This window comes from Colias eurytheme, chromosome 5, assembly GCF_061535395.1.
Source record: "Colias eurytheme isolate Ceu_HAF_F1 chromosome 5, ilColEury1 Martin Lab GWU primary, whole genome shotgun sequence".
NCBI classification, from domain to species: Eukaryota; Metazoa; Arthropoda; class Insecta; order Lepidoptera; family Pieridae; genus Colias; species Colias eurytheme.
Genome location: NC_142984.1, coordinates 8,583,172 through 8,871,529, shown reverse-complemented (window position 1 = coordinate 8,871,529; position 288,358 = coordinate 8,583,172). Strand labels below are relative to the sequence as shown.

Sequence of the window (288,358 nt, the reverse complement as noted above, 5' to 3'; positions counted from 1 at the left end):
TAAAATTGAAGATGCCAAAGCGCTTATAGATTAGGTACGCCTAGATGAATATCATTCAATTATTTTTCCGATATAAACTTCTGAGTAACATGGGTTATGTCATATTTTTATTTTTTATCTACTAAGTTAATTCGGTATTTATTAAAATCATGCTTATTAATAATATAAAATATGCCTCTTGTCTATATTCAAGAAGACTAACGCCTTGCTTCTTTAAAATATACGTGCAAAAGAGAATTTTTGTATCGTATCCTTACTTATGCTAATACGAATGACCGGGATCTGTCGAATGAGAGAATAAATTGCGGTCTTTGGCTCTGACTATGAATAAATTTGATCGATCAACGCATGTCTAGGAGCGGTCGTGACTTGGTATAAAAGTAGTTTAAATCTGGGTTAGTCGGATCCTTGAAATTGGGAAATCTGAACCCTATCCCGCAGGTAAAAGAAGTAGTAAAAAAATGTTGTGTGGTTTAATGAAACCACGGTAAAAGTGAAACTGTTCGAACGGTTCCGAACACTGCTTTGTGTAGCGCATGTCGCGTGCCGAGTAGGTATACCTACTCGGCAGCCGCGATACACGCGACATGCGCTACACAGACCAAAAAGTTTGAGACGATGTAATAAAAAGCTTTGTAGCAAGTGTTATAATAACTACACATGAGATGACTAAAAGTACATAGTCGTCTACTTTGTTCATTTCAAACATTGAAAAAAAAGGTAGGTAGCTAATATTGTTATCTCTAGGTAGGTAATAGGACACTTCTTTATTTTATTTTTTATCTTGGACACTTCTTTATTTTATTTTTTCTTCAAATTATATAAAAATATCCCAAATAAAAACCACCACAGATAACGTACTCCTATTCATATTAACTCCATGTATTTAAAAACTCCGATCAATATTTCAATTTCCGTTGAGTGAAGATAAATTCTGTGCTCCGTTTGAACGTCGCTGTCACTCGCCGATTGATTGCTCCATCCGAGTTGGATAAATAAAAAATACAATTACCAAAGATTTCCAAACGTTTACGGAAATTGCGGTAATAAATATCAACTTTTTGGATTGCTCGCGATATCTGTATAGTTGTTTATGACATGGAAATAACCTGAGAAATGGAAATATCTTTTTGTATATAACTTATAAATATAGTTTAAATACATAAATAAAACTTACAGCTACTCCACGTAAAGTCAATTATAGTATTTAGAAAATAAAAAAAGACGGTTTGCACTCCGGGAGTGCCGGCAGAAGTGAAAACTTGATTATTAACGTTCAGCATGTTTGATATTTTGGAATGGTATCCGTCTTACGCTTTTTCGATAAGGTCACGTGTCCTGACGCGAGTTTAAGATTTTATACCCATTACAGAAAAAGTGCTCAACGCCGCTAAAGAAGTTTTCACTTCAAAAATTTTAACAAAAAAAATGCTTATTTTCTAAATGTATTAAGTATATCGCATAAAATCAAACACAAGAAAATACAATTTATAGTTATTCAAAATATTCTTTTGGTCAAAGGCAAACTGTCTTTGAATGTCTAAAAGCGTGCTTGAAGCGCAAAGCGACGAGGTGTGAAATGCACAGTAAAATATGTGGGTATTATAAACACTTTCAATACTTAGCTTTTTACTTTATAGTGCTTTTTATTCGTGTATTTTATCGTGATGCTATCAAAAGATTATTCGAATGTTATAATGATGTCTGGATGTATCGTACCAATATTATTATTTTATTGTTTATACAGTTATAAAATTTTAGTGTTTAAATAACGAAAAATAAAAAATTATGCACGAAGATATGATATAAAATATCAATCACTCCAATTATAGACTAGAGTAGATAATTTTTGAAACAAAAAAAATCGCAGTCGGATGAAACCCATTAGAAAAGGAAGGGAATATGATAAAAATGTAAGTAAAAATAAATTACGGTCAATCCGAGTTCGGGAAGCGGGAGGGGGGAGCTTTTAAGAGAAAAAAATGGTTTCTCTCGATTTCCGACAAAACTACAAGTCCTATAGAAAAAAGTTCAATGGCAAAGTTGTAGGTAATAAAAAGTTCTACAACTTTTGTATTCATAATTTTTTCACATAACCTAAAAATTTAGGTGAAAAATTCAAAAAACCAAGTTTTTGGTCTTTTATTTCTATCTACTTCAAAATTTATTTTTTTTTCTACGAAATTTGGTGGAAACTTACTTTATTATGTCCCAAATACACTGTAATTTATTTGATTGAAAATATTTATTTTTTCGCCTTATTTTGAATTAATACCAAAAAAACAACCTAATTTTCAATCGAAAAGTCACCCGTCAAAATATCAGCTTTTTTCAAAAACTTGGGGTGCCTTTTATTCATTGAAATCTCTACTTTCATATGGGGTAAAAAAAATAAACACCACCATAGTAAATGTTTTCAGGAAATGCATACAAACAGTCTGAAAATTAGCTTTTACTAAATCAGGCACACTTCTCGAACTACCTGAAATGTTTTTATCGACATCATTTTGCTTTTGAATATGCTGTAAAATATTAAACTTAGAACAGATAATTATTTTTCTTTTGAAATATTACCGAAAAGCCGATACAAGAGAAGATATAGAGTTCAAGAAGTGTGCCTGATTTAGTAAAAGCTCATTATCACACTGTTTGTATGCATTTCCTGAGAACATTTACTATGGTGGTGTTTATTTTTTTTACACCATATGAAAGTAGAGATTTCAATGAATAAAAGGCACCCCAAGTTTTTGAAAAAAGCTGATATTTTGACGGGTGACTTTTCGATTGAAAATTAGGTTGTTTTTTTGGTATTAATTCAAAATAAGGCGAAAAAATAAATATTTTCAATCAAATAAATTACAGTGTATTTGGGACATAATAAAGTAAGTTTCCACCAAATTTCGTAGAAAAAAAATAAATTTTGAAGTAGATAGAAATAAAAGACCAAAAACTTGGTTTTTTGAATTTTTCACCAAAATTTTTAGGTTATGTGAAAAAATTGTGAATCCAAAGTTGTAGAACTTTTAATTACCTACAACTTTGCCGTTGAACTTTTTTCTATAGGACTTGTAGTTTTGTCGGGAATCGAGAGAAACCATTTTTTTCTCTTAAAAGCTCCCCTCTCCCGCTTCCCGAACTCGGATTGACCGTAATTTATTTTTCCTTACATTTTTATCATATTCCCCTCCTTTTCTAATGGGTTTCATCCGACTGCGATTTTTTTTATCTTTTCATTATTTTCAAAGGCTTCTACCCCAGTCTATTAAAGAGATATCTGATAGGACAAATCAGATTTCAATATAAAATAACCATAATATCGTTGTGATAAAATAAATAAAGCACGTTCAAATTCCCTTCCGAGTAATAAATTAAAAAGTATTCAATAGTTCCCAAATCAATTAAAACAGCGTAAACAAATTAAATTCTGTTTCCCTATAATGATTTAACGTTAACAAGGGAATACTTGGGGATCGATCAATTTCGCAAACCATCCCTTTAAAATGGTCTGATTAAAAATAAATCCTATGGGGTATCCAATTTCGATTACGGTGCGTGGAATTAAGTACAGGCACACTCACACCTTTTAATTTTGATTCGATTTAAAGTCAACCCTCGTTTTGCTACCGAATTTGAATTGCGTTACTTTTATTCGTATGTTTATTAAAGGGAAATACAAATCGTGGACGGAATTTTAATTATATAATGTTGTGTTGTTGTGCTGAAACAGAGGTTACGGATTTTTAATATTATGTTTGTATTGATTGTTTCAGTTAAACAATAGTTATATACCTCAGATATGTAGTCATTATCATCAGCCCATATATGTTCCCACTGCTGGGACACGGGCCTCCTATGAGGGTACAGGCCATAATCCACCACGCTGGCCAAGTGCGGGTTGGCGGATGACACATATCGTCGAACTTTTGATTCTTCGACATGTCGGTTTCCTCACGATGTTTTCCTTCACCGTTCGAGATATGTAGTGGACACATCAAAATAATATTGAGCTCAAAATCATGACATTAACGGCCTGATTATTTATTTATTATTTATTATTAGATATTAATTTATGTTTTATTGAAGAATGAAAAAGTAACTGTAGTAGTGCGTAAATTTTTAAATTACAAAAACATCATTACGGTTTACTATGTAGTATGTAATCATAAATGTGACTGTATAACATTAAACGTTTTGTATCTAATACAAGTTGTTAATCTTATCAAACACTCTGCCCGTAAAATGTATAAACTAAAGGCATCAAGGCACATTAAATACTTACTCCATTACGTTATTAGGGAGTCAGTTGCAAACAACTTTCTATAACAAACGACTAAAGTTCAAACATTTTAAGCGGGAAGTGGTGATGAATGTTTTTTCTTCTTGTGTAAGGACAAGGGGTTTGATGGATATTCCTTTTTAAATGTCAACGATAAGAACGTGCTGCGACATTTATCATCAAAATTGTGATGATAATTTTAGTCACGGACGAATTCTACGTATAGTCTATACCCGTGGCCCTGTCGTTGATGCGGCTTGACAGAACACAGTAGGGTTTTGGTCGGTAGGAATCCGACATAACCCACGGCCCCTTCCCCGGAGGCCGTAGGTATCTATGCAAGATTTCCCCGCTTAAAAAAAAGGATATATACATAAATGACATTATATAAAGCCTGTGATGATAATAATCGATTGATACATCGTTTAGAACGCGTTTTAATCGAAAATCTAATACAAGGATCTGTAACTAGTAACTGCAAGGATAAATTGAAAATTGTCTAGGCTATAATTTGTTGTATGTACCCAAATTAACCATACATATTTCTGAAAAGGACTGTTATTTAGATATTCACTCGTATGTAACGAGAGCTACAAACTATAATAACATAATATTTATACAATAAGATTATAGGAATATTGGAATTTTATTTACGCACTTATATTATTTAACATCAAAATAGATTTTGAATAACCCACGTATAACAACAAAATATTATCCTACTGCTATTATAAAGGCGAAAGTTTGTATGGATGTTTGTTACTCTTTCACGTAAAAACTACTGAACCGATTACAATGAAATTTAGCACACATATAGAGGGTAACCTGGATTAACACATAGGATAGATTTTATCCCGGAAATCCCACGGGAACGGGAACTATGCGGGTTTTTCTTTGAAAACGCGGGCGAAGCCGCGGGCGGAAAGCTAGTATTTACTAAAGGTAAGATAACATTTAGTGAAATCGTATTAAAATCTCCGTTACTTTTCCTTAGAAACCGAGATGCTCTGAGAGATAAAGTTAAAAAGCTAAAAGCTAGTTAGTAAGAAGTTTGGATAGTTATAATTAACACTCTCTAGTTTAACAAAGCTGGACTGAATATAACTTTAATATGCTAGTTGGACTTTGGTGTACTTTTGTTTTTCATCGTACTATGATCTCGCAAGTCTAATTTATGAAATTATATTATTGTAATGGAGTATTTAAGAAGGATTTCTAATAGTCTATTAGGATTCAATAATCCTTGAGATGTTCTTCAGATTATCTATATATATAAAACTCAAAGGTGACTGATATAGTGATCTATCAACGCACAGCCCAAACCACTGGACGTATCGGGCTGAAATTTGGCATGCAGGTATATGTTAGGACGTAGGCATCCGCTAAGAAAGGATTTCCCGAAATTCTTGCGGGAACGGGGAAAAACGGGGATGCACGTACAAAGTGGTGAGCGGAAGCTAGTAGAATATATAATATAAATTACTCTTACTAAATACATGAATCAAATATTACATAATATAATAATAAACGATTTTGTGAAGATGTCATAATGAAAAATATTATTATAAAACATAGATAATATATCAGTCTTCTAATTTAAATTGAAATAAACATGAAAAGAGGCGAATTTACATCCATTTTTTATTAATATTTCCGACAAACACTAGGGGCTGTGTTAATCAAAGCAAGCGAAGGGTCAGCTACCGACCAGTTAGGGTTGACCCATCATGCTAAATACGAGCTTTTAACTAATTTCTCTCTTTATGTTATGTTTAGAAATTAAAAAAAAACATTCTTTTATTTAATTATCAGACGTAATTTTTGGCATATACCTTTGTAGGATAAAATAAAATTAATAATTAAATTCAGTTTGGTTATTATTGGTCTTCTTTCAAGTTAAGGAAAATAATATACCATAAAAGCTATTATAGACACTTCCTCTATACGAAATAAATGTTTCTAGAAAATTATAATTTTAATATAATGCGTAAGTACACCGTATCTCCAGAGCGTTATAAGGTAAACATCTGCGTTGTTCTCGGGGGATAATTTATAAGGAAAAATATATCATTGTTTCAGAACATGTACAGAAAGTATATTATAATCTAATATGCCGATATTATTATAAAAGTATCAGCTACATTACCGGATACCCAAAAACAGTGCAATACATTGCAAAAATATATTCCTAATTAAATAAATAAATAAATAAATAAATATTAAAGGACATTATTACACAAATCGACCTAGTCCCACAGTAAGCTCAATTAAGGCTTGTGTTGTGGGTACTAGGCGACGATAAATATAATATTTTATAAATACATATTATATTATATAGATAACACCCAGACCCAAGAACAAATAATTGAGTTCATCACACAAATATTTGCCCTGACCAAGGGGGCTGAATGGGGCAATTCGACAAGTGTTAACAGAGCATTCCTAGCTCAAAAAAAATGTATTAGAGCCATTTGCGGGGTTGGGCCGTTAGAAAGCTGTCGGCCACTATTTCGAAAATTAAACGTTCTGACTCTGACTTCCATGTACATACTGGAGAGCTGTATCTTCGTAAAAAAACACCCCCAATATTTTACAAGGGCGGCTAACGTGAGCATTATTCCCTCTAGAGACCCTGATAAACTTAGTATGCCACGTTGTAAAACTGCGCTTTACTCTAAAAGTGGGCCTATCATGCTCATAAAAATATTTAACCGTATTCCTAAATGTATACGAAACCAAACATTTAATGTATATAAAAATAATCTAAAGAAATGGTTGATCTTAAATTGTTTTTATAGCATAAAAGAATTTTTTGACCATAAATGTTAATTATTATAATTATTATAATAAAGATGTGGCATGTAAAATGTATATAATCAATAATGTATTACTTTGCATGCCGTTGAATGACGGCTAAACATGCTGTAAATTGTAATAATGTATCTTAACACCTATGTATGCCATGTTTACTTGCAAATAAACGATTTGATTTTTTTTTTTTGATTTTTTTTGACCGGGGATCGAACCCGGGACCGTCGCGTCGGCTCAGTAAGCAGTTACTTTACCACTGCGCCAACCACGTCGTCGAATTAAAGTTACATAATCACTACATACATACATTTTAAAAAACAAAGGCACTGTCGTCTGTCGTCTGCCGTTCCTATGTATGCTTAAAAGTTAAATCATTAAAACTACAATGGATTTTGATGGCATAATTTGAATAGTGGTTCTCGAGGAAGGATTTATTCGATTGTACATAATTTATTCGATTTTATACAATATGAGCGAAGCTGCGTGTGGTAGGCTTGTATTATAAAAAATAAAATCCTTACTAGTGTTCTAGTAAGGAGCACAGAGCAAAAGGTTTGAATACGATTAAAAAAAAAACAATAGACCTGTCAACTTAGCGGAGTTCGTCTAAAACAAAATCCATTAAAGTGATTGAAATCAGCTAGACTAGATCGCTATTTAGATTTCTGTACCGCCTGACAATGACATATTAAACAAACTAAATTGCTTGGTGGGATCCGTCTCAATTTACTAGCCGCAGTCTGTAGTCTGGAAATAAAAGTGTCTATATTAGTCACATACGATAAGAAAAAAATCAATCGTTTTATTTAATATCTTACTACCCTCTTTATTGTGTTTCAGTATTAATATCAACTTAATATTTTGTACTGTGTTTATCAATTACATTATATTTATTAACTTTGATCATAACTGATTTCCATTATTGATGAATTATTTTTATTGGCACGTCCATTAATTTTATGCATATGCCACAAAAAAGAGCAGGTGTGCCGAGCACACCTGTCAGAAGTAAAACTTCTTTGGCAAGATTCAAAGATATCAAAATCGTTGCCTTACTCCATGACGTGACGGTATTGCCAATTGAGAAAAACTTCAAGGTCACGAGACCTTGAAGTTTTACTCTCAATTATGCACCTAAAAAAGTTTCACTTCAAAAAAAACAACTTTAAGTTCATTTAAAAATAGATTCAAAATGTAAAAATGCAAATGCTTTAGATTTAATTTAATATCTTTTAAAATAAAGAATAAAGATACACTTTTTGAAAAAATGGCTATAATTAGAGAGGTCTTTTAAACTGGCCGTGTACCGTGGGACATTTTCACATAAGAACCTAATTAGTCGTCGACAGGTTGGCCTGGTATATAACATAAAAACATTAGCAACGGAAACCATTACTACGACTGTAATTAATTTTACTTTAGAGTACAAATTGTTCCTGCTTCTATTGCGTGATAATGAAAAATTGTGTAAGCGTTTGGTATAACTTTATATCAATATTAATTTGTCGTGAGGTTTAAGTATGCATAATTTATTATGATTTATATTATTATAATTAATAATTATATTATATTATGTATGATGTTTGATTAGCTGTTTATAGCAACCCTTTCGGAATCATATTACCTAATGAAAAACATTAGGTAATATGATTCTTATAAAAAAGGTCGATTTTACCAGTTATTTATAATAACGGAACAGAGTTGTTTATATAATGTTATTAATTGTACCCCAAAATGAGAGCCATATGTATGAAAAATACGATATTTTATATGAAACGTGACGATTTTATTGAAGGTAATACAACATAATAATATATACCTTTTTCTTTCATAATTGAGCTATCTAAAAATAGAGCAACTAAAACACACGAAAGACCCACACACTAATGCATCACGCTATAAATAAATCCATTATGACATCAACATAAATGGGGACGCATCAAACTTTCAAAGTGCTCCGGTCTTTAAATTCCTCACAATAGGAAGTTTACTGCACTCGCAAACAAAGAAATGCTTACACAGTGCAAATGTCAAGTACATGCTTAACGAAGCCAAGGTTAAATGTATAAAACGTTTGAAAAAACACGAAGAATGGCAAAAGAAAAAACTCGACGCCAATTATATTCAAGTGAAATATACCAATTTGCGGTCGAACAAGGAAATATTAAAATGGGAGATAAAATAATGAATCCCGGTATTGGAGTAGACAACCGTTTAATAGAACCGGGTTTTGAATAAGGCCAATTTGAAAGGGGAATTTTGTGTGAAATGTTATTTTTTATTGGTCTGAATTAGCTTTAGAGCGATTTGATGGTTATCGAGTGAACTTTGTTTATGATGTTTTAATACGAAAATACCTACATATTACAAATCGCTTCTAAACAGTAATGAGAAGATTTACCTATATAAATTTATCTAATAAGTATCAATAATCCCGTATTATTAAATATTTCCCAGAAGTGTTCTATCGACTAAGTAAATTCCACTTATTCGGCTTCCAGCAAAATGTCCTTAAGCTACGAGTTCCTAGTAACAATACGACATAAATTTCAGAGTAATAACAATGTTTTTACAACTTCATCGGGTATACAAAGTGCACATAATTTCTACAAAACCACCCATTTTGTCTTGTCCCCTGTGCTCCACTAACCTGCAAGTTTGCATACTAATTGTAGTACCTACTCGCTAACGACACGCCTCGTATCACCTCACAACTTATGCTCCCCTGGTACTTCTCGAGTTTCTCCAGTTTATTTCTTTGTATATTTTTGTAAGGTTTAGATGGTATTTGTGATTTTTTGCACGTTTTTTTTTATAAAATGTAAATAGTAAAATGGAAGTAAAATCCTAGACTTGTGTTTCTTTTTTTGTTAATGAATGTTTAAATACTTTCCTTTTTTATCCTGTTCTATAATTATGTGCTGCAGATTAATGTGAAAAATACATGCCTTAAAAATATTTGAAATATTTTCTCTTGTCTATTCTCACTAAAACAACTTTCACAGTATCTAATTTTACTTAAACATAAACCTAGCGCAAATAATAAAAATTAAACCTAGTTTATCGTGTATAATAACTTCATTACCGTCGTTTATTTACGAGCTCAGGTGCATATCAAACAAAGGACATTTAATTTTTCCTCCCAAGTGCTATAAGAGAGCTTTGGGATAATTTTCTCTTCAGAGACTAAACATTGTTATAAGTTAATTCTCACGAGACCTGAGATGCGAAGTAGGTCAAACATTTCTATAGCAAATAAGAGTAAATTAAACACGCAGTTTGGTAGGAAATGGTATTTTATATCGAGGAAAATCATGACCGTGACTCTTTTGCTGAGTGTTTTTTTAACTCAGTTATAAAAAAATAGTTCCGCGAAGGCTGTTATCATAATAAATATATACAGGAATGATTTATTTATTTATTACCTAACAAATGTTTCTTTTTGTGTGCTTCCAAATAGACGCTGAAACTACGTATCCAATTTTGACAATTCAAGGAGGGAGCATCAGAAGATTATTCATTTTTATTTCTCGGTTAATATAGGCTTAGCCTCGTCTATGTATGTATATATACATATATTTCTCGTTTTATTTTTAAAAATTTACTATGGCCATTTTGCTCAATAGGTTAAGTACTTTCGATATCAGTTTAAAGTTTTTTGATATCTGCAATAGTTACGGAATAATCGCTTGTGCACACTTAACGGTTACACCCTGTATATTTCAATGATTATTTATTTAACATTTTAAAGAACCTTTCACCAGATTTACGTTCCTTAACTTTTAACAACTATTATTTTTACAACAAGAGTAAGCGCAGCTACATTCTAGAAAACTGCCTCGTTAAGATAATCGGAGTTTACTAAATTACGCTCCGTATAAAAATAATGGGAACGATTATTTCGTACAAATGGCAATTTGAGTCTGTATTGTAGACGCTTTATTCGCAAAAAGACCGATTTAGGGAATACACGCTCGGCAGAAAGGTCTTAACCGCTAACAATTGTACGTAATTTATAAGCGATTAGCGGTTTATTTGAGAATAATTACGTGAAAAGGTGCCGTTTTATCTTTGTTCGAGAGGTTAATGAATAATTTATTGCATCCAAGTATCTAAATAAATGAAGAAAGGTCTTTTTATGATAGAAGGCCGTTGTTATTATTATTATTTGTGTTATTATCGCTTTTTATCGCGTTTGATATGTTTAAAACGTGTATGATTAAATGGGTATGTAAATATGCATAGTAGGTAATTAAGTGACACATAATTGAGAAATTGTCAAATTCACACTTAAAATGGTTTTACAATTGCTCAATTTGAACCTAAAAATTTGTTATTTTCAACCGCAACATATCCATTATCCAGCCTGAAATATCTATTACTATTTCATTCCCCAATCCACATCTTACATCTATTCATCAGTTCAAAACATAGATTGTAAATTGCACACACATTTTATTTCACCTGTATTTGCCCTCTATCTCTCGTCACTCAGACCACACACCGTGTCACGAACAATACAGCAGATAGCTAACAATTACGACGCTTCCGTATACATTCCTAATCTCAGTTCATTTGTACTGTATTCTACCTAAAATGGCTGTCGAATTTTGGCAGCAAATTCTTACTCTTTCGAAAATGCGTCGTATTTTTTATAAATAAATTATGCTTTTGAAGTTTGGGATTGTTTATTTTTGGTTGAAAAACGCGAAAGTATATATACTCCTGATTTTATTGCACTAAAATCGCAATTAAAGTAACGTACACTGATGTTTTAATTTCAGTTTTATTTTATGTATTAACACTATTCTTGATTACCTTATTTTTCATTAAAGTGAATATCAGTCATTTTCAAAACCTAAATTTTATTTTAGAAACTTACACGTTGTGTCTACTACACAGAAAAAAACCAGGAAGAAGATTATTAAAAAGGGTTTTCTTCCTTTGCTTTATGGTAAGCACAATAAATAAATAAAAATAAAAAAATAAAAATTGTTTATTTCTTTTAAACAAGTTTTCATCTTGGGTTGGAGGTAAGTGCCTTCATTTAAGTGATAAATTTCACTTGTGTTAGAAGGCGCTTCTCTTCCGTTACAATTACTAGGCATTAACAATTAAAAGAAAGCTTAAAAAATACAATTCCGCTATATTTAACAACATCATAGTAGTCGTCTATAATTTGATTAGTCGAGAAAAATAAAATCCCTCATAGAATGTTGATCTTTTGATAGAACCAATTAAAAGCTGATCCCAGGGGAAACAGAATACCTCAAACAGAATACGTATTGCTCCAAAATTGATTCATAATTATTACAATCTTTTTATTCGTCCTTTTCAAAGGAAAGCACGTATACTCTCAATTTTAATATTTTCTAACATTAAACCACGGTTCCGGGATAAAAGCCGGATAATGTTTTGTTTGTGACACAAATTGTCCAGGCTTATCCGTAATGAGTTTCTTTTCTGAATTAAATGGTTCTTGTCATGTGATATTATCATTAATAATACAATGGATAGATAGCATTGAGAAAGATCGTGGTTTCAATTAATATAGTTAGAATATGAGATTTGTTTGTTTCCTTTGTAAGTCCCATTTCTTTTATGTGTAATGTAAGGTAGTTTGAAAAACGTAAAGATGTTTTTTGTGCAACTAGTAATATTTGAGTTTTCATCAAAAAAGTAATGCTGTAATTGCTAAACTCCTAGTCTCTTTTATTTAGACATAACCTAATCATTTAATAATGTAGAGAGAATTAATCTCAGGCTTCATAGCTAGATAGATGTTTTATATAGATGTTTTATAAATCTTTTTAAATCTATTAAAAGGCGATATCAAAGCATTTTTCAGTATAGAAAATGCTGTAACATGAGCTTAATCAACCACTCAAGGTTTTTAAAGCTGACTGAAGATAAAATATCTTAACACCAACTATATCAAACTATTTTATACCTTATTCTTCTGAAATAAGAGTTAAAGTTGCTCGTTATGTGCGAATACGTGCTTGAACTGTAAATCAAAGCAAGTATTGAGTTATTCAGTGAAATGCGACAATATTGCAACTAACAATACAAAGTTCGCGCGTTTGAACATAAATTTATTGGTCTTTCTTGGACTGTTTCAGCTTTAATAAGTTTCGTTAATTTCAGAACAAAATTCGACAAGAAATTGATACAGAATCTTAACTAGTTTGATACATCTATTAAAGAATAATATGTTATAATTGTCGCTTATTTTTTATTTTTCAAAGAAATTCAGAAGATTATACTTAGGTTAACAAATTTCATGGTTAAAAAAATTATGGTTACATACGTTGTAATTTTCATTTTAACTTATAAAATATCAAGCCGATAGAATTAAAGTTATGTGAGTTTGAAGAGCGATAAAACTATTAAGAAATAAATTTTGTCTTATAAGATACATAACTACTTACGTACCTACCTAAAATTATAACATTATAAAAAATTCACCACACATTCGAAATCTTTAAGAAAAACTCATTACGCCCGACATATCGAACGGAATAAAAAGCCTCCGCATAAAGCGTACCTTAATATTGATGAGTACATCGACGATAATATATCGTCGTCGTATCGTTGAGCATTATACTAGGTATCAAGTGACTGAAATGAAACGATCCAACTTCGAGCATTTGTAACTGAACTCTGCGATCGGGAAGTTTCATTTATTTCCTCGGTGAGGTGAGAAAATGCTCAAAGAATTGTTCCTGGGTGTGACATTTCATAAGATTCTATGTGGATGGTAAGTTTAATTATTGTTTAGTTAGGCCTTTTACGACTTAACTTTCATCATCATCATCATCATCAGCCCATATATGTTCCCACTGCTGGGACACGGGCCTCCTATGAGGGTACAGGCCATAATCCACCACGCTGGCCAAGTGCGGGTTGGCGGATGACACAATATATCGTCGAACTTTTGATTCTTCGACATGTCGGTTTCCTCACGATGTTTTCCTTCACCGTTCGAGCAGTGGTGATGTTACAACATGCGCAGATAAATTGAAAAATCAATTTATTTCCTGCGCGCTCGCCCGGTCTCGAACCCCGGACTTATCGATTCGAAGTCCGAGGTCTCACCACTGAGCCACCACTGCTCTCACTGCACACTCTGCTCTCACACGACTTAACTTTACTATTTCGTTAATAGGCATTTAACGTATTTTTTGTTGTAATCTCATTCTTTAATTTTTATTTTTATATTCTATGCAGATAATATGTATGTACTGGAAACGTTTAACATACCTATTTAATATATTTATTTTATGAGTTACACTGATATAAGATAAATCAATATCATACACATTAATTAAAAATACACGTAAAATCAATCATAATATTTAAAAAATAAATTAAATACTTTAAGAGTACCTACACTAACTCTACCATATAGAGTCACGTGTATATTATCCAATCTTTTTGTAAACCAAATACAATATATTATATAATACATATTAGCCCAAATCTTCTATATTAAATAATATAATACGGCACACACACACTAATTGCTCCCCACACAACAATTGACACTGAACTCGAAACGATGCCATTACCGGAGATCTATCTTCAAGTACATAATTCCTCAGATTGAGGCCATCAAGACACGCATCCTCTCATTCCTCATTATAATTATACAGAACATATCCTCCGGGACATTCTTGACATTCATCCGGTGTGTAGTGGTCTAAGCCTTAGCGATTTAGATCCGACGCACAGCATTTTCGACTATACAGCTCCCAGTTTTGAAGCAAACAGACCCATTTTCGCTTGCGACGAAAAATAATTTGTGCGCGGTTAAAATCCGCTTTCCTCAATGCTTATGCTTTATATTGTCTTTTTCTGCCCTCTTTCGTTTAAAGAAAATTAATTAAGTGATATTGCTCTTTTTTAGCGGCGTCCTGTAAACATCTGCTCTGATTTGTCAGTTTTAATATACTCGCCGGAATCTACCGTTTTTATAGCAGCGACCGGGATTCTTGTCATATTTTTTGACGATGTTTTAAATATTATAGCTAATTAGGTAAGTATTTATTAGAGGGTTGTCCGTTTAATCTTTAAGGAAGCCAAAAAATATTGAATTATTTTTCTACCAAATATACTGTTTATACCAATACTCGTAGAACAATAAAAAAAACATTTCATAATCATACCTAATCCTTGGATTAATCTTTATATCTATGACTATGTGTGAATACGTTCTACATTATTTTAAAAACATTAATCATTATCATTTCCATACAAATTGTAATCAACTCCACATTAAGTAATTATTAAACGAGGTACTAAATGTTCCATTTCAAGACGTTCAAGCTTCGATTTTCCGAAGATAAATCTACGATCTAACAATTGTCTAACCGCATTCAATCTTGTTCTCTTCAATGCCAAACCCTTTCGAAAATTCTTATCTTTTATCTTGCAAACTTAGCTGAGCTTTGAATTTTTAACGTCGGTCAGAAGTTCCCCCAAGTGAGATTCAGGCGAGTTCTTTAAATATTCACGGGCTAAAATGACCCTGTGTTTATGCACAGTCAGCAATAAAAAGGAATGGTTAAAATTTTAAGGGAAGGTTTACGATTTATGATTTCTACATGTGTTTTTATTGGGTCATTGGAAATTCTAGGTACTACTCATTTGAATTAAGTTTGTGTGAAAGTTTGATCTTATTGCACGCAAAAATAACTTATTCGAACATAATCAAATTAGTTACAGAGAGACAAATTAGAACCTAAGACTCTATTAGCATATTAAAAATATTCATCAAGCGAGTGTAGCCACGGGCTCTAGCTAGTCTTCAATAAAACCCAGTTCGACTAAGTCACTATGGACACAAAAAACAACTATAAAATATATTCGAATCGTTTCATCACGTACGAACGAGCCTATTTCGCGGAGAGCATACAAAACACTGAAACATATTTATCTAACAAAAACAGTTGGTATATGAAAGAACGTCGGTAATGCTGCAAAAACAATTTCCTCAAAGATATGACCTCTTATATTTTCCTTTTGTTTTTCTCTCACGATCATGCCACGTCTCCTCTGTATTAGCCCTATGTTGATTCTTGTTGGGCTCCTCAATCACATCGACGAATCTTATGAGGAAGAATATGAGCGTAAATAATGATTATAAATGTAATAAATTAAAGAATGTATATAGTTTAAGGTCTGCTGATTATGAATTAACAGAACAATAATTATTAAAAATAAATTGTCGGTCCATTGTAGTTACACCGGCAAAGCTCGAAACGATTTTCAACTTTTATATTACACAAATTAAATTGCTATCACACTTTTAGCGACTTAGACGAAAATAACTTGTTATATTAAAAAAATATATAATAAAAGGAGCGATAGAGCTTTTGAATAGCTTTAGTAATTTTAAAAATAGCTTCATTGAGTACTATTTTCAGAGTTAACGATGCTCATAAAGTAACTAATAATTGTTTGTAGACTTAGTTTAATTAGCTATCACGTTGTAATAATATATTGTGGATGCTTTTGCATATAATATAACGGTGTGTGAATTGTTAATGATAACAATACTAACATGAAGCCTCAGCCCTCATTACAATGTAGTTAGTAATTCGATTTCCGATCAGTAATAATTATTAATTATATTGTACCAAATATACATAAGCCTTGATTTGTTGCAGCCTCCTAAACAAAATATATTTAACTGGCTATTCCCCGCGGTTTCACCCGCATTGCTCGATAAACGGGCTATCTAACACCGAAAGAATTTTTCAAATCGGACTAGTAGTTCCCGAGATTAGCGCGTTCAAACAAACAAACTCTTCAGCTTTATAATATTAGTATAGATTCTTAATGTTCAATTCAAATCTTACAGTCTCGTGACTTATACTATCTCTGCAAAATATTATAATGCAAATAAAATAGGACAGTAATATTATGTATATAAATAGAAATTTAAGTAAGTTGGTATAGAGCATGAAAAATATATTACACACTACACATAAAATGTTGTACTTGTTTAATCAGTCATGAATCAATAATAATACTCTCTTAGGAATTTAAAAGAAAATTCTAGTAGTTGATTGAAGAAATTAATACGAAATTTTGTCTATAAAATATTAACGTAGAAACTAATGACTCTTTGATTCTGAAGCTATATTAGCACATTCGGTCATATTATGTAGTGGTGACCAACTAGGCACATACTTTGTGTCCCGTTTGCTTTGCTATTCAACGCGGCAATGCTTCCAGATTTTGAGAACACTCTTGCGTTTGTGATTTATTTTGTACATAGATATGTAGATAGTATTTCATTAATATTTTAATATAACCTCTATAAATCAAATTAAAACTTGTGGCCGGTTTCAAATGCCAACTAATTCGCACATAATAAATAAATTATTTGCGAATATACTCACCACGATTTTCTATTGTAATAAATTAAATTACTTGAACAGTTTTAAATAAAAACTAATTCACACATAATAAATAAATTATTTGCGAATATACTCACAAGATAAATTTAATTACTTGAGCAAAATACAAGATTAAAATTTTGCTCTTTTCATATTAAAATGTAGAAACAAAATAACATTGTTACATAAACACGCGCTTCTTGAACTGTAACTACAATGGTACAATTGTTAAAGTAACTACCAACTCGGGTATTGTTTATCCTTAATGTTTACTTCGCTGTAATTATACACGCCTTTTTGGTACTGTAATTTAGTTGCAAAAATAATTTAAGTACAGTTTTGTTTCTGGTCACGACTTTTTTGTATAGCACCCGAATTATCTGGCATATGTCATTCTAGATTATTAACAACTAGCATACCTATATATAGAAAGCAGCGATAAATATTTCTACGCGATTTTAAAAATATTTAAATAAATAATTATTCTACATTATGATTAAAATAACGAATATTGGCAAAAACTTTTACATAGCAATTAAACTTCCCATTAGAAATAATACAGAAATATCCACAAAACCTTATTCATACATAAATACATATAAGAAAATATCCTCAAGAAAATGATAAAACAATTAACCAAAGCCGATACGCAATGACTCCCACGAAACAAGTCTTCGAGATGAAAAGCTTCATTCGATTGATCATAAACAATATCATATTATAATCTAAGCTTATATAAAACGTACCTTATATCTGCAAGTCAGTCCACAATCACAGCACTAAAGTCAACATCTATAGAATCCTTTTCACAACCGAAACAAAATTCGCGTAAGATAACGCTATTTATGTCAAGGTCTACGCGAGTGCTACGGCGAAACGTCCGTCCCGTAGCGGGTCTACGACACGACAGGCACGTTGCTACGAGCTATGAGGGGAGATGTGAGGCCAATCGAAGAGAGGCTGCGCGATCTACAGGATGCTCTATTATGATAAGCGTGAAATTTGATTTTGGAAATATCACCGAAGGAATGCTTTGTAAAATTTTCTGCAGTTCGACGTTGAAGGAAGAAATAAGTTTTTCGCAACTAATATTAGAATTTCACAGTTTTTGTACAATTTTTATAGTAATTATGCAGTTTAAGACCATTTAACGTAATAATGTTTTCATTATTTTTCAAGATTATTGTCTTAATATGATGGTAATTGTCGAGATTTGTAAAAAAAAAATTTGGGTATCATCAGTATTGGGAATATAATAAATACAACATTTTGTCTACATAATATGATTATCTTATATATAAAAATGAATCGCAAAATGTGTTGGTAAGCGCATAACTCGAGAACGGCTGAACCGATTTCGATAATTCTTTTTTTATTATATTCCTTGAAGTAAGAGGATGGTTTTTATGTAGAGAAGACGTAAACATGTACCACGGGCGAAGCCGGGGCGGACCGCTAGTTACAAATGATTATTGATTGAAGAATAACATCACGTAAATACACAAAAGTACCAACATTACATTGTTACGCAATACCGCCAAAGTGGAGTCACTTCCAAATATATTGCATTATGTTTATAGGAAGTAGATAACATCTGAGTCAGGCAATTGTGCTATGCCCAAAAGAGACAGATTTATCGCGACCCCCGTTAGTTAAAGGGAGAGGGAAGATAAGGAATTCAGATTGAATTATTGAAATAAATTATGTTTTATTTCGCTAATTGACTATTGACGACGATCCTGCTTGTGAACCCTTCTTAGGTTTCATTGGCTCCATTATATTATATTCAGGGAATAATTTACGGTATCTTGTTCATAAATATTTTGTTTCTTATGTGCTTTTTTTCCATAGATTGTCGTTTTCAATATATCATTTTCTCTCTGAAATAATAATTTTTCTATAGCTCACAATATTATATTATGTAAGAGATAATTATGTTAAGAGGTACGAATAAATCTATCTGTATCATTACCATGTTATAGTTACCTTAGAATTTTTTGTATAAATAATAAAATTTAATTTATTGCCATGTTCAGGATCCATCGCCCATTTTTGCAAGTGATTACTATCAAGCTAATTTTCCGTGAGTAGCTTTATTTTGATGAGACGACCAATAATTTCATGTACGAAACTCTCGATTGTGGTAGCTAACAGAGGTAACTAGGATAACATTTTTTGATTTGATGGTTCTCAAATATTTATTACGCAATTTGTAGGACAATATGTCTGTTGAATTATATAAATATTAACTAAGTGAAAACCAAAAAAATCAGCTGGTTAGCAATCATTTATGATGACCTTGTATCGATACACATTGGAAAGAGGGGACTCTTTGAACAAACCATAGATTTTGTAGGACAAATATGTTTTCGAATACTTTAGATAATTATCTTGAGATTGAACAAAAAAAATCAGTTTTAGTAATAAATATTTGAGAACCATCAAATCAAAAAATTGTATCCTTGTTACCCCGGTTATAGGAAATTATTGGGCGTCTCATCAAAATAAAGCTACTCACGAAAAATTAGCTTGATAGTAATCACTTGCAAAAATGGGCGATGGATCCTGAACACATTTCTATAATAATTGGACTTTGTAAAGTGCAAAACAAGAAAATAAAATTTCGTAAATTCTGTCAGATTCGCATGGTCCGGGAGCCAGCAGCAGATTTTATGACCAAGTTCCTCTCAAGCGGTAATTAGTAAAATGCATCAAAGTATAGTATTATGAAGCCTCGTGAACGTCAGCTGGAGCTCGGTTGGGGGGAAGAGCGGTTGTAGCCTCCCGTATCAGCTGACGGTTTTTCCACCAAGATACAGCCAGCTGACATATATATTTATCCACAGTTACATATAAGCTATCATCAGGTAAATTTTTGTTTGAGAGGAAATAACGGAAAATAAATTTTTCTTTAAATTTAACTTTCATGTTCGAGACACCAGCTGACGTATAATACACCATGTTGTAACCAGCTGACTATTTTTTTTCATTGAGATATTGGGTTAGCTACAATTTGACAAATTTTTAGCTGAGAGGAAATGAATGAATGAATGTATTTTTTTTCCTATGTGCGTGGGAGGCTCACCCCCCCAACCGAGCGCCAGCTGACGTTCACGAGGCTTTATAATACTATACTCTCATGCGTCTGACGAATTATCTCTTGAGAGGAAATAGTTAACCAAATTTGCACCTGGCTCCCTAACCAGCAGTTTTGTAATCGATTGTCATGATTGCTTTATTTTTAACATATTCCATTTTACTTATATACTATAATTGATCTACCAATGTGTTTTTTGTGATATTTTTTCTTCTTTCAGTTCTTTCAACAACAACCGTCGCTGCTAAAATTTGTATTTATACGCTTATATAAATAGAAAAGGATTAGCACTAATTAATTGATATAATTAAACCATACATTACCTTGTACATTACCTTGTTGCATAAGTTATATTTGCTTAAAGTCAACAATCACTGTCATTAAACATTCAGCATGTAATGTTTGATTAGGACAACCTATTGAGTATGGTTGTTTCATTTTGATACTTGTCTTAGAATATCCAATGAGATGTATTTTAATAAATCTATATCTATACTAATATTATAAAGCTGAAGAGTTTGTTTGTTTGTTTGTTTGTTTGTTTGAACGCGCTAATCTCGGGAACTACTGGTCCGATTTGAAAAATTATTTCGCTGTTAGATAGCCCATTTATCGAGGAAGGTTTATGAAGGCTATATATCATTACGCTACGACCAACTGGAGTGGAGCCATCAGCCACGGGGTTGAAACGGCGCGGAGCAGCTAGTACTATTATAAAGCTGAAGAGTTTGTTTGTTTGAACGCGCTAATCTCAAGAACTACTGGTCCGATTTGAAAAATTATTTCAGTGTTGGATTTCCCATTTATCGAGGAAGGCTATAGGCTATATATCATCACGCTAAGACCAACAAAAGCCACGCGGGTGAAACCGCGGATCGCAGTTAGCAATAGATATATATTATTAGTTATAATTTTTTACATTAAAATGAACAAGGTAAGTATTGGTAGTTTTTGGTTTTGTTTATGTAACGTTATCATGCGATAGCCGTTCATATTATATTATGAAACGGCTATCTTACCATAAACACACAAATATATTTATTTTATGGCCAGTTAAATAAAGTGTCCATATTTTTCAAAGCTTATAGAACCATACCATACCATCTACAAAAAACTTATTAACGAATATCTGACTTTCATATTTATACCTTCTCATTTTAAAAAGAACACCACACTCCACAAACCTACTTCATTCGCACACACTCCAATTTCACACCACACATACAAACAACTTCAAATCCATCATAAATACATTGAAACATCAATCCCCTATGAACTGCAATGTACATGACAGACCCTTGTTCATGTTAGGCGCGGGACATATACAAGCGGCGCGCTGCCGGCGTGCATCGGGTGCGCTATTGGCATTTTGTATGAAATAATTTTGGAAAGGCGCAACCTTGGCGCAACCTTGGCACAACCGTGGCGTGCCGTCTCGACGCCTGTCCAAAATTCTTTCATACAAAATGTATAAGAAGGACGTGGTGCAAAACAGATTCAAGAGGTGCGCTTATGGCACGCCCGCGCCCGCGCCGCTTGTGTTTGACCCGCGCCTTATGGGAATTAAGGGGTCTGTCAATCGGTTATGTATTAATGGGGATGAGCTATGGTCTGGTAATGATGTAATAAATGTAACGATTTGTAGACAGATGAATTTCTATTGTACGATTCGGCTTATGCTGTTTGATTAATATGTTGTTTTGATAAACGTTATTGTATTGTATTGAGGTGATGGCGTCTTACTGGAATGTAATAATTTTATGTGTTTATATACCTAATATTATTATGTAGATTGTGAAGTATCTAGTGTGTATTTTGTATTTGAAATTACGAAAATTATGTAACACATGAGACAAGAATTGAAACACTGAAAAAACTTTATAGTTATATTATGTCAAGTGCGACCATGTCGTTAATCAGTTGAGCGTTACACCGAGAAAGAAGGTCTTCAAAGAATATGTCAGAAAATATGAAATTAAAAAAATTCTTTATTTTATATTTCCAAATCCTTGTTTTATAAGACCAATCAATTTCATTCGCACACTACTGAATTTTACACCATGAAAGACATAAAAAATCAGTCAATCAGAACATAAATCAACATTAATACATGTAACACGCATTTACTCCTTGTTAATTCAAATATAACATCTATTTACATTTATATTTAATCAAATTTAAAGCCATATTGCAGCTTCCGAGTTATATGCAGTTTAAAAGTACAAACACAATACTATGTAAAAAGACCTAACATCCTATTTGTGCAAAACGTACACCAAACTTGCAAATGAAATACATAGTTTAAACGGATACCGTCATATCTCATCAGACTGTACAAATTAAATTTGTTCGTAACATATCTCACGCATGAACATCTGAGGCCGGAAAATTAGATACGAGGGAAAAAATAGCAGCGTTCGCATAGAAATGTATGAAATAGAAAAAACTTTTAACAAAATAATATAGAGGGAGTTTTTATTTTTGTGGAGGTGGAATAAATGGTGTTTAAATTTTTTAGAATGGTTTTGTTGACGTGAGATATATGGTGTTTAGATTTTTAGAATGGTTTTTAAAAGTCAGAATTCTCGGTAGTTGTGAAATTATAAAAAGTGGTAAATTTTAGAGGTTGTTTTTTTTTTAATGCTTTTAAGATCAATGCCCAATGTTCATAGGATTACATACGTAGGTACACCACATGACACCTTTTGTGAAGTCGATTCAAAGACGCATCGTAAAGAATCTAAATATTGTAAATATAGCATCAATATTCTAAGGGGGCGTCGTAGCAACCCCTTTGGAAGTGTGACCCAATTTGTAATATCTCTCTTCTTTTCTCTTTCACATACACATACACACATGATAATAATAATAGGTATTATAAGTGAATAAAATATAAGAAAATATGTTCCAAAATTGAAAAAAAAAATCATTTCTACACTAGTTTTTGTTTTTATCTTCTCTATATCATCTTCCAATCTATGCTGAAACGTATATATTGTTATTTTACCAGCCACAAGTTATTTAATTATGCAAATAAACTTTATGCATACTTGCATTGAAACTAAAATTTCTCGAATATTAAATATCTATTAAGCCGTTCGTAGGTAATTACAAAATCAATCAAATATCATCCCCCGACACTTGTAAACTCAATGAACACAGATATACAAAAACTAGAATAAACTTGATAATAAATAAAATGTTTATTTTTCAATTTCCATAGCAGTACCTTTAGATTCTAATAGTTTAAGATGAGAGTGATGTTTTTGCTGTATTACTAATAGTAACCCCATAGTTTATCACAATAATACTTTAAATTTATTTTTACTATTAGGCAAATTCCTATAACATAATATCATTCATCGAAAATTGCAAGAAACGTATCTGAGAGTCGTTAATGTCGAGAAGAATATCGAATTTCAACTAACGTAATCCTTATAATATTATGAATATAATACGAGGACCGGGAAATTGATGGCTCTTGACATTTTGAATTATAATATATCCCCAAACGTTATTATAATTCATATTATTTTAGCGCATTTCCTCTTTATTGAAAAATCTTATCATTTTCTGCTTAATTTATATCCAAAAAAAATGTAGCCATGCGAATAACCGGATGGATGTTTTACTCTAAATCCAGTGCGAAAATTTTAGTGCAAGTGTAATCAATGTACCGGATTCATAACAAACTGAAAAAAAAATGTGTGCGTGTACTAGTGTACACACGTAAGAAGTAAAACTTCTTTATGACCTTATTTTTCAAAAAATAATTTACTTTAAGCAACTTTACAGAAATATAATTAATATGGTAGGGACTAGGGATAAAAGATGGCGCGTAACGGAAAAATGTCACGCGTAACGAAAAAATGTTACACTAATTTTTTTTCCAACCCCGATAAAGAAGTTTCACTTCAATAATGTAAACCGGATATTATAGCTGATTTTTGATACCGTAGTTGATCAGTTGGTGCTAGCATCACTGGATTCCAGCGCATTTTCACGCATTCAGAAGTCGATCTATTGCAGCGATGAAAATTGGCATCATTTGCAATCATTATTTCACAAAAAAGAAAAAAAACATCAAACACATACATATTACATCATTATATTTATGGCTCTTCCAGTAATTGTATTGCAGTTCCACAACTTGTACGGAAGTTGTTTGCAATTAAAATTCACTTGATCGCACTTACAAACCCCAAATGTATTATGTAAGGAATCCTTAGGCGTTGGATCTTTCAGAAGTACCTAATTGTTATATTGTTATTGTTATGATACATTTTGTTGATTTGTAGGGAGATTAATTACTGAAAGGAATATGAATATTGTTTGTGCAATTTACAGAAATACTGTTTAATATGAATAACTGAAAAAATTATATTTAGGGTTTTGGTTGAAAAAAAATCCAAGTATAAGGTAGCTCAATAAAATAAACAACTCAATATTAGAAATTAAAGATTTTAAATGTGATTTATTCTAATTATGAGTTTTTCCTAAAAATTCAATATTAGGAAAACAACTCATATATTTTTTTATACAACCAACTACTAGTTTTAGATGTTAAAAACTTTTATTTTATATCTCCATTGCATCGATCTTTTCTCCATGTCCCTTATTACCATTGACATTAGGTCCAAAATATTTAGTGTACAGATCCTTAAATTGATTGTAAACGTTCTGAGCATCAATCTTTGGATTAATGTCAGTATTTTTGTACTTATGTCCACAGTAGCAGACGTGATCCTTGCCGCAGAAGGCCGGCTTGCCTTCTACCATACATTTTCGTATGCAGGATCTGGCAATCTCGAGGTTTGGGCAGAAATGTGCGATGTGGTGGCGGACTGTAGGGCGTAGAGCGTATTGCAGCGATTCTTCAGATTTCTCGTAGTTATGGGAGGATCTTTCTAGAAAGATTAAACATTTATTGATTATGTGGATGAACAAATGAATATTCTATTTTGGTGCTCTTTATAGTAGTGTTGTTTACGTACATGTGAGTATGAGCTATCATAAAACGTATTAAATTGAAAACTGTAGTTTCATTTTTCTTCTTTAAATTGAATTTCAAATGCGTACCTAATAATCTAGATTTAAAAAAAAGTAGATATTTGACTTTTGCAAAATTAACATTCGTTTCTTTTCATGCATTCTGCTTACTTTACTAGTAACTATGTCCTATTTTACTATTCAGTTTCTTTTGTTCATCCAGAACAGCCTTCTTCGTAAATTTTATTATTCGATGAAATTTCAAAAATCAAACCATTACTTTTATGCTGTTCAATTCATAATAGACGGTACAACTTAATGATAAATCTATGGGATAGGACCTTTAGTTACTACGCCTATCACTTTAAAACTAATAAATAATTTTCTTTCCTTTTCTTCTTTATCTCTTACCTTGGACAGTCTGAAAGAGATCGCTATTAAGCGATAAAGCTGCCTTATGTACCTACTGTGTCAATCCATTTTGCATGATTGTAAATAATTTTATTGGTGTGGTATATTAAGGGCCGATTTTTCAATGCTTGGATAAAACTTATCCGTCCAATAAAGTATTACACGATAATATTAAATGTCAAGTAAACTGTCAAATACGGGCAATTAGAATACGTTTTTAAAATGGTAGTTTTATACATTATTCGACGAATAAGTTTTAGCCAAGGATTGAAAAATCAGCCCTTAATTGATAAATAAATAAAAACAATTACCAGCGTTCGCTTCTCTAATGGAAAAGCAGTAACATTTGCCATCAATACACACTCCATTTTTGTTATTACATTCTAGTTGGCAGTACATTTTGGAAAGATGGTCACACGTCTCCGTCGATCTTAGCGAAGCACTGAAGTAATAGTCTGCATCGATATTTTCTGAAATATAATAAAAATAGTCTTCTTATTCAGATAGATTGCAGTATATATTGTATTATTCGACAGAATTATTAGCGTTATAGAGCTTGTTCTGCAATATTGTGCTGAACTAGAGCATTTTTGTAACGACATTGTTTATTGTAAGGTAATTCTCCTTTTTTAAAAAAGATAATGTTTTTTTATTTATTTTCAATATGAACTTTGCTATAGTTGAAATACGTATTTTGTTTGCTTGAAAAAAATAAGAAGAAAATATAACTTCTATTTCATTTTTATTTATAACATCATTTTCTTCTCACAATCTCTTAGAATGAAGGGAATTACGCTGAAGAGGTCGATATAGTTCACAGAATTTGTTGAATATACTTTTTTCTATGTACCTAGTATAAAGTAATATTAATAAATACTTTGCGATGAACAATATAATAAGCAGTAAACGAAATATATATTTTTTTTATTTAAAAATTAATTTAAACATTTACCTTTTGGCCTTCCTGCAGTAACTATAATAAAAACAGAACAGAATAAAACCAAATCTCGAACGCGCATTTCGACGTTCAGTAGATTCGTGTTGATTCCGTTAAATGAATGTTTGAATTGATTTTTCACTTAAATTAATGAGTTCGCAGTAAATATTGGAATTAATTACCTCTTCTACTCAATCTTAACGAATTTTGCGACTTATGAATCAGCAGTTTGCTGTGGTTTTTAATTATTTAGTACTTAGAATTACGTAGGTTAGTAATAATATTTTTCATCGTATTTTATACGATTATCTTAGAAAGTTACAATGATTGTATATAATTTTAATTAACATTTAATATGTTTTCAGTTCCTATAATTTTAGGACAATAGACGGAAAACCCAACGGAGTAACATTTTTTTTTACTCACAAGCTATTATATCATGAGCAAATAAATTAAAAAAGAATTGTTGGATAAATTAAAAGAAGAATTTTATTGTAGGAACAAGAAATTACAAGAAAAAGTTACAAGATCATCTATTTTCGTGTGAAATAACGATATAATGAAGATAGTATTGAAAATAATCTATACTATCTAATATCTCAGGAACTACTGGTCCGATTTGAAAAATTATTTCGGTTTTAGATAGCCTATTTATCGAGGAAGGCTTATAATAAGATATCATCACGCTAAGACCAACAATGCGGGAGCAATACGGGTAAAACCGCGGGGCACAGCTATTAATAAAGAATAGCTTGATGAATAAATGAAATGTCCAAAGACTCAATACGTAACTATTCCTATACTAAACTAGTATTTATTATACGACAAGGAAAAGTATTTCTACTTTTCCTTCTACTATAAGTTCCTGAACGGAAACTGATGTTAGACAATACGAACTTAGCTCCAATTACATAGATGTCTCAACGACTCTCGGGTGACTAAAACTTCATTTCCTTATAGAACGCAGTATTTCTTTCAAAGAATTTTCAAAGACGTAGTTGTGAAGTCTTAATATAAGGAGACTGAATTACAAAGATTTATGGTAATGATGGAATACAATCGCTTTTTATATGCATTTGTTAAATTTTACTTCTATTTTATCTTATGCTTATGCTAGCTTTCCACTGTGTCTTAAATCTAATCCTATTAATATTATAAATGTGAAAGTTTGTATGGATGTTTGTTACTCTTTCACGCAAAAACTACTGAACCAATTACAATGAATTTTAGCACACATGTAGATGGTAACTTGGATTAACACATAGGATAGGTTTTATCCCGGAAATCCCACGGGAACGGGAACTATGCGAGTTTATCTTTGAAAATGCGGGCGAAGCCGTTTGCGGAAAGCTAGTAAATTATACATATAAAAATCTCTCTTTAATCAGGCTTTCTATTTAAAAAACCGCATCAAAATCCGTTGCGTAGTTTTAAAGATTTAAGCATACATCCCTATATCGCATATAACAAATTCGCCTTCCGTGTCCTCTATATCCCTATTACCTATATAGAGGACAGAGAAGGCGAATTTGTTTTATACGTACTATGTATCCCTCTTCAATCTCTCTATCTATTAAAAAAACCTCATCAAAATCCGTTGAATAGTTTTAAAGATTTAAACATACATAGGGATATAGGGACAGAGAAAGCTGAATATCCATACTAATATTATAAATGCGAAAGTAACTCTGTCTGTCTGTCTGTTACTCAATCACGCCTGAACTACTGAACCAATTTGCATGAAATTTGGTATAGATATATTTTGATACCCGAGAAAGGACATAGGATAGGTTTTATCCCGGAAATTCTACGGGAACGGGTTTTTCTCTGAAAACGCGGGCGAAGCCGCGGGCGGAAAGCTAGTAGTAGCTATAAAGTTGTTTTATACTATGTAGTGAATAAATTGAAAACTTTAGACGCAACTTTAGACGCAATTATTACGTTGAGATAATGTTTGTGTAATGTTTATTAAAGGCTATTATGGTGAATAATAAACACAGAACTAAAGCCTACGCACTTACTAATAATGTAGCTGCCTATTATTGAACTTCATAATCGGATTAACAAGACCTATTAGATATTCTTCTAAATAATAAATAGAACTGCACTATCACTTCATACTAGTAGTTAGTAGACTAGTAGTTACATTATATTACGAATAACGGATAAATGTTAAAAAAAAAATCACAAAAATATAATTGCAAGTCAAAGTTGCTCTGAATTTTTGTTTTGAGAGCTCAATAACACATTATTAATGAAAGTCAACATTTCAACATGTCATATTACATGCAAACCACAGACTAATAATAATATACTACGTATACAAATGCAAACTTTTAATCACATCGGCAATTTCAACTAATATAATTAATATTAAAATAAGTCTACACCTAGTCCATTTATCATGTTCATATCTATATTTCCTTAAAAAACTAACGCAAAATTACCCTCTTCATTGTAAGTAAAAAGCCGTAGTCAGAAACAAAACGAAAAATATTATCGCTTCAATTTCATGGTAATTACGAGAAGAAAGGCTACACAGGCTAACAAGCCGGTATTGTTCTTACAACTTCCATGTCTATGAGCATTGAAAGGACTTGTTATACGACCATGAAAAAGCTAACTACGCCATTTTTAAAAAGGATTTTATAACTAAATCGGGGGCTCCGGCAAACAAATTATTGTGTGGATATACATCATAATTATTATATTATGTTTTGTATTTTTATAGACTTTATTGGGATTGGAATAAATAGGTTGCAGTGTAACTTTATGTTTTTCGTCAAATCTGGATAAATATCGGTATCTAGTTAGCAGGAAAGGTATTGATGCATGGATCCATCAGGCATATAAACTATTGAAATTACTTAAAAATAATTTGGAAAATCCAAAAGTGCACGCCTCATAATTTTTTTTTAATAAATATTTATTAATTATTATTTTTGTTTATTTAATAACAATTAAACCACATCGAATCAGACCCTGAAAAATGAAAGGGTTCTATTCCTGAGCATACTCAAGCGTAAGAGAAAAAAAAGACTCGATTAGTAAAGTATTTCGGTCGCTATCGTGTTAACAAGAAAAAGGATCCGCACATACAGACACACGGACGTCCAAGACAGAACTTTTTTAAACTGTTTTTTAACTAGTTTAAATAACAAAAATGATATCAAAAATATCATGAACGTTAAAAATAGTGTTTTTTCTTAATATGTGTGTGTATGTATTATCTTACAAGTGCAATGTATGATACATAAAGACATTTTAAGTTTGAAAAATCATATGTTTTGCGCGAAGTGACAGTAGTACCCACCTCAACGCTTCGCTTATGAGGCGTGCAAAAGTGCATTTGAATAAAACATCTATCAATAGTATATTTATTTCAATAAATACTTGTTTTTACTACGTATTTTATTGTCAACACAATACGATGAATCGAAGAATAATATTGGAAAGCCCTATTATATGCGTCATAAATTACTTAGAAATAGCTTCTTTTAACACAATTAAAATATAATTTCTCTCATTTTTAGGAGCTTAGACAACGATTTTGCCGCACCATTCATTGACATAGTGGATCTTGCTTTCAAACATCAAAAATGTCACCCCCAATTCATAGGGATACAAAGTTGGAGCAACAAACATGGCATTAGCGCGTTAAACCATGGGCTCATTAAAAGTTGTATAGCCTTGTCTAAATCGAATTGCCGGAGCAAGTTTAACAAGAATTTTCCAGAAACTTTTGACGGATCACAAAGCAGGCGAATAACTTTCAAAAAGCAATTAGGGCCAAACTAATTTACCAGTTTTCACCTTGGGGACCAACAATGAGTTGGAATATCTAACGGGATAGAACACAGCTTTGAAATCCGGTTAACTTTGAACAATCTGCTTTATGTCACTGTAGTTTGGATATATCTGTTGACATATTTTTATGTCATGTACAATGTACGGGACATATAGAGGACTGTACAGTACTCCCAAACTGATAATGCGCATAGAAAAATTCGTCACTGTTCGACAACTGTCATATTTCCCGAGCCTCCGAAGACGAAATGTATATAGAGTGGTTAAATGTATTTTCTTCATGCATAGTTTATTAGAATTATGAGTTTTATTGTGATTTTATGGTAAAAGAGGTAAGTAACGAAATTTGTTTCGATAATTCAATGTAAGTTAGTAGCGAGGATATAAGCCACACGATTGCGAATATATATTTGTTGTATTGATTTACTTGGAAAATTCTATACTTAGAAATATTAAAGTGTCTTACTGAAGCTGGCATAATGATGGATGTATGGAAGTTTAAAATAAGACAAAGTTTATATTTCAAAAAATGATTTTCAAACACTGGTTTACATTTAAATTGTGAAATCTAATCATTAAAATCTCAGTCCAAAGGATTTACAGAATCAGGGATTATCTCTATTTCTGATATCGTAGAATGATCAGAACTTTAATTATGCTCTTATTAATTTTCACTTTCCCCACTGCTATCTGCTACCTGTGCAAATAATCATTTTACCGGAAAATTCAACTTTGAAACAAAACTAAGAAGGGTATGTAACAGCAGCTCTTTATAATTCCATACAGAGATAATACGTGCGGTCACCACCAATATATAAAGACGACTGACGGATTTTTGAATATTTTGACTGACAGGCTACATTCACCTATCGCCCGAATTGTTTTCGATTGTGTATGACTCTGAATTGACTCCTATTTCTTTCGAACAAGGTACAAGATGCAAGTGCATTGTTTAGGGCACTTACGATTCAATGATTCGGGGTGATTCGGGTGTTTCTGGAAATACGATAATTAGCGAAGATCTGCATGCGCATTATTAATTTTGGAGTACTGTAGTTGTGTGTATCCTTTATTGGGTATGTATTTTGAAATATCGTAATATCATACAAGTTTCGTGGAAGAGAGTCGTAGAATTTTCGCGTAGTCTTCCAGTTAAATACCCATCCAGTTAAGACAATGTTTATACGCTCAATAATAATATGTATATATAATATTTTCCATTGTATCCTTTGTTTTTCTTTACTTAGCAAAAGGCAAGGTAACTTTCAGAGATTATTGATATATTTTGATTTATCGTAAGTATATAGACCAAAGTAAGAGTTATTGAAACTATATATTCACATAACCGAGTTCATTACATTTTTATTTTAAAGGATTATAATTTGTAAGTGGATTTGTTTTTCTAGTTCGCCCCTTGCCGGCACCGTGGCTTAGTTGGTTAAAGCGCCTGTCTAGTAAACAGGAGATCGTGAGTTCGAATCTCACCGGCGCCTACACTTTTATATTATATATTATAGAGAAGGAAAAAATAATATTTTTAATGTCCAAAACTAGAAACTGATTTCAAAAGCACTTCACTAACATGTACATAGTTTATTCTATTGAAGAAAAATAGTGAAATGCATTAATTTAGATGAAATCGAGATGAATTATATTACCTTGCAAAAATAACAACGAAATATAGACGTATTATGACGACTTTTCTACTTAAAAATAATAATGGAAAAATAACGATCTCAAGAGAATTTTGTACTTATCATAATATGCGCCGCTGTTCACGTTTTCATTTTAATAAAAGTTGCCTTGTTGTCTTACAATTCTCTATTTTTCATTGAAAATACTTATTTACAAATTCTAAGAATTACTTATTGATTCTAACTAAATAAATTATATCTTATCAATATTATGAATGCGAAAATTTGTGAGTATGTTTGTTTCTCTTTCACGGAAATATTACTGAACCGATTTCAATGAAATTTAGCACACCCACTATCAGAGTGGGTAAATTTAGATACCGTCATTATCGGCAACGTGGCTTAGTTGGTTAAAGCGCCTGTCTAGTAAACAGGAGATCGTGAGTTCGAATCTCACCGGCGCCTTTACTTTTTAGATTGTTTCATTTTTGTTGAGTTTTTCTCAACAATTATTTTGTCATAAAATTTTTACCCACATAATATTACCAATCAAAATATTATGAACTAGAGGTCCGCCCCGGCTTCGCCCGTGGTACATAGTTCACAATAAAAGGTAGCCTATGTCTCAGGTATCAAAATATCTCCATACCAAATTTCATGCAAATTGGTTCAGTAGTTTAGGCGTGATTGAGTAACAGACAGACAGACAGAGTTACTCTCGCATTTATAATATTAGTATGGATTATGAAAATACCATCAATTCGTTGTTCTAAGGCAATACCGACAAACAATTCAGAAATTCCCTTGGATTTCCAAGGGAATTTCTGAAAATGGCCGATGGCACTTTCTTTAACAAAGCTCTATAGTTTATTCGCGTAAGTATTTCGTTTTTATTATTTCTGATTTGTAAATTTGATTGCAACTATTGCTGAGGTGTAAATACTAGTCCATTCTAGTGATTCTAGTGAATATAATAATGTAACAGTCCTATTGTTTACGCAATACTACGGTTATTTTCTGCACGTTGCTCGCCGGCACCGTGGCTTAGTTGGTTAAAGCGCCTGTCTAGTAAACAGGAGATCGTGAGTTCGAATCTCACCGGCGCCTTTTTTTCAATATTATGAACTTTTTACATCTTTTTAATATTTTAAAGTTTTGTTTACTTTTACCATGATTGAGTGCATCATAATATTATAAACAGCTTCATTTTATGTGCTTTTTCTGCTATCACATAATCTTATCTTCTTATATATAAAAATGAATCGCAAAATGTGTTGGTAAGCGCATAACTCGAGAACGGCTGAACCGATTTCGAAAATTCTTTTTTTATTATATTCCTTGAAGTACGAGGATGGTTCTTATGTAGAGAAAACGTAAATATGTACCACGGGCGAAGCCGGGGCGGACCGCTAGTCTTATATATAAAAATGAATCGCAAAATGTGTTGGTAAGCGCATAACTCGAGAACGGCTGAACCGATTTCGATAATTCTTTTTTTATTATATTCCTTGAATTACGAGGATGGTTCTTATGTAGAGAAAACGTAAACATGTACCACGGGCGAAGCCGGGGCGGACCGCTAGTAGATTATGAATTAAGAACATGAACTAATAGGTAGGTACTTCATCCAATTTGTGTATGATTAAAACAATTGAAACAGTAATAATAATTTAATCATATGAATAACTATTAGTCTATTTTTGCAACAAATGCTCTGCATGCCAAAAGGTCTATAATGTTTTTTATTGTGTTGAATAATTTAAAGGTTGTATGGAGCTCTCTTCGCGATATAGTCTTTGACACCAGGAAGTGCTCGCAGTTTGTTAACCAGGTTCACAATTGTGGGGTATTTTGTGTGGATTTCCGAGCCCAGGAATAAGTTGCTGGCTTCGATGATACCGAGGAGGATGAAGTCGGCCCAGCTTAACTGAAAGGAAAAAAAATAATTAAATAAAAATTATGTATAGCATTTGGATCTTTAGATATATTTAAATAGATTAAATGTATTTGTCGCGATGTATTGCTTGAATGTTAAAAGTAATTTGAATTAGGACAGAATAAACAAAAATTTAGTTTTTAATTTCATTTGTGTATCTTTAATATTGTAGATGCGAGAACAAAATATAAAAAAGTGTGTTATCTACCTTCTAGTTAAAATTGTCCGAGTTATTTTTGTGTGATAACATTAAGATAAACAATAAAGTGTTTATAAACATTGATTAATAGTATTGTAATCTTATTATGAACTATTCTCTTCAAGCAATATTCATTTCTAATAATTATTTATTTGCCACACCATAGAAACTGTAATCTATTTCACTATATATTATGTAAACTTTATCAATCTTTTTACCTATTTACCTATAATTATGTTATTTTACATTAAAACATATAGACTACAAGCCCGCATATGAAAAAAATATGGGTCAAATGAACCACCACGGGACATATCTAGTACGAAAGAAGAGCAAAAAATAATAAGATTCATCACTATGCCGTCACTTGTAAGCTGTCCAACTGAGTGCAGATGAGAATTGAAAAGTGAAGGTAGACTCGGTAAATTTTGGTCATATATTTTTGTACGGCATTCTTAACCATCGATAGATCCATTAAAAATAATAAGAAACCGCTCAGTGCCGTACAAAAATGTTGGTCCACCAAGTCGGAATTTTTATTTAATTTCCGAGAGTTACCGGGGGTAAATTTGGTCATTTGACCATGTACGGCATCTGTGTCATACTATTGCTATACTGCTTTTAATCCATTATTCCGCAACGCCGTACAAAAATCATGGGGACAAGGGGAAAAAATCGAGAGTTGTAATCCCCTCTCTTTCCCCACTCCAGGGGGTCATTTGACACAACACGAAATAAATTTATTTTTAAAGTATTTTATGCATAGATAATATTTTTTCATGTGCCGTACATTTTCGTTGGTTCAAAGGGGAAAAATCTGAAAAAGAAAAAATCCATATAACGAAATGTTTGCTTTATATTTTGATAATAAAATATAAATATACATTAATATTAAGAAGCTCGAGGTGGTTAATTATCACCTTGGAAAGTCGGAGTCAAGTGGAATGGACTCCGTTAAATTGATGAACTAATAAAAAAGCTATGAACGAAAAGATGTGAATTATATGCAATCAGCCCATGAATACAGGTAAAGTCACAAGCAAATGCTAGTATTATATACATATTCAAAATGTACAAGTAAAGCGCTTTCAAATGATACCAAACACGGCATATTTATCTTAACTTTATTTTTTTACTCTGTATGTTTTGTCCGCTAGAGGGCGCCACATTAGATTTTGTGAAACCCCATATAGCCTTTAGCTAGCTGGTCGCTGGTTATCCAGTGAACAATTCAGATGCTTCTAATGATATGTTATTTATCGAATTCTGATAAGTAGTTTAGAAGTTACGAGGGAATAGATGAACATACATACATGACCTGTCAAAACCATAACCCTCCTTTTGCTTTGCCGTAGTTGGGTAAAAATATGTTAATGCCGTACTGTATCAAATGGCCATAAAGCACCCTTAAAATTGTAGCTTTCGTCGCTTTCATCAGCCTAAAAGATGTGGTCTGCACAAAAATGTACGGCATCGTTTTTTCCTAATTTATCTATGTTAATACTATTTAAAACAACGAATAAAGTGTAGAAAACTATTATATTTTATTAATCTACGATGTTTAAACTTTAACAAAATTTCTGGTTTTGCATTTCTCTATAACTTTTTTTAGAACGGTTTATTTTGAACGGCAATACTATACAACAATTGAATTTTACAATATCATGTTAAAAAAAAAGTTCCCGTACAGGGTCAAATGACCTTACAGCTCTTTATATCAAGAATTCGATGAAATTAAGATGATTATTGGTATACATTTAAAAGAACAATTATTTTTTGACGGCATTGCTTTTAATAGTACTTTTGAGTGCTAGATAATGTTTTGGAAGCGAAGCCGTACTTAGTCAAATGACCCCCTGGAGTGGGGAAAGAGAGGGGATTGCAACTCTCGATTTTTTCCCCTTGTTCCCATGATTTTTGTACGGCGTTGCGGAATAATGGATTAAAAGCAGTATAGCAATAGTATGACACAGATGCCGTACATGGTCAAATGACCAAATTTACCCCCGGTAACTCTCGGAAATTAAATTAAAATTCCGACTTGGTGGACCAACATTTTTGTACGGCACTGAGCGGTTTCTTATTATTTTTAATGGATCTATCGATGGTTAAGAATGCCGTACAAAAATATATGACCAAAATTTACCGAGTCTACCTTCACTTTTCAATTCTCATCTGCACTCAGTTGAACAGCTTACAAGTGACGGCATAGTGATGAATCTTATTATTTTTTGCTCTTCTTTCGTTCTAGATATGACCCCTGGTGGTTCATTTGACCCATATTTTTTTCATATGCGGGCTTGTAGTCTAATAATATAAACGTCAGCTAACCTTTTTGCTGAAATGTCCATTGTTCTTCTTCAATTCCTTCTCGAATCTAGAGAAGTAGTAGTTAACTGTTTCCTCAAGAACTTCATTCTTGATTGCTGCTTTTTTAGCGGGATCACTCTCCTTGATGTAAGCAAGGACCTCTATTAATAAAACGCACTGATTAATATCTTATCAGAAAAAATATAGAGCTTTAAATTGTAGAAATCTACATATTATAACGCAATTTAAATTTAATAAAACTTATTTTAAATTAATTTCAATCGAATAAATTGCAAACAAACAAACATGCACGCAAAAAAACGCACACACAAACACTTATTCGTCACACACTCACTCATACATATTCCCAATATTCACACGTACACCGAAATTCAACCGCAAACAAAACACACCGAAATTCCCAACACGCACACACATACACACACTTTAAAATATACTTACTCGACCAGAAGTCGTAAATGTTGAACACAATAGCATCAAGCTCAGCCTGGTCCCACGCGTCAGCTGGGAGGAGGTTGCTCTGGCTGGCTACGTATCTCGCGATGGCGAGAGATTGGTTCAGGGACTTGCCATTTTCTTCGTACAGAGGGAACTGGCCGTAGGGCAGAGCTGGTATGATAGAAAAAGTTTTAAACGTGGTAAAAGTAAAATAGAAAAAATTAAGAAGAAATTAAATTGTCACTTGATAACTCGTTAGGTTTGAAGTTGTTTGTTTTGTGGGAAGTAGGATAAAAATTAATGGCTATTAGCGGCCGTAATCGGCCGATCTCTCTTAAAACAGATCTTAGAAGACGCCCGTAAGGTATACGCCATTGTAAGATAACCTATAAAGGTCTTAGAAAAAGCGTAAAGTATACATAATGTTTTAAAAATAATAAGTAGAGCATAGATTAGTCATTTCGTGACTTTTTTGTACTTTTGTTTGAAGTAATTACGAGGTAAGACTCTTGTCACTGTGCCTAAGCACTGTGCGATCTGAATTATCGACTGCTAATTAAGGGTTACAATAAATATTATAAATGCGAAATGCTCTGTTTGCTCTGTTTGTCTGTCTGTTACTCAATCACACCTAAACTACTGAACCAATTTGCATGAAATTTGGTATGGAGATATTTTGATACCTGAGAAAGGACATAGGCTACCTTTTATTGCGAAATATGTACCACGGGCGAAGCCGGGGCGGACCTCTAGTTTGTTATAAAATCTAGGCTTGTGATAAACGAAAACCTTTTAATACTCACAGTCCTTAATGCTTTGGATGGGCCATTTCTTGAACTCATAGTGGACGTCTTCGAACTTGTGGCCCGCGTAATGCAGCATATACCTGATTGGCTCAGCGAGGCCATTGAAGTTGAAATAGTGCAGTTTTCGGGCCATTGTTCACACTTACACTGTTACAGCCACTGAAACAATGAGGTGGGGTGAAAAAAATTGGTTTATATAAACTTGAAGAGATAAGAGATTTAGGGTTCCTTCGGCAAATTTTGGGAATAAATTGATTTTAAGTTTTGAACTTTTTTTGACTCAGTATTTTACTTTTTTCAACTAATTGATATAATTTTAAATTAAATCATGAATAATTAATGTTTTATTTTAGAAAATAGAACTTTCAAAGTTTTCTGAGAGATACGGAATTAACATGCGTTTGATTGTTAAATTATCCTAATAATATTACTTTTATTTTTTACTCGTTAGTTAAAAATACACCGTATTTACAATAGTTAAGAACCCCCCACCATCTTTAAGTTACGAGAATATTTTGACAAACAAACATAAAAACCATAAAATTTTATGGTTATTTATACGACTTGATAATTCATGAACTCTCAGACACCATTATCAATGTCCATTATCAATCACGTAAGTTTTTTTTTATTGTTTTGTTTGAAATTAGTTAATTTATAGTAAGTAAAAGTGAGAAAAATGCCCACCTTGAATATATTTTATTATTAAAAAGAAATAAGAAAAAACTATAAGTGTATTCATATTCTACATAAAATATACAATTGTGTGCTTTATTTGAAAAAAATATTTTTATGAAACTCAATATTATGAATTCCGATAGAAATATAAAAATATGAAAGCTTTAGTACAAGGAATATCAGAAAGAGAACAACGGGATCGTAAAGGGGTCGTATTTTTATATTTTTGTACTGAATTAAATTGGACCGTAGAAAACAGGCTGAGATGTACAATTCAAATATTACTCATAATATTATTTCGTTTAATATTATGTATAATATTATATTATGTATACACGTGTTCCTGATTTCGAAGAATAATAACAACCTTAATGAACATAAAACTGAGTAATATTAATTTTCGTGAAATATGAAATAAAAAATAATGAATAAATTTAGCCATATCTCAGAAAAATTATCATTTTATAGTTTATCCTATATGTATGGATACCTATATATTTCACATACATTAATCTAGTTTCCTCTATTTATAAAGTAAATTCTTATTATAACGATCCAATTGGAAAGATTTTTTTTAATCCAACCAATGTTCCACTCCTGTTAGTCTTAGCGTGATGAAACTATAGCCTAGCCTTTCCATAAATGGGCAAGAAGTTCCTGAGAATAGCGCGTTCAAACAAACAAACAACTCCTTTAGCTTTATAATATCATTAGTATAAATTTCGTTCCCAAAGTTGTCTGTCATTTGTTATAGGTTACAGTTGCAAGACAGTCGTAGGTCAGGCGCTATGTCGTCTGAATGTCACGGTCGCTAGATAAGATAAGACAATGACAATAAAAACATAACCAATTATATTCATAGATTGTTTTTTACGATTTCTTTGAGCTCTTTATTTCTTAGTAAGGGTAAATTTTTATCGGTAACATTATTGGCAGCCTCTAACCAAAGAGGGTAAAGAGACTAGACTTAGACTCCTAGAGATTCCAGTTCTTGGAAGGTCTCTGTAAGGATTGGTAATATTTATCCAATAAGTACATTTATATTTGTAATCTACATTGTTGTATAACAAGCAAAAGGTTGCATAAATACAAATAGACGACCTTATTTACATTGTTCACAAACATAAAACCGATTTTAATCATAGTTATAAATTATGTTTAAATCAGTAAAAAAGAGAAATACATAATAAAATAGCTTCAAAAATGCCTATATATACATAGTTTTAAAATATTGTATATGATAAATGATTATTTAGAAACCCATAAAACCTCATATATTCTTTTCTTTAGTGTCTGTATTACAATTTACAGAAAGTAAATAAAAGCAAACCATTAAATAGCTAATAAATTGAAGGAAAATACAAATCACTACATAGTATAAAACAAAGTCGCTTTCTCTGTCCCTATGTCCCCCCGTTGTACGCTTAAATCTTTGAAATTACGCAACGGATTTTGATGCGGTTTTTTTTAATAAATAGAGAGATTCAAGAGGAAGGTTTATATGTATAATAACATCTATCAAATAGTGGAGAAGTACTGTTATTTTTGAGGTTTCTAATTTGATGTCGTAAAAAATTACATTTTTTCCGCTTACGTTGCAAACGCAGGCTGAACCCTACGAGTTTTATCAAAATAATGTACTAAGTATTATACACACTGAACAGGTCTACAGAAAAGTCCGCGGTGGTATATATCTATCTCTTATGGATAACCCACAATAACTTTTTTTGTCAATTACTTTTTACGACAAATAATGGCTAATTTTCAAAGCGATTTTAACCAATACAGCATTAATCCTTAACCAATTAAATACCTTGAATACATTGTTCATTTAATATAGATCTATATGGCCCGTTACACCGTATGATTTAAGTGAATATTTTCGAAGATATAACAGATTTAAAAATTGCGGGACGTAGCGTTTGCGGCGGTACCGGCCGGTCGCCCGGCTATAATATATTTTATACCCATGCGAAGCCGGAGCGGGCCGCTATGTTTTTATATACAACGTTCACAGTTTTTCTGTAGTGTATTTAGTATCAGCATTGCACCCGTGCGAAGCCGGGGCGGGTCGCTAGTATACAATAAAAATATGCGGTGTGTATGTTCAACCTTGTGAGTGCTTTCTTAGGCACAACTAGCTTGAAACCCGTAATTTAGTAGAGGTTTCCATTGTCGCCTAGTGGTCGAGTATGGTTGTACTTTAAGCGTAAAAATATATAATAATATGTTAACTATAATTATAATATGGCGTATAAAATATATTATCTATAATGATATGGTGTACTGTGTATACTTTAATTGGAAGCAATTGAAAGTATTTTCGAGTAACAAATGTTTTGACTAATGTCGTAACGGTGAACGCATCAAGGCATTTATTACTGTAGTGAGAATTATGTTCCAATTTGAAAACCTATTGGGAAGAATAAATAGATAAATGAAACTAATTAAGAAATGAAATAGAAGAAGTTGGTTAAAACTATACCGAAGAAGAACTTTACATTAAAATATTAACGGAGTCCGATGGTTCCTATATTCATCGGGAACATTATACATCAGGAACATTAAGTGTATTTAAAATCCTTGTCCTAATACAATTGGCATGTCAATAAAATATTCATGGATTCCGAAGTCAATCACAAAAAGGCTTTGTGGCTTAAAGGAATGCCTAATCAGTGTTTGTCTTCCTAATTTATAGTTTAAGGATAAATATTTGATTTGTACTGATACAGAATCAATAACGATATTTGTATTGAATGCATTGTCTTTCTGATTCTGGAAAGCTGGCTACAAAATCTTAATACTATTATAAAGGCGAAAGTTTGTATGGATGTATGGATGTATGGATGTTTGTTACTCTTTCACGTAAAAACTACTGAACCGATTACAATGAAATTTACCACACATATAGAGGGTAACTTGGATTAACACATAGGATAGGTTTTATCCCGGAAATCCCACGGGAACGGGAACTATGCGGGTTTTCCTTTGAAAACGCTAAATATTTTGGGACTTTAACATATTGTACCTGTTTAACGAAATTCACAAGGAGCTTTGGGAGCTAAATACACATTTAAAAGAAAAACCGCTGCAAGCTGTACCCTACCACTAACCACAATTCCAAGTAAAATATCCGTAAAAGGATGATGTTTATTTACCCGCTGGTGTTATAGCTAGGTAAATGCGGTAAATAATGCCAGTGTAAGCAATTGTTGGATAAATTATACTGACCCCTGCCTCAAGGGAAATCTACCAAGTATTAAGGTTCTTTTTAATAATTGTTAGACGCTAGATTAATAAGATTAAAAGGTATTGAAATACACAATTTGCACAACAAATTACTATTATTCTTAAAAATAATAATATGCAATGACCTATTATTATACTAGACCTGACCTATTATACTTTTTTATATACATATCATAGATAATATGTATTATGCTTTCAGGTGAGCGCTAGCTTTGCTAATTATGCGATAACGGGCGTCACCGCACCTAATTTATTTATTTACAATTTAACCTATATAATTATATACTTAAATTTATTTTTGCAAGTGGAAAATAATCTTTACTCACTTATCACTACATACCTAGTACAATCTTCAGAACTACGCAACGGATTTTGATGTAGTTTTTTTTTAATAGAGTGATTCAAGAGGAAGGGTTTAGTATATAATTTATTAGGTTTTAGAAAAAGCGGGCAAAGCCGCTGGCGGTAAGCTAGTAATATTAGGTATAGTATAACTGAAGAGTTTTTTTGTTTGGGTTATCAGTTGAACGCACTAATCTCAGGAACTGCTAAGTAGTTCCAATTAAAAAAAAATGTGTTGGATAGTCCACAACATGCTACTATCAATAGGAGTGGAGAAGTAAATAAAAACTGAAAAATACCTTACCAGTTTGAGTCGCATTACTGTAATTAACTACGATATCCGTAAAAATATCTATTATCTATCAGCTAATTATCTGGAACTACATTCTTTACTAATACAGCGCAACTATTTACGACGAAACTTATCGATAAGTGAAGCAACCTTTATTTATTAGCGCCATTATTCAGCGAACAACAAGAAACACCCTTGGGCCAAATTGATTCCATTCAATAAGCCTCTATTAGGGATTTATTTGCTTGATACTTGCTACCTGGTTCACTTGTCTATTTAATGATTTGAAATTGGAGGGTACTTACATTTCAATTGTATTACAAGTGGTGTTTTGATTGTTGATTGTTTAGAAATAGTAGAGAAATGATTTAATATTTCAGCAAATTACTTCTTGTTGTAGCAATCATACCTACACTGCATTATTTACTAAAATTAATGTCTTCAATCAATAAACAATTATCTGCAACTTCACCATTTTAAAACGGACTAACCTATGTCGGTCGTTTTAAATACTTTTATGCTTTTATCAAACTACCCACACCATATTTTACCATCATTAATGTAGGGAGGGTAGATAGTTTGATGGCAAACTGCTACTTTATTCATACCGTCATTGCACACAGTATTACAATATTTATTGTAATCCTGTGGTCATTGCACCAAATTGAATTCTTGATTGTTTTTTTTTTCTATTAATTCTTATTTTTTCTATAACCGTGTATCATGCTACTGCAAATGTAGATATTTTGGATCCGAGTCGTCATTTGAAATCCTCATTTGAGTAAGATTGAATTTCTTTATGTATAAAATATATCAGTATATTTGTTAGCAAAATATGTAATTATTTTCAACGAAATGAATGTAATTATTTTTCTTTAATTAGAAATATGAACCTTAATACTAATTTCAAATATTATACCAGAAGATCTAATTTCATCGTAAGTATACCTTACTCACTCAGCTATTGGAAAGAGATGTGTAATTAAATTGTGTTTCATATTCCAAGAATATATTTTCTTGTTTTATATTTTTACTAGCGACCCGCCCCGGCTTCGCACGGGTGCAATGCTGATACTAAATACACTACAGAAAAATTGTGAACGTTGTATCTAAGGTATAAAAATATAGCGGCCCGCTCCGGCATCGCACGGGTATAAAATACATAGCCGGGCGGCCGCAAACGCTACGTCCTGCAATTTTTAAATCTGTAATATCTTCGAAAATATTCACTTAAATCATACGGTGTAAAGGGCCATATAGATCTATATTAAATGAACAATGTATCCATGGTATTTAATTGGTTAAGGATTAATGCTGTATTGGTTAAAATCGCTTCGAAAATAAGCCATTATTTGTCGTAAAAAGTAAATGACAAAAAAAAGTTATTGTGGGTTATCCATAAGAGATAGACATATATCATCGCGGACTTTTCTGTAGACCTTTTCAATGTGTATAATACTTAGTACATTATTTTGATAAAACTCGTAGGGTTCAGCCTGCGTTTGCAATGTAAGCGGAATAAATGTAATTTTTTACGACATCACATTAGAAACCTCAAAAATAACAGTACTTCTCCACTACTTAATGGATCTTATTATACATATAAACCTTCCTCTTGAATCACTCTATCTATTAAAAAAAACCGCATCAAAATCCGTTGCGTAGTTTCAAAGATTTAAGCGTACAAAGGGACATAGGGACATAGGGACAGGGAAAGCGACTTTGTTTTATACTATGTAGTGATTGAAAACTTGCTTGGAAATTAATTTTTTAATAGAGCGGTGCTATGCTCAAAATTAATCAATACTTATTAATATTAGGTATAAAGCTGAAGAGTTTGTTTTTTTTTTGTTTGTTTGAACGCGCTAATCTCAGGAGCTACTGGTCCGATTTGAAAAATTCTTTCGGTGTAAGATAGACCATTTATTGAGGGAGGCTATAAGCTATATATCACCACGCTAATACCAACAGTAGGCGAACACTGCGGGTAAAACCACGGGGCACAGCTAGTAACTAATACAATTTGGCTGGTATGTTGTGTCCATGAATTAAAACAATTTCAATGATGGAATAAATAATTAATTATTATTATTGGTTTTTTAAGTTTATCTATACTAATCTATACTAATATTATAAAGAGGAAAAGTTTGTAAGTATGTATGTAAGTATGTATGTATGTATGTATGGTTTTCACGCAAAAACTACTGGACACATTTCAAAAATTCTTTCACCATTAGAAAGCTGCATCTTTACTGAGCAACATAGGCTATATTGCATTTTCAAAAAAATTAGAGATCCTTACCAAAAATGCAATAATGTAACCCAAGGTGTAAAAAAATCCTCAATAAAACTTCTGTCATCGCGTGCGCTGCGGAATCTATTGAAGATAGAACAAAAAAATGTTCTACGGTATTATAGAATGGATCAATATCTACAAGAAAGTCCGTGATACCATGTGTCCATCTTCAGTAGTTATGTTACTACAACAACTTTTTTACGTTTTCAAAGTAAATAGAAGCGCCGACAGTAATCAAACCATGTTATCCATACACATATATTAATCCTTATCCCATTAAATGATGTTTTATTATAGACTGTTTCAATACCAGCAAAATACTTTTTAAATGAAAAGAATTGGATATTCCATTCAAAAGATATAACGAATTTTTAAAAGTGTCAATCTACAGAAAATAGTAGGTATACTGTTCGAGCAGGCCGTAGTGCGGGGGTCACGGAGGAGTTCTACCAATATGCGTCTTGGCGGAACACAGTGGGGTTTTGGTCGGTAGGAATCCGACATAACCCACGGCCCCTCCCCCGGAGGCCGTGGGTATCTATGAAAGATTTCCCCACTAAAACAAAAAAAAAGGCCTTAGTGCGGGACGGGGTAAAGGTGATTTTCATGTGATTAAAAATTAAACCTATAGTCCGACCTATAGTAGACTTTTCACTGTAACGATATCGCTATCTATGCGTGTGAAACCGCAGGGCATTGCTAGTAAACTTATAAGCGTATTAAAGTTTTTAATCCGTCTGATTAAAATAATTATAAGCAAACCGCAAACGTGTTTCAGTACCCAACTATGCTTTACAGTTTACACTTTTGACCGGATTTTAAATCAAAATCTGTTTTCTGGTTTTATGTGAAAGCGTACCAGATAGATATCTATATAGGATACGGAAGTACCATTTCTTTTAATTTCCTTACAATGTACCAAATTTCGTTACTTACAAAAGCATCAACATATTATTAAAATATGAGCAGATACGCCACGTGAAAATAGAATAGAGATGTTTTCATAAAAATCCATTTTCCAAACCCATAAGCCATTTTCCAACCCTCCGGGCTGATGATTTGCAACGCCCTAAGTCACTTCCATCAGGCATGATCAAATATGCACCCCTACGTTTCTATCTCACATCTTTCTTCTATCTACCACGATCTACCCATCAACTTCAAACTTCATCCGCTCCATACATTGCCGTTTTTGTTGCGATTCATCTTGTATTTCGACTGATGAGCGTTCAATGGAATTCGTGTCTCATTTTCCATCGTTCAAAGAAGCTTTGTTTACAGTGAGAAAGTTTGATGTTATCGATAATGCGTTTTCTAGCAGCCACGTCAGGGATATTTGTGAACGCGACAATGTATGGCCGGGGCATTGTCCCCTTGTGTGTTCCATTTAGCATCAAAAGAGTTGCCTTGTCAGTTTTACACTTTGTTGGCTGGCTGAGCTTATATTATCATGCAGTTGACCGCAGTTGCGAATTGTACGTTTTATCTGAGCGCCATTATTTGTTGTTTAATGTTTTTATTTTGATAATATGAATTTAAATCATTAGTCAATTTTATTTAATTAAAATAAGGACGCGTGATAAGATCACATATTATTTAAGACTATTAATTTAAGACTATAATATATAGGTTAGCTAACTTGATAAACAATTTAATTTTAGTGTAGCTAAATTGTATGAAATTATTTCCAAAACTATTTTCAAAATACCTAATATATTACATAGCGTCGACCATTTCAGAACTCGAAAATGTAATATAAATTTAACAGAAGGTTACACTGCTTACTCATTGTCAAAATCAATATCAATTTTTAAACAAAAACATACAAAACAGACCCTAACTACAATCATAAATATTGAACATCAAGATTGTTTCACATCCAGCGTCCACCCTCTGGAACACATCAAAGCGAGTGCTTATTAAGATGAATATCGTTTCATTTCATAAAGCAATGTTACATTCGACTTTTTCATTTCATAGCCCATACTGTGTCCATTAGTCCGAGTAATGGACTCCCCTCGTTAAGCTGAGAGCTCCACGATTAATTTAAATTAAAACAAATATAAATGTATACGAGTAAAGCGATATTGTTTCAACTATATGATAATCTGATTATAATCACGCTCGTACTTTATTTTACTTTACAGGAAATTTGCACGAATCTTGTCCTGAAAATAAAGAGTAAAGAATTTGGTGTACCTATAGTCATTTAAAAGTTGTGCGCGTACCGATATTTTTCAAACTCAAACTCAAACTCAAACATTTATTTATTCAATTAGACTTCTTGGAGAAGCACTTTTGAAACGTCAATACATATTTTTACATTTACCACCGATTCGGAAAGCAGTATTCATTCGTACAGTATTTATTTCGGCAATTAATAATTTTCGTAAATCGAAAGAAGTAGTTAATTTAGAAGTTCGTTAAAATTATATGTATGCAATTGGTTATTAAATTATTATTTACTGAATTTTTGAAATATTATGATGCTAATTGAAATAATAAAAAATGCTACCAATAATTAAGAATCTCTAAACGCAATATTCTGGAACTCTAATGCTAATAAAATATTATTTCAAACAATTGCTAGATATCACACTAATTTAGACTAACGTTCATTTTGTGACAGTTTAAATATCTCTTGAAGCGAAGTATTTGAAAATATGAGTTTGAGGTCCATTTAGTATTTTCATATCACGTTCAATTTAACATAATTTTGTGCTTATCTGAATAGTACCGAATGTTTTTAATTGAATAATCATTCAAAATTATGACTGATTTTAATTATATAAATATGAGTGAAGCCGGCATTTGTTAGAACTTATTTAATAAATTTTATAGTTCAAATGAATCACTCTTAATCACAATAAAAAAGAAGCAAATAGGATTTTCACAATCGTCACCCTAAACTTAAGAATCACAGTCATCAGATATTAATTATTTTAATAACATTATTCAGACAATCTTTCTCATTATCGCTTTGTTTATATCTATTGAAGATAAGACAACAAAACAAATATAGCAATTGGCTTAATATTACCCTAATACAATGCAAGCCAAGCCACGTACATTTGGCGTTGTCGCTTCAGCAAGGTCCATCTTTTGTAGCTATTTAATTAAGATTAACATCCGGGTGAATTGTTTTGCGGCGGTAATATATCGCGGGGAAAACCGCCGGTCTGAACCAGCTGTGACCTCAACTTTGAACTTTGTTTTAATGATGCGATGCCCAACATTTTGCTTTTAGTACTTCTGAGCCAAATTTACGGTCCAATTCGTGTTGAGATACGGTTTTAATTGTTAACTTTTTACTCAGCGACGAACATTAATAATCATTGTTTACGTTTTATTTTATAACCAATGTACACGCTTTTGTAATAAGTGATAAATTTTTAGCGCCTGCTCGTTTGTAACAATTCGCCGCAGTTCACGATTATTGCTATTAAATACTGCCAGGCGTATATAATTATAAGTATTGTATGTATTCAATAACGTGAAATTACTGTTATAACCTTGCCGTAGTAATTAAGTCAAGCAATATCTTTAATATGCGTAATTATGAATTATGAGTGGACCCATTAAGAGATTCATTAAGCTTCTTCAATATCACAAGTCTCAGAAAATTCATTACGCACTTATGCAAAATATGTATTTGAATGACCGAAAAGAAATGATAATAAAGAAAGTTATGAGAATCCCAGAAGGAAAATCTTCGGACTTAGGCAATAAAACCTAGCGTAGGTATTACATAAATCATTGTCCCTCCTTCGTAATAAATGAAAAAGGAAATTCGGCATATTTTGGCGGCGCCAAGTCATAAGAGAAAAGCCATTCAAAGACTAAAAACATTATTATGAACGATAAATTATTATGACAGATAATGAAAAGTAAATTCTATAAACGGAACGTACAGAGCTTTATTTCAATGAATATTTGTTTTAAAAATATGTTGTGTACTAGATGTGGTACTACTTCATTAAATATTTTAATTTTTGATTCACCTTTCAAATATGTTAGAACACAAAAAATGTTTTGACATGAAACCTACGTCGACTTGAGTAAAATCAATATAAACCCAATTAAAAGAAAGTGAATTTGTTCTTCATTTGTGTTTTTACGTACCTATCAATACTTCACATAATATCAAAATTTGCCCTGCTCTTTCAAATATATGGATATTTAACCCTACTTATGAAAAACAGTGACGAACATTTACCGTAATTTAGACCAGACCTCATAAACGAGGTCAATGGGCTATGGGCTAGGTAATTTGACATAAATCCGTTGAGAGCCATCGACGCGCCTCGTCGAATGTATTGCTATCGGAACTCCTTTACAAAATTTATTTTATCACGTACAAAATCCCAGTGTTATTGTACCCTTTAATTTTTCATGGATACTTGCCAAATGGGGTAGTAAATAAAGTCATCGGTATTGGGAGTGGATTGTCTTATTTTTGATGGTGGATAAACATAAATAATCTGTATTCTGTTGGTACAGTTATTGCTTGTGTAGCGGCAAAGTTTTATAGGCGCGTAAATGCATGTACAAAATTGGTGTCTTTCGATAAGAGTAAAAATATAATGTGTACGTACTAAATGTTTATGTAGGAAAAGCTTTCTGATATTGTTACAATCTGTAATATGCAGCGAAAAGGTAGCATAAGAAATTACGAATTGCACATCGCAAATAAAGTAAAGCACATAATAGTGTTGTGCGAGTACGTTTTACTCTACCTATTTACGTATTCATATAATATTCTTTATACTGTATGCAACCTGAAAACATCACGACCTAGAACCAGTATTCAATTCTTAATACTATTGTTTTTTGGGCCAATAACTAACTACAATAAAATATAATTTATTACCATAATATTACCTCAGAATATTCAACCAGCAGCATTAGCAGCATTTATCTGAATGTTACCGCATTTATTTACCTATAAAAAAAAACATCATACAATCGTGCACAGAGTAATTTAACATTTGAAATCTGGATTATGTTTGATATTTAATTATTCCTATAACATTATCTGTAACATGTCTAACATCATTGCCAAGTATCGTCAAAACGTGTTTACTGGTTTAAAAGCTTTCAAGATTATAAGGCCTTCATATTAGCAGAATACAATAATACTGGAAAAAATTTAAATTAATCTCGATGAGCACATAGGTTGCATTTATATTTTTATTTAAAATCCTAAAACAGTTATTTACATAATTATTATATAAAACAAAAATTATATTATTCATAGTCTAAGCTTAAGCGCCTCCTGTCATTTGTAACAGGATGGCGGTTCTACAGGAGTCTTAGTACGCAATGACAAAAAGAAAAATGATGGTCCGAACGCTGATACCGGATGCGTTAAGATACTGTAATATAAAATATAACAGTATCTTAAGATAAAATATTATAGTATCTTCACCGTGTGTGACGCGCTTTATAGTTACTCTGTACTGCAAATGTCGACCATTAGTTAAGTAACTGCATTATGCCCTCTGCTCCGCGGAAAGCTTTTTGTCAAGAACGATGGACTTATTTATTAGAAAACATTCTCTATTTACTATTTAAAAAGGAATTTTAGTTTTTAATACAAATGTTAAGAATTGTTGATATTATTATTTTCTATTAAGGTCAATTAATGAAGATGGCATAAAAACTGCATTAGATAAATTGCTTCAATATATAATTATGTTTTGCGACCAAGTAATATTAGAAGCAATATTAATAGGGTTGTACTCCAAGATCGCAATCGGAAATTAAAAATATAAATAGATTCTAGGGAGAAAGATGTTCTAAAGAAAAATTGAAATAATTTTTATTTCAAATGTCAACTTTTGAAAGACACATCGAACCTATAAAATGTCCCATACCCGCCGTGGGGATCACATGTTACTCGTTCCAAAATGTATACATTTTTCATGTTATTTTAAATATTTCAATTGCACAGCCGGAGCATTCGAAACAAAAGCGTTTATCGTGATAATATATCGGGTCACTTCGAATAATAACTCATGTTGAGAAATTATCTGGAATTACATTAATTGATTTATGGATAAATATTATGCATTGTTGTCTCGTTTATACGTGCGCTAGCCGCCATTTTGGAATTTTGGCTCGTTTTTAATACTGTTTCGATTCGAGTAATTATTGCATTGTTTATATTTACATTTTAATTAATATATTGACGGGAAATAGTTTAAAGTTTGATAAAGAAAAACTACTTATAACGCGAATCATGTAAAAAGAACGCTGGATGAAAGTGATGGGGTGTGTTTTGGCATGTATCGAGTTTAGCACGAAAGTTATTTGCTGCTTATTTTATTGTTGAAGTAGGCTCTTGAGTCGTGGCTTCGCAACTATATATTTGTTATTCTTATGCCACCTCATAACACCAAATAGACCAATAAATCGCCAATGCGCAGCTTAAGACGATACACAAAAAAAAATCCACTGCTTGGCGGGCGGAGTCTAATAGCTCGCTATCGCGAACGCCGGTGTACGCGAAGTCATTCATTGCAAACTCGCCGCGCTGCCGCTGGCCGACTCGGGACAAACATGTATGGAGTCGTCATACAGTTATAATATTGTTATACATTTATTCAATTGTTGATTTATTGGTTTTATTTTCTTGCTTATAAACAAATAATCTTCTTTCCAACAACTACTTAGACATTATTAATAATTATTATTATTTCGTAATGTTTACTTTATTACAAAATAATACAGGTTATAAATAATCTTTAAAATAACAAAAAATATTGTTACTCTGAAAAAATGAAATGGTACTCAATAACGCGGACTACTGAATTGATTTAGATAGAATTTGATGCTGACGTAGATATTACATCATGCCCAGAAATGAAAGGTACTATTTCTGAAAGAAGTTATAAACCCTAATTCTTCTCAGTCAAAGTCAAGAGTGGAAGATATCACTAATACAGTAAAACTGATGCGAAACTTTGGATGTTAATTTGTATATTTTTTTGTTAGTTGTTACTTAATCACGTCAAGACTACATTACCAATTTTGATAAAATATAGCTAATTGCCTGGATTTACACATAGGATACTTTTTATCCGAACTGAACACTTCTGTGGGATAAAACAGGATTCACGATATAACCTAATTCCACGCGGGCAAAGCCGCGGTCGGAATGATATTTTTTTAAATAAAAAAATTGTTTAAAAAAAAACACAAAATATATTGACGCATGTATTTATTTTTTGCACTCTATTATAATTGTAATTATTCATTACAAATAATCAAAATAAAATAGCCAGAACAAAGTTAGGCCCTGGTAGGGTAGGTAGGCAGGTACAGCAATGTGAGACGAACACTGGCTTATTTATACCAATAATAATGTATTATAAACATTAAATTAAGTTTACTTTCTAACAACAAAAATACATAATATTAGCTAATGTGAAAGCGAATCAACCAATCATCCCACAAAAATGAAATGTGCACACAAATATTCATCCAAATCGGTTCATGTCATTAGGAGGAGTGACTGCAGCGCCATCTTCCGGGCCCAATTGAGTATTTGAATAAAAAAAAATTATTGATTTTTTTTATGCATTTTGAAACTTTATTATTAATAATATTGATATTTAATGCAAATAACTTACAAAAAAAATTTTTTCCGTTAATTATAAGCAATTAAAAATTGATGAAATTTAAGTTAGAATCACGTGACTAAAAACGCGCCCTGACTGGTCACCACAGTTGTGACGTCATAATGTTATAGCTATTATTAACTGCAGTACATAGCGTTTACATACGATTTGTTAGTTGGTTCCGAATTAGTTAGTTAGTTACGAATAATATTCTTGATGTTGATATATTTATGATCACCGATTTTTGTCAGGAGTTGCCTTTCTAGTATTCGTACATAATGGTACAAAACGATAACTTTTGAGGTTCGCCATTTTTAATATAAATTTAAATAATATAATTAACAATTAATATAATTAGTATGTAATTTAATAATTACAACAAAATTAAATAGATCAAAACACTGTATTTATTATTAACACGCTTTTATTAGCTTCACCTGTATGTTTGTATGTAACCGACTCCTTTCGAAGTTTCGACTCGATTTTGACCCACTTAAAACCGACGGATTTTGTTCAAATTTTGAACACTTATCAAGGTCCGATGACAATACAATAATATCATAAATTTATCCTGATAAGGATCGCCAGGATCAGCTTAAAACATATGTTTGTATGTAACCAATTCTCCTTTCGATTCGATTTAGACCCACTATAAACCGACGGATTTAATTTAAATTTTGTACTTATAAAAACCCGGTAACAATACAAAAATTTCATGAATTTATCTTTTTATCCTGTTTAGTTTTTCAAACTATATTTAATTTTCTATCAACTGCAATGAGTGAAAACTAACATTATGACGTCACACGCGCTCGGGTGACGCTTCGGGAGTTGTCGGCGTGTCTTCGGTACTGGATTCAAAGACTAATTTTTATTTTGAAATAACTTTTGAATTATTGCAAAAAAAATAAAAATAAAAACAGTTTTGTTATAAAACTAATATATAATCTTTCCATTTATCACAAAAAAAAATTTAATTCAAATACTCAATTGTGTTTCCAGATCACCCAGGAACTCAATTTAATATACTTATACAAAATTTTTCGAAATGAAAACTCACATTACTATGTAAATATGAATATAAACCTGTTTTATTACTAAGCAATTTCCCGCACAGGTGTAGTAAGTGTAAATGAAATAAATATCAACATCAAATTCTTTATACAACATACTTATCTACCACCTTCTAAGAAATGTAATTCTTGAACATGGACGTATAAAAAAAGACGGACGCCGTATTACGAACAAACAACGTGAAGCCACCATAGTAAGCTAGCGATCGTGTAAAGACAATAAACACGCACACACTCTCACCATAGTAAGCTAGTCGGCCGCCATTACGTCGTGAACTACCGACTGATTAACTGCGTCACTGTTTCACAAAAAATATTTAAAATGCCGTCTTGCGTGGTTAAATGGTGTCGCAACAGTACAATTTTAAATAACAAAACACGAGGGATTACATTCCACAGGGAAGCAAGTTATTTCTTTTATGTCTTAATGACAAAATTATTACGGCAAAATATATAGAAAAAAATACAGCCGCCATTGTCAACAGGACAGCTGTTGCCATGGCAACATGGCACACACACATGGATGTTTCGCCGCCATTACTAGGCTTCACTCAATGTTTAGGCGATATACCGTCCGTTTTTTTTTATACGTCCATGTTCTTGAAATTATTTCGTATTTTTTTAAATATATGTCGGAGACGGTCAATAGCGCGGATGTAAAACGACTCGAAGCACGAGTTCCGGGAGGTGGCAGCACAGTGAAGTTGGCGGCTTACTTCATGCTTGTACCGGGTCGAGCCGGTGAAGGCTCGCCCTCGGGACGGCACTTCACATTCGAACATCGAAGAGTTCGGATCTTCCACTACTAGGAACTGTTAACCTTTTCTTTGCTAGTGTTTAATTTAAATGTGTAACGTAACGGTTATTAAAGTGATTGTATTGTATGGTAAAACTGACATGATTAAAAAGAGCAACTATGGAGTTTCTTGCCGGTTCTTCTCTGTAGATACTACTTTCCGAACCAGTGGTAAATAAAGAAATGATTGAGTTTGAGGTGTTTCTTTGCTCGATTACCCAACGCAACGCCCACAGCATGAAAATAGATTCACAATCTACATCTTGCTCCGACATCAGAATTGGGATCAAATCGAGCAAATGAGAAAACACGTGGCGATAACCTCGATACGATATACGATAACCTGATTAAAAGTCAAAGCGCCGCAACCACGTGGCACTTCGATCCAGTTTCAACGGGAACAGCAAAAAGTCGGAAGCCGTATCATCGAGAGCAGCGCCGTGTCATGTCGTGCACCGTGCCATCGCGTCGAGCATCCGGCTTCGAGCATCATGCGTCGAGCGTCGAGCATCATGCGTCGAGCGTCATGCGTTGCGCCATGTGGTGCATTACGCATCCATACTGAGCGCCGCGGCACCAAGCTGGGCTCCGCGACACCACGCCAGGCGCTGCGCATCCACGCCAGGCGCCACAATACCACGCCGGGCGTCGCGCTACCATCACTACCATCAACACGTCGAGCCTGAGATCACCTGAACCAGAGCGACGTGTCGACGTGTCGTGCAACTATCCTTCAATCTCATACCAAACCGGTCAGTAAATAACATTCCACTTTTTAGATATTCGAAAGAAAAAGAAATTTTTTTTGCCAAAAACATTAGTTACAAAATTTATTTTAAAATTAATTAATTGAGGAAAATGGTCACAGCCGCGGCAAAATGCTGCACAAAAACAGTGCTGATTTACAGGTTGTACCGAATGTAACGATTAGATTTTGTTAAAAGTTGTAGCCTACAAGACCAGTGTATAGTTAAATCGTATTGCATTACATTTAACTCAACTTATTTACGCAGTGTTGTTATTATTAGGTCGTGCGATATTGCTTTACGGTTTTGTAGTTAGTTAAAACTTATTCCATTACATTCAGCCCATCTTAGTTACGCAGTGATAAATTAACAGTACCTATTTCACTTATTCAGGGACGGGTTCACTTTAGTAGGTAATTCACGTAATTTTAAAAAATACTTTGTGGCGTAAGCACTGCCATCAAGATAAATTAAGTAACGAATTGCTTTAATGTTTGTTATTTTGTGAGCTAACACTAACAAAGAAAGCACATTAATTGGTAACTGCATCCAGATCCTTGAATCGAACGTAAACAATAAACATTCACTTGTCCGTGTATCAGAACAAAAACAGTATGCGAATTACTTTCAAATTAGTTTCTTAACTACCCGCGTTAGTTTCTTAACTACCCGCATTAATTTCTTAAACTACCTGCGTTAGTTTTTATTTAGGCTATAACCCTTGACAAATAGCAATTAATTGCTACACAAAGACAGCCTTATTGTTTTTCGAATAAAAACGAAAAGTAATGCGTTAACTAATGCATCAAAGGTTTAATAAACTTTTCGTAGGTTTTATTTAAGGTGACATTTGAGGTCATTTCTTTAAAAAAAAATAATAATAATAAAGTTGTGAACAATTCACAGTATGCAGTTTTTACAATATGCAGTTTTATGAAATGTTAGATTTAGTTTGATCGAATAAAAGGTAAATCGAGGCATTTAGTTTTGAATTTTTACTTGGAGAATTTATTAGGTCCTTAATTAGGCAGTTCATAATACAATGTCGCAGATAATTAGCGTGTTCAAATAAACAGCTGGCCTAAGATAAATGTTATGATTGGAATACGTGTCTAGATTTAGTTTGAGTACGTAACTTGATTGCTTTAAAATTATTTTAACTATCTCATCGACGTTTGGGTCCGTTCAATGTTAAGATATAGACTGTTGGAAATAATCTTAAGGTTAATAGCGCCTTTACAGTTTACATACTGTCGTCAGATAATGTCTGTTTAATTGCATAGAGAAAAGAAAAACCCATCCAGGTTTTCTGAAGGTTTTTGAAGTGAAACTTTTTTATCGGGGTTGAAAAAAGAATTTAGTGTAACATTTTTTTCGTTACGCGTGACATTTTTCCGTTACGCACCATTTTTTTTATCCCTATCGCGCGTGATTCGACATATTTCTGTAAGTTGCATATAGTAAATTATTTTTTTGAAAAATAAGGTCATAAAGAAGTTTCATTTCGTGCGTAGTACACGCACATATTTTTCTTTTTTTTTAGCTTCAAATAAGTCCTAAACGTGGAGTATTCGATGGTACCTAATCGATTTACATCGATGGTACCTAATCGATTTACATCGATGGTACCTAATCGATTTACATCGATAGTACCTAATCGATTTTAACATTGTGTGCATTTAATGTAATTTCTTGATAATAGTTTTTGTGACTAGCTGCAGTTTGACATCAACTGAATACATCAATTAGGTAGTTGTTGAGCAGTTCAATCTTATTACGTTGAAACTAAAATTTAGCTCAGCCCTTTTGCCGTTCGATATTAGATTAACAGATGAGTTTAAGCCTACACTTATTAATTGTTTTAAATTAAGTTTTCAAAAGTAAACATACCGTTAGGAAATTTAGCCACATGTAAATTTGCCGATAAAAAAGGGTTTTGAAGTGTTTCTCGCGATTTTTATTTGTTATGTTAACACATGATTACTTTAAATTCAAGTTGGTAAATATTTAGTTGAGAATAAGCTTTAACCACTTTTGAGTGTTTTCTGCGGTTAAGTTACGAATTATTCGTTTTAAACTTTTTAAGGTGTTATTTTTGTGTTGTATTTTGTTTGTCAATGATCATAACAACAAAATAAAACTGCTGTAAACATTTGAGCAAGCTGCACAGGCTGTCACTATGATAGACTTGGGAGGTATAGTTCGTTGCAGTGGAGTATAGTTGTAGCATACTGATGGTTGTGTTGTCTCGTACGTTGTGAAGTAAATGTGTGTTGCGTGAAATAATATTGTGATGGTAATGTAGTTCGTCGAAGGATTGTGGTGTTCTATCTGGCATGAAGTCCAGGATAGTAGATGTGTTCTGACCAGTCAGGAGGACTGGGGCAGTATGGTAACCCTGTAAGGTCAGTGTGGGCCGAGGCAGGATAGTAGCTATTTTGGTATCCCGAGATGAATTACCGTAGTAATGTAGTGTGAGAAATGGCGTACGAGGACGCATGATTGTCAGTATGGCTGTATAGGAGATAACTTGAGTTAATTAAAACGAAAAACGATTAAGAATATTGATTCTGTTGGATGAGTAATATTCAGTTCAGATAAGATTTCACTTTTTTTTAACTGTTGAGCTATTGAATCCTGTAAACACCAATAATCACTCTGAAAAGATGGATTTTGTTTATACTATGTTCGGGTAACTTCACCTTGTTAACATATTGAGGAATGAGGATGCCTGAGGGCCAAGTACCACTTGAAGTTGATTAGTGTTTGAAATTTGAGTTTGAGTTGAGTGATAGCGATGAATCTTAGTTCGGTTGGTCAGAGTGTGCCAGTAGTTATTTCGTAGCCGTAGTCCGTTGAAATCGGTGTCTGCTATTAGGAGTTATGGCTGCTTATAGTAAACCGTGGATACGCGGTATTACCGTAGTCCGTTTGAAATCGGCGTCTGCTATTAGGAGTACAGATAGCTGCTTGTAGTAAACCGTGGATACGCGGTGGGCGAGTGACGCTGGTGGAGGTTGGGTCTTGTAGAGACCATTGGAATATGGGAGTCCGTGGGACTCGGCATTCGGAGGAATGCGTGTGGAACAAACATGAGGTTTGTTGTGGGGCTTAGTGAAAAGCCAGAGTTTGCATTCGGAGGAATGCGTGTGTGTTGTTGGGCTTAGTGAAAAGCCAGAGTTGGCATTCGGTGGAATGCGTGTGTGATGATGGGCTTAGTGAAAAGCCAGAGTTGGCATTCGGTGGAATGCGTGTGAGATGATGGGCTTAGTGAAAAGCCACAGGCCTCTGATAAGATTCATACTCTAGTTTTTTTGTGATACTTTAATAATGATCTGCTGATGACAATAGCAGTGAAAGTGGTATTTGGTTGCTTAAGCGTTATTTTCTTTTAGTAGTTCATAAATTTAATCGAAATGATCAGGATTCAATGTTTCATTATTTTAATCAAAATGGTTAATTTCAAAGGGTTGAAGTTGGAAATTATTTTAGGATATTCAAATTTCTATAGGATTCTTTGCTATAGGACGTTTCTTGTACAAATTTCATGATTCTGTGTTCACAAGAAATATCCTGAAGGTATTGATTCCTTGTGTCCCCTGCGAATGTCGAAAACTGCTATCTTCTTTTCAAAGCTTAACGGGACGATGGTATGCGATATGAATTTCAAAGGTCTTGATAGATAGACTTACGGACAACTAAGTGATCTTAAGGGTTTAGTTTTTTTTTAGTTTTGTGGTTTAAAAGCCTAAAAATTAGATATCAGAGTTTAATTGTAAAAATTTGTCAGGATTGGCCGAAGAGCATGTACTGTGCGAGATGTTTTCTATGTTACAGCACACACATACACGAGGACGTGTTCAGCGCAGGATGGCCGTGTCGGAGACGGTCAATAGCGCGGATGTAAAACGACTCGAAGCACGAGTTCCGGGAGGTGGCAGCACAGTGAAGTTGGCGGCTTACTTCATGCTTGTACCGGGTCGAGCCGGTGAAGGCTCGCCCTCGGGACGGCACTTCACATTCGAACATCGAAGAGTTCGGATCTTCCACTACTAGGAACTGTTAACCTTTTCTTTGCTAGTGTTTAATTTAAATGTGTAACGTAACGGTTATTAAAGTGATTGTATTGTATGGTAAAACTGACATGATTAAAAAGAGCAACTATGGAGTTTCTTGCCGGTTCTTCTCTGTAGATACTGCTTTCCGAACCAGTGGTAAATAAAGAAATGATTGAGTTTGAGGTGTTTCTTTGCTCGATTACCCAACGCAACGCCCACAGCATGAAAATAGATTCACAATCTACATCTTGCTCCGACATATAATACTACTCCAATGAGCTCCTGTTCCATATTATGTCCGCCATACTTCCACTAAGTTCACCATGATTTTTTATTTCTTTGCACTTTGTTGCTTTTTGCTAAAAATGGAATCATGCGATAAAACCAGTAGAACGTTGATAACATACATTTTTGACTGAATAAAGGTACTTACGAAGGAGTGGGTTCACATTGTGAACAATCAGTGGGTTTATTTTCCTTCTGGATTCCGGATTTCTGAAAAGATTATCTATGCTATAAATGAAAAAATCTTACACATTCGTTATGTACTTAAAACAGGGGTACATATCAAACATCGTCTATAATACAATTATCATCAAATTTAAAATAAAACCAACTTACTTCATTAATTTGTTCCAATTGTAAGCATTCTTTTTCCTCCAACCTTTATGTTTCTTCTTCTTATTTTCTTTATTGTCCCCATTTGTCTCATTTTGTCTTATCGTGTTGTCACCCTTTTTTACGACTGCGCGAGCGACACAAGTTCCCCGTGTGACGGCCGTAGCGGGAATGACTCGTGCAGCGATCGGGGTAGGAAGGTACAGGGCGGCTCTCGCTATATTGGCTGGTCGCGCGCTAATTTCAAGTATTTCTTGTTTATTTCAAAACCATCGCATATTTCAAAATTCTAAATCGGTAGACGTATAGGTTGTATATTTTATAGTTAATATCCAAAAAGTCGTAACTTTACGTTTGTTATTTTGAAGATGCCAGAGATTATAAAAAAATAACAATGAGAACTTTGTATTTTTTTTCTATCGAGAAAATATCATGGAATCATGTTTCTAAAACGGTAGACGTATTGTGTTACTATTGAACTTTCTTGTCAAGAATTTTCATCACGACAACTTTAATAATATAAAAATTACGAAGGTTTAAAAAGGGCCGTAAATGTTAGAAAAATTAATTCATCACCTTAACCGTCAGCGTTCTTTTTACATGACCCAACCTATACAAAAACGTATGAAGTTTAATGTCAAATGTAGATAATGTATGGTGATAGGTAATAACATCCCAATCATTTTTACTAATTTTTGAAATCATATTTTGCGCATAGAAAATAATCTGAAAGAAAAGCAAGTAGAGATTGTCTAATCTAAAAATGAACGCCCCTCCACTGTGTTTACGCTCACATTCAAAGTACGTGTATAGACGCAATACACACAAATTGGTCTGCCTCATTGGTCGTTCAGTCCTCCAGTCCCGTCCATGCCCGAACGACAGGACCAGTTGGCCAACTAGTGCATAAATGACGCGATGCACGACAGAACGGACGTGTCATTCCGTACATAGCGCGCTCTCCCCGCCATACAATGCTAGGCACCTGAACTGATCGCCCGATTAGTTGACAAATCAGTGCGCGAGTGTCAAAGTTTGCAGTAGAATCGACGCGCGCACACATATAAAGTGGTTCAATAATTATTTGTCCTCACACATTGAAACAATTAAGTTTAGTGGAGGGGCGTTCATTTTTAGATTAGACAATCTCTACCTATTACTTTATCGTAAAAAAATGATGAATCCATACTATAATATTATAAATGCGAAAGTAACTCTGTCTGTCTGTCTGTTACTCAATCACGTCTAAACTACCGAACCAATTTTCATGAAATTTGGTATGGAGATATTTTGATACCCGAGAAAGGACATAGGCTACTTTTTATCCCGGGAAAATGAGTCAATCCCGGAAATCCCACGGGAACGGGGACTATGCGGGTTTTTCTTTGACTGCGCGGGCGAAGCCGCGGGCGGAAAACTACATAGTTTTATTATATAGATATTAGGTATATACAAGCATGACACGTCTTTCTAACATCCCCTACAGAGCTGAATACAAATTATTAGATAATCCAGTCTGCATAATTATTACAATTATATCCCAAGCCTGTCTGAGTAGGTAAATAAGCCATTAAGGAGGGGAGACTAATGAGTCTCCCCTTAACACTTTTGTCCTTAAGTCTGATTGACCTTGGGTAAATACCATTTATACATACCTACATAATATATAACATGTTTTGATTTGATTTGCACTATTTAAAATTTTCATGCATAAGTATATAAAATTTACAAATAAGTATACTTAATTAATTTTAAAAGTAAGCTTGTGGCAAAATTGTCCATTTAAAACAATTTATAGATAGGTATAAGATATTATTTATATCCCAAATAACAATTTATAGATATATGAGATATTATTTATATCTGGATTTACTCAGATGACGAAATGTAGAGAAAAATAATTATTCAGAAATCAAATTTTAAACATGTATTCTAAAATTATTTTCTAGTAAAATTATTATTATTTAAGTAAAACAGGCACATACAAGATTAATAGTAGCTTAGTAATAAATAGAAAATCGAAAGGAATGTTTTCCTCACAGCGTATCACCATCAAAGAATATATTTTAGACAATTGTAAATATAATTAATACAAAATGAAGTACACACGAACTCCCGAAGTCCATTACACACAAGTCATAAAACTACGACCTGCTGAGCGTTTAATTCCAACAAATATATTTCCCCAGACAGATTCGCGCTGCAGCTAAATCTAAACGCCACTAAAGGAGCGATTATTTTGTAATATTATTTAGATTTTAGATAGATACATTTATTGTTTGCTACGTGGCGCTAGTGTATCAAAGATGTCCGTAATTGGTTATTTGTTCACTAGAATATCGGCTCTGGTTGCTAATGTTCACTGTAATAGAAGTGGATTAGTTAATATAATATAAATAGGTCGCAATCCGTAACAATATGTCAAGAACTAAATAAAAGATTCGCATTTTTAAGATGCCGATTCGAAAAGTTTAGATGCGTAACTGAGTGATTGATATAAATACATTATTTTTGTTATCATGCATGTGTTAACAATAACTATAAAACTGTACTCATTTTAATAATCAAGACAATATTTTCAGGAATGAAATTGTTCCATATGAAGAAATTAAAAAAAGGTAAGCCTATTTTTTTAAATAATTATAGCTAAATAATTAGTCTTACTCACCTAAAATAAGAAAACATTTAAGATCACTTTGGGAGTTACACCAGCTAAATTGGTGATTGTCGACATACAGCGGTAAGTCTTAACTTACACTCATATTTTTCGGACAGTAACATAATATATGAACCCATAATATTATGTTACTGTGACTGTCCGATAAGACGTATGAGTGTGCACTTACCGGACGAGGGTGTTTAGATTTTAACATTTTTTATCACACACAATGATATTACAAACTACCGTCATGCACATAATTAAAGCATTGGTGTTTATATGTTTATTGTTTAATTTAGGACTAAACAATTACTCGTTTATAAATTACAACAATTTTTCAAATATGAAATCTGTTAATTAAGCAAATTTATAATTACTAAAAGTTATGTGTGTTAAGTTATTGTATAATTTATACTTTTATTCCTCTTTCTGAAAATGCATTTTATATTTAATTAACTATAAGTTATTGTAATTAAATAAAAACCTTTTAAACTTCACTTCATATATTTTTAAATCCCATGAATGTCTTGAAAAATAACATTTGAATATGTTAAGAAACATTTAATGATTAACAAATAGGAATAGTTTTAATCTTATATATAAAATTCTCGTGTCACAATGTTAGTCTGCATACTCCTCCGAAACGGGTGGACCGATTCTCATGAAATTTTCTGTGCATATCGGGTAAGTCTGAGAATCGGCCAACATCTATTTTTCATATGTACCACGGGCGAAGCCGGGGCGGGCCGCTAGTATTATATATTATGACATAAATAAATAAATCTACATAGATCAATCCCCGCTAAGTTCGTGGCCGCACAATGTACGCTCTGGGTTTATTTTGTGCAGAGTTAAGAGGAATCACAAATGAGGCGACCCCATGCGTATATATTTGCAAATATATTTCATTTTATTCCTTTATTTCATAAAAATACTAAAGGGCGTACCTAATAACATACTGGAATATTTATCTGCTTGCGTTTCTAATATATTTTAATCTGTGCTTTTACGTAGAGACGTAAATTCAAATATAGAGATACATTTTGCTTGTTTTATATGCGAACTCCTCATTTACCAGAAAGAGTTGTTGATGATTCTCAGGAATACAATTAAATTGTAACTGTATATTCGTAAATATATATTAAAAGGTACTTTTAAAGATGCGTTTCAATCCATTTAATAAAGCTTAGCGGCTTCACACCTACAGTGAACAGTCACATTACATATTGTAGGAAATTAATTTTCCAGTTGCATATACATAATTAATTTACTACGCTTCATGTAGGTTGATGGAAGTTACATAAATGGACGATTGTAAGTCGTCCCATTTCGTACTTGCTAAAGTTTGTGAGGATGTATGTATGTTTGTTACTCTTTCGAAAGAACTACTGGACAGATTTGGATGAAACTTTACAGTATTATACATCAGAAAAACAAATGAGCTATATGTACTTGATTTTTCGGCACGGCAGCGAATAGAAATAATAATAAATAATAACCTACTAGTAACGATATCATTAAAATTACTCGCAAATGTTAAATAATAAAACAACTGTAAATTAAATGCATAAAAGTAATTTAATAATATTATGATAAGTGTCTAATGTATCTTACAATTTAACAGACACTAAAATAAAGTTTTTAACACAGTTATGAACTAATTCACTTAAAGTACAAGTATATTTAATTAAGCAATGAACGCTCATCTAAATTAAAAATCTTAATTTCTTAACTTAATCAGGGATTTCAGGAATAATAAATCACTGATATTTACTCAGACTCGAGCAAGAATTTTATGAAAATAAATGGATCCATTAATGTCTTAGAAGTAAAAGAGTGTGGTAAAAACTTGTATATATAATATAAAATTAGTTTATTATACTGATTTAGCTGGAAGAGAAAAGGATTAAGGATATCAGCAAATAAATATAGTTCAAAGTTCAAACAGTTAATAAAAAATAACACAAACGAGAATTATTATTATTATGAAAACAAAAACTCGACTGCTATGCTATGTATGTAGCCTACCTATGTCACAACCACAGTTCTGATGATAACTCCGACAACCTCAAAAGTCAAAATCCGTCCAGCGGTGAATCTTTAGGGCATGCCAAATAATTCATACAAGATATTATATACAATATACTTACCTACCTACATAATATGCATTGTTATTTATTATATTATAATAAATAAAATCATTATCATCATCAGCCCATATACGTCCCCACAGCCGGGACACGACACGGGCCTCCTATGAGAGTACAGGCTCCACCACGCTGGCCAAGTACGGGTTGGCATTAATAAAATACATAGGAAAAACGATTAACGCTTCTTTTGTAGTCGGTTAAAAAAGTTTAAACCCCAAAACTGTAGTTCTAGCTATTATATGCAACTTTCCACGGGTAGCCGATGTAGCTCTCCTGGGGAATGAATTTTCAAACTTCCCTTAGTGCCATAAGTGGGCAGGTTACGTCATCTAGGATAGCTTCATGAAACTTTATAGCCTTCTGAAGTCTTTACGTAGATATGATCTATGCTGATCCGTATAATAAATAAATAAATAAATATTATAGGACATTATTACACAAATCGACCTAGTCCCACAGTAAGCTCAATTAAGGCTTGTGTTGTGGGTACTAGGCGACGATAAATATAGATAATAACACCCAGACCCAAGAACAAATAATTGAGTTCGTCACACAAATATTTTCCCTGACCGGGGATCGAACCCGGGACCGTCGGCTCAGTAGGCAGTTACATTACCACTGCGCCAACCGCGTCGTCAACGCGTCGTATGTATGGTATTTATCATGTATGCAAATGGAATTTTATCTTTTCCAGTATACTAACATTTTATAAGTATACCTACTGCAATAAATTAATTTAGGTATATGACCTAGGAAAATTTTTAATACAATAAACATTGCTGGGACATGTCTTCAAAATAGTTTGACAAGTTAAATAAAATAATACTAATAGTCGGGGATACATCGCCCATTTTTGCAAGTGATTACTATCAAGCTAATTTTTCGTGAGTAGCTTTATTTTGATGAGATGCCCAATAATTTCATGTACGAAACTCTCGATTGTGGTAGCTTACAGAGGTAACAAGGATAAAAATTTTTGATTTGACGGTTCTCAAATATTTATTACGCAATTTGTAGGACAATATGTCTGTTGAATTATATAAGTATTAAATAAGTGAAAATAAAAAAATCTGCTGGTTAGTAATCATTTATGATGACTTCGTTATCGATACACATTGGAAAGGGGGACTCTTTGATCAAACCATAGATTTTGTAGGACAAATATTTTTTCGAATAATTTAGATAATTATCTTGAGATTGAACAAAAAAAAAACATTCAGTTAGTAATTAATATTTGAGAACCATCAAATCAAAATATTTTATCCTTGTTTCCTCTGGTAGCTACCACAATCGAGAGTTTTGTACATTAAATTATTGGGCATCTCATCAAAATAAAGCTACTCACGAAAAATTAGCTTGATAGTAATCACTTGCAAAAATGGGCGATGTATCCCGGACTATAAACTACAAGTATAGAACCTAGGTATATAAACTACCTAATTTATTGGAGAAGAAAATTTTATTACAAATTAACAACTAGTTGATAATCTTATCAGTTAATTAACGATGTTCTTAAGAAATTCAATTATTATAATAATAAACCAATGTCAAATTAAAAATAAAATATATGAAACTTGTTCGAAAATCAAAAGGTTGTCAGGGACAGAAAAATTTTAATTAGCAAAGTTGAATTCGATTCATTTTGTAACGTATTTTTCTAAAACATTTCATTTCCACTTTTGTGATCGTTAATTAACGATGAAAACATTATTACTTTGTTAAAACGAATTTTGTCAGTTTTATCCTAAGATATTTTAAATTTTAATATAACAAAAATACTAAAGCTTATATTATGAAATGTATCTGAAAAACATGAAAAAATACAATTAAATTATTATAATAATTCTGAATAATTTTATCAAGAAATTTGTATTTTCAAAATGTTCAATATTACTTAATAAATAAACCTTATCTATATTATAATTACGACGGATCGATTTGTGTTATGATTTTTCTCCGAACCATCTCCAGACATGTAGGCTTTAGGCTATGACGCAGGCGAAGCCGCGGGCGGTAGTACTAGTCCAAGTTCCAACATAATTATCTGAAATGGCTTGTCTGTTAATCTCTTCATAAAAGTTCAGATCTAAACCTTATATAATTTCTTTGAAAATGTTCATTAATTCGCCTCATCATCATCAAGCCTTTTAAAAAAATACCTACTTATGTATATTATATTAGGTATTTATGCGCAAATACATAAAGTTACATACTAAGTCAAGTTACATCGGTAATGGTTTTTCAAGAACATGTTACGGTAGGTTTGTATATCTATTTTGTAAATAAAGCATTAAAAAAATTAATAACTAGTAATACATAAATAAAACCGGCCAAGTGCGAGTCAGACTCGCGCACCTAGGGTTCCGTATAAACCTTTTTTAATTTTAAACCTGTGTTAAAAGTGTAATTTAATACTTTTCACAATTTTTCCGTTATCTGTGCTATAATACGATGCTTCCTAAGAAAATTAAAATTTCTGTATTCACGGAACGTACAACCTGGTTCTGATTCCCTAGCGAATGTCAAAATTCGCAGCGTAAACGGCTGTATCTTTTGATTGCGTTGGCTTATAAGTTCGATTTTTTCACAGTTTCAAGGGTCCGTATACTAAAGTATTCAGTATAAATTTCAGCTTCATAGCTTTACGCTTACCTTAGAAAAAGGGTCTTAACAGACCGACTGATAGACGGACAACAAATTGATCCTATAAGGGCTTTTTCTTTTCTAAGTTGGGAACCCTAAAAATAATAAACAGAAAACACACATAGTCAGAAACCCTTTAAGCGCAGTGATTCTCAGTAATTGCATTACCGTGCTTGCCTCAAGCCCTAAAAGTAAACATAGGATAAGAAAATTTTCTCTAACGAGTGCAATCTGGATTTCATTAGCACTTAATTATTATGAAGGGGAAATGTATATGACGTTATTAACTGTATTAATTTATGCAATGGGCTTTTTAATTTGTTTCATAGTTAGGATATTGAAAATGTATGCAATACAAATACTTTTTTATTCGATTCGAGTTCATCTTCACTAATTAATTATGACGTAATAGAAAAACAATTGCGTATTTTTGTTACCTTTCTACTACTATACCTATATTAAGAAGAGCTGGAACGTCAACACATTTACACATTGCACAAGTTAGGCCGGGAGATACTGACGCAAAATTTTGGGTCATTTGTAACAGGATGGCGGTCTAGAGGGGTCTTAGTACGCAATGACAAAAATAAAAATGATGGTCAGAACGCTGGTACCGGAGGACTAGTCGCGTGGGCGTTAGTCACACTCGTCGGATAAATAGCGAAAGTCCAACGATTTGTAACACAAAAATTTTAGAATTTACCGATAGCCCTTAAAAAAGATGTAGGCGGTAGTGTCATGCCATACTTTTACGATGTGACTTACAGTCCGCCTTACCGACGTGAATGCGTTGATTTAAAAAACAATTCAACCATTTGTATCGGGCTAACTTTTGCACAGGTAGCCATCGTCGTGCAGCCATTTACTAAAATCGCCATGCCATACTTTTCGGACGATTCCAAATAGTCGCCATACCACGGAAACTCTGCAAATTTTTGAATTTTTTTTCTCGCCAAACGATTTGTACCACCCTACATTTTTTTTCAACAACTCCTGAATGATTATAAATAGAAGTGTGATAATGCCATACCTGTGAGAGGTGGCGAATGTATATAAGATTTTTTTCTTATTGTAAGATTTTATTCGTAGTTTGAACGATTTGTAGCAGTATGGCACTAATTTTTCCCTCTATTAAAAGTATGGCAAATATAATAATAGTCACGTTGCATCACATACTTTCCAAAAATGCCGTACTGGTCAACGGCAAACAACCGACCGACCGACGACGACAAATCGCCAATTCTTTTCATTTTTTTTACGTCTTGGCTTAAGTCTTACAATCATCCGCCCCATGTTTGCAATCTGCGATATTTTTTTCTAGGTAGAATTGTATACAAACAAACAGAATATAATGATCCCATACTGTAAAAAATTATTTTACGTATTGTACAGTCGTATTTTTGAAACGTGACGAATAAATTAATTTTTCAAGTATGGCAGCAATTTTTCCCCCTACTAGAAGTATGGCAAATATAATAATGGTCACATTTTATCAAATACTCTCCAAAAATCCAAATGCAATACTGGTACAAATTGTTTGGCGAAAAAAAAATTTTTTTGCAGATTTTTCGGCGGTATGGTGGTGGCCATTTGGAATCGTCCGAAAAGTATGGCATGGCGATTTTCGTAAATGTCTGCACGATGATGATTACCTGTGCTAAAGTTAGCCTGATACAAATGGTTGAATTGTTTTTTTTTTTAATCAACGCATCGCGTCGGTATGGGGGGCTGTAAGTTACACCGGAAAAGTATGGCATGACACTACCGCCTACATCTTTTTTATGGGCTATCGGTAAATTCTAAAATTTTTGTGTTACAAATCGTTTGACTTTCGCTATTTATCCGACGAGTTCGACTAACGCCCACGCGACTAGTCCGCCGGTACCAGCGTTCTGACCATCATTTTTCTTTTTGTCATTGCGTAATAAGACCCCTGTAGAACCGCCATTCTGTTACAAATGACCCGAAATTTTGTGTCAGTATCTCCCGGCCTATGTGTAGCTTTTATTTTGCAATTGTTTATAAATACAGGGTGATGTAATTGGTGTAGTACGAATATCTAAAAATCTATGAAGAATTTTGTGATACAGTAAATGGAAGAATTATAGACTATTTTACAGTATTTAATAAAATCATTTAATTTTTTGTTCATTTTCATTAGAAATGTCAATTTTTCTCACCAATGTGGAAATTTGGATGATAAGGATCTTGTTAGAAAAATATAAATTTTGACTAAAATCGGCATTTTTTTTAACCGACTTCAAAAAAAGGAGGAGGTTATCAATTCGGCCGGTATGTTTTTTTTTTTTTTTATGTATGTACACCGATTACTCCGTGGTTTCTGAACCGATTTACGTGATTCTTTTTTTGTTCGATGCGGGATGGTGTCGAATTGGTCCCATAAAAATTTTATTCGGAAAGGCCCAGTAGTTTTTATTTTATGAGCATTTTTGTCTGTATTTGTAAATGTTGCAAGTGCAAGTTTGAAGTCGGTTGTTTTTAACGCAGTTATTGACTTGTCAAAAATCAAATTACCTACAAATTAATAATCAGAGTTATCACCATTTACATTAATTTACAAACGATATCGGTTGTTCTTACTTAAAATTGAATACCAATGTCTTATTGCGGTAGGTATGTGTTCTTTGGAAGTGTTCGTAAAGTTGTAAATCCGTAATTAAATTTTGCGGAAAATCTTTGCGTACACGTGTTATTTGTATTGTTTTTATGACCTGAAATTTAATTTTTATTTGATAATTGAATGATTATTAATACTTTTATCCAATTGATTATTATTAGAATAAATAATTAAGTTCATCAATTGATTTACTTTTAAATTATAATTTTACAGGTAAATTATGAGAGCTTTCATAATTATATTTGCATACAACGCACCATTTTACAATTCAAGTCTAAAATGAAACTAGAGTCGCATTTATTTTTGAACATACTGTAAGTGAAATTGCATAAGTGTGAGTACTGTGAACATGCCAGCTTTCCTTAATTGACCGATACCAATACAAAGACACTAGACACGCTTCTATACAAAAATTATTAGGTCCATGCCTTGTACCAGGTAGTAGAATATCTTAGGGGTGTTTCCCTGATAGTGACGTCACAGAAGTTGGCGGGAAACCATTATGTCATTTCACTTTTGCACAATATTTTCTATAAAATCGCTTCCATACAAAATTCAATCAACTTTCGCAGTCACTTATGTAAATATTGATCTGAATGTAATTATAAACGATTAGAATTATAATTTTGTCATGCCAGAGTCTATTAATGTCAATACGAGTCGCATAAATCACTGGTAAGATCAGTAACAAGAAATGCTTGATGGAGAGAAATTAATACAATACGTTGTGGACAATGTGTTTCATAAGTTGACCTTGTAATGATCACGAATTCTGGGTCTTTGTTAAAGTATATGATTAAATTTGTCATGTTAATAATGTATAGCTAACTAAAATTATATAGGTAGCTGAAGAGTTTGTTAGTTTGTTTGCTTGAATGCGCTAGTCTCAGGAACCACGGGTCTGATTTGAAAAATTCTTTCATTGTTAGATAGTCCATCTATCGAGGAAGGCTATCATCACGCTTAGACTAATAGAACGGAGCAATTCGGGTAAAACCGCGAGCCACAGTTAGTCATAATTATAAATTACGACTACACGGTTAGAATTGTACTTACAAAACAAATTTTCTAATCTACTCATTATAACAGTTGGTTCCGTACAAATTAAGTTTCATTTTTTTATTCTTGTGCTGGCATTATGGATATTAAGTCGTATATTACCTACTTGATATTGTCTTCGTACAGTAAAAGTAGGTAGCCTAAGCCGTAGGTTTACTTTAGGTTTAAGTCCCATACAAGTTTGTGTAAAGTAGCTTAAAATATAAACTTTTGCGTACGTCCATCCGTTCCGTAATATGGAACTATAGACTTATAGAGCACTAGTGGTCCGCCCCGGCTTCGCCCGTGGTACATATTTCGCAATAAAGGTAGCCTATGTCCTTTCTCAGGTATCAAAATATCTACATACCAAATTTCATGCAAATTGGTTCAGTAGTTTAGGCGTGATTGAGTAACAGACAGACAGACAGAGTTACTTTCGCATTTATAATATTAGTATGGATAGTATGGATTGTATATGTTACGGCTAAAGGTAGGTGAGAACATAAACTTAAGATTAGCCGGCTAAACTTAGGTTTATTTTCGACGAGGTGTTAATGTTAGTTTGTTCTATCTTTAGCCGGCTAAACTTAAGTGTAACCGCAGGCCCGTGGCTAAAAATGTCGGGGTGGGTAGATTTGGTTACTATAATACATGTAAGGAACAGGGCGAGTGTTTTCTGGCACTTCGCCGGCTGCTGCCGCAGCACGCTCGCTGCGCTCGCTCGGCTCGTGCGGGTCTTAAGAGTTCTAACCTAACCTAACCTAGCCACCAGCTTTCTGCCCTGAGTCGGGGTGGGTAGATTTGGTTACTATAATACATGTAAGGAACAGGGCGAGTGTTTTCTGGCACTGTGCGGGCCCCTCAAGCCCTCCACCGGCCCGGCGCTAACCAAATCTACCCACCCCGACATTTTTAGCCACGGGCCTGCGGTTACACTTAAGTTTAGCCGGCTAAAGATAGAACAAACTAACATTAACACCTCGTCGAAAATAAACCTAAGTTTAGCCGGCTAATCTTAAGTTTATGTTCTCACCTACCTTTAGCCGTGACATAATATAAATAAACATTTCTATCAAAGCATAATAATATAAAAGCATGCAGTTACTTGGTGGTTCAGTATTTAAAAAACAATTTGTGGCTATAAAAATATAAACACATAAATGATAAAAATATTATACGAATTGAAAACTAACAACTAACGAGTAAACGATGGACGTTTTTACAAACATAATCTAGCCAAAAAAATATTACCTATGTATATAAAAAAATCAATAAATGCAATAAAATCCTCTATATTTTAAAATTGTGTTTAAACTTTTTCGTGTTCTAATGACTTAGCTCATTAAATTGATAATTTTAGATAAAATAATAATAAATCTTCGTTTATATGAATCGGTGAATCCGGTCTAAAACACATTAGAATTTGAATTATTATCAGTGCCAATATAATATTATGCATATTGTTGCATAAACTTTTATATGATATAATTAAGCAAATGGTCTTTGTCATAATAACCTCTTTCTACGTAATAATAAATTAGAGAAAATTCGCAAATTATATACAACTACAATTTATATTATTTTTTAGTTTTAATTGTAGTTTGTTTTAGTTGTAAGTAACCTTAATTTAGTAGTGTGAATCTAATTATGATAATAAAGTAAAGTTAACAAATTTCAATAAAAATAATGGCATATATATATTTTAGGGGCCCTGCAATATTTTTATATATTTTCTATTCTAATTTATTATTATTATTATAAATATGTGCAATATGGATTCTTAACTATCTTGTACAAGAAAAAGTACACCAGAGCTCTGGTAACAAATTAATCTAGACTTGTGAATTACCTACCCACTTGAAAGTCTGGTATTTTTTTACAAGATGGTGTTCAAGAAATAAAACATCTACCCACTTACATTTTCCCTTGGCATAATTTCCTTTGATTATAACCCACTTGTATTATCATAATATTTCTTATCTACAAAGCGTCTTGCAATAAACCGTTAGCTTTGCAAATTAATGAAGCGTTTAAAGTAAAAAAAAAACTCCATTATTATAGTGGTGTAAATGCATTCGAGATAATGAATGATTGTCTCATAAGTAAGTATTAGCATTACTTTTTCATATTTATTACTATTTACGTTTTTATTCAACAATCTATTGATCATATTTTACCATAAAAACTACTTTTGATTCGTTTCTTTGGTAATAACATAACAAATAGATAGCCCGGTCAGAAAAATAGCTTTTACGATTCTTTCCCGTAATACACTTAAGGTAAATTAGAAAAAAAACTGTAAAGTTTATAAGTTTAGTGCAGAATCCTATACTTAAATTTCCATTGATTTCGCTGTTTGTTTTGAGTTGTAGTGCCAGTTTTGAAAACTCTTATTGACTAAACATTATGTTTAAGTTTTTAGTGACTATAGCTTAATAATATTGACCTTGGCAATACCATTAGAAGGCCATCCGGGGAAAATGGTTCCCCGTTCCCAATAGAATGAAAAGACACTTGGCGAAAAATTACCCTCATAGTGTGGCGAATTTTGATCACGTTTTAGCTTGATGACACTATATTGATGGTGGCGGTTAATGTTGGTGACTTTTTCGATAGAGTGTAGATTGTATATTCGATAGAGTCTATATTGTATCGAAATAATAGTCAGGGTTGTCTTGTCTAATACGGAGTTTCTGTATTGGGAGGAGTTATTGTACTTAGAGTAGCTACTGGAATGCTATTGTACCTATCTATACTAATATTATAAAGCTGAAGAGTTTGTTTGTTTGAACGCGCTAATCTCGAGAATTACTGGTCCGATTTGAAAAATTCTTTCGGTGTTAGATAGCTCATTTATCGACGAAGGCTATAGGCTATATATCATCACGCTACGACCAACAGGAGTGGAGCTACGGGGGTGAAACCGCGCGGAGCAGCTAGTGTGTATATATGTACTTAGATATTAATGAAAGAAAAAATGTTCAGTATGTTTTTCGGTAGTAATTATCAGCTCTGCTGAGTTTGAAACAAGACGGAATTATGTAAAAAAGTATAAGTAAATGTCTCGTTTGGTTTAATTTATTTTCTTCATAACAGATCACATATAAATGCATGTTAAGTTCTACCGAATGCTTTCATGATCAATTGCTTGTGCATAATTACCGATTTACATACTAAATAGTTACTGTGAAAAACGCTGATCGTATATGAAATCGCTTTTAATTGACACGCGTCCAAGTTTACATGATTCCTGTTAGAAATTACATTTAAATTACGTAATGCTTTGTTCTCATAATTCAAACGACAAATAAAATTCAATTATGAGCTAGTTTTGCGCCCGCGGCTTTCCTTGCATGCATTTCACGTAGGTATTCCCGTGACTTCAAACATATTTAGATCCCCCATTTGTCCCCTTTGAAGTTATATTGTAACAAAACTAGCGTATGTCACTCTCCAAGGTTATACCTTAGAGAATACATAGTATACTATGTAATTAACATGAACTTCTAAAGACTGTTAAATATTTAAAAATAGCCATCTTAAAGTAACATGTAACGAGAAAAGAAAGTGAATTTGAATCTGTTACAAAACACATCTATTGATGAAATCTGCTTACGATGAATCTGTAATCATGATTTGACAATATTATCGACGTCTAGATGAATAGAAAGTGAAGATAAAAGTTACGCTATTGGATTAATGTTTCACACATAACATTATTTTATGTGTATAGCTTTCTTGGTGACTTGCTTCCTGAAAATGAGGAAGTGTCCATTTTGATAGTTTTGAAGGCTTCAGGTAAATATCTTTTTTGTCATAGAGTTATGAATTGCAGCTATAAACACTTGACTAAAAAATAATGATAATAAAACAAAATCGAACACAAGAAAATACTAATTAAACATGAGTTTTTGTAAAAGAAAGATAGAGATGAATATAATCTTTACAATATTCTTAGACAGAATACCCTTTTTGTTAGTACGAATGGCACAGTTTTTATATCATTCTTCGGTCAGTTAATTTTAAGACGTGTGTTCGATGACAAAAAATGCAATTTTATTTCATATTGTATAAAGTCGATGAACTTTGATAAAAAAATATAGCCATCACGCCAACGCATATATGATTAAGTAATTTAAAATAACAATTTTATAGTGCACTCTTTTGAACTATTTAAATGTTTGCTTTTTAATTTTGCTCTGATGAATTTCATAAAAATACATCGAAACTTGGAATATAACACTACAAAAATAATTCACGAAAATTAGTACAAAAACTGAAGCGTAGAGACAACATTGCAATAATAATTACAATTTAATATTTGAATAGTAGCAGTACAAATGACATCGATTTAGGGCCGATTTTTTAATGCTTGGATAAAACTTATCCGTCTATTAAAGTATTACACGATAATATTAAAATGTCACGTAAACTGTCAAATACGGGCAATTAGAATACCTACGTTTTTAAAATGGCAGTTTTATACATTAATACAATCTAGCATAGCATAGCATATCTATAGAGTTCCTACAGGAAATACTTACAACTTCCATTATTCTTCCTAAAAAAATCATAGTTCTCTTACCATTGTGGCACCTTTATTTTAAAAAGTGATTATGAAAATTTGTTACCTACTCAAAGTATGTAATAAAAATCTCTCGTAATATTTATAAATTAATGATGTAAAATATAATACAATGAATTATCTACAGATTGACAAGGTGTGATAAGTCGCGCCGTAATAGGAAGTGACTTGCAACTTCTTATAACAGTAGCTTCGTGTTTTAATGTTTAAAACCGAAAGTTCACTTTCATTGTTATTTAAAAACTATTTAATTTAAGGAAACAGTGTTATAATATAGTAACCTATGAATTTTTTAAATAAAATCATAAACTCAAGTTAAGCCACTTCCAGTATTTTATCCTAATATTTTATAGGTGTGTAATTTGAATTTGTATGGAGGCAAATTAATCCCTCTGTCATCAATGAAAATTAGGCCAATGGCAAAACCGGTGGCTGAAGCTAGAAAATCAGTAAACTACATAAGAAAATAATATTTTTGGTATGAGATAAATCTTATTAAGCTCTACAATTCAGATATTATATTATATTCATAGAATAGATAGTCGAACGGTCGAGCCGTTTATGTGATGTGACTGTAAGAAACAAATAAATTTGTTTATTAGTTATTCCATAAGATTGGCTACGAATAAAATTTCTCACGTTTCATTTCGCCCTATTACAAATAACAAAGTATATCGAAAACCCAATAAATGTTTTATCCATTGCAACAAAATATTATGAAATATCCTATAACCTTTAAAATAATGGTCATAATTGTATGATTCCGTACATATCCATAACTGTTGAAATACAAATCGAGGTTAGTCAATAAATACTATTAGAAAACAATAATACGCGTATTAAATTATAACAGTAATGTCGGTTTTAGATGTTAATCTTTTAATTGTTCAATCCTTTATAATCGTGTGTATTTTCTGACTCCTTCAATATTAGCCAACCACACTGTTTAGAATATAATTGTTTCTTCTTATTTGAAAATCAATAGTAAAATCAGCGTTATATACCTTCAGGTTGAAGATAATCCAGATCCTTAACAAGGAAAATCGAATGGAACTTACCTAAATAAGGTACTATTACCATAATACATATTATAAATAAAAATCTTATAATCTATCTTTATTTATCTTAACTATCATATCCTATCTTGCTAATATTGTAAATGCGAAAGTTTGTGAGGATGGATGTATGTGTATGTATGTTTGCTACCCTTTCACGCAAATACGACTAAACCGATTACAATGAAATTTAGCACACATACAGAGGGTAACTTGGATTAGTACATAGGATAGGTTTTATCCCGGAAATCGCACGGGAACGGGAACTATGCGGGTTTTTTCTTTGAAAACGCGGGCGAAGCCGCGGGCGGAAAGGTAATTAAACAATAATAAGATATTTTATGTTGAAAAAACATATTGCTATTTTTACTATAAACAATTACGTAAGAGTGAAACATAATTCACCCATAGAGAATAGACACTAATTAGGGTTGTTGAGGATTCCTCTTCCGCTTCCTCATATTGCGGAAGTTCCGCAATATTTTGGGTTCCTCTACCGTTACCGCATCCTCAAAAATGAAAATAAAGAAATCCTCTTCCGCTATCGCTTCCTCAAAATTTAGAGGAAATTTATGAGGATGCTGATCCGATCGGGCGGCGAATTTACAAAGCCTATTTAAACTATGTATTTGAGTTACGAGTCGGACTCTACTAACGAACAAGAGTAGAGTCTTACCGCCATATTTATATCTGCGCCTAACACTTATCTCTAAACATAATAATATAACATTTTCTCTCATACTCAGAAAAAACATATTTTACCAAATAATGTTTGTCAAAAGTCATTTTAAATTAAAAAACAAACAAGTTGTTTAGGCTTACATAATAGTATCTACCAGTTAGTTTTTTTTGTGGAAATCGCCTAATGTCGCTTCTGGCACTGATATAGATTAGGTTTTTTTTGTGGGTTTTTTCGAGTAATATGCATAAACAAAAGCTCATCTGAGTCCGGCTCGTGACTCAAATAGTATAGTACTTACAGGCTTTGTAAATTCGCGATCGGGCGAGCTAGCCTCCCCTAACCTTAAACATCAATATGTAGAGACAGGAGAATGGCTTTTGTTTTAATTTTTAATTTTAAAAGTTTTTGTTTTTTAATTTTGATTATAATTTCCTATCATCCTCATCCTCATCCGCTTCCTCTTCCGCTTCCTCATCCGCATCCTCTTCCTCAAAAAAATATCCTCATCCTCATCCGCATCCTCTAAATTTGTGTTTGAAAATTCCTCTTCCTCCTCCTCTTCCTCATAATCACTTCCTCAACAACCCAAACACTAATTACAAATAACCCAATTTCCCTTGAAGGTCCTTCCTTGGTTACACAACTTTTCCCTCTCTACATATGAAACTGTTATAGCATATTTTCACGCACCCAATTTCCCGTGATCCAAATTATCGGAAATGTATTCAATTATCAATTTTTCACGATCGATCGGTAACACGAAACGAACTCGATTTCAATCCCATCTCTGTCGCGTGTCTCGTCACTCGTGTTCCGTCATGGGCGATTAGCTGCAATTGTGTATAAATTGCGATATATTGGGTCCTCTTCACAATGGACAGCGTTGGCCCAACAATCGTCCATGTTTGCCGCCACTACGTCGATTATGAATAAACAATAACAGCCGATCACAGACTACGCCCTTTACACTATCGTGATTGCCTCTACTCGCCCAACGCTGCCCATTGTGAAGAGGAGCATAAGAAACGTCACTTATGGAAAAAAATAGACGAATTTGGTGGTGCAGGGTGCTTTTTCACCATAGATGTGCGAGGGACGTGTTTACAAAGAACCAATAGAACGCTTAATGAAGTGCCCTTATAAAAAAGCACCCTAATATGTGATCTAAACCTTGGTAGGGGCAACAATTGTTCTAATAAAGTCAAAGATGATTAACTGGGTCGTTTTTAGAAGTTTGGAATAGATACCTAATACATGATAATATAATATGTACCTCTGTTAAGAAGGAGGACGGCAGTGTTTAAAAAACAGTCTAAGTATAAAACTACATTTAATAAAAAAATAGTGGGTGCAAACTAAATATGTATAAAATACGCAAACTATAAAATACGCTGATATAATTGTAGTTTTAAGGAAAAAGCCCATTGAAAACTATTGTCGTCGTTTCCAAAAAAGTTTTATTATCCGTGTGAATTTTAAAATATTTTAATTAACACATTATAACGCGGTAGTAAGTGCATTCAATCTATAAACAGAAGCAAAGATAGTAAAAAATGTTCCCGGAGAAAGTAATTCACATATTTCACATGGTCAGATTATTATACTTCCAAGTAAGATAATTAACCTTCTTTATAAACAAGCAGTTTTCATTCTTACTAACTAATAAACAAGAAAGCAGTTCAACTTAACATTCAAAAAATTTGAAAACAAAAGCATTGATGTTGTTAAAATCTCATGTTTGTTACAAGTTACAATAATTATTTGGGTTGATAAAGAAAATGAATCTTGAAGTAAATAGTAATTTGAATCCACAAGATCTGAATAATATATTATAGATTTGTGTTGCTTTATGAAGGACTAGCGACCCGCCCCGGCTTCGCACGGGTTCAATGGCGGCCGGCCGGTACCGCCGCAAACGCTACGTCCCGCAATTTTTAAATCTGCAATATCTTCGAAAATATTCACTTAAATCATACGGTGTAGAGGGCCATATAGATCTATATTAAATGAACAATGTATTCAAGGTATTTAATGGTTAAGGATTAATGCAGTATTGGTTAAAATCGCTTCGAAAATTATCCATTATCTGTCGTAAAAAGTAAATGACAAAAAAAAGTTATTGTGGGTTATCCATAAGAGATAGACATATACCATCACGGACTTTTCTGTAGACCTTTTCAATGTGTACAATACTTAGTACATTATTTTGATAAAACTCGTAGGGTTCAGTCTGCGTTTGCAATGTAAGCGGAAAAAATGTAATTATTTACGACATCACATTAGAAACCTAAAAAATAACAGTACTTCTCCACTATTTAATGGATGTTAAATAAAAACCGCTTAAAAAAAAACCGCTTCAAAATCCGTTGCGTAGTTTCAAAGATTTAAGCATACAAAGGGACATAGGGACAGAGAAAGCGACTTTGTTTTATACTATGTAGTGATAGTGATGATATTTGACGCATCTCGTAGGTTGTAAAATGTTTTAACAAGTAGGTAATTCATATAAATCATTTCCAAACACTGACACAACTGACGGTAGGCAATGAAGCCATATAAATTTTTTATTGATACATAAATAATTATAGTTTAGAAAACAACAAAAAAATAGATTATTGTATTGTCACCGATCCTTGATACTTAAGTGTACTTTGAATAAAGTCTATCTGTATAGAGTGGGTCAAAATCCTATTTAAATGAGTCGGTTACATACAAACATACCTACCTACATGTGAAGCTAATATAAGCGTGTTGAAATAACACCTAAAGCGAAACCAATAAATAAAAACTAACGACGCAATCCAAATTCTCAATAATCATTAAACTACAAGTGAACAAGAAACTGTTAAGTAAAGGTTGAGTTGACCTCAAATCGTAGAAACTGTTGACCCAGTGCTGTATAACAATGCCTTGTTTTAGTGCATCTTTTGAGTTCACAGCTCAGCGGTACGAGAAACTTTCGTTCTAGTATTTCTTAATTTGTGTGATTTTCTAATTGACTACCTCTTTATTAACAAAACTATTAGCAATTTGGTTTGTCAAAGTTTATTAATATAACTACTTATGCTTTTCTATTCCTATTCAAAAGCTTTGGCTTTGTAGATGACTACGGGAGGATTACAAGCGTTTCCCGCTCTACAAGAAGAAAGTAATATTAAAAATATGAGTATGTATAGCTGTTAAAATACTATACACAATACAAGGCTTCATACTATGTTTATTAAGTAATTATGTACTTATATTATGATGTTATAAAGTTATTCATGAGGAAAGTTTTAGTATATTAGGTTAATTGATTAGGTTTTAGACAAAGCCGTAGAGCTAGTTATTTATATAGGATTATATAAAAAAGGGCATTAAAAAAAGGCAGCATTTATTATTAAAGCAAAGTACTTCCTTTTAAATGTTTCTATAGTTATAAGTTACGTACTTATTCTATCCAATTAATAATCAAACAGAAAAATTGGGCAATTGTTTTACGTGCTGAAATTTCCTTCATAAGTGCGTCTCATAGACGAGGGTTACTAACGACGAGACGGGAAGCATTTGTATTGAAGCACGCACGTGACTAATACAAATCGTATCACGTTTATCCCCTATGTTATGTCTGTTTTGTTTTTGTGCAGAATACTCGACTTATATTATATGTATATCTGTTGGTCTTGAAGTTTTATATAAGAAGGTACTGTTACAGCAAATGTTGTTCTGCAAGGATATCATTATCAGTTTGGCTAAAATAGTTTACTACCTATAGACATACCGTACAAATACAAAGAATTGTAAAAATTGTAGTTTCATTAAAATCGGTCAAGCCGTCTCGGAGGAGTTTGGTTACAAACTTCTCCTTTCTTTGGGCTATTATGTATTCTAATGCTCATAATATAATAATTGTATGAAGTGTTGTTGTTTATTAATAACATCATTAATTATTGTATGTTAGTATTATATATAAAATATATCTATATATATAAAAATGAAACCCGTTTCGCTTTGTCACGGCATCACGTGTGAACGGCTGAACCGATTTCGATAATTATTTTTTTGTTATTTTCCTTGAAGTACGAGGATGGTTCTTATCTAGAGAAAAAGTAAATATGTACCACGAGCGAAGCCGGGACGGACCGCTAGTATAATAATAAATTTTGAATGTTCCATACAACAGAACGAATCTTTTCTTCGATATAAGCATACATAAGTATGTACAAACAATTAAAATAACTCTGAAAACGGGTTAAACCTGAAGCCGTACGCGATTGAGGTTAGAATTTACTTAGAAGAATAAACTTGTTAGAAAACATTGTGCCCTGTATTTTAAAATTATTCAACTCTATTTCCTTGCGTTGTTTGCTCTACAATTTACTTGTTAGTGTACAATTTCTGAACCCATTTCATAATTGAATTAAAATATGTTTATATGTTATAGTAAATAATGTAGAGACATAGTATACAAGCTTCTATATGCTTCTATATACTGATTAATATTTGTTGTTGTCTGCTTTAGAGACTCTACACAATTGGTAAAAATGAGTCTTAACAATATCATGTCGTTAAAATTTGTTTTTGTTACAATATTGTAATGTTAAAAAGTAATAAAATATTAAAATATCGCCATTGAACAAACATTTTAAAAATATTTTACCATATATTTAAAAATTATTCAACTCTCTTCTCTTGCAATGTTTGCTCTACAATTTACATGTTAGTGTACAATTTCTGAACCCATTTTATTATTGAATTAAAAAAATAAAGTAGAGCAATAAAGAGCAATAAAGTAGAGTATAATAAAATATAATTAATTTAGAGCTAAATTTATTAATATAATATTACTAATACGGATTAATATTTGTTGTTTGTCTATTTTTAGAACATACAACCGACAAAAAAGGAGACTTTACATTCATCATGATAATTTGTAAGTATGTATATAATAATTTTAGCTATTATTGAAATATAATGTCACTTTGGATAAACATACTAGTTTTTCTTATATTGTGTTATTTAATACAATTTCTTTATTCAGTAGGCAGGTACTTGGCAAGATACGTTGTCCGGCGTGACGTACATGACTCGCACTTGGCCTATATTTATTTTTAGAGTATCTTGAACCTGTGCTATAAAAAGTACTCAAACAGACAGTATAAATAAAAATGTAGAGCTGTATCTATTTATAGAGTATTAGTATTAAAATGTCACATGTTATTCTAAATGTCATATCTGTCATCTTATCTGTATTAAATACCAAAACACTCAATAGATGGCGCTAGGTGGGAATTCGCATGTTCTATATAACGCTATTGAAGTTTATTTCCAAACACACAATTGAGTATTTGAATTAAAAATTTTTTTGTGATAAATGGAAAGATTATATATTAGTTTTATAACAAAACTGTTTTTATTTTTATTTTTTTGCAATAATTCAAAAGTTATTTCAAAATAAAAATTAGTCTTTGAATCCAGTACCGAAGCACGCCGACAACTCCCGAAGCGTCACCTGACCGCGTGTGACGTCATAATGTTAGTTTTCACTTTTCACTCATTGCAGTTTATAGAAAAATAAATATAGTTTGAAAAACTAAACAGGATAATAAGATAAATTCATGAAATTATTGTATTGTTACCGGGTTTTTATAAGTAAGTATACAAAATTTAAATTAAATCCGTCTGTTTATAGTGAGTCTAAATAGAATCAAAAGAAGAATTGGTTATATACGAACATATGTTTTAAGCTGATCCTGGCGATCCTTATCAGGATAAATTTATGATATTATTGTATTGTCATCGGACCTTGATAAGTGTTCAAAATTTGAACAAAATCCGTGGGTCAAAATCGAGTCGAAATTTCGAAAGGAGTCGGTTACATACAAACATACAGGTGAAGCTAATAAAAGCGTGTTAATAATAAATACAGTGTTTTGATCTATTTAATTTTGTTGTCATTATTAAATTACATATTAAGTATATTAATTGTTAATTATATTATTTAAATTTATATTAAGAATGGCGAACCTCAAAAGTTTTGTACCATTATGTACGAATACTACAAAGGCAACTCCTGACAAAAATCGGTGATCATAAATATATCAACATCAAGAATATTATTTTCATAACTAACTAACTAATTCGGAACCAACTAACAAATCGTATTTTAGCAATAAACTTTCAATATTATTGTCTAGTCATGTGTAATAGCCGTAAACGCTATGTACTGCAGTAAATAGCTATAACATTATGACGTCACAACTGTGGTGACCAGTCATGGCGCGTTTGTAGTCACGTGATTCTAATTTAAATTTCATCAATTTTTAATTGCTTATAATGAACGGAAAAAAAAATTTTTTGAAGTTATTTGTATTAAATATCAATATTATTAATAATAAAGTTTCAAAATACATAAAAAAAATCAATAATTTTTTTTTATTCAAATACTCAATTGATTTGAGAAATGTACCGACAGACAAGACCTTACTTCATAGGATCATTTCTATAGTAAGCTCTTCACGAGAACTCTTACATTATGTAGGATCAGACCAGCCATGATGAGGAGACGTGGCGCGGTGCCCTGAGCGTGAGGCGGGCGGAGTCAGCTGGCACCAGCCCTCGATGATCGTTCATCCCCTGCTTGCAGGGGGCGTGGGGTGCTGTCGCTGTCTGAGTGGCTTTTTTAACAGTTATTATAAACTATCAAAAGTCTAAACTAAAAAATATAGCAAACTCGTGTTATATAGAGCTATTAAAATAATATAGAGACTAGGTGGTTTTTACAACTGTTCAATAATCATGACAATAGAGGACAGAGGTAATTTCACCAAAATTTGCCTACAGTTGAAATTTAAAACTCACTTCAATAATACAACAAGTTTTAGTTACAAGACTTGATATGTTGAACTTTTAAAAGTTATGTCTGTCTGAACCTGCAACTGTATAAGGACAAAAAAGCATCGAATGAGAGTGTTTTGTTTTTTATATAGTTAAACCAGTAGCAAACATTTTGTGAGTAAACTACTTCAATAAAAACATAATGAAATTCAAAAGCGCAAACATTTACAAATAACGGTAAGTTATCAGCAAATAAACGGTTTTAAAATATTTCCCGCATAAACCTCAATACGATTATCACGACTAACTGTAAAAGAGGTTAAGAAACTGTACTGTATATCCACATTGCATTAGTCAGAATAAATAGAATTTTATAGTCGCATTTATTTTGAAATGTTTGTTCGTTCGTTTGTTTCAGCCGTGGGACGTCCACTGCTGGACAAAGGCCTCCCTCAAGGATTTCCAGTACGACCGGTCACCGGCGGCCTGCATCCAGCGGCTCCCAGTCACTCGGACCAGTTCGTCTGTCCATCTTGTGGGCGGTCGTCCCACGCTTCGTCGCCCAGTACGTGGCCTCCATTCCAGAACCTTTTTGCCCCAACGGCCATCGGTTCTACGGGCTATGTGCCCTATTTTGAAATGTATGGCTACGCTAAATTTAAGAAGCACATTTACTTGATTATACCTACAATATTTTTTTTATATTACTTGTTACTTAGGCGTAAAAAATATTCCGATTAATAGCATAATATAATAGCTATAACAAAACTTTTGTAATATTGCAGCTCTTAAACATTAATATTAGAATTTGTCCTTAGGGCTGGGAATTAAAACTTCACCAAATAATTAATTGCTATCGTCTATACTCATGTAAAACATTAGAAAAAAAATATTGTCAAAACACAGATCGTCGAATGGGATTCAGGAAAGGGTTAGGGTTAAACTAAGAAATGAATGTAAATTAAAAATAGCTCTTTGAAATACCAAGATAACTTTAATGTGATTGTAATGGGTATATTTTTTTTCGATTTTAGGAGAAGCAGTTGTTTTCGTTACATTTCGTTTCATAAAAATTTCGACGTCTGTCTCTTCTAATTTTGACCATTCCGAATCAATTAAATTCGAATTCGTGCAAAGCAATAGGAACTGACTCCCTTCACTATTATACTAAGAGACTAAACAATAAAAATAACATTATCTAGTGAGGCAAATAGAAATTGCAACAGATACCAAATAAATTACAAATATTCTTAATTTTATGAATGAGATAATCGTATTAGCAGAGATAGATCCATCGATCCTATTTTCATCAAACAATGACAACATTCAACAAGTGATCAAAAATTTGATTGATTTCTCAATTTACTAGTCATTTTACACATCACCACTAATCCTCTACCAGTGAAAGGAAAATATCCTCATCATCATCATGATCAGGCCATATACGTTCCAACTGCTGGGACACGGGCCTCCTATGTGAGTACAGGCCATAATCCACCACGCTGGCCAAGTGTCATGTGGGTGTCACATGTCGTCGAACTTTTTAATTCTTCGACATGTCGGTTTCCTCACGATGTTTTCCTTCACTTCGTTCGAGTAGTGGTGATGTTATCAACATGCACGCCCGCCTGGTCTCTTAACTGAAACTTATCAATTTGAAGTCTGGGGTCCTCACCACTGATCCACCACTGTATTTGGAAAATATAATTCGATTAAAAACTGAAACAATCTCGATACCGAATTATTCACTCTTGATGTCACGAAGCGAATACATATTATGTAAAATATATAGTCGCATTACATAGAGGCATATAGATATACATCAGAAACTTTTAACCCTTTCTTTGCCACATGGTTAATCATGATATTCTCTTAGATTATTTGATAAAGTAATATCAGAGCAATGAACAGCGCATTGCGACTAATTGTAAATTGTCTGAACTCATTGTTTCTCCGAAAGACAAACACGGTTCATTAGGCAATGCTGTTGTGAAATTTGAAACTCACGCTGAAAATGTTTACCGTAATGACAACCAGTTGATAGCCTGGATTAGGTACTAGGTAGTAAATAATATGTAGTAGTATTACGTGTTTTATATTTTAGATATTTTAACGCTATAAAATTTATATGATTCTCAAATCTTTAAAGATAAAAATATTCTAGGCTACGTTTTTTCGGCAGTTCAATATAAACAGTTATTTCCGAGTCAATCTTATTAATTATTAAATGCACATATTATGGCATAGCCAAAAAGCTTTTGCCTACGTTAAGTAACGCTGAAAAATATTTAAATTTCATAAAGATTAAAGAATATATCACTTTAAAATACCAAATCGATAATTTTATAATGACACTAGCGTATCAAATTATATAGGTAACTACATAATATTATGTACAGTGTAATTTTTGCAGTAATACCTGCTTACATCAGTGGCTAATTCGTCCATGCCACCACGTTATGATTTTATCTTATAAAATAAAAACACGCACTTATGCATATTAATTAATTGTTTAATTTTATAATTCTTATATAATTCCGGTCTTCCGCATACATTCATAATGTTCATTAATGTTATACTTAATAATTTTTAAATATTATGAAAGAGTGTTTGACATTCTTTCACTAGGTACTAAAGCGTATAAACTATTTTTTTTATAAAAGAGTGGGCAAACGGGCTTGTGGAGCGCCTGATCGTAAGCGAGTCCACCGCCCATATTCATCTTCAGAGACTTCTGCAGACTGCAGATACGTTGCCGTCTTTTTGAGCTGGAGGTACACTCTCTTCTTGAAGACACTCAAGCTATAGACATTAGGAAATATCGCCGCGGGAATGCTATTCGCTAATTTGGTATTGTCTGGTATAAAGTTACGGCAAATATGTTCTTTTATATTGTATCTAATAAGATAAATAATTTTTGGGAAGTAAAATATAAAAGTAGAAGTTAAAATTATTGATGGAATTATTTTGTACTAAGTAATCAGACTTTATCAAACAAAATATCGAGTAGTTCCATATTAGTTAATTTGCCAGTGAAAGTGCAACTGTCACGGATATATAACGATATTACAACAAGAAAAACCATATAAAATTGAACTAAATATGGCTCTACATCTCAAATGTACAGAACTAATCAGAATTAACACACTTGTTTACCGTTTACATATAAAATACCTGAATTTCCGCTCTGTTAGATAAGATAAATTACGAAACTAGATTACTATTTTGGAGTTTAGGAAGTGAATGTTACGTCACATCGGCTACAAAGAAATGACTATAAAAAATATTCATAAGCAAAACGTGAACTGTTTTAGTGATTTATTGTGTGTAAATGTTTCGCATGCGATAATTTCGCGCGTGATGTCTTTCGTATGTTCTTACTTCTTCAGTGAAGTCCCATGTCCCCTAGTGGGGTAAGGGGCAGATGCATTTTACATCCGTTCCACTGATCGATATTCTTTTAGTTGGTGATCAATCTTCTGTCCAGACCGAGACATTTTTTTTCTTCGTCTCCACCGGGAATCAAACCTCGGACCCCTCGATGGTCTTTTATTATAGTGGCTAAGTTAGTCTTAAGTTAGGCTCAGGTTTGTTGTTTGTTGTTAATAAACGAAGGGTTTTTTCTGAAGCCTTATAAACCCATCAGAGATTAGATGCCCGATTATGTAAATAAGAGGATGAAAAAATCTTTACAAGCTTTTCCATTGTTACATATATGCATAATGTATTGTAATTGGCTTAATTCATGCATTTATAGCAAAAAGATACTATTCTCGCTACTCATGCGAGTTTTTTAATAGAATTTAACTACCGTAACAATGTTGCATATCTTAATTTGCATGCATATGTTAATCATATTAAGTCATCTGTTGCAACATAAGATGATTTACGTAACGAATAAAAATTAAAAGTAGATAAGTATTAAAAAAAACTTAATACATAATAATAAAAGTAGAATAATTTAAACTACTTATTAGGTACTTAGGTATTAGATAGTTAAAATTAAAAAAAAATCAAGTACTTTGAGATAGAGATAAAAAGGTCACTAATTAAAGAATTTATTGGAAATATTTGCCAATAATAAGATTTTTTTGTCACTAATTATTTATTGATTCTAATAATTCTTAAAAATATTGCTGATGATAATTAATGACCTAAAAAATCGTAATTTGAATTAGATCAAAAATGTAGGTCAAAAGCTTCGGTAAATAATCCACATCCAATTCATTAGCGTCCAAATCTCAGTACGGCCCAGTTCCGAAAATTTTGAACTTGCACTTTCAATACTTTCTCCAATTGGTCAGCAGTAACCTTTCTTTTCGTGACGTCACTCGATTGTGGTGCTTCGGGCCGTGTGTTGCGGCTTGCAGTTACAACGCTGCTCTTAAGCTGGCCGGTTTTGCCAGACCAAAACGCGGTTATATGGTTCTGAGTGACGTTTGTTATGGTTGTTTTTGTTTAACAGTTCTGATGGGATAATGGGATATCATTGAGGTGAGTTGTAGTGCGTGCACGCAGGTGTAAGTTTTGGGATTTTTTTAATTTTTTTAGGGATAAAAAATATGTGTGTGGTAAATATTATATTTTTATAAATAATGTTTTTAAGGCAATATGTGAACATGGTGTGTAAAGTTAAAAGTTAAAAGTATAATATATTATTATACGTTAGTGCATTATATTTTATATTTATGATTTAAGTTATAAATTTTATCGCCGTTTAAGTCGTAAACAATGCGCATTCATGAAGTTTACATTTTATTTAAATAAGATTTACGTAAGTGGCATTCCGTGTGTTTTTATCAGACTTGAAATTACCTATCTTATTCATATTAATCAAAACATCCATCTCGTTATTAAATGACTTTTATAAATAAGAATAGGATCGCATTGGGTCATGAAAAAAATATTTTAATATTATACATACCTACAGTAGATAGGTAATAACCTAAACCAACCTATACCTTTCTACCTTTCAAATATATTGGTATATGTAATTAGCATATATTTCGTAATTTATCTACTGATATTTTGTCACTAATATAAAAGAAACTCGTTATATTTATCACCTAATTTTTGCGCCGACGCATTTGGTTGCCGGTTACAATAATTCTTAAGTTGTCATTCGAAATGTATATAATATTGTAGTGTGACTCTACAATTTTTTTTAGTTTGAATCTACATTTATTATTATAATTATTATGATTGTTTGTTTGCACGTGAAGGGAACAATGCCTTTATAGATGAACCTTTAAAGAAAAGCTCAATTTGAAAAAGCCCATTGTAGAGTCACAGGCATAAGTTAATTTATGAGACGCCTGTGTACATATTATATAATATTAATATAGATATAATATAATTAAAGCCTAAATAGGCGATACTCTACCAGTCTGTCGGAGATGTCACGTGGTTTTTGATATACAGCCCATAAATTACTGAGATTCGGGAACTAAGATGCAGACCGTACATTACAAAAGTTTGACACAAAAGTTTTTAGAAGTACTCAGCTTCTAATCTAGAGTTATAAATGGTTGTGGATTGTGAGAAAAATAAATTAAATATTCCTAATAGGTAAATGGAATATTATAACCCTCATAAATGTAAACATAAGGATAAATTGTCATAAACGTACATGTAAAATTACTTAACATTAGAAAAAAATACAGTCGAATTGAGAACCTCCTCCTTTTTTGAAGTCGATTGAAAAGTAAAAAAGCCTATCAAGTATCAACTTTATTGAATATGTCCATGTCTATGTCTATGAAAGAATAAGAAATAAACGTTATTTATTTATTTTATTTATTATTTAACTAACTTAACATTAAAATAATATGAAGTCATATTAATTTGCGTTAATTCAATTTTCATTGCATGCATCCTTGTAAGTTTGTAACTAGAACCATACAGCAAAATATTGTAAATAGCACGAGTTACATTTAAATATTTACTTTGTCAATTTATATGCACAACCTATTTCTAATGACCTTTCACCTTTGTTACGTTTTAAGCAAAAAAAATACTATAAAAATAATATTATGCTTGACTCAATATACTTATATGCAATTATGCAGTGTAAAAAAAAACCAAATTATTGCTCTGGCATATTGATTGATCCCTCCCTAAGCTTGAGTAGTTTTGAATTCAATCACTGATGAAGATTAAGCTATGCAGTTACGTAATTTTTGAGAGGTTAAAAAATACCTATAGTTAGCTTTAAAGTACCTACTTACTTATGCAGTCATGAAATTTGGATCAAATCCATCCAGTCCTGAGATGCATATTTTCTAAGTTAATTTACGGTCAAAATAGTAGCGGTATCTAAACTTACTATTTTTTAATTAGGTACCTACACTAAATGAATTGTCTGTACAAAAGTTTATACCTAAGTAACATTTATTTTGTTTATTTAACTAATTTAAATATACATGCCATATTATTGTATATAAGCTGAATATACAAACTTTTATGTTCATATCCTATGTGTATGTACCTACGCTATGTTTATGTATAAAGAACGACATTTTCAACTGAAGAAATCAATCACTAATCACTAATGGATAATGGATATCCTGATATAATGTATCGTTATTATTTATGACTTTAAAAAAACAAGAATTCTGTATGAGACAAAGTTGCAGGCATGATATGACAGAAGAAATTCATAACAAAAGATGTATCAACATTTTTTACATGAAACAATGTAGGGGAATTTTAATTGATTCATAATGATTAACGAAAATACATACAATGTTATATTGTATCCAAGTAGTAATTGTTATTAAGATTCAAGTAGATAGATTGATCAAATAGTAAAATACATATTATTACATATACAGTGGTGGACGTTTAATTAGAAACAGGTAACACGATGAAGTAGTCATCAAGTTTATTTAACATTTGTGTATTAAAGTATTAGAGATTAAACATTATTTCATATGTAATAGAACACCCGTTTATCTAGTTTTATAATAAATTGCTTAATTTTAATCAAACGTTAGCTTAAATTAATAAAATCAAACAACTTTAGGTGAAGTCTGATTTCCGCGTATTTTCAGTCTGGACAACAAATTAGAAACAGCATGTTTCGAGTGTTCTAAAGTCAAAACCTATTAAAATGCCGTCAATATTTTTTTCATCTATAAATATTTGCACCGTTTTTTAAACATTCTATCTAAAAGTTTCTGAAAATTAATTTACTTTGCAGCAAAAATGGGTAAAAGTAAGATTCGTGACCCATCAACAAGAAAAATAATTTTAAGTTTACAATTTGACAAAAGCTGGAGTTACAGGAAAATTGCAAATCATTTAGAGTGTTCGATAAAAAGATATTCAATGCTATAGTTTATTTCAAAGAGCATGGTACTTCTGATTAAGTGCCTAGAAAAGCTTGACCATGAAAAACTACTGCTCGCGAGGATAGGTAAATTATTCTTTTCGCAAAGATAGATCCATTTAAAGGTTCCAATTCTATTAGGAAATATGTTTTTGCAAACGTGTGAAAATCTCTTACAATCTGAGCCACGACGTTGTAGAGCCGTTGTTGTCTATAAAGATTATATCAATCTAAAAACAACCCCATACTATAATGTTTCCTCCGCCTTGCTTAACTGTTTTTAATTTATTATCTAAAGTATGGTTAACTGGACGACGCGCGTATCTTTTGCCATCAGAATTGATTAAATTAATTTGTTTCGTCCCAAAATAAAACTTTTTCACTGGCGGACTGTTCTCAAACAATATTTCTTAGTAAATGCAAATCGTCGTTCCCTGCCTAATAAGAAGCTGTACTTTCCTGGCGTCTCTCACAAACAATTTTGCCTCGACTTACCACCCGAAAACCGATCTCATCGACACATGGCGTGGTTCATCTTCGGAAAAAACTAATTTTATAATAGAATTTAAGCTTTTAAATGGATCCATTTTTGCCAAAAGAATCATTTGCCTATCCTCGCCAGCAGTGATTTTTCATGGTCCAGCTTTTCTAGACACTTGATCAGAACTACCATGCTTATTGAAATAGACTGTAACACTGAATATCTCTTTATCGAACACTCTAAATGATTTGCAATTTTCCTGTAACTCCAGCTTTTGTCAAATTGTAAACTTTAAATTATTTTTCTTGTTGATGGGTCACGAATCTTACTTTTACCCATTTTTGCTGCAAAGTAAATTAATTTTCAGAAACTTTTAGATAGAATGTTTAAAAAACGGTGCAAATATTTATAGATGAAAAAAATATTGACGGCATTTTAATAGGTTTTGACTTTAGAACACTCGAAACATGCTGTTTCTAATTTGTTGTCCAGACTGAAAATACGCGGAAATCAGACTTCACCTAAAGTTGTTTGATTTTATTAATTTAAGCTAACGTTTGATTAAAATTAAGCAATTTATTATAAAACTAGATAAACGGGTGTTCTATTACATATGAAATAATGTTTAATCTCTAATACTTTAATACACAAATGTTAAATAAACTTGATGACTACTTCATCGTGTTACCTGTTTCTAATTAAACGTCCACCACTGTATATATACATATTATAAATTGAACAAAGTTAAACTTGAGTGATTCAAGAGGAAGGTTTTAGTATATAATTTATTATGTTTTAGACAAAGCGGGCGAAGCCGCGGGCAGAAAGCTAGTTAATAATATTCAAATGAATAGTTCTGTCTTTAATTTAGCAGGAGTATTATTTTAAATCATAATAAAACATTATAAAGCAAGCCTATATTTATAATATAATACCTAGATTAACTTTATATCGGATCACATATTTCAACTCTTATATAATACGAAAACATACTAAACGTGACATTTTTCTATTCGGTTGTAAATCTATTACCTGCAACGAGATTATAAACCACTATAAATAACCTATTTACGTCATGCATTTTACTGTACATCTAACGGTGTACAACTTGCCTAGAAAATTGCTCTCAGCGTATGTGTAATGGTCTTCATATTATGTAATATTGTGTGATAAACATGAAATAATGGATATGTTATATATGTTTATAATATGTTTAAGATATTATTAATCATAATATAGAGAAAAAAAATGTACGAATTATAATTTCGCGAAAGGTTATGCAAGTCTATTTAGTGTTTACTAGAGTTAAGATAATCATTCATTAGCGGTTTACTAATAGATTTCCCCACTTAAAAAAAAATGGCGGTTTACTAATAATTGTATTGTATTAAATTAGATAATATTTACTAGTAAAAGACAGAAAAATAATTATAACTGTACAATTAAAGAAAAAACTAGGCTAAAATATTCAACCAAAAAAATATATTTTTAATAAGTTATTTTAAATATTCATAGAGTTCCAGTTAATGCACATTTTGTACACCAGTTTATTAACCGCTGATGTAACACATGAAAGTATTTGCATATTGCAAGGCAATTATTTGATCTTATCCTAAAAGATAAACCCAAATTCCATATATTATAATAGATTAATGTTATACCTGTTCATTAGAACACAGAAGCAATTAACCACTTGCACTTGCACTTTATCAATTTTGAAATTTCCATCAAGCCTAAAATCGTAACAAAAAACAAATGAACACACTATAATATATACATAATAGTATACTTTATATGAAGAAATTTGCGTCTGCTTAGCCGAGTCTAAAATTCTGAGGAGATAAAAACTATAACGATATGCCAAGAACCACTGTCTACTTTTATAATAATATTTTTAAGCCTCCGAATAAAAAAGTGATCAGCATAATAATTACACTTTTATGTACTTTAAAGTTGCAATTATTAATAATTCTATCACAACTTTTAAATTGCGTACCTAAAGCTTTAGTTATAAACTTTCCAGACATCGATACAGAATTCACTATCTCTATTGCTACTTAAATTTAACTATTACAAACTCAGATTACAGATATTATAATTTTCGTTAAAGAAAATTCACGAATCTAAAGATTGCTGCTATGATTTCTCTGAAGTGAAACTTCTTTAGGCACGTCAAGAGTAAAATTTCAAGGTCGTGTCATGGCAATACCGTCACGTCATGGAGTAAGGCAACGATTTTGGTACCTTTGAATCTTACCAAAGAAGTTTCACTTCTGACACGTGTGCTTGGTACACACGCTCCTTTTTATTTTATTATGGTTGCCATGCTTAAAAAGTCAAATGCTTATAAAGCGATTTTTTTATAAGAGAACATAATATTTGCGATTATTTAAATTACCTACGTGCCTACTGTTTTATTACAAAATTGTTTTATTACCTCGAAACTGCAATTAATAAAAAATGAAAATAAAAGATTTTTTAATAATTAATAAAAAAAAATATCCTGTCCAGGATTTTCCCAGTAAACCCATTTTTAATACATTTTTTAATAGGTACACTAAATTTATTATAAAATTGGTCTCATTCTATTATCACGCCGGTGAAGGTCGACCTATATTTGGATCTTAGACCAACAGATATGAAGTGCATCTGCCATAAAAATGACTGCGAATTATCTATTTTCTATTTCCATATATCGAAAAACAGGTGTTCACAATTAAATTCATTTGTCTTACGCTAATATGATTATCATTGGCTCCCGTATAATTGGTCACGAGATCGATCCGCTCAATTTAATATATTTGTTCGTGCTAATCTTAATGTTATGAAGTTATGCAACGATAAATCAATATCTTCTGTATGTTCGCACTATTGTTTCTCGATACATATACGATTACAGGTATGACACGAGATTTCGCCGTTGATTTAATGTGCATGGCGAACTCACGCATGAATCAATCGGGTTTTAAATCCGTTTTTTATGTTTGATAACGAATGACAATGAGACGCAGCGGCAAAATATCAGCTTATTTTTGTTCCCAGTACCTATAGGGATATTTGGGATTAGGTACATACTGCTGCCTCATTCCACGCAAAATGATTCAAAATATATCAGTGCAGTTTATAAGTATTAATTACCTATTACTAATGACTACTGAGTGGAATACTTTTGAATCACAATTAATTATCAACATAACTACAAAAAATTGTTGGCTAATTGTAGGTTTATAGGCAAATCTAAAAAATTAATATTATAAAGCTGAAGAGTTTGTTTGTTTGTTTGAACGCGCTTATCTCTGGAACTACTCGTCCGATTTGAAAAATTCTTTCGGTGTTAAGACAGTCCATTTTATCATCGCGCTAAAACTAACAGGAGTGGAGCACTGCGGGTAAAACCGCAGGTATAATATAATTGCAGTAATTATTAAAGTAGGTACTAGTACAGTTTTTTACCAGTTATTACCTACCTACTATTGTTTTATAGGAAAAACACAATTAAAAGAAACGTACCTTCATAATATTATCAGTCACGTATTGACTATAAAAATCTTTTATGTAAATTTTTATTGACGACATGTCATTTTGTTATATATACCTGTCATTGTTTGCATACTTCCAAAAGCAATTAAAAAATTTAATAGCATCACTACATAGTAAACAAAGTCGCTTTCTCTGTCCCTATGTCCCTATGTATGCTTAAATCTTTAAAATTACGCAACGGATTTTGATGCGGTTTTTTTTAATAGAGTGATTCAAAAGGAAGGTTAGGTATAGTATATAATTTATTATGTTTTAGACAAAGCGGACGAAGCCGCGAGCGGAAAGCTAGTAGATAATCCATACTTAATATTATAAATGCGAAAGTAACTCTGTCTGTCTGTCTGTTACTCAATCACGCCTAAACTACTGAACCAATTTTCATGAAATTTGGTATGGAGATATTTTGATACCCGATAAAGGACATAGGCTACTTTTTATCTCGGGAAAATGACGCAATCCCGGAAATCCCACGGGAACGGGAACTATGCGGGTTTTTCTTTGACTGCGCGGGCGAAGCCGCGGGCGGAAATCTAGTATTATAATACTATAGTAATATTTAGATGTTACTTCACCAATGACGCAAGAACGTCTCGTACGATTGGATTAAATTTTAAGCACAAACAGTTTATAATCCCGATAAACAAGTAAAGTACTTTAAACAAGACTTAGTCTGAGCTAAACCTGGGCAGCCAGTAATAAATAATTCAAAAATAATAAAAAAATAATAATAATGAAATCTTTATTTATCCATACCTTCAATTACACTGTGTATTCCATCCACTCAATTTATATAAACACAATACTTAAAACTATGGACATTATCGTCTAAACTAGGCCGAGCCTGTATCTTAGACGATAATATCTTCCCACTATGTAATATAAACTAATTATTCACAATAATACTATGAAATAGTATGAAGAAGTGGCTCTTATGATTGTATGTCATGGTTATAATCTCATCCATTGCAAAACTGAGCTTTTACTTAGATTTTTGCGTGTGTTTCAGTAATTTGAAGTTTCTTTTAATCTTTTATATAATTTCAACCATGCTCCACACGCGAGTCAATTTACGTGTGAGTTTACGGGTAGAAATCGATTTTCATTAATTCACAGCCCATTGACCGCGAAAGTACAATATTATGTATTTTCTCTTTTAATTTGTCATTTAAGTATGTTGCAATTTGTTATTTTATTGATTTTCTGAGAGACTCAGTGAAATTGTGCGCTAATCGCCCATGTAATTTACTTTTATCTTCTCTTGCTTTCATGAGTCATAAATTTGACATGATTACTTTTTAATCTTTTTGCTAATTTTAACAACCTTATAAATTTAAAAATAATAATTAATCTGGTTTTCTACATTCAGCATCAAATAATACGATTATAAAATTACATAATTAGTCGATAGTTTGCAGATTATGTTAACTGTATAGCTAAAGAATATAACATTTTAATTCTTACATCGCTCCTACATACATTGACACATCGTTTTAAGTAGTATCATTTTCATCGTTAAAATGCATCCTGTTCTATCCGACAAATATAACAGTTAGACGTGAAATTTTGTAACTCCAGAGAGGTCTGCTACTCTTTCATGCGAAAACAACAGACTGGATCTATATAGCACTTTTAACAGACATAAAGTTTCTAGAAGCATAGGCTACTTTTTACCCACTTTATTCCTTGAGTGAAGCCGCGATCATCAAGTCGTATATATGGATGTTGTTATCTCCAAGTTAGCAAGATGTAAGTGAGAAAAGGGCATTCAACTTACACTGGCATGCATGGCTTAATGTACATAAATGAAGCATGAACATTACATACCAATAACCGTAATGATTTTGATCACCACATTCTTAGATTATGTCGATATTCATCTAATTATAGAGAGCTATTAATTATAGGTGCATATCATTCGTGATTTGACGATTAATTCTCGAGATATATACCTATATCTATGTCATAGACCTTTAGTTTCTGTGATCTGTGGTCATAGACAATCACAGTATCTAGTATTTATGAATAAAAAAAACTATAATACCTATCTTAGAAACTTTTTAGTACAATCTAATACTATGAACTTTTTTTATCTTAAAACTAGATGGCGTTACGTAAAATTTCCGAGAATTGGCACCTATGTTTTGTTAATTCGTCATACAAAATGCATTTTACTGCAATTGACAAAGATTACAACAGCATTAATGATGAAGGATTTAATGATTTAACTTCCTTTAAACCACAATTATTGTTGGTACCTAGCCACAAATAATTATAAATGATATGCTTAACATAATCCTTGTCACAAATAAAAATCTATGTGCTCCAAGCCATCTATACGGTTAATTATGACGTAATGTAATAATTGTTACTTGGAAAACGTTTATCCGTGCATGATTTAAACGATTGAATAATATGTGAGTTGTATCGTGTCACCTTCGAAAGCATTTTTAATCTTTCTTGTAAAACCTAACTTCTATTTTTTAATAAGAATCTTACGTAATAACCCTTTTTTGAATATTTATGTACAATGTATCGCGAAGATTGGATTTTTTGGGAGACCGAGGGGAGTTGAAACAATTTTCACGTTTTGTTTGATATAACTCATATTATTATCAGAAATCTTATGGTACTGGTATCAATCGATAGGTTATTCTATACACTTCCGAATGGTTAGCATAAATAAACGGTAAGCGTTAAAGATGGTGGTTAAAAATTGATCGTAACAAGTCAACTTGTTTCAATTCCCCTCATACCGAGGTAAGATGAAACAGAGGTCGAGGAGAGTTGAAACATAATGATTTTGGGGAGTTATAGGAGCTGCAAAATAAAAATGATGATTTAATTCAAAGGTTTTAATTAAAACTTATATTTTCAAGTAACCAACGACTTTTATAAGTTATATTTTAATGACATTTCAGTCAAGTAGGTCTAATACAAATAATAAACACCTAAATAACCAAAAATTAACATGCGTAACATCAATTATAATCAGTCAAATCAACAAAATGTTTTACATTTTTATAAAACTAAATCTTTGACATAAAATAGTTAATAATCAGTCGTTTTTTAAGTATGTATTACAATCAGTACCTACTATAAACTATTTAAGGAACAATAATCTACAAAATGTCAAAGACAAAGTTCTCCACCAGCACAAGTTTCATGAGCCCACAATTGGCATTTCAGACATTGAGCCCACTTTTCTTTGGATCTGTTATTTGAATATGATTCCATACAGCAAATACAGCAGGATTCCTCTTTTTCATCGCTATCTTCGTTTCTTGACAACCTTAACCTTTTTAGTTTTACAGCCTGGTTTTAAACTTATTCTTGATTTAGTTCATCCAGTCGGTATGCTTAAACAAATAAACACATTAAATCAACAATAAAATCCGATAATATTCGTACTTTTTAGCTATAATCAGATATTAAATTGAAAACAAGGAGAGTTGAAACAGTCTGTTTCAAATCACCTCGGTGAGAAAAAACCTCCCAATTTTTATTCAAATCACGACCAAGCAGTAAATACACAGAAATCAAATCTACCAAGTATATTTCAAGAATCAATAGATAATAAGTTTTTAAAACATATATAACTCAACCCAAAAAACAATACCAATATTAAAGTACGAGCATCGTAAAAAATCATGAAATACTTACTTTTTACGATTTTCGGCACATGTCATTCAGAACTACACAACTGCACAACTGACGTCATCGGCATGAACTGACGCGATAGCTGGTGGCGGGAGTTGGTTAAAAAAGACGTTGCCAGATCGCTAACAGTTTTAAGTTCGGAGAAATCGAGACTGTTTCAACTCACCTTTGTTTCAAAACCCCTCGGTCTCCCCTATGTTTAAAAACTCAAAAACAGTTTAAAATTGGGTGCAATACGAGCTATTGCAGATAGATATTAGAATTTCATATATTTTCAAATTTAACATTGGTTTGATTTATTTTAAACAAAAAAAAAAACAAAATAATGCTGCAACTTTGTCATGGCTTCCCGCTTTATCACGAAAACATGGTCACGGTAGTTAGGAATCTCACGCTGTTATTTTCTTATGATATAAAATTTGACCTACAAAGATAAGAGATATAATACCCTTATACCGTTAACTTCACATTCAAGAACTGCATTAAACGTAATCTCAAGCAACCGTGTGACATTAATAGCTAAAAACAATAGATTCTTTTAACCTTTTGACCTCGAAAATGATTGTTTCTCAGAATAAATCAGTAGATAAACATTTCATTGATTGAATCTGAGTCGATTGGTTTTTTTTACGTAGGTATTGTTGTTAAAGAGACATTTTTTTTACTATTTTTTTCTTAATTTATTTTTATTACAAATATTAGATTACATAGGGTAAAAGTGGGATAGATGCCGCACGGGGATAGATGCCCGATTTTCAAAAAACCTCACTTCCCAGAGTCGTGACTACGAATTAATGATTTAAATAGGAGCTCCTATCACCCCGCACCTCGTGTACGCATGAGCTGTTGTATGGTGAAGACGTGTTTCGCTAGTGCGTGTTATAATATCCTGGGCGAACTTCACGAACACGTTAAAATTTCAAAAGGTTGATATTTGCCTTTGCACAACTTTATAAGTATTAATAAATTTCACTATATTTCTTATTATGTCTATACACTAGTTCATTAAGTACAAATCTAAGTGAAAATAGTGGCTCTTTTGTTTTTATTTAATAAAAAAAAATACTGGGGCAGCTATCCTTATCAAAAAGGATAGTTGCCCCTTTCTTTTCGAGGGATAGATGCCCTTAGGGGCCTCTAAGGGCATCTATCCCTCAATACATATGTACTGTATGTTATTATCGATAATCACAGGAACTGTTTATATTTTTACCTGATTGCGTCAGAGGTTTTCTCTATGTTAACCGATTTTACTCGTTTAATTTGCTTTTTTTTTTGTTATGTATACTTACTTATTAATGATCTGCCCTTATACTGATTGTAGGAGAACCACGCCACGAAAATACAAAAGAAAAGAAGGAGTGCGAGCGCAAGTATATTCTTGGACAACAGAACAACTATGTAAACATGATATTTACTGGTTTATCATATAAATTTTATTAGATTTCGCGTATAAAGAGTATGTAAGGCATCTATCCCACTCTGTAGGCATCTATCCTCCTTAGTATTTTCATGGTGGGGCAACTATCCAACTAGGTAGGCATCTATCCTCAAAAAAGGTGTTCTACAAAAATATTTATTACACATTATCTATAAATGATAGGATAAAAAATATATATAGTAATTCAAAACAGATAATTAACCTAGCTATATTCATACAAAGTGTTCGTATAAGATTCATGTTTTTAAAATTATGAGGCTATTTCAAAAAGTGGGGCATCTATCCCACTTTTACCCTATATTAAGCTATTAGCTTAATTCGGCATCGTCTAATTTCACTCCAGATATTTTTTTTGTCCTAAAGATCTAATAGGTATATAGTTTTTAAAATCAGTCAAGTATATTTAAGTTAGATGTTCCTAATTCAATAAATTCAAATCTTTCGTATTTATCGATATTATTGGAGATAGGTATGCTTATCATGCATAACATAGCTGTAAGGTTAATAACACCGAATAATCATGGTAAATAGTATTAATGTTTAAACTTCAAAGCTAAATGGTACTTATATATAATTAAAATACATATTCTTTGCATTCTGGATGACTTACTACATGGACGTAATAACGCGGAAGGAGAGCATTTAACTGACAATAATAACTTTCACTGAGAATTGCAATGAAAAAACGTTCTTTTAATGTTTATGTTTGTACATATTTTTCATTGTTAAGATGACTGTGAAGACAAATACCTAACTACTAGCCACATCGTAGTTAATTCTCCACAAATTGGATTTATCCATTGGTATGATTATAAACTGCATAATGCACAGGTATAAAATAAAACATGCACACTGAATAAAAAAAATCTTATAGTGTTAAAAAAGTAATTATTACCTATGCAACAACAGCGTTTTTATCAATCTTGCTGATCAGCAGACACATTTTACGAGACCCCATCGAGGAAAACACCAAACAAATAAAAAAATATAAGCTATTGATGATTCTGATTTCTAACTATACACCATTCATTCCAATTTGCCAAAGCAAATTGTAATTAATTCTGGTAACATAAAACATACCTACATAAGATCATCTTATGAAAATTCTACTTTTCATGCAATCATATTACTTACTAAACCATAGCACTTCCTATTCAAAACGGTATCTATATCAAAACAACACAATTTCATTACGTTCTTGTAACGTATCTGAGCAAAATTACCGTGACGGTAAGCAGTCACGAGTAACTCATATAACATTTTAAATGGAAAAATTGCATATGTTGCAGGATGTGTGCACATTTTAAATTATTTTAGTATGTGACAAAATATGTCGGTATGACTCGCCTAATGCTACAAAATGTTTGGATTTTAAGAGTTATTTAAATAAATAAGTAAAAACTTTAATAAATCTTGGACTGCAATATGATCTTGTGGATCTTTCAATATTGTCAACTGTTTAATTGATCAGTCAATCCATACTAATATTATAAATGCGAAAGTAACTCTGTCTGTCTGTCTGTTACTCAATCACGCCTAAACTACTGAACCAATTTGTATGAAATTTGGTATGGAGATATTTTGATACCCGAGAAAGGACATAGGCTACCTTTTATTGCGAAATATGTACCACGGGCGAAGCCGGGGCGGACCTCTAGTATGAATATAAAATATTTTCTAGACCAATATCAATAGTTAAAGATAAGAAACTGTTGACTCAAGTTTTCTTGTAGGTACAAATTACAAAAATTATTTAATAATATATTTATTTAATTCTATTAAAAATGTACCTATACAGTACTTTTCATAATATCATATAAGCAGATAAAAGTAGCAGATAAAAGTAGACAAAAAGAAGCCGAGATAATATAATAATAGGTATATGGTACCTATAAATTTTGCATATTTGCCTTGGTACGAAAAATTATTTATTAATATAATATTATAGAATATTCCATAGTCCATATTTCACATAACAAATACATATTACCAACATACATAATCTATAATCCCACGAAACATCGCTTACCATTTTCCTAACTGACTGTTGATTGTTGTAACAGTTACATGCACAGTAAGCTATACTTTTGTGCTTATTTCCTAAGTTATTGCTTGTGAAGATGAATTGGTTTTTGCAATGCTATTACGTTTAACGATGTTTTTATATCGCGTGTGTTGTGTAATTATTATATGGAGCTTTGGTTGGATAAACTGCAGTTCCGTTAGAAGATTATTATAAAACCATTTCAGTTTATAAACACGTACTTAGAAATAATATAGAGATAATAAGAACGACTAATTAAATAATGTTCAAAACAATTCGAAATAAACGTCACGGTAAAAAAAATTGGGAGTGAAAATAAGGTAAGTAAGTACCTAAGTAAAAAAAGAATTGATGTAGTATGTAATCAATAAAAATATATTTTTACACACTATAACCATAACCAATATCAATAATTACGGTCTTTTTCTGAAAAAGATGAAGAGTCAAGAAAATTTTGTATACTTTGATATTAATTATTTAGAAATTACTGACCTTATCTTCATGTCACATACGTATGAATAATTAAATTCAAAATAAAAAGTTAATAAATAGTGAAATTCAATAGTCCTACCTATTGAAATATAATGATTGACATATCAAGCACAAGCTAGCGGTGTAATAAAATTAATTATTGACTTTGGACGTAGCTGTAGGTGTAGGTATTGTAATCAAGAGAATAGATATGCATAGACAGACATATATTATAATCGCTACAGTGTATAATACATTATTTTATTCTTCGTGAATATTCATATTATACTCACACATTTATAGATATAGATAATAGGGAGTACCCTATAGATTCATATTTCATAGGTACTGTATACATTTTTAACTGACTTCAAAAAATCAAGAGTCTGTGATTCACAATATTTTTAAAGTATTTTCATCGATTCAATATGCAGAAATTTTGCGAACCTGATTATTGGCCCATGGACTATTTTAAATTTTTGCTGTTCACAATTTTAGTATAAGTTGGCTTTTTATGAAATGTTTATTAGTTTTACTCATTGAATACTTCATATCTCCAAATTTTAGTTTACCTAATCAATTGAAAACCTATCAATATTCTATACAGGCAGATAGATCCTGGCGTACAGCTAGTTGATTATAAATATTTCTTCTAACAAAATTGCTTCCTAACTCATTTAACACTAAACATCGCATCAGCCTATTAATTTTCTCGAAGGAGTGACGTTAACCGTTACTTTATAACATAATGAGGAAGGCAATCATTATAATTAAGGCCAAGATCTTGACAAAAACAATATTACGAATACCGTAGTTTATTGCTCTTACTGTTTTTAGACGTAATTATATTAGATTAGGATCATCTCTGGTTCTTTAGCATTTATGATTAAAGTAAAGAATGGAGAATAAATATATGAATAATGATTACACAATCTTATTGGTTTACTTGGATGGAAATTTTTCTGGTTTTCAAATGTTTATCTATAATTCGTAAATCGTAATCATCATTCGATCGTCAAGAACGAATCAGAGACCGTTTTTTTTAATTTTTAAGGAAATCACAAACATACTGGAGAAATAATACAACTTAAAAGCTGTACAATGTACATACTTAGGTACTTCTAGTGCGTAACATTTCTGTGAGGTTTCATAAAAAGCCGTTGTTCTCAAAGTGCATATATAAATTCATATTTATGACTAACTTTCAATCGAAAATAGCGGTATTTAACCATTATTTGGCACAGTTTCTTCACAAGAATGAACCGGCACGTTTGAATACCTACGCCGCGGTTTGCGGTCAAATTTCTATAAACTATAAAAAGATTGGTGATTTTACGGTACTCGTTATAGAATAAAAGAAATGCATTAGCTGCAGACAGAAGACAATCGATAGAAATGGTAATAATCCCTCAAAAACGAGAGAAAACAAAATAAAGTTTACATCGCTGTAGGTATGTGTGGGTGAGTTGTATTGACCGTTTCATTATGAAAGTGAAATGGAAATCTCAAATCGAAAGACATCGATCATGGGTGATATTTGCATAATAATGTTAAATAGAGAGTGCTCATTGTTGTGTAGGTGGTGCTTTTATTTTAAACTTATTGCATACATACATACCAACGGTGACTTTTCTTTTAATACTAGGTATATCTATGTTCAGTGTTCTTGAAATCGATGGAATATTCTCAATCTATAGCAACTTTACCTATTTTTCAAATGTGTTTAAACAAAAGAATTAACCAATAAATTGGTTTTAGTATGATAGCTAATGTGAAACTTTAATCGTTATTTAATGTTGAATTTAAACATTGACCCAATTAAATGTATTTTGGGCAAATCTAATATTAGTTATTGTTATCGTTATAGTTAGCAAAGAGATCTATTTTGATTCCATAAACTATTTTATAACCATAAAGATGCACACAAATCCGCAACATTATAAAGAAGAGCCATGAAGTAGAGAGTGTTGAGCGTCTAATTTTAAGTGATATAAAATTGTATTTTTTGATACATATCTAATGTAAGGTTGATATTTAATTTATCTGATTTTTTTATATGTGTTTATTTGCCTATTTTTTTATCTTGATAAAATTGGCCATATAAAATCATAGGTTACCTTTTTTATTATAGTTAATAACATGTTAATAACACAGAGAAAAGTTATGATTCATGTAGCCATAATTCATATGAATATTTACTAAGTATAATTTGTCTTATGTGATAAAAAATCTTACTACTAAGTACCTACTGGACCTATGCCAGAATATAGAGTTATGGTTAAATTGAATTGCTTACCAAATCATTTCTACAAGAATTGTAGTAAAGTATGAAGTATCATCTATAAATCCGAAATTTTAAATATTATATAACTTATGCTTAGCTTATATTTCCCACTAGGGGAAAACAAATTTCATTTGTCGACATTTTATTTATTTGTCTTTATAGAAGTAAATTTCATAACCATTCTGCTATAGTAAAGAAAACATTTTACCTCATAAAATAAGTAGATACAAAAAGCTACTACAATGTTTCTTGAAGATTTGCATTATCTTCAGAAAACTTAACTTTTTTATTGTTTCCAATAGCTAATTAATTATATTTACAGACAGTGGCAATTTCTCTTCACAATAAAAATAACCTCATTCGTATATTGTAAACAAATACTTTGACAGACAACAAAGAAATACAGTAATTAAGTACAGAAAATATCGTATAACAGACATTAACGAATGTTGATCGCATTTCTATTCGTACGAATACTACTTTCTTTGTTATTTGATACTTTAGGGGCTGTGCTTGAAATTTTGGTGTAAGTGAGAAGAGGCAGCGTTTGTAAAATCATTAAATAATCAGCAAGTACAATATTGTACTTATTATATGTAATAAATAACAATAAGCATAATATCTAACATTTTAACCCGTACCCATTTATTTGTTAATAGATCCTCTAGCTTCTGCTGTTGTAACTACATTCTTGAAGTAGAAAATTCGAAGTGCTCTCAGTGCTTTATAATATTATAATGGATTAATCTGTCAGAGTACTTACTTCTTCAAATTTGAAGCTATTGCTGCAATATAAGGATTGAATAGCACTTTTAATTCTTGGTATAACAAGAAACTATTTATATTTACTATAACGTAACTTTTCGTAATAAAAATGCAGGGTTTCAGAAACCTTACGAAAAAGATACATAAAGAATATAGGTAAGTACTTAAATAAAACTGTAACTGTGTTACATTGTATATACAATGAACGTATTTTATGTATGGTTTCTTCTATAATATGCTTTAGGGATGCACTTTATGTTGTAAACGAAAACTTTTTATCGTGGTTGTCTGTAACAGATCACTTATAAGTAACAAGGCCGCCAAATAAGTTGTACACTTTCATTTCTGTCAGTAGTTGTAAGTTTTCTTATTTGTACAACTGTATTAAAGTGTTAAATATATAAATATAATATAAATGAACCGCACCCTCTTGTACTTTACACCAAACCAGCGAAGACCCGTTTGTTTTAATGTTCGTGCGAATGTTTTTCTTTATCGCGTATCGTATGCCCGCGTACAATACTGCTGTTACAGTTTTATTTACTTTTTATTGTTGTTTCACAAAAAATGCCACGGTAGCGAAAATACGGTGCTCCGTGCCAAACTTGAAAAAAGGAACAATTATCTATTGTCCCTTTATCCTTGCTCGAGTATGATGAGCCTTTGTAATTATTCTGTAGGTATATATACTATATTGTTCAGAAATTAATTCGATTTTCCAAGTATTTCGTATCGATGTGGCTTATAAAAAAACGTGTGAAGGTTTGATTTCTATGAAAATATGTAATTGTTGGATTTTTATTGAATTCATCGATAGGGTTTTATTTTATTTGTATTTGTTTTTATTTCTGCGAACATGTCGCGCCTATCTCGAATATTTGTATAGTGATATCTATAGGTGAATATGAAGTAAGACAATATTTTTTAAACTGTCCTCAGCCTCATATAAATACTTGTACCTATTCTTTAGAATACCTAGTATGTTATGTAGCGTCAATTTTATAATTTAACTAGCTGTCCCGGCAAACGTTGTTCTGCCTTACTCTTATTAATTAAGAGTATAAAAAATAGATGTTGGTCGATTCTCAGACCTACCCGATATGCACAGAAAATTTCATGAGAATCAGTCCAGCCGTTTTGGAGGAGTATGGTAACTAACATTGTGACACGGGAATTTTATATACCTATGAGATAAGTTATTTTTCCCAAGTATATCCAAAATCAATGATATCAAGAGGAAATAATTTCAGTGACACAATAAAGAACCTTTAATGTTCATTACGGAATTTAAGCCTAATATTGGAGCACTCACACCGCCCCCCCAGGAAGGTAGACCTGGCGGCCTCCCGCCACATTCGCGTTGGGCCTGGAGATAGGCTGCCGCTGACGGGTCTGCGGACGCGGTTCTACCGAATACCCGCGGCCCCGTCAATAAAGCGGCTCGGCGGAACACAGTGGAGTTTAGTCGGTAGGACCCTGCACTCAGCAGGGTGAGTCCGACATAACCCAGGGCTCTTCCCCCGAGTGCCCTGGGTATGCCTAAATGCATTCTCCACTATAAAAAAAAAAAAAAAGGCATTTATAGCACTCTGAATTATGCGCCATCTCCCATTAAAGAGCTTTTCACCTAATTAGGACTGAGAAATTGACACAGTATATACCTACTTACCCACAAAATAATTTCAAGCAATGGTATAATGGTCCTTTGCAGTTCTTTTATAATTGTTTTTAATATTGATTGAATAAGAAAAAAGTAAGGATTGAAAATATGAATTATACGGACAGTATTTGGACAAACGATAAATTACAAGTGATGTTAAATTACGGAGGATTAGACACATAATTAATAATTATATTTGTACGATAATTTATGCCCATTTACTAGTGATTTTATGTTAAGTACCTGTGTCATTTATTCTTAACTAGCGGTCCGCCCCGACTTCGCCCGTGGTACATATTTATGTTTTCTCTACATAAGAACCATCCTGGTACTTCAAGGAATATAATAAAAAAAGAATTATCGAAATCGGTCCACCCGTTATCGAGTTATGCGCTTACCAACACATTTTGCGATTCATTTTTATATTATAGAAGATAAATATCAAGTTTCTTACCGATTCTATTTTCTGGATATAGGTACCTACTTTATATGATATAAAGACTTTTAACAGTATAGAACTATTTACAAGCTGTGCTCCGCGGTTTTACCCGCAGTCCACTCCTGTTGGTCTTAGCGAGATGATATATAGCCTAAAGCCTTCCTCGATAAATGGTCTATCTAACACCGAAAGAATTTTTCAAATCGGACCAATAGTTCCTGAGATTGCAGCGTTCAAACAAACGAACAAACTCTTCAGCTTATTACAATAGTATAGATAAGGTTCAAATTGCTACCACACTTACAAACATCCAAACATCCTCTTACAATACCATCCGTCACGCAATATATATGGTAATTAGTCATTACACCGGCTACATCTCCTACCAACGAACACGCAACAAAAATCGAAAGCATAATTACTTCGAATTAGGTGATAATACTGATCTCATTCCATTACCATATTAAGCCATTATGAAATTTAATTAATTACACTGTAGCATGACTGTGAATTGCTGTTTTTATCGCTCGATTTAGTTTAATGTGATCAATTTTGTTATTAGAGACTTATCTGAGAAATAGTTTTCTATTGTTAACATCAGCGACAAGCTTCTTGCTTACAACCTTTTATAATAGGTTGGAAGGTAATGATTGCGATGCTAATATACATATATACAATATACAAACAGGTCCTTTTCCATTTTTAATGCGTATAGTTTTTAAAAACTAATAAAAAAAATATTGCACTACCCATTTATGTATTTTGTTATTTATTCCTCTATTGTACCAATGGTTGTCTGGAAGAAATCGCTCTAAGCGATAAGACCGCCAATTGTACTTAGTGTAAGTTATATTTAAGTGTTTGTATTTCTTGTTTTGTTATCTTTAAGTGCAATAAATTATTTATAAATAAATAAATAAATAAATAAAAATGTAGAAAATCTAAATGTAGAGCCAATAATTCATAATTCAGTTTAAAGTATAATCCACTAAATTCTAAATATATTCTCTTCAGTTTAAAGCTCAATTTTATCTAAACAAAATGTAAATTTGTTTATCAGCATTGCTTGATAAATATCCTCGAGAAACAAATGCAATACAACGATATGTTACTGTTTGTATAATTATCAGATGAATCTTGCATTTGTTTGCATTTTTAACGTATTTTCAAACAACATGAGATACCTAATAGGTGGAATAAATTCTTAATGAATTCTTAATACTCAAAATTATGTTGCTACGAATACTTTTGAATCCTTTTGATGTTAATTGTTGTTGTCCCAAGTCGAGTTAAGTGTAAACCAGTAGAAGGAATTTTCCTAATCTAATTCATAATTATGACATTTCAGAATATCAATGGTCAGATAGATTTCATACAAAAAGTATGTGTACCATAAGATCTTTAGGCAAATTTTTAGCTAACACAATTATTCATCCCTAATAATGTTATAGAGGTAAATGCGAAAGTAACTCCATCTGTCTGTCTGTTACGCTTTCCCGCTTAAACCTCTCAACCGATTTTGATAAAGTTTGGCACAGACAATCTTTAGATTCTGAGAAAGATCATAGGCTACCTTTTATCAAATAACCACGCGGGCGAAGCCGCGGGCGGAATCCAGTCTTGAATATAATTTAAAACAAAGGTAGCATCGAGTCTTACTAAGTTTAATATAAAGAAAAGTACAGAGATAACATTTATAATTTCTTAACCCACATACGCATAACAACATAATTAGATACATATATATTATAAGATAGTTATCAATGTAGGCGCTGTAACTAATTCTTACACTTCTGAATCACGCAAAATAACTATTTAATTATGTTTTATTCAAGAGGTACCTAGAATATTTCACATAATATAAAAAATCATTTCATATAAATACTTTATACTTAAATAATATGTTGTACAAAACTGTACAACATATTTAAGAAAGTAGAGTTAGTTACGCAACATATAACTTAAAAACGGCTGAATGGATTTTAATGAATTTTAGTTTTTTTTTAATTGCTTTGTAAATGATTGTGTTTTGTAAACAATCGGGAAGCGCGAACACCATCTCACCAGCTCTAAAGCAAAGATGTGGTCTAAGATACTACACTACCTATGACTCTATTATGACTCTACCCGCTTAAAAAAAGCGTTAAGTACACACGCACGCACACGTGTCAGAAGTGAAACTTCTTTGCTAATATTCAAACATACCAAAATACCTTTTACCTACGCTTTTTACCGTAAAAGGCGACCATTTTGGTAAAAGTTTTACGTGACGGTGTTGCCATGACGCGACCTTGAAATTTTACTCTAAACGCGCTAAGAAGGTTCACTACAAAATTAAATCTGTGCACGCTTTAAACATTGCGAACACACATATAATGACAATTAATGGTGGGCTAAAAATAAACAATTTCAATCAGAATTATTTCGCAAATCAATGGTATTTCAGTATGTACTTCATATTTCCTCAAACACTTGAACTAATCTCACATTGTTTCTGATAAATTTGTTACGACCAAGTGAGTGATACTATTGTAGTATTTGTTATAATGGACTAACTTCTTCACCTGGTTTCGTTTATCGAACTATTATATGGAGGTTAAGAGGACGATTTTATATATTATGAAGAACTTTTCTGGTATTCAAATTTATTTTATTTCTAAGATAAATATAGAGCAAGATTACAGAGAACGAACGATATTTAAAATAAAAATTGATGATCAATATAAATAAGCCATTATATCAATAAAAATACATATCAGCCTTATCTATGAGCAACTTTTGTTCAAAAACAAAATAAGGGTTGATAATTTGATTTTTATTTCAAGCCACTATACTCACTAGCCAGATCCCAAATCTTAATATATATAAATCTCGTGTCACAATGTTTGTCCTCAATGGACTCCTAAACCACTTAACCGATTATAATAAAATTCGCACACCATGTGCAGTTCGATCCAACTTGAGAGATAGGATAGTTTAAAACATGTAGGTACCACGGGCGAAGCCGGGGCGGACCACTAGTATGTTATAAAGTGTCCTACATAACTTTATAGGTAGCTAACCTAGCTGTTGTTGAACTGGCAACCTAGCATTTGTATTCCATTATAGTTTTATTCTTAATAATACTTATGAAACAGAAAGACTTCTTAAATGTTTGCGCCATATACCATGTACCTATATGAAATCTCACTAATATTTTAATGGCATTTCCATAGGTAATATAAATATATTAAAATTTACGTTGTTTCACTTTCTACGAATAGGTTTGTGTTAACCTATTGTGTATTTAAGTTTTAAATCTTAGTGTGTTAATATATTCATATTGTTACAGACCTTTCCATGTTGAAAACATATATTTCAAATTTCTAATTATTCACTTTCTTCTAAAATAATAATATATTATAATTATATGCACGTAATTAGTAAACAGTATTAATAACTTAATTATGTAAGTATAAACAGACGGACGAATATATATAGAATAATACGTAATATCTATGCTCTAAGGTAATAACAAGTTATATAAAACAATTGATAAGAAGCTTGAAAAAAATCCGACAGTCCTCTTACTGCTAGCGTGTGAGGTGATGCGTATAAAACGAAATAAATAAAAATAATAATAAAATCCTGTTTTTAATCTGTGGTCATTTTGGTGGCAGAGGATATAAATAGTATTGAAAAGCAAAAAATGTGAAGTGAAACCATAAATTGTATTAATCCAAGTTTACGTCATGTAATGATGCGTATTATAGATTAATTAATTAAATGAATTTAACAATGCTTAAGTTCGGGATAGGCTGTGTTTTAAGTGTGCAAATATAAAAATATTTGTGTGAAATCATAAAGGAATGGTCAGATAAGGTCGTAATCTATTTTGCGATAATAGATCTGTTTTTCTTAGCATTTTTCGTGAAGGGCTGAGGTGGGAAGTATCTTCGACTTCGCAACTAGTTCGTGCGTATATCATTTCATTATTTACACATAAAGTTGTTAATTGTTTGTTTTGGCGATAAATATACCAAAACAGCAAATGAAAATAAAAGTAACCTTCAATTACGTAAATATACAAATTCTCTATTCCTAAACTGATTATTTATTCAAAAACTAGCGGTCCGCCCCGGCTTCGCCCGTGGTACATGTTTACGTTTTCTCTACATAAGAACCATCCTCGTACATCAAGGAATATAATAAAAAAAGAATTATCGAAATCGGTTCAGCCGTTCTCGAGTTATGCGCTTACCAACACATTTTGCGATTCATTTTTATATATAAAGAAGATATGTCTTTATATACGTAATTCAAACCTAATTTCAATAACTAAGAAAACTCATAAAATTTGAAATCATTTCAATCCGTAGACTCACTGACCACTGTAACTATAAAATCGTTGTAACTCATAATGTATGTAATTCAATTTCTTATTAATTTCATCAAACAATTTTTATATTTTAAACACAAATGACCTAGAAACTCAAATCCCATTATCTCACAGATAAGAAACACAAACTGTCGAAGGATATGTGTCTTTCATCACCATCTGAATCATGAATTCTTGAAGCATTTGTCATTACAAATCGTTATATGGCTTTACGTTTAAAATACATAATATTTTGACACTCAAATATTATATAAATGTTATCTAATATTTGGTAATCTATTAATAAAATATTATAAATAAATAGTTATTGTATCATCTCATCAATTAATAATAATTAATATTTGATTGAATTAATAACATTTTTCTTGTATAAAAACATCGCCCTTGAAATAGACACGTGATATTTGACAAAATACCCTCATCATTCAATATTCGACATTATCTCCCAAATAATCTTGAGTGCTGAAATCTTAAATTTATTAAAAATGTTACAATTTTTTGGCAAATAAACAGCTCTCTCATCAACATAATATATTAATAAATTTTGTTTTAAATACAAAAAATTTCTTATATTGTATTTTTAACAAAGAAAAAATACAACAAAACAATTACAATATTTTCGAGACAAATTTTTCTACCCTCGGATATTATATCTTATTCGCAGACATTCTAAGAATTTCTCAAGATATAGATAGTAGATATGATAAAACTTATAAAGGTCCATAACAATGACTCTATAAACTGAGCGACATTGAATTTGTACAAATTGAAAATTTGAATTTTTACATTCTCACGTTATTTTTGAACAATATATGTAGTAACTTTTCAAGTTTAATTACTTTACGAAATAAAACCGCTGATGAAACATTTGAGTTTGTTTTTTTTTACCACAGAAAATAAATTGAATAACTAATGGATGCTGGATCCATTTAACAGTGTACTAATAAAACGTGTGTTGTATTGAAAATTTAGTTACATTTAAAAATATAATTTTCATATATGATTTTTTTAATGAAATCAATAGCATGCTATGATGACGCACGTTAGCTTGTGCGTTAGCTCATAAATTCCCGCCAGAAAAAAAAGAAAATCTGCTTCATGTAAAACGTCTGTTGTAAGAACACTTGTTGTTTATCTCTTCGATAAAATTGACAGGCATCATTGATAAGATCGTAGGTATCACGTACACAATGCATTACGCATTTATTTGCATTCATATTTCATTGAATAGATTTCTAGTTAATGCGTAAATGTCTACTATCAACGTCTAGTCATTCATTAATATGTTTAATGTTTATCTTAATCACTACATAGTAACTATAAAACAAAGTCGCTTTCTGTCCCCATGTCTCTTTGTATGCTTAATCTTTAAAACTACACAACGGATTTGATGCGGTTTTTTTTAATGGGTAGAGTGATTCAAGAGGAAGGTTTTAGTACATATATAATTTTCTATGTTTTAGACAAAGCGGGTGAAGCCGCGGGCGGAAAGCTAGTTATTTATAAAACTGAAGAGTTAATATAGTCTGATAATGTTTTATCAAGCTATTCCGATGTTTAGTTTTATACAAGTAAGATAATTATCTAATGGTCTGATTAATCATTTTTATCCGTATTAAAATAGATTAATAGTAAGTAGACATAGCATTTTAGAGATATTAGAGAAATAGGTAAGTTTCACGGTCATACGAAATATCTGCTAGTTATTGATAAATGGAAAAATTGAAATAATAAATATACATACTTCTTCCCAAACACATTAATTGTTTCATCTACCATTGCTGAAGCTGAGATCGCAAACAAAAAAAGTACAGATAAAACACACGATTCAGATAATTAAGGACTTAATTAATATAGCCCTTATCGTGTGGTATTAAAGTCGGATTTACGTACGAGAGTTAGATGATAAGATTATTCTGTTTACCAAACGGCTAATGAAATTGGACAGTCGACAATACCACTTGGACTCTAACTGGACTTTTCAAGAAAGTGACGGATATTCATAGATTGGATTTTGTTTCTTTGTCATTAATGATTCTTGTGAGTACATTGTGATGTGCCTTGTTTAATTTTTTTTACAATCACTGTTATCTTTTGATTACCTTTCACTCTGCTGGTAACAACACTTACCTATCATTTGTTAAAATAATATCGCACGTGCTATGCATAATTAAATATTGGGACCAATAATTAAATAATTCTTATACATATTACCATTTTTAATTAATAATCTTAATTATCAAGGGAACGCAAATAATTAAAACTGTAATTATAATTAAAAATAAAAATAAAACGCTCTTATATTATCATTATTAATAAAATCTGTCGCCTTCATCCACTCTGCCGCCAAAATTAAAAAGCATGATCACAGTTTAAAAATAGAATTGGTTAATACTCATTTTTTATTATGATTCGATAAGGATTATGATGGCTATTTCCGAACGAGTGTAAATTGTGTAAAACGAAAAAAATGTCCGATCGAATCGAAACTTTATCAAAGGAATACGACGAAAATATAGTGAATGCAGAGCATTCTAGGAGTGTTGGTTAGTTGTATTTTTTATGTATGTTTTTATACATGATATTTTCTATTTTTTCTAGATCATTTTTAGGACCGATTTTTTCACATGTTATACGTACAATGACAATAAACATAAACTAAAGTTCAATTATTATTAGAGATTGTAATTAAGAACACACAGCTTAATTTTCCCTAACAAAAACTCATTTTGGTAAAATTTATTCTACATACCTGTAAAGAAAAACCTATCAGTGAAACAGATGTGCCATCTATCGATCTTCTATTCTCAAGGGACTCCACTTCATAGCTCAAAATACATTGAAAGATGCTTTCGCCTTTTGAAAATGTAGTTCTTTATCACAATTTTTTGGATTTCTCTAACATTAATTCTTTTAATTATTAATAGTTTAAACTAAATGAATCAACGTCCACTAAAAGTGTTCTAGCTCTGTTTTTTTACCTATAAAATTCTATTTTTTAACCATTGCATCAATATTTTTTTCTCTCCTATGTAGTTACGTTGTAGCCTTACGACCATCTAAAAAAATAACACCATTGATATCGTATTTTTTTCATCTATAAACCTAATAGGTAATTAAACTGTTTATGAGTACGTACTGGTGCAATCAGGATATCCTGACGACACCACTAACCTACCTATTAATAAAATTTACCAAAATCATCTAAAGATGGCATCTTCTACCAGGAAACCCTAATAATAAAAGGAAATACAACCAATCAAATATTATATTAGACCTACAATTGACATATAATATTGTACATTTCAGGACTATTCACGATCCCGGAGTATCCCGAACTGGAGCTGGAGCGCGGCATGTGGTCGACGGTCCTGGAGGTGCTGCTGACGACCCTGCGGTACCTCGCGCCGGCCACCCTCCTCACGATATTCTGGGGGCACCAGCGTTTCTTCTTCAAGGCCTTGAAGTACGTCGATTCGGCTTTTCGAACACGTAAGTATTTGCTGTTATAAAATTAGCTATCCAATGGAGTTCTAGGAAGTATTAAAATGTTATTGTACCCAGTACAGTTGATATATTTATTAAATACTACTTTAATCTACTTCCATACCTTGAATGGGAAATTAACTCTGTGTGACCTATTTGCAAAAAAGTTAAATAAAGCAAAAGCTTATTGTACAAATCTTTGTGGGACTGATCCCCAATTATCATTCTTATGTTACTACAATTACCATCTTTCCTTCAATCTCTCCTAGATACCACTTTGAAGATTTTACAGGAGCATTATCATTATCATACAGCACGTCTACTCATTTGCCTTCCTTGCATAATCAATAATCATACATTGTGCGGCATCAATGTTCTTTACATCAGTTATCACCTTCTACACAAAAGTTTACTATCTTTGTCTCAATCCATTCAAGTTTTCTTCTTTATCGACTTCAGACTGAAAATTACTATCAATGTTTCCAGTTATTTTTTCAAGCGAAGAACAAAAGCAACAGGTGATACAATGGCTCTCCGATGTGGGTCCCGTGAGGGTGGACGATTTGGAGACGGTGTGGCGCCACGGGTGGATAGTTTGCGGCGTGTTGGACGCGGCCCTCCCCGGCGCATGCGCGGGACATCCTCCCACGAGGCTGTCCCTGAAGCATGCGCAGGCTATAGCTGACCATTACCTGGGAGTTGATCCGGTAATTCAAGATTTTGATAGGCAAATGAGTAGACGTTTCACATAGATTAGATCCTAGGCGTTTAATACCCCCTGATTGATTCAGAAACACGTACTAATATCTCCTGTTTAAATAAATTTATAGCCAAAAAACTCAATTAAAAAGAAAATTATCAAACCTCATGAGAAATGCTGCTCACTCAATAGTAATTTTTGCATAACCCATATTACAGGATATTTTATCTCATTTCAGATGTTCACTCGGCAAGAACTCGAAGCGAATGAAGTCTTAAGCAAACATGAAGCTTGGAAATTAATAAAGTACTTGGACAGAATTCGCACCGCTATAGCGAAACTTACGCCACCAACTGCCACATCAAAGCCAATAACGGAAAATACTACATCTAGTTCTACACAATTTACTCTCGACTACATTGCAAGGGGTTCTGGACTTACAGCAGCCCAAATAAATAACAAGATGTTTTTTAAAATATATCCAACAGCTCAGCAGTCACTTGATCCGGGAGAAATAACTATTGTCATCAAGGGTCCAAAAAATATTTATGGTATGTCTACATTATCTCCAATCTTGGGAAAAGCTCAGATGATACGACAAACTTTACTTGGTCTTCAATCGAAACCGATAAACTATACAGATAATGTTCTCCCAGTAACTCAAGGTGCAACGTACTTAAGAAATTATGGTAAAAACGACATGAACAAAACGTACTACATACCTAAAACGCAATACGATATAATTATTGAAGTCGAGAGAAATCCTGATCACCTAAAAATTGGATACACTGTACCTACGGAAGGAAAATATGAAATATCTATAACGAGTCGAGGGGAAAATATAGTAGGGTCACCTTTCTTTGTAACAGCCTCCAAAAACATTATGCATATTTTAGAGAAAGACAGTTTTTGTTTAGAAGATGGTGAAGAGATTGACATTGTGGATATCAAAAGTGATAGAAAAGTTGTACTTCGAATTGTAGATTTTGTAACTGAAAAAATGCTATTAAAAGAAAATGGAACTCTAGAAAGGATAACAGAGGACGAAGCAAAAAATTTGATGGAATTAGATTCTTTAGAGACCAATTCAATCCACGACGATGAATTAGAAAAAATAACAAATATAAACGATTTGAACCCTTCGTCAATGCAAAAATCTCAAAAATTTTACACAATTGCATCAAGAATTCTAAAAATGAATAGAGTTTGCAAAGCTTTATATAACTTGGACAAAGAAAAGTCTAACAATGTGTCTACAGATTCTTCTTCAGCCAAGCAAAATGATGTACCTGATGTAGTTAACTCAACATTCCTTGAAAATCAAGCAACTCGAGAGAGAATAATTATACCTGAAAATATTTCTGTATCATTATTTATGGATAAATCTACCAAGACAGAGGACGTCATACGTACGGAACTTACGAATAAAGAAACAAAACAATTGTATTTACAGGATTTAGAAAACTATAAAATGTTACAGGATCCATTCGACGATGATAACATGTCTACAGATACAATTCAATCGACAAACAATCCATTTTTAAATGATATATATGACACAACATATACTGAAAAAGAATTTGGTTCATTTATAACCAGCGAATATGAAACAAATAATTCACAAAACGAAGAGTCTCACATTTATAGCAATCCGTTTATTGACTTTAAGCAAACAAGTACAGAGTGTGAAGAGGCAGTGCCTTTAAACACAGAACCTGTTAAAGATTTGCATGACAATTTATCAATTATGTCAGATGAAGCAGCTGAGCGTATTGAAATTATTGAGAATGAGTACACAAATCCATTTATTGTTCTAAATGAAACCGAAGAAAATTTAGAAAAAACTCCTGTGACCGACTTCATTATAGGGGCACCCGTTTCATTGCCACCTGTCATAGGTTCACCTATAAAAGAAAGCACATCGTCTTTGAATTGCAACACTGATAACAAAAATTTGCTTGATACTTTCAATTTTAGAAAAGAAAATGAAAACGTTTCTTTTATATCTTCACAAGAGAGCTTAGAACAGCGTGATGAAATCCCATCTATATCACCTTTCCACAGTCTAGGTTCAGACACATACAATTTCCTAAGTCAGAGTAACTTGCAACGGAGTCGAGATATTTCACCCAAAGATTTATGGGATTCTGCATACGTTAGCATCGATGATAATGCAAGTACACCAGACAATAATAACAATAGCAGTGATCGTTCTGTATCTGAAACTCTTATAAAAAATAATTTTGCAACAATTAAGGAACTTTACAATACACCAGCTATAGATAACCGGGAATTGTGGGACGGCTCCGAGGAATCAGACCACAATTATATTCCTGAAGATACACGCAACTTTAGGTGGGAGTACAAACGCCAAGTCTTTACGCCCATTATTGAAGAAACTGAAAAAAGTCTCACCTCTGGCATGAAGGAAAATGTTACTGAGAATGAAACTGATACAGTGTCGAAAGCATTTGCTGAACTTAATGAAATCTATAACGACATTTTCCCAAATCCCGAAGAGTCCATAACTTCTGAAAATGAAGGAAGTACACTACAAAACTTCGAAGTAGAGTACATTATTGAAAATGATAACATCCGCGTCGATTCTGCGTCTGAAGATTTATCAGATGTGAAGAGACATGCGGGGGAAATAGAAGGATCGATTTCTGAGATTCAGACAAATGAAACTGAATCAGTTTCAGCAAGTCGAGAACTTCATGCCGAGGATGAATCCAACAATAAAATAAGCCAAAATAAAGAAGAAACACAATTTGGCGATTCGTCGTATTCTAATATTGTATTAGAAAAGAAAAGATATTGGGATGAAAAAATACGACTAATAGAGGCTAAAAACTTAGAAGAATCAAAGCTACAACAAAGAAGAAAACGTATATCTGCTAAACACTTTAGACATAACGATTCTTTGAGTAAGCGAAAAGGAAAGCAAATTGTTAAAAACTTTTTGAATTCGGGTGCGCAAAAACAGTCGAAAGTAAAAGATAACGCTGAAGAAACAGTTCGTATTAATACAGTTCAAGTACAGTTCTCTGATAATTTACGCAGTGATATTAAATTGGTCGAAAAGTGGAAAAATTATTGGGATAACAAACTCGAAGAAGAAATCAAAGAAGTGACAGCTCATTCACAAAATTCCTGTGTAAAAGTAATAAATAGTAAAGAATCAATAAACACCATAGACCATGAAACAAATGATAAAACTATTAGCAATGATATTGATCTAAATGCATCTATAACTAAAAATGATGTTTCACCTGCAAAAAATGAACTACCTGAAGAAGTATTTAAAGCATTCGAAACATGTCCTAAAAGATTTTTTGGTACTTCAAGAAAGCATATCTTGAATAAAATCGACAGTTTCTTAGGAAAACCTGTTATTGAAAGCATTCCCAAGACAGAAAACATTAGTCTTAGTCATGAAACTGGTCTAGTATCTAGTCGAATTTCTTTGTTCCACAATATTTCTCAAACCGAAGAATTGCCATGGTCGCATACACACCATAAACAAAACAAGAGCTCAATGTATAATAAACACAATTATAATAGTACAGAGTGTGATAAAAGCACGCATGATGATTCTTCGAATATTACTTCTGAAAATGACAAAAAGGAGGCGAAAGAAGGTACACAAATAAAGCAGATACACAGTAGTGGGGATATATCCAACACCGATATTATTTTAGAAACAGATAAAAAAGTTGAATCGTTAAACGATCCAGAAGCTAATAATGTTGGAAACGTGAAGCAAAATAATTCACCACAAAGTGAAAATAATAATGATATTGTCCTTGTGAATACTCAAGCAAGTACAGCAGATAACAATTATATACCTTCACCAGTTAAAGAAAAACATATTGCTGAAGATCTGAGAACCGATAATGTTCAAAGAAAAGTAAAGTGTCGCAAATTGAAGTCTTTTAGCAAATCAGAAATGGATATTTTCAGTAAAATCTCAACCAGTGAATTAACTGATGACTTTGACAAACATAAGTCTGTTGAGGAATTACCAAAAATAAATGTTAAAAATTTTATCAGCCTATATGAAGATGTTTCGAAGTCTACACAATCCGAGCTAACAAAATATAACCAGAAAACAGGAGCGAACCGCAAAATTATGTACAACTCGAGTTCAAGTCCAGGTAAGATACGACCTTATAATTTCTACAAAACTGGATTTAGTGTGCCATAAATAACAATATTTTTTTTATTCCTTTATTACAGGAACTCCAAGCAAGTCTCACTATATGCACTCAGCATCAAAACACTTTATACGTTCCAAACCTACAGAAGAAGAAAAAAATGAGACCGAATCACAACAAGTTATAAGCCCTGAAGATCATACACGATGTAGTTCAGTTCAGAGCACACAAGAATCAATCCCTGAAAATGATAAAAAATATTTAAGTCTTTCAGATATTGAACTAGAAATAATAGACAAGCAAGAGGAGAAAGAAGAACCACATAAAGTTGAAACACAAAAACCGGAAGAAACTTTACCAGTAGATTACAAGAGTCGTTTCAAAATTGCCAAACAGTATTTCCAGTCGTTAGAAGAATTGAGAGATGTTAAAAAGAATACAAAAGTTAGTGAATGTAAAATTAAAGTTAACAGCCTATCAACTGAATCTCTTGATGAAAATGGAAGGAAGGAATCAAAGGAAGATGCTCAAAGTCAAAAAATGGAGTCTAAATCTAATACTATGCCTTCATCTGAAATTTCCAAAATATTTAATGAGATGCCTCAAGAAGGAGAAACAAATCAAGATGATGCAGAGTCCAAAAAATTAGTTAAAATATCAGAAAAATTTCATGTTGAAGACTTATTTGAGGACGTTATGGAAGGAAGGCTGAGTCGCCAGGGGAGCTTACGCGGTATTCCACATAAAAAAGCAGTTTTGGAAACGTTCAAGTCAATGGAAAACGTTTCAGATAACAAACTAAATTCTTACGAGATGGCAGTGTCACCGGTTAACGATTTTTCTCAGCAGACATCAACAAAAAATGCACAGACATACCTGAGTGAATATCCATACTTGCCCACAACAGATCCGTCCAAATTTCAATCAAGATTCGACGCAAGTGCATCGGGTTTAATTTCATATAATGAACTGTTGAAATCTAGACCTAGAAGAAATAGTGTGCCAGATATCAGACTAAATCCCTCATTTACGGAGAACCTATGATAACAGTATTTATTCGTGTCTAGATGTGTCATAATATTATGTGAATTCTTTGTAATTATACTGTAAGAAAAAATGCTTCGTACTAATAATTTACTTTTTTTTTCAATTGGTAAATTCTTTTTTAAATAGGTTTGACCTATCTATCGAATATTTTATGTAGAGAATACCCTTAATTTTCTAACAGTATTTAATTGTACCTTATAGTAGTAAACTATATTAAGCTAGGTGAGTTTTGCTTGAAACAAACATTTTTGTTGCAATATTATTTCTTTGTTAACATCGTCGATTGTATTGTTTTGTTTTGTCCATGTCGTTTTGTTATTTTTATACGTTAAGGCCCTTGTACAATTTGTACAGCATATGAATCTTATTTTAATTGGATAATGCATGTAGTTATTTATTTCATTATTTGAAATTAAAATTTTAGATGTTACATGTGTGTTTATTTTGGATATTAGCTCTAATCCCCTGAAAGTATGCATCCCTTAGAGAAATAATTGTAAGATATAGTTTTTGCAAAAATAATTTGATGCATCCTTCAGCTCCCTTAACTTTGCAAAGCTGTCAGAAAGGATATTAGAGGTATATCAATTTTTTTTTATTAATAAATCATCCCTCGTTAATAAAATTGGTAACAATAAATAATAATAACGTTCTGTTAAGCATGTGTCCGTTATAATGAGATGTTATGTATGAGAATATACATACATCAAAGTGCCAAACAGGCTATTTGGGACATCAGTAAGCAGTTAATCTGGTCCTTAGTTTCTTATACTGTATCCATAGTAGTTTAATTAGTTCAAAAATTAAAAAGGAGATAAGCGTATACTACAATAGTAAATATTAAGTAAACAAAGATATTACATAGATACAAAGGAACTTGAAGTAAATAAAATGCAAAATGTTCTTTTCATAGTTTATTTACCAGCTCTATCTAATTACAAAATACCCTTAAATACTATTTACACATTAAAACTATGCAATCACTTCCTTAATTTCATGTTTGTTCGTAATTATCTTTGTTTCCTTTGATAAAATTCAGATATAATTTTGCTATTGATAACCTGAATATTAAAGCAACTTCGAAACAAAAATGGATTTAAAGTCAATTTCTTTAATACTGTAAATTGCATTATTCATTCATTTTTTTCTAATCTATGTATAATACAAGCATGCATTGTTTCTTCAAATCCAATACTAACATTACATTAATTCAAACCAAGTCCTAAGTCTAAGATTTCTATTCAAATATGAATTCTGTTCAAACATTACGTGAAGTTGTCCATTATGAAACTTTTATTCACAATTATTATTTATGTAAATGATAAAAAGCAACTGTTGTTTTTTTTTTTTTGAAATTTTTCTGAAAGTCACGTATTTACCTAGGTACATTCTGCATATGCGGGTATATGCGTGTATGAAAACGAAATCAACCGCGCAGTTTTTTCTCCCTTTCAGCAAAATGATTTAATCCATACTCTACAATCTAGGTATTATTTTATATGTATTTGCACGTAAGAAGAAGCGGTATCACTTCGTCTCGAGCGAAGCCAGGCGGCGAGGCTAGGCGAGGCTTTATCAGCTCGGGCTTCGAGTTGTTGGTAATATGCTTCGCGTATAATGCGGAAAGCGTCTACACTGCGATATGGTAATTTGGTTATGGGATCGATGTAGCGGGCTGGTCGTCTGAAAATAAATATTTTGGTTATTAACAAAATTTTTTAGAATTTTTATAAATTTATATATTTTTTTAAGCTATTGCATTAGCTTCTATCGCGGGCCTTGAGCGTGGGGACCGAATCGAGAAACTCCGTAACGAAAAAACCTCACGCTCCCCACTGCGACGGGCGCGGAGGTGTAGCTTGAAGGTATAGCATACAATAGCTTTACCGCGGCAGTCCCCGAGTGCCACACGTCTTTTGTTTAATCTTGTATGATTTGTGCTAGGTTGTATGCCAACCAAGCCAACCGGTAATTCAATTAAAGTAATAACTTACTTAGTAACAGCACATAACATTTCCCGTCTCCGTTTCGGCACTTTTTGTGGGAAACACGAATTGAATGCTTTGTTCTTGATGTCGTTTTCGAACGAAAGCAACGTCCGCTCGTAGTATGTTACGTTTTCTTTGGGTTTTGGCTTATCTTCTTTTCTGTAAATTTTAAATGATCGTTAAATAGATGTTTGATGTTTGATGACTGATGTTTTTGGTAGGATTTTAACACCATCTTAAACAGTCTGAATAAATTTATTTTTTTCAGATTTATTCTCAATACAATATTATTAATAACAATAATAGCAGTAGATTTGAATATAAAAGTATTTGAAACTATTGGCCTGATGCAAACAGTTTTGTTAATAAAAAAGTCATGTATTAAGGAATATACTCCAAAAAATTATATAAGGCAAAAGCATTTCACATCTTTTTCACTATTGAAAGATCTTAATGTAACTACTAGGTATGTAACCTACCAACTTATATAATAAACTGGAACTTAAGTTATTAAGTGCTCAATAATTACTTACTTGGGGACATCATTCAATGTAATCTCCTCCTCTGGTCCAACAAAATCGACGTCCATTTTAACTGGGTCCGATTGTTCACTATCATTTTCCGGTTTTGGTTCTGCATTGTTACCATCACTTAGGTCTCCTGGTGTTAACATATCTGCAATTTGATAATAAGGAATAGTTTAATTATTTCCATTATATTCACACAAAAAAAACATCAACATTTATGATTTTGTTAAATATAGGAGGCAAAAGATAAAATTAAAAAAATACTGTAATTAATAAAAAAGGCGCATGATAAAAAGAGTGCATGTGCCGAGCCCAGAAAGAAGTGAAATTTATTTGGCAAGATCCGACGATACCAAAATCGTCGCCTTACTCTATGACGTGACGGTATTGCCATGGCGCGACCTTAAAATTTTACTCTCAATGCGCCTGAAGAAGTTTCACTTCAACAAGCATTAAATAAGAAATATTTAGTTCAGAAGTAGTTATTTTTTATCTTAAGTAAAACCAGAGCCAGGGCAAAGCTTAGAAACATATAAATGAACATTTTATATGATATTTACCATCTTCACTTTTGATAATATCACTCAAATTGATATCTGTTATTGGTGTAAGACTAGACTTGTCCTCTGGCGTCACTTCAGACACTAGTGGTACCGGCACGGCGAAAGAATGGTACCTAAAATACAAAAATAAATTAAAATTATTGTATTTATTAAAAACACTGTTTTCACACTAAGGAGAATGTAAAGTATAAGTTACAAAGTTTTTTTTATAAACTTAAGTGAACAAATTTATAATATGTAAGTACTTACATATAATTTATAATGATTTCATAAACTTACATTTTTCATAAAAAATATAATCGAAATAGTAATTATTAATTACTCTAATTATAACTCTCAATTACAATATGTACTTACTTAATTATCGGTCCTGTAATAGTTTTCTTTATTGGTCTGACTTTCTTTCTCTCTAATTCACTTTGTTCAAATATCTCTGTAAAATATATTTATTTTGTCTATAAAAAGTTAATCAAATATTATATAAGCCAATAAAATTGTATTTTAACAAGCAAATAATTCAATTATTTTAGCAACATTCACATATTTTTAATTGAATAAGAGCAAGGCATACATTGACTATATCTATACTTCTATACTAATATTATAAAGAGGAAAGGTTTGCATGTATGTATGTATGGTATTCACGCATAAACTACTGGACCAATTATGATGAAATTGGGCACAGATAATCTTTAGACCCTGAGAAAGAACATAGGCTACCATTTATTGCGAAATATGTACCACGGGCGAAGCCGGGGCGGACCAGAATATGTACATTGGTATATTTTATGTTTACATACATTAAAAAGGGGAAGTTTTTGTATAATATAAGTACATTGTCATATTTAATGAGAACAAATTTATCCAATTTAAAAATCAAATTATTAAATTTATTAATTACCCAAGCTTTTAAGATTTTCCTTTTCAGTGATAAGAGCTTCTTCCAATAACTCCTCTTGTGTGAGCGGTCGCTCCTCAACTTTCTTCACCTTTTTCTTTTTCAATTCCGATCTTATTTTGATCCTTTCTAGTGTCTCCGCTGATTTCACTGCTGTACTTTGCCGAATTGATTTTCGTTCTAAAATATCAAATATTGTTACATTTTGTATTTGTATTTAATATTGTTTTAATATGCAATTTTTACTGTATTCAAAACCTATTATTGTACTACACTGCGTTATGAAACAAATAAATGATTTTTATTTTTTATTTTTATTTTTGTGATGTTATGTACTAATTATTCGCTTGGCAAAGTTTTTTTTAATCTGTTCTCAATTATTATTATTAGCTCAAAGTATACATAAACATTTAGGATTACATGCTTATTCAATATTATCAGTATAATTTAATAAACTGATGATTAGATTTAACAAGCATAGTACTTAATATGTTCTATAAATAGACTTTGTAACTTGTAAGATCTCTAGTAATAAAAATCAATCAGATACCATCAGGTTTGACAAACATTTAAAAAATTATACTAAAATTCTACATTATATAATTATTAAACCCAATATTTAAACTTACCAATAGAGGTGTCTATAACTTTATCAACACTCTCCGCAGCTTCTTTTGGCTTCGGTTCTCTTGGTTCTTTTGGTTTCTTTGTTACCACTTTGTTTTCAGCTGCAGACTTTCGTTTTCTTTTTGGATCCTGAATATATGATAAATAATATAAATTAGAAACAATAATATGGCAAAATAACCCACTAATTTTACTAATAAGTGGGAATAACTAGTAATTATGTTGAATAATGAGTTTTTAGTTACACTTTTAATCTATTTTTATCTAAATCAGCATTTTGTCGAACTTTACTAAAATTATAAATAAATGTGTGCTTTTATGTCACAATGGAGTGTTTCTGAAGATAGTTAGGAGCATAGAAATTGACAAAAGCTTTTTACTGCGGTGAAACATCCCACAACCCATAAAAATTTGCTTTAAGTCGCAGGTGGAAAGCTAATCAGCTAATCTATACTTATTAATACATATTATAAAGCTAAAGAGTTTGTTTGTTTGTCTGTTTGAACGGGCTTATCTCAGAAACTACTTGTCCGGTTTGAAATATTCTTTCGGTGTTAGATAGCACATTTATCGAGGAAGGCTATAGGCTATATATCATCACGCTAAGACCAACAGGAGCGGAGCAATGCGGGTGAAACCACGGAGCACAGCTAATAACTAATAACAATCAGAATATACAAGTCAACTCACCTTGTACACTTTTCCGCTAACTTTCTTCTTCTCTTTAGATTCAGCCTCTTGATCCGAAACAGGTTCGTCATTCTCGTCAATATCAAAATCAGAGTCTACTAAATCATCTACTTCTTTTTCTTGTCTAAAAAGATATACATGACATTAAAATGATTTGTTACATAAATAAACAAATCGAAAATGTAGACTGTAATTATTAACTGTAAATTATACATTTTATAACAACAACCAAATATCGTATACAAATAAAATACATACACGTAATCTCCATCTTCCTCCGCCTCTTGGAACCCTCCATAAGTAGTTTTATAAAAGTCGTCTTCCTCTTCTTCGTCCAAAAGCTTTGCCATGCGATTACCAGCATTGGCACGGCGTTCTCTTTGCGACATTTTTGTGTTTTTTAATTAATATTGCAGCAATGAGTTGTTGATATTAATTAATAAATGAAATTATTGGGTTTTTATTCATAAAATACCCGAACTAAACACAGCGTCTTATGATATAAAATACAAATAATAATAAATATCAAGCGTAATACAACAACACTGCAATCAACTGCAATGGAGTTACTAAAAGTGACAACTGACACTGACATTTGACAAGTATGGATGTCAAATTGATATGTGACATTATTTGATGCGTTCATGAATCATAGAATACAATACATAACATTATATTTTGAATGTTACGGTGCATTTAGATCAATCGAGCGAATGCTCATTCTTACCCACATTCTTATGTGTTCATATCCCGCTATATCAAACTATTTTAGTGTAAATTGGCGTAGAGCAATCTATCGTTGTTCTTACTGGCTACTGCGTTCGAAAAGATTCTATGAAAATATGTTCTAATACTCAACAATACTGAATACGAGTTTTCGTTTACACTATGATCACGAAAGAATAGTCTTGCAGCTCTTGCTCTTACTCTAGATCCATGATTTATACGTTTAAATTAAATATAGTTAATATTATTAAATAGTATTTAAAAAGTATTTAAATAGCGTCGATCTGCACACTACATAATATGGAGTTAGACAGCAGACTAGGCATATATTTTATTAAAAATTTTAAGCTAAGCATGAGGCTCAATTTTGGTTGTTTTAGTAAAATAAGTATATTGTAACTACAGCCAGTAGTATCATTTCTTTGTTTAAATATTTAGTTAATCATTGTTCATCTATATTAAGTAGTATAAAAAAACATACTTAGTAATATTACTATTGGGGGGTATAATAATTATTCTATCGATACTCTATCTATCTATTTCACTTACAGAAAGCTACGTTATTAAGGAATCAGCCTTTTTAAAACCCGTCAGCTTTCAGCAGTTTCAGCAGTGTTTCAAATTTTATAGAAAACAGCGTCGATGGTCGTAACGGCTTCCACGCTTATTTCAAGCGCTTTCAAGTAGCTAGTTTGTAGTTTCAAGTAGCACTTAGTTTGGAATGAAGCTAGAGAAAATTAGCAGATATTATGCTTCATATTGTTAGATAAGATGAGTCTATTAGAAAAAATATGATGTCATAATCACTGCATGTAGTCGTCGCCAGTCGTCGCAATATAAAGACGGCGGATATTACTTATTCTTACCTACAAAGGGATCTGCTCCTAAACTGCTCAATGCATATAGAAAAGGTTTTGAATGACAAAACTTTTGTGATAATATATTTATTTAAATTTATTAATAAATATTCTATTATGTACATAGTACATACATATCATGTACCATTTTAAAACGTTGAATCTTGTTGAAATGAGATAGATACGTCTTCACTATTAATTTATATTGCATTGCTATGGATTTCGATCATTATAATATCTAGTCTAGTCCGAACATCTTCTAATATAATTTATCTATAGAAAGCAAGTTATTGAATAGTATCAAGTTTCCCTTTTTTGTCTTGAAAATAATTTATTGTTCATTACTAAATGTTTTAAGTGCAGTCGTGTGGCTATTATTAAGTTCTGTCTATAATTATTTATCTGTCGCTTTATTATCTGCCATTAAATGGCATTTTATTTAGGCTACACTAGGGGCACATCTGTAGGCACACTCGTACCTAGTATTACGGTATTTATTGCAATAATAATATATTTTATCCTTCATAATCTTTACCATCCGTTTCATAACCATCTGCTACATCTAAAAAAGGGTGGGAAAATTAAAACACCATAAATATTTTGTGCGATTTATTAAATTTTAACAGTTATAATAAGATTTTACTTCAGTCGTCATTAGTTGTTATTGAAAAAACCTATTATCATCGTTACAATTCATACTTCCATTATTGCATGCAATAGAATCAGAACAAAATTAAAATAACACTAAGTCATGTTAAATTTGCTCTGATTTCACAATTTTATTACATAAAAATTATGTTAAAATTAATAGGTAACTATTACATTTATTGCGACTTTAATTTCGTTCTGATTTTTATTTAATTTATCGTATATTTTAAACGATTTCTACTCACATTCATTCTTTGGGTAGGAAAATTATGGCGTTGTATAATAAAGTAACATAACGTTATAAATAATAAACGAACAAAAATAACAATATAAGAAATGAAACTCATGATTAACTAAATAAAATTTAAAATAACAAGAAAATAAGGAAACATAGTATAAATAACTAAAAAAGCGATGGAATGTTCTTGGTGGGCGATGTTTATAACACACAAATACTTTTCATTATAATATCTAAAGTTGATCTTCGTCTTTCACCACAGAGGAGCAAAATAAACTAAATTAAAATGACTTCAAAAAAATACTAATTGTAGTCTGTGACTCAATTCATTAGTCTACTTAACTCTGTAATAAAAAATCATGCTTTGCATTTGCAATTATTTTATCTAAAGTATAATATTATGTAAAATTTATTAAATAATTACAATAAACAATGGCATCATTGATTTTAACACGTTTCGCTAAATGTTACAATAAAGATCTATATAGAAGTAATCTATTCAAAAACAACCTGATGTGTAATATTATTTTACTATATTATAAATAAATTTTCAACAGCGTAAAGGTATGTGCTTATGCTATACAATGATAATAAATAAAATAATTTCAAATATAGCAACGCTAAGTATGAAACAAAATTTATATTATGATAATATATTGACCAACATTCATCGCATCTCACTATACCTTAAACTTTAAATTCAATATCTTTTATTTATGATTATTTTAGCTACATAATTGTCTATAGATTTCCCTTACAATAACGTTTAAGATAAATAAAATAAATAATAACGTTAAAACAAATATAAGATTGTATCTGTTTTTTTTTATAGTCGAATTCATTAAGAATAGGTAACAAATAATAAATTGCATTTATTTTAAAATCCATGAAAATTAAATTATATTTGTTTTAAAGAGATAGACCGAGAGAAAAATAAAAAATAATTTTTATAAACTACCTATTCTTAATTACACTTAACATACAAAATAGTGAAATAGTGAGAGTTGTAGATTAAAATTCTACTACAAGTTAATAATATAATGTTTACAGGAATGCATTAGTGCAAGAGTGAAAATAACAAAATTTACAAACGACTACCGATTGGTAAATAAATAATAATTTTGACGCTATTTATATTTTTTATATTATGCATAAAGATATAACATAATTTACAAACAAATTGATACAGATAAATAATGATTTCATAGTTGTACTTAAAATATAATAAAATAGAACAATTCAAGAATTTCTATATCCGTTTCTTGCAACCCTGTAGTACTCTAAAATTGTGATATATTTAATAATACGATGTTTTTCAACTAGGATCTCGTCGTTTTCATTATTTTGGTGGTTTTGTGGCAGTACATTTTTCTTGATTTTTTTTTTATATTTTTTGCTAATAAATTCTTTGCGTACAAAGTCGTACATAAATTAAGGAGTATAATGTATACTAAACAAAAAAATATAGTTTTTAAATAAACCATCAATGTTAGATTGCCCTAAAAAATAGTTGTAAATTTGTTGTCGATACTCATTGTAGTTGAAAAACATCACTGCAACATTATTTATAATAGGATATACTTATATTAAATTTTCGAAGTAAACATCCCGCTACTCTCTAAAAGATTTTGTTTCCATTATTTTAATAAATAACCTACTAATGTATATTATGTACATTGTTCTAAAAGTCATGTTTAACGAGTTTCATTTAAAATGTTTAAAAATTGCGTTATTTTTTTGCATCGCGTGTGATATTTGGCACAATTATGAGCGTGGATGCGAAAAAATATATAAATATATTGGGCTATCTTACTATTCTTGTGAAAAAGCTTGCATTTGCATAAAATTTTGTGTATTTGGTATATTTTACTGTGCTTTCTGTGTATAGAAACGTTTTTTCTGGATTTTTTTGAATTATTATGCATTATTTTCATTTAGAGACAGCCCTCAAATAACTTCATAAAACATCTTAAACATAACAACCACTTATTGAAGAAGCGAACCGATACATTATACTAAAATAACTCTTTATGTCTTTTGAACGTTTCGTCGCTACGTGTTTAATTAATAGTACTAATATTAGTTTCTAATAATTCGTGATTAAGATCGATTTATCACAAAATTAATTAACTTATCAATAAATAATAACCATATCCTTTGACTCGCATCTTTTAAGTTTTTCAACGCAGTTTATATTCCAACAGATTTGTTTCAAAATACAACAGATAGAAACAATAATGTAATTAATCAATATTTACTATTTCTTTATTAAGTGTTAACGTTAATCGTAAATTGGAAAAATTATAGAACCGAGATTTTATAACAAAAACTGCGATGAACCTTTTTAACTAGTGCCAAATTACATTAAGACCTTGTCCAACGAAGTGTAACAAACTATTAATTATAAAATAACTTATTTCAATATTTAAATATAACTGGAACCCATAATCCAACTTATAACCGTCTATTTTGCTAATATTTTGCCCATTTGGGTATATTTTGTTAAAAAAAAACACAAAAATTATGTGTGTAGTAAAACTACATCCGCAAAACGTTCATTGTTAACGTGGCCTTAACTGTTGTCCAAGAAAAGTGTTCCAAAATGATACGTGCTCTTATTATATTATAATATAACCTTCTTGGGATCGAAGTATCTAAGTTTGAGCATATTCAAGTTAAGTATTAATTTTTATATTAATTGTTAAAATGGAATCAACAAAAACAATAATTTAGAAGTCCCGAAGGTCTTTGGTATGTATTAACGTACCCTAAAATAAATATAAATAAGAATATTTTATTGAGTCCATTTCAACAATTTTACATCAAATGAACTACGGCACTGAGTTTTGTATGTTCTAAAAACTCTACAGTGAATACCATATCGTTATAATATTTTATTAGACACAAATTCTTAAGTATTTTTTGTTGTTTTTTTTTCGCTAGTGCCGTAGAAAATTTGATGCTTATGATCAAATTGGCAGTAATAGTGCAGATTCGGGACAGAATCACTCATATTAAAGTCTGTAATATTGTTCATATTATACAAATAATATTATATAGTCGGGTGCCTATCGGGGTACAAATATTGATAACTATCCCAAAATGCTGCGAAGTCCCAAAAAATTCACTTCAAGTAAGACTTACATGAGTGTGTCAGTATACTAAAGCTTATGTAAATAAAAGTGTCCATCCAAAAGTGACCAAAAACACTAAAAACTGAACCGAACTTCACCAAAAGTAGAGTTAAGTTCAGTTTACGCTGGTTCGAACTTGGCAAGCGTATTTTATTGCCCTCACTTTTAAATAGAGTAGCAAGCAATCTATACAGTTCTTTAACTGTCACAAAACTGACAATTCTGTCTGTATCCATAAAAATGGCTACTCAAAACCGACCCAAAACCTAAAAAAGACGTGTGTCATTCGGGGACTGCCGCGGTAAAGCTATTGCATGCTATGCCTTCAAGCCACACCTCCGCGCCCGTCGGAGTGGGGAGCGTGAGGTTTTTCGTTACGGAATTTCTCGATTCGGTCTCCGCGCTCAAGGCCCGCGATAGAAGCTATGCAATAGCTTAAAAAGTGAACTGTCCTGAATCTGACCATTTCATAGTAATTTCATGTCACTCACATTACTACATGCAATCAGAGTAATTTTACAGCATGCAATCAGTATGTCAATACACCCAAGCGACGGGCACCCACTGGGGCGAAGCCCTAAGCCTCGCTAGGGCTGCTTCTAGTGAAGCCAGTGTATCGTCTATGTCATTGTTGACGACGTTTAGGTCGAAGTAGTGCCCGTATGTGCGACGGAGTTGTTCCGATTCACGGACCAGGACTTCTAGGGATCCGTCGTACTGAAATTGGAGAAAGTAATATTTAAAAATAAATAAATATCTGATATATAAGGGAATATATAATTTGGCATTAGCATTGGCTTAAACATAAATGGTGAACCTAGAAAATAAAAGTTCCTGCAGAACGAGTCTGCTAGAGCAGAACACACAAGGCTCAATAAATAATGAGCCTATGTGATTATCTTGAATTGTGATTAGCGATGAGTGAAATAGACATGGGTTATAATTTTTTTGTTATTGCATGTAGGCACCTTGTAATGACCACAAATGTTATTTTGAAACTTTACATAAATAGTTTTAAGATAAAAATTACTAATATTATAAATTCGAAAGTTTACGAGCAGTAAGATTACAATAAAACTTGGTACATACTCTACAAGTAAATACATTAAGGGCCGATTATGTTATTGAAAAATCGGCTAAATTAATTCTTAATTTTGGCCCAGGATTAGGATTATTTTTCTGGAATAATTTCCGATTTTAATGGAATAGCGGGTTAAGCCGCGTGCGGAAATCTATTTTAGCAGGATCTTGAACGCTCCGAGTGGATACGACGGATTGTTTCTAGCTTCGTGCCGTACATTGCGTCTTCGTTTAGAGATAATCTAGTTTAGAGATAATATTACACTCACATCGGCCACGTTATTAAGCGGCGGTGCAGCTATGAACACGACGTACGGCGCGAACTCAGCCGTGCGCAGGATCTTGAGCGCTTGCGGCTCCACGTCCAGTATCGCGATACGACGCTCCGAGTGGATGCGGCGGATTGTTTCTAGCTTCGTGCCGTACATTGCGTCCTCGTGCGTGCCTGGAATGGAGTATTTTAGTAGTTAAATTTTAGATTTTCTTCTGTATATTTAAGGTGTGGACACGTGCGTTATAATGGCTGCATCGTTTATGTTTCATTGAACAGTGTAATGTATGCGCTTATACCCACACATACAATCACTGTCTCGTGCGCACTTCGTCAGTCATAGGAGAGCCGCTGACGAGAGTAAACGTCTGTCATTAAGTGCGTGTACGAGCCTGTGTCATATCCCAATATTGGACAGGTCTTACAAACACTCGGATTTATAGGAAATTTGGTACAGACTCAATACTAGTAACACGTGTAGATAGTACAAAATTTATAAATAAATTTCCAAAGTGACAGTTAGAGCACATCTGTAGTTAAAATATTTAGTTTCCTTTTAAAAACTTACCGTATTCAAGATACTCGTTAGCAGCGATATCTGCCATCATCTCATCGTGCGTCACGAAGTAGTAATGTCTGCCGTTCTCTTCGTCCGGTCTGGGTTGGCGAGTTGTATCTGAAATATGTGTTGTATTTCCTTTAGTATATTTAGTTAGTTATTAATTTATTATGTATTAGATCGATTGTTTTGGTACCTTTGTAAGATTTTTACTATGAAAATATATGGAAACAATAGTTTTATTTTGCATTCTTCTTCTTTCATATGAATGTATTATTTTATAATACTTAAGTATACATAATTTTATTTGTAATTAAATCAATAGATAGTAAGAGTAAGAGTGAAGAAGAGTTGAAAGAAAGAAAGAGTTGTGATAAGTAATGAGACCCTTTTAAAGTTAGAAAATTATGATATTAGTAAGTAGCTAATGCTGGCAAAATAAATATACAAATATCTGATAAATATTACTATATAACTTTAGATGAATTCAGATTTAGGAATAACAAAAATCCCAACAATATTAGATTGTGCAGATTCGTATAACGTACAAATATTGAAACTTAATTGGCTAAAATATAACAAAATTTTGAAAACAATTCAGTTATAGTAAATTTTTTTTTTTTTTTTTTTTTTTTTTTTTTCGAGGGTAGGTGTCAAAAGTACAACACGCGTTTATTTTTGCTCTAAAGTAAATTATTAATTTAAATCTGATTTTATAGTAAATAATGCTATAAAACACCTACGTACTCACCGGAATATATTCCATTGCATATTCTATAATTATACTAGTAATTCTTGAATAACAAACCTTTTGTTTGGCACTGTTTGGATTGGCTGTCAACTTTATTACAACTTAGAAAATGGAATTGTTATCACTAAGGGAGTCCATGGCGCAGATGTCAGACATGTTCAATAAGAAGATGACAGAGTTCCAGCAAGACCTGCAGAAGACCTCGACAACCTCAACCTTAGCTAGTCCTCCATCTCGGCTAGCATCTGATTTTAGCGCTTTTCGCTCGTTTGTCATCACATCTTTACAGTGCTTGCAAACTCAGATGGACTGTCTTTTTAAGCTTTATGACAATCTTGAGATGAGGAAGCGGAGGAAGATTCTACTACTGCATGGTGTCCAAGAATGCAAGGATGAAAACCCTACCACCACCGCACTAAACATAGTCACTCAGCATTTGAAGAACTGCAATCTGTCTGCGGACAGTATAACTCAATGCCACAGATTGGGAATCTCCAAAGACAATAAGCCTAGGCCTATTCTTATTAAAGTCCGTGACATCTCGAATAAGGAACAGATCTGGTCATCTAAAACCAATTTGAAAGGCACGGGAATCACCTTATCAGAATTTCTAACAAAGAATAGGCATGATATCTTTATGGCCGCTCGGAGTCAGTTCGGTGTCTCTAAATGTTGGACTAGAGATGGTAATATCTTCGTGATTGGCTCGGGTGGTGTTCGGCATCGCATTGAGGATTTGGCTGACTTAAAGGCTATCGCTGCTGCCCCATCAGAGAAACCTAATCCAGGTACTGCCGCTCCTACAAGTAATTCTTCAAAAGATCCCAAAGTAGTTGCTCGCTCCAAGAGAGTGGTGAAAGGCAAGTAGTCGACGCGTCAAACACTCACTATATTTTATTATGTACTAGCTTACAGCCCTATTCTTTGTTAGAAATTCTGTGGTGTTAAACTTAACATGTTATATACTAAGACCCTTCTCTTTAATCATTCCACTATTTTAATCATTCCACTATAAAATATAAGTTTCAAAATCCGTGGCGTAGTTTTTAAGATGTCAGCATACATAGGGACAGCGACAACGACTTTATTCTAAACTATGTACTAATGTTCGTATTTAGTTAGCGAGTATAAATGTTACGGCTAAAGGTAGGTGAGAACATAAACTTAAGATTAGCCGGCTAAACTTAGGTTTATTTTCGACGAGGTGTTAATGTTAGTTTGTTCTATCTTTAGCCGGCTAAACTTAAGTGTAACCGCAGGCCCGTGGCTAAAAATGTCAGGGTGGGTAGATTTGGTTACTATAATACATGTAAGGAACAGGGCGAGTGTTTTCTGGCACTTCGCCGGCTGCTGCCGCAGCACGCTCGCTGCGCTCGCTCGGCTCGTGCGGGTCTTAAGAGTTCTAACCTAACCTAACCTAGCCACCAGCTTTCTGCCCTGAGTCGGGGTGGGTAGATTTGGTTACTATAATACATGTAAGGAACAGGGCGAGTGTTTTCTGGCACTGTGCGGGCCCCTCAAGCCCTCCACCGGCCCGGCGCTAACCAAATCTACCCACCCCGACATTTTTAGCCACGGGCCTGCGGTTACACTTAAGTTTAGCCGGCTAAAGATAGAACAAACTAACATTAACACCTCGTCGAAAATAAACCTAAGTTTAGCCGGCTAATCTTAAGTTTATGTTCTCACCTACCTTTAGCCGTGACATAAACATTCCATCGATGTTTTTCTATGTAAATGTAACATAAAACTGTATTATTATTTATTTCCAGTTACCTTCAGATTTTATATTTTTATTTTACTCAATTGTTATCGTATTACCGTCATAACTATTTTGTTTACCTACATATTGTTGAAACTCAATTTTATCTGTCAAGTGTGAGCTGTCATCTGTCATGTCTACGTTTACGTCAGCCAAAATTATTGCCATAGTAAAATTGTTATATTTGTAATTCTCACGTAATCCTGTTTGGGGATGTTATGTGCATAATATTTTTTCGTATTATTAATTTTGCGTTTCTATTTTTAATTTTGTTTTGTTTTTATCTCTATTTCGTAGTATTCTTGAATTACTTAAAAATTGTATTGTAATTTAGTCCGGAGAGTACGGTCATGAAGTATCGATTAAATTAAATTAATTTTTATTATATTAAATACACTTATTAACTATACATACCTATATATATATATATATATATATATATATATATATATATATATATATATATACCTAGTCTGGTCATAAGTTTTGTCACATATGTTTTATTAAATAAATAAAAAGTTACTTTTATATATTTATTGTTTTATATGTGAAAATCAAGCTTACATATTACTTAATAATTAGGTATAAAAATTATTCGAAATGGCTTCCATGGTTTGCGATACAAGCTTTTAACCTTCGCGGCCAGTCGTCTATCGCAGCACGCACTGTGTCCATGTTTATTTCAGCAGCTGCTTTAATAATAGATGCTTTGAGAGACTCCAAATTTGGGTGGGGTTTAGCGCAGGCTCTCTCGTCTAAATGTTGCCAAATTTTATAATCCAGAGGATTCAGGTCTGGGCTAGATGATGGCCACTCTTCGTGACGAATGAAGTCAATCTGATGGGCGGCCAGCCAATTTTGGGTGCTCTTAGCTTTGTGGGCAGGTGCAGAGTCCTGCTGGAATACCCAGTGCTGATTTTTAAACATGGTCTGAGAAAGAGGTTTTACAAGGTTTGTCAGGACTGTATTTTGGTACACATTGGCACTTGTTTTCACACCTTTTTCACAGAAAAACACCTCTGTTAGGCCTATATAAGACACTACCAGCCAAACCATCACTGATGAGGGGTAACGGCCGCGTTGGACTCGAGGTACACGTTGACCCGCTTCTTCACTACTGTGGGCATACACTTTGATATTCTGTTTGTTGCAGCACTCTTCCACTGTAAAAATTTTTTCGTCTGAAAACAGGATTTCACGGTGCTTGTTTCCCGCGTATCGTTTAATCAAAGCGCGACATCTGTCCAGTCTTAACTTCTTTAAACGTGCGTTAAGAAGATGCGATGTTTTTCTACGATAAGCCCGTAATCCTAGGTCCTCATTCAACACCCGTTTAACTGTAGTTCTGCTAAGGCCCATTTGCAGTGCCAACTGTTTTTGATTTCGGACCGGATTTCTTCTTATTCGCGCCTTTACTGCATTTATCACTGCCGTTGTCCTAACCGTACGAGGACGACCACTTCTCTTTCTATCTTCCACTCTTGAATCTTCCTTAAATCGTTTTATAGTGCGATAAACAAATCTCTGTGTTATTTGTAAATTTTTAAGCAAACTAAAAATTTCTCTTGGCGCGTAACCACAACGATGCAGAGCGAGAACAGCGACTCTGTCTTCTTTTTGTGTCCACTCCATTGTAACAAATACGTTATACTAATAAAATATTTTGTTTTTAAGCGCGTAAAATATTCAAAAATCGAACGTGAAAAAAAAAATTGCGGTAACCATTCAAAATTTGAAAATCGAACTTAATGACAGAACTTATGACCTGACTAGTTATATATATATATATATTTGTTTTTAGATATTTATTTATCTTTATATATTATTATCTTCTTATTTAAGTATACATTGTTTTAATTATGTCAGACCTAAACACCGAGTTTTTAGATAGTCTTTCGTGCTCTTTAGATTCAACAGATAGTGATGAGAATAGTTTTCATAGTGCTTCTTCCCCTCCTCTCGACCTTACTCTTTCTTCTCTATTTAGTGATTCACATAAAAACTTTAATGCTGTCCATATTAATGCTCAGAGCATTCCGGCTCACTTCCCAGAAATGCTTGCATCGTTTGTATCAAGAAACATCCATGCTATCCTAGTATCCGAGTCATGGCTTAAACCTACACTCCCTTCCCAAAACTATCTCCTTCCTGGCTTTCACCTTATCCGTAACGATCGCATTGGTAAAGGTGGGGGTGGTGTGGCAATTTATCTTCGTTCTCATATCTCCTATAATATTATACGCTGTTCCCCTCAACCTTCATCCAATAACGGTACCGAGCATCTCCTTATAGAAATCCTACTTTCTAATTCAAAAATCCTTCTCGGAGTCTTCTATAGTCCTTCCCTAACAATTAACTATTTTTCCTCCTTAGAAATCCTTCTTGATGAATTGTCCCCACTTTACAGCCACCTTATCTTCATGGGTGATTTCAACACGTGTTTACGGAAAGGTGATAACCGAAGTAGAAAACTACTGTCTCTCCTTCACTCTCACAATCTTCACACACTTCCTCTTAACCCAACCCACTTCTTCCCCGGATGTTCCCCTTCCCTTCTTGATCTTATAATTGTTTCCTCTCCCAATTCCGTATCCAAGCACGGTCAGTGCTCTGCTGATGCTTTTTCCTTTCACGATCTTATTTACGTATCCTATAAACTCCGTCCTCCCAAATTTAAACCTTCCTCTGTACTGCTTCGTAATTTTGCCGGTATGGATAATGAGTTCCTTTTGGCTGATGCACACGACACTGACTGGGAGACTGTTATAAATGCAGAATCCATCGACTTAAAAGTAAGTACTTTTAACCATTTAGTCACTGCGCTATATGACAAACATGCACCCCTTAAACTTGTCAAAAAGAAACATACGCCTGCGCCCTGGCTCTCACCTGAAATCAAATCTTTTATGAATAGGAAAAATCGTGCAAAGGCTAAAATGAAGACAGCAAAAACGGATCAAGTGCGTGAAAAATATAGGAACATCCGTAATCGTTGCAACATACTGTGTAGAGATGCACAAAGACGCCATATCCATAACTCGGTCGAGAACGGCGACCCCTCTTCAATATGGAAGTTTCTAAAATCCTTAGGAGTTGGTAAATCATCTCACGCTTGTTCACTTAATAACTTTAATATTGACGCTTTAAACGCTCATTTTTCATCATCATCTAACCTTAATGTTTCTACTATACAACAGACACTTAATTCTCTTTCTACCACTTCAGCTCCTTTTTTTCCCCCGTTCTATTTTAAACGATGCACTGTAGCGGAAGTTAAGAAGACGATATTGTCCATATCTTCGAACGCAGTCGGTGCTGACCTTGTAAGTCGTAATATGATCCTTCCTATCCTTGATATTATTGCTCCTGTCATTACCCATATCCTTAATTTCTCACTTACCTCCGGCAAATTTCCAAATGCTTGGAAAGATGCTCAGGTTATTCCTCTCCCTAAAAAATCTAATCCAAACTGTTTTTCCGATTTCCGTCCTATCTCTATTTTACCTTTCCTTTCCAAGGTCCTCGAACGCATCATCCATGCTCAATTAAGTTCATACTTAAACACTCATAGCATACTTTCTCCTTTTCAATCCGGTTTCCGTCCTGGTCATAGCACGACTACTGCTCTCGTTAAGGTCACAGATGACATCCGTTCAGCTATGGACAATAAACAACTCACCATATTGTGTCTTCTCGACTTTAGTAACGCATTCAACACTGTTAATCATGATATTTTACTGGGTTTGTTACGCCTAATTAACTTCTCCCCTACAGTACTCGAATGGTTTCAAAATTACCTGGGTGATCGGCGGCAGCGTATCTTGTTGGATGGTAAACATTCTTCTTGGTGTGCTGTCCCCGCTGGTGTACCTCAGGGTGGCGTCTTATCACCTCTCCTATTCGCCATTTTCATAAATAATCTCTCCTCTCGTATAACTTCTCTCTACCATATGTTTGCTGACGACGTACAGATCTACCTTCACTCTACACCTAGTAATCTACCCGATTCTATTAACACTATTAACGCTGAACTTGCAACAATAGTAAAATGGTGCGATGAATTTGGACTTAAGATTAATCCTTCCAAAAGCCAAGTGATTGTTGTTGGAAGTCAGTATCTTATATCAGAGATTGACTGGGGAATTCTGCCGAGTGTTAAAATTGGGTGCGAGGGTATTCCTTTCAGCAATCAAGTAAAGAATTTAGGTGTAATTATGGACCAAACGCTTTCTTGGTCGCAGCATCTCCAGCATATCAGTCGTAAATTATACGCTGCATCTAACTCCTTACGACGCCTCCGTAACTTTTTACCCATACCGACCAAATTATGTTAGCACAGTCCCTTCTCCTTCCTATTCTTGACTACGCTGATGCTTGCTTTCTAGACTTAACATCTGAGCAATTGGATAAACTTGAGCGACTTCAGAACTATTGTATTCGGTTTGTTTACGGTCTCCGTAAATATGACCACGTTTCTCATTTTCGTAAGAAGCTCAAGTGGCTCCCGATCCGCCTTCGCCGGAATGTTCATTACCTGCAACTCCTGTATCGAATCCTCTTCAATCCCAAAACTCCTTCTTACCTAAAAGACCAGTTCCAATTCCTGCACTGTGATAACTATTCTCTGCGATCGGTGGACAGGTTAGTGCTATCTATGCCTCCGCACCACACACAGTTCTACGGTGGCTCTTTTTCCGTAAGGGCTACCAGATTATGGAACTCCCTGCCAGTTAGCATCCGACAAGCTCAAACGCTGTCCACCTTTGCCAAACAAGTCCGAAACCACTACTTGAACTTGGCATTTAACTCGGATTAGTAAGATTAATTAATTTATTTATTTGTGTTTTACTTTATTTTTCTATCTAAACTACAGTATGAGTTTATGTATATATATATTATATTTATTATATTATATTTATTATTTGAATGTGTATTATATTATATTATATGTAATATATATAATATTTTATATGTATGTATTTATTATAGAACATATATAGCTATATATATATTTTGTACTTCCTACCTACCTCCTCTTTCATAATATTACTCCACACAGTAGGTTGCCTGGAAGAGATCACTCTTAAGTGATAAGGCCGCCTTCTGTGCTGGACTAGTTTTTAAGTTTTAATTTTAAGGATTAATTTGTATGCCAGCACAATAAAGTGTAAATAAATAAATAAATAAATAATAAATAAATATGTGTTTGCTTTTTCAACAACTCTAAAAGAAACATATATCATACAATAGTACGGTATTTTCAAAGCTTGATTCAATAGAAAAGAACAATTTTGTTCAAACATCATACACATTCATAATCAAATACCAAGAATATAAAGAACAAAGAGGAAAAAATATATGCCATCTTTTGTTGACACTTTTGATTTTATTTTCGAACATGAACCCCACTTCTGATTTTTAGTTTCAGAATTTTTTTTAAATAAACTTTAGGAATGTTACCTACAAATACAAACATAAATACTAATAAAACTTACGTGGTATCGGGTAGGCGTACAAATCCGGGTGACGAGCTATGAGAGTGTTCTTTATGTGTCGACGACCAACGCCGTGAGCGCCCAATAGAACTATAGTTTTTCTTTGGAATGCTGAAATTTTAACATAAAAACATATAAATACTAACGTCTTGTTTTTTTTGCCGTTCTGATACTTTCAATCAATGTGAAATTAATAAAAATTGCCAAAAAAATAAAAACAGATAATAAAACTTACTGAAGATACCACAAATTCAAAATTCAGGTACTTAATACATAAGTACTATCTATATATTTATATTATTAAGTGATTAAATTTTGTTTTTAACACTACCCTACTTCCAAAAACAATTACTTTATCATATATTTATACAGCAAATAAATCACATTTAATACTTACAAGGCAACTTCACGACCTCTTCATAAGTCACAACATCGAGTTGATCGAAAACAGCGTTATGTTTCGCGAGATATTTGTCTTTCGACTGTTTTTTCTTGCGTCCAAATATCGAACAGTTAACTAGAACAAAGATCAAATACTATAAATTATTTTATAAATTTTAATTGAATATTCTAGACATTCAAATACATGTTTTTTATTTTTAATTAAAGCCAAATATCTACACAATGTAATATTTAATGAAAAGATGAACTTCACAATTACGGGAAGTTATGCTCTTATTTTTAATTATAATTGTAACATGCAGTATATAATTTATCAACAAATTTATTCAAAACAACATTTATTTGTGCTTCATTACTTTTATAAAATTTTAAGAGCAACTTCTCAGTTTATGATTAGTATAGCAACAATCTATCGCTACAATTAATATGCAAGAGAGATAATAATTATTAAATGAGAATATTTATTTCTTTATGGAGCAATTTTTTGACACAATTCAATTTTTTTACCATCCTTAGCTCAACGAATGGTTAAGGGTGCACTCACACACATCAGTCACCGTCAAGTCACCGATGACTGATCGGTGACGGTTCGTGTACGTATCCACAAACACCAGTCACCGTCATGTTGTCCGTCAGTCACGTCGCCGGTTTGACTGAATCATTGAACACATACATCAGGTTAGTCAGTGATTAGACGTGTGTCACGCTAGAGAACATGTAGCAATTGACGGTAGCACGACGCTGACTGAACTGAGACGTGACGGCACCGGGTGAGTGGGGATAAAAGTATGATACATGTATGGAAAGATTATTTGACGTGCCTGACCGGTGACGTCACTGATAGATTTCGTGCAAGCGACTGTCGTGTGGGAACAGAGTCATACTAGAACTATTGATACATATTTTTTTTTAATCCTGTCCGGTGACGTGCCGTGACGGTGACTGATGTGTGTGAGTGCACCCTTAAAGTTAATTAAACAAAATCTTTTAACAATTTATCAATCCAAATAGATTTTATGTAAAACACATTTGACGTTATAACCACGTCAATCTATTCCTTATTCACACAAATAAGACGTTTCCAATAAAAAAATAACAAAAAAGTCTAAATTTCGACCTCAAAATCAATAACCGCTAAATCCTAACATTAACTATCCTAATCCTAAGTAGTAACTATTAAATCCCTTGCACCGCACTACATAATATATATTTACCTGTGTTCTCACATCCGTCGGTATGAGACACGCAGCCGTCAGTTCCTAGCCGCACAACATTACAACACGGTCATGCACACAACCCATGGATATGGTTTGGCAACTACTTGTATGGAACGGATTTCTTGGGAAATGGTCGGGTTTACAAAATTACGGTAGATGAATATCTTTTCAATAATAACACAAGGAATACAAATGATAGAACACAAAAAGAAGTGAACAGATAATTGAAAAATGCTACTATTATAAAAGTAAAACAAAACATAGTATATTTTCATCGCCCACTAAATATAAAGACAGGTAAATCGAAGTTAAGAAAATATGTGAGGATATGAAAAAACACAAACCGGATTTCATGTGATAAAGATAATATTAAAACAACACGTTGGAACGGACCAAACATTTCCCAAGAAAACAATACGGTTTGAGGAGTCTTAAGACAATTCGATTATTATTCATAGCCTTCTACGATAAATCCTTTACTACTTTAGGGTATATATTGACAGACAGACATTTCGATAGATAAATTTAAATATTTAATCGGTATTAGATTCGATTGGTATCAATACCATGCAGATTTCGGGCTTAATGAGATTATTTCGTATATGAGAACATTAAATACACATAGAACAAAATATATATATGTATAAAGCAAAATATTACATACCAACTGTAGAATCGTCCATTGAAATTTGAAAGAAAGAAACATCATAATGATATAGCGCCAATACAAATAATACGGTGAAAATATGAGGTAGAGACATACAACACATAGAAACATAGATATGAGAAATAACTTTTACTCGATAGATGTGTTACATAACTTAATAGCTCTTTTATTTCTTCTTTTATTTCTTGCTTCTGAATTTGATCGCAATTCAAGTAGATTCATCATAAATAATTCAACAACTGTATCTGTTAAAATGTATGTTATAAATGAAGATAAATAACAACTTTTGAAATAAATATCGCGTCCAATAAATTACATTTATATGATAATAAAATTATATGAATAAAGTAAACAAGCAAGTGATAGAAAAGGGAATAAATCATTTGTTAAAATAAATAAAATCTCCTGAAAAACGAATCCTAACACAACATCAACACATTAATTCTAGGTTGGCTGAAGCAGCTTGTCAAACTAAATATTTGATCAACGACCGTCTAGAGTAATAACGGGTCAGGTAATTTCACATACGACCATCTACACACGTCAAACGATGAAAACTGAATGAATACAAAATAAGCATATAATGATTTCAGATAAAAACGATTTGACCAAAACATAATAAATCGTCTATATATGAAGTTCATTAAACATATTAAAATGACTGCTCAAAACCGCATTATATCCCACAAAGACATGAACCGTAGTGACATCCAATTTTGTGGCTAAATGATGAACATTGCTATTCGACCGCTAAAATAGCCACTCAGTTATTGGAAACATGGTAGAATCAAAAATGATTTGATAATAACCCATATTCAAATCTTAGTACTTAATACTTAATTCTTTATTTCCAAACGATCACAATTCCAAATAAAAAACATTATTTCTCATCTCATGAGGCAAAATCCTTTGATATATGTACAAATACAATTGGTCGGTTTCACAAATTTTTATTTTGATTTTACCATTTTTCCTCATCAACATCAATACTATTAACTATCTTACCTTGGTCAGTGTTAGATTTTTCAGCGGCAGCACAAGCCGCGCGCCATTCTTGTAGTTCAGGGCTTGGTATAAGACCGGCTGAACCACCAGAGGCATCTTTACGAGCTTGCCACCAGTGGGAATCGTCTTTACTTATTATCTGTAATGTATTGAGAAAAACACCAAAATTAATTTTTTGAAGTGAAAACTTCTTTAGCGGCGTTGAGCACTTTTTCTGTAATGGGTATAAAATCTTAAACTCGCATCAGGACACGTGACCTGATCGAAAAAGCGTAAGACGGATGGATATCAAACATGCTCAACGTTAATAATCAAGTTTTCACTTCTGCCGGCACTCCCGGAGTGCAACCCATCTTTTTTTATGTTTTATACGCGAGTTTCAATGATAAATTAATAAGTTTGAACGTTTTTATAAAATGATTTTCCGTAGATTCCATTTGGTTAAAGTCACAGATAGACTATATTGTTGTCTTGACGGTGAAAAAAAAGGGTAATCAAAAATGAATCAGTCCGTTAAAAGTTTTATTTGTGTAACTACATTCAATAATTATGTAAGTTTATGCCACTTGTTTGTGCATTAAATTACTAAATATGTACAAAGTAAAATTAATTTAATTCAGTTATTAATGCCACTCTCGGTGTCATAATAATTCATCAATCTCAATTTGATGTACGTTAATTCTATTATATAATGGTAATAAAGTTTAATTACTTATCTAACAAAGTTCACATCACTCAGCGTAATAAGGTTTACAACTTGTACTGTGTGCCGCATTTGTATCTCTTGAAATTATTCCATAAACTAATGTATGCAATGAATGTTTCTGTACGTAATATAAAAGGGAACTTTTTATTTAAAGCATATTATGCATAACATATTATGTAGGTTTTTACCTAGTTTGTATTTTTCCTTGCTACAGTTATACATAGCTTCACAGGATTATTGCTTCAATAAGTAACATTCAGAAAATAATATGTATTCAGATAAATTATCTCAATCAACGCAAACGAACAGCCTATACATTATATTAAATGAAAATAAATAATAATAAGATTTATATCATTCCATCGCTGGATTATTTTTTTAGAAATAGTATTTGAAAGCATTAATATGTATTTACCTGTAGAATGTCGCCTATATTGAAAGCTATTCCAGCTTGGGCGCACGGTATGAGTTCATCCTCTAATGGATCGTAATCAAATTGCGCTCTCACGAAGATCTGCAAATGCGTGTATCAAATTACTTAAGTAAAATGAATTCAAATTATTCAATAATGTTTGTATTCCTTCATATCTTCAAGTGTCTTCTAAAACTGGTATCATTATTTTTAGCAAAGTAGTAATTATGTTAGGACAAATTATTCACTAAAGGGAACTAGCTTGTAAATATAAAAAACAACAGATTCACATCACATCAACGATCTACAAATGGAATACATGACTGAAGTAACATCGAATAATGGGTAATGGGAAATTATGTTTTATGCAATGATAATATAATGAATGATCGAAGCGATGGCAAAGAACAACAAGCGCACAGAAACGGTTGGAACCGGGAACGCGCGGCCATGCCCGGGTGACATTATAAAACACAACATAAAACAAACAACAAATATAAACAGGTACATATTACAAAACAACAAAAAGTAGCAACGGGTGTGGAATACGCTACTTACTAGAACGGGCGAAGGCTTTATCCGGAATAGCTAGTTAGAAACAAAACAAAGTTTTTAGTTTATTTAGTTAACCAATCAGATTTAGGACAAGCTCTATGGAGATTTATGTGCGCTTGTCGACTTTAATTTACTACTTCTGCAGTTTTTAGTTAAAGAGTCAAAGCGCGTTAGTATCACACAGTCTATTTAAATCAAAATCAAATCACACAATGTTTGCATTAATCTACTGTAAAACACAATTTGTCAAACTGATTTTAGAGTTAAGAGCAGCAATTCAAACAGCATTCCTCGTACAGCCCAAAGGGTAATAAACAGCGTTCTAGTAAAAGAATACAAAATAACTATGTACTTTACCTCGCAAGGTGGCGGAGCTGAGCGGTATGATGGAACTATCTTGAACGTTACGGAACCTCTGGCTTCACGCTGCAAAATAAAATAATGTTTCAAAAACATAGCGAGTTTTTCAATATTATGTTTGCATATAATAAGGTTAACCCAAATTTGTTTTCTTTCATTATCATTCTTGTTTTATGATTAAGTCTTCATTTAGATTTATTTTCCTTTTCATTTTAAAACAACACCATTAAAATTAGAGAGTATTCATGTTTATACTCTTGACACATTTTTTCATTGAAAAAATATCTAATATCGAATGAAAAGAAATCTAAAACATTCCGTCAAATTGTCCGGTATTTCTTTTAATGCCCAAGCATTTTCTTCAATCTCATCCAAGAAATATTATAGTAATTAGAGACCGAATTCTACGTTCTATAGACATACCGATGAAAATTGTTAATACCTACTGTAAGGCAGCTGAGATATCATTTGAAAATTCCAGCAAATTGATTATACGACAATAATTTAAAAAATAATCTATTCATTTTCTAGCTTTAACTACTTCCTGCAAAATCAACACATGGAGGTTTATTAAGTGTAAAGCAAAGTTTCACTCTTACGTGCCGCGCGGTGGAAAATTCCATCAAATTGGCTATACGACATTTAATCTTCGATACCCGGACCATCCAAAACAATTTCAAATCCAGCTAAATACTATCGTTACATCGATTCATCTTTGTGGCATTAACTTACTGTCATGATTTTATGTTTTTTTATCTTGTGTTTGGTTGCCTGGAAGAGATGGCTACTGAAGCCATAAGGCCGCCATTTGTGCATGTCTCGCTTCTGTATATGTGTCTTTTTCCTGTTTGTAATGGTGTACAATAAAGCGTTTTCATTCATTCATTCATTCATACTTACACGGGCATACATTCCCTATAATCTGTAGGAGCTACATCAAGTGGTACAGTAAGATCCTTACCAGCATCCTCTGGAGCTGCGCCACCGACTGGTTGGCGACGGGCGTGCCATTGATCTCCTTGATCTCATCTCCCACGTGTAGTGTTGCTTGGCGATGTATCATACCGCCGTGCATGATGCGGGCCACTATGCAGCGCCCGTCATCTGCCAGTTTGAGGGTAATACCCTGGTTTTGGAGAATAGATTGAGTTTGTGATGATGTGATTTGAGTTTTAGTGTTTAATGTGTCTACTTTTGTTGGAAATTTTTATAGATATGCTATTATATTGTATTGAGATTGATAGGGTAAAATAGATTGCTATCTTAATATGATAGTGAGTGGCCTAGTGTTTAAAGCATCGTTACAATACGATGCAATTTCATATCACCAATTTTTTTTAATATTCTTTCACATTTTTTAAATTTGCAGAATAATTCTGTTTCTGAATATCTGATATTACAAAATTTGCATTGCCACCGCAACTGGCCTTTACGTTACAACGAATAAAAATTTAAATTGTTATCATTCAAATAATGCTCGGGCACAACAAAGAAACTTTTAATAAAACTGTCTGTTTCAACAGATTACATGCTTTCGCAACGTATTTTTTTTAGCTTCATTTCCACAGCAGTGTTCCCCATTGCGGCGCTGCTAGCATCGTCTCAACGACTACTTGACCCTTTTCACATACTCCGTAATATAACTCTTTTTTCGTTAATTTAACTAAAATTGAGTACGCTTAATGTGTTTTGAACTAGCGTTAATTTATTACAGTTTCAAATTCTTGAATGTATTCTATTATATATATTATTATTATTGTATATATATTATTGTATATATATATTATTCGTATCAATTTATCACTGATGCAGCTTTCCAGATAGTTTCCAAGACTTCAAGTTTCAAGTTTAAACTCAACAAACTTGAAAGATATTTAATAAATCACAGTAGTGCTCGCATAGTTGCATCTACTAATTTGGTAAAACTATCTAAAATTACTGAACATTGAATAACAAAGATCCAAACCATGATAAGGTCACGCACAACATCCGAAACAAAATGTCTCCTACCATTTGCATCTAACATCGTACACATTTGCCCATTAACAGTGTCGGTCACACTCTCGTCGTGTCACTTTTCTTACACCTAACACCTTCCACATTCCTTACCATAGGCTCATCGGTGTTCTTCTGGAACTGCACGAGTCGCACCCTGGTCACGTTCTCGAACTCTGGCTCCGTGTCCTCCTCGTCTTCAGCGCTGGGCTGCGCGGCTCGCCCGTTGACCGGCGGCGGGGACGCACGCAGCGACTCCTCGCCGTAAACCTCGCGCGCGACCACGTCGTGCGCTTGGAGAAGTGCCTAAGGACAAACAGTGAATACAATATCAGCAATAACACATTTAAATAACGTGGTTACATAGAAGTGTGAGAGAAATCTGAATCTAAAGTATTTATAATTAAATAAATAGCTTTATACTAACTCTTACTGTAAATGTAGTAAGTATTAAATAGTGTCCGAAACATTTTCCTAGGTAGATAAAAAATAAGTTGTAAATTAAATTATCTAAGTCAAAATCTTTTGAGGAAGGATTCACATTTAAAATTTAAATCATGATCATCGTCCGTATATTATTGAAGAACTCATTCAATAATTTTCTTTGAAATAAAACCATCTCAATTAACTCATTTACATTTTATTATCTTTCTCTTCATTTTTATTCTCCATTGTAGACTATACGTGCTTAATACGAACGTTGAAAAGAATAAAATATGAATGTAACACCACCGCGAAATATGAAATAGTGTGGAATGGAAAATTTCATTTGGCTCCGGCGAAAAGACGAAAAGAATTCCCCATGTATCCGTAACAATTTTTATCTCTTTTCAATTTTCGATTTAGCGTTTTGGCATTCAACTCGTTGCAGATAAAATCTGAAGTTGCCAATATGGTCGTGGATAATCCGCAACTGTTCAGTTTCATCGTGCATAGAAACCATTGGGAATAGTTTAGTGGATACTATAGCGAAGGATTTTGTAGATTGTCGTATTAATCTCCAGCACTACCAATATGTCTCTATTGAGCAATATTTTTTGATAACGCAATATTTCATGCACTACTATCGATATTCCAAACATTTTGTACAACCACATACACAAAAGTTGTAACAATCTAAAAGGTCATTCGCAAAACGCAGTCAAAAACAATTAAACCTAACTAGCGCTTCCATCTATTTTGAATTTGCATTTTGGCGAAATTGCATTCACAAATCGCAAAAAGAAAAACCCGTTTAGCTCGTTAAGAGTATCATTCACGTTAACGAGATTCACTTATGTGTTTTATTCTATCAAGGATTGCTATTATAGGGTTTTATTACATGAAACGGATAGGTGACTGTTCAACGAATCTGTGTGTTTGTGAGTGTATACTGTTGAATTTCTGGGTGACTGGACTAATTGCTTTTTGGTCTAATAAATAAAGGTTTCCTTTTATCTAATATCGAATATTGACTTTTCTATGGGAAGTTGGCTAGGTGGCGAAATAATGTGAAAACATGGTTCAATGGATTTGGATTTAAAATATAACTTTTGATTCGTATTTATTCAATAAAAGACTATCAATATCTATACGAAAATAATCAAAGAGCTTTAAGAGCATATAATATCACAGTAGTTCTCTATATTTTAGTTTATAGATTTCCAATTTATATCCTTAAAATATTTTAGACACGTAAACGTTGAAATTAAATGGCGTACAAAGCGTGCTAATAAAAAGGGTCTTATCGAATATAAATTGCACGTATGCAGCGATAGAGCACGTTATAAAAACGTAAATTTTATGGTAAATTTTGTGGAAACACAACGCATTGCAGTTCAACAAATTAAACTTGTATTGGAAAAGAGCTGGAAAAAATTTGTTGCGAATCCATGCGTGATAGCATCGATTGGAGACTAAGGGCTTTATACGTATTGCGTATACATAATATAAAAATCTGAAATAGTGTGTAAATTAAACTTTAGTTTTCAACGAAAGGGTATGGCGCTTTAAATATAAGAATACTTATTTTAACAAGACGCAGTTAGGCAAGTACTTCTAAGAAAACTATTTTAGTTTATTAACAAATATTAAAAAAAAACTCATTCATTTATTTTTGAAGTGAAACCAACTTCTTTAGGCGTGTTGAGAGTAAATTTTCAAGGTCGCGTCATGGAAATACCGTCACGTCATGGAGTAAAGCGACGATTTTGTCAAATCTTACCAATGAAGTTTCACTTCTGACACGTGTGCTCGGCACACACGCTCTTTTTTCTTTAAATTACGTCAATAATAAAATCAATCGTTATAATCTACCATACAACACTAATAAAATATTCTTATGCTACCTACCAATACAAACATTTGATGTCCGAAGTTGTACGCGCTTGTAAATAAGCTACACGACGGTAATTCTCACAAATTATTAAGTATTCTGTAAAAACGTGGAGCCGTTTCCGAGGTAGCTAACGTGTAATCCACTTATGCAGCGAGCTTTGAAAATAATTTGTAACGTAAGAGCGCTGCTTTAATTTCGTTACAAACCAGCCACATTCATATGCAAATAGGATTCATTGTGTTTGCACAGCATCGCCGTGTCTTCAATATTCAGCGTTTATCTTGAAGCGTACATTTGTTTAAATAGATATCAGTTTCACGAATTATACCAGACGGCGGAATAGTGTAGACGGAGTATATATATATCATAGTAAGTAAGTAGGTATATGAAAAGTCGATTTTCGTGTTTTTTCATCTGCACATTGCTTCTAAATAATGAAAAGGAAAGAAGCGGATGCTACTAACATATTGATAATTTTAAAATAGCATATAATAATTTGTCAACGTAAAGAAGTATTTAGCTTAACTATCTCCGTAACGATATTCTACTATACCTCGATAAACATAAACGAGATCTGGGCTAACAAATCAATGTCCAGAACGTATCCCACATTCTAAAGCTTCAATTTACCTACAGAGCGTCTAGTACAAAGTGTAAAATAAATTTCTTGGCACCCGGTGGCGTGGTATCAGAAGTGCTCTCGATATGACACCGCATAGACTGGAGAGCGCTCGTGTAGATTCTTTACGTAGCGGCCGGCGGCAGTACGCCAGAGCACAGGAGCTAATGCTCGTTGTATTGGAAAATATTGAGTATAGATAGGTGTACATAGTTAGACGATTGGTTGTATGCAATGGGATATATTTTTCACATTTAAAACGATCGTTTGCAAGCAATATCTACCTAGATAGTACACAGAAAATATTAATATCAAACAATTATCATAGAATGAAAAGAATGCGTATCAAATTCAGAAATTTCTGATTCTGGGCACGATGTTTTTCCATAATAAAATAAACATAAAAACATTCAGAAGTCAAAACTATGAGTCAAAATAAATACGCAAATGTAACATGGCCTCGTAAACGGCGAGGGTTGATAAAACAGTAATAGTGTACTACTACATATAAGAAGCTTTCACGTACTCAACAAAACTGGAGCATTTTTCATAGTTCTGTTATTCCCGGGCGTTATCGTACATATCTAACAAATACTCCGAGACGTGACCGGAATAGTTTATGACCGTTAAGTGTGACATTTTAACAGCTTCTTATTTGTATACTCTCGAGTCCGAGACGATCATTTAAATTGATTTATATTTAATTTCTTTACGAATTTCGGAGTCGCGAAGAAATTGCGTTTCGTATTTATTTAGGCAGCATGGATTATTCCACTTGGATACACGGAAAGAATAAACAGACGGATAATAGCACCTGTAAGAACACCCGAAACGTTCTGTTGTGACAATTTTAAGAACCATTCTTCATAATGCGTAATTCAAGCGTGTCAAGAGTCCTTTTGTAAAAGGGAAAAAGTTATTGAATACTTCCACGCGAAAACGTGATCAAGTTATTAAGTGCTCCTATCGGCCGCTTGAATTTACAATAGCTGGAATGGAATTTTGATTGAATGCATATTAAACGTAAAAAATGAATTCTGTGAATCAATGTTAACGAGCCAATCGTGGATTTATGTTACCCACTGTCTTGGTTTCTTTCGACGATTTTTTTATGAAATTATAAATTTAAATACTTAATACATATTTACGACCTTTCGATCGGTTATGTATAATATTAACAATTTTATGAAATTCTTATGATTTCGTATGCATAATATCCAAAGCAAAATATTGGATTATATACAGTACCTAACATTTATACATTGCAAGTTAAATAAAAAAAAATTAACAGGAAATCTATTGTTGTAAGATTAGAATAAAATACCAGGAAGATAGAAAAATACTTCTAAAACTGATTAAAACCACGAAAATAAAACTTTTTGTTTTATTTGAAAAGACGACTATTTTATTAATTACTACATTTCTATAGGAGCTAATTAAGACTATCCTCTCGTGTCGAGCGAGCATCGATATGCATTTCAGCATTTATAACAGGAAGCGTTCCCGCGCTTTGAATTAAACTTTTAGTATTGACGTTTAATTAGATCGACGGAATCGGATGCAGGGAATCCTTGAGTTACACGCTATGCGCTGGATAATTGCAATTTCTGCGAGTGCCCGCATAACCTGCTTCACGGCAATTTAGCTAATAAGCACAAGAGATTCTCGAGCAATAGTCATTAGGGGCTTTGTGTAATTGCTGAGAAACCACCGGCTATTTAAACCTTCAGTTTATAATAACGCGACACAAATTTGCACACAGTGTATTTAATATCGAACGCAATCATACCCCAGAGACAAGCGGTCGAGGTAATCTGTCGGCTGTCTCTGGAATGCAATATCCCATGTTGTTATTACGAAACTACGAAGTCGTAAATTTGGTAGCTACGTGTTTCATTGCTTGCTGCATAGATTGGGGCTTGTGAATTGCGGTACAAAACAAGCCATGTTCATATTTGGAAGTGAATTTGACTGTGGGTCGACGTTGATATATACGCGTCACTGACACGTTACATTATTTCGCGATGTATCATTCGTGTTATGACTTGGCTATGGAAGGGCTGACGAGAGGATATTAATTTTAAATTAGCATTTTTCTGTTCTTTACGGTAAACTATTAAATGAGGATATGAATACCTTGATGGTGTCGTAAATTTCTGGGTTAAAATACATATACTTATGTACTTTCCTCCACCTTCGCCATCGTCTAATATTGATCTGTTAAAAGCTGTTTTTGTATTTGTTACTTATAAAATTGTTTTGAGTTATTATTAATGATAATCTACGCTAATTTTATAAAGAGGAGAAAGTATTTAATCGTATTTGTACATCATTCTGTACCAGCAATGTTTAATTGTAAGTCCGGAATAATAAAAAGAAACAAAAATACATCCAGACCATTTTTCTTACTAGATGTCTTACAATTAATCAACAGTTGATATAGGCGGCACGAACACCAAATCCCCGCTAGCTCATCCATCAGACAGACCTCAGTCTAAAATCTAGATCTATTTACACTAACAGCCTACATTTCCCTCGGACGTTTGGGAAAAGTGAATCACTTGCTAGAACCCGGATTACGTTGTTTATCCCAATCGCATTCAATGGAATTTCCGTAAGAGCCTTTAGCAAAGGCGACCAATTCTAAGCTTAAATGCCCATTCCAATTTGGGATTGCTAATTATGTTTACTATGTGACTGTGTTAACAAAGATTGAAATTAAGAAAAAAAAACTTAATGTTACTGGTCTTACGAAATTACAAGGCTTTCATTTACAAAGAAAATAACAGAAAATATTTAGACGCAACGTTCGAGCAAGAGAGGAATATTAACTCGAAACAATAACAAGGCAAACGACAAACAAAATACTCTTTGTGCTACTACAAACTTTTCTAAGGACACAAGATGAATTGCCAAGAACAATGGCCGAATAAACTAACAAAATTCATATTTAATATTATTTTATATTAATTATACGGAATAATTAATTCAACGATGAAGTCTAACAAAAGACAAAGAATTTGTTAAATAAAAGTAATTCTGAAGAATATTCGTTCGAATTAATTCTTCATCTTTCTTTTCTCAACATACTTTCGAGATGTTATCTAATGGATCTGGAATCTCAATATTCTAGCAACACCTCAATTCGAGGAACAAGGATTAGCATACCTAATAACAATCGTACTGTAACGGGTCTCTAAGCTGGTCTTTAATCAAATATCCTATTGTTTATGACATCCACTACATCATCAAAGCTATAGAAAGTGACAAGTCGAATGCAAATAGCGTCCAATTGGGATGGCTATGTGTTTATAGCACATGCTATATACACTGCTATAGCATTGAATTACAAACCTGATATAGAAAATACGATAGTTAAATTGAAAATAAATAAAAAACTACTGATTTGCGTTATAAGATTGTAATATGAAGTACCTAGTATTTCAATCGCTGAAATAAAAATCTAATACATAAAACATAAGTGCGAGCGATTGTGTGTTTGTACAACTGACGACGACGTTTGTTAATGTTTAAAATCGTAGAATTTGCCTGCGTCGTACACATTTCTTTCTACCATCACAATAGTCAAACGAAAAATAAACAAAAATAAGTGAACAAATCCACATTCGCCTCTGCCAGCAAATCGGAACGTCAAAACCCAATAGACACGTAACCGTAAACACGAATAATCACGAATAGATCACCATAATTGGCACAATAGAAGTGCGCGAAATCCAAAATTTAATTGCTGCATAATCTGGCTATAAATTACCGATTCGTGTTTCGCAGATTCATGTGGTGTGCACACACGCAAATAGCACTGTAATGGATTGCAAAAGTTTTGCGGGAATTTATTGTACATACACACATATATTCGAGCTCGCCTCAAAGTTACCGTAAATGTTTGTTGAAACAAACTCGCTCAAACTTTTTTCCGACATGAAAATTGTATTTCTAAACCTAGAAAGTAGTAATAAACATTGAACAATTGCGTGAATGACGTTTCGGGGTCGACGAGCCGCGCAAGGGACTCGATTCTTTGCTCTGAATATATTGTAGTGTATAATATAGTAACTGTCAAATAAATTACGCAGAACAACATGATATACGGTCTCACAGGTACGTATAGATTACGTTTTATTTATATAATATGTTAATAATATCCGAAAGTAGCGGAATATTGCGAAGTACATTCGACTTTTACATCAAGTTAACATGAACTATCTTTTAGAATGCTAAGCGACTTGCTTTTAATTATTAGGAACATAATAAAAGAAGAAATATGACATTCACAGTCATACAGTCACTCCCAAATATTTTAATTTATAAAAGCTTCCAGGAGACATGAAGTTGGTATTAATATTACACCTTAACTTTCTTTTCTTCTCAATTTTCGTTAAATAAATTGCTTTGTGTACTTTAACAAAAGCTGTAAAACATTAGATTTCCCTGCGAGCACATTTAAAGTTGACAACTTGTTTTGTCTAAATGTTTTAACTTTTATATTTCTGTTATGCATTTACATGTTCATAAAGTTAAAAGCCTTACTAGTTAAAAATAATGCCTACCTAAGGAGTAAAAATAATAAATAAGTCACCTTTTCAAATCATTTGGCAAAACCAAAACTGTATGATATCAAAACTTGTGTCATTTGTGCTAACAAAATATGTACTACGCATCGTACAAAACTGAAAACTCAAAGAGTATTTCTCAAACATCAAGTAAGATAACTTGAATAGTAAATATTTTATCTCGTCGCTTTCTTTTATGTGAACAGCATGAGATAGCGAGATGGATTAAATATAACTTCCGAGGAAATTTTACTGGGACATTAAAAATACTAATATTAAGCGTGGGGTATTTATAGCTACTGGGATAGAGGTCACATTTGAATGACCTATAATAGGGATGTAGTTTTATACAGGGTGTAATCGTTAAGTGTGCACAGGCGATTTTTCCGTAAGTATTACAGATAACAAAAAACTTTAAACTGATATCGAAAGTACTTAACCTAATGAGTAAAATGGCCGTAATAATTTTTTAAAAATAAATCGAGAAATATCAAAAAAATTATCTTTAAACCCTCCCATACATTAAGTATGAAATATGAATATCCCGTATACATTTAATATGAAAGATTTTAGCTTTCTTTTTCTTTTTTGGTTTTCTGCTTTAATTACTTCGCAAATTTAAAGTGGCATTTTCCACGCTTTTTCCGGACATTTTCACGCATTTTCCGGATATTTTCCGGGGATTTTCCGAGCATTTAGTCGACATTTTCCAGACTTTTTCCGGACATTTCCACGCATTTTCCGGATATTTTCCAGACATTTCCCTGGCATTTTCCGGGATTTTCCAGACATTTTCCGGGAATTTCCCAGGCATTTTCCGGGGATTTTCCGAGCATTTCCCGGGGATTTTCCGGATGTTTCCCAGACATTTTCCGGACATTTCCCTGGCATTTTCCGGGGATTTTCCACGCATTTCCTAGGCATTTTCCGGACATTTCTCAGGCATTTTCCGGGGATTTTCCAGGCATTTTCCGGATATTTTCCGGACATATTCACGCATTTACCGGATATTTTCCGGACATTTTCACGCATTTTCCGGATACTTTCCTGGGATTTTCCGGATGTTTTCAAGACATTTTTTGGACATTTCCCTGGCATTTTCCGGGGATTTTTCAGACATTTTGCCTGGAAAATTCCCGGAAAATATCCGGAAAATATCCGGAAAATGCCTGGAAAATCCCCGGAAAATGCCTGAGAAATGTCCGGAAAATGCCTGGGAAATGCGTGGAAAATTCCCGGAAAATGCCAGGAAAATGTCCGGAAAATGTCTGGGCAACATCCGGAAAATCCCCGGGAAATGCTCGGAAAATCCCCGGAAAATGCCTGGGAAATTCCCGGAAACGTCTGGAAAATATCCGGAAAATGCGTGGTAATGTCCGGAAAATGCGTGGTAATGTCCGGTAAAGCGTGGAAAATGCCCGGAAAATGCCCGGAAAATGCTCGGAAAATCCCCGGAAAATATCCGGAAAATGCGTGAAAATGTCCGGAAAAAGCGTGGAAAATGCCACTTCAAATTTGCGAAGTAATTAAAGCAGAAAACCAAAAAAGAAAAAGAAAGCTAAAAATCTTTCATATTAAATGTATACGGGATATTCATATTTCATACTTAATGTATGGGAGGGTTTAAAGATAATTTTTTTGATATTTCTCGATTTATTTTTAAAAAATTATTACGGCCATTTTACTCATTAGGTTAAGTACTTTCGATATCAGTTTAAAGTTTTTTGTTATCTGTAATACTTACGGAAAAATCGCCTGTGCACACTTAACGATTACACCCTGTATACCTTTATACACAATTTGTGAATGGTTCAAGTTAATGACGTCATAAATTGTTATAACGCATAACATTAAAACTTTTAACACTCATCGGCGCTATTCAACGACCGCGAATGCTGTTCGGCGCAGACTGTAAAACCGAGCATAATAACAATTTTATATTACGGGCGCACAATTTTGTCTAAGCGTGCAAAATAGTTAGCGCTATTGTATTCTCTTTAAAATTGGGTGTAAAGAGACTAAATAATGCGGCAACGCTCTACCGCTCTGTGTGGAATTGTTACCATAAATTCGAGGTATTTTACAGATAAGCCCACAGCGCATGAGCGCCTAAAGTACATTTGGAGCAATTTTTTCTACGATAAATCGCGGCCAAGTGCCATTCTGTATGTGGCCCTGATGGAAGATACCGGAACAAGTGTCATATAAAACGAGAGACTTATCCCGTTTTTGTTGTATATACAATGTGCTATAAAATGGACATGATTGATATCACATCGCATGTTGTTAAGCTATACGCTTGCAGCTATCGTAATTCGTAATATTTTAACACATTTTCTCAACAAGATGTTTCAATTAAGGCACCTTGCTTTGCAAAAAGAAAAAAAATGGACTCTGTTATTATAATCGTATCTGCTTAAACATCTAATTCTGAGAACGTATTTAAAATTTACGCTCATTATTACTAACGAACTTAGTTGAATTTGTTCCAATTAGAATAATTTTTATGTAAGTATCATTTTTTATCAAAGCCAGCCCTTAATTCAATTGAGATGAATCGGGATAAAGTATCCAAATTGATGACGCAGCATATTCAACATCATCATTTCTTTCAGTCAATCAACTAAAAAGTTAATATATTAGTTCGAGGTACGACATGTTAAGCAGATAAATGGATAGAATTTCTATTAATCCCGGGATGATTCCGCAGAAAGATATGGGAAATGTCCCCTAATGGAGACAGATAGGAAGGTCTGTTGCCAATCGTCGGAAGTAAACTAGTGATCATAAGTCCTGAGTAATGATGTTTGGTAACGTTAATGTAACATTTAACGACGTTTTTATTGGAGGTTATTTGAATAAAACTAGAAATGCTCCGGGGAAAATAGTTAATGCTCGCTTCTAAAGACTATGGCTCGAGATTTCAAGTTAATGACTGCGGTCAACTTTCCACTACTAAGATTACTTCTAAGTCGTAGAAAAGGACGAGGTTTTCTTTGTGAAAGTACTACAATGGAACATTACTAAGCCCTGAATGTGAACACTCGTGCTTGACTGATTTTGTACCGAATGCCGTATTACTGTATCTTTATTTTAATTTTCTCGTGCATATGCATTTCGTTCGCTTTCTTAATTAGAAACGAAATTCACTTTGAAGCGTCGAGATTAATTATTTTTATGAATGAAGCGCTTCTATAATGACGTCGCATAGATAAACATTTATTGGATTTATCTCTTAATCCGTGCAACGCAGCTGACATTGATAAATAGGTTCAGGCGGGAAATTGGAACTTCAAATCGGCGACTCCTAAATTAACGACGCTTAATGATAAATTATTGCTTTGAGAAATGCGAATAAAAGAAATAGTTATCTTGGAATACACAATACGTCTAGCCAATGGTCGCGAATGATGATTTATACAGTCGATGTATCTGTCTAGATATTGACTGAAAAAGCGACCTCGAACTAGTTATTCGCGTATTTTTCGCGATATTTCTTGAATCTTTACTCTTTAGTGTCAACAAAGTCGCCTATTGTTTTGACTGGAAAATGAGAGCAGCCGGTCATCATCATTTTCAAATCTTGCATATGGTAACACGTGCGTTAATTTTAATTGCAACTGCATATAAAAACATTACATACGTCACGCATAAGATAAGCATGTTTAATGATATGATATTTAAAATTTGAATGAAAAGAATTTCCGCATGAAGTAAATACCTACATAGAAATAATCGACATTTAGAACTAATCGAATATCGCATAAAGGCGATTTCTTACATACATTCCAGCGCAAAATATAAAAGCAAACAACAAACAACTTTCAAGATGAAATAAACCCCAGTTATCAATAGATACATTTATCGTGTGCCCATCCAAGTTTTAGAAACAGAAGATAGCAGCTATAACAACGCAACGACCCACGTACGTACGGACTACAGGAATGCAGTAACTACATAGACTTGTTATGTTCCAGGTCAAAGCCTGCATTATAGCATGAGTTTTAGAGCGTTACACCACCACGTATTTACGTCTATTACTGAGGGTATATTTCATGTGAATAAGTTAGAAGATTTATTGCTAGAGCCGACACGTTTGGTGAAGGATTTGGGTTGGACCCTATGTTATTAATATGGACCGGTAATGAAAAGTTACTGTGACAGTCACGTGGACAACTGTTGTATAATAAGGTAAGAAGTATAATAAAGATTACCAACCTTAATTATAATATTGGAAGCGGGCTTAAAACAGGTAGGAATAAAAGTTTAATTCTAGTTTATTCTATCATTGTAGGTATATATTTATGCTTATTTATTTTAACGTTATTTTATTGAGAGTAACTGAAGTTTGCTAAGTGCATTGCCGTTAGAATTGCAGAGAGGTTAGAAAGCTGATAGCTTTAACAAAAAGCAAAAGAGAAAAGTAGAAAACCTATGCATTTATCCTTAACAGGATCAAGAGTGAAATCTCAATTCGACTTTGCAAAACAATCACAAATTTATAGTAAACACAAAATCCACTTTTCTGATCTACCGCAACGTCTTTTTTTTTTTACAGTTATCAGGTTATCCATTTATTACGCCACATCCTATATAGTGGTAAAAAGTTCTAATAATATGAGGATATTTTTTTTAATATGACATTCTATATAGTTCCACTTTTCTGTCATACATCTCTATTTTCGTGTGTATCTTTGACAAACAAAGTAACACTTGAAACGTTCCAAGGCATACACTGAAGAGACTGTTGGCTGTCCGTATTCAACACAATTAAAACAAACAATAAACAATGGCAGTTTTACATAGCATAAAACTAGAAAACAAAAGATCGCTGAGGGCCGTGTCTGCGTTAGATTTTAAAAATAGTATTCAAATATTTTTTTATTTATGTATGTATTAAGGTCGACATTCAATTGTTTTCTATTTTATGTATAGAATTATTTTCAAATTGTTTACGTAGTTACGAGTTTTTGTTGAAAATAGGATTAACTTTTAGAGCGAGCGCGCACGAGCAACTTTGTCTCCGCAACTATTTTGTCTCTCTCATCAATTTGTATGGGGAGTTGCGTCGCTACGTGCGCGCACTTTCATACTAGCCCATAGGTGGGAGAGACAAAATAGTTGCGGAGACAAAATAGTTGCGGAGACAAAGTTGCTCGTGCGCGCACTGTCTTATCCGTAACATTACATCTACCACTTCTGAATAAAAATAAACATTTAAAAAATGCATTAATATAGTGGGATAAATGGAAAGCGTGGCGAGAAACACGTTTTAAATATTAAATAGCGCGTAAATAAACTACCTACGTGTATAATTATTCTGTCTGCTTAAGTTAAATAGGATACAAGTATTTTGGGCTCGCGCCAATACTATACTGGAGTAATTAATACAAAGTAGTAATAAATTAAAACATTCATATTCACTAAGTGGATAGTGGATACAATTGCACACAGTGCGATTGAAATGCGTCCTATAATTTGATACAAATTTATAACAATCTCTCTCAAAATCTAAACGTTCAATCCACTCTGAGTCACAGTAAAACTAGTTCAAATGACAATGCTTCTCATTAATTTGATAAAAGTTGCAATGACTTAAAAACCTTTTAGGTTTCGCAAATTTGAATGGCACCGCCGCGATTATGGCGGAGTTAACGAAATATTGCTTTCAACGTTCTTTGTATGCAAAGTTAAATTGGAAAACATTTAAATTAAACGGAAAACGCTAACCTCCGCTTACTTTTATGTTTTCGCGAATTATACGCACCAACGGTCCATAAAGATTATATTTTGTGTGTATAATATAATAAGAAAATGGCTTTGAATATGTGTAGCACGTGTAAAAAATTGTATTTTTAATATAGGTATATCCCTATAACATATTAGAAAAATGTTATAGTACCTAAAGCATTTCATTATTGATTTGTTTGAATTACACACTGCCTTTGTATAAAATAACTAAAAAAAAAAAATAATACAGCACATGATTGCGGGGCTATAGATAGTTGTGGGCTAACATGTCATATCATCTACTATTTGAATAATAACTTTAGTAATACCATAATTCCATAGTCATTATCTCTCAGACCGTTCACCACTAAATCTACCGCATAATATTACCAATTGGATATATTTGTTATAACATAGTAATATACAAAACACTGGAATGAAACATACCGAATTTATTGGACTTTTTGTTCGCAACAATCCGTAGCGCCTAATGTTTGTAGCCTTGTCTACCTTGTTTTTATTAATTATCACGTGAAATTATACAATATTGTTTATTTTGCTATTCAACGCGGTCACGGATCAAATATAATATGATAAAAATGTAAAAAATCGGTACAGGTCTGAATAATAAAAAAGAACTTGACTAGTCAAATTATAAACGGTTTAAACGCTCTCCCTTGTTTTATATTTAACAGATGTACAGCGCATCATTAGGGAATGTAATTTAGCTCTCTATCTTATCTACACTGCTAAAGGAAGTCAATAAAACATCAAATAGATTAAAGGCAAGAAACATTAACTTGAAAGAAACACGATAGTGAATGCCTGTCACGAACTATATCGATACATATTCAATTCCCGTACGGTTTACACAAAAATGGGTAAACGACGGAAGTAAACTGTACCTACGCCCTACGGCAGTCTACGTGAATATCACTCAAGCTTCATTTTTTGAGAGAACGTTAAAAAACCTGAGAATAATACTACCGTAAACTAACAGTACACGACAACAAAGTTACTTTGTAACTAATGTAGTAACTACTTTGTTTTTCTAGTGCCTTATTCGTATTAACTATTAACCAAGAAAATATATCTTTTTCCGATTGTACTTACGTTTCTGTAATCATATATAGAAGCAAAAATTTCAATAAATCTTAGAATAGATCTCTTATCATACAAAATGAAATTGTATGTAACCATTGAATTTAGACAAGGCAAGTAAAACCCCACGCAATCCAGCTCGGGCAATCGAATCGGTTCCCGCTAATAAGTTGGGACCAATAAATAAAACCTCGTTTCCCTTACAATGACTTCCGATAGTGTCCAGAAATGGACACGGCCTAGAAAATTCGACGGCCCCAGCCCCGTTTACGTCTTGTGTTGTCAATACGATTCCTTTTTACAAGTTTCTTTCACGTGTTTTGGGTACTAATGGAAACAAGCTAGCTTTTTTAGGAAGATTTTGATCTGGGACATCGACATCTTTACATAGGGCGCAATACTAAACATACATCGGAATCTATTCCAGGAAATAACGTTATTTTTACGTACTATAACAACAAGTAACAAGATAAAAAAATGTAGGCAGAGGTCTGGGTTCACCGTACATTTTATTTAATTATACTGTGACAGCTAAAATAGCATCCAAATAACACAATAGAACTTATAATTTGAAATTTAACTACCTATATTGTTCATTATATACAATTCTATAATGCTGAAACTTTGTTCCTAGTTTAAAATTAACAACATTCTATCCATAAAGGTCAAAAGGCTTTGCTAAAGGTCCATATAATATTAAGGTCAATGTTTCTAAATATAGAATATTACGCAGTATTTATCCCCACATGGAAGTAAATCAACAATATTCTATTATCTTATCGAGCGGCGTCACCGGCAGATATTTGGATGATAATTTTTATTTTACAATTTTACAGTCGGCTGGGCGGGCCACTGAAGGACGAAATTAAAATGACCCAAGCGGCAAAAATCAACAATCGATAAGCGCAGTGTTATATAAAATATATAGCGTGACTTGTAGATATAAAATTTCGTGTCATGCTTTACATATCTATACTTGGAATTTAGGAGTTATGATATGGGAGCGATGTCGGTATGTAGTAAATGTATTCTTTAGTATTTTAGTACAAAAAAGAAATATATAAAATATAGCCTTGTCTAAACGCAAAAGGGACAAAAGCAACATTCCAGAATGAACGAGTATTTCGTTTTTTAACACACGTGTAGAGTACATTTCGCAATTCGCACTGCCTAATAGAGTTTACGAAACAAGGGCGACTGGCGAAAATGCTATTTTTGTACAAAATATCGTTCTATATTTCGTATCTTCAACTTTCTACGTATCAATACCGTTGAGCGCGTCTTAATCTCTCGGGAGTTGAGGCTGGTTAAAAGAAAATTACATTTTACGATAATTATTACTTCGTCTCGTTTAACCAATAACACAAAATTGAAGTAACTCAGACAAACTGTCTTTTTGTAATATTTTATAGGGTTTGCTTAATTTAGAAAATTGATTTCACTCTTCAGTGAAGTCTTTATTCGTGTAACTATAAAACCTTTTTTTCCTTGTATCTTGTTGTAAATTGATTTTGAAACAAATAATTGGGCAGATGTGTTTTTGATGGATAGTTTAATTTGATATAACTTTTAATAAATCAAGAGATACTACTGGATATAAATGTAAAAGTTATATATACAATTAATTAGCATTTATTAAACAAGTATTGTCTAGGTTATATAATAAATGAAGGTCACCTTAACGAATCGAAGCAGATCAATCAATGGCTGAAGATAAACAAAGCAATTAACTGGGAGTGTTTTTCTAAATTACATCTATTTATATCGAGATACTATCTGACTTTTATTGGGCCGCCGAAAAAGCCTTATATCGAACTTTCCTATTCAAGGATAAGTTTATTCATACACTTATTAGAAAAGTCTTCGGAAAGATTCTGCTAGAGATATATTTTCAATTTGTTTCATAATCGAGAAAATGTCAATAAATATTATAATTTTATACAAAGTTATCAAAGTAGGTCTACGGTTTTGTATGCGAATAATTCCAAAAGAAAAAGATATCTGGTAAATCTTTGGAATATTGTATTAACGAAACGTACATTTAATACTCGTCCTTTTGTAGAAATATGAAAAATACGTTTTGTGCTATTCACATTTTATATCTCTCCTCTAAATGTACATTTAACATCAGAATTTTTATATCACTAATAATTTCGATTAAATAGCAAGCAAACTATATACGAACCTAATATTATTCGGTGCTAATACACAAACTCCAATCAAAAACAACTAATAATCATGGACTAATACGTCATGACTCGTAATTAGTAGATCATACTGATGCATACAACTAGGACAGTTGTCACCTACATCACACACGAGAGATTAACTTTTACGTAGCATTACTACGTGTCTCGTAGCACTGCTACGAGGAACATGCATCAAGTGTGGAGTGAACTACGTGTAGAAGTAATACTGTTTGTTACTTGAAATGTTTGTAATGTAGTTACTCTGCACTTTAGTCGCTAAATGAAATATATTACAGTTGTATTCGGTGCATGCAGGACAATGCGGTTCAACGGATAAATGGCGAAAATAATAATAATTGATTGTGGTGTTAATTAAATAAGAAAAAATAGACAATGGATCTCATATAGAAAAAAAAGTAAATAAAAGTAAATTTTGATGTGTATGAATTGACTGCGACATAGAGGTAATTTTTTTGTGACTCTAAATAATAATATCACGATATGTAATAAATAAAACAAGAAATAAATGCCAAACTATGCCTTCAAAAGATAACATGATCAGACACAACAGACATCTTATATAGGTACACTATACATATTTTGAATGAATTCTTACTCAGAGCAAATAAGTCAGTCTTTCTATATACAATAACGCCGACTATAAAGTTGTTCATTCACATTCTTATACGAGAATTCCTTTTGAATATGCGACGATTGCTTGCATAATGTAATGAAGAGATTTCTGAATAAAAAAAGAGGAAAAAAGACGAATACAAGATATGTACATAGTTGTCATGAGAAGTATCAAGTATATCTACCTTCCTTGTTTATTTTGATCTACAGTATTATTCTTATAGAATCTAAACTAATACCTTAGACGGGTAAATTAGACTTTTTGTTTATTACTTCCTTCCTTGTTACGGTTTACCAGTCAAATTTCTTGTACTATGAGATTTTTTAATCGCGGGTCAAACGGCTTGTTATTTAAGATTGTTAAAATAATTTAAAGATGTTTATTACTGGTCGACGCTAAAATTGAAATTAATTCACTATGGTCATATTTTATAAGAATAAGGTTAAAGTAAGTAAATGTAAAGTCGAGACCGAAATTAATTGTTATCTCTAAGGAGAAGCGAAGTGGTTTTATTATACTTGTGAGAAGTATTAATTACGAAACATTTTAGTTGCGGTAAATGATACAGTGTTTAACAACGATATTCCATTTTAGGATTCCATTATAAATGGAAAACATATTACTAAGTCTTCTTAAATTATATTATTGCTTTCAAAGACATATTATACGGTAAATATGCGTGGAATTGTAGAGAAAATAGATTGATTAATTATGATTATGACCTTCATTCCATTTTTCTTATTTATTAAATAACTAGCGGTCCGCCCCGGCTTCGCCCGTGGTACATATTTACGTTTTCTCTACATAAAAACCATCCTCGTACTTCAAGGAATATAATAGAAAAAGAATTATCGAAATCGGTTCAGCCGTTCTCGAGTTATGCGCTTACCAACACATTTTGCGATTCATTTTTATATATAAGAAGATTAATAAGTGACATGTTAAATCAGAAGTGGTAGTTAAATGTCCTTTCGTCATCGTAAAAATACTGAGTATTAAAAAGTTTAACGACATGTGTGGTCTTCAAGCTCTATTGGGCAGGCGTGAACAACATGGCCCTAACACTCCTAGGTCGCTTTTTTACATGCAGTACAAAAAAAGCAAATAGCAATTCCTTCTATATGTACTTGCTATACGCACTCTAACTACTCAGTACTCGCCACACTAGTTGCAAAGTTTCGTATTGGTTAGGGAGCCAGGTGCAAATTGGGTTCATTATTTCCTCTCAAGAGATAATTCGTCAGAAGCATCAGAGTATAGTATTATAAAGCCTCGTGAACGTCAGCTGGCGCTCGGTTGGGGGGGTGAGCGGTTGTAGCCTCCCACGCACGTAGGAAAAAAAATACATTCATTCATTCATTTCCTCTCAGCTAAAAATTTGTCAAATTGTAGCTAACCCAATATCTCAACGAAAAAAAATAATCAGCTGGTTACAACATGGTGTATTATACGTCAGCTGGTGTCTCGAACATGAAAGTTAAATTTAAAGAAAAATTTATTTTCCGTGATTTCCTCTCAAACAAAAATTTACCTGATGATAGCTTATATGTAACTGTGGATAAATATATATGTCAGCTGGCTGTATCTTGGTGGAAAAACCGTCAGCTGATACGGGAGGCTACAACCGCTCTTCCCCCCAACCGAGCTCCAGCTGACGTTCACGAGGCTTCATAATACTATACTTTGATGCATTTTACTAATTACCGCTTGAGAGGAACTTGGTCATAAAATCTGTTCCTGGCTCCCGTACTATATAGCTGTACAACATTTCACTAACACCGCAACATAGCACCCATTATTAAGGCTCATATAATAAAGGTTCATATAAAGAACAACTTTGTCAGCTTTTACATAATAACACGAACATTACCTACTGCTCAGACACAAAAACGCTTTTTACGCGATGAGGTAATTCGGAAGGATACAAAAATATTTTGTCCACGTGAGATAATAAATCAGAGAATATGTTTTGTACGTTGTTTAATTCTCTTATTGTGACTTCGACAATAGATATACAGTCTAGACTACTTAAACTATATTTTATTCTGATTGAATGTGAAATATAAACAATGTTTTATTAGTATAACGAGATATTAATGATGTCATATAGAAATGTGTTCTTTTTATCGAAATAAAAAGAACACATTTTAAATGTAAACATTTTACTGAGTGTGCATAGTGCATAATCCAAATCCATTTCAAACATCGATGTTCATAGAACTCAGCTCATAAAACGATAATCCACGTCTCTACATTACAAGTCTCTATATAATTCAACGCTATAATTATTATTTTAGTATATCATTACCTATAAGGAACTATATAAGTTCGACTGTTAAAATACGTTCATCTATACTTACTATCGTATAAAAAATATAGCGTAGTTAAAAGTTAGTGGCTTGGAGACATTTAACCTCATTTGCCGATAGCGAGCGAGTTTAAAACTAGTGTTCACCAAGTCTCCCGGGCTTATGTTTGTGCACTGTGCACTGTGTACGGCATATTTTTAAAATTTGTTGTGAAAACACATTAAAGAAATTGTCTGTAAACTAACTTCGAAACGCTACATCCGAAATGAGATTCCGCTTAGATTATTCCGCATTTGTGTTGGCGACATTTTAAAAAGTTCACACACCTAGAAGTTAAACCGAAGCGATTTATCTTTAAGTTTAAATGTTGTTTGTTACAGGGTCCAGTTAAGTAGTTCGGCTTCATTACTATGGGTGTCGATAAACCAAATTTAGAATGACACGAACTAGCTTGCACGACAGCGCTGGGAACGTCATTTAATTAAAACCGGATTATCTAAACTTCCAGATTAAGATTCCCGAGCAATTAGTGTCAAACTTATCCGCAGTTGGCGAGCACTTTTAATCAATTGAAGAACATTTAACCTCGTAGGATTACGACTACATGCCAACCAAGAAATCTCGTTGCCATTAAAGGAATTTCTTATATTGCCCTGCATGGGTAACGTTGACAACAATAAATCATTTCACTAGATGAAACTCACCTGTACAAGTGTTTCATTATTTATTTTCGAACACTCAAATGTTCGCGGAAGAGATTGCCAGATGGAAATATTATCTTTCTATTTTAATAAAATGCGTCTCGCGAGGTATGATTGACGGCAGTGCCCAAGTTTTGGTTATTAATGATGACTAAGAATAATTTATGCCTGGAAAAGCGGAATATATCTCTGCAACTTTTACAGCGGCGTTTGAAACTTTTGTTAATATTTAATCTAATAAAAGCGACAACATCGTTAAAAAGGCTTGTATAAAAATCTGAAAGAGGTCCCCTTTTGTGGCGGCGCAATTTTAGTGACACTTTACGTTCGCAGGTGTTGTTAGACAGTTAAATTAACCTCGCGACCTGGCAGCCTGCTCTCGGCTTATTTATATTATAAACAATTTCATGCAGTAAATATTCTTTCACCAAATAATTACGTTACATTAAAACGTGGTTATATATATTTTTGGTTTCAAGAGTCATATAGATAAGAGCTTTTATGCTATCAAAGTATGGAAGGTTCAATTTCCTTTCTACAAGATAAGAATGTATTTGAGCAATATGCTTCTTGCGCTGGTTCTACGTGGGTTTCAGTTCGTTTCATTTTGTTAGAAATTTTGTCGTGAAATAAACTTGGCATAAACAAAAATGTCATATTTTGAGAAAATATGACATTTTTATTACAGCTATTTAGTAAGTTACGCTACACATTTCGCTAAATGATTACATGGTGACTATTGTAATAAATAACGTCCGTATAGATTTAATCTCTCATATATCAATATATATTTACAACGTACGTTTAAACAACGGCTAACAAGCGTTGGAATTTTTTGTATGTACGAAATATTTCACTTTAACTGCGCTTGTAGACGGCTATAAATTTTATTGGACACAAAATGTAGCTATAGCAGTTTCAATTGCAGAAAAGTCTGTTATAGATGGATGAGAATCGAGAAAATGATCGATCCAATCAGTCGTATTTGCACTTCGTTACAATCTATGGATGCTATAAAATAACGTTGTGCATTGGTGCGATGGTAAATAAAAATACGTAAAAAAATATATGCTGTAAAAATTTGTTACATATTTTTAAAGTTATGGATGTGTATTGTTTTGTATAAAGTAGGTATATAATGAGATATTATTACATATAATTCAGTAGTGCATTTTCAACTGTAATAAAGAACTTGTATTACTTTACAAAGAAATACCTATCTATACCAAATATTTGGAATATTATCATCTATTTCGGAGTCAAACATCCATCATACAAGACGCACGATGCATGAAACATCTGCTAACTTTTAGTTCGTTCATTGACACGTAGCAGATTGCTTCTCTAAGAAGTATGCACAGGTTCAGGTTACCCCTTATGATGCAGACGTCTCAGATTATAGGAAGCGGGGTGCGAATTGGGTCTGTCCCCAATCAAGCCGACCCATTTATGCCGTCACCAGAATTCGGAGACAATATGGGGCTTAGAAATGCATGCAACGTATAGAATGCCGTCTTGTCGACATAAGAGGCGTGTATAAAACACAGTTTTAATAAATAAAGAAACAACTATGCCATGTTAACATACCGACATATTTTTATTTGAGCGTACTATAAGATATTGAATCAAGCAATGGTTAACAATAGGCAATAATTTGCATCTCGTATACAATTTAAAGAAACACAATTAATTTGTACATTTAAATGAAATTATTTATCGCAAACTTCTCGTCTACAGCCTTCAATTTAACTCCGTTGGAAATGCGCCGTGAATATTAATATAACAACAAAGGAAAGCACTTCACTGTCACAAACTACTGGACGTAAATCACATTGTTAAATAGGTGACAATGTGATGGTTTGCAACTCATAAGCTTTCGGAAAGTTTAAAATGATGCAACACTTTAATGGTGCCTCATTTTGTTAATTTTATTGCATCTTCCGTGTAAAAGGTCGGCGCAAATTTTAAAAATGTTCTTTGACGATGAAATTGTTTTATTACTACAATACATACCTACTCGTACCTATATGTACTAATATGTATTCAACTGATGTCATAAAGCTTGTTCTGAAAGTTTGTCTGTAATTTGGGTGGAAGTGAATGTTATTACCTAATAAAATAACGATTAAACTCCAAACCTACTACTGATTTTGATAGCAAATTTGGCTAAAATTTGGAAAGCAGACTATATTCGTAATGAGGAATAAACAAAATAAACTTTTCGTGCGCTAGAGGATGCATGAGCTAAAACTAAATCAGTACTATTGAAAATTAAAAGCAAAAAAATAACTGTAGGCATAAATCATTCAATAATAATATTTCAACACGTATATTATAAAATATCTTTTAATAGAAAAGTAAGCATCATAACAGTCTTCAAATTGGTAGCAATACTAGTAGGTATTTCCGATCACTTTAAAGTCTTTGTATAGACGCACTACAAAGGAGGTATCTTATGAGGTTTCTAACAGATAATGATGCAATAACAGCCTGTATTGAAAAGGAATTGCTCCTTAAAATTATCTGTAACGAAAACAATTTATTGTATATAAAAATAAAGGCTTATTCGCATGGGTGGAACAGTTTCAGTTAAGCATATTAGTCTTAAGTGGCCGCAGTATCTGGCTATTAAAGATAACGATAATCCTCTCGGTCTTTTGGAGAATTACTACAGCTGTTTCTTATAATACAATCCATTAAATTTATTTTAGGATAGGCCATTCGTTTATAAGCTCGGTTTTTCGATAACTTGAGTTTGTAAATGTTATCATCTTTTTATTTCTTTTAAGATGTAAATCATTTCATAACAGAATATCTAATTAAAATATTACTCTATTAATATTATTGTTACTATTTAAATGAAAATATATTATAAAATTTTCTCGTCCATTTTGACGACAAAAAGTATCATTTAATAATTTATTTTACTTACGATTAATGTATTCATTTGGAGAAACAAAAATAATAACACATAAATACGTTGAAAATATACAACTTCTTATATCATTTATATTTAACTCACAAGAATACTGAAGAACATACTCTTAAGATGGTTAAAATTCAATAATCCTCTAGCTTCAAACATTAACTTTAATATATTTTGGCAAACCTTTAAATTTCCATGTCATAAAAATACGTTACCCGTTTAGCTGTGTGCCATATTCGTTGCCAAAAACTATTTGCTATTAACAAGATAATGGATTAAAATATTAATTTAAACATGAGTATCGATGGAATTTGTGAAAGCAATGCATTAAATTATTTCGAGATGTGATCGTAGGTGATAGAAGTTTAAGAAAGGCTAATCTTATATATAAAAATGAATCGCAAAATGTGTTGGTAAGCGCATAACTCGAGAACGGCTGAACCGATTTCGATAATTCTTTTTTTATTATATTCCTTGAAGTACGAGGATGGTTTTTATGTAGAGAAAACGTAAACATGTACCACGGGCGAAGCCGGGGCGGACCGCTATCTTCTTATATATAAAAATGAATCGCAAAATGTGTTGGTAAGCGCATAACTCGAGAACGGCTGAACCGATTTCGATAATTCTTTTTTTATTATATTCCTTGAAGTACGAGGATGGTTTTTACGTAGAGAAAACGTAAATATGTACCACGGGCGAAGCCGGGGCGGACCGCTAGTATTTAATATTAAAATATTATTTTGAAGCCTGTTGATTTGCATATAAAACAATTTGAATTTGTTCGTATAACTTATTCACGAATTAGTTAAAAGCAACACGTAGCCATCAAAAGTAATGTGAATTTAATTAAAATTTAATAAAGCTAATATAATTATAATTTTGATACAAATTCTATAACATTAAAATGTCCTCTACATTTTCATCACAGGCAAATGTAAGAAAAAGTTCAGACGTGCGGCGCTATTTCAATTCTCATCTATGAAGAGTGAGCTGGTTAGGTCGAAGCTAAGGCCACGGTTAAGCCAAATATATTAGTTTGGATCCCGCCTTACAATTCAATTTTCTTTATCTTACTTTTTGTCCTTTTTTTGATCTAAAACTTTATATTGAAACAAAAAAAGAAGCGTAAAAATTACACTACATAAAGGTTCATATCACAAGAAATCTTTTCCTAAAACGTAGATATATCGAAACAATAAATCAAGTTCACAAATAAAAGCGTAATATAAAATCTTATTTAAATAGACCTATAAAAATCATAAAGCAACTTGGCTAATAAAAATGGCAGGATAAATAAAATTATGAATAAGTAATTAATGGACGGCTGTAATTAACTTCACTGAATGGTCAAAGATAAAATTAATGGCAGCGGTATTTAAAAGGTACTTTAAAGTACTTACATAGCAAAGCATTTCTATCAGAATTTAATTTCTGACTCGGTAGATTCCGTGTCCATTTCAAACTATTAACGCACACCGAGTTTAACTACTAAAACGTCAAGTATTAGTATACATTTGTTTTTAATTATTTTGTATGTGATACGTAAAAAGTTGCCGTGTTTCAGGGTACAGTTGTCGAGTGCACACGTCCTCACGCGGCGGTCTCACAGTGACACTGGGCTGTTTCGTTTTGCCTCTTGAAGGCTTTCCCGCTCCCGAGTTACGGGTTGTGAGCTGTTCAACCCGCTTAAATCACAGTGATTTAGCGTATTTTCAGTTTGATTTAGCATAGTCCTGTTTGTATACAAACAGGATGTTCATAGTGTAGCAAGATCTGGCACTGCTTATTATAATGTTAGCTAAAGTTTATTTAATACATTCTTACAATTTATTGAAGTGACCATTTTATGTATGCTTCATTAATTCGTGACTCACTAATATAAAAACAGTAGTTCACAAAATTACTACCTATCAACGAATTATCTACACAATTACAGTAAGAATAAAAAAACGTAAAAGTGTGTTAAATTTTATAAAAAAACAATCCACTGAGAGCATACGTGTAGCATCCTAAATAAAGGTTTCAGTATCAAAATGTACTCGTGTATTTCAATTCTTTCGGTCCCATTACGCCAGATCGTTAACACACTATTACCTACACATTATAGGCTCTAATAAGCATTTACGCATTTTCCACACAAGTACACCCAGGACAGCAATATAGCTGTCGTACCTCCGATAAGAGCTATCGGTACAGTCGCGTCCACTGTCCAGTTTACGACGGTAATGCCGGTAAGCCAAGTGTTAACATTCAGCTGACAAGCCGGAGCTTACACGGCCTGCGTCGGATTACTTGCGAATCTGTTACTGGCGATAACTTAACAAGCATGTTGCATTTAAATTGTATATTAATGTATAAAAATTGTTTACCTAATTGAGCCTTCGAATGTTGTTATTAAAAGCTTAACTATAGTATTACTTATGTATCTTGTGACGAAATCTATTTGGTAGAGCAAAAGATAAAAGCTATTTGCAGTAATGTAACTAGCATAATTTAATATCCTTGTGTCTCTTTGTAACTATTTTAGGAACAGCGCGCCGGGCATCTGATTATGCACATATTTTTATATAACAAAGTGTGTATGGTAGGCAGTGCCTTGAATTCAGTAAGCCGTCAGACCATGATAATAATGAAATACAAAGACCATTTTCTTGACACGAAATCTCATTATTATAAATACTTTAATCCTTTTTACATGAAATGTCTCCGTCTCTGTAATGGTACAGTATGATGACATTTTACTGCGATTCAAAGAATTACAAATGCTTTTTTATTAAATCAGGCTCGTTTCTCTACTTCCTGGTAAAAATATGCCTAAGAATTTAATCTGACAACATTGCTGGAACGATTTGAGGAAATATAAAATTGCAATGAGACAAAAATAAAATTTAAACAGCTATGAGTGAACTCTATATCAAAAAATATTTATTACGATTTATACAAGTGAGGTCTTCCAATGATATTTAATGAAATGAATACTTTATTTATTTAAATCATAAATTCTGGACAATTTAATTGTGTGTTCAGATATTAAAAATATACAAAGTAGCTCAGATAACATCCATTACGTCGCAGAATTCTGTCGAAAGTTAATTTAATATAACGTAATCTCGAGATTTATGATGAACATCTTGAAAGTTTCAAATACGAAACATGTGGCTTTTCTCATTACATTGGTACATTTAAAGAACTTGCTTTAAATTAAAACATATCTTCCAGTTATAAAACGAAGTATTTTTAAGTTTGTACAAATATTCTTCGTTTACAATAAATCAAGTTATCTTTCAAGAAAAATCCATTAAGATCGATGAAATCTGATAAAACCAACATTTCGAAGATGTTCAATTGTTCTTTTAATTGATGAAAGACAATTTTATTGTAGGTGATTTTTTGTGTAGATTCGTAACAGTAGTAATATAGATATAAGATAGTATTGGCAAATAAAACGATCGAACTGTAGGTATTCATTAGTGCGGTACAAAACGTGATAACGTTATTTGTTCCCAGATTTTCGTCTAGTCTAGTCGGCTAATCTATTTTTTGTAAACAATGATAATTTATATTCGCAGAAAATGAAGGCTGCGTGCGTATAATTAGGTAGAAAATAAGTTACTTGATATTTTTTTTACTCTTATTATGATTTTTGTTCGTAGCCATTTAACAGAGTTAGATTAATTATTAAAGTGAAACTTTTATTACATCGTCTCAAACTTTTTGGTCTGTGTAGCGCATGTCGCGTGTATCGCGGCTGCCGAGTAGGTAGACCTACTCGGCAGCCGACCGACACGCGACATGCGCTACACAAAGCAGTGTTCGGAACCGTTCGAACAGTTTCACTTTTACTGTGGTTTCATAAAACCACACAACATTTTTTTTCATTTAAGTAACTCTAATAATTAACAATTACTTTAGCAGTACAATAGAGAAGTCTGCATTAATTCACATTAAGTAATTTTTGCGTGATAACTGTAGAAATTTAAAACAATATTTTAACTTCTATCATATTGTTATTCTCCGCTATCCTTAAGATAGGGTTACATTCAAATGCTATAAATTCAAATATTATTACTACATGCGAACAACAAGTCAACATTGAACTTTACCCATCACCGTGTAGCGTCTACATCAAATTAACGTTCGACTTTGATAACCGAGTCTAAGCTAGAACTAGCGTGTGTCACAGAACTTGTACTAACATAATCATCCATTATAACTAGACGAAGTTATATACGAGTTATTGCCACAGATATTGAGCCGTGTTGTACCGTGGAGCGCACTCGACTCGTATGAAACAATATTGCATTCCTGCCTAGCTATCCGCGGCCCGCAATACTGTTTAGTCATGAGTCATGACGCATTGTTATTTGTAGCCGCAATGAAATGAAACAGATAAATCCGCTTGTGAATCCACAACCCCGGTATATCAAGCTGGACTCAAGAATTTCAGGCGTGGCGAATTTAACTATAATGTATTTCAACGAGAGAAAGTTTATGTATGTGTTATAGTCAAAGTCCGATACACAGTCTCTTCGCGGAAGGACTGGTTTATCCTAGGTTTGGCCAAAGCCATCAGGCAATCCCCGGAATACATTTCAATTTCGCCCTTTGCCTGAAGTATTTTTAGTCAAACCCAGGAGCTCCTAACTTTTCAGTCAAACGTCGAAAGTAAATTATTCTGTTTCGGTTTTGGCCTAGTCAATCCTAGAAGCGACTGCAATTCTCGGTCAAACGTTGATCTGAACATGTTTAAACAGGTTCATAATGTCTCTCGCGGACCGCGGTGTTCTATAGGTGTTCTATAAAGATTAATTTTTCATTTTAATTACCTAAGAAATTATTAAAACAATTAACATTAATGCCTCACCATGTCAGAAAAATGATTAATTTTTCATTTTAATTACTTAAGAAATTATTAAAACAATAAACATCAAAATTTTAAAAATGTTATTTTTTTATACTTAATCTTATTCAAACTAACCTCCGTATATTCCAAAGCATTTATTTATTTATTTTATACTTTATTGCACATCGTACAAAAGGCGGGCCTAATGCCACACGGCATTCTCTCAAAGCATCTCAAATATAAAAGTGAAAATCACGTAAGCTGACCAATCAGGTGTCAGAACTGGCTGAGTTAAGCGGTTCTTAAGACTTGAAAGCTGCTTAAATGATAAAATGCTTCCAAATATACGAAGATAAGACACTTCATACCTATATCGGAGTTTGACTCGTCAAACCCCGATTTAATAAAATTGTGTTTTGACGTTTGCCTGACCAAATTAGTCTCTCCCAGGTTTGACGAAAATTGTTTAGTCAAAGGCCGAAAATTTACATTTGTTTGGGCTTTGACTAAGTCACTCAGTCTGACCTGAGGATTGACCAGTCCAACCTAGGAGCGCCGGAGCTTCGGAGTTTGCCTATAACATATGTATGATAAATGGTACTACTACAAATACAAATATACCTACAAATATTACATGTTGTTCTGTAGGTTAAGTACTCGATAGTTGTAAGTTTTTGTAGAAGATAGATTTAAGAGGAAAATTTTAATGATAATAAACTTCAGGGAAAGCCAAAATTTTATTCCTTGCAAGTAAAGACTTCTAAAATGTACATCCACTTTTATATTATGCTTTTTAAAATCTGTCAGATCGTTAACATAGTGTAAAAGAATATCACTACAAAGGCTACATGCTTTGTTACATTTTGTTAGAAAGGAGAACCGAAGGCGCAATTACTCTTTCCCTGTAATACCTACCCAGTATGTGGACACATTGGACAGTAGTCTTTTAAAAGCTATAAGGACTTTGGTACTTACAAGCTATATTGTGTTTGAAGATAATAAACTGTATTTTAATTACAAAAACCACAGGACAACTTTCATGTGCAATGTGGAATCAGAACATAACAAAAGTATTAACAAACAATAGTATTACAATTTTAGATAGCAATATTTTACTCGTACTGTGCTTTTAAGCTCCGCGTTCGCTGGGTTGAAATACATGCATTTTTAGTGCTTACAAATGTAATACTATTGTGCCACGTGTTTATTAAAAGCCACTTATATAATATATTTAATACACAAATGTAGAGTAGTACATGTAGAGTTAAAATTGTACATTTATTAATTTAACCAACTATATTGATTCAGAGACAATGTTGGTAACATGGAGAAAAGTAAACGAAAGAAACAAAGTAGTAATAAATTCGAAGTTTGAAACAATCATAAAGTGAGAAAGAGTAACAACAATAGGCATACAAGTTTTGTGAATATGTAATGTAATATCACATAATATCTTGTTATAAAATACACGAGGAAAATCATACCAGCTTCAAATGATTTAGATAAATTACCTCCCTACATACCTTTGAGATAATCCTCAGAATAATTATGAATTCTACAAGAGAATTAAATATAAATCAACAAGCGGCTAATTAAAAACGAATATCCTGCGATGATTAATTAACTGACCGTAATATTTCATTACGTTTAAAGGACAAAGAACAAACGAATTCCTTTGGAAGTTTGTTCTTTACAGTAACGAGACAATGAGGTTTTCATTCAATGGCATTATTATACTTCCTATTATACCTGAATTATTATTAAATATCCAATTATGTACAAAAGTACCAATATTCATACGCCGAGTCTTTGACGTTCTTTATATTTGATTAATGTATAATGAATTCTTAATTTTGTATAACAATTAATACAATTTGAAATGTATGTTTAATCACGATAAGTGGCTAAGTGTGATAACATTTCGACTACCGGCCATCATTAGTACATCATTATTACAATTTAATTAAAACAATCATAACCACAATGCAATGTAAAGTGGTGTTTAGATAAATGGGACAATTCGAATCAATTTATTACATGTGATATTTGTATTTAAAGCGATGATCATACAGCTTTTTAAACCTAATATATTTTTGAGACGAGAATAAATACTTAATCGAGATTGCCAACGTATGGACCACGGACACTGCCCACGTCTAGTATATAATATATTTTATTAAGCAAGCTTCTATCAGTTCGTGCTCAAGTAACGGCCACGTCCACAAAACCGGTTTAGTTCAGTCAAGATGAAAGCAAAGAGGATAAGTGGCATGTTTAAGACGGGAAAAGAGCGACTCAGTATCGTTGGTTCTGTAAAAGTACTCGACTATTTTAATCTCGCTAGCGACCTTCGGGCTATCGTGAATGGAATTCTGATTTAGCCTCGCAAAAGGGGAACGAGCTATAGCTAATCTATTTAGAGGGTGAGAAATTTGAATGAAATCGAATTATGAGTTTGAGCGTTCATTGCTTCTTGAGCCATTCAAATTACAGCGAAGTTAAAGACATAAATGCGTAAAATTGGACAATATAAAAGGGGTATCTAAATGAGAAATAGGCTATCGCATCGCACCGTGTTACATAAAACTCGAGACACCGATGACAGGGTATTCTTTCGTCATAACAAACACATAAATCCTCCATAAATTCCTTTCTTTATTACCAACGAGCGTCTCGACATACACTTTTCACTTGATAAAACTTTGTTACGCTTCTACGTAACGTATACGACGTCGTATGTCTTTTTGAAACGAGTTAAGTATTACTTGATGTTCGTATTATGCAAACTTATTAATACTCTTATTTTGTTTGCTCCGCACGTAATTATCTATAAGTACTAGAAGATAATCAGAAACTAATTGAGGTCTGAGTTCGGGATCTAATTTATCAATACGGTCCGGAGTTGCTTCGTATATAGTAGTGAGATTTCGAGATATCACGTTTGGGTTAATATGATTGGAAGATTCGCCCTTGATAATTATTCAAGTGAAAATGAAGTCACAAAACTTTTTCTTCCAGTACGTTAACAACAATTTAGTTGAATAGTTAAAAAGTTACTACATTTACGAGGACATTAGTCATAAAAGCTCGGAAGGTCGTTACTTAGTAACTTGTGAAGAGCCTGTAATTATAACGACGCGTTTTAAAATTTTATGAACTCAACGTTTAATTAAAATTTTTGGTTTCGTTTATTTATACAACCCACTTTTGTAAAAGGTAATTTACAAAATAAGTGACGGTATGAAAATTATGTAATACTAATGAATCTTAAATATTTATTACTCAGTTAAAAAAAAATAATTACAAGCGTCGCGTCTGCAAGTTGAATTGTTTTTGTTTGATACAGATAAAAACTAGGTATGTTATGTAATAAATGTTTTCTTCCTTATTACGTATCCATAATATTAAATCGTGGACCCAAACTCAGAAAGCACACGCATTTCGTATTTTCCTCGTTGTCAAAAAAGACAAATAAACTTATAAATCAGGGATAACATTTGTACAGTGTCTGGTATCGACATCGAAAAACGAGGTTATTAGGCATATGAACCCTATAGGTATTTTTATGGCTCTATGTAGGTACTGCGTACATTTCGGGTTTCAGGATAAGGTTTTAGTTATATAAATGTTAGATTTACATTTTAATACATCATCAATATTATGCTTGCTGCAGCAAACACAACTTTACTAAAAAAAATGTCGATTATAATTATATTAATTATCTCTGTAAAAACGTTCGAAGTTTATTTGAACAAGTGAGGAAATTTAAAATTTTTAATTAATAAAAAAAATGATTATTATGACAGGGAATTATTCGAATACAATAATGAATTTAAAGTTCTTATACATATTATTTACAATAATAAATAGGTAAGTATACAATTTATTCCACATCACAAATGTTCAACACCGAAGTAAGTTAATATTGGTCCAATTAGTATAGATTGATTACTTATTCATACTTGAACCACAAAAATATGAACTACGTCTAACACCTGTGGCGTTCAGTTAACTTCGTCCCGAGGGCATCCATAACTTTCTCATTTATTAACGAACTTTGATTAATGGCTTCAGCAAGTCGCGCGATTAGTCGATAACATTTATAATGTCGAACAATGTTTCCTTTGTGTTTAAGTAAACGATTTCATAGCATTTGACTAAGATCAAAATGTTTATAGGTTTAGGTAAAAAGTCGTGCTAATTACACCCCTTATAAGTATAAAAAGGCTGAATGGATTTTAATAATTTTTGGTTCGTTGAATTTGACTCTGATTGGAATGAATTTGATTTCTTTCGATTGAGATATTAATTAAAAGAAATAATGCTGAATTCATTCATTTATTTTTTTTTATAAAATCATACGAAAAATTCTCAGAGTGACCATTAATTTATTAAATGAAACTAAATACAAAACAACGAATAAAATAAGGACACAAAGCGAAGGGACGAAATGCAAAAGCGTGTACCTAAACACGAAAAGAAAAATAATTGCAAACAGCGTGTATTGTGGTTGTAAAAAGTCCTAACTCAGTATTTACTGACTGCTGTTTTAAATAAAATCTCACCACAATGCTTACGCCTCTCTTTGTTCTAACAAAGAATTAATTTATAAAAAGTAATTTAATTTTTTTAATTACAACTACGGTCTACGTACAATACAATACCATACAAAATTATATTTTGTAGCGTATATAATATATAAAATAACGTTATAAATGAATAGGATATTTCTCATTAAGATGTTTATCTATCTATATCAAATAGTTAGGGAGCCAGGTGCAAATTGGGTTCATTATTTCCTCTCAAGAGATAATTCGTCAGAAGCATCAGAGTATAGTATTATAAAGCCTCGTGAACGTCAGCTGGCGCTCGGTTGGGGGGGTGAGCGGTTGTAGCCTCCCACGCACGTAGGAAAAAAAAATACATTCATTCATTTCCTCTCAGCTAAAAATTTGTCAAATTGTAGCTAACCCAATATCTCAACGAAAAAAAATAATCAGCTGGTTACAGCATGGTGTATTATACGTCAGCTGGTGGCTCGAACATGAAAAAAAAAATATTATTTTCCGTGATTTCCTCTTAAACAAAAATTTACCTGATGATAGCTTATATGTAACTGTGGATAAATATACAAGTCAGCTGGCTGTATCTTGGTGGAAAAACCGTCAGCTGATACTTTGAAACTTATTACATAGGAGTTAGACAGAAGCATCTATTGCCAATTTATATGCATCAGCTGACTAGATTTTCCTCAACTTATTGCTAGCTGATTCTTTTATTTATCGCATCAATATATTTTTAACACTCTCACTCACAAATTTTCATCTGAGAGGAAATGACGATATCTTTAATTATTCGACATTACACTTCAATATAAGAGTTGAGTTGAAATAAACATTCAGTATCAATATTTTTGAAACGAATAAGTATGTAATCAAATAATTTTATATATTTAAATAATTAAATAATCAATTAGCAATAAATGAACTAGTTACTCGATAAAAAAAACAATATAATAAACTCTGCTCTTTTACGCATATCCAATTGGTTCACTGCTAATAATTTATTATTAAATGCAAAAAAAAAAAACAAATTGTGTAGAATTTATCCTTCCAAATGTAAAAAAGGTGAAAAGGGATATTATTTTAAACGGGGAGGTATTATACCCTGTGGATTCCACTGTTTTTCTTGTGATTGGTTTGACACTAGATGAGAAGCTACAATGGGGGGCCCATGTTGCCACCACCGCTGCTAAGCTTAGTTCAGCTGCATATGCAGTTCGAAGAATAAGGCATCTCACCGATGAAGACACGGCTAGATTGGTTTATTTTAGCTACTTTCATAGCATTATGTCCTATGGAATTCTGCTATGGGGCAGGGCTGCAGATATAGAAACTATATTTATATTACAGAAAAGAGCCATACGCTCTATATATTATAATTTACGTGCTAGGGACTCACTAAGAGATCTCTTTAAGAATACTGGTATCCTCACTGTACCATCACAGTATATATTTAATAATATTTTATATGTACACAAAAACGCAGACTTACACACAAGAGTAGGAGATAAGACACCGTTATGGCACAAGGAACAGAAATAAAATTGAAATGCCATTTTACCGGTTAGCTAAAGTTAAAAATTAATTTATGGGCCAAGGTATACTTTTTTACAACAGAATTCCTCATAGTATTAAAGAGTTTAGTAGTGCTAAATTTAAAAATTATGTAAAAAACGTATGAGTTCAGAGAGCCTATTACAGCATTAAGGAATATATGGAAGATAAAAACCCATGGAGGGTTGTCAGAGCGAAAACGAATAAATCTCATTATAATTTTTTATCAAGTTTATATAATAAATATTATTTATCGAGTAACTAGTTCATTTATTGCTAATTGATTATTTAATTATTTAAATATATAAAATTATTTGATTACATACTTATTCGTTTCAAAAATATTGATACTGAATGTTTATTTCAACTCAACTCTTATATTGAAGCGTAATGTCGAATAATTAAACTCAAACTCAAACATTTATTTATTCAATTAGACTTCTTCCAGAAGCACTTTTGAATCGTCATTACATTCTTTAAATTTACCACCGATTCGGAAAGCAGTATCTATGGAGAAGAACCGGCAAGAAACTCCATAAAGATATCGTCATTTCCTCTCAGATGAAAATTTGTGAGTGAGAGTGTTAAAAATATATTGATGCGATAAATAAAAGAATCAGCTAGCAATAAGTTGAGGAAAATCTAGTCAGCTGATGCATATAAATTGGCAATAGATGCTTCTGTCTTACTCCTATGTAATAAGTTTCAAAGTATCAGCTGACGGTTTTTCCACCAAGATACAGCCAGCTGACTTATATATTTATCCACAGTTACATATAAGCTATCATCAGGTAAATTTTTGTTTGAGAGGAAATCACGGAAAATAATTTTTTTTTTTCATGTTCGAGCCACCAGCTGACGTATAATACACCATGCTGTAACCAGCTGATTATTTTTTTTCGTTGAGATATTGGGTTAGCTACAATTTGACAAATTTTTAGCTGAGAGGAAATGAATGAATGTATTTTTTTTCCTACGTGCGTGGGAGGCTACAGCCGCTCATCCCCCCAACCGAGCTCCAGCTGACGTTCACGAGGCTTTATAATACTATACTCTGATGCATTTTACTAATTACCGCTTGAGAGGAACTTGGTCATAAAATCTGCTTCTGGCTCCCTAACCAAAATAATATCATATCAAAGTTACCCTACACCAAGACGAGGTATAAATGCTGCCCTCTCTCGAAATACTGCGACAACTCAACCAGAGCTAGAACTACGATGTCTTTTCATTACGTATATCCTACGGGAGGGGCGAATGTAGCTCTGTATTCACGCTGAAAACGTAGATGTCTCTGAATAACGGGATGTTTTTGCAGACGATGTAACAGCGCCATCTATCGGAGTTATGGTAATTTGGCACAGAGACGATAGATGTCGCGCTTGTAAATACAGTAGTTGGCCAAAAATTATTACAATTATTAACAAAATAAATGTATACCTTGTTATTAACAAAATAAGCTCGACCGTTGTAGAAATTTAATTCTTACGACAACACATTATTCGACAAAATACATATTATTTTCATACCAAAGTTGTTTAAACGCTGCATTTACCTGAAAATAAAACGGCACACGTTAATTAAAAATGACCATAATTTAAACCTATAATATACAAGATTTATTCTAATCTCATTTTATAAATAATTAAAAAAATATTTTCCCAAGAGCTTGTAAAACATAAAATATGAAAGCCAGACAAAATTTCACGACGTTTAAAATTAAATAAATCCTATTTTTATCTCAGACAAAAGAACGATAAGCAAGGTAATTAGACGTAAAACCTCCATTCTGTACAATGTGACCTACGCAAAAATGAGTCGGTTGGTTTGAGGCCACCGACACTTACAAATGGTAGGTTTTCTGAAAGCTATTTGTTTTATTGGTAATCAAGCAAATAGACCTCTCGCTGTATATCGCAGTTGAGGCCTGGGGATTTGTTGTGTAACATGACACATGCTTTTTGCACGTCTGTATTTTCTAACATGGGTCGTCTATATTCTAAGTAGGTAATAGTTATATTGCTCTTTTTTGTCTGCACTGTGTATCATGCGAATATAATTATTATACAACAACATGTATCTTGCATTCACTTGCGATATTTGGTATTTGGAAATTAGAATTTCAAACCTTACTTGAAAACCTGAAACCTTATTGAAATTTAAAAATAAGGGCGTTCATACTTTCATTCCATACCTAAAGTGAGATATTGTTAGCACTAAAATAAAATAGTAATTTATATTCAAATCAAAGCGTTTGCAAAAACAGTGCTCTATGCAATATGCATTCCTGCCCGATGGGGACGTAGCACTGAAAAACATTAAAACACTTCCATATTTACTATTCACGAAATTGGTATTTCTTCTCAGTGCAGACGATGCGGAAAGTAAGTACGTAATAAATTTTAAAAGGGTTCTGAAACAGCAACAAAACATCCAGAAATGTGTCATTCGGTTGAAGTCGCCGTCTCTCATTACTTTTTTAGATACTGAATATTCACAAAATACTCTATCTTTGCAATGATACCTAACTAACGAATGTTTCAATTGACGTATGTTTTCTGGTACTTTCTGGTATTATTATCAGCGTCAAATATTTTGCGACACTATACTATATTTTATCATGTAGCACTATTAGACTACAAGCCCGCATAGGACAAAAATATGGGTCAAATGAACCAGCAGGGGACATATCTAGAACGATAGCAGAGCAAAAAATAATAAGATTCATCACTATGCCGTCACTTGTAAGCTGTCCAACTGAGTGCAGATGAGAATTGAAAAGTACAGGTAGACTCGGTAAATTTTGGTCATATATTTTTGTACGGCATTCTTAACCATCGATAGATCCATTAAAAATAATAAGAAACCGCTCAGTGCCGTACAAAAATGGTGGTCCACCAAGTCGGAATTTTTATTTAATTTCCGAGAGTTACCGGGGGTAAATTTGGTCATTTGACCATGTACGGCATCTGTGTCATACTATTGCTATACTGCTTTTAATCCATTATTCCGCAACGCCGTACAAAAATCATGGGGACAAGGGGAAAAAATCGAGAGTTGTAATCCCCTCTCTTTCCCCACTCCAGGGGGTCATTTGACACAACACGAAATAAATTTATTTTTAAAGTATTTTATACATAGATAATATTTTTTCATGTGCCGTACATTTTCGTTGGTTCAAAGGGGAAAAATCTGAAAAAGAAAAAAATCCATATAACGAAATGTTTGCTTTATATTTTTATAATAAAATATAAATATACATTAATATTAAGAAGCTCGAGGTGGTTAATAATCACCTTGGAAAGTCGGAGTCAGGTGGAATGGACTCCGTTAAATTGATGAACTAATAAAAAAGCTATGAACGAAAAGATGTGAATTATATGCAATCAGTCCATGAATACAGGTAAAGTCACAAGCAAATGCTAGTAATATATACATATTCAAAATGTACAAGTAAAGCGCTTTCAAATGATACCAAACACTGCATATTTATCTTAACTTTATTTTTTTACTCTGTATGTTTTGTCCGCTAGAGGGCGCCACATTAGATTTTGTGAAACCCCATATAGCCTTTAGCTAGCTGGTCGCTGGTTATCCAGTGAACAATTCAGACGCTTCTAATGATATGTCATTTGTCGAATTCTGATAAGTAGTTTAGAAGTTACGAGGGAATAGATGAACATACATACATGACCTGTAAACAACCATAACCCTCCTTTTGCTTTGCCGTAGTTGGGTAAGAATATGTTAATGCCGTACTGTATCAAATGGCCATAAAGCACCCTTAAAATTGTAGCTTTCGTCGCTTTCATCAGCCTAAAAGATGTGGTCTGCACAAAAATGTACGGCATCGTTTTTTCCTAATTTATCTATGTTAATACTATTTAAAACAACGGATAAAGTGTAGAAAACTATTATATTTCATTAATCTACGATGTTTAAACTTTAACAAAATTTCTGGTTTTGCATTTCTCTATAACTTTTTTTAGAACGGTTTCTTTTGAACGGCAATACTATACAACAATTGAATTTTACAATATCATGTTAAAAAAAAAGTTCCCGTACAGGGTCAAATGACCTTACAGCTCTTTATATCAAGAATTCGATGAAATTAAGATGATTATTGGTATACATTTAAAAGAACAATTATTTTTTGACGGCATTGCTTTTAATAGTACTTTTGAGTGCTAGATAATGTTTTGGAACCGAAGCCGTACTTAGTCAAATGACCCCCTGGAGTGGGGAAAGAGAGGGGATTGCAACTCTCGATTTTTTCCCCTTGTCCCCATGATTTTTGTACGGCGTTGCGGAATAATGGATTAAGAGCAGTATAGCAATAGTATGACACAGATGCCGTACATGGTCAAATGACCAAATTTACCCCCGGTAACTCTCGGAAATTAAATAAAAATTCCGACTTGGTGGACCACCATTTTTGTACGGCACTGAGCGGTTTCTTATTATTTTTAATGGATCTATCGATGGTTAAGAATGCCGTACAAAAATATATGACCAAAATTTACCGAGTCTACCTGTACTTTTCAATTCTCATCTGCACTCAGTTGGACAGCTTACAAGTGACGGCATAGTGATGAATCTTATTATTTTTTGCTCTGCTATCGTTCTAGATATGTCCCATGGTGGTTCATTTGACCCATATTTTTCTCCTATGCGGGCTTGTAGTCTATATGAATAATTACATAACATATAAATTTAAACAAAATGCTTGAACGATTAACATTCAAGTCCCTGTAATAATTTATCAACGGTACGTGTTATCAATCGTGAACGCAACTAAGAGGCAAATATTCATGAACTGAACCATCAATTATTGTCTAGTCGGTTATTCCTAGAAGCTATTGCATTGTGATATCTGAAACACAATCGGTTAGATATTATAAGCATCTCCTTTTCACGTCAATTTGAACCAGATCATCTATTAGAATATATTTATTTAACAAAAAAATAAACAGTTTTAAAATTGTCAGAACTGGGCCTAATTTAAATAGAACTAACCGTATGGCACCAGCTTTCAAAAAAAAGAATATTAAAATCCCAGTCGAAATTTCTGAAATAAGAAGCCCCCTCAAAAATTGAGAAGTGGAATTGAGAACCTCCTACTTTTCACTTCAGTCAGTTGAAAATTTGAAAGTATTTGTAAGAACAATGGTGATTTCCCAGAACACGAAGGAAAAACATATTTTTCTCGCGACAAACTCTGAGTTAGGAACAAAAAGATAAGTCGAGGTGCGGTCTAACAACCCAGTGGGGAATGTATTACACTTGACCCCACTGTTATATGTTCAACCCTACTCTTATGACGTCTTCACATTGTCACGTCGACTTACAATACTTGAACGGTTTTAATGTGTTGTTTTTCTGCTTCAATGATTTTGTATTATTTGGTACATTTTATTCGCTGGGACATGACCATTGTATAATAGCTCTTACAGAATGTCTAACTTAAATAGTGAAAAGGAAAAATGAGAATCTAAGAGGACAAAATCATACGTTTTAAGGTATTAGGTAATTATCGTATTATATAATTAAACGAAATTTTGGTTTTATTGTATAACTTGCCCTTTTTATTTGAATTAGGTATGCATACAAACTTATAATTAAACTTACATACATCACGTCACACTATAACAGGCACATATTTATACTGCACAAATAAACAAGATGCAAACCAAACAACAGCTTGCGAGTCAACCAAAAACCACTAGCGATACATGCTCAGATTACCAGCGCTCCATTGTTATTCCCCAGACGCTGGATTTACGTATTCCGTCTATCTTATCCGATGCAATATCTGTATTTCATGCAGATAGTCAATAAATGTGCTTTGGGGATAGATCATAGGGAACAAATTCGTTAAATAATACCACATGCTGGCGCCGTCGCGGCAGGCTGTGATATCATTTTATTTCATCGCAAACACCAAGGAAGGAGAATTATGTCAATATGTGTCACCTTATTCGTAGATATGGTTCCATAGTGCGATTTATTAGAGCCTATTTTTTCAGGCAGGTAACGTTATCTGGAGAAATTTTTTCGGTCCCTTCCTTTGTTTTGAACGATAACGAATGGATATATTTTATCTTGGATTGTTTTTTAATGAAAGATGTCTACTCATTTATTTTACAACTAGCTATATAATAATACCTAATCCTAAACTGTATTCAATGAACAATCAAACATTTCTTAATCTCTCTACTTAAAACAAGTAAAGTAAAAGTAAAGTATAGTGATAATTTTTATACAAAAGATAAGTTTTTAAAGTTCGTATAAATTATTCCCAACAGCGAAGATGGATGTGTCTCGTAACATGTTAGTGAACTTAGCAGATCATTTTTAGCAGATCAAAAAAAATGTGAGTTCTTATCGCGTGCAGTTGAGTTCTACAGTTCCTGATACTTTTTAGAAATAGTTCTGGCGTTTTTACCTTAAAAAACGACATTTGAAAAAATGATCTGCCAATTTCCCGTAGCAGATCATTTTTAGCAGACCAAAAAAAAAAATGTGAGTTCTTATCGCGAGCAGTTGAGTTCTACAGTTCCTGATACTTTTTAGAAATAGTTCTGGCGTTTTTACCTTAAAAAACGACATTTGAAAAAATAATCTGCCAACTTTCCCGTAGCAGATCATTTTTAGCAGATCAAAAAAAAATGTGAGTTCTTATCGCGTGCAGTTGAGTTCTACAGTTCCTGATACTTTTTAGAAATACTCGCGTAAAATGAAACACTAGAAAATTTATTTATGTCATATTTCATCACGCCGTAGCACCATGCCGTAGCATCATGCCGTAGCATCATGCCGTAGCATCACGCCGTAGCAAAACGCCGTAGTATCATGCCGTAGCATCATGCCGTAGCTTCATGCCGTAGCATCATGCTGTAGCATCATGCCGTAGCATCATGCCGTAGCATCATGCCGTAGCACCAAGCCGTAGCAAAACGCCGTAGTATCATGCCGTAGCATCACGCCGTAGCATTACGCCGTAGCATCACGCCGTAGCATCATGCCGTAGCATCACGCCGTAGCATCATGCCGTAGCATCATGCCGTAGCATCACACCGTAGCATCACGCCGTAGCATCACAGCGTAGCATCACGCCGTTACACATGCCGTAGCATCACGCCGTAGCATCACAGCGTAGCATCACGCCGTAGCATCTCGTCGTAGCATCACGTCGTAGCATTACGTGTTAGCATCACGTTAAGCTGGGTCCAGGTCGGGTTTTTTCAAATGTCGTTTGTTAAGGTAAAAACGCCAGAATTATTTCTAAAAAGTATCAGGAACTGTAGAACTCAACTGCACGCGATAAGAACTCACATTTTTTTTTGATCTGCTAAAAATGATCTGCTAAGTTCACTAACATTCTCGTAACCTTAAATAAAAGCTCCACGTATCAATGTCCCAAGGGTTAAACGTCTGCTGCCACAGTTACCCTTTATCTATTTACTCTTTTAAGACTAATGGCAAATAATATACATTTCAAACAAGGTCTAATTGATAACCTCATAAAAGATATGTAATTAAATAGTTCACCGAACGTTCGAAGACATATCTCCCTCAAACTAGCAACTAAGCCCAAACGAAGGCATAACTTTCGGAATCATGAATAATAATCATCTCCAACGAATGGCAAATTTTAGTCAACGTCTGAATCTGTAAAGTTCAGGAGGACAAAAGGATTAATTATGGTGCTTTAATTCCGTCTCTTAGTTTCAAACTAACCGCGTTGCCGGATTGTTTGACTTGGCTCCGCTAATTTTAAGTTGCATGACTTTATAGTGTGTGCACTTGGTTATAATTAAGCTTTCATTGTATTTAACAGATTAACACCTATAAATAAGAGCTGTTTAATATGCATTACGAATTGATAATGAATACTTGTAATCATTTTAAATAACTCAACATAAAATATTGATAACAATAAGTTATGGGGCATGTTGTTAAATCCTAGTTTTTTCTTCAATCTGTAGCTGTCAGAGAAAAGAAAGAAGACTGATCACAGTTCGATAAAGTAAACGCAAATTCTCGTTAATTTCTTATTCATCAATATGAAACATATCAACAAGTGAAGCTATATCCCAAACTCCGCGCAACAAAGCCCTTTAGCAACCTTTTATTAATTTACGTCTATATAACAAATAATGAAATGGGAAAAAACAAGATGAAATGACATAAAGGCATACGAAGCGCAATTCAAACGTTCCAGTAGTTCATTAAGGTTTATCAAGTTTAGCAAGACTAGATGTTCTACGTGGGCTCACGTAAATACCCGAGTTCTAAAGTCGCATTCATAAATGTAGAGTGGCGCGAACCGAGCCAGAGCGACGAATGCCTTCGTTTGACGACGCGGTTGTTTGTAATTAAGGCTACATTTAATTTGTAACTCTAAGACGGTAGACTTAGGTGTACATAAGTTATGTGCTTTACCTTCCTGGCCTTGTGGTTCTACGCTATTGTTATGACCGTGTATGATAACTGCGCATTTCGCATCGTTTCTTTCAATAAACATAGATGTACAAAGTTAGTTTTGTTTCGACGTTTTGTTCGCAAACGATATATCGTTTATTCGTGACATGACTTTTAATGTTAACATTGAAAACTTTCCCTAGAATATGTTACCCTTCGTAGGACCTTATCTATTTGTTTTCGTGTTTTTAGATTAACTGTAGCGACATTGTTATCATTTTTAGGATTCGAGTGTGTTGGTCCATTTATATTTTTTAAAAACTATTAGTTTTTAAACAAATATGACACAGCCTCTGGACGCAAATGTTCTTTGACCGTGAAAAGAGACTGGCATTGTTAGGTTAGGCATATAACTTAGTATAAAGTACCTGAGTTATGTAGGAAAATCGACATTCATGTATATTCTTGAACGCAATAAATATATAAAACATTAAACACAGTTTAGGAAAAATAATTATTTATAAGTTCAGTGCGTATTCAGACATAATTTTCTTGTCTGTCTCTCTGAAAAGCGAACTCAGGACCTTCTATTACGTTTTTATCACTGATGGTTCTTACTACTACAGTCAAGATAAACTAACATTAAAAAGTAATCGATAAATATTTATACACGGCTTTGCAATGCTTACTTTTAAAATAGAAGATAATAAAAAATAAAATGAACCATTAAACCCTTTATTCAGACGTTGATCTAGTACAGTCATTAAGGGCACTTTAAATAAATAGAAGAACCATAATTACCGCGGAACACACAGCAAAAACCGAACTGAATTTTAGATCCTTTGAGTATAATTAAGAGGATTTGTCTGCTGGCAAACACTTACGACCGTTGCAATTTGCTTTTGGTTGTATTCCAATAACAAAAACAATGTTTATCAACAAAGCAGAATAAGTAGGTAATACAACTCGAATATAGTGTTAATGATTTTAATGTTTATTATACTAATTTCTAGGAACGAAAAAATTACAGTTTTAAAGGGTATTTATATTTTGCACACAGGTAGGAAGGATATTATCTATAATATAAAAATGAATCGCAAAATGTGTTGGTAAGCGCATAACTCGAGAACGGCTGAACCGATTTCGATAATTCTTTTTTTATTATATTCCTTGAAGTACGAGGATGGTTTTTATGTAGAGAAAACGTAAATATGTACCACGGGCGAAGCCGGGGCGGACCGCTAGTTAATTAATAATATTGGATTTCACAAAAACACATCGCTATTCGCTAATAGATATTTCTTTCAATTACAGTCGTTTATACGAATTGAATAACATAAGAATAATACGAACCCCAATCCCTGAACACAGATAATTCCTGCGGATTATTACATTGATTGCCACAAATTGTTTCCCCTCATCCCATCACTGTTCCTTTATCTATTAACAATAATAATACAAAAGTGGGATAAGCTGTGAATAGCCAGCTAAGCTATAATATTCCTTTGTAAGGGACTAATTAAAAAGCATGTCGATCGGTGTGTTAGTTTCCAATCGCTAAAGGGAATGTCTAAAGGCATTGTTACACGTCCTATGAAGCTATCTTTACGCTGCACTGCAGTTCAGTAGATTGCCTCTCGTGGGCCAATCACAATGCCTCCATTATAACGTTCGGTAACCTTTGTAAGGCCCTTTATATTTCATACACATAAATAAAACCTCAGTAACGATAAGAACGGTTAATCTTTTAATAATACCTATCTATGAAACTATAAAATGGAAAGTACCATACTGTTTTACCTACATCAGAAATTTTTGTTGTTATACATAAAATTATGATTACGAACAATCTCGCACGTAAACATCTACTTCTTTATTGTAAGCAATTATACTTCACATATTACGAGTATTTAGCTCATCAAAACATTCAGTTATTAAATCCCAATATTTGCAATCTTAAATTGCACCACATACAAGTACTACCTAATTATAATAGAGCTAGTTTACTTCAATTCACCTGAATCTGGACAATGTCTTGTCCCTTCTCATCTTGAATAGAAGTCCTCATTGATACAAGCGTGAAAAACTTATAAGGTTACAGTCTACCTTCGTCACTTCTATATGATCGACGGGCTTCCGACACGTCACAGAAACGTTTCTCTGGTAACATTTGCACGAAAATGTATGAGATATTCGCTAAATAAAAAGGTTTTTATTCCCGAGTGGCAGAGAATAGAATTTCAGCGTTCTAGTAACGAGGCAATTAAACGATTTGATGAAGTAAGCTATCAATTCATGTAACATTTATTGTATCAATAAAAATTCGTAGAATAAAATGATGAGGATAAATATTTATTTGAATGTTACTAAGTTTGATCAATTAATTCATTGGGATATATTTAATTACTATATCAAAAATAACAAATTTTAGATTAAGCAAAAGTCTCTACAAAAGAAGATCAAAATTATTCTTAATAATTTTCGTTATCAAAGATATTTAAGAATAATACGTATATAAAAGGAATGAATGTACTTCAAACAAACTTTTTTGTATTTCTGTAAAAATGACTATTTGACTGAATATTTAACAAGTCGGTAAATATTGAATTATTCAAACGGCCCTATGTAGGTATACGAAAGATGAAAGACTTATCTCCAGGCGATGCGGTTGATATTACGAAAAATAAAACGACTCGTAGAAACCTTTAGCGAAATAAAGTTCGACGATGATTGATGCGACACTGCCTGTAATGACGACAAATTGCTACGTTGAAAACGCATTAAACCGTTTAAATATAAGTTTTAATATCCCACGAAATTGTCGTTCGCATTTCAAACTAAAATAAAGCATTAAACGTACAATTAACAATGTCAAAAGTAGAGCTACCATAAAATGTTCAATAAGCTACTTTGTAACACACGAACAACTAAATCGTACACACAAAATTGTCAACTCGCACGATCAACTAAACCGTACACACAAAAACTAAACCACTATTCGATAGACGAAAAGAAGAAAGCAACAAAACCAAAGATCTCCGTTTATAGTCGCTATAAAGTAATCCGAATATCAAAATAATTGTACCGTCATCGAGAGAATAGGACAGTAAAATCGCACTTAGCTGGAATCGCGCCATCGGGTCTCGTACACCGGCCACGTTTACAGAATTGCTACGCGCTCTAGCATTGCCTTTGTTCTAGGTTTTGAATGCTTGAATACGATTTAGAGATTATTGTATTACCTGTTACCTGTGTGTGTGGCGTGTACAAGGTTTAAAGGATATACAGTTATGAATATCGAAACTAAAATAAGCTACAACTGTAACAAATAGCTCTAAAAAGTTCAATATCATGTCACAAGGTGTATTTACCTTGTAGCAAAATCTATACAATATACATATACATAGAACATTAATTATACCTACTTTATGTATCTTTAAAAAATGTCCACTTTTCATTTCGTTGACTAGATTGTTTACACAAAGGACATGACTGCAAAAAATATGGTAGAAGATATCAAGTCGTAGTGATAATCTGCGATCCCTGTTGGCCTCTAAAGCGTTTCTGTTAATTTAAAACAATCTCATAATAATAGTGAACACTAAAAAGGAGTTCCTATCCTATGCATAAAATCGAATTATTCACAATAATTAGGATGCGAAAGAGCTATAATGAATAATTCCCAGTCATGAGATAAATTAGCTTATCTTTCATAACTAAATTTCCCTGTAAAATAATTAAATTTAGGAACGATAACTCTTTGTTTATACAATGATGCGCGTAGAGAAACTAATAACATTTTCAATGAATAACGACGAATGGCATTATAGTGGAACGCGATGGATTAGATATATCAAATAATACGTACAAAGGACACAACGTATATCATCAGCTCAATGGAGACTTAGGTTTCATCATGACGTGAAAGAGGTAATATCGAAATTCCACTTTGAACTGGTCTTATCTAGGATAGCGGACAAAGTAACCACGTTATATTAATCTTTGCCTTTGTTGTTTAGCTATGTGGAACATCATATAAGTTTAATATAATCATAACACGGTGACGCTAACGTCGTAAAATATTGACAAGCTTCAATTTCGATATGGCAGCCATAAAAGTCTGGCAACAAGGATAATGAACTTAAAAATACCTTAAAGTTCATGGATTTAATATTCCATGAAGACCGCTTTTGTGGGAGTTTCTCTAAACTTGTTATTTCCGAGAAAATTAGACGAGGGAAAACTTTAATTACATTGTTTACACAAAGGGCAATATTGCGATTCCTGAAAAACGATTATTATTTATATGCGAGCATATTAAAATCTCTGGGAGGAGCATTATGAGAAATAAACCTAAGACTGGAGTTTCTTGAGTTAAACAATACAAGAGTTCCAGGTGAATAGCGATTTAGTACATATCAAAATGAACCGAGACCGGCGAATATCTATTAATACACCCATATCAGACGTTAGCACATTTCAAACTATTTGAGCGCGTCGACAATATCAGCGGAAATTGAATGGGACGATCTTAAGTTATTGTACCCTACATTACAACCGCACGCCTCTCACACACGACACAATACATTGAAGGTCCGAGCTATATTGGGGTCATGAAATAAATCGGGCCGGCGATAGACTCGATGATTTACGTACATCGCGAATGTGCCGGCTAAACGCTCCTTTTATGTAAGCGACAATTGTTTATGGACAAACCCTTCAATTTTCCCCCGTTATTGCGTTTACGTGAAAATAGGATTGGCGAAAATTATGGCGCCGCGACCCTGACATGAAAATATTTTTTAATATACAAATAGGTACCTGCGACAGGAAAAATTGTTCCGTTTATTAAATATATTATTATTATATATTATTATTAAATATATTAAGTATATTGAAATGCTTTGAACACGTGATTGATGAAAGAAAATTATGTTTTTAATATGCCATGTGTATTTTTAATTTCTTCATAATATTTTCTTGTAAAATAAAAATAAAAGTTGAGTAGACCTTTATTCATAATCGAATATCTTCAAAATTAACTACAGTTGAAACAAACCTGTAAGTAATATCATAACTCCAGAGGGCAGATAAAACGTGCAAACACAATTCGAAGCCCCCAGTGGCATCTTAAAACTGTATCGATACTGATCTTTAACGAAGCGAAATCTGAAATAGAATCTCAATATTGTACTCAATAATAATTAAGAAAGTGAAGAAGCATTAAACGTTGAAGTGCAGTAGAGTTCGTCTCTTATCTGGACCATTTACCGAATAGCAAAGAGGGTTTATGGCCCGCCCGTGCACGATATTTCGCGGTGCAAATACCCCGAGCAAATTTAAATAAAATAGCTTTTGCATGTGACGCGTCGACGCTGTTTATTTATTGAAAATCTTAAATGGATCTTGGCGATGTAGTGCATCTGTATAATGTTTGAATGTGTTTTTCGTTTTTAAATGTGGACTACCATGGGGTATTTTCAATCATTTGAAGGCATTTTAAATATGGATTTAAGGACAGAATTAGAGGCATCTAAAAATATATATGAGAATAAGCTTCCAAAATTTCGAATGATCAGAGATTATCGCATGGACGTATGTACATACAAGACATTTAAATTTAGTATTTAAATGTATTTATATACAAGTATTCATTCATTATAAACAGATGGGTCATCAAAAATCTTTATATTATGAAAGACAAGCAAAGGGGAAACGCCATCGATCGACCTTAGCACTGACATTTGCATAACAACGGGTCAATGACTAAACTTGTAGCACCTATATTTACTACATCCATGTTCGTACCCTTGAGTAACTCGATAATGTTTCAGATGATTTCGTACACAAGTTTGGTTAGATTTAGTTATCATTTCAGTGGATTATTATTTACTTTACTCCCACGTAATGTGTTGCCAAACTATTGTCTGGGATATATAAATTAAGCGACGCACTTGCTTCAGATGAGATTATATCGCGTATATGAATGTACGATACAAAGGATAAACAGGACAAGTATGGTGATCAATACGAGATGATTGCATTTATCCTTGAACTTTACCCATAATATGGAATAGGAACATAAATAATGCTATAGTAAAGAATGTGATATTAATAAAACGTATAACAATAAAGTATTATGTTTAACCACCGCGTCTATTCAAGTATACAGTATGAATAATAAGCGTGTTTTACGTCATTGTGTCTAAGCGAATAAGAGCTTAGGTATACGAGAATTTCTATTCTATATTATCCTTTCAAGTCACATTTACACGTACAAAGAACACCTTGTACAAAGCATTAAAACAAAATAGAATTGAAAGTCCCGACTCGTATCCACTTCTTTAGAATGGCAAAGAAATTCAATTGATGTCGGTTTCCGAATAAGTGGACACGAATGCATCAAGTGAAGTCGATTGTAGTCAAAGGTGCTACTCAATTGTTTTAAAACTGTGAGAAATAAAGTTGAAAATAATTTTAGAATAGTTCTTTTTATTGTTTATCTCGTTATAGAATTTGGAGAGATAAACGATAAATGTAATTCTAGAATTTTTATAATTTTTTTTGGAAAATAATCTATACACAATTACACATTCTTCTTTTCTTAAAATAAATCTATGCGCTATTTTGGTTATATTTCGAAGTCATATCTTATGTATAAAATGAACTTCTCTCGACACTTCGAAGATACAGCATTGACGCGAGGGAAGTAAAAGTTTTGATGAGAGTACTCCCTGAATACCATTTCGGAATAGATTTATTGGAGCTTTGAAACAATTTTGTTGTCACACGAAATCGATATTTTTCACATTATCTTAAAGCTAATGCGCCTCCGCGGCAGCTGTTTTGAATAACACGGAGGGGATATTTTGTTATGTTTTAAAAGTATTAAACTTTTGGGCGTATATTTATTTTATATTTTTAATACACAACGATTTTACGTCAGATGAAGAGCAGGATTTACTATCATATTCTGCAATTACCCAGGGAGCTGTCATGTGCTGTCATTAATTTATAAAATATGCTGGGAACGTATGCATCTGTGTCAATATGACGAAAAAATTAAAAAATCTTATAAGTTAAAACTATTCTCACACAAGACGTCCAACGTAATACTTAACTGCGCTACAAATTAGCAAGAACATAGATTTAAAGCGTCTGCTCGCTTTCATAGAATGATTATAAAAAGTAATAACAGACGGTACGTGAAGTTATAACTTTAACTTTATAATAGAATTTGCAATCCATTAAAAGTTTTTACGCCCGGATGGTAGAGTTACTATTAAACTGCGTCGTAAAAGCAGGTGAAAAGTTTCGTGACTTGATTACATCAGGGTCGTAGAGGCATGTGGATAAACAATGGCCAATGTTACTATAATTATTGTTTGGCAACTTTTCTTTCTAGATTTATCTTGTATATTGTGCGGGTCGAGCGTTTGGGGGCCACGTCCGAACTGATTCTATTTAGTTATAGTTGATTGGTGTTTAGAATAATGAGGTGCTTTCGTATAAACGAATCTATTTATCACTGTTTAATAAATGTAGTGTTTTTTCATACAAGAATAATTAATCATTTTGTATTTAATTACAGAATGTGCTAATAACACGGTCAATTAAATAAATGTCAATATTATCACAATCCTAATTAGTAAGACGTATGTAGCTATTGATACAAAATGTAAACGGGTTTCAAAACTACACATATTAAGAAAATCTTGATTAATTATTGTAGGACCTAATAACATTTCAGCGATCGTAACGCAAAGCTGTGAAAATACTTGAATAGTTAGTTACTAATTTCGGTTACGTTAATTCATCGTGATAATGAAAGCGAACTCCATTGGGACTGTTTGAGTAAAATAATTAAGCTTACAATGAGAACTCTGTAATAATAACAATTTTATATTAATTTTAGTTTATTAAATCTACTTCATTTTTCACCTCATTGTAAAGCAAACGGTAGCTATTTTTATATTATTGATTACCGACAGAGTGAGAGGAGATGAAAAATAGCAAATTCCATTCACATCCATAAATCACATCTATCTTCTATGATATAAAAATGAATCCCAAAATGTGTTGGTAAGCGCATAACTTGAGAACGGCTGAACCGATTTCGTTAATTCTTTTTTTATTATATTCCTTGAAGTACGAGGATGGTTCTTACGTAGAGAAAACATAAATATGTACCACGGGCGAAGCCGGAGCGGACCGCTAGTTGAATAAGTATATAAAATAAGTTAGTTATATTTAGCATACGACTGATATCTATATAAATAAAAATGGATCGCCAATGTGTCGACTCGGGAACGGCTGGACCTATTCGGTTTTTTTTGTTAAGGCATAAGTGAGTGAATGTTGAATTGAAGAGATAAAAAAGTAAAAGTGGCTACAACGCCTGCCGGGTCAGCTAATTAAAAATAAATAATTCGCATCAAGATACATAGTGCAATTAAGCTCATTATTGATATTTAAACATAGGTAACCATGATTTGATTTGATAAATGGGAAAATACGTGTATTGTAACTGAATAGCCTGGAATGCAATTTTATTTTCACTTCATCACCAACATAGTGTTAGTAAATTAATTACGCTGGGAATTGTTGACAAGGGTTAGGTTTAATCGAACGCCGTTACAGTTAATAGAAATTACAGAGTACACACGTTTCAATTTGAAACTAAGCGATTTGTTTAATTAACTGTCACTGACGTGCTGTAAAGTGCAAATTGTTATTTACCTGTTTTAGTTTACATCAAACAACGATTTATTGTGATCTGATTGAAATTTTAACTAGGCCTAATTTTAGTCTGGGTAATTAAACTACAATAAAATATAATCACAGAACAAGAACAATAATCAAGATACATCCCAATACCCAAAGAAAATAATCCGTTATACTTCACGATAGCTCAAAACTAATGTCCGATAAAAAATCAATCGATTCAGTTCAATGCAGCTGTAATAAAGCTTAGTTTCCCGAAGCAATAAAACGTAGCAATAAAAACAGAAATGAGTAATTACGCCCTAACAATCGGGACGTGTTCGTATCGATATTTATTAAAAGTCGAGGTAAAACTTTTATGAATCTTGAGAACCGAGAGCGGCGCTCGTTCGGTATCGATTTATTACATCTTAAAACTTTGTTGACAAGGGTAAGGTTTAATCGAATCCGGGCACGGTCAATATATGTGTTAGACGTTTTGTGTGCGATACTTACGCTTCAATATTTAATGAAATGTGTAAGCTAAGCTCACACTAACTTTGATTGGTAACTGATTTTAAGCAAGTTACTAACAGACAGAGATTAAATATTAGAAATTACAGTACCTAAAATATACTAACGTACCATAGAGTTTATCAAGCTTTAAGTTGCTATAGATCTCATGACGTTTATTTCATTTGAAGAATTATTACTTTCATATAGCACAAAGGATAATGTTACAAAACCTGTAATTAACTTTCGTTGGGTCACCTCTTCATTTCAAGGAGTTCCTTACAAGTAACACAAGAAGCGTGCAAAATGAGTCGTAATAAATTTCCCGGAAACCAATTAAAAACGTAATAAATGTAAGGTTGTTGGCTTCGTCGAGAGCGGCTTAAGTAATTTCGTGAGGGCAATTAGAAAATGGCGATAAGTTACCTAACAATTGCCTTGACAAAATACATGGAGGATAGTTTGTTTTGGAAAGCTCTAAGGGGCCTTCTTACAATGGGCAGCGTTGGGCGAGTAGAGGCAATCACGATAGTGTAGAGGGCATAAATGTCGGCTGTCATTGTAGATGTTTATTCATAATCGCTGTATTGGTGGCAAACATCGACGATCATTTGTTGGGCCAACGCTGCCCATTATGTGGAGGGCGCATGAAAGCTTAATTCTAACTAATTTTACATGAGCGCCGTCCGTTAGGTTTAAAGTAATTACTTCCCATCATCATCCGCTGGTGAACCTCTAATCTGGGTGTACAGGGCGAAACTTCATTATTATGCAACGTCAGGTAATCATTCAAGGAGAACGGACTCGTTTATCAGGTTAGCTTTAAGATTTTAAGGAACATCTACACGAATATACTTAGTTACAGCAAATTTATCTATGTATTTTAAAAACTTTACTTTTAAATCAAATTCAATTCAACCTCTTTCTAAATTAAGATGAAAGATATAAATAATGTTTAATGACAAGAATTTACTATAAATTATATTGATCACTAGCGGTCCGCCCCGGCTTCGCCCGTGGTACATATTTACGTTTTCTCTACATAAAAACCATCCTCGTACTTCAAGGAATATAATAAAAAAAGAATTATCGAAATCGGTTCTGCCGTTCTCGAGTTATGCGCTTACCAACACATTTTGCGATTCATTTTTATATACAAGAAGATATGTTTACTGATCATATGGAACCTTAAATAAGATAAGAACAATTCACATCACACATGTGACAACGAAATCCCAATAATAAATCCAATATTAGGAGAATAACCGTCAATCCCATGTCACACCCGTCAATAGTTTTCTTTTTGCCGCTCTTTGAAGAACTATGACTTTTTGTCAAAATGTTAATATGGATGTCAGACTGTTTGGTGATGTAATGTTCGATTACAGTGATGTTTTATACTCAGTTAATGATAAAAAACGAAATCGGAATAGAGAATATAATAAAAAAAGGTCTTATGGGTTTTGGGTAGATGCATTTTTTAGTACATAATATAAGTACCTACGTATCGTTAAGAAGTCGAGACTAATAAGTATCCACTGAACCACCCAAAACCTCTTTAGGTGCAACGGGTCACTTTAACAAACAGTAGTCATACAGGAGAAAAAATAGAAACAATAATAAGTTCTCTATTATATTATTCATTTATTGATAAATTATTAGCTAGTTTAGAGCCTTCCAATGATAACCAGAGTTAGCACATAAGTAAATATACCATCCATATAGTTGAAAAGAACCAACTAAAACACAGAATCGTCATAACGCAAGCAATCATGAAGAGCCAGTAAAAGTTGCGTCAATTTTTCGAGCTTTGGGATTTAATAAAAGAGTCAAGGCAGGAAGTAATAAGACAGCAAGTGAATTGGAGCACTTCTGAACGTGAGGTCCGGTGGACGCTATTTGTTTTACGCTCCTAACTATTGCAATTTTGTACTAATACGGATGAAGACGTGGGGATCATGCACATGTGAAATCGGATAATTCAAGCGATTTCACAGTGTAGATAGTGGAGATGTGTAATATCCACATAAAGATTTTTATTGTGTATCAACTGCAACGATCTACAATTTAAAACAACGAGATACATTTTAAGTTATTACATAAGGTCACGTGGTTAATGACACCTTTTCACGTATGTAATGTAATTTTGTAATTTTCTTTAAAATCTATAAGGATAATTAAATTGTGTTAATTTGAGAAAAACAAATCACTAGAAAAGAAAGACCCAGAAAAAGAAATTAAAAAAAATTTGGGCATAATTTTGGCCCAAAAGTTCGTTATTTAATATTTAAAAAAAATTCATTTACCCATAGTCACTCAAACAATTAAGACGAACCTAACAACACCTCTTACGCTAAAATCAATAAAGCCCGTTACGCTGCGGTGCGTGCCAAAAATATACATGCACCAGAAAAACATTCCGTTCGACGAAGTCGAGTAAAAGCTAAAAATTAAATCGGATAAATAAATGTGTCTCTGTAACAGCTTAAGATTTACAATTTAAAACATTTATAACTAAAGCTTGGCGTGTGAGCAATGTTTTGAGTATCAATCATTTTATTATAACTTACGTACTTACTACAAAAACCTTTATCATCTCCTGAAATACTTTCTTTTTATATTAATGGCTTAGGATAAGTAATTCATTGGTCACTCGAAATAAATATATAAGCAAGTCACAAGGGATATCCGATACTCTACATGGTTAAAAGTTAGCCTTAAACCCAACCCGACAGTCCGTTTTGCACAATTGATGACGTATCGTGGGAATAAAGAAAATTGAATTGCTCAATAAATATTAAACTGGGCAAAGGTTAAATATTCTAGTAGTCGCAATACGGTCTATCTATACCGGAGTAAGATTTTGTGCAAACACGCTTGCTTTGATATTTAATTAATTAACGATTCTCCTAATTGAAAGTTGATGTTGATTGTTCAACAAATATACTGTTTTGCTTATATTTGTATAAAAATTGAAATTGCTTTCATTGATGTTTTCTTTTAAGGTATAAAGCTTTACTCAGCCGAAATTACAGCAGCGAGGTAACAAATTTTGTGTCGGAAGCATGGATTTGTGCAATTTTTCTGATATATTGCTTTTCAATAAGCTACCTTCATTCATCTCAGAGGGAGGCTATCGCTCAGCTCAAGAGTGCTCCATGTTATTGATTCTTAAGCCTTTTTAAAGCAAATTTATGTACGTTCTATTTTACGACACTGCTGAAATGGCACTTTGCATCTTAAGCGTTTTATATTACAGTGAGAAGGTCAAAGTTATATTTTATGATCATTTATCAATCTTTATATGATTGATTAAATCGAATATTTATGTTCAACTTTAACTTCTCGGTTCTAAAAATCATATATACTTAAATAAAAATTTTGTTCTATGGTGTACTGTAAATAAAAATGATATTAATTAATACGCGCTATTACGATTTACATCAATATTTTAATCCTAAAAGCTCATAAGAGGACTAAAATAAAACAATATTACCAAAAAACAACTTTACAATCCAAATAAAACATACACCAAAGCGTTTGTTCGCATTCATGATAAGTTTCATAAGTTATATTTAGAACAAAAAGTGTTTTAATTTCGCCTTTCAGCGCTGCACTCATTACTAGTCGTTTTAGGCTCCTCGCTAGTTTTCCCGCAGTGCGTCTGCAGCGAATTGCTTTTGTACACTGATGCCAAAATTTAAACCACACACCATGGTGTTGTAATTTGTGATAGTGACTTGTGCACTTTGAGTGTGCGAAATAATTCGATTTCAACTTGTTTATGTAAGTGCTTTTGTTCAGCTTTTGTGGAGGAAAAGATTTCTTATATTTCCTCGTTAGTTCAGTATGCGAGATCAATCTTACAAATCAATTTTAACAATCAAGAGTATTTCGTGAAAAACAACTGGTAAAAAATAGAAATAAGCTCAAACAAGGACCGTATTTTGAAGCATATTTATAACTTAAACACGAAGTCAATGCTTTTCTTAGCTTGCCTCTTCCTAATTTTAGCCGTCTGACGTGACAGTGTAATATCAATCAACGTCCATTGAAACGATTCGTTGTAGCTTGCAAACCATTACAAAACGAGATGTTTCATTAGAATAAGCGTCAGACAGACGTCAGTTGTAATATCCGCACTGCCAGTCCTCCATTAATTGTTTTAACATTAATTATAATCGGGATTCATAATTCTGAAGTTACTAGATGTTAATTAATAAAAATATAATTTTTGCGCTAATCTACCTTAATCTGATTCAGTTTTTATGTTTCCTTCGGTTAATTATATTCCAAATAAGAACAAAATCCATACTAATATTATAAATGCGAAAGTAACTCTGTCTGTCTGTCTGTTACTCAATCACGCCTAAACTACAGAACCAATTTGCATGAAATTTGGTATGGAGATATTTTGATAACCGAGAAAGGACATAGGCTACCTTTTATTGCGAAATATGTACCACGGGCGAAGCCGGGGCGGACCTCTAGTTCGTAATAAGCGTAATAACGATGTTCGCCCATTTAAATTTACTTCCCACAGAGAGATAAGTGTTTAAAATGGAAGAGGGCATTTGTTACACCTGTCCACAAAAAAGGTTCTAAGTTGGAAGTTGTCAATTATAGACCTATATCTAAATTGTGTATCATAGCCAAAGTCTTCGAAAGAATAGTATACGACCAGGTTTATGCAGTATTTAAAAACACATTCATGAGTTACCAGCATGGATTTCTTAAAGGTCGATCAACCGTGACTAACCTGGTGCTTCTGAATGATTACATTACTGATGCTATGGAGACAGGCCATCAGGTCGATGTAATCTACACGGACTACAGTAAATGTTTTGACCGCATAGATCACAAGATTCTCTTGCATAAATTATACATAATGGGCATTAGAGGTAACTTACTCAGATGGTTTTCCTCGTATATCAACAATAGATCTCAAGCAGTTGTAATAAGTAACTATATATCAAGTTGGGTGGTAATACCAAGTGGAGTACCTCAGGGCTCCCTTTTGGGTCCTCTTATGTTTTGCGTATTCATAAATGATATTCCAAATTGCTTCACACACTCAAATCTTCTTTGCTTTGCTGATGACATGAAGATATTTAGGACTATTAAATCTTCTGCTGATGCTGCTATGCTTCAAGATGACCTTAATAAATTAGACTACTATTGTACTCAAAATAAATTAGATCTCAATCCTGGTAAATGCACAGTCGTCTCATTTAGTCGTAAAAAACAAACACTGCGTTTCAACTATCGAATAAAAAATCAAGATCTTGGAACTAGCCCTGACATAAGAGATCTAGGAGTGATACATGACCCAAAACTCATGTTTGATAAACATATCGATTATATTCTAGCTAAAGCTTCTAAAGCTTTAGGATTTATAATGAGAATTTCGTCAGATTTTAAAAAGGCCAAAACGTTTAAAATTCTGTTTTGTGCTTACGTACGTAGCATTCTAGAATATGCGTCGCCAATATGGAATCCGCGATACGATAAATATATAACTAGAATTGAACGAATACAGATGAAATTTTTGAAATTCCTATGTTACCGATTACACGTCCCGTACAAATCTGAGGATTATTACGAGGTCTGCAGCAAATTTCACTTCCTACCCCTAACATATCGCCGGGAGATTTCTGATATTTTATTACTTTTAGGCATTACATCCAATAAAATAGACTGCCCAGAACTACTAGCCAAAATTTCTTTACACACACCCTCAATTTTATCTCGTAAATATAATCCTATCTTTACTTCCGCAGTCAGCACTAACTATCGTCAAAACTCGTTTATTCTACGCGTAAGCAATAATTTTAACAAGCTATCAAAACAGTTCGATTTTGACTTATTCTGCAGCAGTTCTTACTCCGTTAAGCGTCAGTTAGCTAATGAGTTCTTCCGTCAGTTTGGTGGTCAAGTTGATATGTAATTTGATTAGTGTTACAATAGCATTGGTTTTAACTTTTAAGCATTTGATTCGTGTACGTAATCGCTCACATTTGTAATTGTTATATATTAACATTATTCTAGCCGTGAGAATCTGTAAATGGCTTATTTTAAGTATTATATTATGTGACTATCTTTAAGGATACAGCTGTAGATTCTCCTAAAATATAAAAAAAAAAAAAAAAAAAAAAAAAAAAATTATATTTTATCCAAAAACGATTCCGATACTGTTTTGTTTTTATTTCTTGCTCCTTGGGACCAAGAACTGTCTACAACTGATGGAAGTGGCAAGAAGCCAAGGCACCTTTTTACCCGCAGAGTGGATCGTAGCAAGGAATTTCATTATTTCAACTACTTGGACGTAAAGCTGGCACTGGCCCGTGTTTTTGATTTGTTTGTACGTTTTCTGGGTTCAAAGGCACGAATGTACTCGGAATTTAACATACATATTTGAACGTACGAGCCACGTTATAATTCTTAACGGTTCAACACTAACGTGATTCATTCGAAAGATAAACCTAATAAGTTCTATACGGAAAGATAATCAATAAAGTTCCCGCTGGCTTGTTTGGGAACACTTTAACAGCGGTTTCCTAACTCGACTTGTCGACGTCAGAAAGAATTCCATTTCAAGTTTGCCTTCCAAATTAAGTTTCGACGAAATCAGAGTAAAACAAATTACAGAACAAAAGGTTTCAATGAAGGCTTTAGGAGGCGTGCTGTACTCAAGTTATAGTTTATGTATTGGAAAACGATAGCTTTCCGAATACAATGCTATTGAATGTTTAGTTTAAGTTCTTTGACTAATGGGCTGGTGGTATTTAGGTCATAATCATAAAATAAAGGAAATTTATTACTTTCAGTTTCTGTTGCCGTTATACCTCTTGAATAAACAAAGTTAATATTATTCTCAATTATTTTAGAGACTGACTGAACAATTTGTAGAAATAAATGATGTTATAAATTATATACTAAATTGAGTATCGGATGCCAACATATAGACCGGGAGATACTGACACAAAATTTCGAGTCATTTGTAACAGGATGGCGGTTCTACAGGGTTCTTAGTACGCAATAACAAAAAGAAAAATGATGGTGTGAACGCTGGTACCGGCGGCTTAGTCGCGTGGGCGTTAGTCGAACTCGTCGGAAAATAGCGAAAGTCAAACGATTTGTAACAATATGGCACTTATTTTTCCTGTAAGTTTGAGGATCAACGAATATAAATACAAAATTTCAAAGATCTAGGTGTTGGAAATCTTCACTTATATTAATTAATACTAAATTAATTTTTCAAGTATGACAGCACTTTTTCCCCCTACTAGAAGTATGGCAAATATAATAATGGTCACATTTTATTAAATACTCTCCAAAAATCCAAATGCAATACTGGTACAAAAAGTTTGGCGAAATAAAAAATTTTTGCAGATTTTCGGCGGTATGGCGACCATTTGGAATCGTCCGAAAAGTATGGCATGGCGATTTTCGTAAATGGCTGCACGACGATGGTTACCTGTGCAAAAGTTAGCCTGATACAAATGGTTGAATAATTGTTTTATTAAAATCACCACATTCGCGTCGGTATGGCGGGCTGTAAGTCACACCGGAAAAGTATGGCATGACACTACCGCCTACTTCTTTTTTATGGGCTATCGGTAAATTCTAAAATTTTTGTGTTACAAATCGTTTGACTTTCGCTATTTTTCCGACGAGTTCGACTAACGCCCACGCGACTAAGCCGCCGGTACCAGCGTTCACACCATCGTTTTTCTTTTTGTCATTGCGTACTAAGAACCCTGTAGAACCGCCATCCTGTTACAAATGACTCGAAATTTTGTGTCAGTATCTCCCGGTCTAATAATATAAACGGTCGAAATCGAACGTAAGCCGACAAATGAGAAAACAAATTGAAATCGAGCATGTTCATCGCAGAAGAAAATCGACTACAAACTAAAAGAAATTAAATATCCGACTTAATATAAATAGATCCGATGGGCGAGTCATTCGCGTCGTCGATTTTTCCATTTAGGTTTACAAAGCTCACAACTCGAAGAGAATAAATCGTTCCCAGATTCAGATTTTTTATTGGTGTAATTATACGTTGGGCTGGCCGATTGGGAGAATCGGAAAATATTTTTATTTGCAGATTGAAATCCAGTGATTGATGTTTACTGTGATACGCGATTTTATTCGTGATTAAGCTGTAAGCTATTTACATTACAAGATTGAAGTTTTACACTCGTGTTATTATTGAATATTGATGGTATACGGGAAAAGTTCAACATAAATAGTATTTAAATATCACATTCGTTTTAATCGCATGCTTTTGTTATTGGAATAACTAGGAGCTAACCGATTTTCTCTATATATTTGATTGTGTGGAATAAAAATCGCATTGCGGATATAAAAAATAGGAGTCGCCAAGTATCACTGTTAGCGTTTGTAATCGTTAGAAATGTTGTTATATGTTCATTTTTAACCCTTTTCTTAGAAAGTAAATTCCTAACAACAATCCATTCACTAGCATGCCAATTTCGTCTACTGAATCAGAATATTAAATAAAATTCTTTGTATACAAACGTCACACTTGAGCAGTGAACCTTTTTGACGTTAGTGCAAGTGTAAACAATTTAGTTGCTGCTACATTCAAAGGGAAAATTGTACAAATAAAATTGTGTTTTAAACGAGTATGATATGTGAATGAGCAATGTTTAAGCAATTAAGAAAAACTTTGTATTTTATTTAGATACAGTGTCTATTTGGTTACAGTGTCTATCAGCGTTAGTTTCATAAAAAAATAATCAAGAAATATTTTTGCACACTATAAAGTATAAACGCTTAAAAATTTAATCGAATACCAAATAAATATAATAATGATTATCAATGCACTTTATTCATAAATTTATTAGTACTTTTTATATTGAAATCGGAGTAGAGCATATTGGCAGTTGATATTACTATTGATATTTTTCGAATTAAGTAATAATTTGTAATATCAAATAGGTCTACTTATTTTTACTCACGTATTATAATAGAGAATTAATATTTTTATCACTTCGGTTCATTTTTGTCTACTTTCCATGAATACTGATTCAAGCGGAAAATTTTATACGAATATTGGCTTCGATCACAATTTTCAGCAATAACAATGGAATAAAAACAGGTGCAAAAGTACTTTTAATATTTTATGCTCAAAATAATAAAACACTGTACCTACTTATTCATATGTTTGTGTTATTTTACATGGAAATATAACGGTATTAAAAAAGGCTGGCAGATTTTTTGCAAAATTTCTATGTATGATCCACGTTGCGGAAATTCACCAATTTACAAGGCGCTTTTTCGGATATAACTAGATTAACAGCCAGTTTCCATAAACAATAAATCTTTTTTGCTCAACAAGTTACCGAGGGACGACGTTATTTGATAAAATGTTATGTATCCTGAATTTGTTTCGGTAATATTTAGATCCATATTAATAAACGGATAATAATATTTTCAACTGATCTTTTTGCGCAATTTATCAAAGACTAGTTCGCATTGACTGTAAATCCAGTAGTGTTTGTATAAGTTTTATTTGCTTCGTATTGTGCGGGTTAAGTGGCCTTTCCAGCAAATCAGTTGGTTTATTTTTCAACGATTTATTTCAATAATCCACAAGTTACCAGTAGGTATTTGCTGTATAATTTCATCACTGAACTTATGATTTTGTAGATCGGGTGCACATTAACTGGTGTTATGAATTCATCCACTTGTGTTTTCATGAAATTGAAATACTCAAATTTGCAATACATTTAAAATTAATTTATTAATTTAACAACTCGGGAAATAAGTAATTGGAGTTGCGTATTGTGCAATTCATTGAGCTGTGTACGAATTTCACTGTATAAATATGAATTAATTATTATCGGAACTAGTAAATTGGTTTTTAAATTGGGCTTATGCGATTTCTTTCGGACGCAATTTGAAAAACACTAAATATTTTTATTTAATTTTATCGAATTTTAAATGTACTAAACTTGGTCCGTTAGTAAAATTTGAGCTTAAATATTACACAGGCACCTTACTCTCGTGGTAGTGATATGTTGACATATTTGCACGTTCCACATTCTCTTAAAAAGCCATCAAAAGGTCAGCGTCTACTTACATCCGCCCTGCCTTGTAACACAGTCGAGGCAACAATGTTCTTCCCCTCACAAATGCCTTCCCTAGCTCGTAGCTACGTTACATGTGTATATAGTAATTAGCTGCATACAATCCTAAAAACGTTTATGAAAAGACCTAATTTGTAAAAATATAAATTCAAACAAACTATGTTATACTTCTGATTAGTAGGCAAATGATTACCTACTTATTATTATCAGACCACTGATTTTAGTGGTAAATACGAATCGCTTGTAAATATTTTACACGCGCGAGAATACGGTGAAAGCTAATGGACCGCACATCGGTTTTGTCTACATAAATAAAAACAGTATCGTATTAAATAAATCACACGTGCGCACCGCGGATTTTTATCGACCGGTCGGTATTGAACCGTCAAACTATTCAATATAAAGGGAAAAGGATGAGAATTATAACAGTAGGGATGTATCAGGGTCCATGTTATGTTGGATGGAACTTTTCACGCAGGTAACGAGTCCGCCGAGTGAGGAAATGAACTCTGTCCTCGTTTTCATTATTTATTTGTAGTAGATCGACAAAGGCCATAGTTCGGTTTGATGTTTTATACAGAACTTAACGCTGGATTTATTAAAAACATGCAACATTTCATTCTCGTCAGCGAAGCCATTGTTTGATCGTCCTTTTATATTTTACTCTATTTCGGACAATAGTTTTAAACCAACTCTCACTATATTCGGATAATTCGGCAATGCTATATTAAAATTAAAACACAATTACCTTTTTAATCGTTCCGATTCGATTTAATGATCCAAAATGCAGAAAATCATTAAATAATAGCTTAATAATTGCCGGAAAATATATTTTTGAACGATGCCCAAATTGCCTTACGCTCAAATTTGTATTGAAAGTAAAATAATTATTTAAGAGGGTTAAGTGTTCTTAAAATGATAATTTAAAAGCATAATTTATTTCGCCTTAATGGCATTAATAAAGATAGCTTGAGGAGATTTACTCGCACCAAATTATGTATACCTACAGCACGATCCCCAACGAGACCGGCAAAATGTTCCATTTAATGAAATACAAGTATCTACTGAAATTATTAAGAAAATGTAGTTGATGAGTATTTTCACTTTTCACAACCGGCTCAAGACCATTAAATGTTGAGAGAAACTGGCGTCTGGGTGATTTTACCTATTTTATCAATCTTTTCAAGGCTTTTATAAAGAATTCGTTAAAATTAACACAACTTGGCAAAATGTATTAAAATAAAAATAATTATACACTTCGGGGAAATTCATTACATAGAAATAATAATATGGCTCACAAATAAATTACATGCACATTGAAATTTAATTTTATACAATTTCAGTTTAAAAACTTACAACTGGAAATGCAATGTTTTATGTTTAACAATGGAAACGGTTTGTGTTGCAATGTAGAAATGTTCGTAAGTCGCTATTAGTCTTTCTAGTTTATTTTCATTAAAATCATAGGAGCAAGTTTTAAGATGCAAACCGAGGACCGAGACGTAACTTTGTGCACTTAAAAACTTCAAGTCATTAACTTACTGTAACTTCATTATCAAGTTATTGTCAATTAAACGAATAACCTTTAACATTTTTAAGTCTACATATTTAAAAAAATCTTTATTGGAATACTATGACACTTTTCTATTATTATAAAGGAGAATAAAGAAGAAAGATTTGTATTTTTATATGTAACGAATAAACTCGTATACTATCCATGTCAAAAATTATTTAACCATTGAGAAGGAGAAGCTTTTGGGCAAATAGCTATTCCATGAAGCCATTGAAAATTTATTCATCAAGGAAAACAAAGCTACAATAAACAAATATTTCCGAATAAAAACACACACCTATTTATGCGATGCCAAAAAAATCTGTCCATATTTAATAGTAAACTGTTTCTGCGTACATAAATACCGGCCACTATTTACTAGTCGTTCTGTAAGCCACGTTATTTATGCAACATTGTATTTTTAAGGTAAAGCAATCTGTTCTGACCTCAAGGAATCCTATGCAGAGCACGGCTATCTAAAGCATTAAGCTCGACATAGCAAATTATTTATTCAGCCTCAGGAACGGCACTATTAGTCCGTTAAAGCTGACCCAAGCAAACATTTTGTCTCTTACCGCTATTTATGGCGCCAACCCTTAATACAAAATCAAGAGAATTATATGTGCACGATGTAATGAATAAATTTAGTCACGTACGTGTTTGTTTTAAAGTGAGCAAAAATGTCAGCTTTTTGTTGAAATTAAAGAAGGTCATCATTTGTAACGTGAATTCTAATGAACGCTCAGTTTTCCGAATACGCTGAGTTAAGGGATTTTAATATGTTTTTAAAATTCGTATTTCGCTTTTTAATTAAAATTGGAAGAATATAATTGGGAAGTTTTTGCCATGAATGTTTTTTTAAATAAGCTAGCAGGTTGTACAAAAATACAGGAAGTCTTATAAAGGAATATCCAAATAATATTCGTACATATTTAATTTTCAAGTGTGGCTCGTACGTAAATCGTGCATTCAATTCAATGCGGTTGAGCTTAATGCGTAAAACAAAGCCATGCTGTTTAAATTATCCTGGCTAAATAGTTTAGAGAAGACAAGTACCTATTCTCTGAAATATGATATCATAAACATTAAATAAAACAGTAAGTTTGTGCTTTGTAAAACTCACTATGGTTTTACTTCTACGAACGAGAATTTATTTGGCGTAGTAAAATATTCATCATCGTAACTTAGCTTACCTATGTTAAAATAATAAAAGTTTTTAGTATTTATTATAAAATTACGTGCCTCATTTATTTTATGGAATTATTATGCTCGGTTATTCGCCTCATATTAAACATGTATATTACAGTACCTACAATATGCCAGACAAAACATTTTATACATTTATTTAAAAATGTACATGACACAATCAGCCTGAGAGATGAATTCTCCATACACACGCAAAAAAGTCTACCTCTTAAACACACCCTTGCTCAGCTTGAGCTATTCCACGAACAACAAAAATCTCTTGATAAAACCCGTCCATATTTAATGCGAGATCGCGGCAGGGTACATGAAAACGTAAAGAGTACATTCCCTGGAATGCGGTCGAATCGAGTGGCGCGTTAAAACAAAAGGTAAGTGCGCTCCGACATCTGAAATACATTCCTGAAGTCGTCAAGAGGTTAGTTCCTTGAACGAAACGGTGCAGTGAATGTTGTAGAGAATCCATAGATGATAATGACGCTTTGGTTATTTCGCAACTTAAAGCTGTTATCTACCTATTTGAACGACGTTTAAGGATTAGCAAAATATGTAACTATAAACTTCTGGCTTTGTAAGTTTTAAATATGATTGCATTATTATAACACTTTTAAAACGGCAGAAAGTATTTACCTCTATCTAAACCGCTTGCTAATCCAACAGTTTAAATAAATGTGATGCAAATAAGCATTGTTTGAAACAATTATATAGAGAGGAAAGTATGTTTTTTTCATTGAAAAAAAAAATGGTCTTTGAAATAATTGAAAAAGTTAAGAGTTAAGTTTAGTCTTATCCAACTTTGTAAAAGTGAAAAAAGTGAACAGCTAGAACGAACACGTAAACCGTATCCCGTAAACGAATGGAAATTTCTAACTTTTGTCGCAGTGTCAATAGTTTCAAATTTAATTCTGTGTCGTATTGATCACTCTAAACATTTGCTGACGTATTTCTACTGTGAAAAATTAAAAAAAAATATGCGTGATTGTTGTAATTCGCAATTATATTTGAGTATTTTTTTAGTAAAATTTAATTAAAAGAAGAAACAACAACAGCTATTAGTACCTACCTATACCATAGCGAAAATGTATGTATTTTAAAATTATCGTGTCACAATGTTTGTAACGAAGGATTTTTGTGTTAATTTTAGGTCAGGTTGACATGAGAAAAATTCATTAAGTAACTATTATTTAAATCCATAAGAGGTAAAAGAGTTTGGGCCGAACAACATTTATCGAATCAGCTAGTATAAATATCTAAAATGCTACTGCATTTAAACTTCTAATAGTTATTTGTAATACATCTAAGAAAATTTACAGTTGCGTTGTATTGCGATATTCTTGAATAGCGAGTTCCGATTCGAGTCATAGGTTTGAATAAACATTTGCGTAGTTAAATTTATTTCTTAGCGTTGTAGAATTCTGTAGTGCATAATAGATCTACAATCCGATTTTTCAAAAGCTTAACTGAATCCCTTTTTCCATGATTGAACCACGACCAACAAAACTGTAGTATTGAATTCAGTTTACGTAACTAAAAGCGATTTGCGGGCGTTAAAGATTTATTTTTACTATGAATATTTTAGAATAGTTTTTAGGTAGTTTGGAAAAACATTCGATGTTTTTAATGGTTTGTACGGATGTTAAAGTCGTATATTTCATGAATCAACGTCAAACTGTGAAACTAGTTGAAGTTTTATACTTACTGCACTTTATGCATATATTGTGGAATGAAAAGTACCTGTAACAAAATGACAACATTTGAAATATTTTATTTAAACAGAGTACAATTGATACATACTCAATACCGTAATACATAGATACAAACATTTACGAACATTTTCTTGTTACAAAAACTTGATTATTACTAAAATTAGGAATAACCTCGTTGTAATAAGCAATCTTATCTTATACGTTTAGTACATACGCAATGCTTACAAAGAACTCTGACAAAGCGAAGATAACATTGAGATAAGATTTAAGACACACAGAAGATGCTTAACAATGATAATTAGGGTGGATTAAATGCGAGACGGAAACAAGATCGAAGCTAAAAGTTGGCGTGAAATGTGTGATTTATTCACGGGGGTCTGTTTAAGGCTGCTTATACAATTACAGTGGAAGCGGGCTGCGGAAACTCCGTTTACATCAACTGGATTATCCATCAATGTTATAGAAATAAAACAAAATATTAGAATTTAGTGAGATGAAGGAAACAAATACAAGAATGCAACAAAAATAAATATAATTTCGGCAAGGTATAGGTACTTAAATAGCATAAACAGCATCAAAGCCAAAAAGTATCTAAATTAAAAGTCTCAAAGGAGATTGCCCAAGTTACTATGGCACTTGGTATCGCAATCAAACTTATTGTGTCAAGATGAAATATAGCTCAATTTAAAGCTTGATGTTAGTACTTTTAGAAACGATTAAAGTTTTTATGTAAATAAGCCGCAGTTCGCGACAATAAAAATAAAACAATAGTGTTATTCAACACTTTAAAAAAATACTTTATCGAGTTTAAACTAACGATGAACGTTAAGTTTTACATTTATTACATATAGACCGGGAGATACTGACACAAAATTTCGAGTCATTTGTAATAGGATGGCGGTTCTACAGGGGTCTTAGTACGCAATGACAAAAAGAAAAACGATGGCGTGAACGCTGGTACCGGCGGCTTAGTCGCGTGGGCGTTAGTCGAACTCGTCGGAAAATAGCGAAAGTCAAACGATTTGTAACAGTATGGCACTTATTTTTCCTGTAAGTTTGAGGATCAACAAATATAAATACAAAATTTCAAAGATCTAAGTGTTGGAAATCCTCACTTATATAAATTAATAATAAATTAAGTTTTCAAGTGTAACAGCACTTTTTCCCCCTACTAGAAGTATGGCAAATATAATAATGGTCACATTTTATCAAATACTCTCCAAAAATCCAAATGCAATACTGGTACAAAAAGTTGGCGAAATAAAAATTTTTTGCAGATTTTCGGCGGTATGGCGACCATTTGGAATCGTCCGAAAAGTATGGTATGGCGATTTTCGTAAATGGCTGCACGACGATAGTTACCTGTGCTAAAGTTAGCCTGGTACAAATGGTTGAATGATTGTTTTATTTAAATCAACACATTCGCGTCGGTATGGCGGGCTGTAAGTCACACCGGAAAAGTATGGCATGACACTACCGCCTACTACTATTTATGGGCTATCGGTAAATTCTAAAATTTTTGTGTTACAAATCGTTTGACTTTCGCTATTTTTCCGACGAGTTCGACAAACGCCCACGCGACTAAGACACCGGTACCAGCGTTCACACCATCATTTTTCTTTTTGTCATTGCGTACTAAGACCCCTGTAGAACCGCCATCCTTGTTACAAATGACTCGAAATTTTGTGTCAGTATCTCCCGGTCTAATAGGTAATATTTTAATTTACAAGACAAATGTGAAAAGTAAATCGTAACATTATTTCAAAATAAATAACATCGAACAATGCGTCGAACACAATGACAGATGACGCAGGACGCTTGCAAGAGAGATAGATATATGTGTCAAAACAAAAACTTTTACTTTTATTTCTATTTATTCGGTATAATTTCGACTTAATAGTGATAAATATGATCATTATAAATACAAATAGGAATTAACAATATCACAAACATGTGACACAACTAGTATTTTACCGATTCCATACGTGGTCATTCATGTTTCAAAACACAAACTTTTACTATTATTTCAATTTATCCGGTATAATTAAGACTTAATAGTGATACATATGATCATTATAAATACAAATAGGAATTAACAATATCACGAATACGTGGCACAACTAAAATTTTACCGATACCACCCGTGGTCATTCTCCTTTTATTAAAATATTTGTGTGAGTGTTTTTTTTGATGTGTACTAGGTAATTGATGGAATAATTGTTTTAAGAATGTTTGTTAGAGGGTAAACTACAATCCTTAAAGAGGTTTACTTCACACTTCCTCTTAACTTTAATACGTTGGATAGAATACGACGTAAGCAGTACTTTCTGAGCTTCATTTGTAATCACCGCGTGTACGATCCTCGCGTCTCATCCGTAATGCGCACTCCTCGCACCTTTGTAATTTTGATTCCGGTCGGAGCGCTCGCTGGAGCCCTCTTAATTATATGGGAGGTCTACTATTGCGTGTCGGTCGCGAAGATACTCCCCTTTGTGTAACGAAGCCAATCGCTTTCCGCCTTTTACGCGCGCTGAGGATTACTAAGCACAATTCGAAATATTTAAGCCTTTAATTAAAAACAAATTTATGTTAAGAAACACTCCCGTTTGCAATTCGAATAGTATAAACTCATTGTTATGTTTTATCGAATAGTCAATATTATTGTTCTCGATAATATTAGCCGAACAATATCCGATTCCGTTTATTCAATAGTAAACTACGGCGTCGCTGTAAAATTTATTTTCCAGTTGCGCAACTTAGTAGCGAGTTTAATTTAATTTGAGCAATATCGAATTCTAACTCCCGTCATTGCTTTCACAAACACTAAATTTAATGTGAAGAAATAGATTCACAATTTGCGAAGCGTTTTGGACCAGTAAAGCAATGGACATAGAAATATACGAGCAATAAACGCAGCGTGTACACCTGCCACCTAATTTAATGTTGTGACATTCAAAATAGGCCCCTAATGCGTTCACTTCACGATCGTTATTGCTCCACCCGAAAATATTGGCAGAGTAAAATTTGCATGCACGTTGTTTGTTTGATACACGCAGACTATTTGTCAAACAATAGAAATGAATAGCATGCAGTGAAAAGTTAACAAATCGACACTCGGTATTACAAAAACAGTTTGAAAAATGTATGAAACGCTACCACGGGTCACTAGCATTCATGTCCAACACAGTAGAAATGTCGCAGATGTTTTAAGTTTTGACAGCTCTTAAGGGACATGTTTGTCTGGATACACAAACGTTCTTGTTATTTGCTAAAAATGCTTTTTCTAGATATGAAAGTATAAATATCTTAGTTCATAGTCAAAGTGAAAACATAAATTCAAACGACTATTTTCTAGAACTATTTTCAAATTATAAATATGTAAGAACGGTTTCATTTCATTTATTTTAATGGTCACAACTATCTTACACAGTAAACAAACCAAAATTTCTGGTTACATTTATGTCATTTAATTATTTACTCATAGCTACAGTCTCTCCATTTTCAGAATTCATATAGTCGCAAACAAAAAAGTAATATGCGAATTGCCCATAGCAGTCGCATTTTGGCAGGCAAATAATAATAGCATCTAAAGGAATGCAATATTCAGATTCACTCACAACCTCAACTCCCACTGTTATGTGTGGAATGCAGACCTCATATCGCTACTATTATAAACGTACTGCGATATATGCTACGGTTGCTACGGTCTACGAAAGTACTACGACGTAGGTGGCTACGGTTAGGAACGTAGTTTATATTTTTTTTGGTTACAGCTTATGCAGGATTTTTTAAAATTATACAAATCTATAGTTTAATACATTAATAAATAGGATATAAGCAAAAACGATGTAAACATTGAATATACAAGTGATGAATACACTGTTTACATTTTTTAAAGTCATTTAATGAAATCACGGAGCAAGCAAAGTTATATGTTTATTCTATATCAAAGAGCGTGTTTACTCTAGTCTACATATTCAAAACAAAATTAATTTGCTCCACAAATCCAATCAAGAGCGTAGGTACACAGTACACACATTAAAAATCGCACAGGAGTTAATTAAAAGCGCTGTGAATCGATCGAGGAAATAAATGGAATGTTAAATGGGAGCCAGATAACTGATGCTCTTGTACGTTCCATCTTCGCAACCCTTCGAGGTTTGCGGTAACGCTCTCCACTGCGCCTGACGCATGACGAAGCACGTCCAACTTACTTCTCGGGTGATTTATTTTATACGATTGGTTGAGGGGCCAGACAATGTATTGTTAGTTCTATTGAAGCGTTCGCAGTTGAATGAAACAATTTTTTTTATACAAAACAAACTTGAAACTTATACAGTTCTGTTTCTTGAATTGTAAGATCACTTTTCCGCTTTATTGTACAAGTTACTTTATAACTAAGTTGTTATAGGTTTAGACGAGTATTTGCTATGACATAATACATTACTGTGCTTTTAAGTTCATTAACATTTTAAAACAGTCGATCGAAATTAAAATTATGTATATGAGACGATATGCAAAATTCGTAGAACACACCGATAAAAGAATTCACTGTCTCGAAACAAAGAACGAACAGACGGGTTCACAAACAATGGCAGCATCGAGTGCAAACAGATTAAAAGGGAAAGCAATTATAATGCAATCAACTGACGACAACTAGCACTCGCAAATCCTAACGCTTTTCGTTCAAAATTAAATGCAAAATGCAATTTCGCTGTTATAGTTGAACATTCCTGCTTTGTGAGGCTGAGGGCTCTCAACTTATTCCATTTTGAAGGAGGACTGCTGGCTAGGATGTCACGAATTGTCATATAATATTTTAAGATGTAGCTAACACTTTGCACTGTGATAGAATAGATATATTTAATACATAGAGTACATTACTTAAAGAATAATGTGAAGCTAACCAAGTATTAAATAGTTTGAATTTATTTAGACTTCCCAGAATTTATTGCTGTAGATAATCAACCGCAATCCCAACACAGCTTTTAGATACGTTTGTGTTGCACCTGCTTCTAATGCACCAACATGCATTATATAATATATTACGCCTTACCGCCTGCGGCCAATTGCTCTCAATTTCTCAATAAATTATTGGCATATCACAATATCGGAATGTAATAAGGTGGAACAAATAACCACATCAGCCAATATAATAATCTATGTTACACGGGGATTAGCTTGAATATCGGTCGTTTTGCGGTGAGTGCATAATACTAAATGTTTAATAAATGATGTTTAATAACATCGATCTATCGGCATATTGCGTGATATTGCTGCGTCAGCTGTGTTCAATATGTTAAGCAATACAGCCTCGTAATGCTCCGTTTTATTTACAAAATACACCCTAAATTTAAATCTATAGAAAATAAAGTTCAAAGAGTAATAAAAAGTACTGCAATTATAAGTTCGGTTCAATACATTATAGATAGGAGAACTCAATATTTATTAATTACAGCCCCGTTAATTTCTGTACAGTTAATTGTCCAACAAATGTATCTCGTAAAATAGCGCAATAGAACCTAAACGTGTACAGCCTTCCCAGAGTAATAAAATTAAACATTAACAAGCAAAAAAGTGTCATAAAACGAGCTCATTTGATAACATTTAGTGATGAAGTGGCAATCTTTGGAAGGAAATGACTGTGAGTCGGCAAGGAGACATTTCGATGTCTATTTCCTGTTTACACTAGGGTCTGTAAAGCAGGAAAGAAAACACAAACTAAACCACATTATCATCTTTGCTAACGTATGCTGTATTTACGCAATCATAATATGAATAATGTTAATCAGTAACATACAATGTAAACGTATATACATATATGAGAGCATATGAGCGCTTATAATTTCAAGTTACTGAATATTATCACATTAATATCACATTCAAATATATGTTAAGCCTTACCATAACCGTAATGTAACATGTTAACCACGTACTACCAATCATATTCACAAGGCATATGCAATATACCCGTGCACCTACACTGTATAAGCGAAAACATCGTTTCAATAATAATACAGTCAAGCGTTTGAATATTTCTCAATTATTTTAGGAACCTCTCGAACTGTTATCGCTATGAGAGTTCCCAAATCCGAATTACATTATTCTGCAAACCGAATACTACACAAACTATTACACAAGCCCGCTTGAGCATTCAAGGAATCGCAATAGATTAGTTCTACGCTAAAGTGGTACTGCGAATAATATATGCACATATTGAACGCTTATTTGTTCCCTAACTCGAACATGATAACTTGATTAGAAACTGCACTTGCTTTGGTCGAGTTTCGTCTTACGATAAATATGGCATACATTTTCTTAAATATTAGGCAATAGCAGAGAAGCTTAACAATGCAGTTACTAAGCAACGTATGGGTTCTTCAATGTCCGGATAATCCAAGGATAATGATTCGATTTTGAATGATTCTCAAGAAAAATATAGCCTTCTTCAAATTTGATACTTTTATGCACTTTTATTTATTAAAAATGTATTAACTTACGCCATAGATTGGGATTTGTCAGGATGACGAAAAAAAAGCACCATAAAAGAATCTGAGCGATTTTATTATTATTTATATTAAGGACTGATAAATATTCTAAAATATGTTAAGAGCCATGTACTCTGCGTGAAATTCGTACAACAGTTGTTATTCCTGGTATTTATTCGGGTTGCCTTTTTGGCCAAGTGGGCCTTTATTTGTGCTATTCCATTAAAATAGCGGAGAGGGGTATGTATTAGAACGGTCTTTGTTTACAATTATTTACTTTGGCGCGTGAAGTAGTAACTATGTTAAATTATTGTGTTTTTACTATTCCAAGTAATTATTTGCAGGAAATTGTAGGAAAACAAATTAATTAAAATATCTAGGAAACTATGAACTATATGTATTCTGCGTCAAGTTTGCACATTTAATTCTGCACATTTTATTATTTTTGTATGTCATATGATTACATATCCATGAACTCTCATATAGTTTTAAGTAAACGTAGTTTTTATGAAGGCATTATTTAATATGAAAATGAATAAGCCATTTGCAAAGTAGCCGTTCTAGCGAAATTATATTTCATTCCTAAAAAAGTACTGGCCAGCATTAAATCTTCAAGCATTTTTATTATCCCGAATGAATTACAACTCGAAGAACTAAGAGACCACGCCGTTATGATTTCACAGAACATGAATGTTGCAAACGTAAATTAAATTAAAACAAAGCAATTTCATTTGTGGACAAAAAAATTAAACTGTATAAAGATTAAATAGAATAAAGGAAAATATACGGCCTAACGAGACATCCGATCGTAGGAGGCTGATTTGAGAGACAAAGGCGTGGGCAAACTAAAGATAAATATTGAAAATCGAGCTTTTCATTTAAAAATAAAAGCGGAGAAAGCTCTCTTTGAAATAGTCTATTAAACATTGCTTTTAGTTTATTATTTTCTTTGTCTGTTTTGAAAGCGACAGTACTAGGTAGGCAGAAATCTTACTATCTTGTAATTATTTTAATGGCCTATATCTATGATTGATCTTTAATTAGAATGCCGGCCTTATTAAAGCAATATCTTACGGAAGTAATAAGATATTGGTATTTATCGTGGTTTTTGTATCAAGGATATATTTAGAAACATATTATTTATGCAAATATAAACTCTTAGGATAATTACAGAATTATTATAATTAATTAAGATTGATTTAAATATATTTTATACCATACCTTTGATACAAAAAACAGGTAAAAGCAATTTGTGTAACGTGTAGGCGTGTTCATTAAATAGAAGCGAGAATAAGGAACAGCACGACTCTGAAGCAAAAAGTTCAACTTAGAAAATGGCTTCGTGTTATTTGAGCAACCGAAAGACTTTGCCATGAAATAATTTGTCAAACACCTTGACCCAGTTTCATTCCTCGTGTATAAATAAGAAAATGCGGGTACTTACTTTACATCGTAACGATATAGAATTTATAATATTTAATATTTGAGCGGTTACCAAGTTAATATGTGTCATTTTATAATCTAGGTATATTTCTTGTATTTATTTTTCAAACATAAATTTTCATGTAAAAATTTGTAAGCAATTACGTCTATAAAGTTTTAGTAAGAATTAATTTCAAATCAATCTTATTACTTAGAAAAATAACATATTAAAAAAGGTAAAACAACGCGAACAAACGCGTAGGTACCTCTTATTGTGTGCGCAGAATGTTGAGTATAAGTTTATTAACGTAACACTAAGGGTGCACTCACACACATCAGTCACCGTCACGGCACGTCACCGGACAGGATTAAAAAAAAATATGTATCAATAGTTCTAGTATGACTCTGTTCCCACACGACAGTCGCCGGCACGAAATCTATCAGTAACGTCACCGGTCAGGCACGTCAAATAATCTTTCCATACATGTATCATACTTTTATCCCCACTCACCCGGTGCCGTCACGTCTCAGTTCAGTCAGCGTCGTGCTACCGTCAATTGCTACATGTTCTCTAGCGTGACACACGTCTAATCACTGACTAACCTGATGTATGTGTTCAATGATTCAGTCAAACCGGCGACGTGACTGACGGACAACATGACGGTGACTGGTGTTTGTGGATACGTACACAAACCGTCACCGATCAGTCATCGGTGACTTGACGGTGACTGATGTGTGTGAGTGCACCCTAAGAATTACACTACCCTTCGAACCAGAGGAAGTATGTAACTGTCACACACCTACAAGCTATGTATGCACAAGTTTCTATCTATTAATTGAACCGTTTACTCTGAGAAGCTGTGTACGTTCACACTTGGGACGATAACCAGAAGTTAAGCCACAATCATATAAGTGCTTTCGAATTTTAGATTGCTTCTGCCGGATTAAGATAAACTTCTATAGTAGTTAATAAACATTCAAAAAGTGGTATTTCATTATTATTTAGGTAGAGAAATGATATAATATTGCTTTATTAACACAATTTATATTTAGAGCATGAAATCAATCATTGAATTCCAATACTCAATTTTGAATAATTATAGGTTGTACTTTTGCGTATTAATATTATGTTACACACATAACATATAATTTTAATTTAGAATCCGTTATCATAACATTCTTGATTATTGCTTTTATAAATTATTAGTTAGTTAGTTTAGAACTACAGTAGAGCACAACTTCCCACTCATGCAGAAAATATATGTTAATAAACGTCATTTTAAACAATAAAACACTAAAATGCATATACCCGTGCCGTTCGAACAGACCCTTACACCGTTACAATCCCTCGTAAACAAACAAATCCTTAGGCATCGATGTATTTCATTCGATAGATCTACGCCTTTCACTTTTGTTATATCGCAAAATACGGTGAATTCTGTCATATTACTCCCCTATTCTCACAATTCATTTTGCCCGCGGGCGCACACGACAGCCGTAACTCTGAAAATGGAAAATTCATAAATACCGAAGCTATCAGATGCGAATGTGTGATGTTAAATATGTATAACACGGTTATAGTAAATTTATTCTCATGTCATAAAGGATGTACCACTATTTCTTCAGACACAAAACATAATAACACTCAATGCAGATAATATGTTAATGTAATATTGCCTTGTATTACAATTCAATAGGTACATTTGTATTTAACTGTTTTAAAGCAGAATATAAATCCATTCATTACTCCAACTGAAATCAGCGAATCACATCGATAAGGATAATAATGAGTACAGACAAGTTTAACAGGCGCCAAAGGGATGTTTAAATAAAATTAAATCGCGCGTATTGGAAATACTCATGCCATATAAAAGATATTCGGCTTTTAAGCGATAACTTTCCCCGGCTTAATTTGGTTGCGAATAGTCCCTAATGAGATACACGTGTACGTTTTCAGTCCACAAATATACCAGAGGATATTATATCTTGGCAATGGTGGAGCAAATATTCTGACGGTCTCGGAAGCGGGTCCATTAATCAAGCCTCGCGAATTTGTCTTGGAGCCTGTACCGGCGATCTTACAAAGTAATAGGGTATTGTTCAACTTGTTCCCCGTGAAATATATCGTTTCATAATTTCAATATTTTACAGTGACAGCAGATAAAATTGATCGTAATATAACGGTGGGTATTGCAATAAGTTAAGTGCTTTAGTTATTAATTCTTCAATGTTTTAATTAGTTATGTTTTAAATGAAGTTGACAATATTGCAGAAGTAGAGATAGAGAATATGATTTGTCGTGAAACAAATAGCTTTAATAACACGCATTTCTATGACGAAAGGCCAAAATACACACAAGCGAAGCAATAAACGAGCTCTAGTATTCAATGTAATAATTTAAAACCCAAAATAATCTTCACGTACAATGTGTATTTTGCCAAAGTTGTTAACGAAATACTCGCAACAAATTTTAATCCAGTATAAAAGTTTGAGAAAAGCCTGCAAAAGAAATGAGAAGCTAACTTGGTAAATGTTCCTCAATTTATGAATTGTTTGATAATAAGATAAAAGTTTTAATTATGTTTTTATTATTTTTATTGTTCCCTATAGAAATTTTTTGTATGCATAAAAATCATGATATTAACATAACTTAACTCAAGAACGGCTGGATGAATTTTATAATTTTTGTTGCCTCTTGTTTTTGAATTTAAAATGTTTGCAATAAATTCAGCCGCGCTTTTGAAATATACATTTCGACCCTCCACGGCTTCACATTAGTACCTACTACCGTTCGTAGGTTCGTTCGTTCGTTCGTTTCTTTTCAGCCGTGGGACGTCCACTGCTGGACAAAGGCCTCCCTCAAAGATTTCCAGTACGACCGGTCACCGGCGGCCTGCATCGGACCAGGTCGTCTGTCCATCTTGTGGGAGGTCGTCCCATAATATAGGTAACTATAATTTAATACTTAAGAATATTACGGGCGGTTATACTACTTATACCTACTTGGTAACAATATTAATGGATGAAATCAAATTATTTTATAAATTTGAAGTAGGTATAATAAAATACATCAAAGAAGCACCCTTCCGACGGACCATCCGCTACGAGCAATTAATTATTTTAAATTTGTGATCCCTTCTAAAATATTCATTTTGTAGATAGTATAGAACGTATTTATCAACGTTTAAGCTTCGTCAATCGCAAGTAAATCATTTTTAGAAATATAATACATATTTAAGGAGCATTCATATAGTATAAGAAATTACACGCGAGGCAAGGTTAAATATTAGTTTGAATGTAATAACAATGTACTGCGATTCTACACAGCTACCTTATTGATGCAGGTAGTTGAAAACCAAATCGCAGCAAGTCAACGACTATAAGCAAAGTGAGGGTAGTTGGGACACGATTCAAAGAAAAGCGGCATTAATACTATAATATTTGACAGTTATTAAGCATGCTCGGACAGGAAATAGTGACAACTATAATGACAACTATTCATCCACAAAAATAATAAATCAAAAGTTACGTCTAACAATAGGAAGTACATTTTAATTTACCCACATGTATTAACTATTAAATTTTTGTTTCCACCGACAAGATTGAGCCTTTCTACTGTAATATTTTCAGTCTACTTGAATAAATAGTATCGTCTATATATTTTACTGAAATCTCGGCCACAAGATAAATCATTATTGATTGAGTCAATTTTCTTTGGGTGCGATGTTGATTTATAGCGGAAGGTATCATTTTTCTTCATTTCATAGTTACGAGAACAATATAAATTTAGTGTTTTACAACAGCAGTAAACATTGGTTTTATTTCATCTTAAAAACACGCTAGCACATAACAAGTCATTGAATTGTTTTTGTATCCTAGTACCTTAACGAGAAAATGTATAAGAAGTTAGTACAATTTTGCCAAAACAGAATATCTTTGAACCTTATTTATATACAAATTAGTGCGCGTCGCACTCTGCCTAATGTAGGTTCCATTCCACAAAACATCTATACTCAGAAGCCTCCTTAAGGTGGAGTGGTATTATCACGCACACAAGCTCATATTTTACTGACTTCTCCATCACACCTGGCCACAATATATTTTCGAGAGAGCAGCTATGAGGCGTGTTATCTCAGAGCCGTTTCGCTGGAAACCGAGCATTGTTTGTTCTCGGTCTCACTAATTAACATTACCAAGACTATCAACAGCCTTTCAGCGCAGACGCCGCGGTTGCTAGCGGGCTAATTCATTTAATAGCTCGCTCTTTAACTATTTTCAGGACTAAATTAAATGTAAAATTCCACTCGATTTGGCTCAGTTGGTGCCTTGCGGTGAAACTGTTTAATTATATATAATAAGGTTAATGTTATATTTTAATTAGCAACTTTGTTTTAGGCAAGGTTGGGAGTTCATATTTAGTTCAAGTAAAATAATTTACTAATGATACCTTCTGTTCTGGAAGTTTTTAGTGAATACCTACAGTATAAATTTTTTGTACCCTAAAAACAAAAGGTGCGCAATGAACACGATTAAATCTGTTAGGGAGCCAGGTGCAAATTTGGTTAACTATTTCCTCTCAAGAGATAATTCGTCAGACGCATGAGAGTATAGTATAATAAAGCCTCGTGAACGTCAGCTGGCGCTCGGTTGGGGGGGGTGAGCGGTTGTAGCCTCCCACGCACATAGGAAAAAAAATACATTCATTCATTCATTTCCTCTCAGCTAAAAATTTGTCAAATTGTAGCTAACCCAATATCTCAACGAAAAAAAATAGTCAGCTGGTTACAACATGGTGTATTATACGTCAGCTGGTGTCTCGAACATGAAAGTTAAATTTAAAGAAAAATTTATTTTCCGTTATTTCCTCTCAAACAAAAATTTACCTGATGATAGCTTATATGTAACTGTGGATAAATATATATGTCAGCTGGTGGAAAAACCGTCAGCTGATACGGGAGGCTACAACCGCTCTTCCCCCCAACCGAGCTCCAGCTGACGTTCACGAGGCTTCATAATACTATACTTTGATGCATTTTACTAATTACCGCTTGAGAGGAACTTGGTCATAAAATCTGCTGCTGGCTCCCGGACCACAAAGCTTAGAACAATGGAGAGTTGAAATAATAGTCAATCGAAATCCTTTCTTTTTTTGCTTCTTAAAATAAGAATATTTGTAGGATGATTTCAATCGGAACAGAACAGACAATCCACGTCTATTAAAATACTAAATCGAAAGTTTGTGAGAATATATGCATAAATTGATGTACGGATGATGAATGGTCCAACCATTTGTACCGACTTATACGTTGTAGATGAATTTGGCACAGATGTAAACATTTAAGTTAAAATTAGCACATTTTACATGTTTTTTTTAATCTTTATGAAATAGGCCGCGGGAAACCTAATTGAAATATATTCATAAGAGTATACAGGGTGTCCCACTATTGGTATACTAAGCGCGAAGGGACTTGTAGTTTTGCATACACTGATCACGTAAAAAATACATAAACAACAAAATTACGTCAAAAATTTTTGATAAATTTTTCCTGAAAATCCATGTTTTCTTCTCTAGCTTCGCGCAGCCGGCATATACCGCTTCTCTAATGTGAGCATTTTATCTATGATAACATAATCTTAAACGATAGCTCACGTGCTAGTGGCAAAAATGGGCGGGTTGCTTGTTAGGGGTGTACACATAGAGTTTTAAGAATTCAGCTATTTGAAAAAAAAAATGCGTCTGGAATTTTTTAAGTATTTTTTACGCACTCAGCGTAGGCAAAACTATAACCTCCATTGAGCTTAGTATACCAACTGTGGGACACCCTGTATATATAAACATGTAACTGAGTTAGATACCCATTAAACGAATTAAACGAAACGGACGTCCGTACACGCTGTTATTCACCATCAATCATTTCTCACAAGGAAACGAATGTATCATTAGAAACAAAAAAACAGTTAGCCGAGCGGCGGCTGAGTCTGCATAATAAAGGTATAAAAGGCGGGTTAGGGAAAATGCTGCAGCATATGATATTATTTTATTTATTCCGCGATCTTTGCACGACGCTGGCTTTCCCCGAATGAATTCGGCCATTTGAATTCGGGCAACGCTTTATACGCAAGGGTAAAAAATATTTTGTGTGTGTTTCTGAAAATTCTTCCGTAGAATCATTAATTATCTGACGCAAATAAATAAATAACCTCGGCTTTTATTCGAATTTTAACGTTCACGTGAATTCCAAAAGTATAGGTTCAATTTTTATATTTTGGTCAAAATATGTAGAATGTAAAATTAAAATATATTTCGATACGTATTAATAATTCAACGATTATACTGTACTGAATAAAAAATATATATATTTCGAACTGAATCGTCCGTGCCGGGGGCGGAATAAAAATGAAATATTTCCACGGTTTCAAAAAGGACAATGACACAACAAGACACCATCATTAAGTGCGACAAGTACAAGTCTGTCTTTGTTCTTGTTAAATTATGTTTGTTTTTCTTTATTCGAACCGCTAGGGACTGGAACATGCTTCCTGAATCTGTGTTCCCCGATGAGTACAATATGGGGGTCTTCAAGAGGAGAGTGAACAGGTACATTCTAGGGAAGCACGCTCCATCTTAGGCCACATCTCAGCTTACCATCAGGCGAGATCGTGGCCAAGTGCTCCCCTATCGCAGCATAAAAAAAAAAAAAAGGAGCGAGTCCTTGCCAACAAAGCCTAAGAAGCCTAAAATGACGTGTACCTAGGTACTCTTGTATCGCTTGCCTCGAGGTGTCATAATTCTTCTTTAATGCTTGCGTAAAATAAAACCGTTCACATGGGTGACTCTGCTATGCTCTTGAAGCATCTCCTTGAGATAAAAACAACAAACTTGAGCATTCGCGAAATACCGACACTGACGAGTTTTACGCTCATGCAGTTAGGTTCCCAACAAACCGCTCGTATCTCGTATGTAGATTAGTTCTTTCTTTGTATTGTTCTTTCTATTGTTTATTATTCGATAATATTTCACACACGATCCATTACTATGCAAACAATGTAAACAAATAGGTATTAATATTAATTTGGATCATAATAATTACTTTTCGACAAATTGATGTGACGGTCGCATTGTAATTAACCACTTTTGTATGTTCGATCATTTACAACATTTATTATTATTCCGTCAATATGTACCATTGTAAGCGCGCGGTTTTGTTCGCGAAAACAATTCGTTTCACCCGCGAAGGTTCATTTATTAAAATGTGCTTATACATAGTATCATTAATCACTAGAGTGCCTTATTATAGCAATTTTTTAGTGGGGGTATATAATGTATATAGGACGTGTATTGCGCTACATTAAAATTAATATTCGTTTCAAGAATGAGAATGTGCTTTCTACGTACAAACAGTTTCCTTAACAATAAAAAGGAGACGTATGCCGTGCGTATTGGATATCGATATTGAGTCACAAAGGTTTTATATTGGTTACTTTTTGTATTACAACTATCATCCTATACGATTAAGAATGCGTAGGTACGTTCATAACAACAAAATAATATAAAACACAGAAAAGCCTTAGTAGACTACGTTAATAGTTGCAAAATTAAGTTTGCAGCAAAATCAATTTACCCTAAACGTTACGCAAATAAGGGTAAGAATCTCATTATAAAAGCCATTCGTTGTTTGATAGAGGAGTTCTCCTTTGATAACGATAATGCCCGACGTGGCCGCTGACCCTTTATAGAGAAAATGACAACTGTTTAAGTTTGTATACCCTATTTAAGTTTAGCCCAGGGCCTCATTTACAATGCCAATGTAACCTAACCCAGGGCTCGAATGTATGTTGTTATTTCAGGAATAGTCCGAGATAGGACCCCGGAGATATGCGTTGGGCAAAGTTGAAGTAAAAGTTTAAGCTTAATAAAAGTGTGGCCATGTTATAATAGCTAAATTACTACTATTTGGGGCCTTTTAATATTTAATATAACATTATAATACAATAGTTACTGATTATGAACATAAGTCGTTAAGAAAGTAATAATATTAAATTAAAACTTACTAAATCAGTGATGTGAAATAGTGGATAAATAAATTCAATTCCAAAGAATCAGAATAAATTCAGAATATCTCCGAGATCGAAAGCTATCAAAAAAAGAAAGCAAAATTTTAGTCAGCCAAATTGCTAAAACATGTTGAAGCTTAATTTAAATAAGAAAAATTGTAAACGGGCGCCTCCTACCAACGTATTTAACTCAGTTTAACGAAAATTGCGTTCCACGTTCCCTGGAGAAATAACGTTTACCTAGAAATTCCTCAGCTTCAAAAGCTCTCTGCGGAAAAACTTGTAATGTTTCTATAGCTTAAAAAATCAGGTCGATAACAATGCAAAATGCGGTAACAAATTGTCCTGCTGCTTTTATTCTGAAATTTATGACGCGAAGTTTGCGCAAACAAAATATTTTATGAAAGATACCTCCAAGTTTAAAACTCTGGAACCGAGATGCGACTAAGAGAGCTGCAAATAATACTGTAAAACGATAACCATCGTACTCGCGGGATTCCTAGACCCGAGCTATGATGTAAATTGTCTTGTCTGCTTGTCTCGGTGAATATAAGCGTCTCACTGCCAACATGCTGAATATTTCACCATTTTCTCTTTCATTTTATGCTGAGTGGCAACGTAATAAACAGCTTTGGATGTCAGTAATCCCTATATATACTTTATAGGTGGATGTTGTTACGAATCTCGTATAATCAGTATTCATGAAAATCATTGCCTCCCATAATAAACAAATTAATATAATAACCGAAAATCCCTGAGTAGGTAGTCTGAAATATTTAATTTTCTATACGAAACATATATTTCAATAACTAACCTTATCTAGAAGAAAGTAAGTACAACTAATGGATTTTTTTGTCTTACAAAGCCTTTTAGTGAAAAATCATATGATAAAAGAAAATATAAAAGAGCAAATGGCAATATTCTCTCTACCTGAATAATATTTATGTCACAACTCACAATCAAAATGGACAATATTAATGCGTTCGCCAGAAGCCAGTATCGGACAAACTAAATTAACTAATGTAAATATGATAACTAAGCGGTAGCTTTAATTTTAGCAAAACAAGAGTTATTATCATTCATGCATACATTCAGGTGTTGTGGTAATTATGAAATATTATACCGAATTCAAATGAGTCGTGAAAGATCAATTGTTTTTTATTCAATCCCTTTTCAAAGCTTGACAGGAACGGTTACAATGATTCCAATCAATTTTTGGGAAGAGCATTGTTTTTTAAATTCCAATTTAATGGAAATCCTTTAACGTGGAAGAGGTGTTGATGTTGGGATAATTTAATTCAAATTGGACTACAGAATTCGTTTTCATGGCACGTCGTATTTAAGTAAGTGAGTAAACAATTTCAGCGCGAGTTTAACACAGAGCATGTACGTACCGGAGTGTTCTTGTTGTAGTGTGCACAATTTACATTGTTTAATTGATGTTTTACTTGATACTACAAGTGTGAATTGTTCGCAAGAAACACTCCGCCGACTGAGACCGTACAAATTAAACAAATCGCAACATTCGTTGTACTTGGCAGCATGTAACGTGAACTAAGATAATTGTTTCAGGACTCAAATGTATAATACGTTTAAATAAATTGAACAGCAATAATATGTGAAATACTTGTGCGCAAAACAACATTACATACCTACTAAAAACCATACATATCATTTTATTATTGCTTCCATTCAGTCCTAAACAATGCGAATTTTCCTTTCATAAAATAACATCCCTACCCATCTAAATCACAATACTATAACGACAACCACCATTAGAGTAGAACCATTTAATTACCCTCAACATATCCACCCTATTACCACATCGCTAACTGAATTTATAGAGACAATTACACGAAATGTATGTCAGTGTGCACAGGGCAAGTCATTCTATAATGCACGCGGCCGTGTCTACGAGCCGGGAATTATTAAAGCGAGTCAATGCACCATGACGACCGCATGGCTTGACACAAATTTCCTTCACTTACCCGCCGCAATATTGACGCTGTGCAAACGGTATGTTAATTATGACCTCTATTAAATTAATTGCGAGTGCCTTTAGTTTTCTCATACTGGAATAAAACATTATATTTGAATTAATTGGCGCTAACCTTCCTCTCAATTGAGGTTATACGTACGTACGCTTTGATTAATTTGGTTTTATGTGTATGTTAAATCGCATATATTCTGGGAGAATAAATAAGGTTTTTTTTAATACCGTCTTACATTCGTCTACTTTTTCCTGCTTTATTTTCCTTTGTACGCTCATCCAAATTAACATCCCACGCAGTGACTTGAATAGCACGAAATTATCTTAACATTTTGCAAAGGTACGTAGATGTAAATTGTAGTTAAAATATTACAGAATACCTGGTCTCGGATTAAAAATTAAAATGGATTTCCAACGAATTTTAGCTTCATTTTATAAAAGTCTGAGACAAAGGTGTTTAAAAAGGGGTTATCCTGTGGAAGCAAAGGCGATTTATTATTTGTAGAGCCCCATTACAGGTAATATAAGCCGATTTTGCATGATAACGAGCTCATTCCGTCCCAAGCCTGAATTAATTATCCAGGCTAACCAACGCTAGCTATTCGAGAATTAAACACTTGTGTGAGCCATGTCAATGGGCCCTTTGAGTGTGTACCTTATCTATGTATCTTTGGGCACATCTTAAGTATGGCTATTAATTTTAATGCTCATTCACATGTGCCGCTTATTTCGGCATTTCTTGTTCGCTTAGTGGTTATGGCCCGCCGCTGTAAGACTAATTGCCACGTCGAAACATCGTGTAATTAAACAAGTCGCATTATAAATTTTACTTATGTTTGACAAGAATCTTAGGACATTAAATAAGGATGTTACAAAACATGTTATGATTACATTCACGGTTATAAGATATACATAGAAAAAATACAATTTTAATAAATATTGTATTTTTTTATATAATGTCTAAAACTTATTAAAATAGGATCTCACTTTTTTGACACTTATTCTTAAAAACAAAATATAATGGACGATCGTCTATACTACTCCTAGGTAGGTTATAAATAAATAAATAAATAGGTACTACTTTCAGACCGAAGCGTGGTAAGCGAACATGAAAAAAAATGCAAATCATATCCTCTAATAATCTATGAATCTGTACACTTTATTTTTATCTACAAGAGATAATAACAAACTCAACTCTTCTATACATGTCTTACAGATAAATACTAAAAGAGTTGCCTTGTTTCAACACTTCAAAACACGTGGAACAGCACTTGACAGACAGCGAGGTCCAGATTCCAGTTAGCAATTCTATCGTTCCTAAACTCACAAAGATAACGCTTGCATGGCATTCTGATGAGCATAATTAGCATATTATGGATGGACTGCAGCTGCACGGTTACTGCTTTGAAGTCCAACTGCAACTACCAATTTATCTCTGATTATAAATGTACCTAAATAGAATTTGTCTGTGAATTTTCCACTTGCAAAATTTCTGCTTTTGCTTGTTTATCATCTTTATTCACAATAAAATATTATTAAAGGTAAAATGAAATGAAAATATATACCATATTTATTTTTCTAGTTACTTAATTTGCATTTGTGCATCTTGTGAAATTTCTCAAGACAAGAAAAAGCAAACAAGCCTTTTGTTTTCCCCTAGGAAAACTAAATATTCTTATACTTTCTGCCTCATTATAGTTGCAACATGATAGTGAATGGAGCTATGAGAAAAAACTTTCTTCAATACTGTTAATTAAAAGTACTCTCGCCTGAGCGAAGGGCTTTGGAAATGCTCTAGGTATAAAGCTCCATCTTGCTCCATTCCGTCCTAAAGCGAGTAAAGGAACACATATTTTTATATTATTACATACAAGGAACATTTAAAAATAACATAAGTACATTTCGGTTGTACTGGAAAGTAATGAAGGCGCGCCAGAACATATCAACGGAAATACGCGAGTGAGTGATTTATTTCCATAAATAACGGTTAAATTACTCGTAAAATACCAATACCAGCTATAAAATATTGTAATCTGAAAAACCAGGAAAACAAAAATATTCATCGCTATGGAGAGAACTGTAAATTCAATTTTCTATATAGTTTGAAACCATTGTTATGATTGAATGCATTCCATTCACACACATCATCGAGCAAATGATTTTCATTTATTATTGCGTTACCACGATTACAGTTTTAACTGTTTAATATTAAAAGTATGTAAATTTTCTGATTTACACTATCTACGCTTTAAAATATTTATTATTTTGAAGACTAAAATAGAGAGATGTTAGTTGAAACATACATAATGTAACGGGATGTAATGTTTTCCAGAACGAAGAATCTACAGAAAAAGCTTATCTACAAAAACTAGCACCAAAAAGTTAAAAAGCATCCGATCTCACATGAATTCTTTCAAACGCGCAGTCTTGCAAAGTAAATGATTGCGTTGTACTTGTGACCGCTCCGTGGCCACACGTTAATGAGACCAAAAGTGGGTCAGCGGTTCTTGGGCGCGTGAATTCATTAGCAATGGTATCGCTGTAGGAAGCTTCAATAGCTCCAACCGCATACGGTTATGTGCGTGTCAATCCCACTTTTGTGTTCGTCTGTTTGAGTTCGGGTCACGCGTGCTGAGTTTATCTTATTCAGATTTATGACCAGATCGTTGGACATGAAAGGCCAATTTCATTTGAGCATACCATTTATACAATTTATTCCCTAATGATTTTAGATGTTAATCTGTACGAAAAGTTATATACTTCTATGAAAATCCGTAAGGGGTTAAATCGGAAATTAGTTTCTAATTAGGTACAACAGTGAAGCCTCGGTAATGGCTTTTATTTGAAGTAGTTACTTGTTAATCCTAATAAAATCACGACTTTAAAATAAGTAGTAATTTCTTCACTTCTTGTCATGACGATCACAATTTACCAATGATTCGCATTTCTTAATATAACCAGTAATTCGTTTACAGATAATGAAATCCTATTTTCAAATACGCATTAATAATTCATTCGTTTTAAGCGGAAAATTGTCAATTAACCGAATTAATGTCGGCCATCCTTAAGTAAATTTAATTCAAAGATTCAACGTAGGTACTTATATAATTTGTTCGTTTATTAATAACGTTCTTACGTCGTTCGTTTAATATTGTTGAGAATATTAACTTTCCTCAATCATTTGCAACACAAACCAACTTTAAAATTATTCCGAGACGTAAAAGGAAATTGATGAAAGGATATGAAGTAAAATAACATACAAACATTTGACGCGTTCAGCTCAGTTAAGTATTCATAATAAAAAAAATCTAAAGCGTTTAACGCGAGCTAAATCGTTCATTCTCAACGCCATTTATATTGCAGCGTAAATATTCTAGTACAATTATGAAAGTAATCTCCAGCAGCGCTGTCAAGTGTAAAATATTTTTTCGAGCCAATTGAGGCGTTTTCTGTGTGAAAAAGAATACCCTCGTCTGCAATGAATTCGTGGCATTCGCGAGTGTTCAACGCGATAACGAAGCTTGTTTAAAAGGCGCAATAAGAAACCCACATACAATTCCCTTGCGCGTAAACAAATTAGAGAAATGGTGCGAGCCTCCGCTTCTAATTCGTGTGCTTAAATTTTGTCTTTGTTCCATATTTCGGATCTTAAATTAATTTTGGGGATAAGACGTGGGCAAAGATAATATTTACCTATGCCGATTCAAGTAATTTCAAACGAGAATAATTATCTGCTTTCTTAAGGACATTTAACAAAAATAATTAGACTATAATTGTATGTTATTTCTACGTATATTTCTGCACAGCTATAGAAACAGGAGCTGAATAAATGAAGTGTCGCTTCTTCTATTGGTGCAATATGTAATAATACTGTATGCTCTTTGATTTTACGCTAGTTACACAACCCGAACTTCATTCATGAATACTAATTTCATTGTAGTGTGTTATCGCACCGTGCGCGGAACACATCCTAGCTTAATAAATCTAACAAGGGTTACACTATAGAATTTTGATTTATTTGTATAGGCGTCCTTGGAGCTTCAATATGTTAAAAGGGCCTTGTAAATGTATCTTATCAGTATATATAATAAATCTACTTTCGTTTAACTCAACAAAATCAGAAGAATCAAGACTGATCACTACAATCAGAAGATATATATTAAGAAATACCTATATTTTTTTATTCATCAATCAATAACTTGTAATAACTTGTAACACTGTTAAGTAACAATTAATTTATCAGTAGTCTTTCACGTTAAAACTGTATTCCATCTATTTACTCAAAGAAAAAATAAACAACATAATGATCAGGTAGTTTTAGCGTTATATCTGCATTGCATATCTATCTTGTATTCATTAATTAGAATGGTTTACGAAACAAAAGCTCAGCATGAGTCCGCTCAGTTAAGACGGAACATGTCTCATGTAACCCAAAGGACAGTTTAATCAACAAGGGGTGCACGTCAGCAAATAGATACCTGGATGCATTGACGTCATATTTAAATAATGTTTATTTATGTCGCAGATCTATATTTACACTACCTGTTTTGATTGTAAGAATTAACGGCAGCAAAAAAAACTTTTGAAATGGAATATAATATGACCTAACCAAACTTCGACGCAGTTTTTGCTTGAATATTTAGTTGTAACACTATACGAAACCAAGATTAAACATTGGTATTTTATATTCAGATATATATCGAATATATTGTACGAGTATCATATAATAAATGGAATCGTAGATCAACATTCCTGGCGAGTTATATTTCCAACAGCCTCAAGGCAATTATTTAACTGAAACGAGATATGGTGATCAGCAAAATATATTGTTCTGTACATTTAAATTCTTCGACTTTTTTCACAATTTATGTAGCACGATGCTTGTGTCGTGAATCTGTTTTCGTTGCCCCCACATCCAGAATATATCATGGGCATACATTTCCTTCTAACTACGTCAAAGAACCACACGAAGAACATTCCTTCACAAGGGCCTTTGGACGGCACTTGGTAGCAGTAATAGGGCATATTCTTTAAACTCGAAGGGAACGGTCCGTCGTCGTATCCTAGAATGAAAACTCTTTGAAAAAAGAACACTAGTTCACATTGTTTGCAGGCTAATTTTCATTTGGAAGTGAAACTGTAATTTTTCTGTATTTTATTTTACGGGTTCAATTCAGTCTGAGTTCCTCTACGCAGTTCTTTTACATGTGAATAAATATCAAAGAATTGCCCGAAAATTCTAGAGAATAAAAAGGAACTCTTTTGTTGGAACTATCATTTAATACAGGCTAACGGTAAGCCCTTTTAAACATATTTAAGGCCGCTGTCACTATCTGAAATCAAGAAATGTTCGTAGTAATTTTATTGGGATATAAAATTATACTTATCATGAAAATACTTATCTCAAAAAATACTACCTTATGTCAAAATTTTGTTTTATTATTTTACGCAAGATAGAGATTAATCCCTCATAAAATATAACCTTATTAACTGTCAATATTTCCTGTGAAAGTAAAGTGAACATTATTTGGAAAGTACGTGTGGATAATCCAAGCCCACATAAAACAAAGTCACGTATTCCCGAGGCTCGAGAGCAAGGCTCGAGGTCGACACATTTGTTTCCCTGATCCAGACCTTACTCACTCTTTAGCCTTTTATATATTTCTAGACCAAAACTAATAGTTCACTACTAGCAATGCTTCCAAGTGTCTACAGGGATGAAAGGATTCCCCTTTATCTATACGTCTACTACGGTAATGCTCGAACAAAAAATAAAAGTATCCAAGCTAAAGTAGGCATAAATTATTATAATTCCTGAAGAGTTCCTTTGAAAATTGATTTATTCGCTGAAGCTAATTTAGCCTCTTGATTACAACGGGAATTCCGAGATTTTCTTATAAATTCTGACTTGAAACTCGTTTCATGAATGAGATTTCACGAGACGCTCTGATTTTTCATTCTTATTAAAATAACGTTTTAACAATGGTGAATAATGAAAAACGTAATTTACATTTACGTTATTTCTTTCGTCGACGAGATTGTGTGCAACAACCCTTTCTCTTTTTGTTCATAAATATTTTTATGAGAGCGTTTCTATTAAAGTCCAAAAATACTCACTGCCATGTTTCACGTAATCATGGTAGGAAAATGTTATTGCAACAGCCGAGAGGAGAATTATTGTACAAACAGCGCAGTTGGAGGCAACCGACATTTTCAGATCCAATATCTACTGAGCACGGCGCATCTCATATAATTGCACGAACCGCAATCAAACAGCGTTGCAATCAGAAACAATCAATGTTATATTGGTGTGGCCGTTTTATTATCCCTCTTTATGAATTTCTGATAACCGACGCGGTTATTTCTGTCTGTAAAAAATGGATTTTAAATTATATTTTTATGGACATATTCATTGTGAGGCAAGCAGTTTTCTAGTCAAAATTTAGTAGGATAGATAGTGACACAGAATTGCAGATAGTACCTGCATTAAAGATGGTACTTAAAATGTTAATTTAAGTACCTGAAAAACAGTTCAAGAAAATTAATTTCGTGCCTATAGACTAATCCGCGCCGTAATTAATTGCAAGATAAGATACATTGTGTTTTTTAATTAAACTTGTGATTGTAAAATTAAAAAAATAAATAAAATAATAACTGTTCCCAGTAATCAGAATTAATCCGTTATTTGCTTTATTCATATTGTGAAGAAATTCAATTATTATTTTAAATTAAAATTTTAACAAGAATAGGTACTTATGTGAATCGGCATAAAGTTTATAACGATCATTTCACCCGATTTATACATATTAAGTTTTTTCTTACGTTACTACTCCTACTCAATTAAAGTAAAATACTAATAATACTGCTTATAGATTATTTGAGTTCTTCTTACAAAGATTTAATAAGATTGAATCCTTTGAACGCAATATGAAGAAAATAATTTGATACGTAGGCATATTAGTTCAAGAGAAAGTCGTGTTTAGTCCAACAATGTGACAACATTGTATATTAAATGTGTCTACACAATGTAGGTCGCGCCTAGGCGTCAAGGCTCCGTTAAAATTCCTGCAATAAACGGAGAATGAAATTACCAGGCTTTAAATCTCCCGGCCAACAAGCGGCAGAGAACTGACGCCTTCAGGCACGACTAATTGCTACGAGAAAACGTGCTATTTGTTAAACATAACTACTTATTTATATCACTAGTGTTTAACTACTTGAAGCATTATTAAGTCAGGCCCTGTGATCTTCAGAGAATTTTCTATTCATAAGAATTGAATTTTAACTGAAGCAAGCGTTATTTTTAATCATCCATACAAAAGCCTCCTACTCACTGTCATATTCTTTGATACCCGTACTTTGAATATGATAAAATATCCTCCAACATTATTAAATATTGGCCCAGTTCCACAAAGTTGTACCTTCACGTGTGACCGTTAGTAACTGTCCTCCCCCACATTCACTAACAGCGACCTAACTTTGGCAATTACCTATTCAATTTTCATTGTTTCTAGCTGACGTAATGAAAATTTCCCGTCCTTCGCAACCAAGCAATCGATTCAATTTATTACAATCTTCGTTCATCTCTTTATGTGAGCAATCGATTTATCGTCCCTACAATCTCTTTCAATTATGGTTGCAGGTTTACTACATGTTTTAAGATTATAAAAACATTTCTAAAATTTGAATAATATGAAGCACATTGTTTCATATTCAAGCCAGACAACTAAGCTTACCCGAACAGCTAAGAATGTTAGTTAAAGATGCAGCGAGTTTATTTTAGCCGGGTTATAACTACAGGAGTTGTTAAACCCCTTAATTTATAAAACTCACGAGCTAAGCGCAATATTAAACAATGAGAACATTAAATGTAAATGATATAGCGAAAGTTAAAGAGCCGTGAGACTGAAGTCATTACGAGAATATTATACTTAAACCTTATTAATTGCGTTGAGTATTAACGTGAATATACAGGGTGTACCAAAAAGTAGTGATGAACGGAAGCTGAGAGGTAGAGGACCTAGAGGGCTATCCGAATCACCCCCATGTATGTTATGCGATTTTTCGTATTTTCGGAGTTATGACGTTTTTTTTCAATTTTTCACCTATCGCCGAGTACGATGATATTTTCACTCATGCTGACGTCAATGATTGCGGAAGATGCTTGATTTTTTTTGTGTGCTAAGCTGAAAGATAGGCCAATTCAGTATGGTATCATTTACTATCGTTAGATCTTTGAATGGAATAAAAAAAAGAATTAAATGGCAAGAAAGATAAAATTACCCAATATGTTCACCACTTTAAGGGCCCGTAAAAAAATAAAATCACATAAAAAAAGTTTTCCGTTTGACTTTTAAAAACTTGCTCTATCTATCAGATAGCTACCCTGAAAATTTCATTTAATTATTCAGAAGGCTTCAATCGAAAAATTTAAATCTAAATGTGGTAAGTGCAAAAATTGAATTAACTTGATGATCATTAAAACCAATAAATAGGTGTTTAATTACCAGAATTTTTTAAAATAACCCCGCTGTTGCTCAATGCAAGTGCGACATCACCGTAAAAAGTTGTCTTTTAAATGTCTGAATGCCCTTTTATCATTTTTAATGGTTTCTTCTGCTACTATGAATTTCCGGGTTATTTCGTCCAAATTGTGGCATTTTCTCAAGTAGCCGAGGTCTTTTTAGTATTCCCATTGAAACAAATCAATGGGGTTTAGGTCGAGGGACCGTGGAGGCCAGGCTTTAAGGCAGGCATCACCGGCGCATGCGCAGGCTGCAACGACCAATCCATCTTTCAGGGTATCTTTGCCCTTTAGCCTGGCCTGCACGGTCCCCGGACATAAACCCTATTGATTTTTTTCCTTGGGGATACTACAAAGACGAGAGACTGCCACAATTTGGACGAAATAACCCGGAAATTCATAGTAGCAGAAGAAACCATTAAAAATGATAAAAGGGCATTCAGACATTTAAAAGACAACTTTTTACGGTGATGTCGCACTTGCATTGAGCAACAGCGGGGTTAATTTAAAAATTTCTGGTAATTAAACACCTATTTATTGGTTTTAATGATCATCAAGTTAATTCAATTTTTGCACTTACCACATTTTGATTTAAATTTTTCGATTGAAGCTTTCTGAATAATTAAATGAAATTTTCAGGGTAGCTATCTGATAGATAGAGCAAGTTTTTAGAAGTCAAACGGAAAACTTTTTTTATGTGATTTTATTTTTTTACGGGCCCTTGAAGAGGTGAACATACTGGGTAATTTTATCTTTCTTGCCATTTAATTCTTTTTTTTATTCCATTCAAAGATCTAACGATAGAAAATGTTACCATACTGAATTGGCCTATCTTTCAGCTTAGCACACAAAAAAAATCAAGCATCTTCCGCAATCATTGACGTCAGCATGAGTGAAAATATCATCGTACTCGGCGATAGGTGAAAAATTGAAAAAAACGTCATAACTCCGAAAATACGAAAAATCGCATAACATACATGGGGGTGATTCGGATAGCCCTTTAGGTCCTCTACCTCTCAGCTTCCGTTCATCACTACTTTTTGGTACACCCTGTATATCTCGAATCTTGAACAATCCAGCTTAAGTTATATTACATTTGAAATAAACATATCAAACAGAATTTGACGGTGAACATAAAAGTGTACTAAAATACCGCGTCTTTCCAAACTATTAGACTGGGGTAAAAGCCTTTAAAAATAATGAAAAGATAAAAAAAATCGCAGTCGGATGAAACCCATTAGAAAAGGAGGGGAACATGATGAAAATAAAAGGAAAAATAAATTACGGTCAATCCGAGTTCGGGAAGTGGGAGGGGGGAGCTTTTAAGAGAAAAAAATGGTTTCTCTCGATTTCCGACAAAACTACAAGTCCTACAGAAAAAAGTTCAATGGCAAAGTTGTAGGAAATTAAAGGTTCTACAACTTTTGTATTCACAATTTTTTCACATAACCTCAAAATTTAGGTGAAAAATTCAAAAAACCAAGTTTTTGGTCTTTTATTTTTATCTACTTCAAAATTTATTGTTTTTCTACGAAATTTGGTGGAAACTTACTTTATTATGTCCCAAATACACTGTTATTTATTTGATTGAAAATATTTATATTTTCGCCTTATTTTGAATTAATACCAAAAAAACAACCTAATTTTCAATCGAAAAGTCGCCCGTCAAAATATCAGCTTTTTTCAAAAACTTGGCGTGCCTTTTATTCATTGAAATCTCTACTTTCATATGGTGTAAAAAAAATAAACACCACCATAGTAAATGTTCTCAGGAAATGCATACAAACAGTGTGATAATGAGCTTTTACTAAATCAGGCACACTTCTCGAACTCTATATCTTCTCTTGTATCGGCTTTTCGGTAATAATTCAAAAGAAAAATAATTATCTGTTCTAAGTTTAATATTTTACAGCATATTCAAAAGCAAAATGATGTCGATAAAAACATTTCAGGTAGTTCGAGAAGTGTGCCTGATTTAGTAAAAGCTAATTTTCACACTGTTTGTATGCATTTCCTGAGAACATTTACTATGGTGGTGTTTATTTTTTTTACACCATATGAAAGCAAAGATTTCAATAAATAAAAGGCACCCCAAGTTTTTGAAAAAAGCTGATATTTTGACGGGTGACTTTTCGATTGAAAATTAGGTTGTTTTTTTGGTATTAATTCAAAATAAGGCGAAAAAATAAATATTTTCAATCAAATAAATTACAGTGTATTTGGGACATAATAAAGTAAGATTTCACCAAATTTCGTAGAAAAACAATAAATTTTGAAGTAGATAAAAATAAAAAACCAAAAACTTGATTTTTTGAATTTTTCACCAAAATTTTGAGGTTATGTGAAAAAATTGTGAATACTAGAGTTGTAGATCTTTTTATTATCTACAACTTTGCCATTGAACTTTTTTCCGTAGGACTTGTAGTTTTGTCGGGAATCGAGAGAAACCATTTTTTTCTCTTAAAAGCCCCCCCCTCCCACTTCCCGAACTCGGATTGACCGTAATTTATTTTTCCTTTTATTTTCATCATATTCCCCTCCTTTTCTAATGGGTTTCATCCGACTGCGATTTTTTTTTGTTTCAAAAATTATCTACTCTAGTCTATATACAAGGACAGTACGCAAAGGTTTGAAACTAATCACGTATAGATTAGAAATAACTTTTTTACAAAGTTCTTCCAATCTATACAACAGCAGTACGCAAATACTCGCGTATGCTTTGTAGTGAAGTAAGTAAGAATAGCGCTCCAAAATATACAGCGCCAGTACGCATGCAGACTAATCGTGTATGTTTCGGAGTAAGCGCGGCGTCTTTCCATTGCTCGCGTTTATATTATTGTATTGCTGTTTTGAAATCTATTATTAAAATGCATGTGTATTGTGGATATAATGTTGCGTACTGATCGTATATTTTTGTATCGAGGATGCTTGTGTCTTCGTTCCCGACTATACTACACGACTTACAATTGACAATAGTGCTAAAATGTAAGAATCTAATAAGTCCAGAAGAAGACGGTTGCGAGGCGACGGAGCCCCGCTTCGCGGGGCTCATATTTTTTTTTAAGCTTACCTATTACCTAATAATATTTTTATTCCATATTTTACTGAATCAATCAAGAAGAATAAAAGTAGATAGATATAGCTGTACAAGTCTTTGATTGCCTATATATTTATTATTTCGCCCAAGCGTAAGTGGTGTAGTCGCTATATTTAGTTATACATATTTTGCGTACTAATCGTGTATAGTTTGGAACGAAGAAGCAAGCATCCGCGTTACAAAGTATACACGATCAGTACGCAAAATTCGTGTATATATTGTAATAACAAACTTAAAAACAGCATTACAAAGTATACACGAGCAGTTTCCTATGGTTGCGTTCTGGCTATGTATAGTTTGGAAATACGCCTAAAATACCATACTATTCTAATAGACATTAAAACGTTCATAAGCTTTCATACGTGTTAATCCAATTATTTTCAGAGAGAACAGAATATTAAAAATCTAATATGAATAAGTGAATGGAAACAAATAAAACAACACATATTATCTCTATTCGCATAATTGCTACTGATGCAAATAAAATTGATGCAACAGAGCGGAATTTTGCTGTTTATTTTTTATTCATATAAACGTATTACATTGAAGTCCCTTTAAAACAATTTTCATTGGAAAACTGCATTTGCTTGATTAAAATATTTTAATATGAAATGTGTCCCATTTATTGTGCTCGGTCAATATTCAATTTGTTTTGTATTATAAAAACAAGAAATATCGATTTTTTCAATAACTTCTGTGTACTAATATTACGTAGCTTTTATGTCAGAGTAATAATATAGACCGGGAGATACTGACACAAAATTTCGAGTCATTTGTAACAGGATGGCGGTTCTACAGGGTTCTTAGTACGCAATGACAAAAAGAAAAAAACCGGCCAAGTGCGAGTCGGGCTCGCGCACAAAGGGTTCCGTAGCAGCAAATATAATAAATTACAGTTAAATCAACCTATCTCAAAAACTATAAGAGATACTTTGATCAAACCAAAAATCGTTGAAAGAGTTAATTAGCATGCATCACCTCTATTTTTTTTAGAATTTTATACCCCGTAGTTATAAAAATAGAGGGGGGGGGACATACTTTTTACGACTTTGAGAGCTGATATCTCAAAAACCGTTCACTTTAAGAAAAATGTTTTTTAGAAAACTTTATATCATTTTAAAAGACCTTTCCATTGATACCCCACACGGGTATGTACATCGAAAAAAAAAATTTCATCCCTCAGTTACATGTATGGGGGGCCCCACCCCCAATTCTTTTTTTTACTATTTAGTGTCATATTTTTGTAGCGGTTCATACAACACATATTCCCATCAAATTTCATCACTGTAGTACTTATAGTTTCCGAGTAAATCGGCTGTGACAGACGGACAGACGGACAGACGGACAGACGGACATGACGAAACTATAAGGGTTCCGTTTTTGCCATTTTGGCTACGGAACCCTAAAAATGATGGTGTGAACGCTGGTACCGGCGGCTTAGTCGCGTGGGCGTTAGTCGAACTCGTCGGAAAATAGCGAAAGTCAAACGATTTGTAACAGTATGGCACTTATTTTTCCTGTAAGTTTGAGGATCAACGAATATAAATACAAAATTTCAAAGATCTAGGTGTTGGAAATCTTCACTTATATAAATTAATACTAAATTAATTTTTCAAGTATGACAGCACTTTTTCCCCCTACTAGAAGTATGGCAAATATAATAATGGTCACATTTTATCAAATACTCTCCAAAAATCCAAATGCAATACTGGTACAAAAAGTTTGGCGAAATAAATTTTTTTTGCAGATTTTCGGCGGTATGGCGACCATTTGGAATCGTCCGAAAAGTATGGCATGGCGATTTTCGTAAATGGCTGCACGACGATGGTTACCTGTGCAAAAGTTAGCCTGGTACAAATGGTTGAATAATTGTTTAATTTAAATCAACATATTCGCGTCGGTATGGCGGGCTGTAAGTCACACCGGAAAAGTATGGCATGACACTACCGCCTACTTCTTTTTTATGGGCTATCAGTAAATACTAAAATTTTTGTGTTACAAATCGTTTGACTTTCGCTATTTTTCCGACGAGTTCGGCTAACGCCCACGCGACTAAACCACCGATACCAGCGATCACACCATCATTTTTCTTTTTATCATTGCGTACTAAGACCCCTGTAGAACCGCCATCCTGTTACAAATGACTCGAAATTTTGTGTCAGTATCTCCCGGTCTAATAACAAAATCATTACTGAAAATATCGATTCATGAACAATAAATCTGCGCAATTATTCATAGACCAGCATCCACCAGCTGTAATTTAAAAATCTGATTTTCCCGCTTCTAAGACTACACGTGATAAATTTTCATAAAAAAGCGATCCACATCATACTTTATACAGATAAAAACACTCGCTACTCATAAGTTATAACGGAAAAAAGTAAGTTGTATGAGTTGGAAACTCATAAGTAACATATGATTTACCTTTACTCTTTGTAGGATTACTTCATACCTTCACTTTGTGATACGTATACGTAGGTACGTTTAGTTTTTTTATTGTGCGCGAGGGGGTAACTTATCGTACCAAGAATGATTAGTTCTGTGAATTTGATAATGTACCGAAGATAAAAATATATGATGAAATGATCTCTGCTGAATAGTTTTTACTTTTTTGTAGTTGTATTGTTATTATAATTTTATTCTGAAACCTGCAACAACATAATTTTCATCTGATTTGCAAGTGTACATTATGAGTTTTTTGTAGTTGTTTTTGAAACGTTGTTGTATCGACAATCATTATTACAGTAGACTAATTGAATGACGCATTCATTGAGTTTTTACCTGAGAACCTCCAGAACAGAATAACAACCACACATCTTAATTTTAATATCACTCCCCAAAAAAATAAATGATACTATAAATCTAATTCGAACATAATGCTTACATAAATACATCATCCCCTCACATTACGTATACATTATGAAGTAGATCACATCAATCAAGACCAGCTGCGGCGCGTGACAATGTTGTCACGATACTATTGGAAGTTGCTAATAATTCTTGGCAGGGGTAAAATTATGGTAAATTGCACGCATTTTTATATTACTGAGATTACAGGTGACACTGAGTGAATTTGAATGATTAACAACGTGAATTTTCGTGTTCTTAGAAGCTGATTATGTCAGTACAGATTTTGGTTACAATTGTAATTGTATAGTGAAAAAAATAGAAGCACTTAAATGAACGATTATAGAATAGACATTAAACATTCTAATTGTGTTATAGTCAAATATAATTTATTGTAATAGAAATCACAGCACTAATCCGATTTGAATGCATGCTTTGCTATTGAATTTTTAATGAACTATTATCGCGACCAATGTCAATGGGTTTCTACATTTCTTTATTTTTAAGAACATTGGATTGTAACGGTATTCGATATAAATAATTTATGGCAAGTTATCAGATCTTAGTATTAAGTGCTTTTTAATCTTACCACTCTATCCCATCTTAGAATTATATCCAAGATTATAACACGCATTAAATGTACTTTATGACTCGCTTCAACCTCCATAAAGCGGAAACGACTCATTCAAATATGAATAATCGTTCAATTTATTTTTTGTCCTTTCCGAGTTATCAAGTTACTCGTATATTTGATATCTGCCGATGAGTACTTTGTAAAACATATATTAATGAGTTTATTTAAACTCTAGTTAAAAAGGTTCAAATAAGTAAGATATAATATGTAATTTAAGACATTTTGCCTAACATATATAACAGCTAAATAACATAATATATTTTAAATCTGTAGAGGTTAGTCACTAAATGCCACTAAATGTGACTTTCAGTGTTCTCTTTTATTTACTCCGTCGTATTCACACGGTGTTTAGTGTTATTTCGACTGTGAAAATAGATTGTAGGCTAAATTAATCGTCCTAAAGGATTTATTCCGTAAGTAGATTTAAATTCAGTGAATCATTATTTACTCCACAGTCCACACATTCCACGCAGCCTACTGTAACCGCGACCGCCATAGTTCGCTAAGCGAAAAGTGGTTTACTAATGTGCGACCACAAATTGAAATAACTGTATCTATAGGTACGGTTCAATCTGTGTGCGAACATTCACGGAAATAAGACTGCAGCAAATATACCTGTATATTATGTACTGATTACTATAGAAATAATATACCTGTATATTATGTACTGATACTAACGAAAAGAACTGATCTGAATATTACTGAAAAAACAAGTGAGAAAGGCGACGACGTAAAGTTAGTGGAACAAACCTGTGCATGAGCAGCGCAGTACTCCGGCGTGGGCTGTCGGAAGGGGCTGTGCACCGGGCAGGAGAGCGGCTGCGCGTGCTGCAGGTGGTGCGCGTGCGCGTGCGCGTGGTGCGCGTGGTGCGCGTGCGGGCCGTGCGGCAGGTGGCGGTGCGGCATGCGCGGCGCGTGGCGGGCGCACAGGTGCGTCGAGCTGCCATGGTGCTCCGCGAGCGACAGCGTCGAGCAGGACGGCCGCCAGTACCCTCCCTCCTCCATCTCAGGCCCGGGGGGGCATCGCGCTGCGCCACAGCATGCGCAGCGCCTTGTGCACGTCAGCGCATGACGCCTCGCCTCGTGCGGGCACCAGTCCTCGCGCTCGCGGCCCGACACCCTTTCCGCTGCCCTGTACCGTTCACGCTAGCGTCTCCGACGCGAACGCCACCAACCGCGCATCGTACCATCCGACCCGACACTGAATTTTATGCGTTCGTTTACGCTTAACACACTGCACTGCACTTCGAATTGCTCGATTTACAAATTACGAAATCCGCATCTTAAAAAAAATGAATCGATCACTATTCTATTATTGCTGACGATGTCGATCTCTTTAAATATGCGCTCGAGTTGGCTCAAAATTTTGAACTTATCGCTTTGTGGGGTTAAATTGATAACATATTTCAACTAACGTATGCGACTTCTTCCAAGTAGGTTATACAAAACAAGCCAACGGCCTTGTCCCGATAAAAGTGGGTCACACATATTTAAGGCCACCATTTTTACATTAAAAGTAGATAACAACAAAAGTTTAAAGAAAATATTCACGTCAAGAGAACGCAAAATTCACAAAACGTAAGAAATTAAGATTTATAAGAATGGAATGAACTAGTCGGTCTGTTAATATTGTATAAAGCTTTGCGAATAAAATTCTCGAGGAGTGTAAAACCAAATCCCTGAGCAGCTTCGTGCCTAGGATCGTAAAACGTTAAAAATTCATTTCTAAGTGGTGGATATCACGCACGTCAGTTACGGACAAAAGCGTTAGTCGTAGATACTTGAGTGCGGATAGCAAAAAAGGGATCTCACGTGTTTGAGGAGCAGCGTAGTGGAATAATGGGGTAGGTGCAGAATTACAGCCCCAGAGGTACTCGCTTATACTGCGGTGAGCCATGTTGAGTTTCAACGGGAAATGTTTGGCTGATTAATTCAGTTTCTCGTCTCTTGTTACTCCCCATGGAGCAAACGAAACAAGAAAGATAATCGAGATCGAAATTCCTATTCAATCGTCTTAATGTTGTTCGAATTTCAATGAGTGCAAGTCTTGACCTTGTTTGGATAGAAAATTGGCAAGATGATGCGGTTTGTATACGATATTCATTTTTAGTTTTTATTTTATTTTATTTTTTAAGCAATTAACATCAATATTTAGCCATAAATTAAATGATGGAGTGTAAATACAAAACGTGCAAATTTTAAACTTGGATACACATTACTTTCTCGATGTGCCTTCCGTTCATTTTATGAGGTTGATTCGAAAAACCCATAAACACGCCTAATCACGTTCAAACAATGTTACTCAGCAAATCTTTATAATTAATTAATTAACTTGCTTATGCAAAAACACTGGTAGTCTGAGTTTAACCAGACATAGGGGAATGTTTTTAATTCTTCCCAGTCAGGCCTGAAGCGGAAGAAGAATGGGTTATTGCGCCCTACATTAATTTCCCGGGAGGTCGCAAACATAAAATATTCAAGTCGTGCACTATAAGGGCATTCGTTAGAGCACGTTTTAATTGGCGCCCGGAAAAATTTAAGCCTTGTCCTGAGCCGGATTATCGACCGAGTTCGGCAATTATCCATTAACAAAGGTGGAGGTTTATCCCGAACTTGAGATCCCATTATTTATATGAAAATATCATAATACAGCACGGATGAGCTTTGTATTAAATTTCGTCATTACCGATAGTTATACCTATTTCAATAGATACATTTCAGATTTAAAATAGATGTTATATTTGAAACAATTTGAAATATTAAAATCTCAATTCAATTAGGAATATGAATATTTATTATTTCCGTGCTTTGATAAATAATAAATTGCTCGAGATACATTTTGTTTATTATAAAATTGTGCAACACAAAGCACAGCTCTCTAATCCAGCTATTATGTAGTATAATAATAAATATTAAAAGCTAGTTATTATTTCGAAGCAGCAGCTGTGGTCTTTGTATTTTCTTAAATAAGGAACAAAAGCTAATCTTAAAAGGATTAATTTATTATCACTTAATGTTGACTTGGTGAGTCTTAAAAATGGAAATGAAGAAGATTAGAGATACTGTTTTCAATTATCCAAAAATCTTTCGCCAGTTCGCGACTTCGGGGTTGATTTCGATAATTAAAAGAAGTTGAAACGATCACAACTTTAGACAATTGCGATCATGAATATGAAAGACCTGAGTTGGAATCAGTGCCAGAACGTGAAATAAATAAGGTTTACAGATCGCTTTCTGCTGCAGTCCAGAATTGGGTCAGTGGGTCATCAGTTCGGAATCCCCTGTCATAGAATGAGGTACTGCAGAGCTAAACGGATTTACATCAGCTGTTGCCGAATTCTCTTAACAGGGCCGAAAAATGTCAACCGACGCCCGCTTGCCGCTTGAACACACATACGATATAGGTATGCTCTCATCTTATAAGGAAACAATGCAAAAATTTAATAAATTGATTTTTGTTACTTGGACCATGACCCGAATCAATTTACAATAAAGATAACAACATGATATTCATTTCATAAAAACGCTTAGTCCTCTTTACATACTAAAACTTTAGGAGAACGTAAATCGTGTATGTGTCTGATGGTCGTGTGATGGTCTTGAATATTTAACCCTCATAAAGTTTTATATTTTATAGGTTTTCCTATCCACGATCTCGGTTGTATAGGATAATGAAAATAAATCATGCCTACTTGCCGCTGTATTATAAAGATACGAGTTCATGATAGTCACAAAGCCGGCCACAGTAACTGTGTGAGGGTTGAGTCAACAAGCCCTAATGGAAACATAATACGGAGAGGATGTAGGAAATCTCTGTTCGAAGATACAAAATGTAAAACAATGCGGTGAGTTCTCTTTATATCTTGTTGGATCAAAAATCTTTGCGAGCTGAGTCATGCATATATGGATTTTATAAAGAAAAATGGCGTGGGATTTGTAAGTGAAGAGACGCACGAGAAAGATTCATTTACATCGTTTTACTGTCGTATTACCATTATATTTACGTTTTTATATCATTTCTCAGTGGATTAATGCTGTGCTTACGAAGCTTTTAATGATATAATATTCTGAATTAGCAAAGATTTAAGCAATAACAAAATAAATGTTCCATTACACGACTCATTAGAGACGTGAACACCTTAACAGCATTGTCATTAAAACTTATTTTTACAACTTCACATAAAAGACACATTTTACGTATATTACGAAGTGGATCATCCTCAGCAATGAGCAAAATGGGTCATGGTCGCGTTAGGTAAACGTCCCCATTTTGCCTTTTCACGGCGAACCTCAAATAATACTCCTAACAAGGAAACAATTCCCCTTCTTTATGCATAAAAAAATGAATTGGATAAAAAAGAAAAATCCTTTGCTGGATTACTGAAAACCATCTTACTTAGCGATGGCTTGTTACAATTACGTTCTCCGAAATTTTGGAAGCATTTCCAGTGAAATTCTATTAAGATATGAACAATTTTTCGGGCTTCGAAATTTTTACCCGCAGTACAAGCCTTAGACAGAGAACTAAGCCAATTTAATCCGACAAACGGGTCCGCTTGCGCAAAGTAAATCCTTTTCAATTTCTCGAACACTTATCGCATGGACTGGGTACTTAGTTGCGGCGAGCGAGAGGATAATTCTGCGGCTTGCAAAGTGCAAATATTATAATACAGCTCTATTCTGCGATATACGTATAAATAACTATATTGGAACCTACTCAAGGCCAAATAGATCGATAAAACAATGGAATAATTTACCCCGGTCCCGACAAAATTGAAATTCAAACGAGAGGCTGCCATTAGATTACTTCAGTGAAATGTATCAACGAAAGCTCCCATGAAGAGGGTAAGGTAATGAGGTTATACATTTGCGAAGTGAATTTAATTTCAGAGGTTGATTTTAACAAAGATTAATTTGCAAAATTCAGATTTTCGAAAACAAAGGATGATCGCTAAGATCAGGAACATCGAATAGGCGGACAATATACGCTGTTCAGTTCTAATAACTAGGAAAGGATTAAAGCAGTAACAGGGGTTTACGGACTATTCGATGTATAGACTGAAATCGACAAAGACGGTTCCAAATGTCAAGAGCTTGCCAACTGGCAGAATTATCGCACACTAGCTGAATAAACTTTGGCTGGAAATCCATTGTACAGCACGATACATCACAATAATAGACAGTTAAACAAGCATTTATTTGTCTTAGATTCCAGATAGATCTAATGCTATGATCAAAAGGGTGCAATAAACATTATATTCATGATAAATACAGAAGCGGAATAAATAGGAGCTGAAATAAAAGGTATCCATCTAACGAGACATTTGATTGGCGCGCACATCAATCAACCCGCATCAGCTATCTTCCACGACCTCCAGACAAGTCAGGTGAATCGTGTCATAAAATTTTACGATTCGCATCGCCAACTGCCGTAATTGTATTCTAATGTCGCGAAAATGCTTCGGAATAATTGCGTTAAAGCGCACAATTAATACGGTGAAAGAGATCGACATGTGTTTTTATTGGGGTTCGATATCGATTCGGATGGGGTGTGATTACTTACAATGTTGAAAGTGTCACGTTTATTGTCACTATTTGGTTAGTTGATAAAGCGGTTAGCTGAGGGAGAGACGGATACGTGGTAGTGCGCGCTCCCCGCGGCGTCGACTGGCGGCCGACCGGGGCGTTTGAGGCTGCGCGAGCCGTCCGCCCCCGCCTTCATTCACTCACACGTACCCAGGAGGCCTAGCTTATAACAGCCGGACTTTAATGCGGCATGTGCCGCTATCTTACAAAAATGAATATGCGTGCCACGAGATTTAAAAACATTATCCGGTAGGGCGATATAAAAAGAAGACGAGTTTTTTAATGTTTTACAGTTCATTAAATTTTACAGCCTTGTATCGAATATGACGATAAAGCGCCTACGTAAAAAGTTGAGTAGATAAAATAATTTCGTTCCTAGTCGTACACTTAAAATGTAAATATAAGAGATGATTCGTTGCATCGTTAGATAATTAAATTAAATTAGTAAATAGTAATGTAATATTTCGAGGTTAGGCAGCTTTAGGCAGGTTTTATAATTATCGGTAAACCATATCACATTTCTAACACAATCATTTTGAAATAAATTTATTGTTCGATAAAGCTAGATAATTGATTCCAGTTTATTATTACTTTTAATTCATTCATGATTATCCATTGAAATCCATTGATTTCCATGATATATATTTTATACCACAAGAAATATAGCATCATTAGAACTGAGAAACAGTATCATAAACGAATAAAAAATAAACGATACTACAAATTTTGTTCAAACAAAATACGAATCTATGCGAAGAACTAATGTAAAACTGGGTGGAAGTTGAAAACAATGAAACGAAGTGTGAATTTATTTTCCGCTGCTCTTCTACGACACGAATTATTCATCATCTATTTTCATAAACTATTGAATGCATTTGCGTTATGGTTTTACCGTATAATATCAAGCCGTTGCATATATTCATGCGAGTTTAAAAAACAAAGTGTTTCGCTACATCTTTTTGAACAAAAATACATCGAAGAAAAAAATGACGCCGTAAAATTATCGTGTACATATAATTACATCTTATCTACCGCAGATTAGGCGAATTATTTATGTATTACATAGAAATACAGAGGGTTTAGTAAAGTGAAAATTGCAAGAGAAAACCGTAAACACCTCACCGGCACTGATTTAGGGGTTAAGAATAAGAAGGTAACAGGTGAACGTTGCTGACCTTGAAGTAAGCTTTTATACAGATTGCTAAGACTTTCGTCGTTTTATAAATATTATATGAGAATTGTTTAAACCCTCGCATATGAATATCAGCAAATCTCTTCTATATAACAGCGAGAGGTTATTTATTTTACTTGAATACTTACTGTAGGTACGTAATAATGTCGACTGTTTTATATTTATGTAACAGGAAATTTTTAAATTTATTTTTCAAGTGAAATTTCTTTAGGCGCGTTGAGAGTAAAATTTCAAGGGCGTCAAGGCAAGAATGTCACGTCATGGAGTAAGGCGACGATTTGGATACCTTTGAATCTTGCCAAAGAAGTTTCACTTCTGACACGTGGGCTCGGCACACAGATTTTTTTTATTTAATTTTTAGTATATAACTTAAGCCCATAATGTAGAGATGGTACTTAAACGAAAAGTCAGCAAATCTTTAACTACATTGAACATTTTATTTTGCTGAGCTTTCATTTATATACAAGTTTGTTCTTATCTACCTATATAGAAAAACTTACCCACTTCACGCATTTATTTTTTCTCTTACCTGTAAAAAGAATATAAAAATGATTACCATATTCAGGATAACTACGTAGGACGTTACAATGTATTCAAATCAGAATAAAGTTCGGGCCATAGAAAATATTATTTTTGCAATAAATCTCATTTATGTAGACAATACTAAATACAATTAATACAAATTACATTTCAGTAACACACAACTTCAAAGGCTGCAGCGGCACAAATAAACGCGTACCATATATTTCATTTGTGGAAGTAAGAGGATTTGGTATAATTTAACAGACATAAAGGACCCTTTTTCAAAAACTTGTTACACAAAATATAAGGTAAAACGTTTACAATATCACAAATAGGATATCTTTTGTTACCCTTCCGAGTTATATATTGAACTCCTATAGGTACATAACATGATAATAACATGATTCGGATCATGGAAACAGTCACTTATTTCGCAAATGAATCTTTATGGATCGGAAAATTTGATAGCATTTTGATGATTGAGTGATCGTGTTTAAATTAAAATTACCAAATAGCTGCGTGTTATTGGTGAGTAAATAACTCTCACAATGTTAAATTCGTGAATTATTTTTTGATATTCCGTTGGATTTTTATCATCTCTGCTTTATAGTAAATCATTTTGAATGTTTTTTAAATCTATAAACGTTTTATTTTGTTGTTAATGTTTATGAAATGAAATTTAACAGACTTTGTCTATTTTTATTAATTTTGTATAAATAGCACGTTCAGTTGATAAAGTTGTTCAATATTCGCCTGCAATCGTCCTCCGCCCACTTATTTCTTACTTGATTCATCCATTCCTGTGATAAAGGCAATATATTTGTGCTCATATATCATTACTACATTTCTTGTAGGGTTTGTACTCGATGCACGTGCCTCGTCGATTTACAACTTAGTATTACGAGAGTGTTCGATTATTTCTCGTGTAGCAGATGATCAGTTAGTGAGCAGATAGATTGCCAAAAATGAAGCATACGTTATCGCATCGCATGTGCGAAAGAAAAATGGCAACCTAACGTGCAGTGCACCTGGATAGCAATAGATTACTGCCTAACTTTAACCTTACAAATAAGAAAAAAAAGTAGGTACTATCAAAAATGTATGTGTACAGAGTTACAGCTACATGAAGAGTACATAAAACATTTAAATATCGTAATAAAATGGGTGAAAACAAATATTCAACAAGATATAGCTAATATATTCAGCACGCATCGATCTAGTGAACGCATTTCAAATCATAACACGTGCAATCTCTATTTTCCTTAGCAACGTGGATGTATAAAGACAGGCCATAAAAATGGAATATCAAATGAAAATTTTCCTTAGCCTGGCCGCTTTATTGCGGTCAGCGCAACGGAAGACTGCAGCACTCCGATATTTTGTTTTGTTGTGCACGAACCCGTAATGTAATAACGAACGCTGAACGATGAAATTTCATAATTGAATATATTTTAATACTTCTCTTTGTTATGAAAATAAACAAGACTCTAGCGCTGTTTATTAATTTCGAAGGACGTCAAACAACTTTAACTTGCAGCAGTTCATAGCTTCATACTTGTTATAAAGATTGAGTTTATCGCGCATGTAACATGTTTCGTACACGATCAAAGTAGAACGAAGTAACGAACAATATGTTTAGCGTGTAATGCACAAGATTTCAAATTAACATAATAAAATACGTACCTACTGTACAGGCGAATAATTCGACTCCGTTAATTCGTGTTCTCGTTAATTTCTTAATGATGTTAAATGGTTTGAAGGAGGCTTGTTTACCAATGTTGTCAAGAAATTAAAGCTTATTGTTATCAGAATAATGAGAGGGCGAGAAATGAAAGGCTGACGATTAACGTTGATACATTAGCTAGATACGAGGGCGGAATTAATCACCAACACGCAGAAATCCACTCAACGCGTTGTAAGTTACTTTTATTGTTTGTTTGTTTTAATCTTTATTAAATTTTTACAACAGTCAAAGATGGTATTTATAAATCACGGCTTTAAGACTTGCTCTTACGTATTTGAATCCTTGCAACAATTTTTCTTTTAAACCAATATATTTACTTAAATTAAAAATATATTAGCGAGGATATTTTTCATTATAAACATTAAATATTATTGAGCCACTAAAAAGTAAAAAACGTTTAAATATAAACCAATTTTAAATGTCACAGCGTAATCATAACAAAACCAAATTAATTAATTTTACCATTATACTCATAAAATGAAAAGACCATCGCTCATTACATCTATGTACTCAGAGCGCTACAATGTCTGCTTTCCATTTTACCTTGTCAATGTAAGAAGCAGTTTTAGTTTAAAATGATTCAATAAAGTCTAGACAACAACGTTCATAGCCCGTGGGTGCCTTGAACTTTAATTAACACACTTACAGCGAAATCTTAGCGACACTAAATGCAATTAAGCGAACATGTTGTATACGGCCTTAATATGAATATTATGAAGGACGATGCATGCAACTAATGCGAAAACTTAAGATTAAAACAGATTAAATTTATATCAAAATCTACTTAGGAAGCATGCAAATGATCGAATAAGGATAACATAGTAGTTGATTAGGTTATTTTCTACAATAAATACACTTAGTTGTTTAGTTTTGTTTTAATATACCAGATAATTAATTTTAAATTAAAAAATCTGTAGGTTGATATGGGACCTCTTTTCAGGTGTGAGGTTACAAAATGATACTTGCATATTTTATAATTTGGTCTCATATGCAGTCTCTTTCAGATGCAGGAGTGGTTCTATCCTTTCTCTACGAATATAATATAAACTTTATTTCTCTCAATTGTTATACATGTCAAAATATTGTATCAGATATCAACTTTCATCATCTCAAGCTTGAAATTTCAATATTGAATTTATATATACGTGCCTGTTCTGCTACTGACAGTCAAGATTAAATTCCAAAACGTGTATTATCTTAATCATATTACACAACGTTTCTCAAAGTGATCATTTGTTGAAAAATATAAAGAAACATATATAGGTAAATAATAATATTGAGTTGAAGCTGAATGTTTTTAAGTCTAAGGCCCTTCGCTCATGGAGCTACTCAAAAATGACTGAACTAATCAGTAATTACGATTACAAACCAGTTACAAATTGTATCTCGCATACAACGCTACTCAAGTTATAAGGTTTCAGTCACTTCTGTTATTTCTTCGTTCATTTTTATCATATAAAACAAAGAAACTCGGGAAACCAGTAGCGTGGAGACCGGCACGACGCGTCGCGCGTGATTGGTTGCTAACGCGTTACTCACCAGTTAGTAACTAGTCGCGTCGTGTGTGAATCTCCATAGAACATGTATGGGCTGTGACGCTCAGGCAACTCGTTAGTAATTTGAGTTTGTGACTAGTTCTTTTTGAGTAGCTCCATGAGCGAAGGGCCTAAATTGTATGACAACTGAATGCCGTGAAGAAGACGAAATCGCACATAAATCAGTTCTACCGTTTGTGAGCACTATGCAAAAACTCACACACATATGTTGAGATTAATTGTTGTACATAGCTGACCTTTTATTCGAACAACTACAGAAAAACAACTGTCGCCAATAATAATAATACAAATATCGAGTACAAATAAAGAGTTTTTATCTCAAAATCTGTAAGTTCATAAGGCATTTTGCTCCTCAGAGACGAATTCTAGATAAAGTAGAAGAAGTTTCGCGTAAGAATTTTATCTAAGCAGCAAGTTGTAATACCTGAAATAATACAGCAAATGAACTATTGATAAATATATTTTAAATTGTCGATATTCAAAATTCAAAATTCGATAACCACCATTATTTTAGCACACAAAATGATCAAATATAATCTCCCGTTCACGTGAATGCGTTAAGCCTGATCAAGGAAACAGAAAGCTTTATGGTAAGGTGGAATTATGTAGAACAGTTTCGATTGGCAACTAAAAGAGGGCAAGTGTGCGATGAACTAAGGATATGTGTAACGGAAAGAGCGCATTTCGGCTTGTAGGAAACAATATATTGGCGGTATTTGTAAATATGATGGTTTATACATATACATGCCTCTTAGTTACTTTATTTTTAAGAAACTAGCATAAACATAAATATGTTGCCTTTGCTTTTCGTAATTAATATAAAGAAATCTTCGACCCTCTGTATGTTTATCAGCTGCCTATTATTTTTGTTTTCTTTTTTAATTATATGTATGGTGTAAAATAAAGCAAATTTCATTTAATTTCAAAAAAAGTAGTTCATGAAACATCTTATTTTTGGAAACAAAGTACAACCTAAGATAGAACATTCAATACCCCACCTGGTATACAAAATACAGTACAATAAATACCAATCGTGCGTAAAGACAAAGCACTAATTCGGAAAGCACATTAAATTTTACAACTAACCTTTCGCTTCAAATGAAACGATAATCCCGCCATTACAACAATATTACAGAGCAAAGATAAAATACCTTTCAGATTCTACCACACTCTGCACACTTATAGTAATGAAATGAAAACCTTTTTCGATATAGACTTTGAAACGTTCGTTTTCATTATACGAAATCTAAATCTGTTCGTTTGATACATAAATGTGTTTCATGTTATAACATACTTGTCGATAAACTTTGAAACGATTTTATACGATTACTACGTATCAGAGCTGTTACATGTTATAAAATGATTTCGCTATCAATTTGAATACAAATATATCTCAAAGAAAATTAAAACGTGTCCAATTTTTATTCTTTAATATTTAAGTCACCGTTAGCAAACCAATAAAAGGTACTTAAACACAAATATACAGGTTTAAAGTTATCAAGAACTTACCTATGTACATTTTTTCCATATAACTCACACACACATAAATCATAATATTGTACTAAGCTTATTAACTGTAGAAAGCTACAATATTATGATTTATGATTTATGTGAAACGGTTATTCATTATTAATTTAAGGCAAAACTGTAAATAAAAGGTACCTAGCTCTAAAGTAAAAGTAACACAGGTGTAAATATTGAATGGAGCAGGCCTAGACTAAATAGGGAACATAATGTTGATTGAATAATTTATGCAAACGAAAATGTCAAGCCTCATTTGGACCAATAAAACAACTGAGAATCTGACCTATTTAGTGTGGTCGAAGCATGACAAAAGCTCTGTATAATATAAAGGCGATGAGAATATTCCGAATGCATTAGCAACAGTTAGCTGAAGAAAAGTGCTACGAAATTCTTTTCTCTTACAAATTCGCGCACATTGTCAGTGAATAATGAAGAATGCCAAGAGAACTAATTATACATGAAGTATTATGCTAAGTAGGGATAATATCATTCTGATATGCTGGTTTTAACTACTTTTATTCAGTCCTTATTTGCACTCGGCTTTACCTGATAATAAAGTACATGTCATACAATAAAGTACATGATAAAAATACATGTCTTTCTTTCAATTTAGATTTACATATTTGATAACAATATAATACTTGCCGTAAATAACAATCTCAGCTAATTTTATAACATAAGAATCTTCAAGAGAAACTGACTTGAAAATTAAGCAAAATTTTAGTTTTTGTGCAAATACAATCGTCGTGTTTGCGTTCGTTACGAGTTACGACACAACTTTGTTCCGCACGCTGCATTACCCTTGCTATGGAATTATAAAGAAACCAGTAAAAATCTTACAATAGCTCAAAAAGCATTGCTCTTTTGAAATGGAAAAAGGTAAAGACTTGAAAATACTGCGTTTTTTCGCTACTCGTATAAGCATCGCTTATTGCACGCGACAAGCACACTATGCTCTATGATACAAATGTAAAACGTACTGATTTTTATGTTTATATATAGTTCGTCCACACGTCAGTAGTACGAATACGAATAAATATAACACAACTATTTCAGGGTAAGAAAATATCATGTGTAGGTACATCTTTTACCAATTAAAACAAGACCTGTATTCAACCAAAGGAGAAAATTGATACTATCAATAGAACCTAGTACAGAAAAATTCTGTAAGGGTTATTTTTATTTCGTATGTCCCCAGATTTCGGTAAAATAATAGAACCCATTCTTGAAAACAGAATAGCTTGTAGCTGAAACCAAATCTCACACTTTGTTAGTATCCGAGTATATAAAGACTATTTGGAAATGTCCGCAAAGTCGACCGTAGGAAATGGTCAATGTCGCTTTTTAAATTGCTTTCGCTTTAGCCACGAATTACATGAAAAGAGTCGCAATAAACGTCATATCATGTCTTCATAAAGATAAACTATCAAAGTACTCATAAACCTACACAAAATACAAAATGTTTTGTATGTCCATTTAGTTATTCCATAGATCTCATGTGTATATAAATATCCTGATGGATAATGATTTTACCATGGAATTCATGGAAACCCTACACAGAAAAAATACCTATGTAATAATGTATAACGTTCTTACCTCCATTTTATAATACACATTTTCAATAAAATTTAAACTTTGAAGTATGTTTATTGTATTCAGTGTAGATATTAAATTCAAAGACTGCTTATCTATTAAACAGAACAGAACATTAAATAGAGTGACCTGTATTACAGGTTTTACACCTACCATAGGCACCAGCTTTCCACATCTGTTTAATCTATAAAAAAAATCCCGAACAAAATAGTCCCAAAATACGCCGTTACAATTGAACGAAAATCAGCAAACGTGATTGCTCAGAACGTATTTAAGTTCTCCATCAACAAATCGATTTTCAAAGACATCTTTCGGTACAATCACACCGTTTATAGTCAGTGACTTTCGCTTTCCCATGTACAAAGAGTGAAATGGGAGCAACGGACCATGATAGTCGGAGTTCTTTACAAATCGAAGTCCTGAAAGGGATGAGAATTCTTTACGCGTAAAACTTAAATGAATAATGTAAATAATAGAACGTTATCAGTTGGATTGGTTGTTCAAATGTAGAACTATAGACGTCGGGAGTATTGAAATGTGTCATAAAGGGCACTGGTCCGGGAGCCAGCAGCAGATTTTATGACCAAGTTCCTCTCAAGCGGTAATTAGTAAAATGCATCAAAGTATAGTATTATGAAGCCTCGTGAACGTCAGCTGGAGCTCGGTTGAGGGGAAGAGCGGTTGTAGCCTCCCGTATCAGCTGACGGTTTTTCCACCAAGATACAGCCAGCTGACATATATATTTATCCACAGTTACATATAAGCTATCATCAGGTAAATTTTTGTTTGAGAGGAAATAACGGAAAATAAATTTTTCTTTAAATTTAACTTTCATGTTCGAGACACCAGCTGACGTATAATACACCATGTTGTAACCAGCTGACTATTTTTTTTCGTTGAGATATTGGGTTAGCTACAATTTGACAAATTTTTAGCTGAGAGGAAATGAATGAATGAATGTATTTTTTTCCTATGTGCGTGGGAGGCTCACCCCCCCCCAACCGAGCGCCAGCTGACGTTCACGAGGCTTTATAATACTATACTCTCATGCGTCAGACGAATTATCTCTTGAGAGGAAATAGTTAACCAAATTTGCACCTGGCTCCCTAACCAACATTTCAGGTGCAAAATAAGATAATATTGTTGTAAGATCAATAAAAAAAGAACTGATGTCATATAAGCTAAATTCTCAAAATACTAAATAGGTATTCACTTTCAACAGTGGTTAAAATAAACCTTCGATGGTTTGGCTTTACCATAAAATATACAAATACATATTCTAATCTTTGTAACCGATATAATTGATATATTAGAAATGCTATCAACAACTCAATTTTATTGTTTGATCACGATTATAAAAAACTTTTTTTACTCAGGAAATAATGAAGCAATGCTTTATAGTATATCGCTTAAGGTAGTTAAATGTTAATCGGAATCTGCAACTGAAACACTGTACTTACGAAGACTTATCATAACGATCCGGTATAATGGAGAGCTTTTAACATTTTACACCGCAACGTTTTAAGTGATTTCAATAAATGTTTGCAGTAAAACGTCTTTGTTTATATTATAGGAAACATTATACAAGGTGCATTTAATAAAGAGCACAATACAGGTTGAAATAAGAAAAAACATTTCATCATATTGAAAGTTAGCGTATAGCAATCAAGACTAGATGTTATAAGAGAATTCAACAGACTTTAAAAGAACGAACTATTTTTGTATTAAAATATGAAAATAAAATGTACCACGAAATATGTGAAAGAAATTCCAAATACAATGTGACTACAGACAAATGGACACAAATGCAGACATGATGAGGTTATATTTTCTGCAGCGACAAAACATATTTCAGGCTCACAAATACGTGCTTATATTACATAAGTTGAAACCTTTTAAAATATTTCATTTCATACTTAATTAGAATTGTAAGAAATTAAATAGTAACATCGTTATGAAAACAATGTATATTAAAAAGTGTTTCTAACGAGAAGCTAGCTGTTTTTAATAAGAATATACTGACATTACTGAATACAACCTCTTTTTATACAAAGTGCTACATTTTCTCGCTTCTTTCTCGTAGAGGCAATATGTTACTGCAATATCATACGCTTTGGACAGTACATTTGTTTACGAAAATCATAACTTTCGTATCACGATTGCATGTTCTAATTGCTACCATAACAACTCTGTTTTCGCTGGAAGCATAAAAGGGTAGGTTGGATTAAACAGTTTTTTATTTCAAAAATATTTGTCGACACAATTTTTGTAAGCACGTAGATAAAACTTATTACAGTTTTTCGTAAATAAAAGAAAAAAATTTTCAACTCTCACAGTCATCTAATTAATATAAATTGTCATTAGTAGCTTCTATAAGGAACAAATAATAAATTTAATAATTCAATTACGAACGAGGTTATCTATTGCCATTTAAAGATATTAATATTCTTTCTGACCTAATTTCATGGTGCAAAGGTTCATTTAATACTACAAACTATCCAGTGTAGACTAAGTCTTAGATAAGTAGGTCTTATAATAATTATGTCGTTAGTTTTATTATACTTTTTTCATTCGATAATGCTAACTAATGGATTGCTTTACTTCAGCATCAATAATAATTAGAGATAGCTACTGTATCATATTAGTATGGGTATTGGTTAATCATATTAGTCTGAGTTGTATGTAAATTAGCACTTTGACGTGTATTCGTTATGATTATGTACAAATAAAGCAATTATTCATAAAGTCGATTAAAAACAACACGTAAATAATTCATACGACTTTAGATATTGATTCTTTCACATACTACCACACAAGAATATGCAAATGCAAATCCTTTTAGCTACCGTTATCCAAAGAAAACCCGCCTAAGCACCTTTCGATTCCTGACTTTGTATACATTGTAAAAATAGGTAGGTAATATCGACTGCTTTTCATTTCTTAACAACGCTATGCCTTTGAACCTATCAACCTTTGAGGGCAGGAGTAGCGGTAGGGGTATTATGAAATCAATATCGGGATCCCCTATTTGCTTCATGTGTCCATAATCCTCTATCAAAGGGAAAGGAGCGTTGTGTATCCTGTATAACCTAATAATGTTATAAGGCACGTGAGCCAATTTGGTCGTAAACGTGGCATTTTACAGGTACATACAAGGAGCTTTCGACACGAGAAATCACTTCCTGCAATCGGGTGATTGTCAATAGGTATTAGAAAATGTTGATTTAAAATTGAAGTTGAATATAATACGACTGGAATACAACCAAATACATTTCAATACGCATTATTTTTAACCGACTTGAAAAAAAAGGAGGAGGTTATCAATTCGGCCGGTATATTTTTTATATCTTGTACTACGACGCGAATAACAAGTTACCTTATCTATATCCCATCTATACATGATTAAATAGGCATTTCGATGGTAAATAGGTTTGTCATTTGCATAATTCAGCGCCATAACAATTAGTAGGTACTAGCACCTGAGCATTATCTCAACAATGCTATCGGCTTTATAGCTATGATTTATACACGGCTTTTGTCATTTTCAAGTGAAACTCGTGGCATGTGTGCTACGCTAACAACTTGCACTATGTCTCTACTCTATAATAAATGTATATGTATGGTTATGTGTATGGTTTAACGAGTATTGTATTTTACAAGTTTCTTAACTGCTGCACTTTATTCAAAATGCGAATCGCGGAATCAAAGTTATGTAACATGTCAAATAATTTGTTTGTTATTTCATAAACATTGTAAATAATAAAATAGTCCAGTTAATCTCGATGTTTTAAAGGTTACGTGCAAATCATATTATTTATTATTAGAAAATAGAAATAGAAAATAGAAAACAATATTATTTACTAAACACTTTATTATTACACATATTATTTTTATAAAATTTAAAAGTAAATACTAAATCTCATAGTTACAGCTTTAATATGTGTAACGGGGCGGCCTTATCACTTCAGAGGTAGTTATTATAACAGATTATGTTTATAAACACAGAAATTGGCATAACAACTGTGTTTATAAATATATCTGTTTACAATAATTCAAAGAAAAACATATAAGTAATTCAGATAGAGAACGCAAGGTAAATATGAACTGTATTCTATAAAAAAATGTAAGCAAAATACAAAAACTCCGGTAAGCGAATCACGTACTACGGTAATCTTATTTCTATCTGAACATCAAATAAATTGTACATTGAACTACTTCGTCTCCAGCCGTTTACAGCCAGTATTAATAAAAGTGAAGTAAACCTTAAAAATTATTGTGTCTCAGGAGCTTTATGTCTCAACTTTTTATTAGAATATAAGAGGCTAAAATATGGAATAAATTATTTTGCGCGACTTTACGAGGTTTAAGTATGACGTACTAAAATCGTTTATAACGTAGCGTTTTACCGAATACAAACATGGTCTTTCCAAGGCTATATAAATGCTCAATGAATCAATAAAGAGCGTTTTCTTACTGTAAAATGAACAGATTTTGCACCGAATACAAGAAATGCGTTTCACAGAAATGACACTACCACACACTGCAGTTATTTGTTGACCTTACACGTTGTAATAAGTTCAGCAATATCGATGTTTTCGGTAAACACGAATAAAACGTAAGGATATGAGAGTGTTGCGCAACTTCTGGCACAAGGCCACAGACGATCTCATGGTGCTTTTGCGCGATATCTACGGTATATCTAGACTTGTAAAATATGAGCGGTTGAAACCGCTGGCGCACAGGCGTTCATTATAATAAATTGGTGTACAGATGCGTATGCTTCGTAGATAATTTTACCTTGTAAAATACTGCACAATCGCGGGACTTTATTTCCTTATACAATCTTACAAAAACGAAGGCTCTTACAGCTGCCTATTCCCGTAAAGAAAAAAAGCAAATGGTAGTTCAAAGGTCTTTATCCACTTATAAATACATTTTATATAACGATCATTCGTTTAAAATAGCGAATTGTATCCTTATATCCGCGTATCAAGTTTAACAAGTAACAAATCCTCCGCTATAGCGAGCGTTTGAAAACGGCTGCAATACACCAGTGCATTGCTTCCACGCTTTACAATATAGCGAACATTTCAGTTCTTCCAAACGCCTGGAAGTTTTCCGTTCGATTTGCTCTTAAGCTTCATGTGCGTCAAACTTACTGAGCGGGAATCGAGGTGTTGCAATTTATACGAATTTCCTATACATAACGCACAGATTCGACCGCAATGCGCTGATACACATAATTGAATAAGTGATAATGGCGAAATTATAAAAACTGATACTAAAAATTAGAAAAAATCTGCAGGCTTAAATTATCAACGCACTGAGAATAAGACACGCATAAATTAAGACATTATAGAAAAAATAAATTACTTTTCTACAATATAATAGTAAATGAAAAAAAAAGGTTGAGAAGCGTTATGTAAAAATGCTTAAAGGCTTCAGTGTGCAGGTATATTTCAGTCGGGCGTTAATCTTGAAATCCGGGTAAGAACGGCAGACATTTAAAAATGATAGTACTTATATTTGCGGACATTATCCCGGTCCAGACACAAGTGCAGAACCGACTGAAATAAATGCTACATCATGAGTGGAAAATAAGTTACGATTTGTAACAATTCAGGTTTTCTACACACTGACATTTTCGTACCTTATAAAGGTTACATCGTAAAAGCTGGTCAGAGCCTAACATATATCGCTTTCCAACTATTCCCTTGCATTATAACAAGGTTTTGGATTCCATCCAAATTAGAAATAATACAATCTTCGCGGAGAGCGCGACTAATATGTGTGCCAACACAACTTGCGTTGAAAAGGCTGCATAATACTGCGTTCTAAATGACCAAGTACTCGTATTGATAAATTAACCATATCATTTGAGTGTTATATCATATTGCTATCCATTACAAACGTTACGTAACCCCAGCGAGTTTTTGAGAAAAATCTAATTAGCTTTCAGAATTCTAGAGCGGACGTGAAATACGCGCGCACGTACCGCCTAGTTTTTGCAGAGTAACATAAAACATTGCCGTATAATTAAACTCACCCTTAATTACTGGTAAACAAATATTCAGATTTTGTAATAGCTGTACAAAACAATTTACGATTACGAATACTAATGGCGTATTATTTTATGAAAATTAAAGCGGTTACACAATTGGTCAATTACGTGCTTTAGTTAAAAAGCCAGATTCTTTGTATAAATAATAATTGAAATTTTCAGCTGACTTTTGAATCAACATAACGAAATATAAAAAAAAATCGTCACAGAAAACGAGGAAATTTATTACATCAAAGACCTGCCTATAAATAACATTTCCTAATGTATTATCTTCGTTTTGACAGATGGGCTTTTTTATTCAAACACCGCAGCTTATTGAATTAAGTTTCACTTTTGTATCATTATATTAACTGGCAAGAGTCCAAATAAAATCACTCGTTTACCGGGTATTTGGCGAACAAATCTGGATGACCCAACGCCGCATAAAGAGTGGAAAAATAATATCCATTTCCCCTTCAATGTATTACATGAAAACTAAAAACTGCCGTGACCCACAAACTTTATTACATTCAACTGAAATTCTGCTGTCTGGAATTGCACAAGTGAAATTTCGTAAGTCAATAGGTCGCACATTTGAATCGCTCGAGCATACTGCCAATTGGATCATGTGTTTTATGTCGTGAAAACTAACAGTAATATGAACTGAACTGGCTAAAGTATTAGTCATAACGATGGTTGAATCATCTTTTATATCTAATAATTAATCGTAGGTAATACAATTTTTCATACTTTTTTAAACTTATAACTCAGGTCTCCAAAATACAGCTTGAAATGTGGATTGAAACGATTTTGATACTATCCATATTACCTTAGTCAAAAAGGAAATTCATTATCAGTTTCGCTACGGAAGTTTCTTTTAAGTTAAATTTCGTTGATTGGTTTTTATCTCAAATTCTATTACTACATAATATAATTTCCTTATCATGTATTATAATATGTACATGACAGTGCACAGTAATTAGTTTAACAAACCATAAATTATGACCTAATTTTAGCTCTAATTCAAAACATGATAGTTTGACACACTTTGAAACTTGTAAACCCGAGGGACAAGTGTTATGATTCATCGTATTGGTGGATAAACAATAATTTTAGCTTTCATGTGAAAATAATCATTGCGTCTATTTATTTACCGTCAACATCAACATAATGCTATCATTATCAGATATTAGGTCATTGTACTTGAGTATTTTTTTTTGTGAAAAACATAAAAAAGGCAATATTAACTACATCTACTTTATCAAACGAGAGAGAGTATTATTCCATAGAAAAACATAGAAATGTTAATAGTAAAAACATTTTGATATCAATTTCTCGCCAATTATGTATCGTTTCATATTATGAACAAAAATAACTCGTTAATTATGATGAAAAACTTCCACGTGACTTTGTTTCCAATTAAAATTTTAACAATATTATTCGGACAAATGAAGGTTGCGTAGCAGATTTAAATTTACTACAATTATTTAATATGTTCAATCATATAATAAATGTAAATATTGATCAACAACCGAATGAATAGTTGGGCGTATCCGGCTAAGACAGTTACTGACTAACCACGCGGTAACTTTAAAATTGAATTAACTGAGACGTGGCCCATATTGTTCGGTTAGTGAGCTCTAATTATATTTACTCTGTCTCCTGTTACAATATTACCAGACTCGAATCAAGTTTCAGTTTTAACAGTCTCTTCATGAAGTTCTACATTTTGTTTCGAACTGGGTTTCTTTGCCCCTTTTCTTTCGAGTTTTCACTTTGAAACCTTTTGTCGTGGATACTTTCTTTTCACTTGAATTATATATAATTTCATCGCTATGTATACATTTGTATATATTTTAATCCGGTTTGCAGAAGTTTCGACCGTCTACCAACTGCTCAAACATATTGATGTTCTCATGAACCCTTCGAATCAAAGTTTTTCTTTATTCGTTTCAGAGGATATATGAATTTCTCGGAAGTAAATTAAATACTGAATTTTTTTTAATTTTCCTGGACATAGCGCGATTGATATTATTATATTTATTTAATACGAATGTTTTCTATTTATCTATGTACCATCATAATATGGACATACCAAGAGTGGGGTCCTAACTGTAACTTAATTATTGTATCTTAATGAAATGGACATGTAGCTATAACATTGTGTAAAATCAAACCTTTACAAACATGCAAAAGCATTCCAACATCCAGATTGCATTCATTTGCTGTGTGTCATGTTTTAAACTTTCAGTGCATACGAAACATTGTATACCGTCAAAAATGAAACGCTTGACCCTTTATAATTTTCTATTTTTGAGGCACGCTTTTCGGCAGCAGATGTTCATCATTTGTTTCGCCTACCTGACACGACTGAATGAAACATGAAATTTTCATATCCTTCGAAAAATACAAAATGTCCGTATAACAAGGATTTATCACAAAATGTTAGGAGTTGGGACCGGCAGCAACAATTTTCAACCCCAATGTTTGTTAATTGTATGTACATGTATTCATTATAACGACTGTTATTTTTTGGATTCATTTATGGATATAATAATATGGCTGAAATACTGACAACATTTTAATATACTTCGTATTGCATTTGACAAAAACACTCCTCAAATTAATCCCAGCGAAATAGTCCTGCAATATTCTAATTGATCATGCACTTTACAAACAATGCAATTCAAAGCGATCCAATTTAACTAGATTCGCCTGGGGCAGTCGATTGCAGTCAAAATCATCTACCTATTGTCCACTAGTGACAATCACGACTTGTAGCTAATAAATCAATGACCTAACACGATATGATAATAGACTAAAATGACAAAAGATGAGTTATAATCATATATGAGTATCACACAGTATATTACAACAACTATGGATACAATTCGACCTAACTAAAAGCTTAATACATGATTAAATCGAGGTCATTTAGGTCACACACATCGGCGAATCTGAAAAGAGCATCACCGAATGTTTATATTTAAAAGTTCCACCTCGCACCCTCGTATCTCAGATCGGCACACGCTCAAAACCGCACGGTCGGTTGGTAGTCATTAGTCTGATTAATGAGTGGACGCGTTCAGGATTATGCGCTAATTCCGCAAAAAAATCCCTATCAGAGGTTGGGAAAAATAACGGTGGCATTGCTGGCCCGACGAATTTCAAGCGAGTTTTAAATTAATCAGCGGGCTTGGTTAGCGCAAGAGGCAATTAAAAATTTGCAATGGTAATTTGGGAGCTGGCGTATGTTGTGGTCTTTGGAGACCTAATAAAAGGGATCATTGCAACCGTGAATATGTCCCAGATTGAATTGCCACACCAACGCGAAGCGGAAATGAAAATACAGCACAAAGTAGCAGCTTGTGATGTGATATCATCAGCTAAATATACATTTTATGCACCATGATAATAAAGGCCACATTTATTTACAATTAATGAAATGTTCCCAATGGAAATGGTTAAAATAATATATAAAAAATGTGTAGGTGGTAGGCTCATAGGCGATTGCGCGTAGGCGGAAGTTTCTTATGTGAATTTGCCCACGTAGCATTTAACAATATAACTGTACGTATTATAAACGGAGAGAGTATATTAATAAAAAGTGAGACTGATGAAACGTAAAGATTAATTTCAATATTTCAATTATTTATGTGTCTCAATTAAAACCTAACCATTCAATAGCACGTCGTTTCTGTATCTATCCATTATAAAAGAAAGCTGTAACAATATACACCTAGCGCGGTAGGTAAGTAACAGTTGTCTCTCTAAAACCAAGCTCTCACCGACACTGTATCCATTTTTCACGAATGTACTCGACGAATTCGCGGCATGTGACATTTGCTAAAGTTTTTATCCTATCTCTTGAATATTCCACACTCCAACGAATGTGACAAGCACTGCGCGTTCCGAAATGAAATATAAGTTTTCGTTTTTGTAGAGCTTGTGTGCATAAAGGACCTAGGGGCGCGAGAATAAATATTAGACACTTAAATTAGCGCTTCTCTTTTGTGCGTCATAATTACCTCCGGTTAAAGTTCAGGAAATCGTGGGTTTAAATGCAGTTGTATAACTTTATAATGAGCAACATTAAGAACGTTAAACTTTGAATGTCTTAACTGCAAGCAAACATTGATATTCAGAATTAAAATAACATTTGAAAGCGGTCGTATTTGTGAATGAACGTGTTCCTTATTGTTCTAGTGATAAAGCATACAGCTTACTTCTAATAAAGTAACAAATTGAAGCCGTTGACGACAAGTTACATACAGAATAAAATGCTTCATCCGAGTAATACTACGAGCAAATATTTGAGCAGTGTCCACATGGTGAAAGCCTTTGGGCCAAATCTAAGGGCGTTACGTCTGTGTTGCGCTTTCCTTTGACGAGGCTGTGGACATGATACAATAGTTGCTGGGTACACACTGACGAGAATAGACAAAGTTTTTGATGTAATATGATGCAAGATTGATTAAGGTACCTACTAAATTTATTAATAAAGCAAAATCCGTTATTGTTTTGCTTTTGTTTGCATAATGGTATATATTTATTTTTAAGCATCAGCTCTAACTCCTAACAACTCGTGTCAGTCAAAAAAATAACATTGCAATGCTAAAGTATTCAACAAAACCTGTCATAACTTCAGATGTATGTCTATCACTTTGGGGTCGGAAAAAGATATTACTCCATGACTATATTATTTGTGTTGACTTATGGATCTGAGACGTGGTCGCTAACCGCGGGCATGGTGCAAAAGCTTCGCGTCGCTCAACGAGCTATGGAACGGGCTATGCTCGGGGTTTCTTTGCGTGATCGAATCAGAAATGAGGAGATCCGCAAAAGAACTAAAGTCACTGTCATAGCCCACCGTATTAGTAAGTTGAAGTGGCGCTGGGCTGGGCATATAGCCCGCAGAACCGATGGCCGTTGGGGCAAAAAGGTTCTTGAGTGGCGACCACGTACAGGACGTCGCAGTGTGGGACTGCCTACAACGCGATGGACAGACGACCTGATCAAAGTGGCGGGGAGCCGCTGGATTCAGGCCGCTGGTGTTCGGTCGTTTTGGAAATCTTTGGGGGAGGCCTATGTCCTGCAGTGGACGTCCTGAAAGGCTGGAAATGATGATGATGATGATGATATTATTTGTTACCTACTTAATACTCTTAACGTAATCTCTACAAAACCGATCCTAAAACGGTTTCACTTAATGAAAGCTGCATCACACTTTGTTCTGCAACTTTTTGATGGAATTGCATTTTAAATTACGGAGAAAGAAATTTACACTTCGCTTCACTGGTTCCGTTTATTTTTATACAACGGTTTTATTTTCTATACCGGCCTAGATACGTCATCGTCGGTTATAATTTATTGATTGGTGTGTTTATTTTAATTAATTTAATATTGTATGACACTTCTAGAGTGGATTAAAAATTATTTATGACCGATCGTATACCTAGTGTTTTTTGAGTAGTTTTTCGATTATTTCGCGGATAAATTCCTACCAAATACTTACTCAAACCGACTTAACTTCATGTTTAACAAGAGCTTGAATAATATTTAATTGTCAGCGACATACAAAAATTATATCTTCAAGAACAGATCCCAGTATTCAGTTACGTGACTTAATCCCTCTAGCCAGTTGTAAAATGCACCGAATCCCAAGTCGCGAGGAGACGCGGGGAACATCTAATAACATCTGGTAATAAGACCGTCTGCCAACTTGGTACCGAGGTGAAGTTATAACAAGGATTTGCAACACGAGATATAATATATCAATTATTTGCTCGTGTCGAAATGGGAATTGGGAAATGCTGTTATGAAATTGCATGCTATTATCAGAACAGGTAAACAATTACGAATTGCGAAAGTGACGCGATTGAAAATATGGTACGAATAATGGAAAGACGAGGAAAAAGGTATTAATAGACTTGAGAGAAAAGTTGATAGGGCAAAAGTTATATAAAAAAATCATCCGAAACTTTAGAACATTTTGGCATAATCTATAAATGTGGGTAGGTATTAAATCGATTTCGTTGCAGTATGTATGAAATGAGAGCCAATAATATAGACCAGTATCGCAATATGATTAAGTGCCTCAACAAAAATGCGTAGGCGAACATGCCTACACATAAAAATTTAAAGAACTGTTTGAAGCATCAATAGGTTATTTATTATCGCTTAAATAATGAAAATACGTATTGTTGTGGTTCAATTTTCATCACTTACAAAAAAGTGATAAAGACCCTTCCGATTAAATATTATTTTTAAACGTGGCTCCCCAATCTAACTCAATCTAGAACATTCTCGAAACGTCCCAGCAATTGGAACAAGCAGTCCCACCGCAGGTAATACGTCTGAACGTAGCTGCAATGTGACGCATTCAATGGTGCATCGTGCGACGCTTCGCATTTGTACGTCTCTTACGCGGACATTGATCAAGTTGAGCGTAGTTGGCCGTTAGTTTTGAGCGTAAAACGGTATGCAATTGTGGATGTGCACTCGATATGAGTGGATCGTGTTACGTGTATGAGCTGTGAATGTAATACGATGGGAACGAATAATCAACTGATATGAGTATTGACATCTGTTTCAGAATCACGTGAAATGCCGAAAATTACACAAAAGCACATGAAATGTAGTCAGTGAAATCATCTAGATGTATAGAGATATAAGTCTTTGAAAAACGGTAACAAATTCAACTTCCAAATTCCAATCAGACATAGCAGAGCCTTTTCTAAACCGTAGAAATTTCCATTTTGCGCAGTAATTAAACAGAACAAGAGTCGCTAGTTCGCTCTCACTCAATGACGATAATAACAAGCAATAACAAGCGAATAACAGAGTCATACTGTTCCCGACACATAATAAAAGACGAATATCCAAAACACCTCCCGCTGGCCCTTAAATTAAAGAGGGTTGACACTTTCCGAACTTAGCGGGATAAATTATGACGTAGCAACGACTGGCGCTCATTAATAACAACGTTATTATTTAAAGTCAACGTTTAATGTAAAATGTGATCCAGGTTGTGTCGGTTCTAAAATCTGGTGTTTGAATACGCGTTACGGGCGATTAGATGATTAGTATGTCTTTGTTTTATTAATAGATTTTACAAGTGGTCCAGATGTATACTTTTATGACACAAAAAAGACGGGTTGCACTCCGGGAGTGCCGGCAGAAGTGAAAACGCGCGTAGTAGAGAGGGGATAGCTGTCTACTCTCCATCCGTCTTACGCTTTTTCGATCAGGTCACGTGTCCTGACGCGAGTTTAAGATTTTATACCCATTACAGAAAAAGTGCTCAACGCCGCTAAAGAAGTTTTCACTTCAAAAACATAATACGTTTGTCAGCAGACCTGCGAGCATATTTCGAAAGTATGAATAGATATGTCGATGACGTTGTATAGAATATAGTCTTTTTTAATAAATTGCACAGTGGTATTAAATCTTACGATATAAGTTATATTGTAAATTATTGTCAATTAGGTAGTTTTTATAAATTTAAGAAATTATATATTCTATTATTTCATACGTAATACATCTTAACATTATGAAAAAAACCACTTCCCAAAATCCAACTCTCATCCCTACTCCACACACTATATTTTATCAGCCTACACAATATTATTTCCGCAGCTTTAGATCTTAATTTCAACTAGTGTCACATAACTCACACCAGTGAAATGTATGGGCTACGTGCGAATTCGTCTGACATGTACGTACACGCGTACGTACCGTGCGTTCAAATATTTTATACACCTAGCGGGAAATACCTACATTTAGACGGAATTTATGTTAGTTAGGAGTTAGGTTATAAGGTGACGTATACAAAATGTACGAGTAATTTGTTTTGTAATAGAGACATTATTGTGGGGATTAAGGTTATAACTTATAAGGGCAAATGTAAACGTTGGTTATCAAAATAATGTCATTTGTTTTGTTATGGTGTCGTTATGGAATATAATGTTATAATTAATGTTATCTTTTGATTGCGAAAAAATCCTGATTATTCTCATGTACATTGTTTATTTTTAGCACAATGGCGTGTGGTATTTAAAAGAATATTTTAATTTATTTACGTTAGATAGACTTATGGAGATTTTTAATTTATAACATAAGGTAGATAAATATATTTATCAAGCAGAATAAATATCTCTAAAAAAAAGTAAACCATTTTTAAAGAATCAATTATAGTTTATTGTAGGAAGGTTATCTTTTATTATAGAGTTTCATTGTTGAATGCCTGTTATGAACAAGTTATTGCAGAAAAATAACTGCGATACAAAAAAAATATAACGCCAGCCAAAGAGTATATTATATTTATACGCCCTCTAGTGAATACGGACCAAAACAACACAACTTTAAAATAGTTGATGTTTCCAGAAATTGTTCCTAAAATTCATACAAGATGGCGTTTTACAGTACTTTTGAAAATTGAATTTTTTCCAGTCTCGCGTATATTATTCCATCACAGGACATCACGACAAACGTTTTAATAATTGTTTATTATTAACGTAATATAAAACTAAGCGGTACATAAATCACATTGGCAAGCATTTAACTTTTTATATTACGTGAATAACGGTGGCAATACTCTAATATTGTTCAGAGGCCTCTATAGTTAGTTTAAACTTAAAGTACGGTAGTAAAATTCGTAATAGCGTGTTTGACTGAAGCATTACATCGTTCACCTTTATCTTTAAAAAACGCAACGGAGCGCGTATGGTAGCGGCACTATACTGCACGCTGAGCGGCGGCACTATTAATAACTTTCAAATACACAGTATCTTCCAACGCGGCGCAGCACGTATAACGGCGGCATTACACAGCAAACCGATCTCGTCGAACGGCGGCACGAGCTCAACGAGCGGCGGCACTAACTGGACGAGCGGCGGCATTAGCTTGACGTACGGCGCGTCCAGCACGCAGATCGTATGTGAAGGCGGCATTATACCATTAGTATATTAAACGGCGGCACTGGCACAAACCTTAACATGCAGCGTAACGCCTGTCTGTGTAGATCGGTAGAAGTATGAGCGTGCCAGCGGTTTTTTCAAGCGGAGCCAATGATATTGGAATAAGGCATAGATATTTTTTTTGTGCTAGTTACACATTGCAATGTGAATTATTAGCTAAATTATTCCAGTTTTTTCTTTTTTTTTTTGTTTACGAGTAAAAATCGCACTTTCATTTTTAATCGTGTGTACATTATTTTGTGCTTATTTTCGTTTTATAGTTTTGTATTGATTATTGTTTTTTTATGTGGTGAACCTAATAAAATTAGTATACCGATTTTGTAGATCGAATGTTATTTTGGTAACCTATCAAATTATGGTAACCTATCAAATTAACCATATAAAATACCATTGATTGCAGTACATAGCACGTACGCCACACTCACTCACCTTGACGTGCGGCGCGGCGAGCACGCGGCGCAGCTCGTGTATCGCGGCGGCGGTGGCGGGCGCGGTGCCGGCGGGCGCGGGCGCGCTGCGGGCCCGTGCGGCGTCCAGCGCGGCGCGCGCGCGGGCCCGCCCCTCCGCGGCCGGCGCGCGCCCGCTCGTCACCACCACCGTGCACGCGATGCGGTCATACACCTACGGACAAATAAGCGAAGGATGAACCGGTATAGGTCGCGTCATGTAAAAAGAACGCTGACGGTTAAGCTGCGCATTGGCGATTTATTGGTCTATTTGGTGTTATGAGGTGGTATAGGAATAACAAATATGTAGTTGCGAAGCCAGGACTCGAGAGCCTACTTCAAAAATAAAATAAGCAGCAAATAACTTTCGTGCTAAACTCGATACATGCCAAAACACACCCCATCACTTTCATCCAGCGTTCTTTTTACATGACGCACCTTGTACCTACTAGGAAAGCGCGTACCATCTTAGACATTGAGGTATTATTACTAGAGAGGGCACCACGTAATTGTAATTACCTATATAATGTAATTAAATACCTAAATAAATGTAATTACCTCCAATAAAGCGCGAAGCTGCAGATCATCAAGAACAGTATGGAACAAATCTGGGTCCATGAAAATCGGTCCATCTTGCAACACGGCAACATCGTCCAGAGATTCGACTATCAGATTCACCGCTACAACAAATTATATACATGAATAATTCTACGAGTACTACACACACAAAATTATAAAGTGACAATCTAAAATTGATTAAATTTCATCATCAACGATATTTCTTCCAAAGTGTCGACCGCTACAATAATGCGTGTAGACTGCAATGTAAAATGTATTTACCATGATTCAAAGAATTATGTTGTTAAGTTACCCAGATCTAATAGGTGATATTGGTGGCAACAAAAAATATATAAAAAAAATTCTCGCCAACAAACTTCCGGAATTTGCCTTCAACGGCTGAGCGACGCACACGGACTGTTCGAGCGGTCGGTCGAGCTGTCGCTACAAACCATGCAGTTGACGGCTTGAAGTGGTCGCGACGGCTCGAGCAGTCCGTGTACGGCAGCTAATGAATGTCCATAGTTCACCACGCGGTCGCGGCTTTAAGCCGTCGGTCTCAACTGCTTGAAGCGGTCCGTGTAGGGCCGCCCTTACTCTTAGCAGACTCCTCCTCTTTTTCATATTCAGCCAACTAATACAACACTTTCTACCAACCTGCAGCATTAGCCTCTTCCAGCAGCGCCTGTTTCCTGGTCGGTTGTTCCTCCTCCTCCTCATCTTCCACAGACGCAGCAGCAAGGGTAGCAGCTCGGAGACGCCGACGGCTGTTGAACTTCTTTAACTCTTCCACGGTTCCCGCTAAGTGGATCCGGTTCTGCTTGTCGCGATCCTGGTGATTATTTAGGTCAAATTAAAGAACTTTAAGAAAAGTGAAGGAAGTAATTTGTAAATGCTAATGTAAATGAGCTAAACAAAGTTGCAAAATATTTCCTAAGATTGCTAATAATATAAGGTCCTATTTATTACCTTGCCTAATAAAATTAGGTCAGCACAATAACTAGAGGTCATTTAAAAACTCTATCAAATATTATTAATAGCAATTCACAATTTAATTCAAATTTTATAGTAACTACAGGTAAATTAGCTTGGAGAAATTTTTGCATATGTAGTGGTGTGTATATTACTCAGATCTTAGAGCGCGTTTCCACTATATCGTTCTGGCCTATACAAAAATGTTTCGATATCCTAACATTACTATTTAATTTTATACTTATTCCTAGCAACACTTTTGTTTTCAATAAAAACAAGTTTTTATTTGAAAGAAAATGGTTTTTACTTTATAAAAAAAAATATATCATCCAATTTTACGTCCTTGAGCAAACGACAAGGCGACTACCGTGAAACAATAAAATATCGTGTCCATAATAATTTGTTTCATAATTAATATTTGACCATAATAATTACGAAACAAAACAAATAAATAAATCGTCACTTGATAGTGGAAAGTGGAAACACGCACAAAACCAGAATAAACCAGTTTACGCTGTCCGCAGGTGCCACGTGCAGTCGTTTGGTACCGTTAGAAAGCACACATTTCATTCAAAAATTATAATTATTATGTACGTAGTTTAATTGATAAATTTTGTATTTGTTGATTGTTGTTATTATTTGTTATTATTGTTATAATATTTGTTGAAGTGAATTACATGTCCCGCAGCCGGAGGCCCCAAATGAAAACTCAGATGTACTTAAAAACTACATTTAATAGCTAAAATGAGACTTTTACACCCATGTCTGCACGATGCAGACCGGAGTTAAAGAATGAATTTATACAGTTTAATAATTATAAAGACGTAAGCTTGGATGCTAACTAAGGGAAATCGCATCCACATTCTATTCCCGTGCGAACGGCGTATTCAGCAGTTTTGTATGAAGGCAGGGCCATAACTAGTGTTTAATTTGTGTGTAAGTGTTGTAACTTTATATTGTTCATTCAAAATGGCTCCAGTGTTAAAACATGGTCGAGGCAAGCCTTTGACTTCTCAAACTAAAGAATTAAACTTTAAATGTCGTTTCTTTTTCAGGTTAGTAAATTTTTCATTTTAGTAACATTGTTAATGTAAAAGTTATATTAACAATGTATGTTAAATGTGCAAATATTAAAATAAAGTCTCATCTTTTTCAGAGGAGAAACACATATAGTTTAATTTAAAATCCCTTATATATATGTTTTATTTTATTTGCTGACCATACACTACTACAAACGCAAAAATTTCTCCAAGCTAATTTACCTGTACTAGCGGTCCGCCCCGGCTTCGCCCGTGGTACATATGAAAAATAGATGTTGGCCGATTCTCAGACTTACCCGATATGCACAGAAAATTTCATGAGAATCGGTCCACCCGTTTCGGAGGAGTATGCAGACTAACATTGTGACACGAGAATTTTATATATAAGATGTAATCATCAATAAATAATTTAACACAAACATGCCTCAAAAGAAAAAGTATTGATTCTTACTCTTATCCATCGATGGTTAAGAACTTCTTGTATGTTGATTCGTTGCGTATGATCAACTGTCAACATACGCTGAACGAGATCTTTGGCTGCATCGCTTATGTCATCCCATAGAGGAGCATCAAACTGTAAATAAGAAGATACGTTAATTTCTGTAAAAAGAAATCGTAACAACATAAAAACAACATTATTTTTAGATAAAAGCTCAGTTGGTAAATAGTCAACTAAAATTAAAGATTAATGGTCCAAATCCGTAAAATTAAACACTTTAGAGCTCTTCAAACGCACTAATAAAGAACTCTAGAACAACATTCATTAGAATCGTAACACGGAACTGTGTGATAATAACACATTCATTTAACAATTTTCTCCACCTACCCGCAATCTCCCGCGACAAATGGCTTCAAACAGCCTCTCCCTTGTGCCAGTAAACGGCAGATAGCCAACTAGCAACACGTGCAACAGGATTCCAGCCGCCCATACATCAACCGGCTTGCCATACAACTGGCTCGACACCACTTCTGGTGCCATGTAATGTGGTGTTCCAATACGACCTTCGACGAAACATTAAGGTATATAAGTTAAAAGGTTCTTTATTGAAAATTGTATGGAACAGGTTTTATTGACAGGGTTAATGAACAGACAAATGTTAGTCAACCGTTTTGGGTGATTGTGATTAATAATATCAGTGATTCTTTAAATATTTTTGTAGAAGTATGGTTCATTTTTGTCATATTACAATACGAGAAGAAAGTTTGCAAATAATAAAATGGCTCTGCTATTTTAGCTTTTAATGTTGACCAAGATAGCATTTTATATTAGCAATCTTTGTAAAAAAGATAAAAATTCCTACTTTATACCTATTCATACTTTTTATTCTAAGTAGCCTGTACATTTGCGTGTAGTTTCATAAGCCTACGACTAGCTTTGTCTATTTTAATTAAAAGTGTATGACCTATTTGGTGTTCATTAAATTATATTAAATCATTTCATCGATTTAATATCTAGAATGTGAAATAGCAGTAGCAGTAATTTGGTTTTACAATTTTAATAAACTTTAAGCGTGTTTTCAAGCTGCATGCGGAATTAATTGTTAAAACATATTAGGTTTGCCAATTGATATTTTAATTTTAACTTTAGAAGAGAAGAAAAAGATTTATTTCTTGTTTAATTTATCAATTTAACCGATATTTCAAAGGTGATGTGTCGAATAATTTTGAAAAAATAAAAATAATTTTGCTCGAACTCACAATAACACAATTAAGCTGAATAGGAATGTAAATAAAAATAATGAGGATAATTTTAAAACCTCTCAATCATTAAGTACTTCGTTCGAAAATACATTCAAATATATCATCAAATGCTTACTTAGAGAACCTTGCTAGTAATGTTTATTTCAATATAATTTAACTTCATTTTTAGCAAAAAGCAATAAAGCTTTTACTAGATTTTTTTTATCTAACTTCTATAAGCTTCTATTGGCTATGTGAGTTCGAAAATACTATGATAATAGGGTTTAGGAACACATATATCAGTGTATCTATGAAAATGTGCCAATGCCTGGTGTATCTCTGCCTGATATATTAGACATTGATGAAATGAATGACACAAATCCAGACCAGGTATTTGAACCACCACAATTAATGGAGTGAAGTTTTTCTAGCCATTTCTGGTAAATAAATACTTATCTGGGTTATTTTCACTGTTTTTACAATTTTTATGTAATATTTAAAATATTTTAAATTTAAAATTTAATTAATTATTTTAATGCACAAGTTAAACAGCACATGTCTTATTGTAGTCATTTCTTCATATTACGTTAATCACAAACATATTCTCTTATTCCATTATCTCTAATAGTAAGTAACATAACACAGCAATGCAAGTAATATTCAAGTATTACAATATTAACAGATCATTTCACATACTCATTAATACTGTATACTTTAACTCCATATGAGTAAAGATTCATTACAAACCAAAGTAATCAAACTCCACTCGATTAATTAGGGCGTTAATTAAATCTGGAAAGTGTTACATGTGCCAATGAAATTTGCACACAATGTCCATGCAGTTAGGGCACAATATTGTCTGCTCCTGTCTTACCATACTCATCTGATTTGAGATAGGCTTGGCCCATGGGACCCACTAGGGGCCGATTGTCCATCACCAGCTCTGTGTAACATAGTGCTTGGTCAGACTCCATCCAATTATGTTTTTATTAAGGCTTCAGTGGCCTTTTATACTTTTCTTTATATGGATATTTAGAATAAACACTACTTATTTACATAGACTGCACAATTTTGATACATTTTAAGAGAGTTAAAAGCATATTAATATTGTATAATCAGTAGGGATGAATAAAAAACTCAATTTTATCATTTTAGTACTGAAAATTGCTAAGATTCTAAATGGAACAATTTTCAGATGTGATGATTACAAAGAAATTATTAAGCCCATGTCAAAAATTGCAATGATATCAAGATAAGAAACAGCTAATTTTATGACAGCATTGTAAAATAAACATTGTACTCACTATCATAATTTGTTTAACACAAGTTTAACAAGCCTTATCAATATAACAACAAGTTCAATTGTTTTCATAATTTTAATGCCTATCATATTATGATTAAGATCATCTGTATCAAACAATGGCATTTGCAGAATTTTTGTTTCTATTGTAAGCTGTATGTAATGCTAGATAAATAATAATAATTAAAAACAGGAACTCAAGCCCCAAATTAATGTATGTTTATTATAAAGTTATTTTATTTAAGGTAAGTTTTATAAACATATATATGTTAAACTTTTGCAACAATCACGCATAAAAAGCGAAGTCCATATATTATCTCAAATGTCTTTCTATAAACATTTAGACCACATTCAACCTATCAAATCTGTATCTATTAAATTATTATTGGAAAATACATTTCCCTATTCACGAAATGTTTGTTAAACTGCATGCGGCTTTACCCTATACAGTAAGCCATCCAAAAAACACTGCATAGCTTAAGTTTATTCAGTCTCATAATATTAAGGGCCGATTTTTCAATGCATGGATAAAACTTATTCGTCGAATAATGTATAAAACTACCATTTTAAAAACGTATTCTAATTGCCCGTATTTGACAGTTAACGTGACATTTTAATATTATTGTGTAATACTTTATTGGACGGATAAGTTTTATCCAAGCATTGAAAAATCGGCCCTAAGAAAAATAAGTTATCAGGTACTTTTTGATGCAACTGCATTTAGTCTATTTTACTCACCAGGTGGAGCCCTATGAGCAGTGGGCGTAGGCAGTTGGGCAGCCACTCCAAAGCCCCCGAGTTTAACCGGAGCACAGTTATCTCTACCAGCGAGGAGCACACAGTGAGGCCGCACGTCTCTATGCACTATGTCATTTTCGTGACAGTAGCGGAGCGCTTCTAGTATTTGACGCATGTAGTGGCTGAAATAATAGGGAGTTTTAGTAATAAGACATAAGATAAGTAAAGAAATATTCAATTCATAAATATGTGACCGCAATGTGTAAAAATGTATGTTGCAAGTGTAGTTTTATTGGATGTGTAAATAATATCTCTAATATTATAAAAAGAAATAATTTTTTGTAGATTTATTCTTATAATTGCGATAATATTTTTTACAAATGGGTAATTGCTTTGATAAATCAATTAATAGACACACAAAATTAATATTTCCTAATATTACAACAGTATTACAAATACAATTTAATTTCAGTGGAAACTTTGCTGATATAAGTATAGTATTTTGTTTTTTAATTTTAAGAAACACTATATTGTTTGTTTCCCAAATACAAATAAATAAATAAATAAATAAACATACCATGCCACAGCTTCACTGTACACAAAACCAGCGGTTGCTCTTCTTACAACTTCAAAGCAAAGATCAGATCCGTCCATACTGAAAAATATAAAGACACATTACGTACCTACTAAATTATACGAAAAATGCAATATATCACATTAAAAAAAAGTAAAATTACTTGAGTTTCCAAGATGTTTAAGTAGATTTAGGAATAGAATATTACTTACTATTCAAAGACCATGTAAAGCATGCCTTCTGAGCTGTAGGTCTCTAACAGCTCCACAATATGAGGATGCTTTAGCATGTGACATATTGTAGCTTCACGTTTCAAATCTGAAATTGAATTACAATAATTATTTCATTATTTATTACTATCTGAAAGTTCAATTTAAGATGTTGCTTTGCATTTGCTTTGGATTTATTAAAAAAAAAAATCCAACAAATAATTTTAAATGTTGAGCCAATTTATAAAGACAACTTATTTTATCCATTATAATATTGTTAAAATATAGAAATATTCAATTAATTAATATGTGACTGAAATGTGTAAAAATGTATGCTACAAATAATTCTTTCATATAGTTCAACTATATTGTAGCTTTAAAAAAGAATATTGGTAAATATAACATGGACATTCATGTTTGAAAGTAAAAGTATTAACTCAACTCTTGTCTAATATGATTACAACATAATCTGTTTAGTATATAAGTTTCTCATGAGTAGGACCTATATTCAATCAAGGAATACAAGGTTGAATAAACCTAATCAAATAAACATGAAGATGATTTCAAAAATATTCAGCTATTGCATAGCTTCTATCGCGGGCCTTGAGCGCGGGGACCGAATCGAGAAATTCCGTAACGAAAAAACCTCACGCTCCCCACTCCGACGGGCTCGGAGGTGTGGCTTGAAGGCATGCTATGCAATAGCTTTACTGCGGCAGTCCCCGAGTGGCACACATCTTTTTTTCTTATTCATTCAATCTATGCTATGTTGAGAAGATGAAAATGAATCGCAAAATGTGTTGTTAAGGGCATAACTCAAAATGGCTGAACCAATTTCGTTTATTCTTTTTTTATGATATTCTTAGAAGTATGAGGATGGTTCATAGAGAGATAAAACATAAACATGTACCACGGGGAAGCCGGGTCAAAACGCTGGTACATAAAATTAAGGCAAATTAGTCAAGTTTGGGTTGGCTAATTTTTATTTTTATATTAATTTGTGAAATTGATTTTATAATATCAAGTAACAGTTTAGGTTACAGAATACAACATACTACAATGTCCCATTTTCAAAGGAATTGTATTTTGTACTATACAAGTAAAATAGTAGAGAATAACCTCCAATATAACAACCCAAATAATTTTGAAATGGAAGTGTAATATCATTTAATGATTTCCTTAATAGAATATTCAATTAATACTTAACTATTACATACAGATAGGATACATCCATAACATGTTTACCAATTCATGGATATTATATGTCAGAAACTAAATAATTGTATCAAAACTTACTTATTAAAAGTAAGTTTATCTCTCAGAAATATTTTCATCAACTTACCAGCAGTACTCAATCCAGGGCTTGCTGTGAACCGTGCTACATCAACAATCTTCACCGCAAACTGTTGACCAGTCTGCCGGTGAACACAGCGTCGAACAAGACTAAACGGTCCTCTGCAATACAAAATTGTGTTAATTAATTCTGTCAATAATATTATATTACATTAATAAATAAATGTTTATCTTTTGTACAATATTTAATTAAGAAATTAATGCTCTGTATCAGTTAGTTTTAATTGATAAATAGAAATAAATAAGTATTAAAGGTATGAAGATACATAGCTAGTTATTGTCTTTATTAAATTTTAGTTAGTTGTGTATTGTACATAAAAAAGTGATACTTACAATATTATTATGTTATGAGAATTCTATCAAACACATTAAAAATATTATACAATACGAATTTATTATTTAGAAAATTACATAAATGTTGAATTATGCATTTTTAAATAAACTATTTAGAAATATACTACAGGAGCCGAAAATCTTATTAGACGTAAATTATATTCATTTTTTACTTACTTTCCAATAATTTCACAAAGTTCGTACACATCATCGAAAAGAACTTCCTCTTCAGCCATTTTTCACCAATTATTTATACACTACGTTTCAGTAAGGATTAAAAAATATCATTTTCGCACAGCCTTCAACCCGAAAACGAGAAGGTTACGCCCAGGGACGTATTTCAAGGATTCAAACTTACGAGGACATTAATAACTATTTGAACACAAACTGATATTTAATGAGAAAAGTTGTATAGTAATAATTAATAAGAAAATCAGTAAATATTCGAAAATTAGATAAATACTTTACAGTTGAAAAAATACGACCTTTCGCTTCTTTTTTAAAAATCGAACACTTCACAAATATGGAACTGGTGTATTATTAGAGGAAAATTATTTTGTTTTTATTACTACTTGTAGATAACTGAATAATTTAATAGAAATATACAATTATTTATTAAATTTTCATTTCCACTATTTTCTATTTACTTTTGACATTTACGATTGCAAATTTTTGGTGTGAAGTTAGCAACGCACGAGGAAATTGTTACCATAATCCGCACTCGAATTGCTTTTGAAAATAATATTGCCATAGTGAAAAATGGGAAAATAAGAAGTATAGGTCTACCAGAATCTGATGGCATATGGATGGCATATTTATATTTACGAAATAAAAGATTTTCATATGGCAATTTTATTTGACAACTATCAAATTGGTTGTCAAATTATTTGATAAATAATTTTTAGGATTTTGTCTAATAGACCGGGAGATACTGACACAAAATTTCGAGTCATTT

At 33.0% G+C, this 288,358-nt stretch overlaps 6 protein-coding genes and 4 non-coding genes across 15 annotated transcripts; 5 read left to right on the top strand and 5 right to left on the bottom strand.

Annotated features, from left to right (window-relative positions):
• Positions 1-25,168: 25,168 nt before the first annotated feature.
• Positions 25,169-27,009, bottom strand: LOC149908580 (uncharacterized). The gene is made up of 3 exons (XM_090102161.1): positions 26,943-27,009; positions 26,302-26,460; positions 25,169-25,497 (listed from the first exon to the last, which is right to left on the bottom strand). The coding sequence occupies exons 1-3, from the start codon at positions 27,007-27,009 to the stop codon at positions 25,169-25,171; spliced, it is 555 nt and encodes a 184-aa protein (XP_089958287.1).
• Positions 27,010-32,153: 5,144 nt separating this feature from the next.
• Positions 32,154-32,227, top strand: TRNAT-AGU (transfer RNA threonine (anticodon AGU)). The gene has a single exon. It is a non-coding gene; the product is annotated as a tRNA-Thr (tRNA).
• Positions 32,228-32,759: 532 nt separating this feature from the next.
• Positions 32,760-32,833, top strand: TRNAT-AGU (transfer RNA threonine (anticodon AGU)). Its single transcript has one exon. It is a non-coding gene; the product is annotated as a tRNA-Thr (tRNA).
• Positions 32,834-33,401: 568 nt separating this feature from the next.
• TRNAT-AGU (transfer RNA threonine (anticodon AGU)) lies at positions 33,402-33,475 on the top strand. Its single transcript has one exon. It is a non-coding gene; the product is annotated as a tRNA-Thr (tRNA).
• Positions 33,476-34,024: 549 nt separating this feature from the next.
• Positions 34,025-38,228, bottom strand: LOC149908576 (glutathione S-transferase-like). The gene is made up of 4 exons (XM_090102054.1): positions 38,076-38,228; positions 37,276-37,443; positions 36,835-36,974; positions 34,025-34,295 (listed from the first exon to the last, which is right to left on the bottom strand). Exons 1-4 carry the CDS (start codon positions 38,209-38,211, stop codon positions 34,128-34,130), a joined length of 612 nt encoding a protein of 203 aa, XP_089958180.1. The 5' UTR covers positions 38,212-38,228; the 3' UTR covers positions 34,025-34,127.
• Positions 38,229-83,757: 45,529 nt separating this feature from the next.
• LOC149908575 (small nucleolar RNA U3) lies at positions 83,758-83,958 on the top strand. Its single transcript, XR_016456771.1, has one exon. It is a non-coding gene; the product is annotated as a small nucleolar RNA U3 (small nucleolar RNA).
• A 4,495-nt stretch (positions 83,959-88,453) lies between these two features.
• LOC149908574 (uncharacterized) lies at positions 88,454-122,427 on the top strand. Of its 3 annotated transcripts, none has more exons than XM_090102051.1 (5): positions 88,454-88,611; positions 115,917-116,099; positions 116,580-116,800; positions 117,032-120,950; positions 121,033-122,427. In XM_090102051.1, the coding sequence occupies exons 2-5, from the start codon at positions 115,964-115,966 to the stop codon at positions 121,992-121,994; spliced, it is 5,238 nt and encodes a 1,745-aa protein (XP_089958177.1). In that variant the 5' UTR covers positions 88,454-88,611; positions 115,917-115,963; the 3' UTR covers positions 121,995-122,427. The 3 variants fall into 3 exon arrangements, with proteins under 3 accessions (XP_089958177.1, XP_089958176.1, XP_089958178.1); XM_090102050.1 differs by lacking the exon at positions 88,454-88,611 and adding an exon at positions 115,061-115,153; XM_090102052.1 differs by lacking the exons at positions 88,454-88,611; positions 116,580-116,800 and having other exon boundaries at positions 115,959-116,099.
• A 477-nt stretch (positions 122,428-122,904) lies between these two features.
• On the bottom strand, positions 122,905-127,840 carry YL-1 (Vacuolar protein sorting-associated protein YL-1). The gene is made up of 9 exons (XM_090102049.1): positions 127,549-127,840; positions 127,291-127,414; positions 126,603-126,729; positions 125,977-126,153; positions 125,433-125,508; positions 125,073-125,188; positions 124,519-124,660; positions 123,992-124,144; positions 122,905-123,680 (listed from the first exon to the last, which is right to left on the bottom strand). The coding sequence occupies exons 1-9, from the start codon at positions 127,677-127,679 to the stop codon at positions 123,488-123,490; spliced, it is 1,239 nt and encodes a 412-aa protein (XP_089958175.1). The 5' UTR covers positions 127,680-127,840; the 3' UTR covers positions 122,905-123,487.
• Positions 127,841-132,730: 4,890 nt separating this feature from the next.
• Positions 132,731-288,079, bottom strand: CASK (peripheral plasma membrane protein CASK). Of its 4 annotated transcripts, XM_090102045.1 has the most exons (23): positions 287,889-288,079; positions 287,581-287,790; positions 287,060-287,172; positions 285,721-285,826; positions 285,512-285,589; positions 284,935-285,116; positions 283,771-283,839; positions 282,043-282,218; positions 281,668-281,790; positions 279,862-280,036; positions 279,205-279,326; positions 278,630-278,821; positions 150,245-150,436; positions 149,097-149,261; positions 148,133-148,201; positions 147,224-147,322; positions 146,103-146,241; positions 144,428-144,472; positions 143,209-143,328; positions 142,812-142,922; positions 134,813-134,920; positions 134,243-134,418; positions 132,731-133,610 (listed from the first exon to the last, which is right to left on the bottom strand). In XM_090102045.1, the coding sequence occupies exons 2-23, from the start codon at positions 287,637-287,639 to the stop codon at positions 133,431-133,433; spliced, it is 2,799 nt and encodes a 932-aa protein (XP_089958171.1). In that variant the 5' UTR covers positions 287,640-287,790; positions 287,889-288,079; the 3' UTR covers positions 132,731-133,430. The 4 variants fall into 4 exon arrangements, with proteins under 4 accessions (XP_089958171.1, XP_089958172.1, XP_089958173.1 ...); XM_090102046.1 differs by lacking the exon at positions 144,428-144,472 and having other exon boundaries at positions 287,581-288,079; XM_090102047.1 differs by lacking the exon at positions 283,771-283,839 and having other exon boundaries at positions 287,581-288,079.
• On the bottom strand, positions 239,203-240,574 carry LOC149908572 (kunitz-type serine protease inhibitor homolog calcicludine-like). The gene is made up of 2 exons (XM_090102160.1): positions 240,481-240,574; positions 239,203-239,426 (listed from the first exon to the last, which is right to left on the bottom strand). Exons 1-2 carry the CDS (start codon positions 240,572-240,574, stop codon positions 239,203-239,205), a joined length of 318 nt encoding a protein of 105 aa, XP_089958286.1.
• Positions 288,080-288,358: the final 279 nt, after the last annotated feature.

Bases quoted from the DNA above. Each gene is read 5' to 3' on its own strand.
- LOC149908580 (XM_090102161.1), bottom strand. From the start codon at position 27,009: ATGCGCGTTCGAGATTTGGTTTTATTCTGTTCTGTTTTTATTATAGTT. The intron at 26,461-26,942 runs GTAAATGTTTAA...ATTATATTTCAG, and splicing joins TACTGCAGGAAGGCCAAAAG to AAAATATCGATGCAGACTAT. The intron at 25,498-26,301 runs GTAATTGTTTTT...TAATCTTTCTAG, and splicing joins CATTAGAGAAGCGAACGCTG to AAAGATCCTCCCATAACTAC.
- LOC149908576 (XM_090102054.1), bottom strand. From the start codon at position 38,211: ATGGCCCGAAAACTGCACTATTTCAACTTCAATGGCCTCGCTGAGCCA. The intron at 37,444-38,075 runs GTGAGTATTAAA...CTATCATACCAG, and splicing joins CATCCAAAGCATTAAGGACT to CTCTGCCCTACGGCCAGTTC. The intron at 34,296-36,834 runs GTTAGCTGACGT...TTTTCCTTTCAG, and splicing joins ATGGACATTTCAGCAAAAAG to TTAAGCTGGGCCGACTTCAT.
- LOC149908574 (XM_090102050.1), top strand. From the start codon at position 115,078: ATGTCCGATCGAATCGAAACTTTATCAAAGGAATACGACGAAAATATA. The intron at 116,100-116,579 runs GTAAGTATTTGC...CAATGTTTCCAG, and splicing joins CGATTCGGCTTTTCGAACAC to TTATTTTTTCAAGCGAAGAA. The intron at 116,801-117,031 runs GTAATTCAAGAT...ATCTCATTTCAG, and splicing joins ATTACCTGGGAGTTGATCCG to ATGTTCACTCGGCAAGAACT.
- YL-1 (XM_090102049.1), bottom strand. From the start codon at position 127,679: ATGTCGCAAAGAGAACGCCGTGCCAATGCTGGTAATCGCATGGCAAAG. The intron at 127,415-127,548 runs GTATGTATTTTA...ATATCTTTTTAG, and splicing joins GAGGAAGATGGAGATTACGT to ACAAGAAAAAGAAGTAGATG. The intron at 124,661-125,072 runs GTAAATATCATA...ATCAAATTGCAG, and splicing joins TATTATCAAAAGTGAAGATG to ATATGTTAACACCAGGAGAC.
- LOC149908572 (XM_090102160.1), bottom strand. From the start codon at position 240,574: ATGTCGGTTGCCTCCAACTGCGCTGTTTGTACAATAATTCTCCTCTCG. The intron at 239,427-240,480 runs GTGAGTATTTTT...TTTTCATTCTAG, and splicing joins TGATTACGTGAAACATGGCA to GATACGACGACGGACCGTTC.
- CASK (XM_090102045.1), bottom strand. From the start codon at position 287,639: ATGGCTGAAGAGGAAGTTCTTTTCGATGATGTGTACGAACTTTGTGAA. The intron at 285,590-285,720 runs GTAAGTAATATT...TATATTTTTCAG, and splicing joins CTTTACATGGTCTTTGAATA to TATGGACGGATCTGATCTTT. The intron at 282,219-283,770 runs GTAAGACAGGAG...GTTTCGTCGAAG, and splicing joins TCTCAAATCAGATGAGTATG to GTCGTATTGGAACACCACAT.